This window comes from Homo sapiens, chromosome 2 (assembly GCF_000001405.40).
Source record: "Homo sapiens chromosome 2, GRCh38.p14 Primary Assembly".
In the NCBI taxonomy this organism is placed as follows: domain Eukaryota; kingdom Metazoa; phylum Chordata; class Mammalia; order Primates; family Hominidae; genus Homo; species Homo sapiens.
In genome coordinates this window covers 71,009,901-71,232,212 of record NC_000002.12, presented here as the reverse complement: position 1 = coordinate 71,232,212, position 222,312 = coordinate 71,009,901, and the positions used below count along the sequence as shown (strand labels likewise).

Sequence of the window (222,312 nt, the reverse complement as noted above, 5' to 3'; positions counted from 1 at the left end):
GGACCAGCCTGGGCAATATAACAAAACCCTATCTCTACAAAAAAAAAAAATAATAAATTATCAGGACATGGTGATGTACACCTGTATTCCCCATTACTTGGGAGACTGTGGAGGGAGGATCACTTGAGCCCAGGAGTTTGAGACTGCAGTGAGCTATGATGGTGTCACTCTACTTCCACCTAGGCAATAGAGTGAGACCCTGTCTCAAAAAAGAAAGAAAAAAAGAATGAGGTACTATAAAGATAACAGTGTGTAATGGGGCTTGTTGACTAGTTGGTCTCTCCACAGGGAATAAGGTGGGATCCAGAAATTTCTTGGGTACTTCTAAATGCCAGTATCTCTAGGTATTTTATCGTGGGTTAGTCAATGTCCCCATAGAAAGATTATTTGCCTAGTAGAATAAGCCTGGGTGCTTGGACTGATTAAGTCATAGATGAGTGGATGATGGTGCCCAGAAAGAAGTCTTGAAGTGTTCAAGTGGAAATTGCCCAGGGTTAGTGATCCTCAGTTGCAGAAGTCCTCCTGATTCTAGCATGAATGGATAATACAACTTTCTTGAGAGAGGAGTCAAAGACTCTTCTCTTTTTCACTTTCTTCTTGGGGTACCTGAAGATGTCTAGAAGAATCTTTTGGTTGGCTGTTGGTGTATCCACTGATTTCTTTATCTCCCAGCTTATCTCATTTTCTTCCAGGAACCTCTCTAGGTTGTGAGGGGAGACCAAAAACCAACTAGATATCCACTCCACTTTAAAGCTTTGTCTGGTTAAATAAAATGAACCTTATAAGAAATGCTTAGCTCTTTTGGGAAAAAGTGATCTGTCTCTGTAATAATCTCTCCATACCCAGCAGTGCTTCTTTCCCTAAGGTGGCTTTCAGGAGTATGGTAAGAGAGGGCTTATGAGATCTTATAGCTTTGAAAAATAAGCTCTCTAGTGCCAGATAGTATACTTGCACATTCAGAAATGTAGTCCCCAAGTATTAAAGGACACTATCAATATAGAGAAAGGGCAACTCACAGGATATTTGCAAATCATATATCTGATAAGGGATTAATGTCCAGAATATATTTCTTTAAACCCCTACAACTCAAAAAGAAAACAATCTGATTCAAAAATGGGCAAGGGACTTGAATAGACATTTCTCCAAAACAGAAGTACAAGTCGCCAATAAGCACAAAAAAAGATGCTCAACATAACTGATCATTAGGTAAAGGCAAACCAAACGGAGTGGTAGCTCATGCCTGTAATCCCAGCAGTTTGGGAGGCTGAGTTGGCAGGATCATTTGAGTCCAGGCACAAGACCACCCTAGGCAACAAAGTGAGACCCCATATCTACAACAAATTTAAAAATTAGCTGGGCATGGTGGCACGTGCCTGTAGTCCAGCTACTTGGCAGGCCAAGGTGGAAGGATTGCTTGAGCCCAAGAGTTGAGGCTGTAGTGAGCCATGATCACGCCACTGAACTCCAGCTCGGGTGAAAGAACAAGACCCTGTCTTGAAAAATAAATGAAATAAAATTGCATTCTGAGTTATGGGAAAAATAAAATAAAATGCAAACCAAAACCTGGATAAGGTACCATTTCACACTCATTAGGATGGCTATTATTTAAAAAAAAAAAAAAAAAAAACAGAAAAGAAACTACTGTTGGCAAGGATGTGTAGAAATTGGAAACTTCGTACATTGTTGGCGGGAATGCAAAATGGTGCAGCCACTGTGGAAAACAGTACGGTGGTTCCTCAAAAAATTAAACATAGAGTTACTATATGGCCTAACAATTCTACTTCAGAATATATACCCAAAATAATTGAAAGCAGGCCCTTGAACAGATATTTGCATACCAACATTATTCACAATAGGCAAAAGATAGAAACAACCCAAATGTCCATCAATGGATGAATTGATAAACAAAATAGGACATATACCTATAATGATGCTACTCAGCCTTAAAAAGAAAAGAAATTCTGATACTTAAACGTGGGAGACATAAAGCCAAACACAGAAGGACAAATATTACATAATTTCACTTACACGTGATACCTAGAGCAGTCAAATTCACAGATACAGAAAACAGAATGGTGATTTCCAGGGGCTGGGGTAAGGGGAGAATGGGGAGTTAGTGTTTAATGGGTACAGAATTTTTGTTAGGAATGATGAAAATGTTCTGCAGGTGGATTGTGGTGATGATTGCACAAAAATGTGAATGTACTTACTGTAACTGAACTGTACACTTAAAATAGTTAAGATGGTAAATTTTATATATATTTTACCACAATTAAATTTTAAAAAATGAAATGATGTAATCTTCAAGGTTGAAGATTTATTGCCCTAATAGCAATAGGATGTGGGGAAGGGTGATGGGCTTCTCTTGCCTCCCTCCCTCTCATTGACATCATCTCCTACAACTTTATGACTGGTTTTTGTCTCATATCTGTCCCTGCCCACCACCACCAGATACCCACATTGCTACCTCATTCCTTCATTGTCTTTTGGCTTCCATAGTTTCTGATAAGAAATTTGCTGTAATTCTTATCTATTTTTTCCCCTCTGTATGTTTCCCAGCCCCTTCCTGCTCTTCACTTCTTCACATCTCTGTTCAATGGTCTTTCCTCAAACAGCTCTTAAACTAACCATTCTACTTAAAATGGCCATATTTTTTTTCTGCCTGCTTTTAAGACTTTTCTCTTTATCACTGGTAATAGCCAGCCATGAATTTATAATAGATGGCACCAGTGGTAGGAAGTGAGACGAGAGAAGTTCATCAACCCTTCCTTACATCCCATTGCTATCCTGGTAATAAAGGTTCATCCTCAAGGAGTATTTCTGACTGCTCAAGGACACCACGTGGACCAGAAGAGCCTGTTTTTCAAACCTATGAGATTGTGTAAACTTTCTCTCATCATACACCGGAAGGCCAATTCAGGGAAAGAAGCAGTGGAGGGTATGGGGATGCTATCCTAGAGAGAGATTTTTTTTTTTCTAAAAGACACATGTTTCTTGCAGGCGTCATTTAAATTATGTAATCAAATAAAGCTTTAAACCAGAGTTGGCAGCCCTAAATGGATGTACACCTAATACACAACTTCAAAATACATGGAGCAATGTGAATAGTGATCCTGGAGTTGTGCACTGTAGTGGCTCTGCTTATTAGCCCCTTCCCACTCTTCACTTCTTCACATTATTCACATCTCTGTTCAGTGCTGTTTCCTCAAACAGCTCTTAAACTAACCATCCTACTTAAAATAGCCATTTCCCCAACCATCCCATGACTCTGCTTTATTTTCCTTTGTAGCATTTATTCACAACATACCATTTTATTATTTATTGGTTACTTTTCTGTTGTCAGTCTCCTTCACTACAGTATAAACACCATGGGTGCATCTTCACTGTCTTATTCATATCATATACCCAGTTCCATGATCAGAGCCTAGAACATTCATAGTAGATGCTAAATAATACTTGTTGAATGAATTTATTTATTTACTTATATCATTTAATATGAAGTATGTATTAGTCCATTCTCACATTGCTATAAAGAACTACCTGAGACTGAGTAATTTATAAAGAAAAGAGGTTTAATTGACTCACCGTTCCTCAGGCTGTACAGGAGGCATGGCTGGTGAGGCCTCAGGAAACTTACAATCAGGGCAAAGGGGAAGCAAGCACGTTTTCACATGGTAGCAAGAGGGAGAGAGAGCTAAGGGGGAAGGACACACACTTTTTTTACCATCAGACCTTGTGAGAACTCACTCACTATCACGAGAACAGCAAGGGGGAAATCTGCCCCCATGATCCAATCGCCTCCCACCAAGTCCCTCCCCCAACATTGGGAATTATAATTCAAAATGAGATTTGGGTGGGGACACAGAGCCAAACCATATCAAAGTATACAGCTAATATTTATAATTGTTATTTGAGTTTATCTTTTTCATTTTTATATTTTTTCCATTCATTCTGCAATTCCCTAACTTTGTGTCATGTATACAGTCAGCTTGAGAGGTGGGGGGGAGAGAAAAATGTATAAAGTAAGAGCTCCACAAAGAAATCCCTACTTCCTGTGGAATACAATTCGAAGTCCTTTGCAAGCAGATTGGACATTCTAAATCCAAGGGAGGCAATAAAGTTTTATTTTAATTTGTATTTATTGATGTATTTTTTTTTGAGTCGCAACCTCACTCTATTGCCCAGATTGGAGTGCAGTGGTGCGATCTTGGCTCACTGCAACCTCTGCCTCCCGGGTTCAAGTGATTCTCCTGCCTCAGCCTCCCGAGTAGCTGGGACTACAGGAGCCCGCCACCACGCCCAGCTAATTTTTGCATTTTTAGTAGAGACGGGGTTTCACCATACTGGCGAGGCTGGTCTAGAACTCCTGACCTTGTGATCCGCCCGTCTCGGCCTCCCAGAGTGGTGGGATTACAGGCGTGAGCCACCGCGCCCGGCCAAGTTTTATTTTTTTAAAGCACTCAAGAAGTTAGGTTTGTTTCTAGAAACGTGGAAGCATCCGTCTGCTTCCTTCCAGCGTCCCTTTGCTTCCTTCCAGCCTCCCAAGGAGCCCAATTCCTTAATTTTCCCTACAGAGAATAGCACCAGGTCCAAAGCAGCCTGAATCAAAGCTCCTCCTTTGGTAATTGACAGCTGAGGGAAATCCTACTGAGGCCCACCCCCACCCTCCTCCTTGCTAGGCTGACAGGCAAAACTCGGTGGCAGTGGCTTCCAGCTCAGCCAATAGACGAAGCGGGAGCAAGAGCCTGTGTAAACAAACCCAGAGTGCGGCGCCTTGGTCTCCTCCCCCACGAGTGGGCCGGGCGCATCCTTGGCCCAATGCCTATCCCAGGCTAGCGTAGCGTCCTTTCAGCCAATCAGAGCCGGCATCTCCCTCAAGGAGGTGTTCCACCACAGGAAAAAAAAAATGAAGGAAGAGAAAAGACAGACATTAAAACCAATCAGAAGCTGAAACTTCTGAGGGAGTGGGCGGGCACTGCTTCACATTTAGACCAATAAAAACCACATATGCCATTCTAGGTGACCGAACGGCATCTTCTTTGGCCCAATAGACGAATGGGGCGGTGCCCGGCAACCAATGGCTTGGGTTCGGGGGCGGGGCGAGGAGGCAGTGTGCAGTAAGAGATAACCTGGCAAGTGGTAGTGGCGCTTCTCGGGTGCTGTGCTTCACGTTTTGGTACTAAAGGCCGAGACTGTTGTGGCGACGGCGACCTCTACGGCAACGGCTTAAGCTCTCGGAGGAGTGGCAGAGTACGATCTGAAGGAGGGGCTTCTGGTTAGCCCAGGTGGGCTCGGGTGCCCGGGCTGCTGGGGAAAGGACTCGAGGGAAACGCCGTTCTCCCGGCTCTGGGGGCGCCCTGCGCCTCCCTTTCTGCCGCCGTCGGGGCTGTGAAGGGCGGCACGCGCCTGCCCGAGCTCCTGTAGGGAGGGAAAGCGCGCGGGGTCCCACGTCGCGGCCATCGGCGAAAAGGGGCGTCCGCTGGGGTCAGCCCCTGCCCCTCGGGAGCAATAGGGGGTTTTCGTCCCTTTCCCCCCCGCACAGGTGCTCTGTTTCCCCCCGACTCCCACCCAAGTTCCTGACTCCCCTCAGCGTCCTCCTAACACTCGAACCGAATTCTTGGCCTGAGTCCCATTTCTACCCAGGTGCAACAATGCTAGGCAAATTGACCCGCGCGGCATCCCCCGCCCCTCTCCCCGGGCTGGAGCGGGAGGGATTGCGCGTCGTGCCCTTCCCCTATTCGCGGCCCCTGCGCGTCCTCTGCCTTTTTATACTTGCTCCATCTCCCCCTTGACTCCAGCCCTCATTCTTCATGCCTCATTTGCCTGGGAGACGTTCGCCACTTCTCTTGTGCCTTGCGGTCCGTGAGTGAGCCCATCACCCCCTACCAACCCCTAAATTCCATTCTCATCTCTCCAGAAAACTAACATTTTCCACTTGCCTCTTCCAGGCAGCTGGAAGGTGAACTGAGAGAGGCAGAATACGCAGAACAGGGAGTTTGGCAAGGTTGGGAACTTTAATGTTTTGTTCCTGGTAGACTGTTTTTGCCTTCAAATGGCATTTGACCATTATACCCGCTCTAGAATCTTTGTCCTAATGCAGTTCTTTTGGTGGTAATTGCTGAAAATGCAGTTGAAAAGGGCTAACTAGAAGCAAGGGATTTAAATTTTGTTACTATTATTTTCAGTAAATTGAATTGGATTATACTTTAAACAGCTTAACTGGGGTTTCTGGGAGTTTGTAGTGTAAGGGCCTGGCTACCCTACTTTGTCATAAAATATAGAACATACTTAGTTGTACAGCACAGTGTGATTCGATCACACCCAACCTATGAAGGGATAATAACAGCATTGAATCTGTCCAAAAACAACATTCCCTGTTCCCTTTTCACCTTCATAGTATATTCGTTTGGTTTCTAGTAATGTCGGTTCTAGCCATATGTTTTTTGATAACAGTACAAACTATGCTGTGCCTAAGTAAAATTATGCCAACAATTTTATGGGGAAAAGCTAATGCACTGCTCTTAGCTTTGATTAAGATTTTAGACGTTTGAAAATATAAATTCAGATATTGGACAGTGAGGGTTTTATTTTGAAGGTTGGAGGAGATTGAAGTGTTGGGGTAAGACTGATAGGCTCCTCTGGCTACTTGTATATCGGGGTGGGGAGAATATACAGGTTTACAAAATCTTGTAAATTCTCACAGTGCTTAGTTTCCTGACTTTTCAAAAATTGGAATTGTTTTTCCTAGCTTTCAGTGGAGAAATGTAAGCTATGAGTTTAACATCATGTTCACTGTGTTTTGGCCAGGATTTTGCAAGCTTTTGTGGAAAAAATTATATTGCTTTCTTTATCCTGTTTGTAATGTATGTATCAGTATGCTTCCTTGTATTTTACTGTGGTAAAATTGTATCTTGTATATAAAGAAAAAAGTCTATTATAGTGAATTAAAAGAAATCTTTACTCTGAGGTGGCAGCCTTGTCTAATGGACCATATGTTTAAGCCTTGTTAATAAATCACACTAGAGCCTAGCACAGTGGTGTGTGCCTGTAATCCCAGCCACTTAGGAGGCTGAGGCAGGAGGATTGCTTGAACCTAGGAGTTTAAGACAAGCCTGGGCAACATAGTGAGACCCCATCTCAGTCAATCAACCAATCAATCAATTACACTAAAAAGAGTAAGATCTTAAAACTGTTCCAACAAATGTCTGGGTGTCTAAAACAAGGAAAAGAGTTTATGACAGAGTTACAGCAGTCATCAGAGAAAAATCCTGGACAAATTGCAAATCTGTAACAGTTGTGAATTGCTGTGACTGCAGCTGAAAACCAAAGTTATTTTTGTGCAGTCTTTTTTGGGAGTATTTGTGTTTAATAATAACTTGTTTGCAAATTTAGAGGACTCTAGCTATGATTTCTTCTTAGAGACCTTGAGGAGCTCACAGTTTAATGGAAGAGAGAACTAGAAACCAATAATTAAATGCAGAGAGTGAGGTTCTGCAGTAGAAGGTATATACAGGGTGCAGAGAAGCACGATGGCACTGTGTTCTGATCTCATCTCCTACTGCTCTAGACTTCCTGAAGTGCCATTTCCTGAACCTACCTGTTTTTTTCCACCATCTGGACCTCTCTCTGTATGCACCATTCTCTCTCCTTGCAAGCCTTTTCCACACCTTATGTGCTTGGTGAAATTCTGTTTCTTCAAAATCTTGAAGCCTGCCTCTGCCTCATCCAAATGTTTTGCCTACTTCTCTGTTATTTCTTTATAAATAATTATAGTCAATTCTCATTATTTGCAGTAGTTATATTCTATAAAGTTGCCAAGAACACTGAATTATCAAATATTCAACCCTTGTTCCCAGGGAAAATATATACATATATACATATCTCACACAGATTACAAAATTAATTCCTAAAAACAACTCATCCTGGTAGATTGAATTTTCCTTACTTACAAAAAATAAAGGAAGTACAGAAGTGTTAAGCGATTTGCCTGAGGCCTCTCTACTAACAGGTGCCAGAGTTAAGATTCAGACTCGTCCAGATGGCCCCAGAGCCAGAGCTTCTTGCACTACGCTGCACTGCCCTCTGCTGTCTCTGTCCTCTGGTCATCTTTGTATGAGGGCTGAGACAAGGCTGAGGGTCACCTTGGGACTTGGGCAAGGAGTGACATATTTTTCACTACTATGTGTATATCCATAAGTCACCTTGAAAGCTCCACAAGTATTTGGGGATTACAAAGACATTTTAGCAAGTAAGCAAATTTGCAAATATGGGATCCACAAATAATGAAGATGAACTGTATTTGTAAGTGACTGCTAGGGTCTGTTTCATGGTAACCCCTTTCCCCAACAATGTGGACTATTTCTTTAGCTTATTTGATAGTTTGTACATTTATTCATAAATTTATTCAGTTATCATATATTCATTCATTCAGTTTGTTCATTTATCATATATTAAGCACTTACCATAAGTCAGACTCGGCTGAGCGTGGTGGTTCATGCCTGTAATCCCAGCACTTTGGGAGGCTGAGGCAGGTGGATCACGAGGTCAGGAGTTCAATACCAACCTGTCCAGGATGGTGGAACCCTGTCTCTACTAAAAATACAAAAAAATTAGCCAGGCATGGTGGCAGGAGCCTGTAGTCCCAGCTATTCAGGAGGCTGAGGCAGAGAATTTATTGAACCCAAGAGGTGGAGGTTGCAGTGAGCCGAATCGTGCCACTGCACTCCAGCCTGGGTGACAGAGTGAGACTCCATTTCAAAAAAAAAAAAAAAGTCTGTGTTTTTGTTTGTTTGTTTGTTTTTGAGATGGAGTTTCGCTCTTGTCACCCAGGCTGGAGTGCAATGGCACGATTTCAGCTCACTGCAACCTCTGCATCCTGGGTCAAGCAATCCTCCTGCCTCAGACTCCAAGTAGCTGGGATTATAGGCTCACACCACCACACCCAACGAATTTTTGTATTTTTAGTAGAAACAGGGTTTCACCATGTTGGCCAGGCTGGTCTCGATATTCTGACCTCAGGGAATCCACCCATCTTGGCCTCCCCGAGTGCTGGGATTACAGGCGTGAGCCTCTGCATCCAGCCTCAAACTCTGCTTTAATCTGTGGTGAACAAGCTGGAGATTAAGGTCCTGCCCTGTGGATTTTATATTTGCCTAAGAAAGACAGATAAGAGCTAAGTCAGGAGCTCTGGGGAAAGGCCCAGGTTGGAATTATAGATTCACTTGACCAAGGTAAACCTGGTGTGCCTGCTCCTACTTCACATCCCCAGACATACTTCCAGAACATTTCCTTTTGTATTTTTGTGTACAAACTTCCTTTTGAGCCTCTCTCCATTGTCACATGTCAACCTCTACTTGTCTTTTGTTGATTTTGAGGCCACTTGCCCATGTAAGTGGCAGGATATTATAGAAGAATCATGCTGACCTGGGTCTTTGAATTCTGGTTCTGCTACCTACCAACTGAGTTCCTTTGGTCAAGCTCTTGGACTTCTGAGCCTGTTTCCTAATTCCAAAAGTGGTATATGATGTGTTAGTCCCTGGTGGGTTGCAAGAAAGAGGCACACACATATCAGCTTTGGTGATGAGGGCTGAATGTAAACTTGGATGGAAAGTCATCTAAGCAGCCATATTGTCTCTTGGCCCTAGTACTTTCAAAACTTCACAGAACATTAATTTAGCAGTATTTAGTATTTGAGCTCTGAAGACCTGCCCTCTTTTGCTTTGTTCACTCAACATTTGTATTTTCCAAGAGAGAATATCTGATTGGATTAGTCTGTCACCTTCTAAAAACAGAAGGCCCCTACTAGAGAGAATTTTGAGCTGTGCCATCATGTCCTTGGTGATTGATCTCCCTGAAGTTCAGCCTATATGCCGTCCTCAGCTGAAGCACTGAGCCCTGGTCCAGTCACTTGTGGCCACAGAAGTAAGGTTGGTTTTATGCATTACCAGTCACACAGATATGCTACAGATATGCTTTTTTGTGTATGCCACAGTCACACAATAGTTGTATTGTGTCTGGAGTTGGTTCCTGCCTGTGGGTTCACGGTCTCACTGACTTCAAGAATGGAGCCCCAGACCTTCGTGGTGAGTGTTACAGCTCTTAAAGATGGTACGGACCCAAAGAGTGAGCGGTAGCAAGGTATATTGTGAAGAGTGAAAGAACAAAGCTTCCACAGCCTGGAAGGGGACCCCAGCAGGTTGCTGCTGTGGGCTCAGGTGGCCAGCTTTTATTCCCTTATTTGTCCCCTCCCATGTTCCGTTTCTGGGCTATCAAGAGTGCCCTTTTTTCAATCCTCCCTGCGATTGGCTACTTTTAGGGTCCTGCTGATTGGTGCATTTTACAGAGCGCTGATTGGCGCATTTTGCAGAGCGCTGACTGGTGCATTTTACAATCCTCTTGTAAGAGGAAAGTTCCCCAAGTCCCCACTCGACCCAGGAAATCCAGCTGTCCTCACCTCTCAGTATGACTATAGCATATTTTAAAAGAACCCTTTGGAGAGTTTCTTTAGAAGACGATTGAGAGTATAACAGTTCTAGAGTTTCATGGCCTTTTGTCCAATTCAAATACTTACCTAATATAATCATAGATAATTATTAATAAAGAATCTAACAAGGTAATTGACACATGTCAAATATTCAATACATCTCCCTTTTGGTATTGCATTTAGTATTATAGTGTGGTTATTTGTTCATATGGCTGTTTTTCATACTAGACCGTGAGCTCTGTGAGGGCAGGGTCTACAGTTTCAACTGTAGAAATTCTGAACTCTTCCTGAGAGAATGGGAGGATAGAAAGGCTTCCCAGAGAAGGTATTATTTAAGCTGATATCTTTAAGGGTGAGTAGGAATGCTTTCCAGGTGAATAAAACCTTCAGACATCATTCCAAACCGAGACTAGCAGGTGCAAAGGCACAGAGATATAGAGATGGTGAAGTTTACTTATGTGCTGTTTGTATTAAAAATACAAAGAACAAATAAAAACAAAAATTAAAAATCATCTAGAGGAAAAACTATGAATGGGCTTGGCCAGAGGGCATGTCACAATTGAGTTAGCTATGACCATAGATACTCAGTAATGGATGGAAGTTTTAGGGAAAGAGTATAACATTCTCAGGTTGTTGGCAGAGTGTCTAGAACAATTTAGAAATACAGGTAATTGAATTCTGGGAATGATTACACTGTAGTGAAATCATTTACTTCTTCTCTGCCTGTGAAGCATACATGTGTTGCACACTGTTCAAGGTCCTGAAAATGAGACTTCTTCTCAAGGAGCTCATGAGCAATCAAGGGAGACAGATGGGTGAGCAGCTGATTATCATGTGACAAGTGAGGTAATAGAGGTATAACAAAAATGCTATCTAAACAAGAAGAAAGGAATAATTAGTAATATATGGAGTGCTGGGGAAAGATTTCTCAAATGAAGCTGGCCGGGTGTGATGATGGCTCACGCCTGTAATACCAGCACTTTGGGAGGCAGAGGTGGGAGAATCCAGGAGTTCAAGACCAGCCTGGTCAACAGAGCAAGACCCTGTCTCTATATTTGAAAAAATAAACAAATATTTTTTAAAAACGAAGTGATATTTGAGCACTCTGGAGCACTATACAAATATAGGACAGACTGAAGGAATTTATCCACCTTAATTTGAGTTAACATTTTTAAACATTTTATATTGCAGAAATAGTACATATTCACTGTTGTGAAATTAGAAATAATTGATTGGCAAGGAGCAGGGGACTACAAAGCACTCCACAGATCCACCATACTGAGACAGTGGTTAGTGCTTTGATGGGTTTATTGTATACTTTCTATGCATATACATGTATTGTATACATACATATGCATGGTTAAATAGAAATGGTTCATCCTAGCTGTTCTGTTTATCCCTTTATTTTTATGAAATAAATCCCCAAAGAGTACATTTGCTTTGTCCAAGGGAATCTTTTGTTACGTGCTGCTGTACATAATGAAAACTGAAAAAGGGGCTAATATTTCAGCCTAGTGACCATGTGGGCTTGCAGTAATTTAAATAGAGGCCTCATGAGAGGCACCTTCGGAAATGAATTTGGTGTGTGTAGGTGGTTATGCTTGGCATCATTGTTTGTGCTAGTATGATAGGGATGACTTCAGTGCCTGCCATCAGGGAACTGGTTAAGTAAACTATGGTACATCCAAATGATGGAATACTGTGTAGTTGTAAAGAAGAATGAGAAAGACCTATGTACTCATGTGGAAGAACTAGATATTGTGTGTGTTTTTAAAAAAGGAACAAGGAATGGTATATGGATGGCATAGTGTATATGGTATGCTACTTTTTGTGTTGAGAGAGAAGAGTAGAGTAAGAATATACGTGTGTTTGCAGAGATAACTTCTGAAATGATAATAAGAAACCAATTAAAAGTGTTTGGCTGTGGAGGGAGAATAGGACTATGAATGGGATTTTGCCACATACATTTATAGATAGTTATATTTTAAATATTTTTGAACTATGTATTTGCGCACATTACCCTTTTAAAAATAAGTGAATGAAGGAATGAAGTGGGATTATGAGAACGAGATAAGAAAAAAGGTTCTATGGGGCTGCCCATCTTTTTAGTACCCAGAGAATATTAATACATAGCAATAGCAGCAAAAATTGGAAGAGTAGCCCCAGGAAGGTGGGGAATCAGCCTTTCCTTTGTCTTTTCCTCAATTTCATATATTTTAAAAAATGAGAAGAGTAAAACAATTTAAAACAAAAATGTTTCCAGAACTTGTAAAATAAAAGGAATATGGGGCAGCTTTGTGTAGTGCACATCCCGAAAATGGGCTGATTCACCTCAAGAGGCAAGGAGTCAAGCTCTCTAGCCTACATGGGGTACATACATGAGAAAAATAAGAAAAAGAAAAGAAATGTAAAAATAAATGAAAATAACACTTATCCCTGATTATAAAGGAAATCACATTCTTTTTACAATAATTTAACAAAATATAAAGAAAAACCCTTAGGCTGGGCGCGGTGGCTCACGCCTGTAATCCCAGCACTTTGGGAGGCCAAGGTGGGTGGATCACAAGGTCAGGAGATTGAGACCATCCTGGCTAACACCGTGAAACCCCGTCTCTACTAAAAATACAAAAAAAAAAAAAAAAAAAAATTAGCTAGGCGTGGTGGCGGGCACCTGTAGTCCCAGCTACTCGGGAGGCTGAGGCAGGAGAATGGTGTGAACCCAGGAGGCGGAGCTTGCAGTGAGCCAAGATCGCGCCATTGCACTCCAGCCTAGGTGACAGAGTGAGACTCCATCTCAAAAAAAAAAAAAAGAAAAAAAAAGAAAAACCTTTAATTCTGCCACTCAAAACATTCTGGTTTGCTGCTTTTTATACTTTTTTATGCATATAAACATTTTTAAAAGTAGAATCATAAAATATAGTCTTTTGTCACATTATATTTTGGGCATGTTTCTGTGGCAGTAAATATATCCTGGCATCATCATTTTTAATAGCTGGCTATATATTAAGTGAATCATTGCCACTCCAGAGGTGAATTTCCTTATATATACATTTTAATGGACTTGAGCAAGCATTTTTGGACGGAATTCATAGAAGTAGAATTTCTGGAGGAAAATAACAAAAAAACAGTTTTAGGGTTTTTAATAGAAATTTTCAAATTATCCTGCAGGAAAATGGGTTCAGTGTATACTCCCACCAACAGTGACAGAGTTCCAGTTTCGCCCTTCCATTTGTCATCTTTGCTCGTCTTTAAGCAGAAAATCTCATTGTTTTAATTACATTTTCTTTAATTTCTAGTGCTTTTGAGTCTTTTTAATATGCTTATTGGCCATTTTTATTCTTGTGGGAAGTGCCTTATTTCTCCATTATTTGTTTTTTTCTGAGTAATTTTATAAAATTATAAAATAATTTTATCTTTTTTATCATTTTTCTTTTTCTGAGTAATTTTAAAGATTTCTTTATAGGCTAGGGATACAAACCTTTTATCTGTCATTGAGGTTACCAAAACTGTCTCCCAGTAAGTAATTTGTCATTTTGCTTTATTTTTTCTTTCTTTTTTTGCTAGCCAAGCTCCAAAGTCACATTTCACTTTATTTTTATTGGGCTGAATGAAAGCATTTTAACTTAGTGATTTTAGTGTAAACAGGAGTAGGGCAGAATGTAATTATCTAGGTCTTGGTCTGTCACCCAGGCTGGAGTGCAGTGGCATGATCATAGCTCCTGCAGCCTCAAACTCGTGGGCTCAAGTGATTTTCCCGCCTCAGCCTCCCAGGTAGCTAGGACTACAGGTATATACCACCACGCCCAGCAGATTTGAAAAATTTTTTGTAGAGATAAGAATTCGCTATGCTGCCCAGGCTGGTCCTGAATTCCCGACTTCAAGTAATCTCCCCCCTTGGCTTGCCAAAGTGCTGGGATTGTAGGCATGAGCTTCTGCTCCCAGCCGAGAGCTTACTTTTGTTTGCTAGTGGTGTTCTTGGTATCTTTTCATATTTGAGGCTTTATTGCTAGTACTGAGGTATTACCCTCACCATCTGAGGTTTGAGGACTTTTGTTTTTAATATTGAACAGATGGAACTGTTTAGTTCTGCATCTTTGCAGGTAACACAATGTGCCTACCAGGACTCTGCCTCATGTCCATTGAAAGCAAGAAGCAATACAGTAAAACTTTGCCTGGGTAGAGGCTTTGAAAGAATGGAGTATTCTGGTTTAATTCTATTAACTTGGAAGTATGAAGGTGAAAAAATTCAAAAGTTTAATTTCCTGTAGAATGCAATCCAAAAATATAGGCTGGGCTTGGTGGCTCACACCTGTAACCCCAGCACTGTGGGAGGCCCAGGTGGGTGGATCACCTGAGGTCAGGAGTTTGAGACCAGCCTGACCAACATGGTGAAATGGTGAAACCTTGTCTCTACTAAAAATAGAAAAATTAGCTGGGCCGTGGTGGTGGACTCCTGTAATCCCAGCTACTCGGGAGGCTGAGGCAGGAGAATCACTTGAACCTGGGAGGCGGAGGTTGCAGTGAGCCAAGATCATGCCACTGCACTCCAGCCTAGACGACAGTGAGACTCCGTCTCAAAAAAATTAAAATATATATATATAGCCAATAATTCCACTTTTCTTCTCTTAGTAAGTTTGGACATTCAGAGCTACTTGGTATTTTATTATAGAACTCCTAGTGTGCCTGAGACTTACATTGTGAAGATCCTTTTCTAAAACTTTAGATGTAAGAGGATGTAAATGGTTTTGTATCAGAGCAGTCTGGATGAGAACTGACACCTGTAAATATACTTTTTAGACTAAGTCTCTGATTGCCATTTGTTCTTATTTAACTCATAAAAATAAAATACATTGGATGGAGGGTGAGAGTAGAAAGGAGATATATGTCTTTTAATTGGATGTCATTATTTCATATCAAGATAGAACATACAGTATCCCTGGCTTTGGGCCTACAGAAAGAAACACATTTTTCTAAGTGCTATATGCCAGAGGTTCTTGAACACCTGGAGGGCTTATTGCAACACAGATTGCTGGGCCCTATTCCAGAGTTTCTGATTCATCAGGTCTAGGGTGGGGCCTGAGAATTCGCATTTATAACAAGTTCTCAGGTGATTCTGATGCTGCTGGTCCAGAGACTACATTTTTGAGAACCATTCTTGTATACTAAAAATTGTAGAACTCTAGAAGAAAGCTCTTTGGTCTGGGATGAGAAACATACAGGTTATGGAGCAAATCATGACAGATTCAACCCTTGATCCCAGCCTAGTGTGGAGTTCAGGTTACAAGCAATACACAGTGACATAACACAATTCTTGGTTTTTTATGATTGGAAGTCATAGCCAAGTATCTAGTGAGAAACTCCATTTCATTTGCAAGGCTTAGAGAGGCCAGGAGATTCTAGGCAAATAGGATTTAGTGATTAACCCCATGAAAGTAAGAGTTATTTATGTCCTTCTTCTCTCCCCCATCACTTAGCATTTAGCCTTTAGAAGGGCCTTGTATTTTTTAAAACTGGTAAAGAGCTTTGAGTGCTTATTAAATCGAAACCTTTGTGTGTTTTTAAAGATATTAGACATGTATCTTGAGATTATTTTAAACAGTAATGTAGGAGAATAAGAGAAACTTTTTCCAAAAAAGAAAAATCACTATGATTATTTTATCTTATTGGAATGTTGGATAATATAGTCTCCTTCATTAATCATCAAGCATGCTATGGGTTTTCCATTTTTATAGGATTTGTACCTCAACTGAGGTAATACTGGTAATTCTTGTACTCCATTTGAAGATGAAAAATCAAGGCCAAAATCAAAGACCTGGCATAGAAGCTGGATAATGAAGACAGCTTCAAAGGAACACATAGATACACACACACATAGATACACAGATATATAAAGTACACACAAATATATTTTTTAAAGTTTTATTTATTGTTATTATTGTCAGCACAGACAAAGATATCTGTGCTGAACTTAGGCATCATATGTAGAATCTTTGCGTTGAAGAGAAAAGAAACTGTGGAAGCCACACCTTTTCATAGAGGAGTTTTGCTTTAACAAGTTTTTCTTGCTTGTCAACTCTAATTTCTATCGTTCCACGGCTAATAGTCTCAGTTGACCAGCTGGTTCAGCCTAGACTGTTTGAAGGAATAACTAGTATTACAAACAGTGGGTTAGGCAGATTCCTTACTTGGAAACATTCCTGTTTTTCTCCCCTTACCCCTCAGAGAAGAGTTTGAGTGAAGAAGGGTAGAACTAGAACCCACAGATTAAACTGGTGGCTCTGAAGCCTGGCTGCACATCAAAAACAACCCAGACTGTTTTCTAGAAAACGACACAGATTTTGCGCCTCACCTTTAGACCATCTGAATTGTGATCTCCTAGGATGGACCTTTTTGGGAGGCTGGGGGGAGTCTGCATTTTTTCTTTTTTTTTTTGAGACGAAGTCTCGCTCTGTCACCTAGGCTGGAGTACGGTGGCACGATCTTGGTTGTGTCTGCATTTTTTAATAACTTTCCCAGGTAATTTTATATAGGCTCCTGGACTGTATGCCTCAGATCAGATCAGTGCCAGTCCCAGGTGAATTTTCACCAGCTTATTGTGAAATAAGAAGTATAAGGACCACATAGTATTTTTTGTAACATTAAATTCATTCAGTTTAAAGAATTGTCTTTTGCATTGAATTAAGACCTTCTTTTGTTTTTTTGGTGCTAAAATATCCTTTTATAGAATGATGTTGATAAGGATGTTTTTACCATCTTTGTATGTTTTTTAATTTGGAATCCTATATTGTCCTCAATATTTTTTAAAATCTCCTGGTTTATGAAATCCTAAATACTGAGTGTCTCTGATCTAATCATCCTTGGAAACTGTTTTTTAAATTATTTGGAATACAGGTTCATAGAGGGTCCAAAGCCCTTGGAACTAGACAACTCTCAGAATTCAGAATTTTTCAGGTTTAGGAAGATGCTTTCTCTGTTACGAATGCCTCAGTGTGTCTGATGCAGCATCCTTAGTCACCCGATACATTAATATTTCTGAGCAAAACAGGAGTATTCACACTAAGTGGGTAGATAAAGGCTGTATATAGCTTCATATCAGTTCAGGCCAAATTTTACTGTCCTGCAAGTTTTGACATAAAACATATGAAAAATTCTTGGTTTTTAGAGCTGTTTGGATATTAGAATTGTACATAATGGATTGTAGACCTATTTGGAGGTTTGGTTTCTCATCCTAAAAGTATTAGCAAGCTTCAAATTAAATGGAGCTTCATATGTTCATGGTAGGGAATGTAATTTATTTTGATTTAAATAAACCACCATGTGCTGTGATTGGTTTGTGTTTTCCTTCCAAAGACCTCAGTACTTTTGTTGAATAGCATTTTTCTTCAGCATGGTTCTCCGAACCCCATTTTTAATATTTGAGATCAAATCAGAGTTTTCTATTATAGCCTTTCTGGACCTAAAGTGGGAAGTGTGAGTATGGGGTAGTCACTACATGGAAGTGGTTAAGAGCATGGGCTTTGGGACCAGAAAGACCTAAGCTTAAGCACTAATTCTAGTACTACTAGGTTATACTTTAGGCAAGGTGTTGAATAAATCTCTGATGGCTCATACCTGTAATCCTAGCCACTTGAGAGGATGAGGTGGGAGGATCACTTGAGCCTAGAAGTTCAAGTCCAGTCTGGACATCATAGTGAGACCTGTCTCTAAAAAAATTTTTTTTAATAAATAAATGAAAGGTGGAGTATTTGTATGAAAACAACTGGGAGACTAACAGTCCCTGCCTTGTGGGATTGTTATGAAGATTAAAAGAGAGACTGTTACCGAAGTACTTAGAAGAGCTATTATTTTGTTGCTGTCCTTTCCCCCTTGTATTTGGATAGATTACGATAGTTGTTTTTTCTATGTAACTTAATTGTCCAGTGGGGTTCTCATTCCTTTAAAGGCCTGGAGAAACTTGTCTTAAATGCTTTCCCAATTCATAAATTGGGACATAATTCCCAATTCATACTTAAGTCTCACCGTTGCAATTTAGACATAAAATCTGCCTCTTGAGTGGTTTCCACACCAAAAAATCCACAGACTCCTGAATTTTATATGGGCCTAATAGTCTTACTGAAAATTGGAAGTCTTAAGTTGTAGTCCATTTTACACAGTGTGAGGCCTTTCATACTCTGAATGTACGACTCGACTTTTTCTTCTTCACTCTGTCTAGCACTGTGCCCTCATTAGCCAGATTAATGTTCCCCTTTCTCCCAAGAAATGTTCTGACCTTACCCTCGTCCCTCAAGGACCCTCTTTCTCCCCCAGATTAACTTTCAAAGAGCTTTTCCAACCCAAAATGGCACCCTTCCTGAAAAGATTTCTAGTGGATACTGTTTTCTCTACCTCATTACAGATGTATTATGCTGCTTGGCTCCCCTCTCCCCACTTTGTTGTGGCAAACCTTTATTTCCAGAAATATGTCAAAGAAAATGAACATGTGATCCCTTTTTGTGATTTTTGTTGGGATTCACTGTATGAATTTCTTCTAGTTTAGATAATTCCACTGTGGCAAGCTTTTATTCTTATTATACAGCTCGTAAAGAGAATGTTATAGTCATTTGGTGTTATTAATGCTAAAATAGTAAACAAGAACACAAAATTTTCTAGATTAGAAGTGTTTTTCCCCACTGCTCCCCAGGCCAGGCACAGTGGCTCACATCTGTAATCTGGCACTTTGGGAGGCGGAGGCAGGAGGATTGCTTGAAGCCAGGAGTTTGAGACCAGCCTGGGCAACAAGCAAGACCCCTTCTCTAAAAAAAAAAAAAATTTAGCCATGCCTGGTGGTGTACACCTGTAGTCTTAGCTACCTGGGAGGCTGAGGCAGGAGGATTGCCTCAGCCCGGGAGTTCAGTGCTGCAGTAAGCTATGATTGCACCACTGAGCTCCAGCCTGGTCTACAGAGTGAGACCCTGTCTCTATAAAAATTAAAAAATAGGCTGGGCATAGTGGCTCATGCCTGTTATCTCAGCACTTTGGGAGGCTGAGGCAGGAGAATCACTTGAGTCCAGGAGTTCAAGACCAGTCTGGGCAACATGGATCCCATCTCTAAAAAAAATATAAGTAAGTGTTTTTTAATCCCTCTTGAGTAACTTGATTTGTCAAAAACAGATTCCAGAGTAGTGCTGTCACTGACTGTGGGGAATAACTGTTCATACTCAACGAAGAGTGCTCACTTACAGATCCTAACCCCTAAGGGCATGGGCTTCCTGCTGAGGAAATGAGATTTAGAATACAGCGTTCTAAAAATGGCAGTTAACAGATTATTTATTAAGGACCTGGTGGGTGCACAGAGGCATGCTAGAAGCTGTAAAGGACTTGATTCTTGCCCTCAAGAAACTTCCAAGGTTATAGACTAGTCCCAAAACAAGTAATGAGTGATGCTCTCTCAAATATACATACAATCAAATGTGAGATGGAGGTGAAGATGGGGAAGACCTTAGGCTCGGAGATTGTATTCAGGCTTTTATAGTGGCATTTATTTGATATAATTATGCATTTAAAAAACAAATTGTCATCACATCAGTCTGAAATGTATGGAGACACTTGTTGGTGAGAAAGGTTTTTTATATATAATAATTTACCCATAGGAATGTTTTTGATTAACGTTGTCTGTTAAAGACTTCACAATATTTCCCCCATTAATAGTCTATATCTTTTTGGAGCTGATCTGGAGAAGTCAAGGACCATATGCTAATTGCTATTTGATGTTATTCTGGGAGGACAATTGATTGGCTTTGGGGCAAGGAGTTGGAACTTGAGGACTCAAAGGTGGGTCTGAGTCTAGAGATCTTGCCACTGACTTTTGGCAAGTCTTTTGATTCTACCTTTGAAACTGCCTTTAAATGCCTTGTGGAGTACATTTTATGACTGTTCTGTACGTTTCCAGTAGAATGATAGTAATATCACAGAACATCCTTGGGGCATTGTTTCTAAAAGTTTGGGATTGTTAATAGTTACTAGGTTAAAAATGTAATATATGTAATAAAGGTAACAAATTAATACATAAATTTGGGAAATGCTTGGTAAATTAAACAGGACTTCTCAGGACAATGAATTTACACATGGCCATTTTTTTTTTTTTTTTTCAAAGAGCATTCACAAGACTGTAGTTTGTAGAACACTAGTTTGGGAACTGTTGGTGTAGGAATTAGGGTAATTAGGATTTGGACTATTCCAGGTAGAGGTTGTCACTATATTCGAGGAATTGTTCTTAAGTCTTTAGTCTTTCTATATATCGGAATTACCTATGGCAAATTAACAAGCAGAAATACAAAAATTGGGCCTTGGCTCAGGCCTAACAAATCAGAATATCTGCAAAGTATGGATGTGGAAAAACTTCCAGGTGATTCTATATACTCCTAAGACTGAAAACCGCTCAATTAGAATAGACCTTCTTGCCACTTGCTAAATGCAGTCTTTTTTTTTTTTTGAGACAAGTCTTGCTTTTGTCCCCTAGGCTGGAGTGTGATGGTGCAATCTCGGCTCACTGCAACCTCTGCCTCCCGGGTTCAAGCGATTATCCTGCCTCGCTTCACCCCCTACCTCCCCGAATAGCTGGGATTACAGGCGCCTGCCACCACGCCCAGCTAATTTTTGTATTTTTAGTAGAGACGGGGTTTCACCATGTTGGCCAGGCTGGTCTAGAACTCCTGACCTCAGGTGATTCACCCACCTCGGCCTCCCAAAGTGCTGGGACTATAGGCATGAGCCACTGCGCCTGGCCAGCTAAATGCATTCTTAATCCTATTTCAGTATGCTTCTGTTTTGTTTTCTTGGGTCTGGTCCAGGGACTAGACTGTTGCTGTAATTAAGTTCAGTTTTATTATTCTTCCCAGAGTATCTGTATCCCAGTTTTCAGATTCCATTTCCTCAGTGGGGCAAACTTATAGGTCAGTATAGGACAAGTTTTAAACATTAATAAAAAAGAGGTTGTATTGTATTTATATTGTCTTTCTCATTTGGCAGCCTTGAGTTTAATTTAGAAAATGCCTCTATTTGTAATTTACCTTTGTTTTGATATATTTTACAAATATAGGGACCACATAAGTGATTTTCCTCTTTTTCCTGACTTCCTTGTCAACTAATATGTTTTTGAAAGCTTCTTGTTAACTTATAATTGCAGGTAAGTTCCATTTTCTGTTTGCTTAAGCTCACTGACGTTATATTTGCAAGCACTGTTCTTGCATCAAATGGAAGATAGCCAATGGAACATTTGTGCATTGAGGTCAATATAGGAAAACTTAGCAGAATGACTACTTATTTGTTTTCTGTTAATGTCCATGCAGCTGCTCTGGAAATAAATGAAATGGAAGTACATGGGACAAAATCATTCTAATTTGAAATTTACCTGGAACCTTTTAAAAAATTTTCATATACATGTCGTACGTCTCCTCACCCCACCTAAAGCTGAACTACTCCCCCTTTCTCTTTTTTTCCTTTGATCCTTCACCAAATAATGGAGAAAATCTGATGGGTTTATTTACTTAGTAAAAGAAAATCTTGTAAAACAAGGAGAGAAATTATTTTAGTGCAAAGTATGACATGGTATATAAAAATATGTTCTGGCTGGGAGTGGTGGCTCATGCCTGTAATTCCCAGCACTTTGGGAGGCTGAGGCGGGCAGATCACGAGGTCAGGAGATTGAGACCATCCTGGCTAACACAGTGAAACCCTGTCTCTACTAAAAATACAAAAAATTAGCTGGGCATAGTGGCACGTACCTGTAGTCCCAGCTACTCAGGAGGCTGAGGCAGGAGAATCGCTTGAACCCAGGAGGTGGAGGTTGCAGTGAGCTGAGATCGCGCCACTGTACTCCAGCCTGGGGCGACAGAGTGAGACTCCATCTTAAAAAAAAAAAAAGTTCTATGTGATTTTAAAAGGCTTTATAAAATTATTTATTGTATTGCTTATGTAGCTTTAAAATGTTTATTTGTGTTTGTGTATGTGTGTGACCCTGTGAAAAACTGAAAGAATAAACAAAAAGTTAGAAAGTTAGAAAGTTGGAGTTTGATGCATTAATCCAGGAGCTGTCTGGGCAGGCCAACTTACACTTGGGGGGTATAAGCATTCCTGCTACCAGGGAAGTGAAATTTCCTACCATGGAGTAAGGATGTTTCATGTGGCTTTGTAATGGATAAAATCTTTCTCCTGATGCTTTTCCTACTGCTCTGATTTCGTGTTCACCATGCAACCATCTTTTACTAATTAAGCATCCCAGGCATTTGGATTTTGAATGGTGGGAATGTATTAGCTATTCGAAAATAAATATTCCCTTCTGCCTTCCCAGGACCTACACTATCAACTATACTTTCTCCCTCCTGTATGTATAACCTGTCCCTCTCCACTAGACCCTTTCTATGAACATTTAAATGTGAATTAGAGTTTCTAATCTTTAAAGATGTCATTTCCGTGGACTTCATACCCCTCCAGTTTCTGTCTGTTCCTGCCTCTTCCCTTGGCAGCTGGACTCTGAGTTATCTCATACTTGGTATCACCTACGATTCAGCCTACCTCCATTTGGCTTTCATTCTCATTTTTTCCGTGGAAACCGCTCTCATTAAGGTCATCAGAGACTCCATGGTCCTGAATTCTGTGGACACTTCTCAGTCTTCTTCCTACTTGACCTTTCAGCAGCCTTCTGTATTCCTACTTTACTGGAATTGGATTCATTCCCTGTGGCTGCTGTGACAAATTACCACAAACTGGTATCTTAAAACAACATTTATTGTCTCATAGTTCTGGAGGCCAGAAGTCCAAAGTCAAGGCATCAGGAGGGCCACTTTCCTTCTGGAGGCTCTAGGGGAGAATTTGTTCTTTGCCTCTTCCAAATTCTGATGGCTGCAGGCATTCCTTGATTTGTGGCCACACCACTCCAATCTCTGCCTCCATGGTCACATTGCCTCCTCCTCTTCTGTGTGTGTGTTAAATCTCCCTCTGCTTTTCTCTTATATACCTATCATTGAATTGAGGGCCCATCTGAATAATTCAGGATGATCTCCTTATCTTAAGGTCCTTAATTATATATACAAACACCCTTTTTTCCAAATAAGGTAGCCTTCACAGATTCCATGGATTAGGACATGGACATATTTTTGGGGGGGCTACCATTTAATCCAAATCAAGAAAATACAGAACACTGGGTTCGGTATTTTCTTGATTTCTGTGATGTCACACTCTTCTGATTGTCTTCTCAACTCTCTGGGTTCTTCTCAGTTTCCTTTTCATGTTGCCTTCCTCCTCTACTTGACTTTTTTTTTTGGGGGGGTGAAATGGAGTCTCGCTCCATCACCCAGTCTGGAGTGCGATGGCGCGATCTCAGCTCACTACAACCTCCATCTCCCAGGTCCAAGTGATTTTCCTGCCTCAGCCTCCGAGTAGCTGGGATTACTGGCATGTACCACCACATTCAGCTAATTTTTGTATTTTTAGTAGGGATGGGGTTTCACCATGTTGGCCAGGCTGGTCTCGAACTCCTGACCTCAAGTGATCCACCTCCCTCGGCCTCCCAAAGTGTTGGGATTACAGGTGTGAGCCACAGTGCCCGGCTTCTACCTGACTTTTCAAAATATTCACACACATCAGTGCTGGGTCATGGGCCCTCTTCTCATCTCACTTTGCATTTTCTCCATAGGCAGTATCTTCTATTCCTATGACTTCAGTTACCATTTATATAAACGACTACTCCAACTTCCTATATTTAGGCAGACTTCTCCTATTCTTGGTGCATACAGCCAACCTACTTAACATCACCATTTCAGTGTTTCAGAAGCATTGCAAATTTAACATGTCCAAAATAGAACTCATCACCTTTTTTACCCCCACGCCCCTATCACCACCCAAGAAAAGTTTGCCCTTCCCACAGAGTTCCTTAGCTCAGTGAATGACATTACCAATCCACCCAGTTGCTTGTGCCAAAATTATCCTTGATATTTCCCTCACTCTGACTCCCCACATCTAGTTCATCACCAAAAACCTCCTAAAATAGTTTTAGAGTCTACCTCCTTTCTTCTTACTGCCATCATCTTAGTTCAAGCAGCTACCCTTTTTTCATCTGGATTGGAGCAATAGCTGCCTTACCAGTCTCTCATTATTAACTCTCAGTCTCTGCAATCCATTTTCCACATGGCAGCCTGAGTGATCTCAAAATATGTCGAATCATGCTACGGTGCATTATAAGGAGTTTCAGAACTCCTTATAATGGCTTCTATTATTTAGGATGAAATCCAAAATCCTTCATGTGGTCTCTTAAGGTCCTGAATGATCTGATCTGGCCCCACCTGCCTCTCCAACCTCATCTCTCTTCCTTGTCATTCTCTGGCTATATACGTACCTACCTTCTTGTAGTTCCCGAAAATTCCCTCCTGCCTTTGATTCATTGTACGTCATTTTCTCTCTCCTCCCTATTGCTAGTAAGCTTACATTCTTTAGGTATCAATGAAAATGTTTCTTGCTCAGGGAAACCTTTCTGAACCATCCCCCTCTCTCCTGGACTAGATTGGGCCCCCTGTTGTTTTCTAATAGTCCCTTTTATAGCATGGATCATTATTTTTAACTATTTTCTTGTCTCTCTCCTGAGAGAATGTAAATATCACCAGGGCAAGGGCTGTGTACCCTATCAAAGCAAGAGTCAAGCCCAGTGCCTCAGCACAGAGGGTCAGTAGGCACTCAGATATTAATGAGTGAATAGATTTAATGATCTTAGTTGTTAAGATGTAGCTGAGAGAAAGCAAAACCCGAATCATGTGGCAGAATATTTGAAATAAAATTTAAAGCTGTCATCCACCATATTTACTTTTTAAAATGGTATTAACCAGACTGAAGGAAGTAATGAAACTGTAGGAAACAAAATAGGAGGGAGTAGTTTTTATTTCAGTTGTTCAGTAGACTTTTTCCAGGTAATTCAGTCAAAAGTCCTAAGTAATCTTAGCAAACTGTTATCATAGGCACATTGCAGGTATGTAACTTCTGAAAAATATTATTTAAGTTCAAAGAATAGCTAGTTTTTGGCATAAGCATGTTGGATCTGAAAGTTGTGGGTGTTTAAAGTGTTAAACTGATGAAGCATGTATCCTTGAAATATCCTAGATACATTAAAAGTCCTGGAGTTCTTTCTAACTTGGAACATAAGTCCCTATTTCAAGCCACATATTTTAGACACAAATATGTCTTGACCCTTGACCATGATAGTGCCAACTCAAATGCTTGGCAGGCCTTAGCACCCCTGTATTGACTATTAACAGGGTTGTGAGCTTTCCCATTTTCAGCCAAAGTGACAACTGTTATTTCTTATTTTCAGCATGTTTGACATGTGTATAAGAGGGAAAGTGGGGTGAAGGGGAAATAAGTTTCAAATTGTTCTTAGGTTTCAAGATGCAATATAGTCACAGACCAGACACAAACTCCTTTATCTACTGTTGAGGTCTAATTCTTAAAGAACTGCTTCTCAAGCAGTGACCTATTTCAAATTGCACATTTGTCTTCTTGATAGATAAAAAGATGTTGTGACATAGTGGTTTGTGTGGCAGAGTTAATTGCCAGTGTTTATTGAATACCTGTATAAGCTATTGTTAGGTGACAACTTTCCCCAAAGATTAGCAGGTTAAAACAACTAATATTTATTATTTCATAATTTCTGTGCATCAGGAATCTGGGAGTAGCTTAGCAGGGTGCCTGTGCTTGAGACTCTTACAAAGTTGCAGTCAATCTGTCATCTGGGGCTGCTATCTCATCTGAAGGCTTGACTGGGAGGAAAATGCACTTCTAAGCTCACTTACATGATGGTTCATTTCCTCTCCCATGAGCCTCTCTGTAATGTAACTCACAACATGGCAGCCATTCAGCCTCTTAACCCGATTTATGTAACCAAGCATTCCTCCCATCTCTGGAAGCTTTGGGCATATTTTCTTTGTCCTCACTACACTAGACTTTCATCCTTGGTGTGGATGAGGATCAAGTGAAATAATGAATGTGAAATGGTGAAATGGAATGACTAGAGAAACACAGTGATCAAGCATGGACCGTGAGCTGGGGAAGAGCTGGAAACAGAGAATGTTACATGAAACTGGGAGCAGGAACTTCAGGGAAGTTAAGGGTGATGATCCTGTCTTCCCTTGTGTCTTCCCCAAGTTGGAAACATCCAAATGCCTTCCCTAGGAGTTACCAGTCTCCAACAAAAATCTCCCTATTGCCACCTAGCTAGTAAAGCCAGGGCACATTAAGCACCAGTTCACTCACACCCAGTAGGCCCACAAAACAATGTTGTTCTTGAACTATGTGCCTTAAAGTGTGGGTATGAAAGTGCTTTATTAATTTTTAAACAGTATAAAAATTAAGTTGTTGGAATGCTGCTGTTTGGAAACACCAAACTTTCTAATTGTGTGGAAAACACAGGTTGAATAGTACAAAATACAAATCAACACTGTATAATATTGTAAGAGAATCACTTGCCTAGTATTGACAATACCATATCAGTGTTTTTAACTTCTGTGAAGTATTTGCGTTAAGTTCATTAACAGTTTTTGTAGATTTTATGGTAATTCCCCACTCCCTTTCTCATGAATAAGCACATCCTGGAATTTGCTATCTGTGTTCCACCTTGCTCTTGAATTAGAAGGGTTTTTTTTTTCTTTCTTTCTTCCTTTGCCTTCCCTTTCTCTTTTGCCTTACAATCATGTACACTCAGGACTTACTTTTTGGGCACAGGAAGATTTTTTTTAAAAAAACTGAACTCTGATTTCTGATTCTCTATAGTGATTTTCCATATTGGTGGTGAGAAATCAGTGTGCTAGTTGCAAACAACTGCCAAATCTTTGGAAATAATAGTACAGTATATCTTGCTACCCAGCAAGGTTCAGGACCTTTAAGAGTCTCTGTGCTCTTACTTACAGGGCAAATACAGTTGCCCTGGCATTTAGAACAGACTTGCTTCTATCACTGTTATGCTACAGATGGAAGTGGTAAAAATAAAGAACTGGTTTCTTTCCCTCTATAGCTTATGAAATTATTATTATGGATCTGTATTTGGAATAGACATTGATTTCTTTTGTTTCTATTTAAAATATGTTAAGCAGATATATTTCATATTAGTAGCCTTATTTAAACCTACAGTGATTTAAATGGGTTCTATTTTAAATGAATTCTTTTAGAACTATGTACTACTGAGTTGTTTTTCCATCTATTCTTTGCTCTTCACAATTTTACCTTGTCTTTTTAGAATATTACATTTCTAATATCCATAACAGGTTAGGAAATTGCAAAACAAAACAAACAAAAAATAAAAACAAAAAACCTTTAAAGAGAACTAAGAAAGAATATTTTACTGTATCCAGAAACAGAAAATAACTTATTCACAAGTGTTGCCAAGATGGAAACAACCCCTGGGAAATAATTTGTTATAGAAACTTAAAGAAGCCCCAAGGAAGGTGGGAGTCGGGGTAGAGATGGAGTCAAGGTTGAAGAGAGATGAGTTAGAGAGGGAAAGTTGCCTAAATACAATTAAGCCTCAGGTATTTATGGAACTCATAATATTGTGGTGAGTTACAAAATCTATAAAACTCAATCTTGCTTGTCAGGAATTGAGAATCTAATTGGAAGGAGAAAAATTATGCATATCAAACAACAATTAAGTAGTGTTAATGCTGTACTAAGTACAGAAGGGAAGCAGTGAATAAATAGCGAAGGAAAGTAGTGAATGAAGACTGGAATGATTTTTGAGGAATTGTTAAGATTTAGATGAATAACAGAAAAAGATGTATTCTAAATGATAGCAAAAAACATCAAAATGGGTTTAGAAGCCAAAATAAACAATTTTATGTACATACAATTTTACGAAGCTGTAGACAGAAACATATATATGAGCTAGAAAAATTTAAGGCCGGCAAAAATTGCCATAAAAAATTAAATATAATGAATAACATATTTATTTTAGTTATAAACTTTCATTTAAATTATTTTATAAAAAATAAAAATTATAACAAATATAATAAATGTTTTTACAAAAGATAAGGAAAAGATATATACCCCAATAGAAAAATGGGCAAAGTACTTTAGCAGTAAAATTACAGAATAAGAAATATAAATGGCCAGTAAACATATCTTAAGATAATCAGCCTCAGTAAAAATTAAGGAAATGTAAAAAAATGCAAGTTTTATGAGATTGGCAATGGTTTAGAAAATGATAGTACTCATGAATGTTGGGAAACGGGCACTTCCACACCACTGGTGGGAATTTAAATTCTTATAGTAGTGTGGCAATGCCAAGAGCCTTAGAAAAGAGAACATACTCTCCAATGTAACAGCTCTATTTCTAGGAGATAAAAAGAAATAATTAGAAAAGAAGACCTTTATAAAGGAGAACCTTTATAAACAGAAACATTGGAAACACCCCCAAAAGATGGTATGGCTATGTTATTAAACAACATAGGAATGAGAAAAAGCAAATGATGGGGCATCTTGTATCACATGATCCTATTACTATTGAGAATGGATACTTGGGAAATGTGTGTGTATGTTTGTGTATACACAAACATATGGGAATTCAGGAAGGTTATATGCGCAACATTGTTAATTGTTCTTAACTCTGGATGGCTGGACAACAGGTGGCTTTTGTTTTTTCCTTTTTGCTTATCAATATGATAAACATGTATTTTTTAAAATACATTTTAAAGAAAAACAGCTTGAGAATTAGAATAAGGAGTAGGTGCTTACAATGTTCATTAAGAATGCATTTTCACTGTTTCAATGTTAAGGAAGCTGTAATGATCTTGACTAGGTTCCAGGACCTACAGAAATTTGGCATGGGAAGATTCCTACCCCTCCCACCCCTGTCCCACCTGCCTAGAAAGACTAAGTGAGCCTAAGTGTTAATAGACATCTTTTCTTTTAACTCTTAAATAATTGTACATCTGTCTAGTTGATAACTGCAGGATGTGGATGGTTTTATAAGAGTTACAGACTAAGTTTCTGTTTATCTATAGTTAAAATCTTTGACTTAGAATTTCAGAAGCTTCTGACAGAATCTGCATGTTTTAGGTCTCTACATTTCCTTTATCCTTATATTCATTTTATCTTTTCTTTTGCTTCTCTTTAGGTTCCATCATAATGAATGGATCCAATATGGCAAATACATCACCGAGTGTAAAATCCAAAGAGGACCAGGGGTTAAGTGGGCACGATGAAAAGGAAAACCCATTTGCAGAGTACATGTGGATGGAGAATGAAGAGGATTTCAACAGACAGGTAAAGAAAGAACTGGAAAAGTGGAAGATTGATGATACATGTAACTCAACAGCTATAATATTTTACTGCCAGTTTATTACAAAAGAAATGGATACAGTTAGCTTTAGAATAACTTAAAAATTCATTGGTGGGGGGCCTCATCTGGAATGACCAAGAAACATCTTCATCTGGTAACAGACCAGAGTGATAGTACCTTGGAGGAAGATATTTATATTTTTCTTACCATGTTGATTAAAAGAGGAAACAAATATCAGACTAATTAGTTGATATCTGAACATCCTCACGTGAGAGCCCATGTTTAACCAAATAGATTTGCATATACTCCACACTCTGATATGCCTTCTAAGTGTAGTTCACATTACACAGTAACTACTGCAGAGGGTCCCTGCCCTCAGCCTTGTTCTGGCTAGATTTGTTTATGACATTTCTCTCAGCAACTGTAGACCATTCTAGAATATTCCCAGAATTTAAATCAAACAAGACTCTTATCAATCTTAGAGGATTGACATAAAACCCTTGTACCAAACCATGGTAGCTGAGGTCCTTTATCCTGCCCTGATTCTGCCTTTAATCCTAGGAAGCCCAGTGGTTCTATAACTCTCTGTAGTGATCAATGTGAAATTAATTGCTTGAACAGTGGAGCACTAAAAAACAGAATGGTAGTGAGGTTGTTTTTCTATACTTTGTAGTTTGTTGCTTTCACTTGCTTATAGGAAATGTGATACTCTGCATTTCATTTTGAAAATAAATGAAGACATAAAAGAAGTTTAAGGCCAGGCATTGTGGCTCATGCCTGTAATCCCAGCACTTTGGGAGGCCAAGGTGGGCAGATCACTTGAAGTCAGGAGTTCAAGACCTGCCTGGCCAACATGGTAAAACCTCATCTCTACTAAAAATACAAAAATTAGCTGGGCATGGTGGCACCCTCCTATAATCCCAGCTACTTGGGAGGCTGAGGCACAAGAATTGCTTAAACCAATAGGTGGAGGTTGCAGTGAGCCAATCGCACCACTGCACTCCAGCCTGGGCTACAGAGCAAGACTCTGTCTCAAAAAAAAAAAAAAAGATTAAGAACTCTCACTGAAGGTAAATATGTTTTCCATGGGATTTTAGAACAGTCGTGTTTGGCATTTTTGTTGACCTAATGGTTTCACTCTTCCTTTATCCAGCCTCTGAATGAAATATATGTTGTTGAAAACATAAAACAATTTTCACTAGCTTTGTTAACACTCACTGACATGCTCTTAACCCCAGTGATCAGGATTGCACCAGGGCTATTAGAAGCCAGATGTCTGAGCTGTGGGTCAGCTGTGCACTCCTACATTCAAGAGTTTAGCAAACTCAGAGACAAGGTACATGGAAAAGTGCTGGAAAGCTAGGGGCTTGCAGAAACACACATACACATTCACACACACACACACACACACACACACACACACACACCCACACACACAAAGAGATTGAGGAAAGACAGTTGAGAAGCTTTAAAAATTGTAACTTTTTTTCTGGAGATCTAGGTAAGCAATGACAGATATATGCATGGCAGCTTCCAATATTGCAGTAAATACCAGGCCTTAAGAAGGGCTGAGCAGATAAACAATTGTTTGCTCAAATTCCCCCAACCCTAATGTTTTACAGGTAATACTAGCTTGGCAACATAATTTTGGGTTTTTTTGTTGTTTTTTGTTTGTTTGTTTGTGGAGGTGGAGTCTCACTCTGTAACCCAGGCGGGAGTGCAGTGGCTCAATCTCGGCTCACTGCAACCTCCACAGTCCAGGCTCAAACCATTGTCTTGCCTTAGCCTCCTGAGTAGCTGGGACTACAGGCATGTGTCACCATCCCTGGCAAATTTTTGCATTTTTAGTAGAGATGGGGTTTCGCCATGTTGGCTAGGCTGGTCTTAAACTCCTGGCCTCAAGTGATCTGCCTGTCTCAGCCTCCCAAAGTGCTGGGATTACAGGCGTGAGCCACCGTGCCTGGCCTGGCAACATAATTTTGAAACTGTTATATGATTTCAGGTCATAGGAGTAAGTATTTCGGAGAAGCCTTCTTTATCCTTCATTTGGGAGCAGGAGGGTTTAGGAATCTGGGATATGATTGATGTCAGTTCTTTCTGAACACCTGTATATTACTCTGTTACACTATGGTGTGCTGTACAGTTTTTACCACTGCCAACCCCCATTCCATTACTAGCATAGTTTTCATGGTAATTCAGAAGTGGTTTTGCATACCATGTACCTTGAGTTGGATCTTAAGGAGTAGAAACTGGTTTCTAGCTAGCAACCCTGATACAATGTCTTCTGACTTTCTAATAAAATATCTAACAAAACATAGAATAAGATGAAAACAGCTTACAACCCCCCAAACTCGGAGTGACATTCATTGGTCTTTTGAAAAGATTTTCATTGACTGTGAGGCTGATAGAAGCAGATTGAAATGTAGTTTTGGGGGAAAAAGGATTAAGTCTCAAGAAAAGTAGTGGGACTTTTATTTTAAAGTAACTCAGGAAAGAAGAAGTAAGACCTAACATACTAGTTATAATTGTGAATGGCTTATATCCTCCAACACCCACACACATACAAAACTTTTTAAGAAATGGGGTCTTGCTATGTTGCCCAGGCTGGACTTGAACCCCTAGGCACAAGTGGTCCTCTCACTACAGCCTCTTGATTAGCTGTGACTACAGGCATGTGTCACAGTGCCTGGCTAGAATTTTTAAGAGAGAAGATAGGTGGTGGGCGCCTTTAGTCCCAGCTACTTGGGAGGCTGAGGCAGGAGAATGGCGTGAACCCAGGAGGCGGAGCTTGCGGTGAGCTGAGATCGCGCCACTGCACTCCAGCCTGGGCGACAGAGTAAGACTCCGTCTCAAAAAAAAAAAAAGGACGCAGTTGGGTTAAGGGGGAAAAAAAGGGAGAAGTGTAATTATATGCAACTTGGAACATACACTCTCACTGGCTATTCAGGCCACAGAAAAAGATGGAAAATGCTTAGTGAATTGTAAAATCTTATGGGTCATTTCTAACTAGATTTTTTTTTTTTTTTTACTCTAAGCTTCTGTCATTTTCCCGTTGGGTGTCTATTAAGTAAAAATCAGGGTAGATATATTCTGAAATGTCAACAATATTCATTATGTGTGAGTGTTGAGATTAAGGGGGCTTTTTTTCCCTTCCAATTTGGTTTTCTTAGTTCTGATTTCCCAACTCATATGCAAAGAAAATGGATTACTTCCACAATAAGGGAAACAGGTTCACATGTAAAGAACCTAAAAGAGAAACATCTGAATTAAAATGCTTCAGAAAAGGAAAACAAAATAATGAAGATAGAAAATATCAGGAAATTTCAAACACAAAGCAATATAAGTACTGGATAAAGTGGAAATTGAAGGGAAAAAACAGTTCTCTCAAACCCTGCTACTGCTTTATCAACTAAGTTGATTATGTAATATTCTAAATCCTTCGTTGTCATTTCCACAGTGTTCAGAATATGAATAGGAACAAAGATCATCAAGATTCAGGAGGATGGCAAAACCCAGTCCAAGGAAAATAAAAATCATAGTAAAGTGATACAGGAGCTGAAAGACAAAATAGGCAGTATAAAAAAAGAACCTAACAGGTTTGACAGAGCTGAATAACACAAGAATTTCACAATGCAATCACAAGTATTAACAGCAGAATAAACCAAGCTGAGGAAAGAATCTCAGAACTTGAAGACTGGTTCTCTAAAATAAGACAGGCCAGGCATGGTGGCTCACACCTGTAATCCCAGGACTTTGGGAGGCTGAGGCGGGGATCACCTAAGGTCAGGAGTCAGAGACCAGCCTGGCCAACATGATGAAACCCCATCTCTACTAAAAATACAAAAATTAGCGGCTGGGCGCGGTGGCTCACGCCTGTAATCCCAGCACTTTGGGAGGCCGAGGTGGGCGGATCACGAGGTCAGGAGATCGAGACCATCCTGGCTAACACGGTGAAACCCCGTCTCTACTAAAAATACAAAAAATTAGCCGGGCGTGGTAGCGGGCGCCTGTAGTCCCAGCTACTCGGGAGGCTGAGGCAGGAGAATGGTGTGAACCCAGGAGGCGGAGCTTGCAGTGAGCCGAGATCGCGCCACTGCACTCCAGCCTGGGCGACAGAGCGAGACTCTGTCTCAAAAAAAAAAAAAAAAAATTAGCTGGGCCTGGTGGCAGGCACCTGTATCCCAGCTACTCGGGAGGCTGAGGCAGGAGAATCTCTTGAATCTGGGAAGTGGAGGTTGCAGTGAGCTGAGATCACATCACTGCACTCTAACCTGGGCAACAAGTGTGAAACTGCATCTCAAAAAAATTAAATAAGACAGTCAAAAATAAAGCAAGAAGAATAGAAAGGAATGAACAAAAACCTCCAAGAAGTATGGGATTATGTAAAGAGGACAAATCTATGTATCACTGGCATCCCTGAAAGGGAGGGGAACAAAGTAAATAACTTGAAAGATATATTTCAGGATTGATATGGTTTGGCTCTGTGTCACCACCCAAATCTCATCTTGTAGCTCCCATAATTCCCATGTGTTGTGGGAGGGACCTGGTGGGAGATGACTGAATTATGAGGGTGAGTCTTTCCTTGCTGTTCTCATGATAGTGAATTGGTCTCACGAGATTTGATGGTTTTAAAAACGGGAGTTTTCCTGCACAAGCTCTCTCTCTTTGCTTGCCGCCATCCATGTAAGATGTGACTTGCTCCTCCTTACCTTTTACCTTCTGCCATAATTGTGAGGCCTCCCCAGCCACATGAAACTATAAGTTCAGTAAACCTCCTTCTTTTTTAAATTGCCCAGTCTTGGATATGTCTTTATCAGCAGTGTGAAAACAGACTAATACAAGGATACCATCCATGAAAACTTCCCCAACCATGTTAGAGAGTCCAACAGTCAAATTCAGAAAATACAGAGAACTCCTGCAAGATTCCACACAAGAAGATCATTCCCAAGACACATAATCATCAGACTTTCCAAGGTCAAAATGAAAGAATATTAAAGACAGCTAGAGAGAAAGGGTAGGTCACCTACAAAGAGATCCCTATCAGGCTAACAGCAGACCTCTTGGCTGAAACCCTATAAGCCAGAAGAGACTGGGGGACTATATTTAACATTCTTAGAGTAAAAAAATCTTCAACCAAGAATTTATATCCAGCCAAACTAAGTTTCTTAAATGAAGGAAAAATAAGATCCTTTTCAGATAAGCAAATGTTGAGGGACTTCATTACTACTAAACTTGCCTTACAGGAGACCTTGAAAAGAGCACTAAATATAGAAAGGAAAGACCACTACCAGCTAATACAAAAACCCACTTAACCACACAGACCAGTGTCACTGTAAAACAACCACACAAACAGGCCAACATAATAACCAGCAAACAGCACAATGACAGGATCAAATCCACACATATCAATACCAACATTGAATGTAAATGAGCTAAATGCCTCACTTAAAAGGCACAGAGTGGCAAGCTGGGTAAAAAAGCAAGACCCAATAGCATGCTGTCTTCAAGAAACCCATCTCACACATAATGACACTCATAGGCTCAAAATAAAGGGATGGAGAGAAATCTACCAAGCAAATGGAAAACAGAAAAAAGCAGGGGTTGCAATCCTAATTTCAGACAAAACAGATTTTAAACCAACAAAGATAAAAAAAGACAAGGGAAGGACATTACATAATGGTAAAGGGTTCAATTCAGCAAGAAGACCTAACTTTCCTAAATACATATGCACACAACATAGGAGCACCCAGATTCATAAAGCAAGTTCTTTATGAATCTGGGTGCAAAAAGACATAGACAGCCACATAATATTAATAATGTGAGACTTCTATACTCCACTGACAATATTAGATCATTGAAGCAGAAAATTAACTAAGATATACAGGACCTAAATTCACCATTGGAACAAATGGGTCTGCTAGACCTTTACAGAAGTCTCCACCCAAAAACAACAGAGTGTACATTAATCTCATTGCCACATGGTACACACTTTAAAATTGACCACATAATTGGACATAAAACAATCCTCAACAAGTGTAAAAGAACCGAAATCATACCAAACACACTCTTGGACCACAGCACAATAAAAATAGAAGTCAACACAATGAAAATAAAACCATACAATTACATGGAAATTAGACAACATACTCCTGAATGACTTTCAGGTAAATAATGAAATTGAGGCAGAAATCAAGTTATTTGAAAATAAGGAGAACAAAGATACAACATACCAGAATCTCTGGAACATAGCTAAGGCAGTGTTAAGAGGGAAATTCATAGCACTAAATGCCCACCTCACAAAGTGATAAAAGATCTCAAATTAACAACCTAACATCACAACTGAAAGAATTAGACAAGCAAGAGCAAATCAACCCCAAAGCTAGCAGAAGACGAGAAATAACAAAAATCAGAGATGAACTGAAGAAAACTGAGACATGAAAAACCATTTAAGAGATCAGCGAATCCAGGAGTTGGTTTTTTGAAAAAAGTTAATGAAATAGGCCAGGCGTGGTGGCTCATGCCTATAGTCCCAGCACTTAGGGAGGCTGAGGTGGGCAGATCACTTGAGGTCAGGAGTTTGAGACCAGCCTGGCCAACATGGTGAAACCCATCTCTACTAAAAATGCAAAAATTAGCCAGGCATGGTGGCATGTGCCTGTAATCCCAGCTGCATGGGAGGCTGAGGCAGGAGAATGCATGAACCCAGGAGGCAGATGTTGCAGGGAGCTGAGATTGCACCACTGCACTCCAGCCTGGGTGACAGAGCGAGACTTCATCTCAAGAAAAAAACTAATGAAATAGGCTAGTAGCTGCAGTAATTAAGAAGAAAATAGAGAAGATCCAAATAAACACAATTAGAAATGACAAAGGGAATGTTACTACTGACCCCACAGAAATAAAACAACCATCAAAAACTACTACAAGCACTACACACATGAACTAGAAAACCTAGGAGAAATGGATAAATTCCTGGACACATAAACCCTCCCAAGACTGAGCTAGGAAGAAATTGATTCCCTGAACTGACTAATAATGAGCTCTGAAATTGTATCAGTAATAAATAGCTTACCAACCAAAAAAGCCCAGGACATGATGGACTCACAGCCAAATTCTACCAGACATACAAAGAAGAGCTGGTACCATTCCTACAGAAACTATTCTAAAAAATTGAGGAGGAGGGATTTCTCCCCAACTCATTCTACAAGGCCAGCATCATCCTGATACCAAAACCTAGTAGAGACACAACAAAACAAGAAAACTTCAGGGAAATATCCTTGATGAACATTGAATCCTCAACAAAATACTTGCAAACCAAATCCAGCAGCACATCAAAAAGCTAATCCACAATGATTAAGTAGGCTTCATCCCCGGGATGCCAGGTTGGTTCAACATGCAAACATCAATAAATGTGATTCATCATGTAAACAGAATTAAAGATAAAAGCCACATGATTATCTCAATAGAAGCAGAAAAGTCTTTTGATAAAATTCAACATTGCTTCATGTTTAAAACTCTCAATAAACTAGGTATTGAAGGAATATACCTCAAAATAATAAGAGTCATCTATGACAAACCCACAGCCAACGTTATACTGAATGAGCCAAAGCTGGAAGCATTCCCCTTGAAAACCGGTACAAGACAAGGATGCCCTCTCTCACCACTTACATTCAACATAGTATTGGAAGTCCTAGCTGGAGCAATCAGGCAAGATAAAGGGCATCCAAATAGGAAGAGAGGAAGTCATACTATATCTGTTTGCAGACAACATGATTCTATATCTAGAAAACTCCGTAGTCTCAGCCCAAAAGCTCCTTTAGCTGATAAATAACTTCAGCAAAGTTGCAGAATACAAAATCAATGTACAAAAATCACTAGCATTCCTATACACCAACAACCACCAAACTGAGAGCCAAATCAGAAAGGCAATCCCATTCACAGTTGCCACACACACACACACACACACACACACACACACAACCTAGGAATACAGCTAACCAGGGAGGTAAAAGATCTCTACAATGAGAATTTCAAAACACTGCTCAAACAAATCAGAGAAGATGCAAACAAATGGAAAAACATCCCATGCTCATGGATAGGAAGAATCAATATCATTAAAATGGCTATACTGCCCAAAGCAGTTTACAGATTCAATGCTATTCCTATCAAACTACCAATGACATTCTTCACAAAACTAGAAAAAAATATTTCAAAATTTATATGGAACCTAAAAAGTGCACGAATAGCCAAGGCAATCATAAGTAAAAAGAACAAAGCTGAGGGCATCACGTTACCTGACTTCAAACTATACTGCAAGTCTACAGTGACCAAAATAGCATGGTACTGGTACAAAAGCAGGCACATAAACCAGTGGAACAGAACAGAGACCCCAGAAATGAGACCACACATCTACATCTGATCTTTGACAAAGCTGACAAAAACAAGCACTAGGGAAAAGACTCCCTGTTTAATAAATGGTGCTGGGATAACCGGCTAGCCATATGCAGAAGTTTGAAGCTGGACCCCTTCCTTACACCATATACAAAAATAAACTCAAGATGGATTAAAGACAAATGTAAAACCCAAAACTTTTTTTTTTTTTGGGACAGAGTCTTGCTCTGTAGCCCAGGCTGGAGTACTCACTGCAAGCTCCGCCTCCCGGATTCTCGCCATTCTCCTGCCTCAGCCTCCAGAGTAGCTGGGACTACAGGTGCCTGCCACCACACCCGGCTAATTTTTTGTATTATTTAGCAGAGAAGGGGTTTCACCGTGTTAGCCAGGATGGTCTCAGTCTACTAACCTCATGATCTGCCTGCCTCAGCCTCCTAAAGTGCTGGGATTACAGGCGGAGCCACTGCACCTGGCTAAAACCCAAAACTATAAAAACCCTGGAAGACAACCTAGGCAATACCATCCTGGACATAGGAATGGTCAAAGATTTAATGGCGAAGACACCAAAAGCAATTGCAACAAAAGCCAAAATTGACAAATGAGATCTAAATAACTTAAGAACTTCTGTACAGCAAAAGAAACTATCAACAGAGTAAACAGACAACCTACAGAAAGGGAGGAAATATTTGCATACTATGCATATGACAAAGGTCTGATATCAAGCATCTATAAGGAACTTAAATTTACAAGAGAAAAACAACCCCATTAAAAAGTGGGCAAAGGACATGAACAGACACCTCTCAAAAGGAAGACATACATACGGCCAACAAGCATATGAAAAAAAGCTCAATATCACTGATCATTAGAGAAATGCGAGTCAAAACCACCATGAGATACAATTTCACACCAGTCAGAATGGCTATGACTAAAAAGTAAAAAAAAAGAAAAAACACGTGCTGGTGAGGTTGTGGAGAAAAGGGAAGGCTTATACAATGTTGGTAGGAGTGTAAATTACTTCAGCCATTGTGGAAAGCAGTATGGCGATTCCTCAAAGAGCTAAAACTACAATTCAACCCAGCAATCCCATTACTGGTTGTAGACCCAGAGGAATGTAAAGCATTCTACCATAAAGACACATGTACACAAATGTTCATTGCAGCACTGTTCACAATAGCAAAGACATGGAATCAACTAAATGCCCATTTATCAGTGACAGACTGGATAAAGAAAATGTGGTACATATACACCATGGAATATTACGCAGCCATAAAAAATAATGAGATTATGTCCTTTGCAGGAACATGGATGGAGTTGCAGGCTATCATCCTTAGCAAACTAACACAGGAACAGGAAACCAAACACTACATGTTCTCACTTATAAGTAGGAGCTAAATGATAAGAATTTATGAACACAAGGAACAACAGACACTGGGGTCTACTTGACGGGGGTGGGTGGGAGGAGAGAGAGGAGCAGAATAGGTAACTATTGGGTACTGAGCTTAATACCTGGTGATATGATAATATGTACAACAAACCCCTGTGACATGTGTTTATGTAACCTTCACGTGTACTTCAAACCTAAAATTAAAAAAAAAGTAACATCAAAGATTACTGATTACAGAGCACTATAACAGATATAATAATAATGAAAAAGTTTGAAAAATTGAGAGAATTACCAAAATGTGACACAGACATTGAGCACATGCTGTTGATAAAAAGGCGCCAATAGGCTTGCTTGATGCAAGGTTGCCACAAACCTTCAATTTGTAAAAAAAAAAAAAAAAATGCAGTATCTATGAAGCAAAATACAGCAAAATGCAATAAAACGTGTGCCCATATATAATATTTTTCATTAATCATATGTGGTTAAGTCCAGTTCCTAAAAATCTAGTTTCTGCTCTCCTTTTGCAGTGTTTTCATGGAAAATTTGTGTTAATGGGAAAAGGTGAGGAAATTTATTTTATGAAAGGAAGTTGTTTTGGTCTAATGCCCTGTGTTATTGGGTGTAGATTTGTGGGAAACAGCAGCTATATGCAGACAGGTCAGCATGGCATGCCTCAAATGGGAACTCGGGATTGGCAGGATGTGAGTCTGAAATAGAGAAGTACATGAGGTGAGGGTTGGCTAGACTACTTCAGCAAAGATTCAGCAGTAACGCATTGTTTTATATCTGTGAGGTTAACAGTCCAAGGTAAGCATTCTGGATAGACAAGTGATCTGGTGCCCACTTGGTCCCTTCCACGGTATTGCTCTGCCACCCCCAGGGCATATATCAGCTGCGTGGCTGAGGGAAAACTGGGAAGTCCAGCAGCTGGGAAAGGGAGAGCACCAAAGGCCATGGCAAGGGGTCTTCTTTTAACCAAGGGATGCCAAAGTGTCCATGTCCCTTGTGGGAACATTTTGTGATGAATAGTCACTTGGCCATATACAGCATGTAAGGTGACAAATGTGATTTTAACTGAACAGCCTGGTGCTCTGGGAAGAAGGAAACAAGTTTAAAGGGGACAGACAGCAATTTCCACCTAATGTGGCTCTGTCGGGATCTGTGTGAATTGCACGTAGCATGTTTCTGTTACACCTCTGTGCCCAGCAACCATTTTCATTGGTTGTGCCAGTGAACAGGGGTAAATTTAATAAGAGCTAGCATGCTGTTATGCTCTCATAGAGTCAGGGCAGCTCTCAAATGGTCATGTTACATCTTGTGGCATGAGAATATTTTATTAAGCACTTCATAACTGTCTAGTTTTCACGTGTGGCTAATTGTAGTGTTCAAATACTATTCTTAAGTCTCACTACCAGTAACTTTTCCTCTGAATTAATTAGGTAACTGTATATTCCAATTTGGGAAATTATTTTTTGCTTGACCTCATTTCTGGTGGTGGTGCTAGTGAGCTGTGAATCTGTCACCAGGCAGCCTGCAGGAAAGGGATGCCAAACATGAAGCAAGAGGCCTATCAAAGACACTGAAATCTGCAGAGTGAACCACACTCTATACTAAGAGTTAACAATGTCTGCAAAGCAGTGTAAAATATCCTAGATATATATTGCTTTAGTTTAGGGCAATGTTTAAGAAATGCAGAATTGTTTGAATATTCATATATTTCATCTTTTGAAAGAATACTACATTGATTATGTAATTTTCTATTGGTATGCCAAAAAGTGTTCTTTATGTCTTCCTAATGTTCTGAAAGTATTTTTCTCCCTTGAGGGTTTCCTTACCCAAAAAATGGCCAGAAGCTGAGAGCATTGGCTTTGATTTTATCTCCACTAGCCAGGTCATGAACTAGTTATATACTTGCAGTATCTTTTTCATATTTCTTATAAAATGGGAAATTTAAGAAGGGTTACTTTGTAACAAGACTGAGAAAAGAATTTTAGGCTCTAAAATGATTTTCCATGATATCTGTATCACCTATTAGAGATCGTAGAACATCTGCGGAGACCTTGAATTTCTGTTACTGTGAATAACTATTTTCTTAGTCTTATTAGTGATAGAATTTGGTTGAGAAAAAATAAAAATTATGCTATCTCTAGCTAGTCATTAGGCGCATTGAATCCTTAGATCCCTTGGACCTCATGTAAGATCATAAAATCTTTTTTTTAAATATATTTTTATTTTTTAAAGAATCGGGGTCTCATTCTGTCGCCCAGACTGAAGTGCAGTGGCGCAGTCTTGGCTCAATGAAGCCTTGACCTCCTGCATTCAAGTTGTCCTCCAGCCTCAGTCTCCCAAGTAGCTGAGACTACAGGCACACACCACTATGGCCTGGCTAATTTTAAAATTTTTTTTGTAGAGGCAGGGTCATGCTATGTTGCTCAGGCTGGTCTCAAACCTCCTGGCCTCAAGCAATCCTCCTGCCTCAGTCTCCCAAACTGCTGGGATTACAGTTGTGAGCCACCACACCCAGCTCAAGATCATTCTTAATTGCAGAGTAATACCTTCTGAAGGAAAGAGGTGGAGGAAAAACTGGAAGGGGTAAGTCTTGCTGTGACAGTAAGTCTGAGCTGCTCCCCTTTGCTTGCTAGGTGGAGGAGGAACTGCAGGAGCAAGACTTCTTGGACCGCTGCTTCCAAGAGATGCTGGATGAAGAAGACCAAGACTGGTTTATTCCCTCACGAGACCTGCCTCAGGCCATGGGACAGTTGCAACAGCAGTTAAATGGACTGTCAGTCAGTGAAGGTCATGATTCTGAAGATATTTTGGTAAGAGCCATATGTAGTTCCCCAGGTTATGTAGTGAAAAGAATATAGGATTTGGAATGACAGACTTTCTTTCCAGCCCTACAACCCTCAACAAGTCTGGAGCCCTGTGAGCTGTTGTTTCTTTGCTCGTTTTATGGGCATTATTAATAAGGGGTGCATTAAAGATGCATTGCTCCTCATAAAGCACTATAAAACATTACTGTTGCCAGCATCACGGGCTTTTTACTTGCCAAGATTGGACGCCACCAACCTTTACTTTCTAATGGGCTCTTCAAAGTAGAATTGGGATTAAGGATAACAATTTGAACACTGAAGAAGTTTCTTCTCAAATATCATTTGTTGCTATTCTTCTCTTTTACTGTCCCTCAAATCTGTATTTAATATACTTCTAAATGATTCTGTTATAAAAATTAGCTGTTCATTTTGGAAGAAATGTACTCCTGAGAGGTCATTTTCTCCACTTAGAATTAGAAAACCAGATAAATTAATTTCCTGCCTTTCATATTTATGTAACATCAGAAGTCTGTGAGCAGGCTGGGCACGGTGGCTCACGCCTGTAATCCCAGCACTTTGGGAGGCTGAGGCGGGTGGATCACCTGAGGTCTGGAGTTCAAGACCAGCCTGGCCAACATGGAAACCCCATATCTACTAAAAAAATACAAAAATTAGCCAGGCATGGTGGTGCGCGCCTGTAGTCCCAGCTTGGAAGGCTAAAGCAGGAGAATTGCTTGAACCTGGGAGGCAGAGGGAGGCGGAGTTTGCAGTGAGCCAAGATTGCACCACTGCACTCCAGCCTGGGCAACAGAGCAAGACTGTCTCAAAAAAAAAAAAAAAAAAAAAGTCTGTGAGCAATATAGTTTTCATACAACTCATATTCTGAACAATCTTGCCCTGTGGTTTGCTAAGGTTTTGGATATTCACAAGAGAGTAGAGAACCAAAGAGAGTACAGAAAGATGAAGAAAAATAGAGATTGTGGTATCCAGCCTGGTCTGATGGAGTACCCTGGTTTTCACCAAGTTAAGGTACTCAGTGAATTGAAAAATTATTCTTGGAGTTGAACTTACAGGCCTCTGATGAGATTTTGGAAAGCATCAGGAAGGAAACAAGAGTCCAAAGAAGGAAGGAGAAGATGAGCTTGCTCAGGGCTATGTCAGGTGCAGTTGAGATAACCTAGCAATAACAGCCTGAGTTACAAGGAATTTTCTTTCTCTCCCTAAAGCTAAGGGGAAGGTACTGATAATGATGGACTGGGTAAGTTTTAAAATGCAGCTTGCCTTAGGATTTACTATCTCTTGGTTCTTATTTCAGAGCAAAAGTAACCTGAACCCAGATGCCAAGGAGTTTATTCCAGGAGAGAAGTACTGAGCCGAGAAAGCTTTGAGGAAGACTTGTCTGTCCCCACATCTGGGGATAGTAATGCACAAAATGGTGGAGCTGAAGAGGGGGATGGGGCGGGCGAGGGGTGCACAGCGGGAAGGGGAGTGGTGGTCTCACAATACTGTGACTCTGAGTAACTAATATGCTCAGTCTTATTCTAAGCCTCTGAGTATTTCTATTTTGTTCTGCTGACTTTTGTTTGGGGAGTTTCCTGTTTTGTTTTTTTAAATAGCTCTTTCGAGTTAAGGAAATTGCATTTTCCCCCCTTCATCAGAAGTGTTCCGCGGTGTGTATTTAAACAAAATAAGCTGACTAAGAAAAACTGGATATTTAGGAAATGCCCCTCTCACCCTGCTGTATACTTATCAGGGACAGTGAGCACCTGGAGAGCTTTTTGTGGAATCTATTGAGTTGGATGGGAAAAGGGACAAGCAGAAAGAGCAGGTGGTGCAAACTGGAATTTGAGGCTCAGCTGCCCCACCCCCGGGGTCTCCTGCAATGAACTCGGATAACCAATGTGCTGTCAAGCCCTTGCCTGTTTGTCCTGAACCCCATTCAAGAAAACACAGACTTAAAGTACTTAGTTTACAGTAACTTTTGATGATTGTTGAAAGTTGTAAATCAGAAGGTAGGGCTGTGATGGTGGTTGTCACTTGAGTCATTTAGTTACTGTTGTCCTGTTCATAAGCCTGTGTTCACCACCACCATCAGACTCACCATTTATAAGTAGAAGAGCACTAGGGTTGATCTGCCACCTCATCTTTCATGAAGTCTATTCCCCAGCCTCCTTTTTAAGAAAAGATACTGCTACCAAAGGCATAGGGGAGGCCTGCTGTGCTGGCAATTAGCATGAGCCTGCAGAAGTCATCCTTGAATCTGTTGTGTCTTAATTTTATTTGGACAGTTTTTTTTTCCAGCCTCATCAACACTTGGTCTTCCTGGTGTCTTAATTCCCTCAGACAAGTTTATGCACTTTTTTAAGGAAATATTTTTCAGGACACTAGTAAGAAGCTCAGTTCACAGTTTGGATATTTCTTCCCACATTACAGAATTATGGAAAGGAACTCAAAATCAGCCTAGGAAAGTGAGTCCTGCTTGACCCATGTGACTGTGTACCTGACCTTCTGGGATCTTTTCAGCTATTAAAACATTTTACTGTTCCCACATACCCAGCTTTGCAAGTTTTGTAGATTGACCTCTTAGGGTGTGTTTCTTTGTCTTTCCTGCCTTTAACTTGCTGGGGTCTTTTGTTGCTACCCCTAAGGAACTAAACTGGGTGCCAGGAGCTACCTTCGTGTATAGAGATGTAGATGGCAGTGTGGGGTACAGGAGAGCCATCCAGGCCATTCTCCCAGGGATGAGGAATTGGAGAGCCCTGAAGATAATAGTGGCTTCTTTCTGATTGCTACTGTGCTGTGTGATAGGCCTAATAGGGAAAAGATATGTAACTTGAAACAAAGTTGGTATAAATTCAGTATGTGGCTGTGGGACAGAGGTTGGAAGGAAAGGACTAGGGTATGGAAAGCTGAAGAAATTCTCCTTATGAGCTCTCGTTGACTTTTTGAACAGTGATAAGCTAATGCCAGATTTAAAATACACATTTTTTCCTATTTGAGTCTTTAGGATTATATCATTTGAAAAAATTGCCTTCCTTGTTAGGTCACATGTCATAGGAGAGTAGCTTAGAGAACTTGCATTACCAGACAGACACATTAATTCCCAAAGCCTCTATGTTGAGAGAATGAAACTGTTAACTCTTTTTCAGAGAGGACTATGAATAAAGAAACTTCTTTATTCAAGCTTCAGCTTTCAGCTGGGTTGTTTCCTCTAAAAGGGAAAGGGCATTGCAAGTGCATAGAGGAAATCTCTCCCTTCTGGGACTGCTTTTCCTCCTTCATCCTCGTGAGCCTGTCCAAGCTCAGAATTCCGAAGGCTGTTAGAAATGCGTTGGGATTGCAGAGAGAAAGGAGCTTGTCTTTCCTTCTGCTGTGCTGGTCTGTTTTGGATGTCAGTCTTCAGGACTATGAAAACTTCCTGCCAGTTTAGCATGGACACTGAGGGCTGGCATTTCTAGTCTTCTTCAGACACTGAACATACTGACTCCAGGTATAGGAAGCAGCTAGCAAATTGATTCTTTTTTAAATGCATAGGACTCTGCTTCCGGCGGTTCCTCTTGTAGTCCAACTCTTTTTGCCATCTATTTATGTTGGGAGGTAGGGGCACAATTGTCACTCACAACACAGGCTAGTTAGAGTTTGCTACCTTCTTAGCAGAAAATGCATGTGTGTCTTGTTGGACCTTCACTGGGGAAAGGCTGGGAGCCTCTGGCTGTCAGTGACTTTTCTCACAGAAGAAGAACCAGCAAGCCAGACTGGACACCTTTACCCTTTAATGGTAAGACTTGTATTTATAAGGGGTAATTTTGATGTTGAATTTAAGCCACTACTTTGTTTAAACTTTTTTAAATTGGCAACTAGAAGTTTGAGAATTTGTATAGAAATGGAACATGTATTTCTAACAGTTGCCAATCTGGCTGGTCCCAATGTTAGTTTATTAGTGATTGATCTGTAATTATTGGGATTATTTATTCAACTCTAAAATTCCAAGATGAAAATAATTTATCTCTTTCTTTTCAAGGGAAAAAACCCAAATGAATGCATTTTCAGTTTCTCCAGGCCTTTGAACTGCAGCAGAAAATTCAAGGATACAGCCTAGGCCTGGGCAAATGCAGCCCTGGGTCTTTGGGCCAGTTTCTGACAATAATAGTTGAGTTTTGGGAATCACATAAGGGTGAAACCAGAAACGATCCTAAGGAAAGGCTTGACCTTTGTTAACACCTTTAGTTTCCAAAGTCACAGCAGCTGGGGTCCCTCTTTTTTTTTTTTTTTTCTTTTTTTTTGAGACATAGTCTCACTCTGTCACCCAGGCTGGAGTGCAGTGGTATGACCATAGCTCACTGCAGCATCAAATTCCTAGGCTCAAGCAATCCTCCCATCTTAGCCTCCCGAGTAGCTGGGACAACAGGTACGCACCACCACGGCCAGCTAATTATTTTTATTATTTTTATTTTTTGTAGAGACTGGATCTTGCTCTATTTCCCAAGCTACTCTTGAATTGTTGTGCTCAAGTGATTCTCCCATCTCAGCCTCCCAAAGTGCTGGGATTATAGGCTGGGTGTGGTGAGCCACCCCAGCCTGGGGTCTCTTTAATTAAGGTTATAATGCTAACCATGGCTTAAAATACTAAGCAACATTTTCCAAATTGTTTATTACTATTGCTTTGATTTTGGAGAAGCTGGGAAGTAAGGAGGTGAGGTGAATACTCTGATAATTAACACGTGTTAGAGAGGAAAGTTGTGTGAAGAGGCTGCCAAAGTAAACAGCACGAATGAATCTTCTTGTACTAGGGCTGCTGCAAACCCCAGGTAGACAAATGACAGCCCAGGCTCCTGAACCATCAGGAACCCAGGAATCTACCCAACTGTGAGGAGGGGGCAGGCCTTCGTCAATAAGGGTCCCACCATCACGGGCTAATAATCTTTCTCAGTTTAGGTGATATTGAGGTATTGAAACTGTTAGAAATCTGACAGATTTGACCAAGATTTGGAGACGTCCACATAATTGGGAAGGACTGAGTGTCCCTAGCCACTCTCCTCTGGGATAACGCGGACGTCATTAGTTTGCGAAGTGGGTGGGGAGAACAGGAGGATTGACTCTAATTTGGTGTGTAGTGGGGGCCTTGATGTCCTTCTGCCTCTGTCCACATTTCCCCATGTGACTCATTGCACCCTGCATTGCTCACAGGGATCATTAGTTCTCCCGGTAGACAGAGCACCTCTGCAGCCTCTGCTCTGCTGCCTTGTGAATTTCCTACACAGACTTGGTTAGTTACAATTTGGAAACAGTTTTTTTGGGTTTTTTTCCTTTGTTTTAATCTTCTCACAATGAAGCTGCTATTGGTGACAGGGACAGGGGAGCAGGAAGCCAACCCAGGGAAACATGCGAGTTTCCTGCACACCACTTAGTCACCTGCCCTCACTGGCCAACCCCCTACTGCTGTTCCCAGTCAGTCTGGTTTTTAGAGGCATCGTGGCAATAGAATAGCTGGATACACTAATCTCTACAAGGTGTCAGGCAGGAGATTCACCTTCCCCAGTCCCAGGGGACAGGAGAGAAATCTGTAAAGGGACAGATGCACCATCTTTATTTCAAAAGAAAAAGCTCCCTCAGATTGTGTTACTAGGAGTCTCTTTTGTGACATTTACTGAGCTTTCTCCCCAATCTTACCTTCCTATTGGCTACTTTTTAAATAAAAATAAACATTTTAGGCTAATATGACAAAAATGAGATAAAATCTTAAAAACATTGTACTAGTGTACAGTTACTAAAATGTGCTTACTACAAAACAGTAAAATATTTCACTCTGTAAATCATCACTAAGTAGTTATTCTGTCCTGTTGATTATGAGCCTCCAAAAATGTTTAATGCTTGAAGGATGGTTTGGGAGGCAGGGAATCCTTTTCTTAAAACAACTTTAATGAGGCATATGTTACATATCATAAAACACCCATTTCAAGTGTACATTTCAGTGATTTTAGTAACTTCCCTCAGTGGTGTAGCTGTAACTATTACTCAGTTTTAGAACATTTTTATCCCTCCCAATAAGATCCTTCATGCTCTTTTACAGTTAATCCTGTTCTTACCCCCGGCAACCACTAATCTACTTTCTCTATAAATTTGCCCTTTCTGGACAGTTCAAATCAATGGAATCATACAATATGTGGTCCCTTGGGTCTGGCTTTTTTACTTAGCTAATGTTTTTGAGGTTTGTCCATGACAGATAACGTCTTGGTAGTTTGTTCCTTTTATTGCTGAGTAGAATTCTGTTGATGGATGTACCACATTTTGTCAGCAGAGAGCCTTTTAAACTTGGATTCCAACTTCCTGTTGTCTAAACGGAACCCTCCGAACGTAGGACTTATAGGGGAAGCTGCTGTGCATGTCAAAAAAACTACTAATCAGAATGAGCTTTGTCATCCAGAGCCAGAACTGCTGCAGAAATTTTTATAATTTTGCAACTTCTTTTTTTACAAGGAACTTTTGTGCTACTACACATCAGGACTTTTGAAGCATCCAATAAATCCATTTAATAAGTATGAGCATGTGTCTGAGTGGACAAGAAAGTGAAACCATCCATGCTACATTGGATAATTTTTCCTCCCCCAGACTGGACAGGGAATCTCAGCTTTCAAAACAGAGTAACCTGGCTCCACTTACAAAGCTGCACAGGCATTAAAGATCGTGCTGCCTTTGTTAGGCAGATTTGGAGGGGAGGCCCAACAGCAAAGATGGAGAGGAAAAAGGGAGTGGAGCTTGTGGAACAGGAAGCCCCCCAGGGTCTGTGCAGGGCTGCTCAGCTCTTGAGGATGTTGTGGATGGTGAAGTGGTGATGGTGTCCCGGAGCAGCCCAGCACCTCCACTGGGCCCAGAAGGTCTTGACTTCGGACACTTACCCCTGTTTCACAAGTGTTTATAAAGCTGTTTTTGCTTTTTTTCCCCTAATCATTACTTGGTAGTTATTAATCCTTCTTTGGGGGAGGGACAGGGCTTTAAAACTGAAGAAAATAATTTTCATAAAAATATCAAAAATGGAAAAAAGTTACTTTGTAAAAAATTTGCTATACAAACCAAATGGCAGCTGTTGAGAATCTCAATAAAATGTTAAATGCATTTGCTGGCAGTGGTACCCTTTTGCCTAAGGTTGGGTCACTGTGTTATACCGTGTGTGTTTGGGGTGGGGGGAGGTGTGAAACTTTTTGTCTCACACATAAGTTGTCTCATGGGTCATAATCTTAGTTGCAGTTTTCCTTTCAAATAGGGTTGCAAAGTAGAAAACATGGGCTTGGAAGTGACAGACCTGAGTGAATCCCACCTTCACTACTTTGTGCCATTGGCCTGCACTTTATTTACAAATAACCTCTATTTGTAAAGGTGCAGCACCTGTCCCCTGGAACTATAACGACAGATTTTTAAAATACTGCCTGGCACATAATAGGCACTTAATACATGGTCGCCAGTAGTGGCAATTGTTATGTCCAACTTTGAACAAAGAGGCAGTGACATCTTTGGGCTAGAAGGGAAACTAGGCATTTGTTTTCCAGTTTCTGGGCAAAACTGACTACCTACCTAGAAAACAAGTATTCCGTATCTGCCTTTCAACTATTGAACAAGTTTGAGAGTGTGCTACATGTCAAGCATTCTCTTAGGGACAGGGGCTATGAGGGTTACCAGGCCCATTTTTTCCTCCCCCAGACTGGACAGGGAATCTCAGCTTTCAAAAGAGAGTATCCTGTCTCCATTTACAAAGCTGCACAGGTATTAAAGATTGTGCTGCCTTCGTTAGGCAGATTTGGAGCAGCAGCCACGTCCCTGCTGTTGTGATTATGGTTTGCTGATGCCTAATTATTTCAACTTAAACCTTGCTCAAATCTCCCAGTGATTTCTTGAGGGGCTTTATCATATGGTTAAAAAATTATATGGGACTAGCCTAGGGCCCATGGGTTTTGCTGAGCCCTATCATTTCTTTGCCTCCTTCCTAAAAGCAGAGGGTGGAGGTTGGGGTATTCTGAGCTTGCCTATTTACAGCTTTTTAAAATAGTATAGTTATATGTAGTTTTGTGTATATAGAGTTTATTAGAATGTAACTTTCTTGAAGAGGTGGATGGTGTATTCATTTTAAAAATTACATTAAAGATAAAATTTCATTAACTTAGTTGAAGTATGATGTTACAGAAAGGTACAGATATTTTGTGTGCAGTTCCATGAATTTTCACTACTGGGAAAAACGTGTACTTATTTTTAATCCCTAGAGTACTCATCACACCTACAAGACATTCAGTAAATATTTGCCGAATGAATGGGACAGATGAGGCTGTACTATCCCTGAGATCACACAGGGAGATAAGGCAGTGCTAACCTCATTCCAATGCTTGTTCTAAGTTCTCTTGTCTCATCACAGGGCTGTTGCAGGCTCAGATGAGATGAATGTATACATCTCTAATGCCTTGGTAATACAAAATCCCATGGATAGCTCCTGATAGTTTGTTGGGGAAAGGACACTAAGTTTAAAATTAAAGGGGGAGAAACTCAGCAAAAATCACTTATGGGCTGGGCATGGTGGCTCACACCTATAATCCCAGCACTTTGGGAGCCCAAGACAGCAGGATTGCTTGAAGCCAGGAGTTCGAGACCAGCCTGGGCAACATAGCAAGACCTGTCTCTACAAAAAAATGACAGAATTAGCCAGGCGTGGTGGTACATGCCTATAGTCCCAGCTACTTGGAAGGCTGAGGTGGGAGGATCACTTGAGCTCAGGAATTCAAAGCTGCAGTGAGCTGTGATCATGCCACTGCACTCTAGCCTAAGCAAAAGTGAGACCCTACCTGTAAAATAAAAAAAAATTTTTTTTTTTTTTTTTTGAGACAGAGTCTCACTCTGTTGCCCAGGCTGGAGTGCAGTGGCGTGGTCTCGGCTCACTGCATCCTCTACCTCCTGGGTTCAAGCAATTCTCCTGCCTCGGCCTCCTGAGTAGTTGGGATTACAGGTGCCTGCCACCACGCCCAGCTAATTTTTTGTATTTTTAGTAGAGATGGGGTTTCATCATGTTGGCCAGGCTGGTCTCAAACTCCTGACCTCGTGATCCACCTGCCTTGGCCTCCCAAAGTGCTGGGATTACAGGCATGAGCCACCGCACCGGGCCTGTAAAATAAAATTTTTAAAAATCACTTGTGATTTTCTGCACTGCAGCCTGTCTAATAGAGGCTTAATAACTGGGGAGTAAGGGACCTCATCACATCTCCTAAATGTGACAGGAACTAGGAACACATCTGACCTTATGCACTTTAATACTGCCTTTTTTCAGCATTTTTTTAACACGTATGCTGGGACTAAAAAAGTCAAGATGTGCTCCTCCACTAAAACCTCCACTGTCCAATTGGAATTGCAGTCTAGACAATTCTAAGGAAAAGTGATGACCATACTTTGAAGAACATAAGTAGATCTCAGTAGTTATAAACTCCAATTTATAAGCATTTGGCAAATAAAATATTTACATAATATTTAAAGCATTTGGTGAATAAAATATTCACCAAAATGCTGTTTGATCCTCATCCTGAGAGCATATTTTTAAAAATCTCCAAAGCTCACCACTCATTAATAACCTAACAGTTTTTCAAGACTGTGGGATATAGCAAAGATGCCTCTGCTGTGTCCTTGTTCTCTCTGCAAGCTTTTTACCAGGTGCTGGACTGGAGACTTGCTGAGTGCTAGACCACAGTGATTTGGTCATAGCTGGATGTGAAGATGGCTGGCTGTTCTTTCAGAAGAGACCTGGCTGGAGTTCTTATTGCTCAAAGCTCCAGCTTGCAGCACTGGGCTAGAGCTGATGGGAGGAGAGCTGTTACTATTCTGTTCTACGTGAATGCTACACTGTGAAAGAACAGCATCATCCGACTTGGGCAACAAGGTAGTATTCAAGATGTCTTCGAAGGCCTAATCAGAACTTACCAGCTGTAGCATAGAGCTCCCTCAAGTGCAGATACTGGACCTCTGCAGCAGAAATTACTCAAGCTGTTTAGTATAATAGAAATGAAAATTCCCCATCCCATCCTTAACCTATTATCATCAGATACCTTAGGGCAGGGGAGGGGAGTAGACAGAAACCCTGTTTTAAAACAAACTCTAGAATAACTGATGTCTGTAAGTTGGAGAACTGATGTGCAGGACATGATCCACATGCCTCTAATAAAACACCTGGAGAGGCAGCTATTGTGGATCGAGACTCCTGTCCTTAGTCTTCACCAAGCAGCACAGGCTGTGGAACCGAAGCTTCAGGTTTGCCTTCACTGGCTGAACTATGGTATCCAGAGGACAGGAATCATGTCTGCTCCTCACTGATGCTCCTCATTCCCAGGGACACACAACACATAGTGTCACGCTGTAAGCAGAGCCAGGCTAGTAGCCAGGAATAGGTCGGCCACCGAGGTGAGCGGTATCTAGTTGGTTTTCTTGGATCTCAGCCATCCTCATAACCTTTCAACAACTCATTCATAGGAGAAACTTCAAAATGTCCTGCTTACCTGCAATTACTAAATCCAGTGAGGCAAAGATGCTCCCAGTCTAGAATTGTACCCTAGCCCTTATGGAGTCTCAGGAGAGGGTGTGATATGCCTAAGGTACTCTCTGTGATGTTCTGCATGGCGAACACTTGTTTCTGGTGACTGTGGTCACCAGGGATCGTTACCTACTTGACACGACAGGAGAAAACAGGTCACAGATTAACTGGCAGCCACACAGTGCATATGTATGGTAGTGTGGGGGGAAGGGTAGCACACAGACAAATCATCTGCCCAAGTGCATGCTGAGTGGATGCAGATCACAGGCCGAGCACCTGGGGGCGGGGCTTTAAATCTTGGACTAAATTCACTCATGAGCCCTCCAGGATATCTGCTGGCAGGTGCACGGAGGATGTACACAGCGCCTGTGTTTGATAATGCAGTCCAATTGGGGAGTGGATAAAGTGCGTTTATTTTCTTCTATGTTTGTTTTTGTAAAAAGGAGAAAGGAAGCAAAAGACTCCTTCCTTCCAGACCCAGTGTCCACTGAGCTTGGAGTAGGTGGAGCCGGGACCAGCCCCCTAGGAAAAGGTGTAGGAATAGAAGGCAATGGCATTGGCGCTATAGTCCATGGGGAGGAGGTGCCCGATGTGCCTGGCCCCTAGGCTGGCCCCACCCAGAGCGGAGGAGTGCCTCAGCTTCATCAGGGTGAAGCTGGAGAAGAAATTCTGAGCCTGGATCTCTTTGCCCTGGGTCAGCGCCGAAGAAAACCTTTAAGGCTGTTCCCTTCCGCCGTGATTGTAAGTTTCCTGAGGTCTCCCCAGCCATGCTTCCCGAATAGCCTGCAGAACCAGGAGCCAATTAAACCTGTTTCCTTTACATATTACCCAGTTTCAGGTATTTCTTCACAGTAGTGTGAGAACAGACTAATACAGGTACTCAATAACTTGAGTAGGTATAGGGATGAATAAATGAATAAAGTGAAACAGTTAAACACTGCGGGCTATCAGAGGAGAGGACTTACTCCTGGAAGCCATCATCAGGGATGGCCTTTATGAGGAGTCTTTGAAGGACAGAGAGGATCTGGACAGGCAGAGGAGAGGGACCTAAAGACCTCAAAAGTGGGATCATAAAGGCATTGGGGACAATGAAGATGCCAGTCCGATCAGAGCAGAGGTTCCACAGAGAGGCAAGAAATGGCCGTATTTACAAACCAGAGAGAAAGATTTGGTACTGCTGGTCCTAAAGGGATAGGGATGGACTTGACCTTTTGAAATGATTCAAAACCAAATGGTCAGTGCCAAGTTTTTACAATGCAAGGTCCAGGGCTGGCCACTCAAAGGTAAAGCCTTTGGTTGAAAAGTGATAGTGCTGACCAGTGTAATTAATAGAACAGCGTCTAAGAGAGGTGTGTTCTCACTTGTGCATGCTGGAGAAGGAAGGGCTCTTAAAAATGATCTGGTCTAACTCACTTATTTGGCAGAAAGAGAAACAGAGACCAAGAGAAGGGAAGGCCGCCAGACAGAGGCAGTGGCAGGACTTGAATTTGGAGTCCTGTGAGATGTGCTGCCTGTGCTACCTTCCTGACTCCTCCTCCCCAGGGCAGCCAGGAAGGTAGTTTGCATTTCTCAGTTAAGCTGTTCCCAAGGAAATGGCTCAACCCAGACCCCATAGTCCCTCTGGCAAACACTGAAGGTATTATGTGGGGTTCAGCCCCATGGGTGATATTCTGTTCATGTAGAATGTGTCTGACCTACAGTCACATCGGGATCAGAGAAGGCCTTGTGTGCCTGCCAAGAGCTGGAGCTTTATCAGGCAGAGGGAGGTCTCTGGGGAGAAGGAGAAATGCAGGGCCTGGGGGCACACCCTGCTGTTGAGGAAGCTGGTCTGTGGCAGGTGGTCTGGGGGCTCCCTACTTGCACATCCAGGTGGTCCTAAAAGGGGTACGTCCCATCTGACTTTCTCCAAAAAGAGTTTGATTTCCTTTCCCAGTGCTGAGCTTGTTTCTGCCTTGACACAGTGACAAAATTGTGTTCCTTTCACCTGGGACTGGAAATCATTGAGCAGCAGGAGCAGCAATTTAAGAAGAAAAGGCTGGCAAAGGGAATGCAGCACTGAACTACCCAAAGACCAAAATCCTTTTGTGGCCTTCAAGGCCCCTGGTGTCTGGCTGAAAGGGAGAGCACAAAGATGTGCTGCTGAAGGTCTGTGCTCCCATCACATCTCTGCTATCATGCTACTATGTGCAAGCACTCAACCTCTCTGAACCTCAGTTTCCTCATCTGTAAATTGAGGAGAATATCACCACCCTCCCTGGGCTTATGGGAGGTTCAAACGAAGTTCAGCTCTACATAGATATTTGTCACTGATTTGCAGTCTTTCTCAACTGATCCCCTGCAAGCCCTCAGTTCCTTATCTGCTGGGCCTGGAGTTGAAAGGAACAATGAGGAGGCAGCTGAGACTTTCTGCAGAAGTGCCCCTGGATAGCAGAATCAGAGTATGACCAAAAAAGGTCCTCAGTGATAAAGGAGAATGACAGAAAGAAGGGGAGAAGGAGGAAGGGAGGTGGGTTTGGGAGGGTGTGCAAAATCCATTTATTCATCTCTCATTTATTTGAGCCTACTGTGTACCAAGCACCATGCTGGGCCCTGGGGACTCAGATGAACAAGATTCTCATTCATTCATTCATTTATTCAACATACAATTATTAAGGGACTTGTATGAGGCTGCCAGGTGCTGGCATAGAGAGGGAGTCAGGCAGGCAAATGAGCAATTGAAATGCAGGCTGGTGAATAGCCTAAGACAGGATATACAGAGGGAGGCAAAGGGCATTGCAGATGGAGGGAGGCCTCCTATTCTGAGGCTGCAAGGAATGCCCCAAGGCTGGAAGGGACAGTATGTGTTGTGGTGAGAGGGGAGCCTGGAAAGGCCAAGAAAGACCCTGAATGCCACCAAGAGTTTGAACCACATGTACACAGGGAGCCACTGAGCAGCTTCCCAAAGGGAAACACCAGACTCAGATTCCAGTTTGGCTACAGTGTGGCCAAGTGAAATGGAACTAGTGGATGAAGCAAAGAGGAAAGGAAGAAGGGATGAGACTCTGGAGATGGTTGGGAGGACTGGGTGACTGATTGGCCTTTATGGGGTAGGGAGAGGGGACAGGCAGCCATGCAGCCTGTATTCACTGAAATGTTAGCAGAGCATGGTATGGGGGAGTGGAGGGGTGTGTGGGCCATCTGAGTGGACGTGTTCAGTGGACATACCAGAGCTTGAGACTGATTGGAAGTCATCAGCACATTAATCCATGTCTCTCAATACTGCCTGCCTATCACAGGCCCCAGGGAACTTATTAACACATGGGTTCCTAGGCCCTCCCCAGGCACACTGAATCAGAATCTCTGGAGTGCGGCCCAGCAATGTGTATATTGCAGCTCAGTGTTCCTGGTCTTTGTGGTTGTGTAGAGGATCCCCAACCAGGCACAGGTTCAGTGATTGGCTATAAAGACCCAAAGGACTTAGAAAAGCCATTATGCCCACAGTTATGGATCATTACAGTGAAAAGATACAGGTTAAAACCAGAAAGGGAAAAGGGAGAAACGAGGCACTAGTTTCCAATTATCCTTTCCCAGTGGAGTTGTACAGACAATGGTTAATTCTCCCAGCGATAATGTGTAACAGCACATGCTAAGTGTTGTCAACCAGGGAAGCCCAACCAAGCCTTAGTGTTCAGGGTTTCTCTTGAGGGGTCAGTCATGCAGGCATGCAGCTCCTGGGGGATTGACCCCAGCTACTCAGGCTTCAGCCCCTAGAGAAATCAAATTGATACAGCAAGGCCCAAAGCCTCAGGCTTACAAAAACATTGTTAGAAGGCAGAATATTCCAAAGGCTTAGAGATCAAGCACCTCTCAAAAGCTGGTCAAGGACCAGTCCTTTTTTTGGGATGTGCAGGGTTGTTAGAGCTAACCAACACTTTACTGTCCAGTGGTCTATATTAGAATGCCCTGAGGAGCTTCCAGAGTGCTCTATGGCCAGGCTGCATCCCAGACCAATCACTCAGAGTCTCTGGAGGGGGGTGTGTGGGTCTGTCCAAAGTCAAGCCCCACTGCCATAGATTGTAATTGGTACCAAAGGAGGGAGTGAGCTCATCCCCGAGTGAATGAGGAGAGAGTGCTCACAGATGGAAGAGATGGCCAAGAACAGTGGACTAAGGAGCAGCACAGGCTGCAGACTGCAGGAAGGATGGCACACAGGGAAGGAGCGACCCAAGAAAGAGGCAGAGAACCAGGGTCCCCATGGTCTGGACAGCAAAGAGAGTGAGCAGGCAGTCAAGTCACTTAGGTGGCCTGGTGCCTTAGTCAGCTCAGGCTGCTGTAACAAATTATAATGAATTGCCAGGTAGCTTAGACAGTAATTTATTCCTCATAGTTCTAGAGGCTGGGAAGTCTGCGATCAGGCTGCCAGTATGGTTGGGACTGGATGAGGACTCTTTTCTTGGTTTCTCGTAAGGACGCCTCCTTGCTATATCCTCACATGGCAGAGAGAGAGAGAAGGCATGCTTGCTTATGTTTATTCTTATAAGGGCACTAATCCCATCATGCAGGATACAGACATTCAGTGCATAGCACCTGGGAAGGCTCAGTTAGGTCCAGGGGTAGGAGCAGGGTGCCAGGAAGAGCAAAAATTTCTGTCAGTCTACCACTCTCCTCCTCTTTCACCTCTACTTCCTCCTCCTGCTCCTCCTCCTCCTCCTTCTGATCCCCTCCCTCCTTCCCCTCTGCAGCTCTCCACTCCCCTCCTAGACTTTCTTGATAGAACCAGAAGGGAATGCTTGAATTGGCCTGGACTGCCCAGCCTGTACGGTTCTGGGAGTGGGGTGGGTGGATGGAGTGACCTCCACAGGCCCTCCCAGCTCTGCCCTTCTGTGGTCCTGTGGTTGTGACTGGATCTCCAGGATGGACGTTGACCTTTCCAGGTCTAAGCACTGAAGATGCTTTGGTGCTTCTCCCCAGGAAGAAATTCAAAATAAAAGCAAAACCACAAACCACACAACTTTTATATGCACGCTAAAAATAAAATGGCTTTTTTGTTAAATTTTCCAATTGCAAAAGTCTGAATATTTGAAAGCTGTACCTCCTTTGCCCTCTTTTGAGTCTTGCTCTGTCACCCAGGCTGGAGTGCAGTGGCTAGATTCTGCTCACTGCAACCTCCGCCTCCTGGGTTCAAGCGATTTTCCTGCCTCAGCCTCCAGAGTAGCTGGGATTACAGGTGTGTGCCACAACGCTGGGCTAATTTTTGTATTTTTAGTAGAGACGGGGTTTCACCATGTTGGCCAGGCTGGTCTCAAACTCCTAACCTCAGGTGATCTGCCCACCTTGGCCTCCCAAAGTGCTGGGATTACAGGCGTGGGCCACCACATTCAGCCCAAGCCGGTTCTTTTGTTAACCCTTTGTTCTGTGATCTTTGTCACGCCATCTCTTTTCAAAAGCTGTGTGCTATGTTTTGTTGTTATTGTTGTTGTTGTTGCTGTTGTTGTTTGAGACAGGGTCTCCCTCTACCACCCAGGCTGGAGTGTAGTGGTGCGATCTCAGCTCACTGCAACCTCTGCCTTGAGGGCTCAAGTGATCCTCCCACCTCAGCCTCCTGAGTAGGTGGGACTATAGGTGTATGCCACCATGCCCGGCTAATTTTTGTATTTTTTATTGTAGAGACAGGGTCTTACCATGTTGCCCAGGTTTGTCTCAAACTCCTGGGCTCAAGCAATCCTCCTGCTTCAGCCTCCCAAAGTGCTGGGATTATAGGCATGAGCCACTGTGGCTTGCAAAAGCTGTGATATTTACGGGTTGGGGGGAACATCAAGAAAGTAGAAGCTTGCTTGGCTTGCTGGATCTTGGGAGATTTTGTTGCCATCCTAAGTCTTGGGCCTCTCTCACCTGGAGCTACAGCAGACATTTCAGCCACACCTCACAATCCTGATTTCAGCTCTCCCCTCTGCCACCACATGACAACCAGGAGCTTCATTAGAAAGCCTTAGCCTGACATTGTAACCTTTGCCCTGCATTGGGCAATGCCTCCCCGGGAGCCTCCCACCCTCCACTGGCCTCTATTTGTGACATTCACCTTAATGTTTGAGTGCCAAGTTCCTCCCTCTTGGTGTCCCACATCAACAAATCAGATGAATACAAAAAAAATTACATAATTCCTATGAGCCAACCAGGGGGAAAGTGAAGACCAACCATCTAAGGAAATGGGGGGTGGATTATCTATCACCCCTGGTTCAAGTCAATTAAAGACATACAGACTGATCATGGATTCAAATATGGCCTGATCTAGAAGTGTGGGGAAAAAATGCCAACTCTATCAGCTTTGTCCTCAGAACCTGACACGAAAGCAGAGTTCACATCTACTGTCCCGATTCTGACGGAGGCCACCTGTGGTAGGCAGTTCCACTGGTTTGCGCTGCGCATGTATGAATATAGCCTCCAGATCTCCCCCAGCTTCCCACCCTATCCTTCATGCAGAGGTCACTATATGTTTGGATAGATGCCAGGGTGCCACGCGGCCATGTCTGCCAATGGGCAGGGGGACAACTATGAAAAGGCTCTGCACTTGGGGCCCTCAGGGGTACCACTGGCTCCATGAGCCTCCTATGGCAGGACAGGCTGATCCTGGTGTGCAAAGCCTGGTCATCTCACTTCCATTCCTATTCTGGGCCAAGCACTCCTGGGGCCTCAGTCTCCTGCCCCTGTGCCAGCCTATGGGTGGTAGGATTCTGAGGTCCATGCTGGGTTAGAGCAGTAGGTCTCAGCCAGGAGATATTGTCACAACTAGGGAGAAGGTGCTGCTGGTATCTAGTGGGTCAAGGTCAGGGATGCTACTAAACATGCTACAGTGCACAGGACAGCCCTCAGAACAGAGGTCTATCTAGTCCAAAATGTCAAAGAGAAAGCCTGGGTTATGGGAAGGGGTGTCCTCCAGAGAGCATGGCCTTAGATTTTCAGCCCCTCTAAGAATGAGATGTTCCTTGTTTATTTTCTCCATCTCTCATTGGCCTAGTTGTAGGGGAGGGAAGAGTTAGACCAGGGTAGGATCCAAGCACTCCTGATCCTCTGAGCCAAATATGGTTCTCCAGATAGCACAATTTCCTCTAAAAATGCAGTCCGAGATGGAATGGGTAAGAAACCTGCTTCCTTCCATCTTCTAGTACATTGGCTTTAAAAACTCATCGTAAAAATATGAAAAAGACATTTACTGTAGCACTGTTCATAACTGAAAAAGATAAAAAAAAAAAACAAAAAACCTAAATGTCCACTTAAAAGGACCGGATAAATAAATTATGATACATTCATGCAGTGGAATTATATGCAGTTGTTAAAAGAGTGAGGTAGCTCTAAATATAATGATATGAAACAATCTCCAAGACATATTATTAAGAATCCCATGGCCAGGCACAGTGACTCACACCTGTAATCCCAGCACTTTGGGAGGCCCAGGTAGGAGGAGGGCTTGAGCTGAGGAGTTTGAGACCAGCCTGGGCAACATAGTGAGACCATATCTGTACGAAAATAAAACAATTATCTGGGCATGGTGGTGCACACCCGTGGTCTCTGCTACTTGGGAGACTGAGGTGGGAGGATCACTTGGGTCCATGAGGTCCAGGCCGCAGTGAGCTATGACTGTGCCACTGCACTCCAGCCTGGGTGACAGAGCAAGACCCTGTCTTGAGAAAGAAAAAGGATACCAGCAAGATGCAGGAACAATATGCCTGGTGTACTAATACTTGTATGAAAATATTTTAAAATACTATGTAAACCTAGATGCTGAGTGTGAATTAGACACGCTCAGAAAAGACACTGGTTGTCTCTTGGGAGGGGAGCTGGGGCTGGGACGGGGAAGGGATAGAAGAGAGATTTACTATTCACTCTAGGTCCTTTGCAGAATCATCATTGTGGTATGTTTCATTGAATAGAAGTTTAAATACCTTACTGAAGTCAAATCTATCACCATTTTTCTTTTGAGCTTACACTTTTAATATTTTTTTCTTGAGACAGAGTCTCGCTTTGTTGCCCAGGCAGGAGTGCAGTGGCTCAATTATAGCTCAATGCAGCCTCAAACACCCAGCCTCCAGGGATCCTCCCACCTCAGCCTCTTGAGTAGCCAGGACTACAGGCATGCAGCAGCACACCCAGCTAATTTTGCACATATATATACACACACACACACACACACACACACACACACACATATATATATATATAGAGAGAGAGAGAGAGAAAGAGAGAGATGGGGTCTTGTTGTGTCACCCAGGCTGCTCTGGAACTCCTGGGCTCAAGCAATCCTCCTGCTTCAGCCTCCCAAAGTGCTGGGATTACAGGCGTGAACCACAACACCCAGCCACTTTCAGTATTTTATTTAAGAAATTACTTTCTACATGTTATGGACTGAATGTTTGCGTCCCCTCAAAATGTATATGTTGAAATCCTAGCCTCCAATATAATGGTGTTAGGAGGGGGGGCCCCTGGGAAGTAATTAGAAGGGAGGAGCTCGCATGATGGGATCAGTACCTTTATAAGGAGAGATTCAGGAGAGTTTCTTCCTGTCTTTCTTGCTCTCTGCCGTGTGAGGATACAAGAAGATGGCCCTCTGTGAACCAGCAGGTGGGCCCTCCCCAGGAACCAGCCATGCTGGCACCCTGATCTTGGACTTCTAGCCTCAAGAACTTGGAGAAATCAATGTTTGTTGTTGAAGCCACCCAGTCCATGGCATTTTGTTAGAGCAGCCCCAACTAAGACACTGCTCCAATCATAAGGATATCCCCCTACGATTCCTTGTAATTGCTTTCAAAGTTTTGCTTTTCACAGCTAGATCTTTAATCAACCTGGATTTTATTTTTGGTATGATGTGAACTAGGGATCTAGTTGTATTTACTTTCCATATGGAAAATCAATTGTGCCAACACCATTTGTAGAATATTCCATCCTTTCCCCAACAATCTACAATGCAACTTCTGTCTCATTCCAAGTTTCCATGTGTCATGGGTCTTTTGCTGGGTTCCTGTTCTCTTCCAGTGGTCGATTTGTAAATCCCCTTGACAACACATCACTGTCCTAATTCCTATGACATTATAGTATGCACACAAATCTTAAACGTTCCATTACCCACCGACCTCTATGTTACTCTCATTCTTTAAAAATATTTTCACTTGTGGCTGGGCATGGTGGCTCTCACCTGTAATCCTAGCACTTTGAGAGGCCAAGGTGGGCGGATCAAGAGGTCAGGAGATCGAGACCATCCTGGCTAACACGGTGAAACCCCATCTCTACTAAAAATACAAAAAATTAGCTGGGCATGGTGGCGGGCACATGTAGTCCCAGCTACTCGGGAGGCTGAGGCAGGAGAATGGCATGAACCTGGGAGGCGGAGCTTGCAGCGAGCCGAGATCGCACCACTGCACTCCAGCCTGGGCGACAGAGTGAGCCTCCATCTCAAAAAAAAAAAAAAAAAAAAAAAAATATATATATATATATATTCACTTGTGTTCCACTAGAAGCAGAGCCTGAGTCAAGGATTTGGGTGCAAGCATTTTTTTAGAAGGTGATTCCAGGAAGCCCAGGTAAGAGGGTGGGAAGTGAAATAGGTAAGGGAAGAAAGCTAACAGACAGTGCATTAACGAGCAGGTTGCCACAAAGGGTAACTGGGGTTCAATCTCACTGGGCCCTTCAAAGTTATTCCAACTGAGGGGTGGGGAAGCTGCAATATTTATCCACCAACTCTCATTCCTCATGGCTGTTTTAAAATGCACTGAACATTTATTTTAATCAGATATGGTAAGACACACAGACATGGACATGACTGTCCTGAAGGAAAGAGTTTTTTTATACTCAAAGTTTCCTAGAAACAAGAGCCACGGCATGCTATGCAGGGATACATAGGGAGGCACCAGGGTTGGTCAAGAAGTCAAAGGAGTGAGGGGAAAACATGGGCAAGAGCTTTATTTGTGGCATCCAAGGGAAAGGCAAGGTAAGCAGGCACAGGATTAGCTATTAATAGTTTGAATAATTTCATTCCGCTCTGGGGCCTAGGGCTCTCCCCAGTTGTCTGGCTCATGGCCCTGGGATGATGAGGGCAGAGGGACAGTGGCCCAGTGTAAGAGCCCGATGAAGGAAGTGGTTGGGTCTACGGGCTTTGGATTGGCTGGTTTGCATATGGGAGGTGCACTTGCAGGTGAGTCCTTTACTATCTCTAGGAACTGGCTAGCCCTGGGAGGAGCATTCTCTCCAGGATCAGCAAGGCTCCAGCTGTCAAAACATCAGGAAATACAGGAAATGAAAAGGAATGATGAATACATTGAGTGTGCTCTTGAAGGCATGTATGTGGCTGGCAATGCTGAGGGCTATGGGGAGGGCACCAATGGTGTCTGCTACACTATTCTTGGCCCCTCAATGACTACATGAATTTTAGGATCAGCCTGTCAAATTCCACAAAAACTTCTATTGGGATTTGTGTGGGAATTGCTTGAATTTATAGATTAATTCAGTGAGAAGTAATATGTTTATAACATTGAGTCCTACTATTCATAATATATACAGTATATATTTCAATTTAGTCAGTTCTTCCTTTAAGTCCCTGGGTAGTTTTTATATTTGTCTTAGTCCCTTTGTAGTGCTATGACAAAACACCTGAGACTAGGTAATTTACAAACAACTGAAGTTTATTTTCTCAGTTCTGGAAGTTGGGAAGAACAAGATCAACGCTCCAGCAGGTACAGTGTCTAGTGAGGGCCTGGTCTCTGCTTCCAAGATGGTACCTTGAATGCTGGTTCCTCTGGAGCAGACAATGCTATGGTCTCATGTGGCAGAAGGCAGATTTACCACCATCCCTAAGCCCTTTTATAAGGCACTAATCTCATGCATGAGGGCTTGCCCTTATGACTTAATCACTTTTTAAAGGCCCCACTTCTTCATACTATCACCTTGGCAATTAAGTTTTAACACATGAATTTTGGGAGACACATTCAGGCTATAGCAATACTCTTCATGAAAGGTCTTGTGTATATTTTGCTAGATATATTCTCAGGATTTTGTTGCTATTGTGAATAGAATCTCTTTTTCTATTACATTTTCTTAATTTGTTATTACTGATGTATAGGAATGCTAATCTTTTTTTAAGTTGATCTTGAATTCAACAACCTTGCTAACTCTCTTACTAGTCTTAATAATTTATCTGTATATTCTTCTGGATTTTCATCATAGGCAATTATATGGTCTGCAAGTACAGGAATTTTTCTTTCCAATTTAAAATTATTTCCTTCGTTTTTTTTTTTTAAGATGGAGCCTCACTCTGTCGCCTAGGCTGGAGTGCAGTGGCACGATCTTGGCTCACTGTAACCTCCACCTCCCAGGTTCAAGAGATTTTCCTGCCTCAGCCTCCTGAATAGCTTGGATTACAGGCACCCACCACCATGCCCAGGTAATTTTTGTATTTTTTTTTTAGTAGAGATGGAGTTTCACTATGTTGGCCAGGCTGGTCTTGAACTCCTGACTTCAAGTGATCCTCCTGCCTTGGCCTCACAAAGTGCTGGGATTACAGGCATGAGCCACTGCACCTGACCTTTATTTACTTTATATATCTCACCTATTACTGCTGCAGTTTGCAGAAGAGAGGATGCCCTCAAACCTAACTTCTCCAAACCATCCCAAAGGGGAAGTCTGCTCCACATCAACAATGTTATTGTTTTTAAAGACCATAAGTCAACATGTTAGATTATAGCAAAATGATGTCCAAGGGGCAATATGAAAGCAAGACTGAGAGTCCTGGAAAGAAGGTGGCAGAGCTGCCTTTTTAAAATTGTCATCCCCTCAGACCCTACCCTTCCTGCCTTCTTCCTCCAGTTGTCAGATTTGCCTGTTGGGGTCCACATGGGGAAGGAGATAGGGGGCTGGACTGAGAGGGAGATGGAGAAGCTGCCAGAGGCCCTTTTGGATCCAGAATTAAGGCAGCAGTTCCAGCTAGGTCCAGAGGTGGGGGCTGCCCCCCAACGCCCAAGGGAATGGCACTGATTCCAAAACGTGGCAAGAACTCTCTGGCTGGGAGAGGGATGTGCTTGCTCCCTTGAATCACCTGAGACCAGGCTGGAAGGCCCAAGGGGGAGCACAGGCCAGCCCACTCCAGCCCCATCCCCTCCCTTTAACCCTAAGCTATTCACTCTCCCAGATTCCACTCCCTTTTCCTAAGTGACCTCCCTGCAAAGTCTGCAGAGAGCAGCACTCCTTTGTGCCAGCTCACCCCGCACTGTCCTGTCTTTCAGCAACCCCCATGGGTATGAACTTGAGATGATTCATTTTCCTAAAAGCCTCTTTCGGGTGAGGGAAGGCGTGGGTGGCTCTGCAAGGTTTGGAGTGGGGGCTGCCTCTTCTCAGAGCCACTGGGAGAGCCAGTGTCACCCTCCATGGTGGGTGTCTGCAGGCTGGGGAGCAGCCATGGATGACACCATCTTTGCAGGCAGCCCAGGTCATCCCCAGTGGTCTGGGAGACTGGGGGTGAACCAACTCCCACTCCCAACAGGGCCGAGACTCCTTCCTCACCTAAGAGGTGACTTTCTTGAAGAGTGGGGACAGAGGAGCCGGCAACCTGTGCGGCGTAGGCACCTGGGAACAAATCTGCGGCTCAGTCTCAGAGAGAAGTCTCCTCCAACACAGCTATTGCAGAAATGGGGAAACTGGGCCTAGAGGGAAGGGGGCTTGCCCAAATCACCAGCCCTGGAATGTTTTGCGCTTTCAGGGTGGATCTCCCAAGAAATGCATTTTATGGCACTGATGCCTCTGGTCACCCACCTCGAGGTGTGGTGGGCCTGGACAGTCACCTTGACTGAGGGCCAGGCTGATGAAGTCAAACCTACCACTCAGGAAGGAGACCCAGCCCTTCTCCAGGCAGAGTTCAAATGTGAAGACTGCCTTCTTTGGGCCTCAGTTTCCCCACCTGAATTGCAAGGGCCCTTCTAGCTCCTACAGTCTGGGCCAGGCTTTTCCTCTGAGCCCCAGTCAGCCTGGAGGACCAGGGCTACATCTTCCTTGGACAGAGACCCACCATAGGGGTGGCAGGACATAGGGGTGGGGGTAGGCAAGGTTCCTGTAGGGAGGTGAAGCTGTCATCAGGGATGGTGTCTGCAGGCAGTGGGTGTATCATGTCTCTGCTACTACTTGCTGGGTGATTTCCCCATTCTGGACCTCAGTTTCCCCATCTGTTTTACGGAGATAATATGCCTGCCTACATATCTGGGGACTTGGATGTGTGTGTGGGCTAGTTGCAGTGTTTCTTAGGTGTGGTCCTGGGGCAGCCTGCACCACCCCATAGAGATTTCTGGGCCCCATCCTAGGCTCACAGGATCAGAATCTCTGGGAATTTGCATTTACACAGGCATCCGGGTGATTCAGACACATGATTGAAGAAGCACTAATAGTATATTGTAAGCTCTTTATAAAAGGTAAATTCATAGCTGCCTTTTAATAAACATAAATTTCATCTTCCCTTCCTCAGTTAAGGACACACAACCCAGTTGAAAATCACTCTGCCTTTCCAGATGTGGAATCTTATCTTTCCACTAAGATTCTGTTAACTGTTACTTTCTGTAGTTTGTATTCCAAAACAATGGGTATATCTTTCCATTTTTTCATATAAATGTTTAGGTTGGATGTGCTTTTTCAAATGGGACACACACTCACACCGTTTAGAATTCCAGCTATGGCTTCTGTCAGGCCTCTGAGCCCAAGCCAAGCCATCGCATCCCCTGTGACTTGCACATATACACCCAGATGGCCTGAAGTAACTGAAGATCCACAAAAGAAGTAAAAATAGCCTTAACTGATGACATTCCACCATTGTGATTTGTTCCTGCCCCACCCTAACTGATCAATGTACTTTGTAATCTCCCCCACCCTTAAGAAGGTTCTCTGTAATTCTCCTCACCCTTGAGAATGTACTTTGTGAGATCCACCCCTGCCCGCAAAACATTGCTCTTAACTTCACCGCCTAACCCAAAACCTATAAGAACTAATGATAATCCATCTCCCTTCACTGACTCTCTTTTCGGACTCAGCCCACCTGCACCCAGGTGAAATAAACAGCTATGTTGCTCACACAAAGCCTGTTTGGTGGTCTCTTCACAAGGACGCACATGAAATTTGGTGCCGTGACTCGGACCAGGACCGCACCCTGTAGCCTTTCTGTCCAAACAACTTGACCTTACTGTTTTAGCCTAACCCTCATGTCTGCATGCAGTGGCTGCCACTGCTTTAATACTTTTAGAGGCCCTAAAAATCACAAACTATGCTCAACTCACTCTCTACATTTCTCATAACTTCCAAAATCTATTTTCTTCCTCATACCTGACGCATATACTTTCTGCTCCCCGGCTCCTTCAGCTGTACTCACTCTTTGTTAAGTCCCACAATTACTATTGTTCCTGGCCCGGACTTCAATCTGGCCTCCCACATTATTCCTGATACCACACCTGACCCCCATGACTGTATCTCTCTGATCCACCTGATATTCACCCCATTTCCCCATATTTCCTTCTCTCCGTGTCTCTACCCCTTCTCTGCTTTTCTGGGGGAGGGGCAAGTACCCCTCAATCCCTTCTCCTTCACCCTTAGTGGCAAGTCCTGCTTTTCTGGGGAAGGGGCAAGTACCCCAACCCCTTCTCTCCTTGTCTCTACCCCTTCTCTGCTTTTCTGGGGAAGGGGCAAGTACCCCAACCCCTTCTCTCCATGTCTATACCCCTTCTCTGATTTTCTGGGGCAGGGGAAAGAACCCCTCAACCCCTTCTCCTTCACCCTTAGTGGCAAGTCCCGCTTTTCTGGGGAAGAGGCAAGTACCCCAACCCCTTCTCTCCTTGTCTCTACCCCTTCTCTGATTTTCTGGGGCAGGGGCAAGAACCCCTCAACTCCTTCTCCTTCACCCTCAGCGGCAAGTCCCACTTTTCTGGGGGAGGGGCAAGTACTCCAACCCCTTCTCTCTGTGTCTCTATCCCTTCTCTGCTTTTCTGGGGGAGAGGCAAGTACCCCAACCTCGTATCTCTGCACCCCGATCCCTTATTTCTGCACCCTGACCTCGTATCTCTGCACCCCAACCCCTTCTCTGCTTTTCTGGAGGGCAAGAAACCCCCACCCCTTCTCCGTGTCTCTACTCTTTTCTCTGGGCTTGCCTCCTTCACGATGGGTAAGCTTCCACCTTCCATTCCTCTTTCTTCTCCCTTAGCCTGTGTTCTTAAGAACTTAAAACCTCTTCAACTTTCACCTGACCTAAAACCTAAATGCCTTATTTTCTTCTGCAATGCCGCTTGACCCCAATACAAACTCGACAGTAGTCCCAAATAGCCAGAAAACTGCACTTTGAATTTTTCCATCCTGCAAGATCTAAATAATTCTTCTCGTAAAATAGGCAAACGGTCTGAGGTGCCTGAAGTCCAGGCATTCTTTTACACATCAGTCCCTCTCTAGTCTCTGTTCCAATGCAACTCATCCCAAATCTTCCTTCTTTCCCTCCTGCCTGTCCCCTCAGTCCCAACCCCAAGCGTCGCTGAGTCTTTCTAATCTTCCTTTTCTACAGACTCTTCTGACCTCTCCCCTCCTCGCCAGGCCGAGCTAGGTCCCAATTCTTCCTCAGCCTCCGCTCCTCCACCCTATAATCCTTTTATCACCTCCCCTCCTCACACCCAGTCTGGTTTACAGTTTCGTTCCGTGACTAGCCCTCCCCCACCTGCCCAGCAATTTACTCTTAAAAAGGTGGCTGGAGCTAAAGCCATAGTCAAGGTTAATGCTCCTTTTTCTTTATCCCAAATCAGATAGTGTTTAGGCTCTTTTTCATCAAACATAAAAAACCCAGCCCAGTTCATGGCTCATTCAGCAGCAACCCTGAGACGCTTTACAGCCCTAGACCCTAAAAGGTCAAAAGGCCGTCTTATTCTCAATATACATTTTATTACCCAATCTGCTCCCGACATTAAATAAACTCCAAAAATTAAATTCCGGCCCTCAAACCCCACAACAGGATTTAATTAACCTCGCCTTCAAGGTGTACAATAATAGAAAAAAGTTGCAATTCCTTGCCTCCACTGTGAGACAAACCCCAGCCACATCTCCAGCACACAAGAACTTCCAAATGCCTGAACTGCAGCAGCCAGGCGTTCCTCCAGAACCTCCTCCCCCAGGAGCTTGCTACACATGCCGGAAATCTGGCCACTGGGCCAAGGAATGCCCGCAGCCTGGGATTCCTCCTAAGCCGCGTCCCATCTGTGCAGGACCCCACTGAAAATTGGACTGTTCAACTCACCTGGCAGCCACTCCCACAGCCCCTGGAACTCTGGCCCAAGGCTCTCTGACTCCTTCCCAGATCTTCTCGGCTTAGCGGCTGAAGACTGACGCTGCCCAATCACCTCGGAAGCCCCCTAGACCATCACAGGTGCCGAGCTTCCAGTAACTCACAGTGGAAGGTAAGTCCATCCCCTTCTTAATCAATATGGAAGCTACCCACTCCACATTACCTTCTTTTCAAGGGCCTGTTTCCCTTGCTTCCATAACTGTTGTGGGTATTGACGGCCAGGCTTCTAAACCTCTTAAAACTCCCCAACTCTGGTGCCAGCTGAGACAATACTCTTTTAAGCACTCCTTTTAGTTATCCCCACCTGCCCAGTTCCCTTATTAGGCCGAGACACTTTAACTAAATTATCTGCTTCCCTGACTATTCCGGGATTACAGCTACATCTCATTGCCACCTTTCTTCCCAATCCAAAGCCTTCTTTGCGTCCTCCTCTTGTATTCCCCGACCTTAACCCACAACTATAAGATACCCCTACTCCCTCCTTGGTGACCGATCATGCACCCCTTACCATCTCTTTAAAACCTAATCACCCTTACCCCACTCAATGCCAATATCCCATCCCACAGCACACTTTAAAAGGATTAAAGCCTGTTATCACTCGCCTGCTACAGCATAGGCTTCTAAAACCTATAAACTCTCCTTACAATTCCCCAATTTTACCTGTCCAAAAACAGAACAAGTCTTACAGATTAGTTCAGGATCTGCGCCTTATCAACCAAATTGTTTTGCCTATCCACCCCGTGGTGCCAAACCCATATACTCTCCTATCCTCAATACCTCCCTCTACTACCCATTATTCTGTTCTAGATCTCAAACATGCTTTCTTTTTTTTTGAAACTTTTTATTTTTTTTGGAAACTTTTTACTTTGATATGATTTATTTATTTATTTATTTTTTTTTTTTTATTGATCATTCTTGGGTGTTTCTCGCAGAGGGGGATTTGGCAGGGCCACAGGACAATAGTGGAGGGAAGGTCAGCAGATAAACAAGTGAACAAAGGTCTCTGGTTTTCCTAGGCAGAGGACCCTGCGGCCTTCCGCAGTGTTTGTGTCCCTGGGTACTTGAGATTAGGGAGTGGTGATGACTCTTAACGAGCATGCTGCCTTCAAGCGTCTGTTTAACAAAGCACATCTTGCACCGCCCTTAATCCATTTAACCCTGAGTGGACATAGCACATGTTTCAGAGAGCACAGGGTTGGGGGTAAGGTCACCGATCAACAGGATCCCAAGGCAGAAGAATTTTTCTTAGTACAGAACAAAATGAAAAGTCTCCCATGTCTACCTCTTTCTACACAGACACAGCAACCATCCGATTTCTCAATCTTTTCCCCACCTTTCCCCCCTTTCTATTCCACAAAACCGCCATTGTCATCCCGGCCCGTTCTCAATGAGCTGTTGGGTACACCTCCCAGACGGGGTGGTGGCCGGGCAGAGGGGCTCCTCACTTCCCAGTAGGGGCGGCCGGGCAGAGGCACCCCTCACCTCCCGGACGGGGCGACTGGCCGGGCGGGGGGCTGACCCCCCCATCTCCCTCCCGGACGGGGCGGCTGGCCAGGCAGAGGGGCTCACTTCCCAGTAGGGGTGGCCGGGCAGAGGCGCCCCTCACCTCCCGGAGGGGGCGGCTGGCCGGGCGGGGGGCTGATCCCCCCACCTCCCTCCCGGACGGGGCGGCTGGCCGGGCGGGGGGCTGACCCCCCCACCTCCCTCCTGGACGGGGTGGCTGCCGGGCGGAGACGCTCCTCACTTCCCAGACGGGGTGGCTGCCGGGCGGAGGGGCTCCTCACTTCTCAGACGGGGCGGCTGCTGGGCGGAGGGGCTCCTCACTTCTCAGACAGGGCGGTTGCCAGGCAGAGGGTCTCCTCACTTCTCAGACGGGGCGGCCGGGCAGAGACGCTCCTCACATCCCGGACGGGGCGACAGGGCAGAGGCGCTCCCCACATCTCAGATGATGGGTGGCCGGGCAGAGACGCTCCTCACTTCCTAGATGGGATGGCGGCCTGGCAGAGACGCTCCTCACTTTCCAGACTGGGCAGCCAGGCAGAGGGGCTCCTCACATCCCAGACGATGGGCGGCCAGGCAGAGATGCTCCTCACTTCCCAGACGGGGTGGCGGCCGGGCAGAGGCTGCAATCTCGGCACTTTGGGAGGCCAAGGCAGGCTGCTGGGAGGTGGATGTTGTAGCGAGCCGAGATCATGCCACTGCACTCCAGCCTGGGCACCATTGAGCACTGAGTGAAGGAGACTCCGTCTGCAATCCCGGCACCTCGGGAGGCCGAGGCTGGCGGATCACTCGCGGTCAGGAGCTGGAGACCAGCCCGGCCAACACAACGAAACCCCGTCTCCACCCAAAAAATACGAAAACCAGTCAGGCGTGGCGGCGCGCGCCTGCAATTGCAGGCACTCAGCAGGCTGAGGCAGGAGAATCAGGCAGGGAGGTTGCAGTGAGCCGAGATGGCAGCAGTACAGTCCAGCTTCGGCTCTGCATCAGAGGGAGACCGTGGAAAGAGGGGAGGGGGAGGGGGAGAGGGAGAGGGAGAGGGAGAGGGAGAGGGAGAGGGAGAGGGCATGCTTTCTTTACTATTCCTTTGCACCCTTCATCCCAGCCTCTCTTTGCTTTCACTTGGACTAACCCTGACACCCATCAGTCCCAGCAGCTTACCTGGGCTGTACTGCCGCAAGGTTTCAGGGACAGCCCTCATTACTTCAGCCAAGCTCTGTCTCATGATTTAGTTTCTTTCCACCCCTCCGCTTCTCACCTTATTCAGTATATTGATGACCTTCTTCTTTGTAGCCCCTCCTTTGAATCTTCTCAACAAGACACACTTCTGCTCCTTCAGCATTTATTCTCCAAAGGATAGCGGGTATTCCCCTCCAAAGCTCAAATTTTTTCCCCATCCATTACCTACCTCGGCATAATTCTTCATAAAAACACATGTGCTCTCCCTTCTGATCATGTCCGATTAATCTCCCAAACCTCAATCCCTTACAAAACAACAACTCCTTTTCTTCCTAGGCATGGTTAGTGTGGTCAGAATTCTTACACAAGAGCCAGGACCACACCCTGTAGCCTTTCTGTCCAAACAACTTGACCTTACTGTTTTAGCCTAGCCATCATGTCTCCGTGCAGCGGCTGCCACTGCTTTAATACTTTTAGAGGCCCTAAAAATCACGAACTGTGCTCAACTCACTCTCTGCATTTCTCATAACTTCTGAAATCTACTTTCTTCCTCATACCTGATGCATATACTTTCTGCTCCCTGGCTCCTTCAGCTGTACTCACTCTTTGTTAAGTCCCACAATTACCATTGTTCCTGGCCCGGACTTCAATCTGGCCTCCCACATTATTCCTGATACCACACCTGACCCCCATGACTGTATCTCTCTGATCCACCTGATATTCACCCGATTTCCCCATATTTCCTTCTTTTCTGTTCCTCACCCTGATCACGCTTGATTTATTGATGGCAGTTCCACCAGGCCTAATCGCCACACACCAGCAAAGGCAGGCTATGCTATAGTACAAGCCACTAGCCCGCCTCTTAGAACCTCTCATTTCCTTTCCATCGTGGAAATCTATCCTCAAGGAAATAACTTCTCAGTGTTCCATCTGCTATTCTACTACTCCTCAGGGATTATTCAGGCCCCCTCCCTTCCCTACACATCAAGCTTGAAGATTTGCCCCCACCCAGGACTGGCAAATTAGCTTTACTCAACATGCCCTGAATCAGGAAACTAAAATACCTCTTAGTCTAACTAGACACTTTCACTGAATAAGTAAAGACCTGTCCTACAGGGTCTGAGAAGGCCACCGCAGTCATTTCTTCTCTTCTGTCAGACATAATTCCTCAGTTTAGCCTTCCCACCTCTATACAGTCTGATAAAAGACCAGCCTTTATTAGTCAAATCAGCCAAGCAGTTTTTCAGGCTCTTAGTACTCAGTGAAACCTTTATATCCCTTACGGTCCTCAGTCTTCAAGAAAAGTAGAACAGACTAAAGGTCTTTTAAAAACACACCTCACCAAGCTCAGCCACCAACTTAAAAAGGACTGGATAATACTTTTACCACTTTCCCTTCTCAGAAGTCAGACCTGTCCTCAGAATGCTACAAGGTGCAGCCCATTTGAGCTCCTGTATAGACGCTCCTTTTTATTAGGCCCCAGTCTCATTCGACACCAGACCAACTTAGACTGTGACCCCAAAAAACTTGTCATCCCTACTATCTTCTCTCTAGTCATACTCCTATTCACCGTTCTCAACTACTCATACATGCCCTGCTCTTGTTTACACTGCTGGTTTACACTGTTTCTCCAAGCCATCACAGCTGATATCTCCTGGTGCTATCCCCAAACTGCCACTCTAAACTCTGGAAGTAAATAAATAATCTTTGCTGGCAGGACTATGCTGAATCTCCTTAGGCACTCTCTAATCAGATGTCCTAGGTCCTCCCAATTCTTAGACCTTTTATACCTGTTTTTCTCCTTCTCTTATTCCATTTAGTTTCTGAATTCATCCAAAACCGTATCCAGGCCATCACCAATAATTCTATATGACAAATGTTTCTTCTAACATCCCCACAATATCACCCCTTACCACAAGATCTCCCTTCAGCTTAATCTCTCCCACTCTAGGCTCCCACGCCACCCCTAATCCCGCTTGAAGCAGCCCTGAGAAACATCACCCATTCTCTCTCCATACCACCCCCCAAAAATTTTCACCGCCCTAACACTTCAACACTATTTTGTTTTATTTTTCTTATTAATATAAGAAGGCAGGAATGTCAGGCCTCTGAGCCCAAGCCAAGCCATCGCATCCCCTGTGACTTGCACATATACAACCAGATGGCCTGAAGTAACTGAAGATCCACAAAAGAAGTAAAAATAGCCTTAACTGATGACATTCCACCATTGTGATTTGTTCCTGCCCCACCCTAACTGATCAATGTACTTTGTAATCTCCCCCACCCTTAAGAAGGTTCTCTGTAATTCTCCTCACCCTTGAGAATGTACTTTGTGAGATCCACCCCTGCCCGCAAAACATTGCTCTTAACTTCACTGCCTATCCCAAAACCTATAAGAACTAATGATAATCCATCTCCCTTCACTGACTCTCTTTTCGGACTCAGCCCACCTGCACCCAGGTGAAATAAACAGCCATGTTGCTCACACAAAGCCTGTTTGGTGGTCTCTTCACAAGGACGTGCATGAAAGCTTCCTCTCAAATTATTAGCCCTTTTCTGCCAGGGAGTAGTTTTTCCCAAGGAGGTCTGGAAGACAAGACCCTGGATAGAGGCTGGTGGTACCCCGCCCCGCTCATCAGAATCGCTGGATCATGACTGACCCCTAGTGGCGGCTTCTCTGCTTAACTGTCAGCCCATGGACTGGGGTGTGACCCCCAATGCTGCTGCAGAAGCTTTCACCCGTCCTGGGCCACCCCTGCCATCTGTGGAGAAAGGCCTGTCCCTTGTCTTCTGAGCCCAGCTGGCCTCACAGGCATTCAGCAGATTGGAAAGTCTAATCATGTGCTGCGCTGGGCTCCCCCACGCCCCTTTTTGGAGTGAGGCAGAGTGCATTCCAGCCCCCAGCATCCCTGCTGTTTATTCCCATCCCTCACCCCCACCCCCATACACACTCACAAGTACAAACACGGGCGCAGTCACGGGCACACACCGCCACGGAGAGCATTTCCATTTCCAGCCTCGGCAGAGCAGTCTCCTTATAGGGAAGTTAACGAGGCAGTAAAGGCTCAGGGGTCAGGGAGGCCCTCTGTCGGGAGGAGGCTGCTAGACCCAGTTCTGCCTCTGACTTGCTGGGGGTCCTTGAGAAAGTTGCTTCTCCTCTTTGGTTTCAGTTTCCCCAGCTGAGAAATGGAGGGTTTGGCCAAATGGTCTAAGGTTCTGGGAACCTCTAACTTAGAGCCCGTAACTGGTGGTCAAGATGAGGGAGAGTCCCTCGGGGTCAGCTGAATGCCTGAGAGGCAGGACAGGCCCAAAGGTGAGCAACTTGAGCACACCAGGTGGGCTCCGAGCTGGAGGTGAGCCCCACAGCCTGCAGAGCAGCCCTGGACTCGTGAGCCCCATCGCACCAGTCCGGTGGGACTTCAGAGATGTGGAATCCAGCCTCCTCTAGTATTGCAGAGCTGGGGGATGGGAGCTGCGGATTCTGACACCACAGCTGCCTTATATATGCCAGATGGGCTGGGGCAAGACACACCCCTTTCTATGAAATGAGCAGTCAGTCCAAATAGATGAGCTAAAGAAAGGCTGTGGGAGGGACCCAGCTCTAGCCTGAGGCTACAGACTGGCTTCCAGGGTACTCAAGCAGCTGCCTCTGGGGGAGGGGTCCCAGGTATGAGAGGCAGGGCTCAGAATCTAGGCCAAGCCTCCACAGGACCCCCCTCTGGAGAGCTCGGAGCAGTCTTGGGGGGAGGGTCAGCAGGCAGCAAGTGCACTAGGAGCATCTTTCACAAGGCACCCAATATTGCATCTGCTCCAATAGGCAGCGAGTTGGAAAGTGGATGGAATAGGCAGGGTGGCAGCTGCTCCCCAGGGCCAGGAGTCCAGCCCAGCTCCCACCCAAGTCCACCTCAGGCCTGCTCAATTGGGTTGATCAATGCTCTGGGCCCTCTGGCCCCACCCTCAGAGGGAGGGGTTTGGGGCAACCAGGTGAACTGGCCCTTGCGGGAGGCAGGCAGCCCCTCACCAGGATCCCCACCCCCACCTCTCCAGCCCCCCTCATTCCCTGATCCTTCCACCTGCTCTCCTGCCCCAGTAGTTTCCTCTGCTCACTCTCATCCCTTTTCCTGCTCCCAGGCTCACCTGCTCAGATGTCCTTGACTCTCCTCTGAGTCTCCCTCTTTCCAAGCCGCCTCCCCTCTACCTAACACAGTCTCCCTGAAGACACCACAGTACAAAAGCTCAACTTCCCGCACCTCACCTTTACTCCCAGACATGGGAGAGAGATGACATGAAGACCCGAACGCCACTTGGCAAAAGATCTGGGGTGTGCAGGGGGCAGATCTGAGGCTGTGGAAGCTCCAGGGGCTCCCTGCAGAAGGCTGCATTTAAGCTGGGTTTTGAATGTGGCTCTGAGCTGAGACCTCTCCTTGAAGCTCCAGACCAGGAGCCAGCTGCCAGCTGGACCACTTCATTTGGTGTCTCAGAGGAACCTTGCACTCCATAGGTCTAACTCTGAACCCAGAAAATGCCCCCATCTCAGCCCTGTTTCTTCTCAGGGAAAGCACTACCTCATACCCAGTTCTGCACCAAACCCAAACTATGAGCGCTCTGGATAAGCCAGTGCCAAGAGGGAACGAGCTCTGAATGCCAAGCCAAAACATGTGAGTTTTAACTCCACCTCCAGCTCCGAGAGTTGTGGGTAGGGAAGGGCCTTAGTCCATTTTGCTGTAGAAAGACCAGTCTGGCACTGTATTGTACATGGATGACAGGGGAAGAGTGAGGGTGGAGAGACCAGAAGGACGGCAGGACTGGGGAGGTAGGGACATGGCTGTAGCGGTGGAGATGGGGGAACAGACAGGACTTGGTGGTTACTTGGATGAACCAAGGGAGGGATCAGGAAGAGACACCCCGTTTTGTACCAGATGTCTAGAGTGTGGGATGCCATTTATTGCTCGAGGGAAGAGGAGGAGGAAGAGGTATGGCATGGGAGGAGATAGCTGAGCTCTCTCTTGAATGTCACTTGAAGTCCCCAAGGAGAGACAGGCCTGCCAGCACCTTCATGAACTGCTTCAGCCAGCCCTTGGGGCACCTGTGGTCCCTGGCCATCTCGACTCTCCCCTTTGTGCCTGTCAGCTGCCATGGGGGTCAGTTGCACAAGGGCCCAGCAGGTCTGTGTGTTTTCCCAAGGGACTGCCGCATGGCCAATGCTGAGGAGAAGCTGATGGACGACCTTCCCTTCTGAACAAAACCCGTTACAACTACCTGATCTGCCCAGCCACCAGCAGAGGCCCTCACAGCTCATCTCCATTGAGATGGAGCTCTCCCTGGCCTAGCGTGTCAGCATGGTAGGTGCAGAGGGTAGCTGTGGCTCAGGCTCAGGCGAAGAGGCAGCTCATGGCCACACCCCAAGCGATCATTGGCCAGAGGAATGAAATTACTAGGGTTGACTTAGATTTACCATTACATGGCAGGGAGGCTGCAGAAGAGTCCATGAAGTTCATAGGTGTCCAACATTTAATGAAGTCAAGGTTTTGTCTACAAAGAAGAAATAAGGGTGGGAGCGGGATGACCACTGGGTAGGCAGCCAATGGGGCTGCTCAGCTGAGTCTCCAGCACGACCATAAGCTTCTCCTCATCCTCACAGCCCCACCTTATTATCTCCCTCAACCCTGCTCAACAGATGACCTTACATGCTGCCTACTTGTTGGGGGAAATAAGAACCAGACTGGGGGAATTGACGGGTACAGAGGCCCAGGTGTAGGGGCAGGACCAGAGGCAGTGCAGCGCCTACTGAGCCAGGCGGGTGAGGGTCTGGACAGTGCGCGTGGCTGCTGCAGGCATGGAAAGGAGGCGCAGATGGAGGCACTCCCAGGGGCCATTGTCAGGCTCTCCATATGTGGACGCGTGCAGAGGTGGGGGTGCTGAGGAGGGAGGAGGTGCAGGGAATTTCTCTTCTCCTCTCTACTGCCTCTGAGTTGGAGATTTCAGATGAAACCATGGCCCATTGTAAATGAACACAATGTCCCCACTCACAGGGTTAGAACCCCACCCTTGGAAGCAGCTCTGAGGGGAGCATTCACATGGGGAGAGTGCAGGAAGCTGTGTCCAGCAGGGGAAGGAGATCACCAAGGGGGCTGACCCTCCCCTGGTGAGGTGGCTGCCTTCTGACACACCAGATGCTCTCTTTAGCATGGTTGGCCCCCACACACCAAGCCTGTCAAATTTACAGCCTTCAAGAAGGCTTTGGCCAATTAATGAGCAGCTCCCTCTCCTAGGAGGAAGGACGTCTAAAGGATGAGGAGGGCAGTAGAACCCCGTACGCTCTGCCCCCTCCCTCCACAGTTGGACCGAAAGGAAGGGGGCTTTCAGACAGGCTTGCCCAGGCTGGGGTCTGAGTGTCACTGTCCAGCCAATGGTCATCCCGCTCCCATCCTCACCTTCTTGCTTAACGGGTGAGCCCAGCTGCTGCCGCAGCTGCCACCCTAGTGAGGGTGAACGAGCAGGAGGCTGCGCTGCACTTCCAGGCTCAGGCTGCCTGGCCAGATCTGCTCTGAGAGCCCTGTAGGCTGATAGAGGCTACCAGGAGGAGGATGGGATGCAGCTGCCAGCCCCCACCTGTGCAAGTCGTACTTCTAAAAGCTTGGGTATATAGTAAATATTAGGTGCTGGGCTGCGGGGCCAGGAAGGGGTATTCTCCTATTTTTCAGGGTTTATTTATTTGATGAGGGAGGGTTATAGGTACAACCAGTTTAAAGATGGAAATTTTTAGAGTGCAGGCAGGGATTTAGGGTAAGCCAAGCAGACTTGTCCAAGCAGCTCTTTTGGGGAGGCCAGAGTCCTGTACCAATGTCCTCAGGCATGTTCAGCAGCTGCTGGGGGAGTGCTGGACAGGATTAAAGCACAGGAGAACTTTCTGGATGACAGAAATGCTCTATATCTTGAAAGGAAGTAGGTTACATGGGTAATGCGTTTGTTAAAACTGATCAAAATGTGCACTTCACATCTGTGCATTTCACTGAATATAAATTATACCTCAAATTAAAAACATTTTTTAAAAGACAGATGGGTCAGGCGCGGTGGCACACGCCTGTAATCTCAGTATTTTTGGAGGCCGAGGCGGGAGGATCACGAGATCAAGAGCTCGAGACCATCCTGGCCAACATGGTGAAACCCTGCCTCTACTAAAAATGCAAAAAAATAGCTGGGTGTGGTGGCACGCGCCTGTAGTCCCAGCTATTCAGGAGGCTGAGGCAGGAGAATCGCTTGAACCCAGGAGGCGGAGGTTGTAGTGAGCCGAGATCGTGCCACTGTACTCTAGCCTGGCGACAGAGTGAGGCTCTGTCCCCCCAAAAAAAAAAAAGCCCTGAGGTGGAAGATTGCCTAGCAGGCTCTAAGAAAACCAAGGAGGCCAGAAGACTAGAGCAGAAACAAAGCAAGGGAGGCAGCAAAGAGCCAGATCATGGAGGGCAAGTGTTAGCAAATTTGTTCTGTGAAGGGCCAGATAGTAAATATTTGAGGCTTTGGGGGTCACGTGGCCTCCATCATAACTAGGCAACACTGCTATTGTAGTGTGAAAGCAGCCACAGACAATACGTAACATATGAGTGTGGTTGTGTTCCAATGAAACTTTATTTACAGAAACAGCTGGCTAACTTGCCATCCAGCTACTGTTTGCCAGCACCTGATGTAGGACCCTGCAGGTCATTGCATGGATTTGAGCATCGACTTTGACTGAGATGGGAGGAGGGGAGACAAAGATTTTGAGCATAAGCTCTGAAAGGACCCCTTTCCCTGTTGCATTAAGAATAGATCATGGGGTACACAAGGATGGAAGCAAGAGAGGGAGTGAGGAAAACAGAAGGCTGATGCAGTAATCCAAGGGGAGATGATGGTGACATTTTGGGTCGGGATGTTGGCATTGCCATTGATAAGAAATCGTTATATTCTGAATATATTTAGAAGACTGAGCTAGCAGGATTTGCTCATGGTAAAGGTGGTAATGTACAAGAGAAGAGTCAAGGGAAACTCTGAGGACTTTAGCCTAGCAACTGGCAGGATGGAGCAGAAAGAGTAAGAGTTCAGTTTCGGACATGTAAATGTGAGATACCACTTAGACGTTCTTGAGGATGAAAACCCTTGAACTGATGTAATCAAGTCAGGTCAGACTGGAAATACAAATTTGGGAGTTGTTGGGGTTTAAATGGTATTAATACATGGGACCAAGGATTGACTGTAGATAGAGAACTAAGAGGTCAAAAGACTGAGCATTTCATTAACAAAAGGCAGGGCAGTAAGAAGGAGCCTGCAAAGGAGACTGAGCTAGCGCAGTAGGAGGAAGAGACTTGGCAGCCAGAAAACCAAGTGAGTGATATATGTCAAGGACTGAGGGGCATCAAATGCAGGCAGAGAAATGCTGTGGGGCAGGGCCACCACAGAGAACACCTTCCCAGGCAATGCCCAGCACAGCCACTGGGGCAGGGCTGCCCCTGAGACCCTGGACCTATACAGCCACCAGTGTGCAATGCCAGGCTGGGAGAGCTGCATGCACAGGACTCCAACCAGTGAGAGCCAGGGCATGGGCTGCACCCAGTAAAGCTATGGGGGTGGAGCTGCCTGGAGCCTTGGGGACCCAACCCTCACCCCAGTGTGACTGGAAGGTGAGACATAAAGTCAAAGACTATCCTCAAGCCTCAAGACTTAATGTTGTTTACCTGGTGTGTTTTGGACTTACTTAGGACTAAGCTACTTCTTCCTATTTCTCCCCTTTAAATGGGAATATCTATCCTATGCCTATTCCACCGTTGTATTTTGGAAGCACGTAACTTGTTTGATTTGACAGCTGGAGGGAAATTTGGCTCAGGATGAATCATACCTTGAGTTGGTCTTACCCATGTTTACAGACTTTGGACTTAGAATTTAAAGTTGATGCCGGAACAAGTTAAGATTTTGGGAGCTATTGGGATGGAATTAATGTGTTCATTTAAGAACGTACACTTGAGAAGCCAAGGGTGGAATGCTATGCTATGATCTGAATGTGTCCTTCAAAATTCCTGTGTAGAAACTTAATGGCCAATGAGATATTAAAAGGTAGGACCTTTAAATGATTAAGTCTTGAAGGCAGAGCCCTCATGGATGGGATCAGCATCCTTATAAAAGGACTGAAGGAGTGAGTTTGATGGCTTTTTGTCCTTCCACCTTCTGCCAAGTGAGGACATAAGGCACCACCTTGAAGCAGAGCAGCTCTTACCACTCAACTTGCCAGCACCTTCATCTCAGACCTCTCAGCCTCCAGAACCGTAGGAAATGTTTCTATTGTTTATAAATGACCCAGTCCCAGGTATTTTGTTATAGCAGCACAGATGGACAAAAGCCAGTGCTTAATGTAGCCCCCAGCCTAGCTCTACCCTGCTGCAGCCAGCTTCTGCAGTAACAGGAATGCAGAGTGCAAACTTCCACAGGCTCTTCTGGACCACTGATTGACCCCTTGTAGACAAAAAAACCAGAAGGGCTTCACCTGTTGCTTTGGTGGAATCTTAGTCCACATTCTCTACCCATCTGGACTAAGGCTTACTGCATTTCCATCAAATCAGTATGAGAGCCTATCAGACAAAAGGCATTTTTCCCTGGATGGGGAGGTTGAAACAATGAGCACCTGGTGGTCACAGAACACTCTGCAGACTGCAGTTTACATTACTGGCTGTATGGAGCTTCTGTTGCTTCTAGATTCACTTCTCCATCATACCTGTCCTCTGCAGCTGATTGTGGATAGTGCTCTACAGCCTACATTAAACCTTTGTTCAGATGACATGAGATCATTTCCCAAAGGGGAAGGAAGGCACAGGCATGAAAATGCTACTGTTTTATGAAATGACAGGGCAATGGGAGAAGGAAATCAAGAGCCCAAAGAGTGAGGACCTCTGCTGTAGACAGCTGCTTGTGAGGGGGTTGGCTGGCTCTGTCCTCTTCACAGCCTGCAGGCCAGTGCTTGCTCACCAGCCCATGTGGACAAGCTGGCCTGGCCTTCACACAGGCCTGGGCCACGGCAAGAGCACAGCAGGATCAGCTCAGGCAGTGCCTGAACAGGAAGGGCCTGGGGAGGAGCCAGGTCCTGCTTCATACCAGTGAAAACCGGAAGGGCTTTGCAAATGGTTAGGGGTTTGTCTTTTCACACTATGGAACCCTCAAATATCTGTCATCGATGCAAAGGAAGGTTCTCAAGAATTTTATTATAAAACAGAACAATGACACAATATAAGCTTACACATTAATATTTACATTATATTCAAAATATATTACAGCTTTAATTTATGAACAGAAATATCCTGTCTTTTCTTCTTTTTCTTTTCTGTTTTCTTTGCATCATTGATTTGCATTTTTACTTGATCTTGTAATTTAGAAAAGAATGCTTGAGAGGACTTTAAGGCCTTGTCTTTACCTTCATCCTGCAATTAAAAACACCACATGCTTATGCTGTAAAATGTACTTATAAGTGAAAAAAGCCAAAAATAGTACATCACCATTACAACAATGTATGCAACCATAAATATGAAAAAGGACTAGAATTACAGAAAACTGAATCAGTTAGCATAGAGGTATTCTGCACTGCTACAATGTTCTTATAATCTAAGAGAGAAAGGAGTGGAAGACAAGCTGCTGCCAGGACCCAGGTTATTGTGAGGACCCTACATGAAAAATTCTAGAACATTAAAGGTTGCGATTCCAGCCAGTCAGCATCATGCATCTCTATCCCGCAGGTGGGCTGTCAGCTGGCTCAGACATTCCAGTCACCCAGCACTTGCTATCCACTTCCCCCACAAAGGTCCCCTTGAGCAGTTTTCTTTCCCTTGTCCTTACCTTTATGAAGGAAGCTTTGCCAGTTTTGGTCAGCTGTTTTAACTTCTCCGAAGCTACTGTTTTGCTGTATTTCCCTGCTTGATCTACACTGCTCTTTTCAAGCAGTTTTCTCCGCTTCTCCTTCTCTTTTATTTTCATACGCTTTTGATATTTCTTTTTCCTTCGCTCTCGTTTCTTGTCTGTAGCTGTTTTTTCAGCAGCTGTTTTTATATCTCCAGCTTTATTTTTCTCCTATTAAAAAAATAACCACCAACATATTCATTCATCAAGTTTAACAACTAGGAAACTGGAATGGAAGAAACTGCAGGGTAGCCAGCAAGCAGGCTGTGCATCTGTGGCCAAATGCACAAAGATGCAGAGCAATCCCCACCTGCATTCCAATGAGCGTTGGTAACTCAGCTCTTTAAAACCTGAAATGCATTCTTTGACAGGCACAGACTCTTATAGTGACGGTTCAGTTCCCAAACTAATTCACAAGAAGGCAACATGGAGAGTTGGGTTCTCAACCTAACAGCACAAGAGGAGCCAGCCCTCCACAGCATTTAGATTCCAATGGGCTTCAGGGACATGCCAGAGGCAGCCTCAGCTCTGAGCTGCTAATGACAGCAACTGGACTGAGGCCAGAGGGCAGAGACCAAGGAACAGAGGAAGGGAAGGGAAACATCTCTCTAGTGAGGATCAATTCTATCTCTTTTCTCCTCAGCTGCCAGCCTATCCTGCCAGGGCTGTCACCTGCACTGAGGTGGCAGAGGCTCAGACAGAAGGGGTGAGTGTAGGTGTAGCAAATCAAGTGAGGAGGGAAAAAGAAGGCCCTGCTGCTAAGCCAGCCAGGAAGATGAGCACCTGGCAGAAACCATTATTACTGTGTAAGGCATAAGCTTCAATGTTCACATGGCAGGGATTGCTGCATTTGATATATCTAGCCTCTTCTGATAACCAAATGCTCGATTCTAGATTCAGATTCCATTACTAATTAGCATTACATGAATAAAATAAGGGGGAAATGCTGACACTAAACTATTGCTAGTATATATGCAATGCAAGCCATTTGTTTTCAACTTAACATCACTGCTAGTATTCAGATTGGATTATAATAAGATATTGATACTAGCTATTTTAAAACTGCTCTTACAGTAACTCTCAAACCTGTACCTCATAATAAAGCCAGAATATAGGAGACTGGTATTTGAATATTATAACATTACTAGTTTGCTTATACTTAGAAACTGCTGAGATACATTGGAATAAGAACTACAAGTGCAAGGCAAATGACGTCAAATAAATGGAGTCTGGCTATGATCAACTAACTTGTAACAGACATTTAAGGTTTCAACATTGGCTTCTTACCTTGATCTCCTCTGGGGCCAGGAGAGCTGCATCACTAACACTCACTGGGGCTACTTCCTCCATGGTTATGGCTGGCAGATTTGACACAACTTTAATCTCTGGTACAGGCTAGAAAAGAGATAATACATTCAATGGGAAGCCAGAAGGGACTCTAACACAAAATGTGTGAACTGTGAACCTATTAACTTAAAGTATAATATATAAAATACTTTATGGAGATTATCTTTTTTTCACTTGCTTGAAAGTCAGCAAACCTAATGGAGACTATTTAAAATGTTAGATATGGTGACAGCCAAAGTCCTAAGTGGACTGGCATGACGGCAGTGCTGAGGGGCAGCACTGCTTCAGGATCCCAGAGACCTGGGTATTTTAGGGTTTTCTGTCTCAAAACCATTCCAACAGCATGTATTTCTTTTTCTTTTTTTTTTTCTTTTGAGACAGAGCCTTGCTCTGTTGCCCAGGCTGGAGTGCACTGGCGCTATCTCGGCTCACTGCAAGCTCCCTCTTAAGGGTTCATGCCATTCTCCTGCCTCAGCCTCCCGAGTAGCTGGGACTACAGGCGCCTGCCATCACACCTGGCTAATTTTTTGTATTTTTAGTAGAGATGGGGTTTCACCGTGTTAGCCAGGATGATCTGGATCTCCTGACCTCGTGATCTGCCCGCCTCGGCCTCCCAAAGTGCTGGGATTACAGGCATGAGCCACCACACCCGGCGTTTTCTACATTTTTACATAACATTTCTGCCATCTTCAAACATCAGTTCTTCCATCTCTTCCTCAACTATTCCTATCTACCATGCATGTGGACATTCTCAAACAACCATTAATGCTGTTTGGTAAGATTTACTGATCTCTATTAATATTATCTTGACTTTGCTTACAGAAAAAAAAGCTAGCTCTAAGAAGTATATGGAAAAAGATGCAAGGAAAGATGCTTACGGGAACAAGAGTCAAAAATAGACTACTGATAAATTTCCTCATCTTTCAACTACTGAAAACATCTCTATAAACAAATATGAAATAATACTGAAAAACTCAAACAGTATCAAAATAAATCAAAGCTATCAATTACAAAAAGGGGGAAAGAATGCAATGTTAATTGAAGGACCATCTGCTTCAGATTTTTGTCTTTTTTTGAAAGAACTACCCAAGAAATCCAGTAATTAAAACAGGTTTCATACTGATCCTGCAACTAAAATGGTGACTATATATTGCAGTTACATTAGCATTCTTTCTTCCTTATCACCATCCTGTCCATGGAGTTATTTGCTCAAGGAAACTTCACAAAGAACAAAAACAAGCCATAAACACAATAGGATCCTGGATTCTAAGTGAGAGAAAAATGAGAGTGTGAAAGAAATCATTTCTTCCACTGGACCACTGTTCAACTGTTATTAAAAACACTGTGTTCCATTCTAGTGTTTAAAGAGAAATATGGAGAAAAAGAAGACAGTCCAAAAAGCCACAAAATGCTGGGCACGGTAACTCACGCCTGTAATCCCAGCACTTTGGGAGGCCAAGGTGGGCAGATCATTTGAGGTCAGGAGTTTGAGACCAGCCTGGCTAACATGGTGAAACCCCGTCTCTACTAAAAATACAAAAAAATTAGCCAGCCGTGGTGGTGCATGCCTGTAGTCCCAGCTACTCGGGAGGCCGAGGCAGGAGAATCGCTTAAACTTGGGAGGCAGAGGTTGCAGTGAGCCAAGATCATGCCACTGCACTCCAGCCTGGGCAACACAGTGAGATTCTGTCTCAAAAAAAAAAAAAAAAAAAGCCACAAAAAATAATGGCTGTGATTAGTAAATGGAGTCTACAGAGATGGTGTGAAATACCAACCTGAACATGAAAAAAGTAATATCAAGGGGAACCTACACTAGCAATTCTACATTTCTTAAGGGAAAAAAGAAAGGCTTTTCATTTGGGCACATAGACACATATACATTCACTTCTCCTTCACTTCCCAGTATTCCAAGGAATGTCTAAAGGCTTCCGTGTGTTAGATCCTAGCTAGTGCGAGGAACAGAGTGGAACAGTAGATGCATTTCGTGCTGCCTGAAGACAAGTAGAGAGCAATGAACAACTAGCGAATGACTGCAAATGTGCAATGCAGCTATGAGGAAAAGGAGCCAAGTGGTGAGACATGCAGCAAGGTGGGAAGGGGAGTCTACCCTAGGTAAGGAGCCAAGGAACATCTGCAAGGAGGGAAAGGCGTCTAGCCTGGGCAATAAGGAGCCAGCCATGCCAAAAAGGAAGTGCAGCCTACTGGGCCAGGGGAAGAGCACAGTGAGAAAGCGCAAGGGACTTGGCCTGCTCAAGGAATCAGAAGATCAGTGGGGGTGGGGGTAGCAAGCCAAGGGAGACCAAAGGGGTGGGAAGAGCCAGATCACACAGGTAAGGCCCAGAAAGGCCCACGTCCTTCATCTCAGTAAGACCTGCTGGACAAGAGGAGTTGAGAAATTCCACTCATCTCTTCACCTGTTTATTTTACACAGCCCATAGCAGGGACTTTGGGAATCTAAAGATGGTTCCTGCCATCAAGAACTTACTTGCATGTAATTACAACTGGATTAAAAGCATACATATATACCAAAAAAAAAACCAAACAAACAAAAAAAAACAACCAGGTTAAAAAAGCTTACTGTCTGAGAAGATAAAATATTTGCATGGGAATCACCTAGCCATCAACTAATAATAAAGGATCTTGGAGATTAGCTCTTCGGTACAAATGAAACGTAAAGCGATTGCCTGCATCATAAAGCTAGTTAGGAGCAGAACTCAGCTCAGGTTCTGACTTCTAGACTAGTCTTTAATTCATGACATTCCATTTCAGACAACAACACAGGCACCAAAGGGCAACAGGTGAACAAGTACCAAAGGATGGTACAAGCATGTTTTATGGGTTCACAGAAGCTGGTAAGCAGGAGATGAGGCTCCAAGGAATAGACAGGTAGAGCCAAGTCTGGGTGACAGACAGACAGGGGAGGAGCATTTGAGAGGGCTGGGCCTGGTGAAGGAACATCATGCGGAGACAGCTGGGCCCAGAGTTAGTTCTCACTCTCCCACCTCCTAAACCTTGGTTTTCTCCCCTGTGAAATGGAAACTATAGTACCTGCCTCAGTGTTGTGTGCATTAAGTGTTAGTGTATGTAAAGAACCTAATATGACACATAGCAGATACTCCATAAATGCTGGTATAGATATCCATACATCTCCAAACCCATTATACAATGAAAATGCAACAGAAGACTGAGAGGGTAGGGAAAGGAGGAGTCCCTGTGGCTACGGCTGAGGATCTTTTAAAGTGTGAGGTAAGTTAAAACAGTAAGAGGCAGTACTAGCATGATGCCTGACCATGCCCAGCCCCAGCTGGCAGGGGCTCACTGAAGATCTGGGTAGAGCCAGAACTGTCATGGGACCAGAAGTGAGCTTTCCTCATGGAGACCCTGCCTGGAATTTACAGCAAACTACAAGTTTGTATCCTGAAACAAAATAAAGAGCTAGTCTCACAAAGGATCAAAGCTATGAAGGTCACCCTGCTCTAGCTACACACTGAACTGTTAACACACTTACCGGTTTAGGGATAAAGTGGAAGTTTGAGAGGGCATCCAATTTTAAGAAGAGGGAATCCATCATCTTCTGAATTTCTACATGTTCTGGATTTTCTTCTTCTGCTGTTTTTTGCTTAGGAAATAAGTTCAACAATGTCAAACTAAGCGACTTGATATATATCACAGGACAAAACACTAAAGGTCAATGAGAGTATTTCTAACTTCTCATCACTAAAGCTTCAGCTACAAAGAAACATTCCAAAAGCAAAATTAAAAGCAGCAGTACCATGAGGGTTCCAGCACCTACCAGAGATGTGATGTGCATTTTAGGAGCTACAGTAACCATTACCTCTAATACTCAGAACTTAAAAATTTAATTACCTTGGTATTTACTTCTGTCAAAAACTAAGCTATTCCTAAGATGGCTACAGTTGTTTTTAAAAGGAAAATAGCAAGTGATAACAAGTGTTGGCAAGGATGGAGAAACTGGAACCCTTGTGCATTGTTGATAGGTAGGAATGTAAAATGATGCGGCCACAGTGGCAACAAGCTTGGCAGGTCTTCAAAAAGCTACACAGAGAATTACCATCTGACCCAGCAATGCCACTCCTAGGTGTACAACCAGGAGGATTAAAAATAGATACTCAAACAAATACATGTACATGGCACTATTAACAGTCAAAAGGTGGAAACAGCCTGAATGTCCACCAGTGGATAAGCAGATAAACTGTGGTAAATACACACAACGGAATACCGTGTAACCATAAAAAAGAAATGAAGCACTGACAAATGCCAGTCTTGAAAACACAACACTAACTGAAAGAGGTCAGAAATGGAAGGCCACATATGGTATGGTTCCATTTATATCAAATACTCAAAATAGGCCAATCCACAGAGATAGAATGCAGACTGGGGTTTGTTGGGGCTGGGGCAAGTGAGGAAAGGGTAGCAACTGCTTAATGCGTATGGGGCTTTATTGTGGGCTGATAAAAATGTTTTAGAACTAGAGAGAGCTAGTAGTTACATAACACTGTCCTAAATGCTCCCAATTTGTTCACTAAGTGGTTCATTTTATGTTATATAAATCTCACATCAATTAAAAAGAAAAAAAATGGCCCAGCATGGTGGCTGGCTGGGCGCGGTGGCTCATGCTTGTAATCCCAGCACTTTGGGAGGCCGAGGCGGGAGGATCACGAGGTCAGGAGATCGAGACCATCCTGGCTAACATAATGAAACCCTGTCTCTACTAAAATACAAAAAATTAGACGGGCTTGGTGGCATGTGCCTGTTACTCAGGAGGCTGAGGCAGGGGAATTGCTTGGACCCGGGAGGCAGACGTTGCAGTGAGCTTAGATCACGCCACTGCACTCCAGCCTGGCAACCGAGCAAGACTCCGTCTCAAAAAAAAAAAAAAGAAAAAAAAGAAGTAAAGTGTTAATATAGACTTCATAAAATTATCCAAATACCCATTTGGATGGTAGGGACTTTTTTGTTCTTTTATTTACATGTAATGTGTTAAAGATTTATTCTCACAAATCACATTGAAAAAACTGACAGCAATTTTAATTCTACTGAAGAGAAAAAGAAAATTTCATGCTTCTCTCTCTGTCCCCTTTGGCCCCAAATGCTTATTCTAAATGCCTAAGAGGGCTTTTTGTTTGTTTGTTATTAAGACATGAAAAAAAGAAACCCACCAGAACTAGGAAACGATAGGCTCTTTGCCTCCTGATCCTGATGACAGAGATGCATTCAGGTCTGTTTCCAATGTCCATCATCAGCACCCACCTTCCAGCCATAGTCAGGCATCACGCTACTACTGCTTACTATTTTAACGTACCTCACACTTTAAAAAATCCTAAACATGTCCTTTCACCTCATTCTAGGTAACAATATCTGTAAAATCAAATATGTAGCTATATATTGGCTACACAGCATTTTTCTGAGCCACATTACATACACAAATGTGAGTAAAGGGTCCTACATGTGCTGTTTACCATCATTTCACTTCTAGAACTAGCCTAGCTACTAGAACTCCAAGTCCATCCTCAAAAACTTCTGAACTGGCTGTTGACTTCTAAGAGAGAAATGAAACTAACATTTAGAGCTGGCATAAGCTATTGCATTACCTATCTAATTTTTAATTCTCGTGGTCATCAAATACCTTCTGTATCTACCCAATCTCCTCAAAGATTCAAATGAAACTGTACACATCCTCCTTCAGCTACCACCTTGGATTGCAAGGCAGCCAGGAAGAATTTTAATTCAAATCTTTTCAGTTCTTCAGTTTCACAGTGGCATCAGGGCAATTTGCTGTTGCTAACTGAGGGGCATTCATTAACAAAATCTGGTGGGAATCGTAAATGGCTTTTGCAGAAGAAAAATGCCATCTGATCCCTAAGTACCCACATTCCCAATAAATCAAATGTGAAGGAATAATTCGATTATTATATCAGCATATAATATTCCTAGGAATAGGACCTTGTCCTATTATTTAACCAGCGATTTCTTCCTTTCTTTCTTTCTTTTTTTGAGATGGAGTCTCACTCTGTCGCCCAGGCTGGAGAGCAGTGGCGCGATCTGGGCTCACTGCAACCTCCACTTCCCTGGTTCAAGCAATTCCCCTGCCTCGGCCTCCCAAGTAACTAGGATTACAGGCACATGCCACCACGCCCGTCTAATTTTTTCGTATTTTTAGTAGAGATGGGGTTTCACTATGTTGGCCAGGCAGGTCTAAAACTCCTGACCTCAAGCAATCCGCCCGCCTCAGCCTCCCAAAGTGCTGGGATTACAGATGTGAGCCACCATACCCAGCCCAGAGATTTTAGTTAAGTGAAAGAAAAAACAGACCTAAAAATCAGAATGAATTCATAATCATGTAAAATATATCAGTTACTTCAAAATATCAATGAGAAATGCTTTTAAAGTTGTAGCACCACCATAATTGCTAGAAAGTTAATGAGTTGTAAAAGTATCAGGTGACCAAAGTCTAATTGCAAAGCAACCCCCCTCAACCCCTCACATCCAGCGGGAATATTAGAACCCTTCTATTCCTAGCATGCTCTGTCTCATACTTACATGAGGTAGCCAAAGAGCTCAAGATTTCTGTTTCACGATTTCAACAGTCACAAAAAGCCTAGTTCTCTACTTCTATTTCTTTAATAATAATGGCTTGGCCTTACAGGCTTCCTCACCTGGTTGAGTTTGATGTACTCCTGTTCATAAATTTCAGCAAGGCTCAATTTACTCTTCTCATGGTCTAAGGTTAAACGCTTTTTATATTCATATGCATCCTCTTTAGGTTTTTCTTTACGTACTACATCATCCCAAGCCTGAAACATAAAGTGCAGGTAGAACATAACAAAACCTACAATTTATTTCTAGGTTCACTTAAGAATCTTCCTCTGGAATATTATTATAATAAATATTATCAATATATTAATAAATTATCATTAATATATTAATAGTAAATTATATCATTGTTATAATAAATATTTATTATTACTTATTACAGAGTAAGCAAATTATAGCAAAAAGAAAATTTTCAACTCCTGAAATAACTATTCAAGTCACAAAGAATAAACATTAGGAAAGCAAAGAAACCATTACTCAAATATCTTTTTCTGTTTTAAATGAGTCTTCCTACCTGGTTACCAACTTTAATTCCACATTTCCCCATCACAGTTTGTTTAAAAGTCAAGCCTTGAGTTAGTTTATCATGTTTCATTTCAAATTTTAAGATGTTCTGCACATGATACTCACCCTTTAAACCCTTTCTATTTTAGACCCACAAGTGTAGGCAAACATTATACACATGTTATAAGGCCATCTCTTACTGTACATGCCATATATCTAAGTTTTATTCTAAGTTTACAAAATCAGATCAATTCTTCAACAAAAACCACTAGGTTTTTAACATTTGAAAAAAATACACCATTGAGAAATGGTTTTAAAATTGTAGAACTACCACAATGCTAGGGTTTGAATGTCCCCTCCAAAACTCATGTGGAAACTTAATCCCTGATGTGGCAACACTCAGATGTGGGGCCTTCTAGGACGTGACTGGATCACCAGGGTTTTGCCCTCATGAATGGCAGTTGCATTTATGGATTAATGGGTTATCATCAGTGGGGGAATGGTGGCTCTTAAGAAGAGCAAGAGACACCTGAGCCAGCATCTTAGCATGCTCAGCCCTTTCACCATGTGATGCCCTGCACCACCTTGGGACTCTGCGGAATCCCCACTGGTAAGAAGGCCCCTCGACCTTGGACTTCTCAGCCTCCATAACTGTATTCCTTTTAAGTCACCCAGCTTCAGATATTCTGTTATAAGTAACAGAAAAAAGACTAGGACATATATACTGAATAATTTACCACACCAGATACTGTGCCTAAGCCAAGGGTTCTGGGTGCAACCATCACAGGTCAGCCACCAGCTTCACTGAGCACCGCCCAAAAGGTCAGCAAGACTCACGAGAAAGGATAATGGCTTCTTGCTCCTCTCAGGCACAATACTCGTCTTTCCTGGATACTACTGAAGAGCAGTACCTCACACAACAAAAGCTGACTAGGTAGCCTAGATTTAAGGTTTGTGAACACTAAGTGAAAATAAAAAGCAATAGTCCTACTCTCAAAGTACTCTCACATTATTTCTAAAAATCTTGGTGACATTTTGATTAAGTTAAATTTAATTCTTACTGACCTGATCTCTTATCCTCTGTTTAATGATATCTTCCAGTTGAAGGGTGGTTTCCTCTGTAATCACAGGTGCTAAAGGATATACAACGTTTATTCATTAGGTAGATATCCACTAGACCATTGATTCAGTGCAGTCCTTGGACCCACAGCATCAGCAACACGTGGGAACTTGTTAGAAATGCAAATTCCTGGGCCACCCCCATACTTCCTGAATCAGAAAGTGGGGAAGAGGGACAGCTATCTGTGCTTTAACAAGCCTTGTGATGCTCCCTGAAGTTTGAAAACCACAAAACTAGGATACATATGGTAGTAAGTGCTAATACTTTACCCAAGGTACCCAGGGACTCTTCCCCTCTTTTCCATTCTCTCTTCCATTGAAATAAAATGAAAACTCATTTTGATGTAATGGGTACAAGAAAGAAGTCAATGAGATGACCACAGTTTCAGGTTGAAGTTCAAAATTTAATCAGTGGACCATGACAGGATGCAAGCCTTCAAAACAGATTACTACAAGAAAGCTGATTACAAACTATACATTAGGTATCATTAGCGTATTGTTAAATTTTTTGGGTGGATTAATGGTACTGTGATTACATAGGAGAATGTCCTAGTTCTTAGACGATATCTGCAAAAGTACTTAAAAGTGAAGTGCCATGAGATTGGCAACTTACTTAAAAAAAGGGCACATATACAATCTTACATATGCTAGGGAGAGAAAGCAAATATAACAAAATGGTAACTGGTGAATCCAATTGAATAGCATATAGGTGTTCACTGTAGTATTTTTTCAACTCTTCTGTGTTTATAAGTTGATTTTTTCTTTTTTGACAGAGTGTCGCTCTGTTGCCCAGGCTGCCCACGCTGGAGCACACTGGCACAACCTTGGCTCACTGCAACCTCCCCTTTCTGGGTTCAAGCAATTCTCCTGCCTCAGCCTTCCGAGTAGATGGGATTCTGAAATCTGCCACCGTATCTGGCTGATTTTTGTATTTTTAGTAGAGACGGGGTTTCACCATGTTGGCCAGGCTGGTCTCAAACTCCTGACCTCAGGTGATCCGTCTGCCTCGGCCTCCCAAAGTGCCGGGATTACAGGTGTGAGCTACCATGCCAAGCCATGTGTTTACAAGTTTTTAAAATAAAAAGTTGAGGGAAAAGAAACACCACCCCAAATCTTTGTATGAAATGGAACCATGGAAAAAGCACAGACATGAAAACTACAGAAGAGGGCACCATACCCATCCGGACAGCATGGTCAAAGTGTAGGGTCTCCTCCAGGAGGCTGTTCTCTGGCCTCTTCTGTGCTGTCACTTCCCCCTGAAGCTGCCACGGCTTTTTTTCTAACAACTCTTTTTCTAAAGATGCAATTTTTTCATTCATCTAAGAAAGAGATAAAATAACTAGTATACATTTAGAAAATAAAATCTTATATTTGTGTAAAAGCAAAAAATAATTTAAAAAGTGGGAAAGCAAGAAACGTACTGTTCTACGATTCTGTTCTTGCCATCTTTTTATTCTGTCGATGACTTCCTATTTCTGCTGCCTATGGTGGGGTGAGCTGCAAACAATTTCTTTTCCTGATTAATTTAAAATGCCATGTTTATAATATACTAAACGCCCCCAGAAGCTTTTGAGTTTGTTTCTGGGCTCTATTCTATTCAAGTGATCTATCTATTCGCAAGTCAAGTAATTCTTTGATTAGAATATTAGTATCTGATGGAGTCTGACCCTTTTGACTCCAAACTCAAATTCTTACTCTAACTTCTTTTTTTAAAATTTTTTTGAAGCAGAGTCTCGCTCTGTCGCCTAGGCTGGAGTGCAGTGGTGTGATCTCAGCTCACTGCAACCTCCGTCTCCTGAGCAATTCTCCTGCCTCAGCCTCCCGAGTAGCTGGAATTACAGGCGTGTGCCACCACGCCCGGCTAATTTTTGTATTTTTTAGTAGAGACGGGGTTTCACCAAGTGCTGGGATTACAGGCGTGAGCCACCATGCCTGGCCATTATCTCTAACTTTTAAAAGACAACAATGATGACTTCAGTGTATAAAATGCCAGCCTTTTCAGCTACCTTACAGAATTCTCTTATTTTCCTAATATCAATTCAGTTTATCCATTCGGTTTCCTCTCCAAATACCAACACTTTCATTTTTCACTCTTAGTGGAATATAAATACATCTGCAGTATTCCTAATCTTTTTTTTTTTTTTTTTTTTTTGAGACAGTCTCGCTCAGTTGCCTAGGCTGGAGAGCAGTTGCGTGATCTCAGCTCACTGCAACCTCCACCTCCTAGGCTCAAGCAATCCTCTTACCTTGGACTCCCAAATAACTGGGACCACAGGCGCGTGCAACCACGCCTGACTAATTTTTGTATTTTTTGTAGAGACGAGGTCTTACCATGTTGCCCAGGCTGGTCTCGAACTCCTGAGCTCAAGCAATCCTCCTGCCTTGGTCTCCCAAAGTGTTGGGATTACAGGCATGAGCCACCGCACCTGGCAGTTTTCCTCATCTCTTATCTTTATCTTTTGTAGTTACACTGGCCTATGCGTCTAAAAGAATGTTAATCAACAGTGGTAATTGTAATACTGGACATCTTGTCTTATTCCTGATCTTAAAGGGATGTTTCTAGAATGATGCATGCATCATGCATGATGGCAGTTTTTGGCTTAAATGTATTTATATTCCGCTAGGAGTGAAAAAAAAAATTAGAAATGAATATTGAATTTTATCAAATGTCTTTCTGACATATATGGAGGTGACTATATGTTTTTTCTCCTTAATGTCTTGCAGTCAGGAATCATACTAGATTTTCTAATACTGATTCAAGAGAATAAGGTTCATGCAGTTGTGTGGCATCATTTTTCCACTGTGCTGTAGGATTTTTGCATCACTGTTCATGAATGAGACTGTGCTCTGTGTGTGTGTGTGTGTGTGTGTGTGTGTGTGTGTGTGTGTGTGTGTTTTAATGCTACCTCTGTCAGGTTTGGGTTTTCATGACCTAACAGTTTCAAAAAAAAAAAAAAAAAGGTTGAAAGTTCTACTTTATTCTTTATATGTGGAAATTGAAATAAATTATTTTTGATTTATTGAAACTTAACTTGAAGGTCTGATATAATTTCACAATAAAACCAAACCTTTCTTTCTTTATTTGTTGGGGAAGGGCGGGAGGAGTGGGGTGGAAGGATACTAACTCATTGATATTTTATAATGGTGCTTTTTTTCCCTTAGAATTTCTCTATCTTCTGGGGACAATCTGACAACCATGGATTTAATTCAGATTCTTAGATTTTAAAAACAATTCTTTTGATATTCTTGGTATCTTTCATTCTCTGCCTGTTCTCTTTTTTTTTTTAATTTTTTCAGACAGTCTCTAGCTCTGTTGCCCAGGCTAGAGTGCTGTGGTGCAATCATAGCTCACTGCAGCCTTGAACTCCTGGACTCAAGAGATCCTCCCCCATCAGCCTCTCGAGTAGCAAAGACTATAGGCACACACTACCATTCCCAGCTAACTTTTTTAATCTTTAGTGGAGACGGGCTTTTGCCCTGTTGCCCAGGTTGGTCTCGAATTCCTGGGCTCCAAACAATCCTCCCTCCTCAGCCTCCCAAAGTGCAGGTGTGAGCCACTGTGCCTGGCCCTATTCTCATTTTTATTGTGATAAAAATTTTAAGGTAAATAAATGATAGAGCCAAATTATTAGAGCCAGACTACATCTACAAAAATTTAATGAAATTTCACTTGTCTGAAATCATGACACAAAGAAACAATTTTTACCAACTTTGAAAGATATGTTTGTGATGGTATAAATTAAAATTCTGGCTATTTGGCACTCACAAAAATCTGTGGAGCACCTTAAAGACATAGGTGGTATCCGCTGGGCGCAGTGGCTCACGCCTGTAATCCCAGCACTTTGGGAGGCCAAGGTGGGTGGATCACCTGAGGTCAGGAGCTTCAGACCAGCCTGGCCAACATGGTGAAACCCCGTCTCTACTAAAAATACAAAAAAATTAGTTGGGCGTGGTGGCGGGCATCTGTAATCCCAACTACTCAGGAGGCTGAGGCAGGAAAATTGATTGAACCTGGGAGGTGGAGGTTGCAGTGAGCTAAGATCACGCCACTGCACTCCAGCCTGGGTGACAAGAGTGAAACTCTGTCTCAAAAAAAAAAAAAAAAAGAAAAAGAAAAAGAAAAGACATATGTGGTATCCTCCAAAACAGTGGAAACAGTTAAGATGCTCACAGGACAGCTTTATCAGGAGAGACATGCTATACATATAAAGATATTAGGGACAGAGAAAAAAACAATTATCTTTAAAAATTTTTTTATTTTTGAGACAGAGTCACACTCTGTCGCCCAGGCTGGAGTCCAGTGACACCATCTCGGCTCACTGCAACCTCCGCCTCCTGGGTTCAAGGGATTCTCCTGCCTCAGCCTCCCGATTAGCTGGGATTACAGGTGCCCGCCACCACACCTGGCTACTTTTTTTTTTTTTTAGTAGAGATGGGGTTTTACCATGTTAGCCAGGCTGGTCTCGAACTCCTGACCTGAAGTGATCCACCTGCCTCAGCCCCGAAAAGTGCTGGGATTACAGGCATGAGCCACCACGCCCAGCAGAAGCAACTATTTTACTCACAGGCCCCAAACTGAAATGCAGGCACTGATTTTGCAAATCAGATGCTTTCCATATGGCAAGATTTTTGGTTTTTTGTTTTAAGACAAGGTCTTGCTTGCCGCCCAGGCTAGAGAGCAGTGATGCAATCTTAGCTCACCGCAGCATCAACCTCCTAGGCTCAAGTGATCCTCCCACCTCAGACACCAGAGTAGCTGGACTACAGGCACACATCACCATGCCCAGCTAATTTTTGTATTTTTGGTAGAGACAAGGTCTCACTATGTTGCCTAGGCTGGTTCTGAACTCCTGAGCTCAAGCGATCCTCTTGCTTTGGACTACCAAAGTGTTAGGATTACAGGCGTGAGCCACTGCACCTGGCCAAGATATTTGTTTTCAAAGGATGGTTAATAGTTTTCAAAGGATGGTTAATATCAAGTATATTAAAAATTCCTTAAATTACTAATTACCTTTTCCTGTCTTTTTTCAAAGGAGGATTTAACTTCATCAGAATTTTTCTTTACATTTAAAACACCTGTATCTTCAGTTTCCGCATCATCTGGTAAAGCAAAGGTCACTCTTTTCAAGCTTTCTTTATGTTGTTTATTGTCTTCATTTTCTTGAAGGTCATCATCTTCATCCCTACAATACCAAAACTCTTATAAAAAGAAATATACTACTTTCCATTAGAAAAACAAAAGGAAACAAATTTTCCCTTAATAAAGTTCTTATTTTATATACCTAATGCAACCAAATACTCAGAACTTCCAAAATCATTCAGTTATTAAGGAACAAAAGGTATTATTTAGGTAAAACGCTATGTAAGAAACAGAAAAAAAAGTGTCCAACATATAGAAAATAAATTATTCATCAATCTATAATACAAATCTCTTATCTCACAAAAATAACAGGATTTTATTGACACAAAACCAAATCAAAGTTCCTGGTAAGGAAGGTTTGATTGCTACTACCAGAGATATTTTTCTTCATTAAGTGATCTCTAATGTCCCTTTACAGTCAGAGACTTTCCTCTGGCTATCTTGAGAATATCTGATATTAGAGAATAGAACTTGCTAAGACAAACACATTTGATAACTACGAGTACACACACATGATTGGGCAATTCCAGCTTACAATGTAAAGGATGGTTCAAAATACTCACGTTTCCGAAATACTTAGTTCTTCTGCTTCTTCTTCAGCAATTTCATCATCTTCTTTGTTTGAATCCAGCTCATCATCATGAACATTTGTTATGTCTTCATCACTTTCAACTGGATCAAAAAAATCTTTGTATTTCAGATTTCTGGAACTTTTACCTGACTAAAATAAAAAGATATTAAAAACTATTAATTAGGGATAGAAAAATATATTAACACATGCATATAGATTTGCATGTATATTGTATGTATATATTACTTTCTGACTTAATAACACTACAAGCTAATAACTAATAACCAAACTAATAACTAAATAATTATTAGGTGAAAATGGCAACTAATAACACTACCACAAAATTATAAGACCAACTGGAACATAAATTGAATGGAAGTACAGATTCATTTATAACTGATAAGATAGAGCACAATATTTCTTATCACTAAATCTTCTAACTACAATTAAATCTCTCCTAGAAAAACAGAAGAAAAGCTAATTTGAGGAGGAAAGTGCTCTCTCTTCTCTCAAAACTTTACCTTAAGTTTTTTACTTCCAAACAGTCCCCCTTCATCTTCATCAGAATCAATATCTTCAAAAAAATCAATATCTTCCTCCTCCTCATCATTATCATCTTTTCGTTCCTCTTCTTTTTCTATGTTTTCTAAATAGGCCTCCATTTCAGAGAGTTTGAAGAATTTATCATCTACTATGGACTTTTCTCTTGGTTTTCCCTGTCCTTTGTTTTGCACCTTGCTCTGCTGTTCCAATTTGCTGATATCAAAGTCAAGGTCAGAATCCTCATCACTGAAAACGGGGCTTTTCCTCAGATCAGATTTGCTTGAGTTTTCAGCTCTCTCACCCATTTCAGGATCATCATTACCCATGTCGGACACTTCCTCCTCCTCTAAATCTTCTAGGTCCTCCTTGTCATCAGCCTCTATCTCTGAACCATCCTCTTCACGTTCCTGTTCTTCACTCTCTGGGAGAAGACTGATATCTTCATCATTAATTGTTTCACTAACTGCATTCTGAAAGTATTGTAAAATTGGTTCATTTTGCAATTCCAGTTGTTGCCAAATCTGCTCATCATCAAAATTTTCTATCACAAGTTTTTGCAAGGGGCTTCCATGGATCCTACCATTCTCTAATATTTTATTAAAGTCATAAAGCACTTTTGTTAAAGAAGTGAACTTTGATGCCAATCCCTCTTGAATCCTATTGGGAGGAATTAAGTGAGATTTAGAATTACAGGTAATAATTTCACAGCACTCTTAATAAAAATAAAAAAAACCCAACTCTTTTGTAAAATAAAATTTGAATGAAGTATAAGTATAGATTCTGGCCCCCAACAACATATAAGCTGATGAGCTACACTGATATATAAAACCTGTCAACCAAGTATCTGTGAATCGGCTGTATAGATTTTAGGCAGGAAAACCATTATAAATCTATTTGCTTGGAGATATATAGTGAATTAACCTTAAATTATCAATTCTGCTACATTATATACCACTCCATTCATTTGTTCACTTATTCATTCAATGATCAACATTTGCTTTGGCTACAGTGGTCAAGGAAAACCTCTCTTAGATGTCACATCTGAGAGGAAACCTACAGATAAGGAGATAGTCTTATAAAGGTTGGGAAACATGTATTCCAGGCAGAAGAAATCCTCTAAGATGCAAATCCTCTAGAGGTGAGCTTGAGGAAACAAACAGGTGACCATGGCTAGAGTGTGAAGGAGGCAGAGGGTGAAGCTGGAGAGACTGATGGGAGCCAAATTATGCATGGTTCAGGAGTAAGAATTTGTCATTTAAAGTGTAAAGAGAAAACATTTTAAGCAGAGGGATGAAATGATGATTTACACGAAGGAAGGAGAAAGGGACGAGGGAGGAGGAGGAAAGTACAGTGATTAGAAGGTTGATGCAGCATTCCAGCGAAAGGATAATGGTGATTTAGACTGGAGTTAGAGCAGTGAATATGCTGAGTATAGTTTGGAGGTAGAACTGACAGGATTGCTAAAGAATTAGATATAGAATAGAGAAAAATGAAGACATTAAAGTAGCAGCCTAGTTTTATGTTTGAGTACCTGAAAAGACAGAAGTGCCATTTACTGAGATAGGGAAGGCTTGGGTGGTGGTGTCAGGCCTCTGAGCTGAAGCTCAGCCATTGTAACCCCTGTGACCTGCACATATATGTCCAGATGGCCTGCAGGAGCCAAGAAGTCTGGGGCAGCCGAAAAACCACAAAAGAAATAAAACAGCCAGTTCCTGCCTTAATTGATTAATCAACATTACAACATTCCTCCATTGTGACTTGTCCCTGCCCTACCTTAACTGATCAATCGACCTTGTGACATTCTTCTTCTGGACAATAAGTCTTATGATCTCCCCACCATGTACCTTGTGACCCCGTCCTCCTCTGCTAATAGATAACCACCTTTTACTGTAATTTTCCATTACCTACCCAACTCCTATAAAGCAACCCCTTCCCCATCACCATTAGTTGACTCTCTTTTCGGACTCAGCCCACTTGCACCCAAGTGAATAAACAGCCTTGTGGCTCACACAAAGCCTGTTTTAGTGGTCTCTTCACACAGACGCGCTTGACAGGTGTAGCATGGGAAAAGGACTTCAGGGGATGGCAGAGTATAGGTGGGTAGAAACAACAATTCTATTAAACAGACACAACAGCTCTATTTTGGACGCAGTGAATTTGAGATGCTTGACAGTACCAAAATTTTAAAAATCGTTAAAAGTTGTACAGTGTGGATATCCCAGTTGTGTGCTACGGAATTCAAACTAAGCTCAGTCTGTAGTTGCTGTGAGCTGGGAACTCAGGGAAAGGTTGGGGTTTGAAACATAAATGAGTAATAATTTCATAGATCACATTTTAAATTCTTCAACAAAATACATATAAAACGCTTGTGTTGGGAAGAGACATGGAAGTTCTATTTCTGAAGAAGCTTAGTCATGGGGGGTGGACAGACAAGTGACAAGTTCGTACTTTCAATAAAGTATGCTAAGCGCTAAGTGCTTTGAGAGCACATAGGAGGAAGGAGAAACCAACAGTCTGTGTGTAGAGGGATGGGGGCGTAAGAAGCCCAAGGGAAGCTTCTAGGTGTTAACAATTGAGGTTAGAGTGATTTCAGTAACACTCAACTGAGAGATCCATCTATACAAATTTTAACAGTTTTTAAAATTTTGATAGCCTAGGAAAGCATAAACTCTGAAATTTGGGGAAAAGCGATTTTACGTTTCCCCTTACCTTCCCCCAGCTCCACAATTTGCCGGAGGCCTGCAACCCGCGTCCACGTGAGACCCCGGTCGCACCCCGAGCCCGGGATCTGCGCACTTACGTGAGGAAGCACTCGGGCCGACCCGTGGCTTTGCCGACTTCCGTCAGACACCGCTCCAGGGTCCGTCGACGCCAGACCTGCGGCGCCATGGCTGTCAGCAACTCCCGACACAATGCAGCATGCAAGGGAAGGGAGCCGCCCGGAAACCGCGCGGCAAAGATGCGCCCAGCGCAACTTGGATTTCAGAGCCGAAAGTTCCGCGGCGCACAGGTTCCGGACTCGCCCTCAGCCAGAGCCAATGGCAGCGCGAGCGCTTTCGCAGGAGGGTGGGAAACAAAAATCTCCATGGTCAGCCCAAACGCCTTTCAACTCTCTCCAAACTTCGTTTTGTATTTTTCAGGGGCCCACAAAGGGTGACCCGTCCTGGCCTTACGTTTCTGTTTTAGCTAAAGTAGGCCCGTTGTAGCAGGAAAGCAGCGACCTTCGCCACGCCCCTGACCTTTCTGTCCCCGCCCCCTCTGCCTCCCGCCCCGCCCTCTGCCGCGCGTCTCTCAACCTCCGTGGCTAGTCTTGACGTGGCGGGTTGCTTTCCAAAATGGCGCGGGTGCTGAAGGCTGCAGCCGCGAATGCCGTAGGTGAATACCGGGCACCGGCGACCTTCGCCATGGGACAGGGAGCGTGGGAACGGCGGTCGGGGGCGGAGGAGGCCTCGGCGTGGCCAAAGCACCTTGATCTAATGTCCTCCCCCGGGGGCGCGTTCCACAGCAGCTGCTGTCACTTAGGCAGAGGGTGCCTTCCAGAAGCGCCACCGCTTAGTAGCGGGGATTGCCTTGTGCATGAGTCCCATTTCCATCCGAGAGCTGTGCGCCTTGGGCTCTGCACCTTCCAGTATGTGGGCGGGAGAGTCGAGGGAACTTGCCCGGCAGGTCAGGCAGGGCAGGGACAGAAGTAAATAGAAGCGGATCGGTAAGTTATTTTACCGCGCACCAATAAAGAGACTGGGGAGAAACCAGAAAGGAGAGCACGTTCCGTAAAAACAACAACTACTAGTCGGCCGAACTCCAAGCGTGACCAGCTTTCTGTTGGGAACACTCAAAGGTCAGTGGTGTAAAGAATACAAAAGGAGTGGTTTTTCCACGTGCACTAATATATTTATCGCGTACACAGATAAAAGCATGTGGATTTGGAAACTTTCTTGAGTTCTCTCCCCCTTCATTTTTTTTAAAATATGTACATAGAATCAGTTATGACAGAAATAACTGTAATAATTGTCACGTTTTCTGACTCACTTTCTCCTCTTTTTATCCTTTTTTTTTTTCTCTTCCTCCTTTTATGAGAGGGCAAGTATTTCCCTTAATCTGAGATTCCCTATTAGGAAGAAGGTGCCAAGTGGTAATGCCCCAGAGTTACTCCGGGACATTCGTGATAAATCCTTCTAGCACCAGAGCCCACATTCTTAACCGTAAGGCATACCTTCCTCTTAGGTGATACACAAGATAGGAACGTAAAACTATAAATAAATGAATATTTGGGAAAAGGCATTTTTATGTCTATTTTTAGAACTGCACACTTTAATGATTGACAGTTTGGGAAAAAGTATGACTTCCAACAGGTCATATACATACTGCAAGAACTCAATACAGATAAAGGTGCATGTTTGTTTTGTACTTACATACACATCTTGGCATAAAGGAAAAATGAAGACAGTGTATTCCAAAGATTGCCTTTGATTTGTCCTATTAAGATACTTGAAGCTTAATGTCTCCACTTGTGTGTGTGTGTGTGTGGTTGAATATACATAAAGTAAAATTTACCTTTTTTTTTTTTTTTGAGACAGAGTCTCACTCTGTCGCCCAGGCTGGAGTGCAGTGGCGTTAGCTCACTGCAACCTCTGCCTCCCAGGTTCAAGCCATTCTTCCGCCTCAGCCTCCCGAGTAGCTGGGATTACAGGCACCCGGCACCACGCCCGGCTAATTTTTTGCATTTTTAGTGGAGACGAGATTTCACCATGTTGGCCAGGCTGGTTTGGAACTCCTGGCCTCAGGTGATCTGCCCACCTCGTCTTCCCAAAGTGCTGGGATTACAGGCGTGAGCCCGTCTCTACTAAAAATACAAAAATTAGCCGGGCGTGGTAGCACACGCCTGTTATCCCGGGTACTCGGGAGGCTGAGGCAGGATAATCGCTTGAACCCGGGAGGCGGAGGTTGGCGTGAGCCAAGATCGCGCCACTGCACTCCAGCCTGGGCAACCAAAGCGAAACTCCGTCTCAGAAAAAAAAAAAAAATTGCTTTTTAAGACTGAATAATATTCCATTGTGTGTGTATACCACATTTTGTTTATCCATTCGTCTCTTGATAGACATTTGGGTTATCCCCACCTTTTGGCTATTGTAATACAGCTATGAACGTGGGTGTACAAATACTTCTGAATTCCCGCTTCTTTGGGGGTGTGTATACTCATAAGTGGAATTGCTGGATTACATGGTAATTCTATGTTATGGCCCCTCTTTTAAGGAACATAAAACTTCGCCGAAAAACAAAAGCACAGAAAAATCAGAGTGAACACGTAGAAAAGTTCTGAAAATGGAAATTGAACCTGTTAGGTGGGAGACAAGAATGACCAACTTACATGACTGCATAGGTTTACTTTCATTAATCGTCTGTAAATGGGCTAACAGAAATGTAATCTGTTTACTTACTGTAATGAATAAAAAAAATTGATCATAGTTTGAAACAAGTTGAAGATATATATATGGTGCTGTGAAATTAACTGGTCAAATGTTTAAGAGAAAACTTACCAGACTAACTTGAAAGCACTTCTAATGAATGACTTTCTAAATACGTATGTTTCCTCAAACCAGATATTCAGTGAAAATTCAGACTTATGTTCGGCCAGGCGCGGTGACTCACGCCTGTAATCCCAGCACTTTGGGAGGCTGAGGAAGGTGGATCACCTGAGGTCAGGAGTTCAAGACCAGCCTGGCCAACATGGCAAAACCCATCTCTACTAAAAATACAAAAATTAACCGGGCGTGGTGGCGCGCTCCTGTAATCCCGGCTACTCCGGAGGCTGAGGCAGGAGAATTGCTTGAACCTGGGAAGCAGAGGTTGCACTGAGCCAAGATTGCGCCATTGCACTCCAGCCTGGGCTACAGAGCCAGACTCGTTTCAAAAAAACAAACAAACTTATTACGTGTTCTAAAATTAGATTATGTGAAGGTCGCACAACTTTGCAAAGATGCAAAGAAATGAATTGTACACTTCAAATGGGTGAACTTTATGGTATATAAATTTTAAGTCTGTTTAAAAACTATTAAGAGATAAAGCTGTTAAAAAACCTATTACAAGTGATTATTCACTTTTATAGTACTTTTTATACAAATTTAACATCTAATGTCTTTAAATAGTAAGTACTCTTAATGCATTTGAGTATAGATCCTTGCAGCTAAACCTTTATGTATTCAGGGACAGTGTCTAAAAAGTGTGATCTGAAATAAATGCAAAATCTGAACTGAAAGAAATGCAATGTTGTTTTTAAGTCAGGACACTAAAAGTGATTAACGAGAATTGATATTGAAAGGAAGATTGGAATGAGAGTTAACATACACATCCGATTTTGATCTTTTACTTGTATACCAGCTTCCTGACATGTGAAAATAGTTTCTTTAATCTGTATTCATCTTTACATGCGTTTTTTATTAACACTTCTGTTTTTAAATATCTTATGCATTTATTTGCACATGGTTTTACACTGTAGTATATTCATGCAAAGCAACCTTTATTGGAATAATCACAAATTAAACATTGCAGAATTCAAAATAATGCAATTCTGCTGCACTATTCTGAAATGGGAGGCAGAGAAATCTAAAACTAAAGAGCTGTGAATTCCTGCTAGTTGGAGGGCAACCTGAAATAAAAATAGCTTTAAAAAGGTAGCTTCAGTGTTGGTAATCATTTTCATAATTTATGCATTTATTAAAACATCACATTGTATACCTTAAAGATACACCGTTTCTATTAGTCATCATACCTCAAGCTGGAAAAAAGTTTCTACAAGTCAAAGGAGAAATATAATAATTAAGAGTTCAATTCACAACAAACTTTTCAGGAACACATTTTTATTAAATATAAAGCTCTGTCTCTTTTTAACTCCTTTATTCAGTGTTCTCTACCCAGTTTGCTTGGTCTACACAATTTCACCTTTGGATTTTTATTGTTGGATCTTTTTTTTTTTTTTTTTTTTTTTTGGTAAAATGTACATAACAAAACCCTTTAAAAATGTACAGTTTAGGCTGGGCACAGTAGCTCATGCCTGTGATCCCGGCACTTTGGGAGGCCGAGGTGGGCGGATCACGAGGTCAGGAGTTCGAGACCAGCCTGGCCAACATGGTGAAACCCTGTCTCTACTAAAAATACAAAAATTAGCCGGGTGCGGTGGCATGCGCCTGTAATACCAATTATTCAGGAGACTGAGGCAGGAGAATCGCTTGAACCCGGAAGGTGGAGGTTGCAGTGAGCCGAGATCACACTATTGCACTCCAGCCTGGGTGAAAGAGCAAGAGTTCGTCTCAAAATAAATAAATAATAAAGTACAGTTTAACAGTAATTATTACATTCACTGGGTTAGTGCAACTATCACATTTGTCTATTTCAAAACATTTTCACTGGCCTAGTGCTGTGACTCACATCTGTAGTCCCAGCACTTTGGGAAGCCAAGGTCGGAGGATCGCTTGAGCCCAGGAGCAACATGGGCAGCCTGGGCAACATGGTGAAACCCCATCTCTACAAAACGTACAAAAATTAGCCAGGCATGGTGGCTCATGCCTATGGTTCCAGCTACTCAGGAGGCTGAGGTGGAAGGTATTCTTTTTTTGCAATTTAGTTTCAATTGTACATTTATGTATATGTGTACTCGGTTGTAATCCACTTGGATTTCATGATAACAATGAAACTTACTAAGTTTCTAACTTGGTTTGTTGTGAATATTAGATAGTTGGTGTAAAAAAATAAATACAGTGCCAGACAGTAGGTGCACAGTAAATTCAGGCCATTCTTGTTGTTAATGACATGCAATGACTGTTTGCTAAATGAATGGAATGCAGAGTTATCTGTGGAGATCAAGAAACTATCTGATGAGGACACAGCGACAGTGAATTTTAAAAATGCTAAAAACTGACTGGAATGGTGGCTTACACCTATAATCCCAGCACTTTGGGAGACCGAGGTGGGTGGATCACCTGAGGTCAGGAGTTTGAGACCAGCCTGACCAACATGGTGAAACCCCATCTCTACTAAAAATGCAAAAATTAGGGTGGGCACAGTGGCTCACATCTCTAATCCTATCACTTTGGGAGGCCGAGGTGGGTGGATCACCTGAGGTCAGGAGTTCGAGACCAGCCTGGCCAATGAGGCGAAACCCCATCTCTACTAAAAATACAACATTAGCCGGGCATGTGGCAGGTGCCTGTAATTCCAGCTACTCGGGAGGCTGAGGCAGGAGAATCGCTTGAACCTGGGGGGCGGAGGTTGCAGTGAGCCCAGATCGCGCCACTTCACTCCATTCTGGGCGAAATAGTGAGACTCCGTCTCAAAAAAAAAAAAAAATATATATATATATATATATATATTTATATATATACACACACATACACACACACACAAATTAGCTGGGTATGGTGACAGGCACCTGTAATCCCAGCTACTTGGGAGGCTGAGGCCAGTGAATCACTTGAACCCAGGAGGCAGAGGTTGCAGTGAGCTGAGATCGCACTGTTGCACTCCAGCACTCCGGCCTGGGCAACAGAGCATTAAAGAGTACTGTATGTACTCTTTTAATGTATATTTATACCTTTAATGAACTTATTACAAAATATAAGACAAAAAATTGGGTACAGGTAGAGAAATTGCTTGCTCTTATTAAATATATGTTGTTTCATTGTGAAATGCAGAGAATAGCAAGTAATGCTTAATATGCCACTATTTAAGTGTTACCAGTAAATATGAATTGTTATGAAAAAATGTTATCCTGTGTTTTAAATCTAACTGCAGCTCAGAATTAGCTTTTTTATTCCAGTCAGTTATTTGAATGGGCAGAGCAGAGTAATTCTGATGTAAGTTTTTCCATTTATCTCCTGGTTTCATTTCAATAATTAAAAAGAACAGATATATAAATAATGAATTTTTGCATGCATTATTTGTTTAGTTTTTAAAATTCAATTTAGAAGTGCGTTAATTCTCAAAAGAAGGATATCAATGGCTGTTCAATTTTTCAGGGCTTTTTTCCAGACTTCAAGCTCCCATTCCAACAGTAAGAGCTTCTTCCACATCACAGCCCTTGGATCAAGTGACAGGTTCTGTGTGGAACCTGGGTCGACTCAACCATGTAGCCATAGCAGTGCCAGATTTGGAAAAGGCTGCAGCATTTTATAAGAATATTCTGGGGGCCCAGGTAAGTGAAGCGGTCCCTCTTCCTGAACATGGAGTATCTGTTGTTTTTGTCAACCTGGGAAATACCAAGATGGAACTGCTTCATCCATTGGGACGTGACAGTCCAATTGCAGGTTTTCTGCAGAAAAACAAGGCTGGAGGAATGCATCACATCTGCATCGAGGTATTTTAATTATTTTAATGCCTGGTATTTTAAATCTCTCTTTTAAAAAATGTCTTCTACTTTTTAAGTCTATTTATGGTCACTGTCATTAGAAACTTTTGTAAAGTTCTTTAAGGAGAATGATAATATTCATCCTCCTCAAAGGTGGATCCTTACATACATTTCTTTTCCCTTTAGAAAATTCTAACATATAATATTAATGTATTTTTTTGAAGTCTGGATTCAGTGACCACTGTAAGTGCCACCAAAGTTAGCCACAATGTAGAGTCTGCTTTAGAATTGATCATGTTTGACCTCCCATGTAACAGGAATACAGCTGTTTTCACTGTCATAAGGCAATTAGGAGAAACAAATGAAAAGACTTTAAAGCTTTCAGTGTACATGCTAAGTATTCTTTATAACTCTTTTCTCTCTTTAAAATGCTAATAACTTCTTCGTTATTACAAAGTCAATACATTTTCAATTACTGTAATTTTTAAGATCTTCTGAATTGCACCTGCCAACAATTTTTAAAGGAATGTGAAGAAATGTTAGACAAGAAAAGTCCATTAGAGAACATTTCTATAGATGTTCATGTTCAGATAACTGCCTTTTAGAATATCAGCAATGACAATTATGCATCGATTTAATTTGCTAGGACAATTCTTTTTATAGAAAGAATGACATAATTGTTAAGCCAAATTTCTTTTTCTTTTCTTTTTTTTTTTTTTTTTGAGACGGAGTCTTACTCTGTCGCCCAGGCTGAAGTGCAGTGTGGCGTGATCTCGGCTCACTGCAACCTCTGCCTCCTGGGTTCAAGTGATTCTCCTGCCTCAGCCTACCAGGTAGCTGGGATTACAGGCATGCGCCACCATGCCCGGCTAATTGTGTATTTTTAGTAGAGATGAGGTTTCACCATGTTGGTCAGGCTGGTCTCAAACTCCTGACCTCAGGTGATTCACCTACGTCAGCCTCTCAAAGTGCTGGGATTATAGGCGTGAGCCACCTTGCCTGGCCTGTTAGGCCAAATTTCTAATACAGAGGAGAGGTCATTTGATTCTAGAGTGAATTCAAGGATGTATTCAGTTCATTATTGCAAACATGTATGAGACCCTATAATGTGTATTCTGCCAAGTACTTGGGATTTAGCAGTGAATAAGACATGAGTCATGTCCATAGTGAGGAGGGTCAGAAATTTAAACACCCAAGTGCAATATACTATGATAAGTAGAATTGATATATGTGACTTTGCAGTAGCACAGATGAAGGAGATTGATTGCTCCTGGCAGATTGAGTTGCTGGGAAGGCCTCACAGAGCATAAGTTACAATGAATGTGAAGGAATTCCCTAGGTGAACAAAAGGAGAAAGTTATTTCAGGCAGAGGGAATTGCATGTGGAAAGGCATAGAGTTATCATAACAGCTAACACTTAGTGGCTGGGTGTGGTGGCTTATGCCTCGACATGGCTTGGCTGTGTCCCCACCCAAATCTCATCTTGAATTCCCACATGTTGTGGGAGGGACCAGTGGGAGGTAATTGAATCATGGGGGCAGGTCTTTCCGTGCTGTTCTTGTGATAGTGAATAAGTTTCACAAGATCTGACAGTTTTATAAGGGGGATTTTCCCTGCCCAATCTGTCTCTCTTTGCCTGCTGCCATCCATGTAAGATGTGACTTGCTCCTCCTTGCCTTCTGCCATGAGTGTGAGGCCTCCCCAGCCACGTGGAACTGTAAATCATTAAACCTGTTTCTTTTGTAAATTGCCCAGTCTCGGGTATGTCTTTATCAATAGCGTGAAAATGGACTAATACACACCTGTAATCTTAGCACTTTGGGAGGCCAAGGTGGGCAGATTGCTCGAGCCCAGGAGTTTGAGACCAGCCTGGGCCAAATGGCAAAACCGTGTCTCTACTAAAAATACAAAAAGCTAGTCAGGTGTGGTGGTATGCACCTGTAGTCCCAGCTACTTGGGAGGCTGATGTGGGAGCATCACTTGAGCCCAGGAAGTGCTGAGGTGGAGGTTGTAGTGAGCCGTGATCACACCACTGCACTCTAGCCTGAATGAAAGAGCGAGACCCTGTCTCAAAAAAAAGAACTAACATTTAGTGAGTCCTCTAGTAGTATGTCTACAAAGTAACTCAACACATACTATTTTCTTGAATTTTCATAGCTACCCTGTGAGGGCCCTATTATCCCCATTTGACAGGAAAGGAAACTGAGACAGAGTAGTTAATTTGCCCATGGTCATATCAATAGCAGGTATGGGGCTGAATCCCAGATTGGTTCTGATTCCAGGGTCTGCACTCTTACCCATGATGCCAGTTGCCTTCATTATATTAACTGAGTTTTAAATTTGCGGTGGGGAAGCTATAAGACCTTAAGCAGGGAACTAAACAAGTCCTAATATTAGCCTTTATTTTATTTTTAGGGAGTTACTTTTGGCTGCAGGTCTTTGTCAGTGGACCTGAGTGTTTGTCTAAGCCCTACCCCACCCCCCAGGATGAGAAGCAGGACCTTTGAATCCACTCCCCCCTCTCCCACACTGCACTATCAGTATTCCATCAAGAGAGCCCATGCTTTCAAAGGAGTTCAGCTATGTGATTTAGTTCAGTTAAGTAAGGAATAGTGGAAGTTCAGTAATGGCAGATTCAAAAGCAGAGATTATAAGGGGGACATGCAAATGTATTGGATATAAAATGAAGGTAGGTAAGAGGAGAAGGTGTGAACAGTGGTTAGTTAGGTGCTATTTTAGTATAATACCCCCATCATCATTCTCTGCCCTCCACAAAAAAATTAAGTGGCTTAACAAGATTTTATTTTTCTGTTTTCAGTCTAATATTAGCTATCCCAGGCTGATGGGCAGCTCTGCTGTCCATGACACATGACTTACAAGGTTGCTCCAGGCATCACCATTTGCCAGCCAGAGGGAAGGGAAGGGAAGGTGGAGTGGGAATACCTGGCAAGTGGCTTTAAGGAGATGCTCTAGGATCACTTCTGTCCTTATCCCATTGGCCCAAGCTTAGTTACATGACACACTTCTCTGCAAGGGAGGCTGGGGAATGTAGTCTCTAGCTAGGCAGTTATGTGCCCTGCTGAAGCTTGGGGGTTGCTGTAATTAAAAGGAGGAAAAGGAGAAAGGTACTGGAGGCCATCAATGGATGCCACGCTTGGTGATTTTTAAAAAGTGGTGTGTCACCTGGGCATGGTGGCTCATGCTTATTACAGCACTTTGGGAGGCCGAGGTGGGCAGATTGCCTGAGCTCAGGAGTTTGAGACCAGCCTGGGCAACACGGTGAAACCCCATCTCTACTAAAATACAAAAATTAGCTGGACGTGGCGGCGCACACCTGTAATTCCAGCTACTTGGGAGGCTGAGGCAGGAGAATCGTTTGAACCTGGGAGGCAGAGGTTGCAGTGAGCCAAGATCATGCCACTTCACTCCAGCCTGGGCAACAGAGCAAGACTCCATCTCAGGAAAAAAAAAAAAAATGTTGAACCACTCATCAGAGAATTGGCTTTCCCCTCTGTAATCACAGGGCTACTTTCTGTCCTTTTTCACCAGGATCTTATAAAACCTCTGACTTAGCATATATCTGTTGGTGCATGCTCCATGGTTTTTGTTGACTCACTTGACGAAATGTTCCTTTCTCACATGTGGATTACGATCTCAATAGTTAATTAGCATTTTTCTGTCGAGGTTGAGTTGGTTTCTACTTTTTCTTGTGAGGTTTACTCATATTTCTTGTGTGTCTTTGCCTCTCACTAGAGGAATTTTAGAGGGCATCTTGTCCCATCTCTTCTCTTGCTCAAGTATGGACTGAATCACCCACTGTTTTCTGGCACAGCTTGTGTTTGTGCTCCTAACTGCTGCCTGCGATGGCAAGAGGGGGGTCACCTTCCCTGCCTTCTGCGTGCCTCTGCTTGAGGAGACAAAGCTGGCCGTGCTTTCTCTGGAGAACTTAGCCAGACAGCACAGTGTGTCACAGTGAAGACTTTAAGGGCCACCAGAAATACTTACTCAAATTTGTATTGAGTTTGTAAAAATATTTAAATGCTTCCGTGTTGGTTGGTAAACAGCTGCTGCTCTGTAACACCTGAGTAACATTCCTTTTCCAGAAGGACCCTTTTCTGGGACCCTTCAGACACCCTTCTCCCTCTACAATTTTTTTCCTTCAGAGAGAGGGTCTCACTGTGTCACCCATGCTGGAGTGCAGTGGCACAATCATTACGCACTGCAACCTGGAACTCCTGAGCTCAAGCGACCCTCCTACCTCAGCCTCCTGAGTAGCTACGGCTACAGGCAGCACACCATCATGCCCAGCTAATTTTTTTTTTTTTAAGAGACAAATTCTTGCTATATTGCCCAGGCTGGTCTCAAACTCTTGGCTCAAGCAATCCTTCTACCTCAGCCCTTCCAAAGCACTGGGATTACAGGCATGAACCACCATGCTCAGCCGCACAATTCTATCTGATTAGTATCTTTGTATTTTCCTGATTGTTAAGTATTTTTGGTATCACTCTGTCCTTCACTGTACAAGATGCTGGGGATATGTGGCTGAACAAGCAGAAAGTTCCTGTCTACCCAGAGCTTGCCTGCTTGCTTCATTTATTCACACATGCTCCTCATTTTCCAGAGAGGATTAAAGGTGACTGACTAAAACACAGCCTACAAAGTACAAAAGGATAAACAGAAGTAATAGTGCTAGTTGCAACAAAGAGGAAATATAAGGGATGATTAGCATACCTTACTAGTTTAGCCAAATACAGTCCCACACCGCATAACAATGTTTCAGTCAGTGATGAGTCCACATGAGGTCCCATAAGGTTATACACTGTATTTTTATTGTACTTTGTCTGTGTTGAAATGTGTTTAGACACCATTGTGTTACACTTGCCTACAGTTTTCAGTAACATGCTGTACAGGTTTGTAGCCAAGGAGGAATAGACTGTACCCTGTAGCCTAGGTGTGTAGTAGGCGCCACCATCCAGGTGTGGTGATGTTCGCACAACAATGAAATTGCCTAGTGATGCATTTCTCAGGACTCGTACCCATCAAGTGACACATGACTGTATTTCTTTCTACTTACCAAAAACAAAAAAGGAAATAAACAGTATTGAGTACCTATGACTCCTCCCCATTCCTTCCCTTCCTGAAGACTTCAGGTAGGACAGAGCAGAAGAGTCATTTTTGTTGATGGGGAGAACCAGACTGGCCTAAAGCAGGGTGTTGGGATCCTGGCAAGGTGAGGAGGGCATCCATGAGTGAGAGCTGCCTGCCCCGGGGAAGCCAGAGACTGAGTGCCCATGCATGGGGAGTTCCAGTGCAAGGTGTCCGAGTCTGAGCAGGGTTTGTGCGTTTGTGCCCAAGGGAGCATCTTGACTTGCAGTGTCAGAGTGAGGAGGGCATCAGCATGGGAGGCCAGCTTAGAACTAAATGCTTATGTCCCCTCAAAATTCATATGTCGAAATCATAACCCCAAAGTGATGGTGTTAGGAGGTGGGGCCTTAGGGAGATGATTCCTGAGGCCTCATTCATGAGCAGTAGGCCTATCCCTCATGAATGGGATTAGTGTCCTTATAAAAGAGGCCTCAGAGACACCCGTTGCCCCTTCCGCTACGGGAGGACAGTGAGAAGGTGCTGTCTGTGAACCACCAATCCCCCACCAGATGTTGAATCTGCCAGCACTTAGATCTTGGACTTCCCAGGCTCTCAAACTGACAAATTTCTGTTTTTTCTGAGCCACCTAGTTTAGGTATTTTGTTCTAACAGCCCGAATGGACTGAGACACAGCTCAGAGCAGGGAGCTGGAGCCCAAGGATGTTGAGAAGAGCGTCCACCTGAGGGGCAGCGGCAGCAAGGAGTGGGAGAGCCAGAGCAGGGTAGGGGCACCGACACTGTGGGGAGGGCACGCCCAGCATGGAGGGCCAGGGCTGGTCCTGTGGGGAGTGCATCGTTGCAGGGGAAAATGGTGACTAATGTGGGGAGTTGAAGCCCAGGTGGGATAAGCTGGGTGTCCTCGCAGGGAGTGGCCTGGTATGGGAGCAGGGCCTGAGAAGGGTGAGGCAGATGTTCACATGGGGTAGGGGGCAGGTATGGGGAGTCAGAGCCACACAGGGTGAGGAGGATGTGTATCCACTGGGACGCTTCCGGGCGGGATGTTGAATCCCACAAAAGGCAAGGAGGACTGCAGCACAGGGAGTGGCCCAGCTCACATGGGGTAACAGGCCTCTGTGCAGGGGTGGTGTGGCCTGGAATTGTGAGTGGGAGCTCAGATGGGATGAAGAGGGCAGCCCCACGGTTGGAGCACATGGAGGGTGATGAGTGCAGTGCTGAGGCTGAGGGAGGGGCTGCAGAATCATAGGGACCGGTGACAGAGAAGGGGCTGGTTAGATGAGTAGGTAGTAAGGATCATGGGAGCCTGGCTTCCCAGTGGCAGACAGAGATGTTGGATTTGATTTCAAGGTAATCTTGAAATTACTGTTGCAGGCTGCTGGGGAAAAGCACATGAGAAAAATATTAATAGTATTTAAAAACTAAGACAAAAGGTAGAGAAATGCAGCAATTATAGCAGTTTTATTTTCTGAGTGATTAGACAATAGATGACTCATTTTCTTGTTTGTGCTTTTATATGTTTTGCAGATCTTTTTTGACAGCATATATTCCTTAGGAAAGAAAAAATTTATAACTTCAAAGTAACAGGCTAGTGAGGTAACTCATTTCCTACATACTGGGTAATGTTTGTTCTTCAATCAAGAAAGGAAAATATTCTCCTTTTTAAAAAATTTTATTCTCATTTTGGCTTTTCACAATAAACTAGGGAATTAAAAAAATATTTTACTATCCACTGTGAAAATTTCAGCAGAGACAAGCATTTGATGGATACTCCACATAGCCCCCACTAGACTATATAGTCATTGTGGAAGCTTAGGTAACATGTGCTCTTCTGAAATAAATCCAAGAAGACTGGAACCATCTGAACCCTATGTAAAGTGAGACAGTGTTAGGCTTGCATAATTCACTCAGCTTTTAGCTTTTGAGGAGATACAGTTGGAACAAATACAACAAATACTTAATCCAGACTTTTCACTTTAACTTTCATGGATTTATACCAATTTGAGGATTGAAGTCATTCATTATATCAGCACCATTACAACTGTATATAAAATTAAAGCTTATGTTTGTTAAATCTGTCCAAATGTCATGTATAGTTAAGAGGGGTACATTATTACTTTTTCATAAAATTTGGTCATTGAGGATTACATACCTTAAGGTTAGAGTTATTTAGCCCAATTACTTGGCTTGAAATAAACAAGATTGTATTGCCATTTTCAGATGGGGAAGCTGAGGACCAAAGAGGTTATGAGATGTACCTGAAGATTGTGAATTCTGGCCGGGTGCAGTGGCTCACGCCTGTAATCCCAGCACTTTGGGAGGCCGAGGCAGGATCACCTGAGGTCAGGAGTTGGAGACCAGCTTGGCCAACATGGTGAAACCTATCTCTACTAAAAATATAAAAATTAGCCATGGTGGCACGCGCCTGTAATCCCAGTTACTCGGGAGGCCGAGGCAGGAGAATTCCTTGAGCCTGGGAGGCGGAGGTTGCAGTGAACTGAGATCGCACCACTGCATTCTAGCCTGGTAACAGAGCGAGACTCCATCTCAAAAAAAAAAAAAAAAAGTTTTGAATTCTGATTGTGACAATCCAAACATTTTTTATTCGGGTTATTGTCACTCTTAATTTGCAGGTGAAGGGGCAGAATCAAGATAAACTCTCAGATACAGATAAATACCAAAAAAAAGAAAGAAAGAAAGAAAAAGGAAATAGCTGGTAAGAAGTTGAAGTGAAAAGTAAAGGGCCGGGCATGGTGGCTCACGCCTGTAATCCCAGCACTTTTGGGAGGCCGAGGCGGGTGGATCACGAGGTCAGGAGATCGAGACCATCCTGGCTAACACGGTGAAACCCTGTCTCTACTAAAAATACAAAAAAATTAGCCAGGCGTGGTGGCGGGCACCTACTACTTGGGAGGCTGAGGCAGGAGAACGGCATGAACCCGGGAGGCAGAGCTTGCAGTGAGCTGAGATTGCACCACTGCACTCCAGCCTGGGCCACAGAGCAAGACTCCATCTCAAAAAAAAGAAAAGTAAATAGCCCCGATTTTCACTAGTGGTATGCAAAGTCTTCCAGAACTATATGGTACACTCTGTAATTGTTTGAAGGACTATAAAAGCAGTTTTAAAAAACCATAACCCCCCCCTTTTTTAAATTAATACTTTAAGTTCTGGGATACATGTGCAGAACGTGCAGGTTTGTTACATAAGGTACACATGTGCCATAGTGGTTTGCTGCACCCATTAACCCGTCGTCTACATTAGATATTTCTCTTACTGTTATCCCCCCCTTTCCCCCACCCCCCAACAGGCCCCGGTATATGACTCCCCACCCTGTGTCCATGTGTTCTCATTCTTCAACTCCCACTTATGAGTGAGAACATGCAGTGTTTGAAAACCTCCCTTTTTTTAAAAGATGGGTTATTACTGACTGTGTTACTTTCATCCTTACTTAGAGGGACTGATTTAATTTCCCAAATCAAATTGCTCTGCATTTCTTACAACTATTGCATCTACTTTCAATTCAGAAAATTAAGACATTTTAATTTTATTCTTTTTATTACTGCCAAACAAAGCATTAGGAGTACTCTTAAAAGAATCATAAAATGTATAGCAACACTAACAGAAGGATAAATATGGTAAAAGAGCTTTAAAATTGAAGTTAGTGATAGAAATAGTAACAGAAGTAGAAGTAGATGCTAGTGCAATGTCATTTAGACATTTATTAGTTTTTTGAGACAGGGTCTCACTCTGTTACCCAGGCTGGAGTGCAGTGGCACCATCATAGCTCACTTCAGCCTCAACCTGGGCTCAAGCAGTCCTCTCATCTCAGCCTCCTGAGTAGCTAAGACTACAGGTGTGTGCCACCACACCTGACTGATTGATTGATTATAGAGATGGGGCTTCACTATGTTTCCCAGGCTGGTGTCAAACTCCTGGGTTCAAGCCATCCTCCCACCTTGGCCCCACCTAAGTGCTGGGATTATAGGCATGAACCACTGTGCCCAGCATGAAACACTGTGCCCAGGCTTGAAGTAATTCATGATTGAGGGATATTGAAGAAGGAGTATACTAAAACATTGGGTTGCAATGTCAAAATTATAGATACTTGTACTTGGATAGAATGTTCCATAAATGAAAATATTCATAATCACATGTAGCATAGGAGTTATCAAAAGGGCACTATGGAAAAAGTCATGATTATATCATGAAATTGTTCAAACATATGAGAAGTAGAAAAAAAATCATGTCAGTACTTTCATCACCCAGGTTCAACAGTTTTCAAGCTCTTGCTACACGTCATCTTTTTTTCTTTTTTCCTTAAATTATTTTAAATGAACAACATGTCATTTTACCCTTACTCAGTTTGGGTCTCTAAGAAATACAAAAATAACCACGGTGACATCATCTTTATTTTCTGGCACTTCAGTCAAAATTAAAGGGAAATCTTTTGGCACCATCTATACACAGCTCATAAATTAAATTTCCCAGATTGATTTACAAATGTCTTTTTATAGTTGATTTGCTCTAATCAGGATAAAAACAAGATCCACTCATTATAAACAGTGGTTAATCTCATCAGATGCTTTAAAAAAATTATGAACATCTTATAATAGTTTGATACATTTATCACAATTAGTGAACCAATACCAATTCATTGTTATTAGCTAAAGTCTGTACTTTATTCTGATTCCTTTAGTTCTTACCCAGTGTCCCTTTTCTATTCCAGGATCCCATCTAGGATTTCACATCACATTTTTTTTTTTTAATTTTATTTTAAGTTCCAGGATACAAGTGTAGGACATGCAGGTTTGCTACATAGGTAAACGTATGCCATGGTGGTTTGCTGCACCTGACAATGCATTACCTAGATATTAAGCCTTGTATGCATTAGCTATTTATCCTGATGCTCTCCCTTCCCCCACTCCTCCACCCCTAGCACATCACATTTAGTCATCGTATCTGCTGAGGCTCCTCTTGCATGTGGCAGTTTCTCAAACTTTCCTTGTTTTTTTGTTTTGTTTTGTTTTCTAACCTTTTTCTAGGATCTCCTTTCCTTGTTTCTGATGACCTTAACACTTTTGAAGATTACTGTTCAGTTATTTTGTAAACTGTCCCTCAGTTGAGATTTGTGTGATATTTTTCTTATTAGACTCATGTTATTGATTTTGGGAAGACCATAGAGGTAAAGTGTCATTTTCATCACATCATATCAAGGATTCATACTATCAACATGACTTACTACTGTTGATATTAACCTTGATCTCCCAGGTGAGGAGGTGTTGTCAGGTTTCTCCACTGGAAAGCTGTTCTTTTTTTCTCCTCCATACTATCCTCTTTTGGAAGGAAGTCATTATGCAAGGCCCACACTTAAGGAATAGAGAGTTATATCAGTATGGACTTGTGGATATTTATTTTATGACTTGCATTACAATCTAATACTACTTTTTTTCCCCTCAGATTGTTCCAGCTTTGGCCATTAGGAGCTCTTTCAGTTGATTCTTATGTCCCTTTGACATACCCCGATCATTTTTGGTTTTGTGTTTTGTGTTTGTTTTTTAAGCACTTCCTTTCTTTTTCTGGCACTGTAAGATACTCCAAATTCATCTTCTATATGAGATGCTCCAAATTCATCTTCTTTACTCTTTGCCCTAGCCATATAATTAGACATTTCATCTAGGAGCCCTGGTTCCTACTACTGGAGAATGGTATTAGAAGCCAAGATCTAGGTTCTAAGTGTGCTTATTGCTACTGGGTGTGTCATTGGTTCTTGCCCTACTGAGCCAGGACAACAGGGAGATATATATGTGTGTATACTGTATATATACACATATCTATACACATTTCTGTATATAACTATATTATAGAATTCATGAAATGTCATAAACTCCTCAGAGCATACTGACGTCTCCAGCTCTAATCCATTACCACATAGACCACACTAGCCTTTATCTTCTCATTCCAACAGTGAGAAACTTAGCTCCCACTATCAGCCATCCATCTACTTCGTTGTTCAATTTCGGTATGATGTGTGGTAGTTATATTTGTCTTCTAGGGCTGCTATAATAAATGATCACAAACTTAGTGGCTTAAAACAGAAATTATTCTTTTCACAGTTCTAGAAACTAGAATTCCAAAATCAAGAGGTAAAAAATATGGAAGAAAAAGAAAACAGAATAGAGCATAAGACAGATGTAGGACATGGTCAAAAGTTCTAGCAGAATATAGTTGGAGTCCCAGAAAAGGAAGAGAGAGAAAATAGAACAGAAGCAGTAATTGAAAAAATAGTTGACAAGGACACTACCAATCTGATGTAAAACATCACTCTATGGTTTCAAGAAAGTCAGCAACCCCAAGTAGGGCAAACAGAAAACTACACCAGGCCGGGCAACAGTGGCTCACGCCTGTAATCCCAGCATTGTGGGAGGCCAAGTCGGGCAGATCACTTGAGTTCAGGAGTTCGAGACCAGCCTGGCCAACATGGTGAAACCCAGTCTCTACTAAAAATACAAAAATTAGCCAGGCATGGTGGCACATGCCTATAATCCTAGCTACTCAGGAGGCTGAGGCAGGAGAATCGCTTGAACCCAGGAGGCAGAGGCTGCAGTAAGCCAAGATCATGCCATTGCACTCCAGCCTAGGTGACAGAGTGAGACTCTGTCTCAAAAAAAAAAAAAAAAAAAAGGCAGGTGCAGTGGCTCACGCCTGTAATCCCAGCACTTTGGGAGTCAGAGGCGGGCACATCACAAGGTCAAGAGATCGAGACCATCCTGGCCAACATGGTGAAACCCCTTCTCTACTAAAAATATAAAAATTAGCTGGGCATGGTGGCGTGTGCCTGTAGTCCCAGCTACTCTGGAGGCTGAGGCAGGAGAATTGCTTGAACCCTGGAGGCAGGGGTTGCAGTGAGCTGAGATCGCACTACTACACTCCAGCCTGGGTGACAGAGTGAGACTCTGTCTCAAAAGAAAGAAAACCACACCTAAGCACACCATAGTCAAACTGAAAATCAAAGATGACAAGAAAATCTTAAAAGCAATCAAAGTAAAAAAGACATATTATAGAATGACATGTAATGACACTTTTTAGTTGCTGACAGAAAAAACCTGCCAATTTAGAAATCTGATTCCGGCCAAGTTGGTGTAAAAGAGATCAGTTTATCCTCCCTGAAACAAACAAGCAACCTAGACAAAATACATGACATAATGGATTTCTGGCATTGGACATCAGGCAGCACAGGAATTGATTTCTGAGAGAGGGTAAACAAACAAGATGAGCCCTACAATTACCCAGTTTACTGGCTGTAGAGAGTTTCCAGACTGCAGTGCAGGAAGGGGGAATCCACGTGGAACTTAGTGGTCTCCCTGAGTTGCGGAGATAGGAGTTGGAAGTCTGAGGAGGCCATGGTGCTAGAGTTCACAGCTCTCTCCTGGAAAGGAGAGCTGCACAGAGAGTGAACTCTAAAGATCTGTAGTACCTTTCATGTCTTCATCGGAGCTTCGAGTATTGCACGCATGTTAGGAAGCTAGAATAGAACCCCTTGAAAGGATTAGAGGGAATAATCCACACACAGAGGTGGGGATAGTTTTTTCTTACTAGTCATAGTAATTTCCGTAACATTGGGAAGAGTACTCAGAAGGGCTTTGGCTTGGTAGTGAGGAAAATTAGTCCTAGACTAAAAGCTGCTCCAATCCCACCTAACGCAGCAGAAGAAAAGCTTAATAATATTGATATGAATTTAAAAATAAGATAAAATTGACAATGTCTGACATCAGTGAGGACCAATTTTCCTCACTAAGTGGGTCGAGCCGTTCCTGCCACGAGCTTCTAGTGCATGTTCTATTCTGAAAAAGATGAGAATTAACCAGCTACAGTGCAAGATGTCATGAAATGAGCTGTGTTCAGAATCTAGGCACGTGTGACTTTGACATATCTATGAGGTTTAAAAAAGAAATATCAGGAATACAAGTAGAATATGTGCCATATGAAGAAATCATAGCTTATTTATGTAACATTTAGTATCCTCATTAGCTGTTTGACTGGTTTTAGAATTCAGCATATAATCCTTGGCTCTTTGGAAATAAAATTGTATAAATACTAATATTTATTAGATCTGAATGGTAGGTACATGGGTGTTAAACTAGTCTCTGTGCTTTTGTGTGTTTTTTTTAATTAAACTAGTGATTTTAATTAAACTAGTGATTTATGACTGCCTAGGAATGTGGCCATTCATATCATACCTTTTCATCCATTTCTTAGGTTCCCAGTCTAAGTGGGTGACTTTCCAAGATAGAGGCAGATCATTTCTCCGTCAAGTATAGAGAGACACATCTGCTCCTCCTAGAGTGTCCATAAGTATGAAGAAAATAGAAATAACTTAGAAGAGGCTGCAAAAACATTAAAGTTTGAAATTTTTTTGGGTGGGGAATAACATTTTGATGGCAATTTAATAGTGATTTTCATGTGTGTCTTGATAATGTCAAAGGTAATAACCAGGTGTTTTGGCAGGGCAAGTTTTGGGGATCAGGGAAACACTCATATTTGCTAAGTACCTATTATGCCATAAACTGTACTGAAAGCTTTTTATCTGTTACCTCATTTTAATCTGTAGTCAATTTATGTGGTAGACCTCATTTGCCTGTTATAGATGAGGACCCAGGGTTCTCAGGAAAAAGCAATGTCTTCAATCTCACTAATAGTACTGCCAGAATAAACTATTATAAAGTATATCATACATGATTTAGATTATAAGAAGAAACATTTACTAATGGTGAAAATTCTGAGCATTGTGGTTGCTTACCTAGAAAAATTTAGTAACTTCTCTTACTTCTCTGAAAATTTTAAGCTTATTTTTTATGATGATTTAAGAATGGTCCTGCCCACAGGCAGAGGAGATAGACTGCATGAGCTCTCAAAGTTTTTTCTAAGTCTTATGATACTATAAGTTGGTATTTTTATGATCTCAAATGTGTTCAATTTATTTCCCTTTCTTAAGGTGGATAATATTAATGCAGCTGTGATGGATTTGAAAAAAAAGAAGATCCGCAGTCTAAGTGAAGAGGTCAAAATAGGAGCACATGGAAAACCAGTGATTTTTCTCCATCCTAAAGACTGTGGTGGAGTCCTTGTGGAACTGGAGCAAGCTTGATTTATATTTGCAAGCAACTAAATTAATTGACCTGAAAAAGCCTATCAAATACTATCAAAATGTACTATGACATTGAGTCCTTCACTGCTTCCATCATGTAAAAGTTCACAGTTAAAGACTGAATTACAGAAAGATTAAAATATATACATATATAAATACATAAATATGTATATTATTTAGATTAACAAACATATTTGTTAATTTGAATTTGAAGAAAATCTTGATTACTAATTACTTAGGGAACATTATTAAAATCATATAGAAATAAATTATTCCTCTTCTACAATGGGGTAATTGAATGTAATGTGTTAGCTGTGTACAAGGGTATGTGTGTGATGGATGGATACACAAAGGAGTTATGAAAGTATGACAATTTTGTGGCTAATATTTGGGGCAAAAGTTTCTAAGAATGTTTTGGAATACTTTTTTAGAGCAAGCTGTGTAAGATTAGGGAATTTTAATCTCAGAAGTTTTGCTCTTCAAAAACAACTCGTGGTCACAGTTTCCTCAGGGTCCAGGTGTTTTGGGTGCTAGGGCTAGATGTATAGGAAGTTTTGTGGAAAACCTGGTGCGTCATCTAGTAGGCATGTAGATGTCTGAATTATTTTTTTAAATCAGTAGTAATTTGTAGAGTTAGGTATCACGTAGATGCTAGAACACCACAACAGGTCCTAGGGGAATATACAAAATGAATAGAAATCCACTGCCAAGATGCTTATGGTTCATTTGGGGAGAGTACTGCTTGAAATAAATGTAAACACTTACAAAACAACATCTGAATGAATTAAAAAGGAAAGGAAAGAGAGAATAGATCTCAGAGGATAGTCAGACTCAAATATGTTAGAAACAAGTTTCAGATGAATTTCAAGGATTACAGATGGATGCATTGAATGCATAGTGGATGGAAAAGTGGCTAACAAGTTCATGGATGAGTGGATGTTGAGTAAATGAGTAGATATGTAGACATTGAACTTGTTATGGAAGACAAGTATAATATCCAATTATACTTTTCATTTAAAAGTTAAAGTAAAAATTACAACATTGATGTGGTTCTCAGTGTATGTAGAGGAAGTATTTTAGACAATTACATCACAGAGTGGGGGCAGTAAAAGGGACTTAAATGGTGGTTAAATATCCACATTCCACTTCAAGTGGTAGATGTTGATAGTAGTAGACTGCAGTAAACTTCATGTGTGTATTGCAGTCTGTAACCACTGAAAAACTATATGAAGAGATACACTCAAAAATGTAGATAAATCAAAATGGACTACTAAAGAATGCCCAAATAACCCACTTGAAGACAGGTAAGAGGAAACAGGAAAAAAGCAAAACAATAAAATGACTGACCTATAACCTCACATATCAGTAATTACATTCAATGTAAATGGTCTAAACACACCAAGATTGTGAGAGTGAATTTAAAAACCTGACCCAACCAAATGCTAACTACAAGAAACTCAAAATATCAGTAAATTAACAATGATTTATCAGTAAATCTCAATATCAATAAACTAAGAGTAAAAGGATAGAAAAGATACACCTTGCAAACAGTAATTCAGAGAAAGCTGGAGTGGATGACTTACTATCAGACAAGGTAGACTTTAGGACAAAAGAAAATTGCCAGGGACAAAGAAATACATTACATAATGATGAAGAGGTCAGATCACAAAAAGACAACAGGTGTGCATTAACCAAATAACACAGCTGCAAAGTATATGATCTAAGAATTGATAGAACTAAAAGGAAAAAATGGACAAGTTTACAGTTTACAGTTGGGGACTTCAACACCCCTTGTTTAGTAATGGATAAACCCACTAGACAAAAAGCAAGTGCGTGGGAGAACTGAACAGTACTATCAGCCAATACGTAATACACATTTTTTGGGCATTTATGGGACATTCACCAAGATAGACCATATCTTGGGTTATGAAACAAACTCTAACACATTTAAAGTAAGTGAAACATATAAAATATGTGACCATAAATGAATCAAACTAGAAATCAATAACAACAGAAAAACCTCCCCAAACTTGTAAGTTGTCAAAGAGGAAGTCTCAAGAGAAGTAAAATACATCCTGAGCTGCATGAACTTGGAAATACAGCAATCATTTTTTATAAAAGGTATTTATTGCTTTAATCTATGAATCAATAAAATTTTGCTTTCATAAGAAGAATGAAATGTGATCACAAGAAATGCAAAACAGTATGTTTAGTAGATGCTGGTGTTAGCACCCATCCACTATTTCTTCTTTAATAGAGTTCTGACTTGGTTAGGTTCCCATCCTTATCCTCTCCCACACAGGTAAAATTCTCAGGTAAAGCCCCAGGATTAGACTGAAATTACATCACCCTTGCCAGTGATGGGTTCAATGATGTGGTTCATAACTACATATGGTTATGTAATTCATATGTGGACTAAAAGCATGAAGAAAGGTTTTCTAGAGACATCTGGAAATGTTCTTTCCCACATCTAGGTGAGAACTATGAGAAGTCAGCCTCTCTCCCAACAGAGTTGAACAAGGAAAACAGGTAATTTGGTTGCTACCAGCAACTATCCAACAACTATGGGACAAACAAAAACCCAAAAACCTTTAGGATAATGGTGATCCTGGTTGGCAGAGTAGAGAGGCAGAAAAAAAAAAACTTTTCAATGACACTTTAAAAAAAATTAATTCATTGGCTGGGATTGGTGGCTCACTCCTGTAATCCCAGCACTTTGGGAGGCCATGGCAAGTGGATTGCCTGAGCTCAGGAGTTCAAGACCAGCTTGGGCAATATGGCTAAACCTTGTCTCCACAAAAAATAGAAAAATTAGCTGGGCATGGTGGTGTGCACCTGTAGTCTCAGCTACTCAGGAGGCTGAGGTGGGAGGATCATTTGAGCCTGGGAAGTCAAGGCTGCAGTGAGCTGTGATTGTGCCACTGCACTCCAGCCTGGGTGACAGGGTGAGACCCTTTCTCAAAAACAAACAAAAAACGTTTATTGAATAACAAGTTTAATTTATCAGTGGGCTTTTTAAAATTAAGAAACTTTTCACTAATCAAAATTTTTAAAGATAAATAACAATTATCCAGAATGTTTACATAATTGTAAAAGCTTGATATGGATTATTTGAACATTAAAAACAATAGGCCGGGCATGATGGCTCACACCTGTAATCCCAGCACTTTGGGAAGCCGAGGTGGGTGGATCACCTGAGGTCAGGAGTTCGAGCCCAGCCTGGCCAACACGGTGAAATCCCGACTCTACTAAAAATACAAAAAATTAGCCAGGCATGGTGGTGGACTCCTGTAATTGCAGCTTCTCGGGAGGCTAAGGCAGGATAATTGCTTGAACCTGGGAGGTGGAAGTTGCAGTGAGCCAAGATCACACCACTGCACTACAGCCTGGGTAATAGAGCAAGAAACCACCTCAAAAAATAATAGTAATTCTTGTTATTTATATACTTCAATCAGTGCCTTAGCCATGTCTGTTTGTAACACCTTGTTGCATTTTCCTGAAAATTTTTTTTTCAGTATAGTCATTTAATTTTTTTAAATAAAATTGTTTACAGTTTTCTTCAAATTACAGTTTATAGTTTACATATTGGAAATTGTTGATATATCTAATTGACTCTTCTCTTCCTAACTGAAACTTCATACTTTTAGACCAACATCTCCCTCTTCCCCCCACCTTCTTCAGTCCCTGGCATTTCTACTCTCTGCTTCTATGGGTTCAACCTTTTTAGAGTCCTTGTATAAGTGAGAGCATGCAGTATTTTTCTTTCTGTGCCTGGCTTATCTCACTTAGTATAACATCCTCCAGATTCATCCATGTTGTCACAAATGACAGGACTTCCTTCTTTTTTAAGGCTGAGTAGTATTCCACTGTGTGTGTGTGTGTGTGTGTGTGTGTGTGTAACATTTTCTTTATCCATTCATGCATTGATGGACACTTAGGTTGATTCTGTGTCTTGGCTATTATGAATGATGCTGCAACAAATATGGGAGTGCAGATATCTATTGGACATACTGGTTTCATTTCGTTTGGAAATATACCCAAGTGTATATACTCAAGTGGAATTGCTGGATCATACGTGCCATGGTTTGGATATGGTTTGTTTGACCCTGCCAAGTCTCATGTTGATATTTGATCCCCATTGTTGGAGGTGGGACCTGGTGGGAGGTGTTTGAGTCATTGGATCCCTAAGGAATGACTTGGTGCTATCCTCAAGGTAATGTATGAGTTCTCACTCTATTAATTACCATGAGAACTGGTTGTTAAAAAGAGCCTAATGCCTGCCTCCTCTCTCTCTTGCTCTCTCTTTCTCTCTCACCATGTGATCTCTGTACATGCCTGCTCCCATTTGCTTTCCACCATAAGTGGAAGCAGTTTGATATAGATGCCAGTACTGCATCTTGTACAGCCTACAGAACTCTGAGCCAAATAAACTTATTTCCTACGTAAATTATCCAGCCTCGGCAGAGCGCAGTGGCTCACACCTGTAATAGTACTTTGGGAGGCTGAGACAGGAGGATTGCTTGAGGCCAGGAGATAAAAACCAGCTTGCACAACATAGTGAGACTCCTGTCTCTACAAAAAATAAAATAATAATTTACCCAACCTCAAGTATTCCTCTGTAGCAACACAAATGGACTAAGACAATATGGTAGTTCTATTTTTTAATTTTTTGAGCAACCTCTATACTGTTTGCCATAATGACTGTACTAATTTACCTTCTCACCAAAAGTGTGCAAGGAGTTTTCTTTTCTCCACATCCTTATCAACCTATCTTTTGTCTTTTCAATAGTAACCTTCTTTTTTTTTTGGGATGGGGTTTCACTCTGTCGCCCAGGCTGGTGTGCACTGGCATGACCTCGGCTCACTGCAACCTCTGCCTCCCAGGTTCAAGTGATTTTCCAGCCTCAGCACCCCCAAGTAGCTAGAATTACAGGTATGTACCACCACACCCAACTACATTTTGTATTTTAGTAGAGATGGGGTTTCACTATGTTGCCCAGGCTGGTCTCGAACTCCTGACCTCAAATGATCTAGCCATCTCGGCCTCCCGAAGTGCTGGGATTACAGGTGTGAGCCACTAGGCCTGGCTTTTTTTTTTTTTTTTTTTTTTTTTTTTTTTTTAAGACAGAATCTCAATCTGTCACCCAGGCTGGAGCGATAACTCAGCTCACTGCCACCTCCACCTCCTGGGTTCAAGCGATTCTCTTGCTTCAGTAGCTGGGACCGAGTAGCTGGGATTATAGGCATGCACCACCATGCCTGGTAAATTGTTGTATTTTTAGTATTTTTAGTAAGGACAGGGTTTCACCATGTTGGCCAGGCTAGTCTTGAACTCTCACCTCAAGTGATCTGCCCACCTCAGCCTCCCAAAGTGCTGGGATTACATGTGTGAGCCACCATGCCCAGCCAATAATAGCCATTTTAATAGGTATGAGATGATATCTCTGTGGTTTTGATTTGCATTTCCTGATGATTAGTGATGTTGGGCGTTTTTTCATATACCAGTTGGCCGTTTGTATGTCTTCTTCTGAGAAATGTCTATTTAGTTTTGGAAATTTCTATTGACTTATCCTCAAGTTCAGAAATTCTTTCCTCAGCCATGTTCAGGTTACCTTTGATGCAGGATTTTTCTCAGCCCCTTTGCTGGACTCATGGAAGGGGTGCCCATCTACTCCGCCCACCATGCTCAACCCCTTGTGGGAGGGAGAACATGAGAGAGTGAGTGCAGGCTCTGGCTGGCTGCTTCAGGCACTGACACAGGAGCAATCTCTGTGCAGGGCCTGCACAGACCAGGCGTGTCGCCTTGAGGGGAACATGGTGGCACCCAGGTGAGGGTGCCCACAACCTTCCTTCCTGAAGTCCCAAGGAAGTGTTACAGTGCTCCTTTAGTTCTGCACTGCGGACGGTGGTGTATTAGCAGCTCAGTTGGCCCCTTGCCTTGTTGTGTGGGGTGGCTGCCCTGCACTGACAAGCACAAAGGGCTGATGTGACAGCCTTTCTGGGGACTTGAATTCCATGGGTCCTGAGCATTTGTCTGGTTTCCAAAAAGAATGAGATCATGCAAATGAAGGAAGGTGAAGGCAGAGAATTTTATTGAGTGATGAAAACTGCTCTCAATAGAGAGGGGAGCTGGAGAGGAGATGGGAAGGGCAGGTCGTCTTCCCTGGAGTTAAGTCATCTTTTCCCCAAAGTCAGGCCATCTCCTCCTCTTCCAACTGAGTCTGGGGTCTTTATAGGCACAGGAAGGGGGGTGGATGCTGATTGGTTTGTGTGTATGCAAGAAAGGTTAAAGTGAAGCCTCCACTCAAAGGTGGGCATGACAGTGTAGAAAACCTATTAGAAAAGGATAGGTATATGTAAAATAGGTGAAGGGTGGGGCCCAATCAGAGGAAAGCATGCCAAACAGGAAGATGATTTCTCAATCCGTTCCGAGGATTTAACCTGTAGCTTGGCTTTCAGGCTTTCAACTGTCTTCAGCTTGGAGGTGGGGTTTCACTGGAGATCCACCCCTATCTGCCCAGGAATTTGGCTGCCTGCTGTCACTATCACCTTGAGCTCATCAAAGGCATTCTTCATTGTTGTTTATAGCAGTTTTGATTGTGTGTTAGGCTGTCTTTGCATTACTATAAAGAATACCTCAGGCTGAGTAATTTATAAAGAAAAGAGAGTTAATTAGCTCATAGTTCTGTAGCCTTTACAGGAAGTGTGGTGCTGGCATCTGCTTGGCTTCTGGTGAGGGCCTCAGGAAAGTTTTACACTTGGCAGAAGGTGAAGTTGGAGCAGGAATGTCACGTGGTAAGAGCAGGAGCAAGAAAGCAAGGAGGGCGGTGCCACACACATTTAAACAATGAGATCTCTCATGAACTCACTCATCACCAAGGGGATGGTGCTACGCCATTCATGAGGCACCCACCCCCAGGATCCGTATACCTCCCACCAGGCCCACCTCCAACAACTGGGGGTCACATTTCAACTTGAGATTTGGAGGAGACAAATACCCAAACCATAGCAGATACCTAGCATTTCTTTTTCATTCTTTCTTAGAATTTATATCTCTCTGCTTACATTATCTATCTGTTCTTGCAGTTTGTCCAATTTTTTCATTAGAGCCCTTAGCATATTAATTTAATTAAGCAATTAAAGTTGTTTTAAATTCCCAGTCTGATCATTCCAACATCCTTTGCATGTCTAAGTCTGGTTCCATGCTTGCTCTGTCTCTTCAAACTGTGTTTTTTGCCTTTTAGTGTGCATTGTAATTTTTTATTGAGAATTGGACATAATGGGCTGGGTGAAAAGGAACTCTGGTAAATAGGTCTTTATTACTAATGTGTTTGTATGTGCTTGATGGGTCATAGTCCTACGATTAAGTCAGTCTTTTAGTGACCCTGTGTACCTAAGCTATAAATTTTGAAGTGCCTGTCAGTTTTTCCCCACCTTAGGTGGGATGGGGGGCTGAAGTTGGGTATCCCTTCCCCTAGGTAAGTTAGACCCAGATAAAACACCAATAGGTTAGGCTCTGGTAAACTAGTTTATCTTGAGGACAGGCCTTTTAAGAAAGAACAGAATGCCAGTCGCGGTGGCTCACACCTGTAATCCCAGCACTTTGGGAGGCCGAGGCGGGCGGATCACGAGGTCAGAAGCTCAAGACCAGCCTGACCAACATTGCGAAACCCCGTCTCTACTAAAAATACAAAAATTAGCCAGATGTGGTGGCACGTGCCTGTAGTCCCAGCTACTCAGGAGGCTGAGGGAGGAGAATCGCTTGAACCCAAGAGGCGGAGGTAGCAATGAGCTGAGATTGTGCCACCGCACTCCAGCTTGGGCGACACAGCAAAACTCTGTCTCAAAGTAAAAAAAAAGAACAGAATGCTCTGGTATATTTTTTTAAATGGTTACTTCCCACTCTTTCTGCTGGAAGCCAGAAGGGATTTTTCTGCTATGCACTGGAAGAACCTGGTAGAGGTCCCAGAGGAAAAAGTCACAAGAGAGCAGTGGGGGTGGGGGCTATGACTGAGTCATGTTGGAGTTTTTAACTCATAGACTTGTCCATACAGAACCACAAACGATTTGTCAATTACAGGGCAGCTTTCCTGCCCTGGAATGGTTCCCACAAAGCTTTCTGCTTGTGAGTTTCCTCCCCAGTAAATTGTGGTTCTCTGTGTCCAGCTGTCTGTTTCTCTGTCTGGGGGCAACAGTTTGCCCTGTGACCTCACTTCCCTGACAGACCTGAGAAGAGTTGTTTATTTTTCAGTTTGTCCAGCTTTTGACGTACTAGGATGGAATGGCATCTTTGAAGTCCTTACATGTTAGATCAGGATTTCAATGGCATTTTAATCTGCTGGATTATTCAGTCCTGAAATCACCCTCTCTGAACTGCTTTTTATATGGGCTAATTTCTTTATTTTTTGAAGTCAGTTCGAGTTGAGGTTTTGGTAACTTGAAACTGAAAGCATTCCAATAAAGTACAGTTGACCATAAAAATGAGACAAAAACCCTCAAAATTACGTGAGGAAGCTCTAATTAGTATCAAATACAGAACAGAAGACCAAGTACTCATGGCTGACTAACTCGGGCGCAGTGGCTCACGCCTATAATCCCAGCACTTTTGGAGGCCTAGGCGGGCGGATCACGAGGTCAAGAAATCGAGATCATCCTGGCTAACACGGTGAAACCCCTTCTCTACTAAAAATCCAAAAAAATTAGCTGGGCATGGTGGCGGGCACAGTTATCCACCCTCCATGGCCTCCAGAAGTAACATTTTAATGAAAGAGATCTAGTCTTGAAAAGTATCCTTGGAGTCTGGGGTAAGAGAGTAAACTTTTTTTCCTATATCTCTGCCAAAATGTATTCCAAGTTACCTGTCTCAGAAATGTTGAAGCAGCTATAAAATTATCAAGATGAACTGAGAGCTTTATGAATTTATATGTCCTCTTCAGTCAGACAACCATATTCACCTGGAGGTTACAGAAACAACAGGTTTCTGTGTCTCAAGGTGACCTATAAATGTGACACAGATTACCAGCACTATAGGTGTGCTAGTATAGATCATATGAATCTGCTGAGTTTTAAGCCAGAATAGCTGTTAGTGCTGTGCCTTTCACCCATTGGACATATATTTTATTTTAAAATGCATATTGTATTCAGAAAGCTACCTCTCAGTTTTAATTTAAACCTTAGTTATTTAAAAGCCAAATTTATTCTAGATTTTTATAAACAACAAGAAATAGTTTTAGTAAGGGAAGACGGCTGCCATGTTTTTGCTGAGGTTCCAAGAAGTGCCTCCTGAGAACCTGGGGATGAGGGAAGTAGGGTCGCCCTCTGCCGGGTACACATGGAACAGCTACAAGGAATGGAAGTGATTGGTGATCCTTTTCAGGGAATAAACCAAGAGATTGTTTTCAAATGTTTGACTAAGTCATTATCCCCAAACTCCTGTTAAGGTGATGAGAATAGAGACTGAGGCTCAAAGTGGAAGACAGCAATGTAGACATAATTTATCAACTAAAAATTTAATCTTTTGGAATGAGACTAAAGGGACATATTAAGGTCAATCCACTGGGAGCCAGAAGAGAGATGCCCAGAGAGCTGGAGGTTGGCAGGACCTTTCTAACCACCATCCCTGAGCACACCATCCCATGTGTGTGTCCTGGGCCCTGGGGTTTTTGTATTCCTGTTGTTGGGCATGATATTAACTCCCTTTGTTATCATTCCATCTTCATCAAACATGTCAGTGCCAGCATTTGAGGTTTACTTGACAGATACATCTTTCATTATAAACTCATAATATGAAATTCTGGCTTATATATCCATCTCTAATGAGTTTGGTTAATGTGAATCTACCCCATAAGACAAAATCAGTCAGGCTATGCCCAAATCTGTCTTTTGAGCTAGCAGGTTGGGAGACAGACCAAAGTAAATGTCGCTTCCAAGACTCTTGGCAGTTAAAGTGCTGGGCTTCTCAGTCAGTACTCATTTCTGCAACACAGCTTAATATGAACTGCAGCAGAAGACAATGGAAAATGCAGTTCAACATTTCACTCGCTTTTGGCTCTGAATGCATTTTATACAACATTTCGTCATTTGAGGGCAACACTATGTATGTATGTACATTACAAAGATACATACAATGCAACAATTAAATAGATTTTAGATGTCACAGTAAATAGAAATTTAGGGTATGATAGTCAAGTAACATACTTTATCAGTGCCTGTGCAATTTCCAAAGGACAGCCATACATTTGTCTCTGATCTTAGTAGCCAGATACAGGAGCACAATTAATTCCAAATTTAATGGGTTCCTAAAGATAAAAGTTAGCTTGTTGTCTAAGACAAGCCAACTCTACCCAGTAGAGCTGAGAGAGTATTTTCCTCAGGTTCCCATAAAGAAGACAATTTGAGCTTATAGAAAATGTTCTCAACAGCTGGGTGCGGAGGCAGGAGAATCATTGGAATCCAGGAGGTGGAGGTTGCAGTGAGCCAAGATTGTGCCACTGCACTCTGGCCTGGGCAACAGAGTGAGACTGTCTCAAAAAAAAAAAAAAAAAAAAAAAAAAAGTGTTCTCCACAGCACCCCTATGATAAATAAGGAACACATTTCAAATAGTGTTTTCTTTCTTGTAATGTCTCTTTGTGCAGACTAATGGCATACTCTGCAGTCCAGTAAATAGCAATTCTATGAGGCATCAAGACTCCCCAATCCACATGAAATAAAATGAGAAATGTCATTGTGCAGGACTTCAGGGGCTACTCCCGCGGGAGAGAAGCTGTCAGAATGGGACACCAGGCCCTGCCTCTCAGGGGCGCCCTGAGGGACAGAAGTCAGGAGCAGAGTGCAGGGGCCGCTGAGCTGGAGAACAAGAGAGGAACACTGTGTGCAGGAGTCACAACGAGGGGCCCAATGAGAGAGACGCTGGAGTAACTGCTGTGCAAACTTTGGGGAGCAGATGGGCCAAGGACTATTTTAGGAAGTTAAGATGTTTGTTGTGTAGACAACAGCCCGGCCATACCCTTCAAGACAACCAGGCAACATGGCATGGTGGTTTGGAGCAGTGGCTTCAAAGTTATAGACTTGCACACCTCATAAAATTACTAGGAAAAAATTGTGTGCCTCCTTTCTCATTTTAACAAATGTGACAAAAAATTGTTTTATCACAAGTTCAAATAATTATGAAGTATATAATTTCTGGGGTACTGTAAACACTGACATTTTAAAACAAAACTGTCTCATCAGTCTTTTTACATGTATAGTAGAATATTAATACAATAGCAATTTGAAACCCTCCATTATCCACTTACAAATTACCATAGGCCCATCTCTACTAAAAATATAAAAATTAGCCAAGGGTAGTGGCGGGCGCCTGTAATCCCAGCTATTCAGGAGGCTGAGGCAAAAGAATCACTTGAGCCTGGGAGGTGGAGGTTGCAGTGAGCCGGAGATCACGCCACTGCACTACAGCCTGGGCGGCAGAGTGAGACTCTGTCTCATAAATAAATAAATAAATAAATAATAAAATAAAATACCATAAACAAGCTCTTCATTAAGGGTCAGAAATTGTACCTTGTGCATTTTACCTATTGAAATTTAACTTCCATTCCAACTCTCCCACATAACTTTACAAATTTTATATATTTTTTATGCATGAAAGTCTTATTTTGATCATCCAGTTAACCAACAGAATGTGACACTGGCGATGAGATATTACTGCTGAGATTTGGTTGCATAAAGACTCTGGCTTCTGTCTTGCTGGTGTTGTTCCACTCCCACACTTGCTGGCTTGCTCTAGCCAGCTGACATGTTGTGGACTGCCCCATGGAGAGGTGCGTGTGGCCAAGAACTGAGGGAGGTTTCCAGCCCACAGTGAGGAGCTCAGGCCTTCAGTCCAATTGCCTGGGAATAACTGAGTCCTGCCAACAACCCCATGAGCTTAGAAGTACATTCTCTCTCAGGCTGGGTGCGGTGGCTCACGCCTGTAATGCCAGCACTTTGGGAGGCCGAGGCTGGTGGATCACATGAGGTCAGGAGTTCGAGACCAACCTGGCCAACATGATGAAAACCCGTCTCTACTAAAAATACAAAAATTAGCTGGGTATGGTGGCACACGCCTGTAATCCCAGCTACTCAGGAGGCTGAGATGGGGAATCATTCATTGAGATGGGGAATCAATCCCAGGAGGCAGAGGTTGCAGTGAGCGGAGATTGTGCCACCACACTCCAGCCTGGGCAATACAGTGAGACTCAGTCTCAAAAAAAAAAAAAAAAGAAAAAAAAGTACATTCTCTCTTAGTTGAGCCTTCAGCTGACACCTTGACTGCACACCTTGAGGTCACATTCAGATTCTAGACTCACAGAAACTTCTCAATAACTGTGTGATAATGTCTGATGAGTGGTTTATCAATTATATTGATCTCAAAGTACGAGACTTTGATTTCATTGATTGTCTCTATTATTTTTCTGTTTTCTATTGTACTGACTTTCACTCTGATCTTCATTATTTCCTTCTCTCGTCTTACCTTGGGTTTAATTTGCTCTTCTTTTTCTATTCCTCCCCCCCTCCCTTCCTTCCTTCCTTCTTTCCTTCCTTCCTTTATTTTTCCTTCCTTCTTTTCTTTTCTTTTCGACAGAGTCTTTCTCTGCTGCCCAGGCTGGAGTGCAGTGGTGGGATCTTGGCTCACTGCAACTTCTACCTTCTGGGTTCAAGCGATTCTCATGCCTCAGCCTCCTGAGTAGCTGGGACTACAGGGCGACATCATGCCTGGCTAACTTTTGTATTTTTAGTAGAGACAGGATTTCACCATGTTGGCCAGGCTGGTCTCCAACTCCTGACCTCAAGTGATCCATCTGCCTCGTCCTCCCAAAGTGCTGGGATTACAGGCATGAGCCGCTGTGCCTAGCCATGCTCTTCTTTTTCTGGTTTTTAAAGGTGGAAGTTGAAGTAAGTGATTTGAGACCTTTCTTCTTTTCTTTTATAGGCACCCAGCATTGTAAATTTTGCTCTAAGTACTGTTTTAGTTGGATCCTGCAATGGAAAATTATAAGCTGTCTAGAAACAATGAAAGGTTAGACATTACATGCCAAAATCTATGGGACACAGGGAACGTTTAATGTACAATACAATAAATATTATAAACCTAAACATCTTAGTAATTAAAGATGCTTAAAAATAAGATACGTGCCCATCTTTAGGAATAGACAATACAAAAATATAGGTTAATAGGAATGAGAAAGAAGACATAATAAAAATCTAGGGAGGATTATAAACTAATTGTACAAACTGGCCAGGCATGGTGGTTTATGCTTGTAATCCCAGCACTTTGGGAGGCCAGGGCAGGTGCATTGCTTGAGCTCAGAAGTTTGAGGCCAGCCTAGGCAACATGGTGAAACTCTATCTCTACAAAAAATAGAAAAATTAGTCGGGCATGGTGGTGCACACCTGTAGTCCCAGCTACTTGGGAGGCCGAGTTGGCAGGATCACTTGTGCCACGGAGGTCGAGGCTGTAGTGAGCTGTGATCGTGCCACTGCAAGTCAAGGCTGCAGTGAACCATGATTACCCCACTGCACTCCAACCTGGGTGACAAGTGAGACTGTGTCTCAAATAAAATAAAGTAAAATAAAATAAAATAATTGTACAATAGTACATGTTACTCCATAGCAATATATTTGAAAATCCAAAAGAAATAGATTATTTCCTAGCACAGTATGAATTATGAAAGTTATCTGAAGAAGTTGAAAACATGAATAGATCAGTTTCAACAGAAGAGACTGAAATTGTGATTAAAATTCTGCCATTGAAAAGTCACCAGGAACAGTTATGGAATGTAAAATTCTGTTATGTATGTAAAATTCAGTTATAGAATAGTAAGTCCATGACTGAATTTTACATAGGCTTTAAAGAACAGATAATTCATATGGTATTTAAACAATTCCGGGAAAATAGAACGGGGTTCAAAGCTCTCCCAGTTCATTTTATGCTGCCCTAGAACTTCAAGTCAAAACCTGACAAAAATATTTTTAAATGCATACATCCTAAATTTAAAAATAGAAAATAAATGGGTATGCATAGGAAAAAAAGGAAAAATAAAATTTAAAAACATAGCAAATAAAATTCAGGAATGTATCAGGAAAAATCAGATACTTTATCTACATAATCCATTACATTCAGCATGAATTGGGGTTACATACAAATTCCCCATTAAGAGACATCTCCACAGCACACTGCAAGATGGAATTGTTAAAATACTAATCTGATTATTGAGGATTGTCATTCATTTGTTTTTTGTTTGTTTTTGAGATGGAGTCTCACTCTCTCACCCAGGCTGGAGTGCAGTGGCAGGATCTCGGCTCACTGTAATCTCTGCCTCCCAGGTTCAAGCAATTCTCCCTGCCTCAGCCTCCCGAGTAGCTGGGATTACAGGCGCCCACCACCACGCCTGGCTAATTTTTATATTTTTTGTAGAGACGGGGTTTCACCATGTTGGCCAGGCTGGTCTTGAACACCTGACCTCAAATGATCTGCCCACCTCGGCCTAGTGCTGGGATTCCAGGCATGAGCCACCGTGCCCAGTCTTTGTTTTATAGTTTTATCACTCTAGAAACTGGAAACCCAAAATGATTTTTACTGTTACTAGTTGTCTGGTTCTACTTTTGTGTGAAGTATCAAAAATATTTGTCCCAAGATTAGAGAACGGACAAATGGTTTGACTCTTCAACTTCATTTGCAACATGTGCATTCACTGTGCAAAGACAGGCCTCCTCCACACTCTGCTTCTGAGCTGTTTGGGGACCAATCATGCTTCCATGTGAATTGAATCATCAGGGGACCAAACCCTGGTTATTCACTTAATGAACACTGGTGTTTCCTTATCATCTGCTTTTCTTTCTTGGGCTTTTTGCTCCCGATTTCCTTTCTACAAACATAGTGTTTTTATGACCATATGAAATGAAACTGCACTTTTAATCTAATAAGTTGCTTAATTTTAAAAATTGGCTGCTTATGTAAGCATTCTCTTCCCCAAATATATGGCCCTCCAGTTTCCATGCCCTCTCAGACCTGGCACCAGGCACTCTTTTCAGATTCCCTTGCTAAAAAGCTAATAAACTTTGATGTGTGCTCAACATCAGTTTGTCTAAGAAAGTTTGTTTGTAACAAAAGATGTGCTAAAGTGGGTCAAAATAATTAGACCACAGCTTGCTTCACTGTGACCCGTGATCCAAGGCCTTTATGTCACAAATTTTGCCCACTGCCTTAGTTCATTCAGACTGCTACAACAAAATACCATAAACTGGGTACCTTATAAAAAACACAAATTTATTTCTCATAGTCCTGGTCCCAAATCTCAGCTTGAGACTACAAATGACGATTTTTTTGTCTTTCAGGTTTAAATTTTTTTAAAAAAATTGTATTAAAGTTTGTAGGCACATAATTTAAATAAAACACTTCTCCAGACTTTTAATGGAAAAAAGGCAATCTTTGAGTACCACTGCCTACTCCCCCCTTCTCCCATTCTGCCCTCTCCAGACACAATCCCTTTAAAATATTTTAACTGCTTTTTTAAGTATTAATATTTACCTTCAGCTGGGTGCACTGGCTCACACCTGCAATTCCAGCACTTTGGGAGGCCAAGGTGGGTGGATCACAAGGTCAGGAGTTTGAGTCCATTCTGACCAATGTGGTGAAACCCTGCCTCTACTAAAAAAAAAAAAAAAAAAAAAAATTAGCCAGGTGTGGTGGCACATGCCTGTAATCCCAGCTACTCAGGAGGCTGAGGCAGGAGAATTGCTTGAACCCAGGAGGTGGAGGTTGCAGTGAGCTGAGATCATGCCACTGCACTCCAGCCTGGAGTGAGACAGAGTGAGACTCTGTCTCAACAAAAAAAAAAATAAGAAAAGAATTACCTTCATATCACTAAATAACATGCTTCTATTACTATTTCTTGATTTTTTTGGTTCCTTGTATTTTCTATTGACTCCCCACTGTGGAAGATAACATTTGTCTCTCTTTCAATAACTTCTTTTCTCCTGGTGTGTTATCTCTCACACACACAACCCATTCCCTTCTTTCCATCTTCCAAACATAATAATTTTGGTTAGATGTATATTAGGTGTTTTTATTATTATACTCTGTTATTATTACCATGTATGATTACAGCAGGGTCATGTAGTATACTATGATTTCCTTCCCTGCAAATAATTTATTTGTGGCTGGGGGGAGGGTGGGAGTAAATAAGTTTGGTTTTTGTTTGTTTACTTGATTAGTTATATATGTACCCCAAACTCTCAATTGTTTTACCCTATCTCAAGAGGTACTGTTTCTTAAATGATGCTATCAATTTCATCTTCTTTTTATAAAAAAAAAAACAGAGGCTGGCTCCGTTGCCAGGCTGGAGTGCAGTGACACGATCTTGGCTCACTGCAACCTCCATCCCCTGGGCTCAAACGATTCTTGTGCCTCAGCCTCCCAAGTAGCTGGGATTGCAGGCGTGTGTCACCATGCCCGGCTAATTTTTGTATTTTTAGTAGAGACGAGTTTTCGCCATGTTGGCCAGGCTGGTCTTGAACTCCTGGCATTGTGATCTGCCTGCCTCAGCCTCCCAAAGTGGTAGGATTACAGGTGTGGGCCACCACGCCCAGCCCCAATTTCACCATCTTTAACATGTGCCTCCTAAAGCCCTTTGACCTGCTCCAGTATGGTTGAGTGTGGTCCTCTGCACTCAGCTGGGATAACTGATACCAAAATACCTTCCTGTCCTTGTACTACACATTACTGGAATCAGGAAAAAAGAACTTAGTACTTACTCCAGGAAACACTTGCTCTGGGAGTGAACCAACTAAAATAGTTTATTTCTCAAGACTTACAACTTGCTTGCCAAAGCTGTTCAAGAAACTTGCCTCACTGTTCCCAATGACCCATAGCCATCATGTTGAAAGGTGACAGCGTGCTGGCAGTCCTCACAGCCCTCGCTCGTTCTTGGCGCCTCCTCTGCCTGGGCTCCCACTTTGGCAGCACTTGAGGAGCCCTTCGGCCCACCGCTGCACTGTGGGAGCCCCTTTCTGGGCTGGCCAAGGCCGGAGCCGGCTCCCTCAGCTTGCAGGGAGGTGTGGAGGGAGAGGTGCCAGCAGGAACCAGGGCTGTGCGCCGCGCTTGCGGGCCAGCTGGAGTTCCGGGTAGGCGTGGGCTTGGCGGGCCCCACACTCGGAGCAACCGGCTGGCCCTGCCGGCCTGGGCAGTGAGTGGCTTAGCACCCGGGCCAGTGGCTGCAGAGGGTGTACTGGGTCCCCCAGCAGTGCCAGCCCACTGGCGCTGTGCTCGATTTCTCGCCCGGCCTTAGCTGCCTTCCCGTGGGGCACGGCTCGGGACCTGCAGCCTGTCATGCCTGAGCCTCCCACCCACTCCATGGGCTCCTGTGCGGCCCGAGCCTCCCCCATGAGCGCCGCCCCCTGCTCCACGGCGCCCAGTCCCATCGACCAGCCAAGGGCTGAGGAGTGCGTGCACACGGCGTGGGACTGGCAGGCAGCTCCACCTGCAGCCCCCATGCAGGATCCAGTGGGTGAAGCCAGCTGGGCTCCTGAGTCTGGCGGGGACGTGGAGAACCTTTATGTCTAGCTCAGGGATTGTAAATACACCAATCAGCACCCTGTGTCTAGCTCAGGGTTTGTGAATGCACCAGTCGACACTCTGTATCTAGCTACTCTGGTGGGGCCTTGGAGAACCTTTATGTCTAGCTCAGGGATTGTAAATACACCAATCGGCACTCTGTATCTAGCTCAAGGTTTGTAAGCACACCAATCAGCACCCTGTGTCTAGCCCAGGATTTCTGAATGCACCAATCGACACTCTGTATCTAGCTACTCTGGTGGGGACTTGGAGAACCTTTGTGTTGACGTGCTGTATCTAGCTAATCTAGTGGGGAGGTGGAGAACCTTTGTGTCTAGCTCGGGGATTGTAAACGCACCAATCAGCGCCTGTCAAAACAGACCACTCGGCTCTACCAATCAGCAGGATGTGGGTGGGGCCAGATAAGAGAATAAAAGCAGGCTGCCGGAACCAGCAGTGGCAACCCGCTGGGGTCCCCTTCCACACTGCCTCTTTGCAATAAATCTTGCTACTGCTCACTGTTTGGGTCCACACTACTTTTATGAGCTGTAACACTCACTGCGAAGGTCTGGAGCTTCACTCCTGAAGCCAGCCAGGCCACGAGCCCAGGGGGAGGAACGAACAACTCCAGACGCGCGGCCTTAAGAGCTGTAACACTCACCGCAAAGGTCTGCAGCTTCACTCCTGAGCCAGCAAGACCAAGAACCCACCAGAAGGAAGAAACTCCAAACACATCCGAACATTGGAAGGAATAAACTCCAGACGCGCCACCTTAAGAGCTGTAACACTCACCGTGAGGGTCCGCGGCTTCATTCTTGAAGTCAGTGAGACCAAGAACCCACCAATTCTGGACACAATGTCATAAATTTTACCCACTGCATTGGCCCATTTAGGCTGCCCAAACAAAATACCATAAACTGGGTACCTTATAAAAAAACAAATTTCTCAGTTCTGGAGGCTGGGCCGATTTGGTGTTTGGTGAAGGTTAGCTTCCTTCTAGCTGGTGCTTTCTCCTTGGATAGTAGCTTCTCCCTGCATCCTCATATGGTGGAAGGGGCAAGGCAGCTCTCTGAGGCTTCTTTTATAGGAAAACTGATCTCATTCATGAAGACTCCATCAATCTTCCTGGGCTCAAGCTATCCTTTTAGCCCAGCCTCCTGAGTAGCTGGAACAACAGGTATGCACCATCAGGCAGAGCTAATTTTTTTTTAAATTTAAATTTCTTGTAGAGACTGGATCTTGCTGTGTTTCCCAGGCTGTTCATAAATTCTTGTGCTCAAGTGATCCTCTCACCTCAGCCTCCCAAATTGCTGGGATTATAGGCTGGGTGTGGTGGGCCACCTCAGCCTGGGGTCTCTTTAATTAAGGTTATAATGCTAACTGACAGGCCTCTGAGCCCAAGCCAAGCCATCGCATCCCCTGTGACTTGCACGTATACGCCCAGATGGCCTGAAGTAACCGAAGAATCACAAAAGAAGTGAATATGCCCTGCCCCAACTTAACTGATGACATGCCACCACAAAAGAAGTGTAATTGGCCAGTCCTTGCCTTAAGTGATGACATTACCTTGTGAAAGTCCTTTTCCTGGCTCATCCTGGCTCAAAAAACACCCCCACTGAGCACCTTGTGACCCCCACTCCTGCCCACCAGAGAACAAACCCCCTTTGAGTGTAGTTTTCCTTTACCTACCCAAATCCTATAAAACGGCTCCACCCTTATCTCCCTTCGCTGACTCTCTTTTCGGACTCAGCCCGCCTGCACCCAGGTGAAATAAACAGCCATGTTGCTCACACAAAGCCTGTTTGGTGGTCTCTTCACACGGACGCGCATGAAATTTGGTGCCGTGACTCGGAACAGGGGACCTCCCTTGGGAGATCAATCCCCCATCCTCCTGCTCTTTGCTCCATGAGAAAGATCCACATACGACCTCAGGTCCTCAGACCGACCAGCCCAAGAACATCTCACCAATTTCAAATTCGGTAAGTGGCCTCATCTTACTCTCTTCTCCAACCTCTCTCACTGTCCCTCAACCACTTTGTCCTTTCCACTCTTCAATCTCTCCCTTCTTTTAATTTCAATTCCTTTCATTTTCTGGGAGAGACAAAGGAAACACGTTTTATTCGTGGACCCAAAACTCCGGCGCCGGTCACGGATTGGGAAGGCAGCCTTCCCCTGGTGTTTAATCATTGCAGGGACGCCTCTCTGATCATTCAGCCACGTTTCAAGGGTGTCAGACCACGCAGGGACGCCTGCCTTGGTCCTTCATCCTTAGCGGCAAGTCCCGCTTTTCTGGGGAAGGGGCAAGTACCTCAACCCCTTCTCTCCATGTCTCTACCCCTTCTCTGCTTTTCTGGGAGAGGGGCAAGTACCCCTCAACCTCTTCTCTCCTTGTCTCTACCCCTTCTCTGCTTTCCTGGGGCAGGGGCAAGTACCCCTCAACCTCTTCTCCTTCGCCCTTAGCGGCAAGTCCCGCTTTCCTGGGGCAGGGGCAAGTACCCCTCAACCCCTTCTCCTTCACCCTTAGCGGCAAGTCCCGCTTTCCTGGGGCAGGGGCAAGTACCCCTCAACCTCTTCTCCTTCGCCCTTAGCGGCAAGTCCCGCTTTCCTAGGGGGCAAGAACCCCCCAATCGCTTATTTCCACGCCCCAACCTCTTATCTCTGCGCCCCAACCTCTTATCTCTGCACCCCAATCGCTTATTTCCATGCCCCAACCTCTTATCTCTGCGCCCCAATCCCTTATTTCTGCGCCCCAACCTCTTATCTCTGCGCCCCAATCCCTTATTTCCGTACCCCAACACTTTCTCTGCTTTTCTGGAGGGCAAGAAACCCCCACCCCTTCTCCGTGACTCTACTCTTTTCTCTGGGCTTGCCTCCTTCACTGTGGGCAAGCTTCCACCTTCCATTCCTCCTTCTTCTCCCTTAGCCTGTATTCTTAAGAACTTAAAACCTCTTCAATTCTCACCTGACCTAAAACCTTATTTTCTTCTGCAATGCCGCTTGACCCCAATACAAACTCGACAGTAGTTCCAAATAGCCAGAAAATGGCACTTTGAATTTTTCCATCCTGCAAGATCTAAATAATTCTTGTCGTAAAATAGGCAAACGGTCTGAGGTGCCTGACGTCCAGGCATTCTTTTACACATCAGTCCCTTCCTAGTCTCTGTGCCCAGTGCAACTCATCCCAAATCTTCCCTCTTTCCCTCCCGCCTGTCCCCTCAGTACCAACCCCAAGCGTCGCTGAGTCTTTCTAATCTTCCTTTTCTACAGACCCATCTGACCTCTCCCCTCCTCGCCAGGCCGAGCTAGGTCCCAATTCTTCCTCAGCCTCTGCTCCTCCACCCTATAATCCTTTTATCACCTCCCCTTCTCACACCTGGTCGGGCTTACAGTTTCGTTCCGTGACTAGCCCTCCCCCACCTGCCCAGCAATTTACTCTTAAAAAGGTGGCTGGAGCCAAAGGCATAATCAAGGTTAATGCTCCTTTTTCTTTATCCCAAATCAGATAGCGTTTAGGGTCTTTTTCATCAAATATAAAAATCCAGCCCAGTTCATGGCTCGTTTGACAGCAACCCTGAGACGCTTTACAGCCCTAGACCCTAAAAGGTCAAAAGGCCATCTTATTCTCAATATACATTTTATTACCCAATATGCTCCTGACATTAAATAAAACTCCAAAAATTAAATTCCGGCCCTCAAACTCCACAACAGGATTTAATTAACCTTGCCTTCAAGGCGTACAATAATAGAAAAAAGTTGCAATTCCTTGCCTCCACTGTGAGACAAATCCCAGCCACATCTCCAGCACACAAGAACTTCCAAATGCCTGAACCGCAGTGGCCAGGCGTTCCTCCAGAACCTTCTCCCCCAGGAGTTTGCTGCAAGTGCCAGAAATGTGGCCACCAGGCCAAGGAATGCCTGCAGCCCAGGATTGTTCCTAAGCCGTGTCCCATCTGTGCGGGACCCCACTGGAAATCGGACTGTCCAACTCACCTGGCAGCCACTCCCAGAGTCCCTGGAACTCTGGCCCAAGGCTCTCTGACTCCTTCCCAGATCTTCTTGGCTTAGCGGCTGAAGACTGACGCTGCCCGATCGCCTCGGAAGCCCCCTAGACCATCACGGACGACAAGCTTCGGGTAACTCTCACAGTGGAAGGTAAGTCTGTCCCCTTCTTAATCAATACGGAGGCTACCCACTCCACATTACCTTCTTTTCAAGGGCCTGTTTCCTTTGCCTCCATAACTGTTGTGGGTATTGACGGCCAGGCTTCTAAACATCTTAAAACTCCCCAACTCTGGTGCCAACTTAGACAATACTCTTTTAAGCACTCCTTTTTAGTTATCCCCACCTGCCCAGTTCCCTTATTAGGCTGAGACATTTTAACCTAATTATCTGCTTCCCTGACTATTCCTGGACCATAGCCGCATCTCACTGATGCCCTTCTTCCCAATCCAAAGCCTCCTTTGCGTCCTCCTCTTGTATTCCCCCATCTTAACCCACAAGTATAAGATACCTCTACTCCCTCCTTGGCGACCGATCATGCTCCCCTTACCATCTCATTAAAACCTAATCACCCTTACCCCGCTCAATGCCAATATCCCATCCCACAGCATGCTTTGAAAGGATTAAAGCCTGTTATCACTTGCCTGCTACAGCTTGGCCTTTTAAAGCCTATAAACTCTCCTTACCATTCCCTCATTTCACCTGTCCTAAAACCAGACAAGGCTTACAAGTTAGTTCAGAATCTGCGCCTTATCAACCAAATTGTTCTGCCTATCCACCCCGTGGTGCCAAACCCATATACTCTCCTATCCTCAATACCTCCCTCTACTACCTGTTATTCTGTTCTGGATCTCAAACATGCTTTCTTTACTATTCCTTTGCACCCTTCGTCCCAGCCTCTCTTTGCCTTCACTTAGACTGACCCTGACACCCATTAGGCTCAGCACATTACCCGGGCTGTACTGCCGCAAGGCTTCACAGACAGCCCCCATTACTTCAGTCAAGCCCAAATTTCATCCTCATCCGTTAGTCATACTCCTATTCACCATTCTAAACTACTCATACATGCCCTGCTCTTGTTTACACTGCTGGTTTACACTGTTTCTCCAAGCCATCACAGCTGATATCTCCTGGTGCTATCCCCAAACTGCCACTCTAAACTCTTGAAGTAAATAAATAATCTTTGCTGGCAGGACTATGCTGAATCTCCTTAGGCACTCTCTAATTAGATGTCCTAGGTCCTCCCAATTCTTAGTCCTTTTATACCTGTTTTTCTCCTTCTGTTATTCTATTTAGTTTCTCAATTCATCCAAAACCGTATCCAGGCCAACCAATATTCTATATGACAGAAGTTTCTTCTAACATCCCCACAATATCACCCCTTACCACAAGACCTCCCTTCAGCTTAATCTCTCCCACTCTAGGTTCCCACGCCGCCCCTAATCCCGCTTGAAGCAGCCCTGAGAAACATTGCCCATTGTCTGTCCTTATCACCCCCCAAAAATTTTTGCTGCCCCGACACTTCAACACTATTTTGTTTTATTTTTCTTATTAATATAAGAAGGCAGGAATGTCAGGCCTCTGAGCCCAAGCCAAGCCATTGCATCCCCTGTGACTCGCACGTATACACCCAGATGGCCTGAAGTAACTGAAGAATCACAAATGAAGTGAATATGCCCTGCCCCACCTTAACTGATGACATTCCACCACAAAAGAAGTGTAAATGGCCGGTCCTTGCCTTAAGTGATGACATTACATTGTGAAAGTCCTTTTCCTGGCTCATCCTGGCTCAAAAAGCACCCCCACTGAGCACCTTGCGACCCCCACTCCTGCCCGCCAGAGAACAAACCCCCTTTGAGTGTAATTTTCCCTTACCTACCCAAATCCTATAAAACGGCCCCACCCTTATCTCCCTTCGCTGACTCTTTTCGGACTCAGCCCGCCTGCACCCAGGTGAAATAAAGAGACGTGTTGCTCACACAAAGCCTGTTTGGTGGTCTCTTCACACGGACGCGCATGAAACTAACCATGGCTTAAAATACTAAGCAACATTTTCCAAATTGTTTATTGCTATTGCCTTGACTTTGGAGAAGCTGGGAAGTAAGGAGGTGAGGTGAACACTCTGACAATTAACACGTGTTAGAGAGGAAAGTTGTGTGAAGAGGCTGCCAAAGTAAACAGTACGAATGAATCTTCTTGTACTAGGGCTGCTGCAAACCCCAGGTAGACAAATGACAGCCCAGGCTCTTGAACCATCGGGAACCCAGGAGTCTACCCTACTGTGAGGAGGGGGCAGGCCTTCGTCAATAAGGGTCCCACCATCACGGGCTAATAATCTTTCTCAGTTTAGGTGATATTGAGGTATTGAAACTGTTAGAAATCTGACAGATTTGACCAAGATTTGGAGATGTCCACATGTTGGGAAGGACTGAGTGTCCCTAGCCACTCTCCTCTGGGATAACGCGGACGTCATTAGTTTGCGAAGTGGGTGGGGAGAACAGGAGGATTGACTCTAATTTGGTGTGCAGTGGGGGCCTTGATGTCCTTCTGCCTCTGTCCACATTTCCCCATGTGACTCATTGCACCCTGCATTGCTCACAGGGATCATTAGTTCTCCCGGTAGACAGAGCACCTCTGCAGCCTCTGCTCTGCTGCCTTGTGAATTTCCTCCATAGACTTGGTTGGTTATAATTTGGATACGGTTTTTTGTTTTTCTCCTTTGTTTTAATCGTCTCCCATATTGAAGCTGCTATTGGTGACAGGGACAGGGGAGCAGGAAGCCAACCCAGGGAAACATGCGAGTTTCCTGCACACCATTTGGCCACCTGCCCTCACTGGCCAAACCCCTACTGCTATTCCCAGTCAGTCTGGTTTTCAGAGGAATCATGGGAATAGAACAGCTGGATACACTAATCTCTACAGGGTGTCAGGCAGGAGATTCACCTTCCCCAGTCCCAGGGGACAGGAGAGAAATCTGTAAAGGGACAGATGCACCATCTTTATTTTAAAAGAAAAGGCTCCCGCAGATTTTGTTACTAGGAGTCTCCTTTGTGACATTTGCTAAGTTTTCTCCCCAATCCTACCTTCCTATTGACTATCTTTTATATAAAAATAATAAATATTTTAGGCTAATATGACAAAAATGAGATAAAATCTTAACATTTTACTGGTGTACAGATACTAAAATGTGCTTACTATAAAACAGTAAAATATTTCACTTTGGAAATCATCACTAAGTAATTATTCTATCCTGTTGATTGTGAGCCTTCAAAAATGTTTAATGCTTGATGGATGGTTTGGGAGGCGGGAGTCCTTTTGTTATTGGGGGAGGGTGTCCAGGTTCTTGGCATCTGGAACAAAGAATTGGACAAAATGCACAAACAAAGCAAGGAAGGAAGGGATTTACTGAAAAAGAAAGTACACTCCACAGTGTGGGAGTGGGCCCAAGCATAGTTACAGAATTTTGGGGAGTTTAAATACCCTCTAGAGGATCCCATTGGTTACTTGGGGTAAGCCCTATGTAAATGGGAGGATGAAGTAAAGTTACAAAGTCATTTACTTGGTCTATGCCCTATGGAGAGGATCTTTCCTGTCGCAGCTGAAGTGTGAATTGGCCTTATGTTCCCTGCCTCCAGACCCTATTTTCCTGCCTCACTTAAAACAAAACAAAACAAACCAAAAAACAAAAACAAAAACAAAAAACTTTAATGAGGCATGTGTTACATATCATAAAACTCACCCATTTCAAGTATAAAATTCAGTGATTTTAGTAACTTCCCTCAGTGATGTAGCCATAACTATTACTCAGTTTTGGAACAATTTTATCCCTCCTGATAAGATCCTTCATGCTCTTTCACAGTTAATCCTGTTCTTACCCCAGCTCCAGGCAACCAACAATCTACTTTCTCTCTATATAAATTTGCATTTTCTGGACACTTTGAATCAATGAAATCATACAATATGTGGTCTTGTGTCTGGTTTTTTTTTTTTTTTTTTAGACAGAATCTCGCTCAGCTGCCCAGTGCAGTGGTGTGACCTCGGCTCACTGCATCCACCATCTCCGTGGTTCAAGCGATTCTCCTGGCTCAGCCTCCCGAGTAGCTGGGATTACAGGCACCCGCCATCATGCCCAGCTAATTTTTGTATTTTAGTAGAGATGGGCTTTCACCATGTTCGCCAGGGTGGTCTTGAACACCTGACCTCAGGTGATCTGCCCGCTTCGGCTTCCAAAAGTGCTAGGATTACAGACGTAAACCACTGCGCCCAGCCGTGTCTGGCTTTTTTACTTAGCTAATGTTTTTGAGGTTTGTCCATGACAGATAACGTCTTGGTAGTTTGTTCCTTTTATTGCTGAGTAGAATTCTGTTGATGGATGTACCACATTTTGTCAGCAGAGAGCCTTTTAAACTTGGATTCCAACTTCCTGTTGTCTAAACGGAACCCTCCGAACGTAGGACTTATAGGGGAAGCTGCTGTGCATGTCAAAAAAACTACTAATCAGAATGAGCTTTGTCATCCAGAGCCAGAACTGCTGCAGAAATTTTTATAATTTTGCAACTTCTTTTTTTACAAGGAACTTTTGTGCTACTACACATCAGGACTTTTGAAGCATCCAATAAATCCATTTAATAAGTATGAGCATGTGTCTGAGTGGACAAGAAAGTGAAACCATCCATGCTACATTGGATAATTTTTCCTCCCCCAGACTGGACAGGGAATCTCAGCTTTCAAAACAGAGTAACCTGGCTCCACTTACAAAGCTGCACAGGCATTAAAGATCGTGCTGCCTTTGTTAGGCAGATTTGGAGGGGAGGCCCAACAGCAAAGATGGAGAGGAAAAAGGGAGTGGAGCTTGTGGAACAGGAAGCCCCCCAGGGTCTGTGCAGGGCTGCTCAGCTCTTGAGGATGTTGTGGATGGTGAAGTGGTGATGGTGTCCCGGAGCAGCCCAGCACCTCCACTGGGCCCAGAAGGTCTTGACTTCGGACACTTACCCCTGTTTCACAAGTGTTTATAAAGCTGTTTTTGCTTTTTTTCCCCTAATCATTACTTGGTAGTTATTAATCCTTCTTTGGGGGAGGGACAGGGCTTTAAAACTGAAGAAAATAATTTTCATAAAAATATCGAAAATGGAAAAAAATTACTTTGTAAAAAATTTGCTATACAAACCAAATGGCAGCTGTTGAGAATCTCAATAAAATGTTAAGTGCATTTGTTGGCAGTGGTACCCTTTTGCCTAAGGTTGGGTCACTGTGCCATCATACTGTGGGGGGCAGGGGTGTGCGGTATGTGTGGTGTATATGTGTGAAACTTTTTGTGTCAGGATGGGTCATAATCTTAGTTGCGGTTTTCTTTCCAAATAGGGTTACAAAGTAGTAAAACATGGGCTGGAAGTGACAGACCTGAGTGAATTCCACCTTCACTACTTTGTGCCATTGGCCTGCATTTTATTTACAAATAACCTCTTTATTTGTAAAGGTGCAGCACCTCTCCCCTGGAACTATAATGACAGAATTTTAAAATGCTGCCTGGCACATAATAGGCACTTAATACATGGTAGCCAATAGTGGCAATGATATGTACAGCTCTGAACAAAGAGGCAGTGGCATCTTTGAGCTAGAAGGGAAACTAGGCATTTGTTTTCCTGTTTCTGGGCAAAACTGGGGCTCTTACTACCTAGAAAACAAGTATTCCATATCTGCCTTTCAACTATTGAACAAGTTTCACATCCTGCTATATGTCAAGCATTGTCTTAGGCACAAGGGTTACGGGGGTTACCAAGCAGCCACAGTCCCTGCTGTTGTGATTATGGTTTGGCAATGCCTATTTAAACTGAAACCTCACTCAGATCTCCCAGTGATTTGTTGAGGGGCTTTATCATATGATAAAAGACGATATGGGACCAGCCCAGGACCCATGGGTTTTGCTCTGAGCCCTATCATTTCTTTGCCTCCTTCCTAAAAATGGAAGGGGGCGGGGCGGGGGGCTTGGTGGATCCTGAGCTGACTTGCCTATTTACAGCATTTTAAAATCCTATAGTTACATGTAGTTTTGTGTAAATAGGGTTTATTAGAATGTAACTTCCCTGAAGAGGTGGATGATATATTCTTTTTTTTTTTTTTGAGATGGAGTCTCACTCTGTCACCCAGGCTGGAGTGCAATGGTGTAATCTTGGCTCACTGCAACCTCTGCCTCCTGGATTCAAGCCATTCTCATGCCTCACCTGCTAGCATGCCCACCTAATTTTTCTACTTTTAGTAGAGACAGGGTTTCACCATGTTGGTCAGGCTGGTCTTGAACTCCTGAACTCAAGCAATCCACCCACCTCACCCTCCCAAAAGTGCTGGGATTACAGGCTTGAGCCACTGTGCCCGGCCTGGTGTACTTATTTATTTTTTTGAGACGGAGTCTTGCTTTGTCACCCGGTTGGAGTGCAGTGGCGTGATCTCGGCTCACTGCAACCTCCGCCTCTTGGGTTCAAGTGATTCTCCTGCCTCAGCCTGCCGAGTAGCTGGGACTACAGGTGCGCCCCACCACGCCCAGCTAATTTTTGTATTTTTAGTAGAGATGGAGTTTCACCATGTGGGCCAGGATGGTCTCGATCTCTTGACCTCGTGATCTGCCTGCCTCAGCCTTCCAAAGTGTTGGGATTACAGGCATGAGCCACCACGCCTGGCCTTGGTGTACTTACTTTTAATGCTTAGAGTACTCATCACACCTGCAAGACATTCAATAAATGTTTGCTGAATGAAAGGGACAGATGAAGCTGTACTATCCCTGTGATCACACAGGGAGATAAGGCAGTGCTAGCCTCATTCCAATGCTTGTTCCAAGCTCTCTTGTCTCATCACAGGGCTGTTACAGGCTCAGATGAGAGGACTGTATACATCTCTTAATGCCTTGGTGATACAAAATCCCATGAATTTCTTCTGATAGTTTGTTGGGGGACACTATAAGTTTAAAATTAAAGGGGGAGAAGGCCGGGCACAGTGGTTCACGCTTGTAATCCCAGCACTTTGGGAGGCCAAGACGGGCAGATCACCTGAGGTCAGGAGTTTGAGACCAGCCTGGCCAACATGGCAAAACCCCAACTCTACTAAAAAATACAAAAAAATTAGCAGGGCGTGGTGTTGCATGCCTGTAATCCCAGCTACTTGGGAGACTGAGGCAGGAGAATCACTTGAACCTGGGAGGCAGAGGTCGCAGTGAGCCGTTATCACACCACTGCACTCCAGCCTGGGCAACAGAGTGAGACTCTGTCTCAAAAATAAAATAAAATAAAATAAAATAAAATAAAATAAAATAAAATAAAATAAAATAAAATAAAATAAAATAAAATAAAATAAATAAAATAAAATAAAATAAAATAATAAAAGGGGAGAAACTCAGCAAAAATCACTTTTGGGCTGGGCATGGTGGCTCACACCTATAATTCCAGCACTTTGGGAGCCCAAGACAGCAGGATTGCTTGAAGCCAGGAGTTTGAGACCAACCTGGGCAACATAGCAAGACCCATCTCTACAAAAAAATGACAGAATTAGCCAGGTGTGGTGGTACATGTCTGTACTCCCAGCTACTTGGAAGGCTGAGGTGGATCACTTGAGCTCAGGAATTCAATGCTGCAGTGAGCTATGATAGTGCCACAGCACTCTAGCCTAGGCAAGAATAAGACCTCACCTCTAAAATAAATTTTAAAAAATCACTTGCGATTTTCTGCACTGCAGCCTAATAGAGCTTTAATAACTGGGAAGTGACCTCATCACATCTCCTAAATGTGACAGGAACTAGGAACACATCTGACCTTATGCACTTTAATACTACCTTTTTTCAGCATTTTTTTCAACATTTCTATGCTGGGACTAAAAAAATCAAGATGTGCTCCTCCACTAAAACCTCCACTGTCCAATTGGAATTGCAGTCTAGACAATTCTAAGGAAAAGTGATGGCCATATTCTGAAGAACATAAGTAGGTCTCAGTAGTTATAAACTCTTTTCACCAAAATGCTGTTTGATCCTCATCCTGAGAGCATTATTTAAAAAAATCTCCAAAGCTCACCACTCATTAATAACCTAACAGTTTTTCAAGACTGTGGGATATAGCAAAGATGCCTCTGCTGTGTCCTTGTTCTCTCTGCAAGCTTTTTACCAGGTGCTGGACTGGAGACTTGCTGAGTGCTAGACCACAGTGATTTGGTCATAGCTGGATGTGAAGATGGCTGGCTGTTCTTTCAGAAGGGACCTGGCTGGAGTTCTTATTGCTCAAAGCTCCAGCTTGCAGCACTGGGCTAGAGCTGATGGAAGGAGAGCTGTTACTATTCTGTTCTACGTGAATGCTACACTGTGAAAGAACAGCATCATCCGACTTGGGCAACAAGATAGTATTCAAGATGTCTTAGAAGGCCTAATCAGAACTTACCAGCTGTAGCATAGCACTCCCTCAAGTGCAGATGCTGGACCTCTGCAGCAGAAATTACTCAAGCTGTTCAGTATAATAGAAATGAAAATTCCCCATCCCATCCTTAACCTATTATCATCAGATACCTTAGGGCAGGGGAGGGGAGTAGACAAAAACCTGATTTTATTTTTATTTATTATTTTTTGAGGCAGAGTCTCGCTCTGTCGCCCAGGCTGGAGTGCAGTGGTGCGACCTCGGCTCACTGCAAGCTCCACCTCCTGGGTTCATGCCATTCTCCTGCCTCAGCCTCCCCAGTAGCTGGGACTACAGGCGCGCGACACCACGCCCGGTTAATTTTTTGTATTTTTTAGTAGAGATGGAGTTTCACCGTGTTAGCCAGGATGGTCTCAATCTCCTGACCTCGTGATCCACCTGCCTCGGCCTCCCAAAGTGCTGGGATTACAGGCGTGAGCCACCGTGCCCGGCCAAAACCGTGTTTTAAAACAAACTCTAGAATAACTGATGTCTGTAAGTTGGAGAACTGATGTGCAGGACATGATCCACATGCCTCTAATAAAACACCTGGAGAGGCAGCTATTGTGGATCGAGACTCCTGTCCTTAGTCTTCACCAAGCAGCACAGGCTGTGGAACCGAAGCTTCAGGTTTGCCTTCACTGGCTGAACTATGGTACCCAGAGGGCAGGAATCATGTCTGCTCTTCACTGATGCTCCTCATTCCCAGGAACACACAACACATAGTGTCACGCTGTAAGCAGAGCCAGGCTAGTAGTAGCCAGGAATAGGTCAGCTACCGAGGTGAGCGGTACCTAGTTGGTCTTCTTGGATCTCAGCCATCCTCATAACCTTTCAAAAACTCATTCATAGGAAAAACTTCAAAATGTCCTGCTTACCTGCAGTTACTAAATCCAGTGAGGTAAAGATGCTCCCAGTCTAGAATTGTACTCTAGCCCCTAAATCTTGCTGGGAGTCTCAGGAGAGGGTGTGATATACCTAAGGTTACTCCCTGTGATGTTCTGAATGGTGAGCACTTGTTTCTGCTGACTGTGGTCGCCAGGGATCGTTACCCACTTGACACGACAGGAGAAAACAGGTCACAGATTAACTGGCAGCCACACAGTGCATATGTATGGTAATATGGGGGGAAGGGTAGCACACAGACAAATCATCTGCCCAAGTGCATGCTGAGTGGATACAGATCACAGGCTGAGCACCTGGGGGCAGGGCTTTAAATCTTGGACTAAATTCACTCATGAGCCCTCCAGGATATCTGCTGGCAGGTGCACTGAGGATGTACATAGCACATGTGTTTGATAATGCAGTCCAATTGGGGAGTGGATAAAGTGCATTTATTTTCTTCTATGTTTGTTTTTGTAAAAAGGAGAAAGGAAGCAAAAGACTCCTTCCTTTCAGACCCAGTGTCCACTGAGCTTGGAGGGGGTGGAGCCGGGACCAGCCCCCTAGGAAAAGGTGTAGGAATAGAAGGCAATGGCATTGGCGCTATAGTCCATGGGGAGGAGGTGCCCGATGTGCCTGGCCCCTAGGCTGGCCCCACCCAGAGCGGAGGAGTGCCTCAGCTTCATCAGGGTGAAGCTGGAGAAGAAGTTCTGAGCCTGGATCTCTCTGCCCTGGGTCAGCGCCAGAAGAAAACCTGGAGGGAAGAACACAAGGACAGAGATAAGAGGAGAACAGCAACCTGTACTGGGGCCAGGAAGGAAGACAGACAAGGACGCCCAGACCCTGAGGTACTCCTGTAGAGATGCTGGAGGGGCCTACATGCCAAGTGCCCAGCACACAGGGTGCACTGGGTACTCGAGTATTGGAGCCAGCAACATAGGGGGCCTGCTCTCCTCTCAGCTCCAAAGGACCCAATGCCAGGAATTCCATGGTAGCAATGGGAGTCCTTGAGCTACTTCAGAATGTCCGGTAGAAACCATCCAACTGCCTGGCATAAGGCTGCCAGGGCTAAGAAGCCAGGCCTCTTTTCTTCTAGCTAGAATTATGTTGACTAGGGATGTCCCCCAGGTTATCACATGCCAGTCAGTGCTCCAATTTTAAGTCTGATTTGTCTTTAACTTTTTAAAAGTAGCTATTATTCAATAAATCATTTGGAACACAACATCTTTTCAAGAGTTCAAGGAAGGTGGATGGGACATCATTAAAGGGCTCAATGGCAGAATGAGGTTGAGGGCCTTAGACGGGAGCATCAGTGGCCTGTCTAGGCCTCAGGGTCCAGGAAGCAGGTTCTCTCTGGGGCAAAAAGCTTTCCTGGGCCACCTCCTTTCCAGCCCCGTCCCCTGCCCTTGCCCTTCCAGCCTCCCCCCAGGCTCACCTTCCTTCAGCAGCTCCCAGCTCTTCCACACAGAGCCCACGCACAGGATGGGGAGTCCAATCTTGCCCTGGAACAAGACCTGGGTGGAGAGCAGAAAATGGATATGGGGGCCAACCTAGCCTCTCCAGTGCTGAAGGCGGGAGTTTCCTATGACCAACCCACTCTATCCCAGTTACTCGCCCTCAAGCCAAGAAACAGTAGACAGACTCAGGAAAGGGGAAAAAAAAAGGGAGGAAAATAGGAGACATTTGTAAAGGGCAAGGAGAGAAGAGGAAGGAAAAAGCGTTAAGCAACAATAGAGAGGAAGGAAAGACAGAAGTGAGGGAAATGAACAGAAACATGACTGAACTGAAATTAACTGAAAGAAAGGGGACAGGCTGGGCGCGGTGGCTCATGCCTGTAATCCCGGCACTTTGGGCCAAGGTGGGTGGATCACTTGAGGTCAGGAGTTCAAGACCTACCTGGCCAACATGGCAAAACCAAAAATACAAAAATTAGCCGGCCATGGTGATGCGCGCCTGTAATCCCAGCTACTGGGGAGGCTGAGATACGAGAATCACTTGAACCTGGGAGGTAGAGTGGGAGGTGGAGGCTGCAGTGAGCTGAGATCACGCTACTGCACTCCAGCCTGGCTGACAGAGTGAGACTGTGTCTCAAAAAAATAAAAAATAAAATAGAAAGGGGACAGCACACACACACACGTACATTAAACTAATTTACTATACATAAATACAGATTACAGGCCAATTACAGAGGGCGGCATTTGACCAAAGAACTTTTTTGTTACAGACATTCTGCAGAATGCTTCTTAGACCCTAAGTTCATTTAAAATAGTATCCAATCTATGCAGGGTTTGATGGGATAGTCCCATCCACAGTGGGAAAGGACCACTCCTCACCCAGCAGCTCCCCACCTTCACTCCCACCTCAACTCACCGGGTCAATCTCGGGCAACACTGCTACGATGTGTCTGCCCAGCATCTCCCCAGCCTTCCTGAAGATATAGCGGGAAAGGGGGTCTCCCTGCTGAGCACCTGGGGTAGGGAGGACGGAAGAAGGAAACTGGTGAGAAAGGAGGGAGCTGCCATTCCTGGGCTATCCTCTCTCTGTTGCAAGGCAGCCATCACAGGAGCACCCTGAGCTAGGAGTCTACTGCCGGATGGATGCCCGCCTCGTGGCAGGTGGAGAAGCAAGTCTCCACTGACAAACATACCAGCTACCTCCCTCTGTAGAGGGGTGCCCTGTACAGAGGTGCTCACTCAGGCCCCCAACTCAGGAAGGGAGGGCAGCACCCACTAAAGGAATGCACTGGCACCTAGTATGCATCCAGCTCACACTGAGTTACTGTAAGTCTGTTCCTATGAGGCTGTCAGCTCTGGGGACCCAGGATCCTAGCTGAACAGCTGGCTGGTACTCCTGTCAGTGCCCTCCACCAACTTCTAACAGTCTGCTGTTGGTTAGCCTGTTCCTGCTTCTTTTCTAGAGGGGACTCAGTCCAGCAGGATCTAAGAGAGCCCTAGAATGCCCTGAGGCTGCAGGAACCCAAATTAAGGCAGGATGGACCTCACAGTGGAGAAAGAGCAATGTACAGATATACAAGCCCTCTGTTCAGCATCTCCTGACACCCAACAAAATATGCCTAACCTCTCTATAATCCCCTAGTTCTTTGAGTATAATTGGCTAGGAAAAGAAAGTTATAGATTTGTCCAAAGGACAACTGCTTCATAAATTCCTCAGAAACAGGCATACAGCCTAAGCAAGCCATGATAGCTATTAAAGAAAAAAACACAGGTAATACAAAACTGTCAACACGACCCACGTGCCCTTCTGCCTCCACCCCAAGGCCCACCACCACCAAGGCCAGTGGTGGCAGAGAACTGAGGTCACTTGGTGAGAGGAAAATTGTTGTCAGTCCTGTCTGAACCCCACTCAATCTCCCAACTGGGGATCTTTGGAGAACAAAGCCAGATAAAACCCACCCCCCACCTCCAGTACCTTCTGCAATTTTCCGGCAAAACCCAGCAAACCTGCATTTATCAAAGTCCCTATACAGGTGAGTGAGTATCCCTAGCCGATCTGGCACCTGAGAGGAGAAAGGGCACAAGAGAGTCATCAGAAGCAAAGGAAAATCCCCAATCTGCCCACCAAAGTTGGCCTTCCTAATGTCTCTACTGTTGGAAAAGCTAGAATAATTTTTTTTAACTCCAAAGTACAGGGATTTGAGATTTCTCATTTGAGAAAAGTTATCTGTGTTCCCTAACATGGACTTCATTATTTCTTATAGATTAGTTTGAAGGCAGCACAGAGAACAGATTTGTGTTAACCAAAGTGTTTCCTATAGTTTCTTGAGCTGCTCTTTTTTTGTAATTTTTTTTTTTTCCTTTTTAGGGACAAGGTCTTGCTGTTGCCTAGGCTGGCCTTAAGCAATCCTCCCACGTCAGCCTCCTGAGTAGCTGGGTTGGGGTGCTCTTGAAAAGATTTCTTTGGTCAAAGGAATCCAAGGAATATTGCATATTGTAACTCTCCCTTGGGGAGTCACAATGCACATTAGCAAATTAAAGGCTCTGAGAAGTCCTGCAATCAAGAAATCAATTTGTTTCTCCCAAAACTTATTTGACCACAGAAGGTAGGTCCTTCCAATCCCAACAAACTTATACATCTTTAACACCTCTAAGGTCCTGAGGAACCAATGGTTCCCCAGAATATTTTTTTTATTTTTTTTGAGGCAGAGTCTCGCTCTGTCACCCAAGCTGGAGTACAGTGGTGTGCTCTCACCTCACTGCAACCTCCGCCTCCCAGGTTCAAGCAATTCTCTCTGCCTCAGCCTCCTGAGTACCTGGGATTACAGGCACCCGCCACCACGCCTGGCTAATTTTTGTATTTTTAGTACAGACGGGGTTTCACCATGTTGGCCAGGCTGGTCTTGAACACCTGACCTCAAGTGATCCGCCCACCTTGGCCTCTCAAAGTGCTGGGATTACAGGTGTGAGCCACCGTGCCCAGCCCCCAGAATATATTTTAAGTAAATGTCTGAGGGGGTGGGTGGTAAAACTTGAGCACCTACAGCAATGTAGTAAGCACGTTATATACTATCTCATCTGATCTTTGAAACAACCCTGTAAGAATGACTAAAGGATAGAAGAGGGAGCAGTAGACCTATCAGTAGAGTTTGGAACCAATTGGCTGAGTCCGGATAGCTTAACAGTTACTAACTGCACTTCCTATGACAACTGCTCATCAAGTGATTTCTCTTCCTGGTCCCCTCCTATTCCTCACCTTGGCCTAGCCGGGCCCCTCTTTAATCATCAATCCCTCAGCCCTGATAATCCAGGCCCTACTTCCCAGCATCTCTATTTTCCTTCCTTGGTCCTGGTCCCAGCCCCAGCCCCAGCCCACCTAAATGTCTGGACAGGAAGACTAACTGGGCCTCACAGGTAACTATCAAACTCATCAACCTTGTCCTCTCCCTTTCACCTTCTCTCCCGCCTTTTACCTCTGGTTCCGCTAAAGGCAGATGTTTCCTAACTTACCACAAATGAACACAGCACAGACAAGGAGGAGTCAATCCCCAACGCCCAGAGGAGGAAGATGCATATCCCCCAGAACTCTCCCTGTCCACCTCTTTAAGGGCTCTCTTGACCCATCCAGGCCAGAAGCAGCTCACAGCCCAGTGCACACATTCATACTCTACCTGCTGTCTCTGCCCTGTGATCTCATCCTGCACTTTTCATTCTAGCCTAGAATGCCATCTCTTTCACCTCCCAGCAGGTTCTAGCTGCCCAAGAATGAAGTCTGGCTAATCACCTGTCCCCAAACCATCGCTTCCTCATGACTGACACCCTCCTAGAATGCACTGCCCTGTCCTAGAATGCACCTCCTAGAATGCACCCTGTCCTCACCTATGACTTCACCCTGCAACTCAGACCCACAACTCACCCTATTTCCTGCCGGTCCGCCCAGGCCCTCCCCTGCATCCACTCTTACTTGGAGTGTTTCACTGCCCTACCCCAGGTGCGCATGTTTACTGGGAGCAGGAGGAGTACCTGGAAATAGTGGAACATGGCCTGTTTGACGTAGCCGATATCATGAGGAGCCGCCTCTAGGTTGTCAATGGAGTCAAACACTATTTTCACTGCTTGGTGTGCGATCCAGTAGGCTGCAGGGAGCAGAGAGGGCTAAGAAGATGGGAGCAGTCATCCTGAGCTCACGAGGAGGGAAACTCAGATCCAGACAGGTTAGTGATCTGCTTGAATTTTATACAAATTAGGTTTCCTGATTCCCAGCCAGGGGTGGCAGGGGGTGGGAGAGGGGGGTGGGAGGGTCTCTATCAAACTGTATCTGACTGACCAAGATAAGGGAAAGTTGGAGGGGGAAAACAGAATAGGTGAGGCTGTGTCACACCAGCTCCTACCCAAGGATAAGGCAAGGTCAGTCTGTTGTCACAAATACCACCGGAGTCACTGCCATGAACTGGACCTCAAGGGCCCCTATGAAAATAAACACACACTACCTAGAGAGAGGTGATGTTGGAAGGGCTTCTACACCCTTTCCCCTAGCAGACTGGTATGGCATCTCCTGGCATCTATGGCCTTACCCTCAGTTTCAACTCCTCCCTAAGGACAGCAAGTCAACACAGGCAGGCCCCTGTGCTGAGGGATGAATCTGAGTCCTGGGTGCAAGTCACTGCTGGAGAGCAGGGTCAGCAGCTCGTCCAGCATTTGCACCTCTATGATCTCAGTCATGATCCTGCACATGGAATGGCCAGGTTCAGGAGTTGTCCCCAGGAAGCCCCAAGGGCTCAGTGAGCCAAGGCTAAGGAGAGAAAGACAGGGAGTGAAGGAAGGAGCAGATCCAGGACCTGGAGCTGGGCCAGTCAGTGAGCTCACCTGAACCCTCATCACCCATCATATGGCCCCAGCCGCCGCAGCCACTCTCGGAGCCATCAGGGTTGATGAGCCTGCAGTTGGAGCCTGTTCCAGATATGAGCACAACTCCACCTGGGGAAAGGGAATAGGAGGCTCAGTGTGGCCGAGGCCTGGCACAGAGCAACAGCTTGCCACTGTGGAAAGACAGGACAGAAAACAGCCCCAGGCAAGGGAATCACCACCCAGTCCTGTAGAGGAGAAAACTGAGCCCAGCTAGTTTCCTGCCTGAGGGTGAGAGCCTGGGTCTCAGAAAAACTCTAATCCCATAACGCCCTCGTCTAGGGGGACAAAGAGAAATGCAAGCCTGCACCTCTTAGAGGGAATGTGGCTCCTTGCCCAGCCGGTCTTCCAGTGACTCTACCTGCTTTACTGGGATTGTGCTAGACCCGTTCTCACAGTGATATTCACTCATACCCTAAACCATCTTATGAATACAACTTCCTCTATTTTATAGATGAGAAAACTGAAACTCAGAGTTTTGGAACTTCGCCAACATGGTATAGCAGGCAAAACAGGAACTGGGATTCAAACACCAATCCCATGACACCAAAACTCTTTACACTATCACAAGGCCACCCCACTTCCTCCTCAGCACTGACAGCTTCCCCAGCCTGCCTTCCTCACTACACCGCCCCCAGGTGGTCCCTCATCTGCAGGGGAGTTATGTTTGACCCCACTCCTGGATTCCCATCAAGAGACCTTTCTTGCCCTTCCTCCTGCTGCCTGGTCCTTGCTCTGGCAGAGACTTAAACTACTTAAAGAGTTGAGGGGAATATAAGAGTGGCTGCCTTCTGGATATTTGCAGAACAAGTTTTGTCAGCTATATCTAAGGGGCTTTCCCAAAAAAACCAGTTCTCACTCTCACCCCTCCCTCCACTTCCTCACCATCCGGTGTAGCTGTGGCGATGGAGCCGGCGGCATCGGTGGTGATTAAGTAGCTTTCACTCAGGTAGGGAAATCGGTCCCTCAGCTCCTCGATCAGGATCCTCCCCGCGTCCTCCTGGTCCCCACCGCTCAGAGATAGGCCCTAGGCCACGCGGGAGGTGAGCGAGTGTGCAGAGCCCCAGCCCCAGCTCTTTTCTCAACCCCCGCCCCCTCCTGATGCCTGATTCCTGTTCTCCCCATCTGGCCATACCCTGTTCACCCAGCCCCAGTCCTCCTTTCTCCCCACACAATGACCCCTCAGAAGGCTGTGGTTATAAGAACAACCTGGACTGGGGATGGACAGAAGAAAGAGGGGATTCAACAATGCCAGCTTTGGAGCTTGGAAGGGCAGTAGTGCTCTTAACAGAAAGATCAGGCAGCGGGGCAAGGTGAGGGGAGATGGAGAGAGGTAAGCTTGGTTTGGTATACACGAGGTTTGCCTGTGTCTGCAGAACATCTCACATATATGTCCAGGGAGTAGCTGGAGCTACCGCAACTTGGGAGAAAGATCTGAACCAGGAGTAAATAATAGCTAACATTTAATGAGTGCTTATGGGTCAGGCTCTATACTAACCACTTTGCAATGTATCATGCCATTTTACTTTCCCAACAACTCTGAGGTAGCTACTATTCACATTTTCCAAATGAGGAAACTGAGGCTTAGAGAAGGTGAGTAACCTACACAGGGTTACGCAGATACTGAGCAGCAAAGCTGGGATTCAAACCAAGGTCTCAGCAGCTCTCCAAAGCCCTGTGCTCTTCCAACACATTTGTAGTTTGTAGGTGGCAACTGAAGCCATGAGACTGGGTGAGATTATGACAGTTTTGACACCAGGGACTAAGTCTTGGAGGTCTTTCCCTCTGCAGTCATCAAACTCATCTAGTCCAAACTTGCTAGCTGTCTCAGTGTCACAGATGGCTGAATTCCCAGGCTCCGCCCCAGACTCACCAAGCTTCGCAGCGGTACCAGAGGATCCACCCCTGCTTTCCGTTTGGCCCTGTTCACCATCTCATTGATCCTCTCCACACACTTGTCTGTCCCGATCAGCTGGCCCCAATCAAGGGAAGAAGGAGTTACAAAGGCTTACAGAAGCTATGTTGCCCCCACAGGCTGCTCTGTGAGTCCCAGCCACCACCTCAACAGGAATTACAGAGAATAAAATCAGAACCAAGCCCTCTGATCCCCTCAGTGTGGTTTTTACCCAGTGGTTTGTGCTCAGTCCATCTGCTTCTGCCAGGATCTTCCCATCCTCTGAGACTAAAAGGACCTCGGATCGTGTGCCTCCCCTACAGAACACAAGAGGGCACTTGATCTTGCTCGGAAAAACCCACAGAGAGAGCTAAGCTTGTGCTGTCCACACTGGCAGAGCCCAGTATGATGGAGGAGACAGCTTCGACAAACTCAATCACCACTCCCAAACCCGCCTCTGTGGTTCAGTGTTTGAGTGCTCTTTAACTGAAACATAATTCTCACTCCTCTTCCCTTGGGGATGTCCTCCTTATCCTGCAAGACTCTACTTACGCTTCACCTAGTCCTCGAAACCTTTTCTGAGGTGTGGCCCACCCCAACGAATTAGTTAAGTCTCCGTTAGTTAAACCTTCATAGTGCCTCCAAAGTTATTAAAGTCTCCTCTGTATGAAGTGTGTGTTCAGACGCTTTGTGTCCGCCTCTCACTAGACTTCAAGCTCCACTGGGTCAAGCTCCTGATCACTTACTTACCCTCTCAGAACGAGCACAGGAGCTGGCACAGGCAATGCTCAGCAAACACTCCTAAGAAAAATGGCACATCTCTCTGCTTCCCTCACAATAGCTAAAGACTGCATTTCAAGATCCAGCTGCCAAGGTCTTCAAGACACCTTTGCTAGAAATGCTGACCAGATGGCAGGGTGACTTCATACATACTTAAGCAACTAAACCTTCAAATGTTGATTACTGGGGGTCACAGTAGTTCACAGGGAGATCTGTGGTGATGGGATATATGTTTCTTTATTGATCATTACTTTTAGGAATGGCAGAAGAAGACACTGAAGACCGCTCATCAAACTCAAAGAGGACATGAAATTTCAAGGGGGTAGTTAATACATGAGGTGGCAGATTCCACATCCAAAAGCATGTCTTGACGAACTGGAAGAAACGGGTCATATCTTACAGATGACTATAACAAGGATGAATGCAGACTCCTATACTGTTTTTTTTAAGTGCTACAAATACAGGATGGGAAAGATCATTCCTAACAATTCATGTGAAAAGACTTTGGGGTCTGTGAATCAGCAGTGGGGTGTGGCTGCCAGAGAAGTGAAAACAATCACAGATTCGAAAGTACAGTGCCCTGGCTGAGAGGCCAGCGACCCCCATTATTCCCTGATTTGACAAACTCAGATTCACAGAATGTTGCCACTGGCAGGGACATAGCGATCTTATTTATCCCTATCCTCACTTTGCACATACGGTAACTGTAGCCCAGGGAGGGTAAATATCTTGTCCATGGTCATACCCAGGGGCAGAGCTATTACAAAAAGTTCAGTAAACAAGCTTCTGAGCAGAAAAATGCAATCTAGTGAAAGCAGCATGGAAGGCCAACAGGGATGGAGCGGTTTTCAGACATCAGGACAACCTAGTACTCTGGCTCGCAGCTGCTCCAGCTCCCGGATAACCTCAGCCAAGATCTTTGTCCCGCTTCTCCCCACTCCCACTCCCCACCCTGCCCGCGCTCAGCAATTTCACACCTGACACCTGTTCTGCAAAACTCTGTCCGAGGTCAGGAATAGGAAAAAGGAGCTGCTTCTCCAGCTGAAGACAGCGGAGTGGGTGTTTCGTGGAAGAAAGGGGCGTGGTTCCGCCAAGAAACACAAAGGATCCCCAACCCGGGGTGTGGCTGTTGCACAGGCAGAGTCCCCGTAAGGCATACAGCTGTGCGCTCCAGGGCGCCCCTGCGCGTGCACACACCTCTTCACCGCAAGGTCCCGCCGCCCAAAGTGCCCGGACGCCGAGGATCAAGGCCACCAGCTTGCCAGGCTGGCCACGGCCTTCCGCCCCGCCTTCGGGCCCAGGCTCCCTCCGCCGGGCCGCACTCACCCCTCTACACCCCCATAGATCGCGGCCATGCTGCTGCTACCGTCGCTGCTGGTCCCGCCGTTTGCGTCTCTCCCCGCCTGACACCTCCTTCCCTCCAGCTGTCTGGGCACCGCCCCACTTCCCGTGACCTCCCGCGCAGCCAGCTGACTCCCTGTGCGCGTGCGCATGCGCGGGGCGGGGCGCCGGTAGGAGCCGGGGATGGCTGCGTCCCTCAGGCTGTCTTCCTTCTGGTGTCTCCTCCAGGTGGAGCGACTGCGGTCCGCAGCGGCCCCTCCCGTCCTCCTGGATCCTGCTTCCAGAGATGGACACTAATCCCAAGAGGAGGAATCAAAGAGGGGTATCTAGGTCGGTCGGACCCTTAGGACACATCACTGACCTGCCTGCCTGTAAACGCCCGGAAGTTGCTGGCAGTCCCGCGTTAGGTTGCGCGTGCGCACTGCTCTTGGCCGCGTAGGTTGTGACGCATGCTCGGCCAGACCCCCGCGAAGCTGTGGGCTCAGGGACCTGCGCCCATGGACCTGTAACAGAAATTACTGTAATGTTCTACTGAACATCTGCCACGCGATGGCGAGTCACACGGGCACACACGAACACTCGCTCAGATTGTTGCCCTGCGCTCGTGTGAATGTACGGATCCGGGAGGAATTGGGACCTAAACAGACAAGCCCTCGAGGCGGTCCCGGCAGCCCTGAGGAGGGAGCCTTCACCTCTTCCTACCCACCCAGTTTACTTCTTGTGGAGGATATTTGCAGGGACATAGCCCACTGGGAGAACTAGCAGATACGGCTTTACAAGTTTTTTATTGCCTTTCAGCCCCCATTCCGCTCCCCTTCCTTGCGCTGCGTCGGGAAAGGGAATGGGATCCCTAGGGGTGCAAATACAGGCCAAGTCAGGGAGAGCTGTGGCTCCTGAGGGCCTCCTCTGGCTCCTCCGGGAAGTTTTGGGCCCTCAAGGAGCAGCTTCGCGGGCCAGGAGGGCGGTTAGCTGCCCTTGGCATCTTTTTGGGGAAATCAGTTGGCCTGTCGCGGGTCGAACTCTGTCCCCCTTGACTGCCTGCCATCTTCTGGAGAAACCCCTAATAGGCTGCTGTGTCTGGTTATGCTTTAGTGAGAAAATTAGGCTTTTTAAGCTTTCTCATTTCCTACCCTACCACGTTGTAATTCACAAAAGTAAAAAGTAAATCACTACATGATAGACTCTGTATCATGTATTCATTTATAGAATATATATCATATATTCTATATCAGATGGAGAATATAATAGAGGGTAGGATTTTTTTATGCCTGCCTATGGCATTTTTTTAATTCACAGCACTTTAGAGCTGGAAGATTATCCAACATACACATTTTTAGAATTACAGTTAGTAGATTGTGGTGCAATTAAACTGGGCAGGATTTTTGGAGACTAGATTGTAGGTGGATTTTGAAATAATTGTTTCTGTCCTGTACTACTGCAATGAGCCATGGGACGTATGTGTATAAATATTAAGTTTGTCTTTGTATTGCTTGTTTAGGCAAGCAAGCAAAAGGGAAAGTGCCCAGGTTTAAGACAAGAATTGAGTTCACCATTTACTAGCTGGATGAGCTTGGGTGACTTACAGGTAATTGCTGCAGCCTCTCCTCTACAAAATGGAAATGATAAACATCTACCTGCTGGGGCTGACGCAAGATTTAAATGCCAAAAGAGTTTTGGAAACCATAAAGTACTTCACAGATCTTAACTAACTTGTATTTACATTACCAATTAGTGTGTGCTGTCCTGCACAGTATCCATATGTGAATACTGAGCACTTGAAATGTGGTTAGTCCAAAATGAGATGTCCCGTCAATGTAGAATACACACAGGATTTCAAAGACTTACTACAAAAAAAGAGTGTAAGATACCTCATTAGTCACTATTATATGAATCACATGTTGAAATAACATTCTGGATGTAGTAGATCAAGATTATAGATTACTAAATTTTGCCAATCTATTATATTTTTTAGTGTCACTACTAGAATATTTAAAATTTTGACCTACATATTTCTGTTGTACAACCCTGTTGTCTCTATCTGGACCATAATATTTCAAAGTCACTGAATGCCTATTTATGAAATAAATAATGGCCATATAATTGATTTAAAGAAGAAAGTAGCCGGGCGTGGTGGCTCATTCCTGTAATCCCAGCACTTTGGGAGGCCGAGGGGGTGGATCACCCAAGATCAGGAGTTCAAGACCAGCCTGGCCAACAGGGCGAGACCCTGTCTCTACTAAAAATACAAAAGTTAGTTGGGCGTGGTGACAGGCGCCTGTAATCCCAGCTACTTGGGAGGCTGAGGCAGGAGAATCACTTGAACCCAGGAGGTGGAGGTTGTGGTGAGCCAAGATTGTGCCATTGCACTCCAGCTTGGGTGACAAGAGTGAAACTCCGTCTCAAAAAAAAAAAAAAAAAAAGAATAAATAAAATACGTTTATGTTGTACATTATAATTCTTTTTGTTTGTTTGTTTGTTTGTTTGTTTTGAGACAGAGTCTTGCTCTGTCGCCCAGGCTGGAGTACAGTGTGGCGTGATCTCAGCTCACTGCAAGCTCCGCTTCCCGGGTTCACGCCATTCTCTTGCCTCAGCCTCCCCAGCAGCTGGGACTACAGGTGCACGCTGCTACGCCTGGCTAATTTTTTGTATTTTTAGTAGATACGGGGTTTCACCGTGTTAGCCAGGATGATCTCGATCTCCTGACCTTTTGATCCGCGTACCTCGGCCTCCCAAAGTGCTGGGATTACAGGCATGAGCCACTGTGCCCGGCCTTGTACATTATAATTCTATAGAGCTCTTTTATGTACCTTTATCTTGTTTGATCATCCTAACAACCTTATGAGAATGACAGATTTTTTTTTTTTGAGACAGAGTTTCACTCTGTGGCCCAGGCTGGAGTGCAGTGGTGGGATCTCGGCTCACTGCAACCTATGCCTCCTTGGTTCAAGTGATTCTCCTGCCTCAGCCTCCCAAGTAACTGGGACTACAGGCATGTGCCACCACGCCCAGCTAATTTTTGTATTTTTAGTAGAGACAGGGTTTTACCATGTTAGCCACACTGGTCTTGAACTCCTGACCTCAAGTGATCTGCCTGCCTTGGCCTCCCAAAATGCTGGGATTATAGCAGTGAGCCACCGCGGCAGGCCGAGAATGACAGATTTCTGATCACATATTACAAATGAGGAAACGAGAGGCTCTAAAATAAAAGTAAAAAGCATAGGCTCACACAAATAATAGATGTGGCTTATTATGTGTGGGTAGTTAATATAAAGGGAAGGAAATTCAAGATGTTGCAATATAGCAAGATATACCAGTTTGCACTGGGCTTGCAACATCCCAGTAGCTGCTTCTATGACACTCACAAGGTTAATAAAGTTCTTTAAGAATCTGCAAGCCACAGTCTTCTTCTCTGTCTTCTGTACTTTGTTCCTATGACCCCAGGGAGGCCATAGTTTGGGAGTCAGGGGGAAGAGTGTTAAGAGAGACAATGGGAAAATATCTTTCCTCACAAATCCACTTAGGATTTTGGGACAGATGACTTTTGGTCAGGGTCCTCAACAGATTTTGTTGACTTTATTCATGAAACACAGCCACATCTGTTTTTACTCACCACAGCATGTCCAGGGCTAACCTCAGTACTCCACAAATAGCTTTGAGAGTGGTTTATAAACTATAAACACGGTGTCACAGACATGAGGGGTAGCAAATGCCTGATTTGAACTAAAGAAGGGAGCAAGCAAATTCCACAGCAGAAACTAAATTTACAGAACAGATCAGGAAGAGAAAGAGAAAATAAGGAGAAGTGAAATTGTGAACTGAGGGAGGAGTTGTTGGACGTGTGGTCAGGGAGCCTCAAAGAGATCTAGCCCTAGTCGGTCTTGCATTAGAAGTTGCCAGTACATGTGTGACCTCAGCACTGTGCTTTAAAATAATCTGGCAGGTTACTTATAGGGTGACAAATGGGAAGGGAGAGTTTGGAGAAGGGAAACACTTAGAAGGCTGGACATTGGCCCAGGTGAGAGATGAACAAGCAAGTGGTGGAGGTGGAGGTGGAGGTGGGGGGCAGAGCTGGAGTCACGGAGGGAGCCAGGAGGGGGGTCATACTAACATCTGCTGTTGATCTGGGATGAGGAAGGAGAGAGAGGCTGGAGTTCACTTTCCCACAATTGAAAGAGGCAGGGGTGAGGGGCTTCCTTACCAACGGTGGAGGTGGGACTCTGGGGCTGGCATCTGCAAAGCAAGGGAAAGACAGCCTACGGGACTGCCAGGCCCAACCCAGAAGGGACGAGGGGTGCATGGGGTCTTCAGAACACAGAGGCAGCCGTAGACAACTGCTGTAAACGTTCTGTCCTTCAAGTCTCTTCAGCCATGTAAGGGAACTGAAAGAAAAGAGGGACCTTATCTGCCTTGATCTTAAGTTGTTCTGAGGGATGTGGGGCCTCAGGCCAGGGCAGCAACCTGAGCAAATCCGGTTGGTTTACTCCCTCTTCTTTTCTGAGCATGTGGGTGTCTATGTGTGAGCTTATATGCGTGTCCTGGCCTGCATCAATCTGCGTAGGTGTGTATTTTTTTATATATTCGAACTTCTCTTTGTGTATGTTTCTAAGTGACTGAAGGTGTCTACAGATGCATATAGTTGAGATGATGTCCTCACGTATTTTTCTATACTAATGTGTCTACAGATTTCATGTTAACGTTTCAGTTCTTGAAGAAACCTAAGCAAGCCTGCATATTTAGGCAACTTTAGGCAGATGCATAAATGTGCACCTATAACTTATGCTGGAGCCAGCTCACACAGCTCACAAAGACCCAGTTTTATGTACAACTCTTCCATCTTCCATGAGGTGTAATTATGTTGGTAGCTTGAAATCACCGTGGTGGGAGTATTTACACCACAGAAATCAGTAACTGCTACAACTTAGGTTGTTGTTATTGTTGTTTTCCAGAAAGCTGGCTGTTAACACTTACCAGCACACCACTGGGTATATGCCTGTGAGAATGCCCATGGTCTGTGTATATCAGTGTATAAGCACACACTGTATACGAAAGTGTGTATCTGTGTAGTGGCTCCAATGTTTTACAGACTGCAAACTCAGGGGTACAAAAAGATAACTTTTTCTACAACTAAACTTGATTTCTGACTCAATCCTCCACTCTTCCCTAAAAGCAGAAAAACTTAATCTAGTTAATCACTTACAGATGAACTCAGTCATTTCGGGTTTCAACTTAGGTCCAACACTTGTCCTCCTCCTCTTGGCTCACTAGGGTGACATGTGACAGCCAGGGTTAAACCACTGCAGCAGCACTGAGGAGAGGCATCCACCAGCCTCTGCTGAGATGCACAGTTTTCCCACTGGGGCATTTGGTCTCCTGACATCTCCTAAGATTCCCAAGGCACCATGAGCCCTCCAATTGCCCAGTCTGTACTGCCATTTTGGGAATGTGTCTCCTTGTCAGGTGTCAGGGATGTTTATATGTCTTTCATAATGCCTAACTATATAACACTCTGTAAGATAAAGTGTATGTCCATTTTATAGCAGCAGAAATGCTCAGAGGTTAGGGACCAGATTGCCACAACACCCTGTGAATTATGTGCACTAGTACATGCTTTTGGTAATGATGGATTAGGACATTGGTGCTTGAATAATCAGAATCCCCCATTCCATCATTGGGCCCTGCACCAACTGTGATGTCTCCTATGCTACGGTATAGCAGGAAACCCAAAAATAAGTGTACATGGAGAGAGGGCTGTGAGGTTGAACCAATAAGAATTCTGTGCCATGTAAAACCAGTGGAATAAGTTTCACAGACCTCCCCTCCGAGCCTGTCTGGTTCCTTTATCAGGATTTAGTTATCTGGCTTCTAGATGGAGCTCTGGTACTGAGCTACCAACATTGTGTGTCCCAGAAGAAAGAGGCAAAGAACTACAGCAGTGGGGTGGATTTTTCCAGAACAGACCTCCTCTGGAAGAGGTTCTGTAAAGTTGCTGCAAGGAAATGGTGGGCAAGGGATAGAGGGAGGGTGATCTCTTCCAGGCTGCCTTGCCCATTAGCAAATGTGTGGAACCCATAGTTCCCCCTTTTATAAAATTGTATTTTTTTAAGAGATAGGGTCTCATTCTGTCTCCCAGGCTGGAGTGCGGTGGTGTAATCATAGCTCACTGTAGCCTCCAGCTCCTGGGCTCAAGTGATACTCTTGCCTCAGCTCCAAAAGAGTTAGGACTAGAAGCATCCACCAGCACGGCAGGCTAATTTTTAAAATTTTTTTGTAGAGATGAGGTCTCGCATTGTTACCCAGATTGATCTTGAACTTCTAGCCTCAAGTGATCCTCCTGCCTCAGCCTCCCAAAGTGCTAGGATTACAGGGGTGAGCCACTGCACTTGGTTGTATTTATTTTTTGAAAAAAAAAATTATAATTTTTTGAGATAATTTTAGATTCACATACAATTGAAAGAAATACTACAAAGAGATCTCAGTTTCCCCCAGTGGTAACATCTTTCACAACTACAATATCACTACTCAGATATTAACAGATACAGTCCATCAATCTTTCAGATTTCTCCATTTTTTATCGTACCCATTTTTTGTTTTTGTTTGTTGAGATGGAGTTTCGCTCTTGTCGCCCAGGTTGGAGTGCAGTGGGGCCATCTCGGCTCATTGCAACCTCCATCTGCTGGGTTCAAGAGATTCTCCTGCCTCAGCCCCCCTGAGTAGGGATTACAGGCACGTGCTACCACGCCTGGCTAATTTTTGTAGTTTTAGCAGAGATGGGGTTTCACCATGTTGGCCAGGTTGGTCTCGAACTCCTGACCTCAGGTGATCTGCCCGCCTCGGCCTCCCAAAGTGCTGGGATCACAGGTGTGAGTCATCACTCCCAGCCTGTCGTACCCATTTTTATAAATATGTGTGTGTTTAATTCTAGTTTTATCACACATGTAGGTTCATGTATCCACCACCGCAGTTGAGATACCGAGCTGGAATCCATCTCCAGCAGTATTCCTCCAGTTCTCCTCCTTTTATACTCACACTCCCTTTCTGCCCTGAACCCTGGCAGCAACTAATTTGCTCCCCATATCCAAACTTTAGTCATTTCAGGAATGTTATATAAATAGAATTGGGCCGGGCACAGTGGCTCATGCCTGCAATCCAGCACTTTGGGAGGTGGGATGATCACTTGAGGCCAGGAGTTCAAGTTCAGCCTAGGCAACATAGCGACCTCCCCATCTCCCTGTATAATTTTAAAATAAAAATGAATTTAAAAATTATAAATGGAATCATAGAGTATGTAACCTTTTTTTTTTTACCCATCTTAGTTCTCTGGAGATTTACCCAAGTTTTGTTGCCTGTCTCAGCAGTCATTCCTTTTCATTGCTGATTAGAATTCCATGGAATGGATGTAGTGCCTTTTTTAGTGACATAGTCACACATACAAATCTCTATATACTCTAAAGGTTATAAAGTCATGGCTCCTTATCTGCGAATCCTTGAGCCTAAGGAAGAATGCAAGACAGAGCCACTTCTGGAGCGTTCTTTTCAGCTCCTGGAGCTGAGCCTGGCTGGAACCCGCCTTCCCCATCTGCCTTTGGGCATCTGGGAAGCAGCCCAAGCTTGGTGCTGAGTGAGAGCTTCTGGGAGAGCTCCTGCTGAGACAAGGGACAGTCCCTGGTGGGTGGAGGAAAGGATTGTTGGGGGAAGGAAGAAAGCAGAGGCTGTGAGACTTTCTCCAGGCAACTGTCTCCACTGGCTTTGTCACTCCCTACCAGGTTCCCAGAAGACTGTACTTCCAGCCAGAGTGCCTCCTCCCAGAATCCTGAGGGTTCTCAACCCCTTTCCAACTTAGCAGTTCCATCCATCACAGCTACATGTGTACATGAGCGAAAGCCTGCTCCCATCTAACTTGATTCTCTCAGGATGCTTCTAAGGATGCCTCCTCCCCTGTTGCCCAGGCTAAAGTGCAGTCATGTGATCATGGCTCACTGCAGACTCGAACTCCTGGACTCAAGTGATCCTCCCACCTCAGCCTCCCCAGTAGCTAGGACTCCAGGTGCACACCACCACATCTGGCTAATTTTTTATAGATACAAAGTTTCCCTATGTTGCCCAGGCTGGTCTTGAACTCTTGCCTCAAGCAATCTTCCTGCCTTGGCCTCCCAAAATCCTGGGTTTACAGGCATGACTCCCTCTCTGACACTCTCTGAAGCTAGAAAGTTAGAAAGGGGGGCTGGGAGAGTCAACCAGCTGGGAGCATTGGGAGGCTAGAAAAGGGGTTAGAATGGACTGGAGCAGTCAGGAAGGCTTCCTGGAGGCAGTAGTCTTAAGACTGGTGAGAAATGAATGCATAGTGAGAAGGAGCAGGAAGGGCACTTGGAGTGAAGCAAGGGTGGGGCGGAGGAGGGGTTTGTGCAGGAGACGGGGTCAGAGCTGGAACTCAGAGTGTCATGCTTGGGTGCTTGTGGGTGGTGGGCAGGGCCAGGCAGCTTTCCTTCCCCTCACCTGCCCAGGAGAGCTGGACAGTGACCTGCAGGCAAGAGACTGGACAGAAGAAAGAGGACGGGCCGGCCAGTAGCTTAATCAGTGATACCAGTCCCCTTGCATCATGACCTGTAGGTCTCAGAGAGTTCCTGGGGCTGACTGCAGCCAGTCCTGGCTCTTCCAGTACCTGCTAGAGGAGAGTGAGCCCAATAGTCTGCGCAGAACTGAGGAGGGCTCTTGGGACATAGGACTTTTCCATTTTTAAAATGGGAGGAGTTGGTCACTCTGTGAAGGAATCTCTTCCAGAGAGGGGGCCCAGAGCAAGGCTGAGGGCGCGACCCCAGTGATCTATGCTATCGGTAATATGACTTGAGTGTTTTTAGGAGGGAAAATGTTTTGTTTTCAGTTTTATAAAATTGTCTTCCAATAACTTAGGGCAGGATTTATATGTTACTGCAAATAATAAAATGAGCTATTAATAAAATGGATTAAACTGATCCATAGATCAGTTTGGCAGTGTTTCCCAGTATTTCCTCAAGAGATATTAATGGGTATCTCCAGAAGACAGGATTCTTATGGTCCTTGGGAACACTGAGACTTCCCAAATCCACCTGTCCCACCCTTACCCTGGAGAGACACAATGTACTGCCCATCAGTAGATTGAGGCTCAGAAAGCCCCAAAGGAGAGAAACTTGTTTTTTCCTGTTTAATGGCTAGATAAACAAGGTTATTTGCACAGATGTAGTCTGGTCTCTCAAGTGGTATTGAGTCCCTAATACGTGTTCCCTGCTACACACACCACAAATTTTCTCTTCCATCCAGTTTGGAAAACTCTGGAAGTGAACATAGATCTACAGGCTGCCACCTACTTTATGGCCATGGAGTCCCTGTATCAGCTCAATAATCCCACAGCCAGGTTTTAAGGATAAATCAACTAGAAGTGTAATTTCTATTCTTGTTCGATTTTTTTTCTTTAATAATCCACTGGCTGGATTATTACTGGATTAATACTGGATCCTATTCAAAGGCCACAAAATTTCTACTCCCCACATGCCTCATACTAAAGCCCTAGGCCTGGGCTTTGTTTCCCTCAGGTTGGGACAAGCAGCAGCAGCAGGGTCCATGCCCTGGAGCCGCTCATCACTTCTGAAGGCCTCAAGAAGATGCACCAAGCTGAGGCCTGGCAGCGTAGGAGAGTGGGGCTGGCAGCCCTCCACTCTTTCTTTCCCTTACCTTCTTTCCTGAGTCAGCCCTGAATATACCGCAGATACTGTTTCCGAAAGACTTCGGCTGCTCCAGCCTTTTCTGGCCCCTGTGGAAAACAAGCCAGGTGGCTTTCAGTTCTCCAGACCCAGGCTGGGGCCAGACCAGGGCCAGGAGTTGTCACCCAGGGTCTCTCATGGGCCCTCCCCAGCATCCTGCATCTGTCTACATGATGGACTATATCAAGGGAGGCCATTGGAGTTGTTGACACAACGGGTTTTTTTGCAGTCATGAACCCCCAGTTGGAGCATTGGGAGAAGAAAGGCAGGAGAGGCAGGCCTTACCCAAGATCTGCCCTCAGTTCTGCAGTCCCCTGACTGGGGCAGGTGGGGCAAGGATGTAGTCATAGTGTGCAAGAGCAGGTAAGAGAAGCAGTGGAAAAGGCAGGATTGGAGGATGGCTTGGAGAGTGAGAGGTGTTCTAGTCCCAAACTAGGAGGAGATTTGGGCCCTGGTAAAACTGTGAAGTGGTACAAGTTGGGCTCTGGAGGCATGAAAAGTGGGAGTGGAGTGGGCACCTTCCACAGGAAGCCAGGTCTTGTGCTCTCTTGTGGCCCAGGCACTGTCCCCCTCTCCACCTTCAAACCCCATTGGGAGGAAAGTCAGATGAACCAGCACCCACTGAGGATCCCAGCCTTGGCTGAGGAAAAGCCACCTCACCTTCCCCAGAGGACTGAGATCCCGGACATGAGCATGATGGCTGGTAAGCTGGGGCTGCCACTTCCACCCCAAAAGCCATCCACCGAAAAGCCCCGGAAGCGGTGTCAAGGGACATGACAGCATCAAGCTCAGAGACCTGACAGTGGATACCTGCAAGGATCGATTGTGTATTCCAGGGAGCCGGCCTTCCTCTCCCCACCCTTCAGGACCCTGCCCCAGTTAAGGCTGTGCACTTTAAGAGAAGCCCCGAGGGAGAGCAAGGATTGACCTGGAGGGGTGTTCTTCTGATGGCAGTCTCTTTCTGTTGCCCAGGTTGGAGCATACAGGCACAATCCCGGCTGACTGCAACCTCCGCCTCCTGAGTTCAAGCGCTTCTTGGGCCTCAGCCTTCCGAGTGGCTGAGACTACAGGCACGCATCACCACGCCTGGCTAATTTTTTGTGTTTTTAGTAGAGACGGGGTTTCACCATGTTGGCCAGGCGGGTCTCGAACTCCTGGCCTGAAGTGATCTGTGTGAGTCGGCCTCCCAAAGTGCTGGGATTACAGGCCTGAGCCACCACACCTGGCCAAGATTTTCTTTTTTCTTCCTACACATAAGTAAGGACATGTAATATTTGTCATTCTGTGCCTAGATTATTTCACTTAATATACATACCTGCAATCTCATCCATTTTCTCTGCAGTGGAGAGGATTTTATTCCTTTTGAGGCTGAATAATACTTCATTGTGTGTGTATACCACAGTATTTTAATTGAAACAAATTTCGAAAAAGCAAATATTTTTCAAATGTCTCGGAATGTGAAAGTTTAGGGATACTGTGCCCATTTTATTCTTTTCTATTTCCCATTTTATGTATATGCAAGTGTATCATAAAGCAGAAATCAATGGGTAAATAAATTCATAACTTCAACAAATGTAAAATGAAAATGCTAAGTGGTGGCTGGGTGCGGTCGCTCACGCCTGTAATCCCAGCACTTTGGGAGGCCAAAGCAGGCGGATCACCTGAGATCGGGAGTTCAAGACCAGCCTGACCAATATGGACAAACACTGTCTCTACTAAAAATACAAAAAAAAAAAAAAAAAAAAAAAAAAAAAAAAAATTAGCCGGGCGTGGTAGCACATACCTGTAATAGCTACTCAGAAGGCTGAGACAGGAGAATCACTTGAATACGGGAGGCAGAGTTTGCAGTGAGCTGAGATCGTGCCATTGCACTCCAGCCTGGGCAATAAGAGTGAAACTCTGCCCCCCCCCAAAAAAAAAAGAAAAGAAAAAAGAAAATGCTAAATGGTAAGAAAAAACAGCATAATAAAAATTTGTGTGGTGTTGAAGGACAACACATTTGAAGATAATATTTGAAGAAATCATTATTACAATTAACTTCTTTTCTTACTTATTGGAGCTTGATGCCTCTAAAAACTTCATCATTGGAATCACCTCTGGTGCTTTAAAAAAAAAAAAAAAAAAAAAATCCACTTACCTACACAGGTGCAAGTAAATCAGACTTTCATGTAATGAGACGCAGGCCTCATCATTTGTAAGCTCCCCAGGTGATTTGATTCAAAGACAAGCTTGAGGACCGGTGACATGGATCTCTACACATAACCTGCCTAAATAGATTCTCTAGAAGCAGTTTATAGAGAAATTCCACATGAACTCTGGAAGAGGATATGAATTTGATGTACAGTATGTCCTCACTTATCGTCTTTGAAAGTCTCTTGGAAACTTCACTTTTAAGCAAAATTATGTATACTGAAACCACTTATTCCTCATCAACATCATAACAACTTTGAACACAACAACAGTGTTGGAGGACCTGCTGTACATTGTTTCCATAAAGTCAATGTTCAGGGAATTCCAAAATGAAGTGAGGACTTCACGTATATAAAAAGATGGTTATGATTCCACCTGGATGACAGGGTTACTGGTCAGAAACTAAAGGAGGCCACCTAGGTATAGAGGATTCAGTTATGAGGTTTCTGCTAAACAAAGGATCCCAGAATCCTCACCCATTCCAGTTAAAGGCATAACGATGAAAGCAATATTCACATAGGAAATGTGGAAAGAAATAAAAGCCATCAAGCCACAAAAATAATGTGACTAAGGGGCAGGATTTGCAGATGTAGGGATTTAATGTGCTTGCCCTTTCTTACCCACACAAGAAAAAGGATGGAACAGATCATGAGATTCGACTGTTCTGCTGCGCAGCCTCCACAGGGCGCTTTGAATGTCCCTGTTTCTCAGGCAGTAGATGAAAGGGTTCAGCATGGGGGTGACCACAGTGTACATCACTGACACCACCACACCACTCCTGGGGGTGGTGCCACAGCTGAAGTCAGGTACACGCCAATGCCTGTTCCATAAAATAAGCAAACAACTGCCAGGTGAGAGCGACAGGTGGAGAAGGCTTTAGACTTCCCATCTGATGATGAAATTCTTAGAATGGAGGGGACAATGTTAGAGTAAGACAAAAGGATCCCTGAAATCGGAAGAAAACGAAACATAGTACTATCTAAATATATGAATATGCTATCGATGACGCTGTCAGAACAGGCAAGGTTGAGAAGTTGAGATGGGTCACAGACAAAATTAGAGATTTCCACATTCTTGAAGAAGGTGAATTGTAACACAGTCCAACTGTGCAGCTGGGAATCCAACAGGCTAAGGAAAAAGGACACCAAAACGAAGAAGACACCGAGGCGAGGATTCATGATGACTGGGTAGTGTGGGGAGTGACAGACGGCTACAAATCGGTCATAGGCCATCACAATCAGGAGCATGATCTTCTATGCATGCAAAAAGGGCAAAGAAAGACATCTGTGTCAGGCAGCTTGCATAAGAGATGACTGCTATGCGACTGCATGTCCACAATCATCTTGGGAACTGTGGCCGAGGTGAAAGCGATGTCAGCCCATGACGGGTTGGAGAGGAAGAAGTACATGGGGGTGTGGAGGTGGGAGTCAGAGCTGACAGCCAGGATGATGAGCAGGTTCCTCAGCACCGTGAGCAGATACATGGACAGGGACAGCCCAGGGAGGACAGGCTGCAGTTCTGGATCCTCTGAGAGTCCCAGGAGGAGGAATTCTGAGACACCTGTGAGATTCCGTGGCTCTGTGTGACTTGGACACCTTGAGAAGAAAAGAGGATTGGAAAAATAAAAGATAAAAACCAGCCCTTAATGCTGTGTGTATATTTTGGATGCAAGCAATTCACAAGGAACATTTTCACACTTGAGGACCATACACCGTCAGCAATATTTCTCAGTTGTGACAAACCCAAAAATCCCAGAATTATTACGTGATGATTTACTGTTTTCTATTCAACTCCTTCTGTACGTACTACTTTAGAGAAAATCCACTGAAGAATGTTAGAAGACCAAAACATAATATATAACAAATCCGTGATCTCAGTAAAATACGGCCTACTCTTTTCAGAAACAATAACATGCAATAAAAACGTTCTTCTCTCTTTAAGAAAAAGATCTCAGTCTAATTGAAAGAAATTAAGAAGCAGTGAAATACCCTTTATTTTATTCTGACACCGTGCTACAAATTCCTCTGATGTAGAATATTTAAAAGGATGACACAAGAGCTAGGACCACATTATCTAAAAACTAAGTCAAACCTTAGAGTTCTTAATCGGAAGACCTTTTAGCATGCCAGTTACTTTTCATATTTATTGCCATCTTTAGGTTTTCTGACATCATTTCTTCATAAAAATACATGCACAGTCAAATGTGGGAGCTGTGTCTCCAAATTAATTGAATATATAACTCTTGGCCGAGCGCCATGGCTCACACCTGTAATCTCAGCACTTTGGGAGGCCGAGGCTGATGGGTCACCTGAGGTCAGGAGTTCCAGAGCAGCCTGGCCAACATGGTGAAACCCCGTCTCTAGTGAAAACAAAAAAAAACAATTAGCCGGGCGTGGTGGCGGGTAACTCTAGCTACTCGGGAGGCTGAAGCAGGAGAATCCCTTAGAACCTGGAAGGCAGGGATTGTACACCCTGTGATACTAGTTTTGATATCCTAGGGAGATATTGCTCCTGACAGCAGAGTGGGCGAACAACCACTTTGTTCTAGGATATTTGCAATATCCTAGAAAGATATTGCTCCTAATATCACAGTGGGTGTACACCTGTGATATTAATTGTAATATCCTAGAGAGATATTACTCCTAATAATACAGTGGGTGTACACCCTGTGATATTATTCATAATATATTATGGAGATACGACTCCTGATATCACAGTGAGTGTACACCCTGTTTGTACACCCTGTGATATTATTTGTAACAACTTAGAAAAATATTACAGCTAATATCAAAGTGGGTGTACATCCTGTGATGTTATTTGTTATATACTAGGTAGATATTACTCCTAATATCACAGTGAGTGTACACCACGTGTGTACACACTGTGAAATTATTCGTAATACCCTAGGAAGATATTACTCCTAATATCGCAGTGGGTGCACACCCTGTGATATTATTTGTAATCACCTAGGGAGATACGACTCCTAATATTACAGTGGGTGTACACTCTGTGATACTATTTGTAATGTCCTAGGAAGATATTACTCCTAATATCAAAGTGGGTGTACACCATGTGTGTACACTCTGTGATACAATTCGTAATATCCCAGAGAGATATTTCTCCTAATATCACAGTGATATTATTCATAACATCCTAGAGAGCTATTGCTCCCGATATCACAGTGGGTGTACACCCTGTGATATTATTCAGAATATCCTAGAGAGATATTTCCTCTAATATCACAGTTTCTGTACACTTTGTGGTATTATTTATAATATCCTAGGGAGATATTATTCCTAATATTACAGTGCATGTACACCACGGGTGAACACCCTGTGATGTTATTGGTAATATCCTCTAGGGGGATATTACCCGTCATGTCACAGTGGGTGTACACCATGTTTGTACACCCTGAGATGCTACTCGTAATATCCTAGGGAGAAATTACGCCTGATGTTACAGTGGGCGTACACCATGTGTTTTTATTCTGTGATGCTATTCATATCTCAGAAAGTTATTATTCCTAGTGCTACAGTGTGTGTATACCATGTGTGTACACTCTGTGATATTATTCGTATTATCCTAGGGAGATAGTTCTCATAACATCACCATGGGTGGACATCATGTATGTACACCCTGTGCTGTTATTGGTTATTTCCTGGGTAGATATTACTCCTAGTATCACCGTGGGTGCACACCATGGGTGTACATCCTGTGACGGTATTCGTAGTATCCTAGGGAGATATCACTCCTTATGTCATACTGGGTGTACGGCCTTGTGATATTATTGGTAATATCCTTGGGACATATTACTCCTGTTATCACAGTGGGTGTACACCCTGTGATAGTATGTGTCATATCCTAGGGAGATATTACTGTATACCCTGTGATATTATTTGTGACATTTTAGGGAGCTATTTCTCCTAAAGTCAGAGTGGGTGTACACCCTGTAATATTCTTCCTGATATCACAGTGGGTGTACACCATGAGTGATATTTTTTCTAATATCCAGCGGGGAAGAGGATGATATTGCTTCCAATATCGCAGAAGGTGTACACCCTCCTGTGATATTGTTCCTAATATCCGGGGAAGGAGAGGATGACATTATTCCCAATATCACTGGGGTTGTACTACCCCCCGCCGGGATATTGTTCCTAATACCCGGAGGTGGAGAGGATGATAATACTCCCAATATCACAAGGGGTGTACACCACCCCTGTTTGATATCGTTGGTAATATGCCAGGGGGCAGAGGATGATATTACCTCCAATATCGCAGGGTGTGTAAACACCCGCTGTGATATTGTTCCTAATGGCCTGTGAAAGAGAAAATATTACTCCCATTATCGCAGGGGGTATTCAGCCCTGATGAATATTGTTTTCTAATATCCAGGGAAGGAGAGTATGATATTACTCCCAATATCGCAGGGGTTGTACACCTTTTTGTGATATTGTGTCTAATAACCAGGGAAATAGAAGATGATATTACTCTCAATATCGCAGAGGGTGGACACCACCCTGGGATATTGTTCCTAATGTCCTAACGGGGAGAGGATGATATTACTCCCAATATCAAAGTAAATGTACACCACCCCTGTGATATTGTTCCTAATATCCAGAAAGGAAAAGAATGATATTACTCCCAACAGCATAGGAAATGTATACCCGCGCTGTGATATTTTTCCCTATATCCAGGTGGGGAGAGAATCATATTACTTCCAATATCGAAGGGTGTGTACACCCACTCTGTGATCTTGCTGCTAACATCCAGGTTTGGGGAGGACGACATTACTCCCAATATGGCAGGGGCAAGTTCCCCCCCGTGACCTTGTTAGTCATTTCCTGGGTGGAGAGGATGATATTACTCCCAATATCGCAGCGGGTGCACACACCCCTGTGAAACTCTTCCTTATATCCAGAGGGAGAGGGGATGATATGACTCCCAATACCGCAGGGGTATACACAGCCCTGTGATACTCTTCCTAATATCCACAGGGAGAGAGGATGATATGACTCCCAATATCCCAGGGGGTGTACACAACCCTGTGATATTGTTCCTAATATCCAGAGCGAAAGAGAATGATATGACTCTCAATATCGCAGGGGGTGTACACCCCTCCTGTAATATTGTTCTTAATACCCTGGGAGGGAGAGGATAAGATTACATTGAATATCGAAGGGAATGTACACCCTCCCCCTCTGATACCCTTCCTAATATCCAGGGGAAGAGAGGATAATTTTACTCCCAATATCGCAGAGACACTACACCCCACCTGTGATACTGTTCCTAATATGCAACGGGGAGAGGATGATACTACTCCCAATATCGCAGGGCTGGTCACATCCCCAGTTACATTTTTCCTAATATCTAGGGGAGAGACAATTATATGACGGCAAATATTGCAGGGTCTGCACATCCCTTCCTGATATTGTTCCTAATATCCAGGGGGGAAGAGGATGATATCAAATATGAAAGGGGGTGTACACCCCCCACCCCTACGATGTTGTTCTTAATATTCATGAGGGGAGACGATGATATTACTCCAAATATCGCAGGGGCTGTTGACACCCCCTGTGATATTGTCTCTGATATCCGGGGGGGAGAAAATCTTATTACTTCCAATATTGCAGGTGGTGTATACCCCACCTGAAATATGGCACCGAATATCCAAAGAGGGAGAGGATGGTATTAATACCAATATCGAAGTGTGTGTACAAGCCCCTTGTGATATGGTTTTTCATATCCAGTGGGCGGGAGGATGATATTAGTCCCAACATCCCAGAGGGTGTACACCACCCCTGTGATACTGTCCCTAACTTCCAGACGGGAGAGGATGATATCACTCCCAATATCTCACAAGTTGTACATCCCCCGTGATATTGTTCATCATATCCAGGGAGGCAAAGGATGACATTCCATTGAATTTCACGACAGGCGTACATGCACAGTGTGATATTGTTCCTAATATCCAAGAAGGGAGAGGATGATATTACTCCCAATAAAGCAGTGGGTGTACATTACCCCTGTGTTATTGTCTCTAATATCCGGGGCCGGGGGAGGTGGGGAGAGGATAACATTCCCTCAAATTTAGCAGGTGGTTTGATGCCCCTTGTGGTGCTGTTTTAAATATCCAGCGGGGAAGACAATAGTATAGCACTATTTTTGATAGTCCGATTCATCCGCTCCACCTTTCCGGAACTCTGAGGCTGGGAGGCGGCATGCAGTTTCCGTGTGATCCCCAATACCTTTGCCGTCTTCTGTACCAAGTCAGCCACAAACACTGGCCCGTTATCTGAGCCTACCCATAAGGGCAGTTCAAACCTAGGAATAAGATCTCGAAGAAGCAGATGGGTTACTTCACGAGCTTTCTCAGTTCATGTTGGATAAGCCTCCACCCACCCAGACTAGGTACACCCAAGAACTAGTAAATACTTGTTACCTCCACACTTTGGCATCTCTCTGAAGTCTACCTGCAGATCTTCAATGGGGGCTGCTGCATAAGCTTGTATGCCGGGCGGAACAGCTGGACCTTGCCTCGCATTATGGTGTCGGCAGGTAACAAACCGCTGCCTCATGGTTTTGGCGAGGGCTGACAAATGCGAGATGTAGAAATACCGGCCTAACAACTTTTCCAGTGACTCCTGACCTAGATGGATGGTTTCATGCACAGCCAGTACAACTGCACCTCCTAGGAGCTGTGGCACAGCTACTCTCCCATCTGGTAACTGAATCCATCCTTCCTCTGTCACTTGTCCTCCCCTTTACCTGGAGAAAGTCCTTTTCTTCTTTAGAAGAAGTAGGTACAAGATCAGGTGTTTGAGGGAGCAGAGGGGCTGTGACTGATGCCTGGAAGGGGACAGATGCTGCTTTTTGAGCCTCTGAGTCAGCGTGGGAATTCCCCAAACCCAGCAAGGTGGAAGCTTGCTGATGCCTAAGTGCCACCTTGTGGGGTTTCCATACTGCTTCTAATAATTGCAAGATTTCTTGTTGATATTTTATGTCTTTCCCCCCAGAGTTCAGTAGGCCCTTTTCTTTCTATAATCCTCTACGCACTTGAAGGGTTAAAAAGGCATACCGAGAATCAGTGTCAATGTTGACAGTCTCACCTTCACTGAGTTCTAAGGCCCCAATTAAAGCAATGAGTTCAGTTTTCTGGGCTGAAGTGGCCTGGGGCAATGATCTGGCTTCAACAACAGTATCCAGGGCTACTACTGCATCACTGTATATCCTGCACATCTCTCTCCTTGTGGGTTGATGAAGCTGCTCCTGTCCACGTATAGTTCCCAGTCTACTGATGCCCAAGGCTGGTCCCGAAGGTCAGGTCTGCTAGAGTCAACTGAATCCAACACTTCTACACAATCACGCTTGACAGGCCGCTCTGATACCGGGAGCAAGGTGGCAGGGTTTAGGGTGTTACAAACTTCAGTGGTTATACGGGGATTTTCACAGAGCACACTTTGGTACTTGATGAGTCTAGCATTCATTAGCCAATGATGTCCTTTAGTGTTCATTAAAGTCACCCCAACATGGGGGGCCTTTATGTTCAGGTTTTGCCCAAAAGTCAGCTTATTTGCTTCTTGGACTAGCAGGGCAGTTGCTGCCAAGGCCCTCAAACAGGGGGGCCATCCTTTAGAAACTCCATCTAGTTGTTTAGAGAGGTAGGCCACCGGCCTCGGCCAGGGCCCCACAGTTTGGCTTAAAACTCCAACTGCCATCTTTTCTCTTTCTGACACATACAATGTAAAAGGCTTTGTCAGATCGGGTAGCCCCAGGGCTGGGGCTGACATAAGTTTTTCCTTTAACTCATGAAAGGCTTGCTGTTGTTGGGATCCGCATTCAAAAGTTTCCCTGTCCCCCCACCCCCAAACTTTGTGAGGTCATACAAAGGCTTGGCTAATACTGCAAAGTTTGGGATCCACAGTCTATGAAACCCCACAGCTCGTAAGAATTCTCTCACCTGCCTTCTGCTCTTAGGCTCTGGTAGATTGCAAATGACCTGCTTTCTTTCTGATTCCAGGCCGCGTTCCCCCTGTCGGATACTAAATCCCAAGTAAGGTACCTGCTATCAGCAGATCTGAGCTTTTTTCTTGGACACCTTATACCCACAGTCCTCCAGGTGCCAGAGTAGGGCATCCGTTCCCTTGGCGCACCCGACTGCCATGGGGTGTCCCAGCAAAAGGTCATGAACGTATGGGAGCAACACGCTCCAGCAAGGAGACTGACAAGGAATTGTAATTCCCAAAGTTCTTAGGTGCTTGAGATGGCCCTCGATACCTTGAAGAGCTTCTCTGGGGACCGGGTCCTGGTTTTGCCTAACCAGCTGGGCCCCAGGCTTAACTTGTATGAGTATGGGGGCTTGGTTGACTGCCAACCCTGGAGGGTTGTCTTCTGCCCGTACTCTTCGCCACCACTTAGCCAGAGGTGATCTTATCTCTCCGCCCGGCTCAGTTAAAAAAAAGTCTCCATTCCTCCTCTCCGGGGATGGTAAGGGTCATAATGACTCCCGTTCTGGGGAATTTTAGCAGCAAAGACAGTTGCTCTCAGCTTGCTGAGCAAGTCCCTTCCCAACAAGGGCAAGGGACAGTCAGGCATGTACAAAAACTGATGAATCACTTTATGTCCTCCTACAGTACAAGTCTGAGGCCAGCAGAAAGCTTGCTTTGCTGAAACCCCCATGGCTCCGATGATATCAATAGTCTTTTTGGATAAGGGGCCGACCAGGGCGGTTACTAGCGAATGTTCAGCACCGCTACCTACAAGAAAATCAATGTCTCTACCCCCGACTGTCATTCTGACCATAGGCTCTTTGGGGACACTTGAGCCTGGTCTCCCTCAGTCCAATAACCCTTCTGCCAGGTTGAGCAGGGCCCCTTCCTCCTTGTCCGGGGCCTCCTGCTCTGAGTCACCTTGTTTTCTTTTGAGCTGAGGGCATTTGTTCTTCCAGTGTCCTATTTCTTTACAAGAAGCACACTGGTTACACTGCAAACTCTGACAGCCAAGCTGAGTTTCATTCCCAGGGCCCCCCCTTCCCTTGCCTCCTTCGGAGGACCCCTCTGATTGCTGCAGCTGACAACCAGGTCGGTGTTTCGCCGGGCCTGATGTCCATTCTCTTTGCGGTTTTCCTCAAGGCTTACTGCAGCCCTGTTTACAAACACCTGGTTGGCTATTTCTAATAATTGTGATGTATTCATCCCTGCAAACCCAGCCTGTTTCTGCAGTTTTCTTCCAATGTCTTCTGCGCTTTGACTGACTAAAGCCATGTGAATCATGCGCTGATTTTCAAGACTATCAGGATCAAAGGGAGTATACATACAATAGGCCTCACACGGTGTCTCGTAGAATTGTGCTGGACTTTCTTCTTTTCCCTGAATGACCTCAGAGACCTTGTTAACGTTTGTGGCCTTCTGTGCTCCCCTCTTTAATCCTTCCAAGAGAGCTTCCCTGTCTCAGTTTAGCGGTTTAGCCTTTGCATAGCCTCTCTTTCATTTGGGTCCCACTGGGGTTCGGTTCCTGGTAACTGGGTCCTTAGGGGGGTTTTTGATAATCAGCTGGTGCATGTTCCTCTAGCCACTTAGTTGCTGCTTGGAGGACTCTCCGCCTTTCATCTCTGTTAAAGAGGAACATGAGCAACTGGTGCCAATCAGCCCAGGTGGGGTTGTGGGTCTGGATAATAGTTTGGAGCAAATCAATTAGAGCTTGTGGCTTTTCGGTATTGCACAAGGTATTGTTTTTCCAGTTGAGAAGGTGGTCAGAGGTGAAGGGCTGCTACACAAAAACACGCCTCTCCACCAAGTGACCATCCTCATCTATCCCAGTATACCGCTGCTCTCTCAGGGGCATTTGTATCCCAGTTTCGGGTCATAAACCAGCTGCCAAGGGAGGGGTTTCTCCCGAGTCTCCACCTCCTCTCTTATCTGCTCTGGGTGGCCTAGGGATATGCTTGTCTTGGGGAGGCACAAGCACTGTGGGCTCAAGAGTGGGGAGCCTCTTTCCCTGGTAAGGGGAAGGCAGCACTGGGATCACTGGTGCCATCTCCTGTAATGGATCTTCTGATGTTGGGTCGAATAGAACTTCAGGAGTTGATTTCCCTGGGTGGGTGGAGCCGGATCCTTCCTTAGCTATCTGTCCCTTTGCTCCTAGTACTGCTGCTGCCTGGCCTCTTAGCCACTGTGGGGGGTCTAGCACCAGCTGTCACCAAGTGTCTATGTATGGGAACTGGTCTAGGTATCCTTTACCAGTCACCTTTTGCCACACCTTAGAAACAAGGGACCTGTCCAGGCTTCCTTCTGATGGCCAACCCACTATTAAAGTTGGGCAATCTATCTCTCACAGAGTTCCAAGTTCCCCTGGCGGTCTAGTGGTTAGGATTCGGCGCTCTCATCCACCGCGGCCTGGGTTCGACTCGTGGTCAGAGTGAACCAAGTAAACGTTCTGGATGAGCCAAAGACAAAACCTCTCAGACACCGGATTTAAAAAGGAAGAGAATTCTTTTTCGACCGGGAGCGTCTGCAGACTCGCGTCTTAAGAGCCGAGCTCCCCGAAGGAAGACAGACTCCCTGGCCCTTTTCAGGGCTTACAACTCTAAGGGGTTCCACGTGAAAGGATCGTGATGGATTGAGAGCACATGTGCTTAGAGTTGGGCGGGGGGGGGTTCATCTTTTCACCTCGGGCCAGCTCATCAGTGGCAACAACTGCTCTTGACACTGACTTCATCCTGTTCTTTTTCAACTTTTACTTCCTTCTCCTTTTCAGAGACAGGAGACAGTCAGAAAAGTGGCTTCCCTCCTCAGGGCGACAGGATGATATTACTTCTACTATCGCAGGGGGTGTACACACCCCTGTGAAACTCTTCCTACTATCCAGAGGGAGGGAGGATGATATTACTCCCAATAACGCAGGAGGTGTACACAACCCTGTGATATTGTTCCTAATATCCAAGGTGGGAGAGGATGATATTTCTCCCAATATCGCAGGGGTGTTCACATCCCCCATTACATTATTCCTAATTACTAGGGGAGAGACAGTTATAGGACAGCAAATGTCTCAGGGTCTGTACATCCCTTCCTCATATTTTTCCTAATATCCACCGGTGAAGAGGATGATATGAAATATCAAAGGGTGTGTTCCCTCGACCCCCCCTTGATATTCTTCTTAATACTCATGAAGGGAGACGATATTACTCCAAATATCGCAGGGGTTCTTCACACCCCCTGCGATATTGTTTCTAATATCCGGGGGAGGGGGGCAGAAAATACGATTACTTCCAATATTGCAGGTGGTGTATACCCCAGCTGGATATTAGGAACAAGAGCACAGAAGGGATGTACACCCAGTGCGATATTTGGAGTAATGTCATTGTCTACCCCTGGCTATTAGGAACAACATCACAGAGCGGTGTACATTTTCTGCGATATTGTGAGGAATGTCGCAATATTACTTATCACAATTAATAATATCAATTATTAATTGATAATAATAATCAATATTAATAACTGATAATATGATTTAAAAAATCAATACCGATAATAATGATAATTACTATTAAATAGTTATACTAAGAATAACAATAAATTATTAATATTATTAATAACACCAATTAATAACTGATACTGATGTTATTCATTAGAAACAGTAATATTAGCTCCTAATAATTAATATTAATATTAATAATCTGAACACTTTTTGTTAGCAATTATTTATTAATATTAATATTGGTAATTCATATTGATGTTAATAATCAAGGAGTAATAATTAATACCAATACTACTCCTAATACCACAGTGGGTGTACACCCACCTGTGATATTGTTCCTAATGTCCACGGAAGGGAGACAGCACGATATTACTTTCAATATCGCAGTAGGTGTACACCCACCCGGTGATATTGATCCGAATATAATATCCAGGCGGTGGAGTATGACGTTACTCCCAATATAGCAGTGAGTGTACATCCACCCGGTGATATTGCTCCTAATATTCACGGAAGAAGAGAATGCTATTACTCCCAGTATCGCAGGAAGTGTACACCCCTTCTGTGATATTGTTCCTAATATCCGGAGGGGGAGAGGGTGATATGACTCCCAATATCGCATGCTGTGGACACCCACCCTGTGATACTGTTCCTAATAGCCAGGAAGGGAGAGGACAATATGACTCCCACTACAGCAGGAGGTGTACACCCACGCTGGGATATTATTCCCAATATCCGTGGAGAGGAGAGGCTGATATCACTCCCAATATCGCAGGGGGTGTACATCCATTCTGTGATATTGTTCTTCCTATTCAAAGGCGGAGAGGTTGATATTATTCCCAATATCACAGAAAGTGTACAAACCTGTGTGATATTGTTCGTACTATCCAGAAGAAGGGAAGATGATATTACCTCCCATATCGCAGGAGGTGGACACCCACTCTGTGATATTTTTCCTAATATGCAGGGCGGGCGAGGATAATATTCTTCTTAATAGCGCAGGGTGTGTACAGCCCCCCCAGTGATATTGTCCTTAAGGTTCCAAGGCGGAGAGAATGATATGACTCCCAATACCGCAGAAACTGGACACCACACCAGTGACATGTTTTCCATCACCCAGGAGAGAAAAGGATGACACTACTTTCAATATCGCATGGGGTGGACACGCCCCCAGTGATATTGTTCCTAATTTCAACGTGGGAGAGGATGATAATACACCCAATGGCACTGGGGGTAGAGACACTCCTGTGATATTGTTGTTCATAACAAGGGGGAAGAGGATGCTATTAATGCCAATAGTGCAGATGATGTACACCCATGTGTGATATGGTTGGTAATTTCCAGAGGCGGAGAAGATATTCCTCACAATAACGTAAACAGGCTGTGTGACCACCGTGGATCGTAATAACCAGGGGGAAAGGGGGGGATGATATTACTCCCCGCATCACGGGGGGCGCCCGCCCCCTGCCATGTGGATCGTCATATCGGGGGGGAGAGGGGGGTGATATGACTCCCCGCAGCGCGGGCGGCGCCCGCCCCCCTGGGATGTGGATCGTCATATCCGGGGGGGAGAGGGGGGTGATATGACTCCCCGCATCGCAGGGGCCTCACCCCCTTGCGATGGGGATCCCAAGAGCCAGGGGGGGATAGGGGCTGGCTCTTACTCCCCGTACGGCGGGGGGGCCTCACCCCCCTGCGATGGGGCTCCTAAGAGCCAGGGGCAGAGAGGGGCTGGCTCTTACTCCCCGTATCGCAGGAGGTGTGTACAACCCCTGAGATATTGGGAGTAATATCATCCTCTCCCCCTGAATATAAGAAACAATATCACAGGAGGATGTACACCCCCTGCGATATTGGAGGTAACATCATTTTCTCCCCCTCGGGATATTCCGAACAATATCACAGTGGGTGTGTACAGCCCCTGCGACATTGCCGCTAGTATCTTCCTCTCCCTCCCAGGATATAAGGAAGAATGTCACAAGGGGGTATACACCGCCTGCGATATTGGCTGTAATATCTTCCTCTTCCCCACTGCCCTTTAGGAGCAATGTCACAGAAGGGTTGTACACCCCCTGCTATATTGGGAGTGATATCATCCTCTCCGTCCCTGGATATTAGGAACAATCTCCCTAGGGAGTGTACACCTCCTGCAATATTCAGACTAATTCATCCTCTCGCCGCCTGGATATTAGGATCAATATCACAAGGGTGGTGTGCACCCCCGGCGAAATTGGAAGAAATATCATCCTCTCCACCTTTGGATGTTAGGGACAGTATCACGGGGGAGGTCTCCGCCCCCTGCGATATTGGGAGTCATATCATCCGCTCCCACCCAGGATATTAGGAACAAGATGACCGAAGGGATGTACACCCACTGCGACACTGCGATATTTTCAATAATGTCATCTTCTACCCTCTGGCTATTAGGAGTAACATCATAGAGGGGTGTCCACTTTCTGCGATATTGGGAGTAATATCCTCTCCCCCACGGATATCGGGAACAGTTATCTCAATTATTAATATTAATAAATATAATAACAATTAATAGTAATCATCGATATTAATAATTACAGTAGAGACAATAAAACATCGGGATTAAAAATATTAAGGGTTACTATTAATAATTAATAGCAATATCACTATTAATAATACAATAATGATATCAGTAATTAAAGTTACTTCAATCAATCATAAGTGATGTTGGTAATAAAGTAATAATTAATATTAAGATTAATAACTAATAATAAAAGTGACATTAATATTAATAATTAACGTTAATCATGCATAATCCTATCTTGAAAATAATCATTAATGATTAATAACGTTATACTATTAATTAATACTACCATGGCTAATTATTAACAAGACTGATGTTTAATAATTCATAATATTATTACTGCTAATGCCGCAGGGGGTGTACAACTACCTGTGATATTGTTCCTAATATCCAGGGATGGAGAGCATGATATTAGTTTTCATATCACAGTAGGTGTACACTCACCCTGTGACACCGATCCTAATACCCAGCGGGTAGAGTATTACATGACTGCCAACATAGCAATGATTGTACAGCCACCCGGTGATATTGTTCCTAATATTCACGGAAGAAGCGTATGATATTACTCCCAATATCGCAGGGAGTGTACACCTCTTCTGTGATATTGTTCCTAGTAACCCGAGGGGGAGAGGATGACAATAATTGCAGCATCGCAGGGTGTGTTCACCCAGCCTGTGAAATTGTTATTAATATCCTGAAAGGGAGAGGATATATTACTCCCCATAATAGATAGATATGGCTCCCCATAATAGAGCAGGAGGTGTACACCCACCCTGTGATATTCTTCCTAATATTCAGAGGCCCAGAGGTTGATATTACTCCCAATATCGCAGGAAGTGTACACCTCCATGTGAGATGGTCCTTAATAATATTCCAAGGCGGAGGGGGTGATATGACGACATATATGGCAGAAAGTGGACACCCCTCAGGGATATTGTTCCCATGATCCTGGAGGCAAGACGATGATATTACCTTCAAAACGACAGAAGGTGGACACGCCCCCACTGATATTGTTTCTAATTGCAACGTGGGAGACGAGGATATGACACGCGACATCGCAGGGAGTAGAAACACCCCTGTGATACTGTTCTTAATATTCAGGGGGGAAGAGGATGATATTACTCCCAAAACAGACGGGTGAACACCCTCCATACACCGAGGGTGTACACCCGTCTGTGAAACAGTTCATAGTCTCCAGAGGGGGAGATGATATTACTCACAATATGGTAAACAGGCTGTGAGTCCACCGCTGATCCTAAAAACCAGGGGGAGAAGAGGGGGTGGCTCTTACTCCCCGCATCGTGGTGGGTGCCTCACCCGCCTTGCGATGGGGGTCCTAAGAGCCGGGGGGGAAGAGGGGCTGGCTCTTTCTTACTCCCCGCATCGCGGGTGGTGCCTCACCCCCCTGCAATGGGGGTCCTAAGAGCCAGGGTGGGGAAGAGGGGCTGGCTCTTACTTCCTGATTTTTCCTAGGATCCTTTCTATACTGCCACCCTCGGTTCGCACCCTGGGACATTATCTTCCATATTCTAGCAAGATGCGGCTGCTAAAGTCGCGGGGGGTATACAGCCTTCAATATTATTCGTAATTTTGTAGGGGAATTGTAAACCTGATGTCACAGGACTCTGTATACTGTGATGTTATTCCCAATATCCTACCTTTACCTTAGTAATAATGTCACATTGTGTGTACACCTTGTGGTGTTATTCTTATTCTCCTAAGGAGAGGTTGCTTTTATTGTCACATGGGGTATGTTCCTTTTGATAGTATTCATAATGTCCTAGAGGGATGTCACTCCTTATGTCACAGGGTTTGTACGCCTTGTCAAATTAGTCGTATTAACGTCATAAGATGTCACTCCTTATATCACAGAGGGTGTACACTCTGTGATATTGTCGTCATATTCTAGGGAAATGTTACTTTTAATGTCACAGAGGTTGCACACCTTGTGAAATTATTCGCTATAATTTTGTGGGATGTTACCCCTAATGTCACACGGCGTGTGCACACAGTGATGTTACGTCCGATATGCTATGGAAATGTTACTCGTAATTCACAGGTCCTGTCCACCCTTTACTATTCTTCGTAATCTTCTAGGAAAACGTTACTGCTAATGTCACAGGGCCTGTAAACCCTGTCATAAAATTCCTAAAATCCTAGCGGGAGTTCACTACTAATTTCACAATGCGTGTACACCCTTTGATATTATTCGTATTGTCCTGAAGAGATGTTACTCCTGATGTCCCAATGCAGGTACATTCTCCGATCTTATTGGTTATATCCTCGGGGGATGTTACTTGTAATGTCACAAGTGGTCTACTCCCTGTGTTCTATTTCATCATATCCTAGGGCAATGTTACTTTTAATGACACAGTGGGTGTACACATTGTGATATTATTCGTGATATTCTAGAAAGATGCTACTCCTAATGTCACAGGGCTGTACACCCTGTGATAGTATTCATAATTTCCCAGGGGTCTATACTCCTATTGGCACAGACGATAACACCCTGTGACATTATTCATAATATTCTAGCGAGATGATACTCCTCATGTCACAGGGGGTGTACACTCCGTGTTATTATTCTTACTATTCTAGGGGGATGTTACTCCTAATGTCACAGGGATGTACACCCTGTGATATTATTCATAGTGTACCAGAGGGATATTAGCACTAATGTCACGATGCGTGTACACCTTGTGATATTATTTGTCATATCCTAATGTCACAGGGGGTGTGTTCCGTGTGATACTCTTCCTAACATCCTAGACGGATATTGCTCCTAACGTCACAGGGGGTGTACACCTTGTCACATCATTGATAATATCCTAAAACTATGTTATTCCTCAGGTCACAGGGGGTGTTCACCCTGTGATATTTTTCGTCATAGTTTTGTGGGATGTTACTCCTAAAGTCACACGGGGTGTACCCAGAGTCACACAGTGATATGAGTTGTAATATTCTATAGACATGTTACTCGTAAATCACAGGGGCTGTACCTCCTGTGATATTATTCGTAATATTCTAGGGGAATGTTGCTACTATTGTCACGGGGGTGTACACCCTGTGATATGACTCATCATATCCCAGCGGGATGTTACTACTAATGTCACAATGCCTGTACACCCTGTGATATTATTTGTAATATCCTAAAGAGATGTTACTACTAAGGTCACAATGCATGTACACCCTCTGATATTATTCATTATATCCTCGGGGGATGTTACTCCTAATGTCACGTGGGGTGTACTCCCTGTCATATTATTCATAATATCCAAGGGGGATGTTATTTTTAATGTCACCGGGGGTGACGTTACACATTAAAAATGCGTATTCAACGCCTGTGATACTATTCCTAATATCCTAGGGGCATGCTCTTCCGAATGTCGCATGGGGTGTACACTATGTGTGTACACCTGCTGTGATATTATTCGTAATATCCTAGGGGAATGTTACACCTGATGACACAGGCGGTGTACACCATGTGTGTACCCCTCCTGTGTTATTATTCATAATATCCTAGGGGGATGTTTCTTTTAATGTCACAAAGAGTGTACAAAACGTCCCAGAAGGTGTACACGTTGTGACGTTATCTGTAATACCCTAGAAGGATGTTACTCCAATATGTCACAGGGGTGTACACGCTTTGATGTTATTTATAATCTCATAGAGAGATATTACTTCAAATATCACAGTGGATGTACACACATAGTGTATACCCTGTGATAGTATTCGTAATATCCTAGGGACATACAACTCCTGATATCACAGTGCGTGTACCCCGTGTGTGTACACCCTTGATATTAGTTGTAATATCCAGGGTAAATATTACTCCTCATATCACACAGTGTGCACACCCTGTGATATTTTTCCTCCTACTTTAGGGAGATATTGCTTCTAATATCACGGTGGGTGTACCCCATGTGTCTATACTCTGTGACAGAATATTCTATATCCTAGGGAGGTATTACTCCTAATATCACAGTGGGTGTTCACCCTGTGATATCATTCTTATTTGACCTTGCTGCCTTTTTAACCTACACTACAAAAGGAATGGAACAGATAAGAAGATATTGAGATTAGACCGTGCTGCCGTGCGGCCACCGCAGGACACTTTTAATATCCCTGTTTCTCAGGCTGTAGACAAAGGGGTTCAGCATGGGGGTGACCACCATGTACATCACTGAGGCCACTGCAACCTTCCTCGGGGAAGATGACACATCTCAACTGAGGTACCCTCCAACGCCTGTTCCATAAAATCAGCAAACAACTGACAGGTGAGACCCACAGGAGGAGAAGGCCTAATACTTCCCACCTGATGATGAAACCCTCAGAATGGAGGAAACAATTTTATAGTAAGAGAAAAGGGAACCCGAGATGGGAAGAAAACCAAATATGGCAGCAGGGAAATACATGATTATGTTATTGGTGAAGGTGTCACAACATGCAAGATGGGGGAGTTGAGAAGGGTCACAGAAGAAATTAGGAATTTCCACATCCTTGAAGCAGGTCATTTGTAAGGCAATCAAGTTGTGCAGCTGGGCATCTAAAAGACAGAAAAAAAAAAAAGACAACAAAACTAGAAAGCCACAGAAACACGGGTTCATGATGGCTGAATGATATAGAGGGTGACAGATGGCTACAAAGCGGTCAGAGGCCATCACACTCAGGAGCGTGTCTCTCTTCCATGCCTCCAAAAATGGCAAAGGGAGACATCTGAGTCAGGCAGCCTGCATAGGAGATGACTCTGCTGTGAGATTGGATGTCCACAATCATCTTGGCTACCGTGGTGGAGGTGAAACCGATGTCAGGCAAGGACAGGTTGGAGAGGAAGAAGTACATGGGGGTGTGGAGGTGGGAGTCAGGGCTGACGGCCAGGATGATGAGCAGGTTCCCCAGCACCGTTACCAGGCACATGGACAGGAACAACCCAGCAAGGACCAGCTGCCATTCTGGATCCTCTGAGGTTCTCGGAGGAGGAATATAGAGACATCTGTTAGATTCTGTGGGTCTGTAGAGATTGGACACCTTTTGCCTAGAAAAGAGGATTGAGAAATCGGAAACAAGTAAACCAACACCCAGAATCATGTCTGCATTTTGGATAGAAACAATTCGCAAGTAATGTTTTCAGATTTCAGAGCAAGCCACATTCAGCAATACTTTGCAGTTCTGACAAACTCAATTGTCTTCTAATGCTTTCATCATTGATTTCTGTGTTATTCACTTCTTGCTGTACACACCTGCCTCAGAGACACTAGATTCAAGAATGTTCCAAGAACCAGATCATCATATATAACAAATTCATAATTGCTAGAAAAGACAGCCTATCTTTACCGAAGGAAACTATGTAATAAAACCATTCTCTTCACTGTAAGAAAAAGGTTATCCTAGTGAAAGGAAATTAAGAACTCAAATATTTTATTTTATTCGAAGAGATTGATAGAAATTCCCTTGATTTAGAACATCTGTAAACACTGTATAACTGCTGAGACCATGCCATCTGGAAATGAAATTAAAGTTGATAGTTCATAAGCAGAAAATAGTTCCACAGGCCAGTTAGGTCCTAGTGATGTCATCAATATGTTTTCTGACTTTTCTCCTTCAAGAGAGTAATTTCTTACTCAAATCGGTGGGTCTTGTTTTAAAATTCATGTAAGCTGTAACTCCTGTCCTTAGCTTCGGTGGACTTAGAGTTTTCATCAGAACGTTTGGCCGGACGCGGTGGCTCACGCCTGTGATCCCAGCATTTTGGGAGGCCAAGAAGGGTGGATCACGAGGTCAGGAGATCAAGACCATCCCGGCCAACATGGTGAAACTCCGCCTCTACTGAAAATACAAAAACTTCACCCAGTATGGCGGCGCGCGCCTGTAGTCCCAGCTACTCGGGAGGCTGAGGCAGGAGAATGGCTTGAACCTGGGAGGCAGAGGCTACAGTGAGCCGAGATCACACCACCGCACTCCAGCCTGGGCAACAAGAGCAAAACTCCTTCTCAAAAAACAAAAAACCAAAAACACACGCTCTGTCACACTGACGTCACACCGATGACAGCCAATTTTTGTGAACCAAGGAAGTGTCAATTCAACAATTCACATAGATGTTTACTTTGCTATCTCCTTGATGCCAAGCAAGATATAGGCTCTGGGGAATCAGAAACAAAAGAGACTCACTTGTTCCTCTCACAATACTCAGTACTTACTGAGATAAGGACAAAATAAAATGTCCTGTCCGGAATGCAGGGAAACCAGAACTTCAGGTCAGGGGACATTTCCGTTGAACCGTATGGAGTTTAAGCTTAAAATACTAACGAATGTATCTAAAATTCACTTTGCCTTTACTTTACGCATCCATCACATAGAGATCACGCAGCAGGCACCCACGATTGGTTTAATCATCGCTCACTTCCATTGGATCAACTAGAAATCAACTCAGATGAGAGTGCTGAGTCTCAGAGGATGGACGTCTCACCCCTTGCCATACAGATAAGTAGAAAGGGTGGTACTGAAAATCAATGGCCAGACTCTAAGTCCCGGGCACTATACTTGATGGTCTCCCAACCCTCAAAATGTTGTGGGTTCTTTTTTGTTTGTGTTTGTGTTTTTATTTTTGTTTTTGTTTTTGAGACGGAGTCTCGTTCTGTTGCCTAGGCTGGAGTGCAGTGGAGTGATCTCGGCTCACTGCAACCTCCGCATCCCAGGTTCAAGCTATTCTCTTGCCTCAGCCTGCCGAGTAGCTGAGATGACAGGCGCCCACCACTATGCCCAGCTAATATTTTTCTCTTTTTAGGAGAGACGGGGTTTCACTATGTTGGCCAGGCTGGTCTCGAACACCTGACCTTGTGATTTGCCTGCCTCAGCCTCCCAAAGTGCTGGGATTACAGGTGTGAGCCACAGCACCTGGCTTCCACAAGTTTTCAACAGAGCTCAGAGGTCTTAATCACGGGCACATCTGAGGAGCATTTTTGAAATGGTTTCCAGCTTCCTCAATAGGAACGGAAGCCAAACCCCGAATGTATGACTCCTTTGAGGAAGTCGAGAGCTGTAAGGAAAGCCAGGAAAGGGGCAAGGGAGAGATGCATCCCGAATGATCCTGTGCCAATTCTTTCTGCAATCTTTGATGTGATCTCAGCTGCCCTTTCCATACTTGACACAGTGATTGTGGCACCCACTGGTCTAGCTGTGGTCTACAAGGAACCCCCAAAGGGAAGGGCACAGTGAGCCGGGGCATCGGCCTGAGTGACAAGGATTTGAGAGGGCAGGTTGGATGCAGGGAGAGGACTGGCCAAATGCCATGTGTCTGGCCTTAGACTGCCTGGTTCAAATTGGGCTTCACCCTTTTTGACTTCATGATCTGGTACAAGTTATATGAAAATGTGTTGCTCCTTTTCTAGTCTGTAAAATAATCATGAAATGTGCACGAATAACTGGGAGACTACGCAGATGAAATGAAACAAGCTGCATAGAGCACAGAGCTCAGAGCCTGGCCTTCAGGAAGCCCTCAGTTAGGGTTCATGATGCCATGGTGTCTGTCATCATCCTCTTTAACCTCATCATCAGCTTCATCATCTTTTTGTTGTTCTGAGGGAATAGTTTAGAGGGACTCATTCCCTGCTATCGTGGGTGAGATGTCTATGAAAAGGACAACCAGTGGGGGAGGTAGGCAAAATTTTGAAGAAGATTCCTGAGAGAGACCCCCCACCACAACCAAGAACAGAAACTCCACAGTCTGCTGAGCTGACAGTTTGCACATTGGTCTCCTCCCATCTGCCCACGGCACTCTCCTGTTTGTCCTGAGGATGAGGAAACAAACAAGGCTCCCGACGGTCCCTCAGCACTCACTGAACTGCCCTTCCCCTCTGCTGGGCCATGACCACAGAGAACAGGTCCACTGTCCTCCCTGCGTGGTGCACATTGGAGGCTCAGACTCCGTCCTCAAGGCTGGCCAGAAGACAGGGTGAGACATGAGCCTCCTGATACAGGTGACGGTTGTGGAGCCCACAGGACTGCAACCTCACACTGCAGGGCTGGAGGCACAGACTGAGTATTTACTATTCTATGGCCTGGGGGGCTCAAGGCACAGAGCTCCTCATTAGCCAGAGTCGCCCAAGTTCCCCAAGCTCTAAGGATTTCCTCATCATCATGCAAGAAGAAGAAGAGAAAAGTGAGTGTCCATAGAAGCTCTGGGGCTCTTCCTCTAATCAGGAGAGAGCTTGTGTGTATTATTCGCTTCTTTCTTTTCTTTTACAAGATCCAAGTGCTTTAATTTTCATCTTTTATTATGGGAAAATACACCACATATAAATGCTAAAAATTATAAATCTAGATTATTTCATATAGAATGGCCAGTATAAACATTTACAATTTGCACTGTTTTTCAGTTTACGGTTTAATCACATTAGGTACATTCACATTGTTTAGCAACCATCACCGCCATCATCTCCAGAACAGTTTTATTCTTGAAAATGGAAATTGCACCCATTAACCAAACTCTCCATTCCTCTCTCTCTCGCCCACCCCTGGGGGCCACCATTCTATTTTGCAACTCTATAAATTTAACTACTCTAGATGTGTGATATAAGTGGAATCATACCGTGTTCAATTTTTTTGGTTCGTTTGTTTTGGAGACAGAGTCTTTCTCTGTCACCCAGGCTGGAGTGCAGTGGCATGGTCTCAGGTGACTGCAACCTCCACACCGTGGGTTCAAGCGATTCTTGTGTCTCAGTCTCCCGAGTAGCTGGGATGACAGGCGTGCGCCACCACGCCCAGCTAATTGTTGTATTTTTAATAGAGACGAGCTTGCACCGTATTGGCCAGGCTGGTCTCGAACTCCTGACCTTAAGTGATCCGCCTGCCTCAGCCTCCCAAAGTGCTGGGGTTACAGGTGCGAGCCACTGAGCCTGGTCGTGTTTATCCTTTTGGGATTTATTTATTTCACTGACGAGAATGTCTTCAAGGTTCATCCGTGTTGCACCCTGTGTCAGAAGTGCCTGTCTGGTTGTTTGAGTGTTTTGTTTTGATTTTTTTGTTTTGTTTTGTTTTGTTTTGTGTTCACATGGAGTCTCACTCTGTCGCACAGGCTGGAGTGCAGTGGCACAATCTGGGCTCACTGTAACCTCCACCTCCCGGGTTCAAGCGATTCTTGTGCCTCCGCCTCCCGAGTAGCTGGGACTATAGGCACACGCCACCACGCTCTTCTAATTTTTTGCATTTTCAGTAGAGACAGGGTTTTACAAGATGGCCAGGCTGGTCTTGAATTCCTGACCTCAGGTGATCCGCCCACCTCGGTCTTCCAAGATGCTGGGATTACAGGCGTGAGCCACCGCACCGGCCGGAAGTGCCTGCCTTTTTAAGGCTGAATAGTCTTCCATCGCATGAATGAACTGCAGTGTGCTTTTTCATTCATCTGTCCACGAACCCTTGGGTTGCTTCCACGTTTTGGCTGTTGTGAATAATGCTGCCAAGAATTTGGGTGTACAAATCTCTCTTCCACTCCTGGCTTCTAATTCTTTTTGGCAGGTACCCACAAGCGCAACTGCGGGAACATCCGCTAATCCTGTTTCTACTTTTTCCGGTACACGCCATACTATTTTCCCGGTTCCATCACGGTTTTACATTCCCTCCAATCAGATTCGAGCATTCCTACTTCCCTCTAGTTTCACCAATGCTTGTTTGTTTATCATATCCATCCAAATGTGTGGTATCACATTCTTGGTTTGATTTGCGCTTCCCTATGATTAGTGATTTTGAACATCATTTTAGATGCTTATTGGCCATCGCTATATCTTCTTTAGGGACACGTCTACTCGAGTCTTCTGACCATTGTGAATGGGATGCTTTGGGTTTCTTGTTGTTCAGTTCTAGCTGTTCTTTGTACATGATGCATATCAGCCTCTTTTCAGAGATATGATTTGCAAATATTTTTCCTAATCCATGGGTTATCTTTTCACTCAGTTCACAGTGTTTGCTGATGCACAAAAGTGTCTGTCATTTAGATGTCATCCAAGGAATCTAATTTTCTTTTGTTGCCTATGCTTTTGGTGTCATATCCCAGAAAGCATTGCCCAATCTGATGTCATGAAAGTGTGACCAATGTTTTCTTTTAGGCATATTATACTTTCAGCACTTGGGGTTAGGTCTTTGACCCAGTTTGTGTTAATTTTTGCACCTGGTGTGACATAGAGTCCACCTTCATTCTTCTGCATGTGGAAATCAAGTTTCTCCAACACCATTTCTCGAAAAGGCTGCTTTTCCACCAATGGACTTTCTTAGCACTCATGTGAAAAATCATTTGAACATATAGGTGAGAAGTTATTTCTGGGCTCAAAAACAAACAAACAACAACAGACAACAGAGAAGGATGCAGCATGGGCCGGGTGCGGTTGCTCACGCCTGTAATCCAAGCACTTTGGGAGGCCGAGGCGGGCGGATCACCTGAGGTCAGGAGTTCAAGACCAGCCTGACAGACAGGAAGAAACCCCTGTCTCTACTACAAATACAACATTAGCTGGGTGTGCTGGGGCATGCCTGTAATCCCAGCTGCTCAGGAGATGGAGGCAGGAGAATCGCTTGAACCCAGGAGGCAGAGGTTGCGGTGAGCCAAGAATGCACCATTACACCCCAGCCTGGGCAACAAGAGTGAAACTCTGTCTCAAAACAAAAAACCAAAAACAAAAAATCCAGCATGATTTCGAGAGCAGAAAGAGAATAGCTGGAAAACCAGCATAATGAGAAAGTTAGGAAACTTCTTACCAAAGCATCTGGAAATATGCAAGAAATTCTTGTGAACTAAAATTTTCATACTGTACTATCAAACATTAGAACTCACTTATTCCATCTTTCTGTATTTGGGGACCCAATTATCCACTTCTCTTCATTTCCCATCCCACCCCTTTTCTTCCTAGCGTCTGCTAACCACCCTTATACTTTCCACCTTCCTGAGATTCCTTTTGTGTGTAGGTGTGTGATGGAGTCTCTTTCTGTTGCCCAGGTTGGAGTATACAGGCACAATCCGGGCTCACTGCAACCTCCACCTCCCAAGTTCAAGCGCTTCTTGGGCCTCAGCCCTCCGAGTAGCTGAGACTACAGGCACGCGTCACCACGCCCAGCTAATTGTTTGTGTTTTCAGTAGAGACGGGGTTTCACCATGTTGGCCAGGTGGGTCTCGAACTCCTGGCCTCAAGTGATCCGTGCGACTCGGCCTCCCACAGTGCTGGGATTACAGGCCTGAGCCACCACACCTGGCCAAGATTTTCTTTTCTGTTCCTACCTAGAAGTGATGATATGAAATATTTGTCATTCTGTGCCTAGCTTATTTCACTTAACATACAGACCTGCAATCTCATCCATTTTGTCTGCAGTGGAGAGGATTTCGTTTATTCCTTTTTAGGCTGAATAATACTTCATTGTGTGTGTATACCACAGTTTCTCAATTGAAACAAATTTCTAAAAACCAAATGTTTTTAACATGTCTCGGAATGTGAAACTTCAGGGATACTGTGCCCGTTTTATTCTTTTCTATTTCCCATCTTATGTATATGCAAGTGTATAACAAAGCAGCAATCAAAGTGTGTATAAATCTATAATTTCAACAAATGTAAAATGAAAATGCTAAGTGGTGGCTGGGCGCGGTTGCTCACGCCTGTAGTCCCAGAACATTGGGAGGCGGAAGTGGGAGGATCACCTGAGGTTGGGAGTTCAAGACCAGCCTGACCAATATGGAGAACCACTGTCTGTACTAAAAATACCAAAAAACAAAACAAAACAAAACAAACAAACAAACAAAAAAAAACTTAGCCGGGCACGGTAGCGCATGCCTGTAATCCCAGCTACTTGGAAGGCTGAGACAGGAGAATCACTTGAATACGGGAGGCAGAGGTGGCAGTGAGCCGAGATCGTGCCATTGCACTCCAACCTGGGCAACAAGAGTGAAACTCTGCCTCAAAAGGAAAAGAAAAAAAAAAAGAAAAGAAAAAGAAAAAAATAGAAAATGCTAAATGGTAAGAAACAACAGCATAATAAACATTTGTATGGTGTTGATGGACAATGCATTTCAGGATAATATTTGAAGAAATCATATTACAATTAACTTCTGTTCTTACTCATTAGAGCTTGATGCCTCTAAAAACTTTGTCATTGCAAGCACCTCTGGTGCTTTAAAAAAAAAAAAAAAAAATCCACATACTCACACAGGTGCAGGGAAATCAGAATCTCAGGTAATGAGACCCAGGCCTCATCAATTGTAAGCTCCTCAGGTGATTTGACTCAAAGCCAAACTTGAGGACCAGTGACATGGATCTCTACACATAACCTGCCCAAATAGATTCTCTAGAAGCAGTTTATAAAGAAATTCCACATGAACTCTGGAAGAGGATATGAATTTGATATACAGTATGTCCTCACTTAACATCTTTGGAAGTCTCTTGGAAACTTCACCTTTAAGCAAAATTAGGTAGAGTGAAACCAGTTATTCCTCACCAACATTATAACTACACAACTTTGAATGCACCAATGGTGTTGGAGGACCTGCTGTACATTGCTTCCATAAAGTCAATTTTCAGGGAATTCCAAAATGAAGTGAGGACTTCACGTATATAAAAAGAAGGTTGTGATTCCACCTGGATGACAGGGTTATTGCTCAGAAACTAAAGGAGGCCACCTAGGTATAGAGGATTCAGTCATGAGGTTTCTGCTAAACAAAGGATCCCAGAATCCTCACCCCTTCCAGTTAAAGGCATAACGAAGAAAACAATATTCACATAGGAAACGCGGAAAGAAATAAAAGCCATCAAGCCACAAAAATAATGTGACTAAGGGGCAGGATTTGCAGATGTAGGGATTTAATGTGCTTGCCCTTTCTTACCCACACAAGAAAAAGGATGGAACAGATCATGAGATTTGACTGTTCTGCTGCGCAGCCTCCACAGGGCGCTTTGAATGTCCCTGTTTCTCAGGCTGTAGATGAAAGGGTTCAGCATGGGGGTGACCACAGCATACGTCACTGACGCCACCACACCATTCCTGAGGGGTGGTGCCACAGCTGAAGTCAGGTACACGCCAATGCCTGTTCCATAAAATAAGCAAACAACTGGCAGGTGAGAGCCACAGGCGGAGAAGGCTTTATACTACCCATCTGACGATGAAATCCTTAGAATGGAGGGGACAATTTTATAGTAAGACAAAAGGATCCCTGAAATGGGAAGAAAACCAAACATAGTACTATCGAAATATATGAACATGCTATCGATGATGCTGTCAGAACAGGCAAGCTTGAGAGGTTGAGATGGGTCACAGACAAAATTAGAGATTTCCACATTCTTGAAGAAGGTGAATTGCAACACAATCCAACTGCGCAGCTGGGAATCCAACAGGCTAAGGAAAAGGACACCGAAACTAAGAAGACACAGAGGTGAGGATTCACGATGACTGGGTAGTGCAGAGGGCGACAGATGGCTACAAAACAGTCATAGGCCATCACAGTCAGGAGCATGTCTTCTACACATGCAAAAAGGACCAAGAAAGACATCCGTGTCAGGCAGTCCGCATAAGAGATGACTCCGCTATGCGACCGCATGTCCACAATCATCTTGGGAACCGTGGCCGAGGTGAAACCGATGTCAGCCCAGCACAGGTTGGAGAGGAAGAAGCACATTGGGGTGTGGAGGTGGGAGTCAGAGCTGACAGCCAGGCTGATGAGGAGGTTCCTCAGCACCGTGACCAGATACATGGACAGGGACAGCCCAGCGAGGATGGGCTGCAGTTCTGGATCCTCTGAGAGTCCCAGGAGGAGGAGTTCTCAGGCTCCTGTGAGATTCCGTGGCTCTGTGTGACTTGGACACCTTGGGAAGAAAAGAAGGTTGGAAAAATAAAAGATAAAAACCAGCCCTTAATGCTGTGTGTATATTTTGGATGCAAGCAATTCACAAGGAACATTTTCACACTTGAGGACCATACACCGTCAGCAATATTTCTCAGTTGTGACAAACCCAAAAATCCCAGAATTATTCCATGATGATTTACTGTTTTCTATTCAACTCCTTCTGTATGTACTACTTTAGAGAAAATCCACTGAAGAATGTTAGAAGACCAAAACATAATATATAACAAATCCGTGATCTCAGTAAAATACGGCCTACTCTTTTCAGAAAGAATAAAACGCAATGAAGATGCTCTTCTGTCTTTAAGAAAAAGATGTCAGCCTAATTGAAAGAAATTAAGAAGCAGTGAAATACACTCTGTTTTATTCTGACACCGTGCGACAAATTCCTTTGATGTAGAATATGGAAAAGGATGATACAAGAGCTAGGACCGCATTATCTAAAAATGAAATCGAAGCTTAGAGTTCTTTATCTGAAGACCTTTTAACATGCCAGTTACTTTTCATATTTATTATCATCCTTAGGTTTTCTGACATCATTTCTTCATAAAAGTACATGCACACTCAAATATGGGAGCTGTGTTTCCAAATTAATTGAATATATAACTCTTGGCCGAGCGCCATGGCTCACACCTGTAATCCCAGCACTTTGGGTGGCCGAGGCCGACGGATCACCTGAGGTCAGGAGTTCCAGACCAGCTTGGCCAACGCGGTGAAACCCCATCTCTAGTGAAAATAAAAAACAATTAGCCGGGCCTGGTGGCGGGTAACTCTAGCTACTCGGGAGGCTGAAGCAGGAGAATCCCTTAGAACCTGGAAGGCAGAGATTGTACACCCTGTGATATTATTTTGGATATCCTAGGGGGATATTGCTCCTGACATCAGAGTGGGCGTACACCCTGTGATATTGTCTGTGATATCCTAGAAAGATGTTGCTCCTAATATCACAGTGGCTGCACACCCTGGGGTATTAATTGTAATATCCTACAGAGATATCACTCCTAATAATACAGTGGGTGTACACCCTGTGATATTATTCATAATATATTATGGAGATACGACTCCTGATATCACAGTGAGTGTACACCCTGTTTGTACGCCCTGTGATATTATTTGTAACAACTTAGAAAAATATTACAGCTAATATCAAAGTGGGTGTACACCCTGTGATGTTCTATGTTATCTACTCGGTAGATATTACTCCTAAGATCACAGTGAGTGTACACCATGTGTGTACACACTGTGAAATTATTCGTAATAACCTAGGAAGATATTACTCCTGATATCACAGTGGGTGTACACCCTGTGATATTATTTGTAATCACCTAGGGAGATACGACTCCTAATATTCCAGTGGGTGTACACTCTGCGATGTTCTTTGTAATGTCCTAGGAAGATATTACTCCTAATATCAAAGTGGATGTACACCATGTGTGTACACTCTGTGATATAATTCGTAATATCCCAGAGAGATATTTCTCCTAATATCACAGTGGGTGTACACTCTGTGATATTATTCATACTATCCTAGAGAGATATTGCTCCCAGTATCACAGTGGGTGCACACCCTGCGATGATATTCATCATATCCTAGAGAGACATTACCTCTAATATCACAGTTTCTGTACACCCTGTGGTATTATTCATAATATCCTAGGGAGATATTATTCCTAACATCACAGTGCGTGTACACCATGGGTGGACACCCTGTGATGTTTCTCGTCATATCCTAGGGGGATATTACCCTTAATGTCACAGTGGGTGTACACCACGTGTGTACACACTGAGAAGTTACTCGTAACATCCTAGGGAGAAATTACACCTAAAGTTACACTGGGTGTACACCATGTGTTTATGTTCTCTGATGCTATTCGTACTATCTTAGAAAGTTATTAGTCCTAGTGCCACAGTGGGTGTATACCATGTGTGTACGCTCTGTGATGTTATTGGTATTATCCTAGGGAGATAGTTCTCGTAACTTCACCGTGGGTGTACATCATGTCTGTACTCCCTGTGGTGTTATTGGTTATGTCCTGGGTTGACATTACTCCTAATATCACCGTGGGTGCACACCATGGGTGTACATTCTGTGATGGTATTCGTAGCATCCTAGGGAGATATCACTCCCTGAGTCATAGTGGGTGTACGGCCTTGTGATATTATTAGTATCCTTGGGACGTATTACTCCTGTTATCACAGTGGGTGTACACCCTGTGATAGTATCTGTCATATCCTAGGGAGATATTACTGTATACCCTGTGATATTATTTGTGACATTTTAGGGAGCTATTTCTCCTAAAATCAGAGTGGGTGTACACCCTGTAATATTCTTCCTAATATCACAGTGGGTGTACACCATGAGTGATATTTTTTCTAATATCCAGCGGGGAAGAGGATGATATTGCTTCCAATACCACAGAAGGTGTACACCCCGCTGTGATATTGTTCCTAATATCCAGGGAAGGAGAGGATGACATTATTCCCAATATCACTGGGGGTGTACCACCTCCCGCCGGGATATTGTTCTTAATATCCGGAGGTGGAGAGAATGATGTTACTCCCAATATCACAGGGGGTGTACACCACCCCTGTTCGTAAACACCCCCTGTGATATTGTTCCAAATGGCCTGTGAAAGAGTAAATATGACTCCCATTATCGCGGGGGGTGTTCAGCCCCGATGATATTGTTTTCTAACATCCAGGGAAGGAGAGTATGCTATTACTCCCAATATCGCAGGGGTTGTACACCCTTTTGTGTTTTTGTGCCCAATATCCAGGAAAATAGAGGCTGATATTACTCCCAATATCGAAGTAATTGTACAGCACCCCTGTGATATTCTTCCTCATATCCAGAAAGGAAAAGAATGATGTTACTCCCAACAGCCTAGGAAATGTATACCCGCGCTGTGATATCTTTCCCAATATCCAGGTGGGGAGAGGATCATATTACTTCCAATGTCGCAGGGTGTGTACACCCCCTCTGTGATCTTGTCGCTCACATCCAGGTTTGGGGAGGACGAGATTACTGCCAGTATTGCAGGGGGAGTACACTCCCCCGTGACCTTGTTAGTCATTTCCTGGGTGGAGAGGATGATATTACTCCCAATATCGCAGGGGTGTACACACCCCTGTGAAAATCTTCCTAACATCCAGAGGGAGAGAGGATGATATTACTCCCAGTACCACAGGGGGTTTACACAGCCCTGTGATACTCTTCCTAACATCCACAGGGAGAGAGGATGATATTACTCCCAATATCGCAGGGGGTGTACACTACCCTGTGATATTGTTCCTAATATCCAGAGCGAAAGAGGATGATATGACTCTCAATATCGCAGGAGGTGTACACCCCTCCTTTCCTATTGTTCTGAATACCCTGGGAGGGAGAGGGTAAGGTTACATTGAATATGGCAGGGAATGTACACCGTCCCCCTCTGATACCCTTCCTAATGTCCAGGGGAAGAGAGGAAAATTTTACTCCCAATATCGCAGAGGCACTACACCCCACCTGTGATGTTGTTCCCAATATGCAAGGGGAGAGAGGATGATACTACTCCCAATATTGCCGGGCTGTTCACATCTCCAGTGACATTTTTCCTAATATCTAGGGGAGAGACAATTATATGACAGCAAAGGTCGCAGGGTCTGCACATCCCTTCCTGATATTGTTCCTAATATCCAGGGGGGAAGAGGATGATATAAAATATGAAAGGGGGTGTACACCCCCCACCCCTACGATATTGTTCTTAATCTTCATGAGGGGAGACGATGATATTACTCCAAATATCGCAGGGGTTGTTGACACCCCCCTGTGATATTGTCTCTGATATCCGGGGGGGAGAAAATCTTATTACTTCCAATATTGCAGGTGGTGTATACCCCACCTGAAATATGGCACCGAATATCCAAAGAGGGAGAGGATGGTATTAATACCAATATCGAAGTGTGTGTACAAGCCCCTTGTGATATGGTTTTTAATATCCAGTGGGCGGGAGGATGATATTAGTCCCAACATCCCAGAGGGTGTACACCACCCCTGTGATACTGTCCCTAACTTCCAGACGGGAGAGGATGATATCACTCCCAATATCTCACAAGTTGTACATCCCCCGTGATATTGTTCATCATATCCAGGGAGGCAAAGGATGACATTCCATTGAATTTCACGACAGGCGTACATGCACAGTGTGATATTGTTCCTAATATCCAAGAAGGGAGAGGATGATATTACTCCCAATAAAGCAGTGGGTGTACATTACCCCTGTGTTATTGTCTCTAATATCCGGGGCCGGGGGAGGTGGGGAGAGGATAACATTCCCTCAAATTTAGCAGGTGGTTTGACGCCCCTTGTGGTGCTGTTTTAAATATCCAGCGGGGAAGACAATAGTATAGCACTATTTTTGATAGTCCGATTCATCCACTCCACCTTTCCGGAACTCTGAGGCTGGGAGGCGGCATGCAGTTTCCGTGTGATCCCCAATACCTTTGCCGTCTTCTGTACCATGGCAGCCAAAAACGCAGGCCCGTTATGTGAGCCGATCCGTAAGGGCAGTCGAAATCTAGGAATCAGATCTGGAAGAAGCACAGGGGTTTCTTGGCCAGCTTTCTCAGTTCGTGTTGGATAGGCCTCCACCCACCCAGAGTAGGTACACCCAAGAACTAGTGAATACTTGTTACCTCCACACTTTGGCATCTCTCTGAAGTCTACCTGGAGATCTCCAAAGGGGGCTGCTCCATAAGCTTGTATGCTGGGCGGAACGGCTGGACCTTGCCTCACATTATGCTGTCGGCAGGTAACACACCGCTGCCTCACCGTTTTGGCAAGGGCTGACAAATGCGAGGTGTAGAAATACCGGCCTAACAACTTTTCCAGTGACTCCTGACCTACATGGGTGGTTTCTTGCACAGCCAGTACAACTGCAGCTCCTAGCAACTGTGGCACAGCTACTCTCCCATCTGGTAACCGAATCCATCCTTCCTCCATCACTTGTCCTTCCCTCTACCTGGAGACAGTCCTTTTCTTCTTTAGAAGAAGTAGGTAGGTCCAAGATCAGGTGTTTGAGGGAGCACTGATGCCCGGAAGAGGGCAGATGCTGCTTTTCGAGCCTCTGAGTCAGCGTGGGAATTCCCCAAACCCAGCAAGGTGGAAGCTCGCTGGTGTCCTCTGCAATGCATAACTGCCACCTTGTGGGGTTTCCATACTGCTTCTCATAATTGCAAGATTTCTCGTTGATATTTTCTGTCTTTTCCCCCAGAGTTCAATAGGCCCTTTTCTTTCTATCACGCTCCATGCACTTGAAGGATTAAAAAGACATACCGAGAATCAGTGTAAATGTTGACAGTCTCACCTTCACTGAGTTCTAAGGCCCCAATGAAAGCAATGAGTTCAGCTTTCTGGGCTGCAGTGGCCTGGGGCAACGATCTGGCTTCAACAACAGTGTCCAGGGTTACCACTGCACACCCTGCACCTCTCTCTCCTTGGGGGTTGAAGAAGCTGTTCCCATCCACGTATAGTTCCCAGTCTACTGATGCCCAAGGCTGGTCCCGGAGGTCAGGTCTGCTAGAGTCAACTGAGTCCAACACTTCTACACAATCAGGCTCGACAGGGCTCTCTGATACCAGGAGCAAGGTGGCAGGGTGTAGAGTGTTACAAACTTCAATGGTTATACAGGGATTTTCACAGAGCAAAGTTTGGCACTTGGTGAGTCTGGCATTCATTAGTCAATGATGTCCTTTAGTATTCATTGAAGTCACCACAGCATGGGGGGCCTTTATGTTCAGGTTTTGCCTAAGAGTCAGCTTATTTGCTTCTTGGACTAGCAGGGCAGTTGCTGCCAAGGCCCTCAAACAGGGGGGCCATCCTTTAGAAACCCCGTCTACTTGTTTAGAGAGGTAGGCCACCAGCCTCAGCCAGGGCCCCACACTTTGGGTTAAAAGTCCAGCTGCCATCTTTTCTCTCTCTCAAGCATACAATGGAAAAGGCTTTGTCAGATCGGGTAGCCCCAGGGCTGGGGCTGCCAGAAGTTGTTCCTTTAACTCATGAAAGACTTGCTGTTGTTGGGATCCCCATTCCAAAGGTTCCCGGTCCCTGCCCCCTTTGTGACCTCCTACAAAGGCTTGGCTAATACTGCAAAGTTTGGGATCCACAGTCTGCAAAACCCCACAGCTCCTAAGAATTCTCTCACCTGCCTTCTGCCTTTAGGCTCGGGTAGATTGCAAATGACCTGCTTTCTTTCTTATCCCGGCCTCCGTTCCGACCCCTGTCGGATAGTAAATCCCAAGTAAGGTACCTGCTGTCGGCAGATCTGAGCTTTCTTCTTGGACACCTTATACCCACAGTCCTCCAGGTGCCGGTGTAGGGCATCTGTTCCCTTGGTGCACCCGACTGCCGTGGGGTGTCCCAGCAGAAGGTCATCAACCTACTGGAGCAACATGCAGCCTAGGTCTCTGGTGGGAAACTTCTGGAGGTCTTGAGCCAACGCCTCCCCGAAGATGGTGGGGGAGTTCTTGAACCCTTGGGGAAGCCCGGTCCAAGTGTACACTACTCAGTGTACTGACACCTGACTCCGGATCTTCCCACTGAAAGGCAAATAGCTTCTGCCTCTCAGGGGCTAATCTGATAGGAAAGAAAGCATCTTTCAGGTCCAAGCAGGTGAACCAGCTGTCCTCAGCTGGCAGCAACCCCAACAATGTGGATGGGTTAGGTACTGTTGGATGTAAAGTCAGTGTAGCTTGATTAAGCAAGCGCAAATCCTGTACCGGCCGGTAGTCCTTGGTCCGTGGCTTGGGAACAGGCAGGAGGGGAGTGTTCCATGGAGACTGACAAGGAACAATAATTCCAAAAGTTCTTAGGTGCTCGAGACGGACCTGGATACCTTGAAGAGCTTCTCTGGGGACCGGGTCCTGTTTTTGCCTAACCGGCTGGGCCCCAGTATTAACTGGCCAATCCCAGAGGGATGTCTTCCACCCGTACTCTTGACCACCGCTAAGCCAGAGCTGGTCTTCTCTCTTGACCCGGCTCAGTTAAGAAAAGTCTCCATTCCTCCTCTCGGGGGACCGTAAGGGTCATAATGACTCCCGTTCCGGGTACCTTTAGCAGCAAAGAGCCGTGCTCTGTCAAAGAGATAGTGGCTCTCAGCTTGCTGAGCAAGTCCCTTCCCAAAAAGGGCAAGGGACAGTCAGGCATGTACCAAAACTGATGAATGACTTTACGTCCTCCTACAGTACAAGTCCGAGACAAGCAGAAAGCTTGCTTTGCTGAAACCCCCGTGGCTCCGATGACGTCAATAGTCTTTTTGGATAAGGGGCCGACCAGGGCGGTTACTAGCGAATGTTCAGCACCGCTACCTACAAGAAAATCAATGTCTCTACCCCCGACTGTCATTCTGACCAGAGGCTCTTTGGGGACGCTTGAGCCCGGTCTCCCTCAGTCCAATAACCCTTCTGCCAGGTTGAGCAGGGCCCCTTCCTCCCTGTCCGGGGCCTCCTGCTCTGAGTCACCTTGTTTTCTTTTGAGCTGAGGGCATTTGTTCTTCCACTGTCCTGTTTCTTTACAAGAAGCCCACTGGTTACGCTGCAAACTCTGACAGCCAAGCTGAGTTTCTTTCCCAGGGCCCCCCTTCCCTTGCCTCTCTGGGGGGACCCCCTGTGATTGCTGCAGCTAACAAACAGGTCGGTGTTTCGCCGGGCCTGACCTCCATTCTCTTTGCCATTTTCCTTACGGCTTACTGCATCCCTGTTTACAAACACCTGGCTAGCTATTTCTGGTAATTGTGATGTATTCATCCCTGCAAGCCCAGCCTGTTTCTGCAGTTTTCTTCGCATGTCTTCTGCGCTTTGATGGACTAAAGCCATGTTAATCATGCGCTGATTTCAGGGCTATCGGGATCAAAGGGAGTATACATACGATAGGCCTCACACAGTCTCCGTAGAATTGTGCTGGACTTTCTTCTTTGCCCTGAATGACCTCAGAGACCTTGTTAACGTTTGTGGCCTTCTGAGCTCCCCTCGTTAATCCTTCCAAGAGAGCTTCCCTGTCTCGGTTTAGCCTTTGCATATCCTCTCTTTCATGTGGGTCCAACTGGGGGAGTCAGTTCCTGGTAACTGGGTCCTTACATACTCTTGGGGGTTTTGGTAATCAGCTGGTGCATGTTCCTCCAGCCACTTAGTTGCTGCTTGGAGGACTCTCCGCCTTTCTTCGCTGTTAAAGAGGAACATGAGCAACTGGTGCCAATCAGCCCAGGTGTGGTTGTGGGTCTGGATAACAGTTTGGAGCAAATCAATTAGGGCTTGTGGCTTTTCGGTATAGGGCGGTGTATTGCTTTTCCAGTTGAGAAGGTCGACGGAGGTGAAGGGCTGGTAGCCAAAAACACGCCTCTCCACCACGTGACCATCCTCATCTATCCCAGTATACCGCTGTTCTCTCGGGGACATTTGTATCCCCGTTTTGGGCCGTAAAGGAGCTGCCGGGGGAGGGGTGGAACGGCGCAATGCGACTTACCGAAATTAATAATCTCAATTATTAATTGACACTAATAATTATCAATATTAATAACTGATAATATAATTTTTAAAATCAATACCGATGATAATGATAATATTAAATAGTTATACTAACGATAACAATACATGATTAATATTAATGATTAATGTTGCCTGATATTAATAACTGATATTGATCTTATTCATTAGAAAACAGTAATATTAGCTCCTAATAATTAATATTAATATTAATCTGAAAACTTTATTAGCAATTATTTCTTAATATTAATATTAATATCGGTCATTCATATTCATGTTAAAAATAAATGAGGAATAATTCATCCTACTATTACGTCTAATACCTCAGTGGGTGTACACCCACCTGTGATATTGCTCCTAATGTCCAGGGAGGGAGAGAGCATGATATTACGTCCAATATCGCAGTAGTTGTAAACCCAGCCGGTGATATTGATCCGAATATAATCTCCAGGGGCTGGAGTATGATATTACTCCCAATATAGCACTGGGTGGGCATCCACCCGGTGATTTTGCTCCTAATATTCACGGAAGAAGAGCATGATATTACTCCCAGTATTGCAGGAAGTGTACACCCCCGTGTGAGATGGTCCTTAATAATATTCCAAGGCGGAGGGGGTGATATGACGACATATATGGCAGAAAGTCCACACCCCCCAGGGATTTAGTTTCCATGATCCTGGAGGGAAGAGGATGATATTACGTTCAACAGGACAGAAGGTGGACACTCCCACACTGATATTGTTTCTAATGGGAACGTGGGAGAGAAGGATATGGCACGCGATACCACAGGGAGTAGAAACACCCCCGTGGTACTGTTCTTAATATTCAGGGAGGAAGAGGATGATATTACACCCAATAGAGACGGGTGAACACCCTCTGTACACTGAGGGTGCACACCCGTCTGTGAAACAGTTCATAATATCCAGAGGGGGAGATGATATTACTCACAATACGGTCAACAAGCTGTGAGACCACCGCGGGTCGTGCCTCACCCCCCTGCGATGGGGGTCCTAAGAGCCAGGGGGGCAAGAGGGGTGTGATATTTCTATCCACATATGTACACCGACTGTGTCATTAAAAGTAAATTTTCCCTGGGATATTACGAAATATAACACAGGGAATACACCCCGTGTGACATTAGAAGATATTATTCAGTGATTCCTAGGATGTTTTCTATCCTGCCACCCTTGGTTAACACCCTGGGACATTATTTTCCATATTCCAGCAACATAGCACTGCTAAAGTCACACGAGATTTACACCCTGCTGTATTATTCGTAATATTGTAGGGGAACGTTACTCCTGATGTCACCGCACTCTACACACTCTGATATTATTCGCTAAATCCTTTCGGGACGTTAATAATAATGTCCCAATGTGTGTACAGCTTGTGGTATTCTTCTTAATCTCCTACGTGGAGGTTACTTTTATGGTCACTTGGGGTATGTTCCCTTTGATATTATTGGTAACCTCCTAGTGGGATGTCACTCCTTATGTCACAGGGTTGTACACCTTGTCAAATTACTCATATTATCCTAAAGATGTCACTACTCATATCACAGAGTGTGTACACTCTGCGATATTATCGTCATATTCTAGGGAAATGTGACTTTTAATGTCACAGAGGGTGTACACCTTATGAACTTATTTGGTATGGTTTTGTGGGATGTTACTCCTTATGTCACCGGGGGTGTACCCACAGTGGTGTTACGTGTAATATTGTATAGAAATGTTAGTCGTAAATCACAGTTCCTGTACACTCTTTAATATTCTTCGTAATATTCTAGGAAAACGTTACTACTAATGTCACCAGGCCTGTAGACCCTTTCAGAAAATTCGTAATATCCTAGCGGGAGTTCACTACTAATTTCACAATGTGTGTACACCCTTTGATATTATTCATATTATCCTAAAGAGATGTTACTACTGATGTCCCAATGCAGGTACATTCTCTGATATTCTTCGTCATATCCTCGGGGGATGTTACTTCTAATGTCACACGGGGTGTACTCCCTGTGTTATATTTCGTAATATCCTGGGGCAATTTTACTTTTCTTGACACAGGGCCTGTACACGTTGTGATATTATTCATGATAGTTTAGAAAGATGTTACTCCTAATGTCACAGGGGTGTACACCCTGTGATAGTATTCATAATTTCCCAGGGGTCTATACTCCTAATGTCACAAAAGATAACTTCCTCTGACATTATTCATAATATTCTAGCGAGATGATACTCCTAATGTCACAGGGAGTGTACACCCTGTGATATTATTCTTCCTATTCCAGGAGGATGTGACTCTTAATGTCACAGGTGTGTTCCTTCTGTGATATTATTGAAAGTATGCTAGCAGGATACTACCACTAATGTCACAATGCGTGTACACCTTGTGACATTATTAGTAATATTCTGGGGGGATGTTAGTCCTAAGATTACAGGGGTGTACACTATGTCATATTGTTCCCAATATTGTAGGGTTATGTTACTCCTAATGTCACAGGGGGTGTATACCCTTCGATATTACTTGCAATCTTATAGAGAGATATTACTTTAAATATCACAGTGGGTGTACACACATGGGGTACACCCCCTGGGATATTATTGGTAATATCTTAGAGAGCTATAACTCCTTATATCCCAGTGGGTGTACCCCATCTCTGTGCACCCTGTGATATTATTTGTAATATCCATGGTAAACATTACTTCTGGTATCCCACAGGGGGTACACCCTGTGGTATTTTTCATAATATCATAGGGAGATATTGCTTCTAATAACACAGTGGCTGTACACCATGTGTGTACACTCTGTGATATGATAGCTTATGTCCTAGGGAGATATTCCTTCTAAGATCACAGTGAGTGTACACCCTGTGATATCATTCATAATATCCTGGAAAGATCTTGCTGCTAATATGAGAGAGGGCATGCCCCCAGTGACATTATTCATAATATCCTAGGGAGATGTTACTCCTACTGTCACAGGGGGTGTACACCCTGTTATATTATTCGTAATATTCTAGGGGGTGTTACTTTTAAAGTCACAGGGGTGTACACCCTGTGATGTTATTCATAATATCCTAGGAAGAGGTTACTCCTAATATCACATGGGTTATCCTAGGAAGAGGTTACTCCTAATATCACACTCCTCATATCACACCCTGTGATAGCATTTGGAATATCCAAAAGGGACGTTACTTTTAATGTCACATGGGGTGTACACCCTTTGATGTTATTCGTAAGATCCTAGGAATATATGACTTCAAATATCACATTGGGTGTACACACAGGGTGTACACATTATGTGAAACCCCTACTGTGATATTATTCATAATATCCTAGGAAAATGGGACTCCTAATATCACAGTGAGTGAACACACTGTGATATTATTTGTCATATCCTAGGGGAATATTACTCCTAAACCAAAGGCGTGTGTACCCCCATGATATTATTCGTAATACTCTAGGGAGATGTTACCCGTAAGGTAATATCACAGGGGTGTACACCCTGTGATATTATTCACAGTATATGAGAGAGATATTAGCCCTGAAGTCACAATGTGTGTGCACCTTGTGATATTATTCATAATATCGCATGGGGATGTGACTCCTATTATAACAGGGGGTGTGTTTGCTGCGATAGTATTCATAGTCTCCTAGACAGAGGTTACACCTAATGTCACAGGGTGTGTACATCTTGTTATCTTATTCGTCATATCCTAAAAAGACATTACTCCTCATGTCACAGGGGCTGTACACCCTGTGATATTATTCGTAATATCCTAGCGTGATGTTACTTTTAATGTCACAGACGGTGTACACCTTTTGAAATTATTCATCACAGTTTTGTGGGATGTTACTCCTAATGTCACACGGGGTGCACACCGAATGTTATTACTTGTAATATTCTATAGAAATGTTACTCATAAATCACAGGTGTTCTACACCCTGTCATGTTATTGGTCATCTTCTAGGGGAATGTTACAGAAATTAATGTCACCCGGGGTGTACACCTTGTGCTATTATTTGTAATATCCTAGCGAGATGTTACTACTAATGTCACAATATGTGTACACCCTCTGATATTATTCGTTATATCCTCATGGGTTATTACTCCTATGTCACACGGGGTGTACTCCCTGTGATAATATTCGGAATATCTTAGGGGGATTTTACTTTTAATGTCACAGGGGGTGCACACGTTGTGATATTACTCGTGATGTTCTAGAAAGATGTTACTCCTAATGTCACAGGGCGTGTACACCCTGTGATATTACACAGCCTAACCCCCTGTGATATTATTCCTAATATCTTAGCGGGATGATACTCCTAAAGTCACAGGAGGTGTATGCCCTGTGATATTATTTGGAATATTCCAGGGTGGATGTTACTCCTAATGTCACAGGTGTGTATACCCTGTGATATTATTCACAGTATACTAGCAGGATATTACTACTAATGTCACCATGTGTGTACACCTTCTGATATTATTCGTAATATCCTGGGAGGATTACCCCTAATGTCACAGGGGTGTACACCCTGTGTTATTATCAGGAATATTCTGGGGGGGATTTTACTTTTAAAATCACAGGGGATGTCAACCCTGGGATCTTATTCGTAATATCCTAGGAAGATGTTACTCGTAATGTCACATGGGGTGTACACCCTGGGATATTATTTCGAATATCCTAAAGGGATGTTATCTTAATGTTATAGGGTGTGTACACCCCTTGATATTATTCATAATATCCTAAGGAGATATTACTTTAAAAATCACAGTGGGTGTGCACACATGGTGTACACCCTGTGATATTATTCACAATATCTGAGGGAGATATAACTTTTAATATCACAGTGGGTGTACACTGTGATATTTTTCATCATATCCCAGAAGTATATTATTCCTATTGTCACAGGGGTTTAACATCCTGTGAAATTATTTGTAGTTATCCAGGGGGATGATTATCCTAAAGTCGCAGGGTGTGTACACCCTGTGATATTATTCGTAATATTCTAGGAGATGTTGCTCCTACTATCGCAAACGTGTACACGCTGTGATATTATTCACAATATACTAGCTGGATATTGTTCCTAATGTCACAATGTGTGTACACCTTGTGATATTATTCGTAATATCCTAAGGGGATGTGACTCCTAATGTCACATGTGGTGCGCTTTCTGTGCTATGATTCCTCGTATCCCAGAGGGATGTTACTCTCACCATACATGTTGTGTACACTTTGTTCTATTATTCATCATATCCTAGAATGATGTTACTCCTCATGTCACGGGGGTGTACATCCTGTGATGTTATTCTTCACATTCTAGGAAGACGTTAACTCCTAATATCACAGAGCGTGTACAATCTGTGAAGTTATTCATAATAGTTTCGGGGGATGTTACTCCTAATGTCACACGTGGTGTACAAACAGTGATATTATTTGTAAAGTGTTTTGGATATGTCACTCCTAGTATCACAGGGTCTGTACACCCTGTCATATTATTAGTAATATCCTAAAGAAATGTTACCACTAATGTCACAGGCGGTGTACATCGTGTGGTATTATTCCAATATTGTAGAGTGATGTTACTCCTAATGTCACAGAAGGTGTTCACACTCTGAAAATATTCGTAATACCCTCAAAGGATGGTACCACTGATGTCACAATGCAGGTTCACAATCTGATATTATTTCTTATATCCTCGGGCGATGTTACTTCTAATGTCACAGAGGGTGTACCTTTTGCGATATTATTCATAATATTTTAGAAAGATATTACCCCTAATGTCACAGAGGGTGTACACCCTGTGAAGTTATTCATAATAGTTTTAGGGGCCGTTACTCCTAATGTCACCCGTGGTGTGCAAACAGTGATATTCTTCCTAATATTTTATGGAAATGTTACTGCTAACATCCCAGGGGCTCTATACCTTGGAATATTATTCATAATATCCTAACAAAATGTTACCTCTAATGTCACAGGGGCTGTACACCGTATCATATGGTTCCCAGTATCACAGGGGGATGTTACTCCTAATATCACAGGGGATGTTCACGCTCTGATAATATTCATAATATCCTAAATGGATGTTACTGCTAATGTCACAACACGTGTACATCCTCTGTATTTGTTCGTTATATCCTCGGGGGAGGTTACTCCTACTGTCACATGGGGTGTACTCCCTGTGATATTATTCCTAATATCCTAGGTGGATGTTACTCCTCGTGTCACAGGGGCTGTGCGTTTTGTGATATTATTCACGATATCCTAGAAAGATGTTACTCCTCAGGTCACAGGGGATGTACACCCTGTGATATTATTCATACTATCCTAGGGGACGTTACTCCAAATGTCACAGAAGGTGTACACTCTGTGATATTACTCGTAATGTGTCAGGGAAATGTACTCCTAATGTCACAGGGCATGTGCACCATGTGTGCACAGCCCCTGTGATGTTATTTGTAATATTCTCGAGGGATGTTAATCCTAATATCCCATATGCTGTTAACCATGTGTGAACACCTTTGTGGTATTATTCCTAACATACTAGAAGGATGTAACTCCTAACATCACATGGGGTATGCACCATGTGTGTACACATTCTGTGATATTATTCATAACATCGTAGGGAGATGCTACTCCTAATTTTACAAGTTGCGTACGTTATGTGTGTACACCCCCTCTGATGTTATTCGTAATATTCCAGCTGAATGTTGCTGCTACTGTCACAGGGAGAGTACACCATGTGTATGCAACCCTGGTAATATTATTTCTAATATATTGGGGGGATGTTGCTCCTAATGTCACCTGGAGTGTACACCATGTGTGTACACCTTCTGTGATATTATTCATAAATCACAGAAAAAGATTAAGCCTAATGTAACAGGATGTGTACACCGTGTGCATCAACTGCCTTTGATATTATTCGTAATATACTAGGGGGGTGTGACTTTTCATGTCACAAAGGGTGTACAAAACGTCACAGGGTGTGTATGCCTTATCATATTAATACTGATATCCAGGATGTTACTCCTAACGTCACAGGGGGTGGACACCCTTCGATAATACTTGTAGTCGTATAGGGAGATATTACTGTAAATCTCACAGTGGGTGTACACTCACTGTGATATTATTTTTAATATCTCAGAGATGTTACAGAGTTATAGCTCTCTGTGTTATATTAGAGAGTTATATCTCTCTAAGACAGTACAAATAATACCATAGTGGGTGTACCTCATGTGTGTACACCCTGTGATATTATTTGTAATATCCATGGTAAACATGACATCTAATATCACAGAGAGTGTACTCCCTTTGATATTTCTCATACCATCATAGGGAGATATTGCTTCTAATATCACAGTGGGTGCACACCATGCGTGTACATTCTGTGATATGATACCTTGTATCCCATTGACTGATCTCTCCGAATATCACAGTGTGTGTACACCTTGTGATATTATTCATAATATCCTAGAAGGATGTTACTCCTAATATGACAGAGGTTGTACACCCAGTGATATTTTTCGTAATATCCTAGGGAGATGTTACTCCTAATGTCACACGGGGTGTACACCCGTGATATTATTCATAATATTCTAGGGGGATATTACTTCTAAAGTCAGAGGGGGCATACACCCTGTGATGTTGTTCGTAATATCCTAAGATGTTACTCTTAATGTCACATGGGGTGTACACCCTGTGATATTATTCGGAATATCTTATAGGGATGCTACTCCTAATGTCACAGGCTGTGTACACCCTGTGATATTGTTTGGAATATCCACAGAGATGTTACTTTTGATATCACAGACTGGGTCCAGCCTTTGATAATTTTTGTCGTATCTTAGGGAGATATTACTTCAAATATCACAGCGGGTGTACACACTGTATTATTCACAATACCCTAGGGAGATATAACTTTTAATATCACAGAAGGTGTACACACTATTTGTGTACACCTACTGTGATATTCCTCCTAATATCCTAAAAATAAATAGGACTCCTAATATCACAGTTGGTGTACACACTGTGATATTATTCGTAATATTCCAGTGGGATGTTACTGCTCAGGTCCCAGGGGGACTTATCCCCTGCTATCATGGGTGAGATGTCTATGAAAAGGTCAACCAGGGGGGAGGAAAGCAAAATTTGGAACAAGATTTCTGAGACCCCCACCACAACCAAGAACAGAAACTCCAGTCTGCTGAGCTGACAGTGTGCACTTTGGTCTCCTCCCATCTGCCTACCGCACTCTCCTGTTTGTCCTGAGGATGAGGAAACAAAACAAGGCTCCCGACCGTCCCTCAGCACTCACTGAACCGCCCTTCCCCTCTGCTGGGCCATGACCACGGAGAACAAGTCCACTGTCCTCACTGAGTGGTGCATGATGGAGGCTCAGACTCCGTCCTCAAGACTGGCAGGAAGACAGGGGGAGACATGAGCCTCCTGATACAGGTGACAGGTGTGGAGCCCACAGGACTGCAACCTCACACTGCAGGGCTGGAGGCACAGACTGAGTATTTACTATTCTGTGGCCTGGGGGGCTCAAGGCACAGGGCTCCTCATTAGCCAGAGTCGCCCAAGTTCCCCAACCTCTAAGGATTTCCTCATAATAATGCAAGAAGAAGAAGAGAAAAGGGAGTGTCCATAGAAGATTTGGGGCTCTTCCTCTAATCAGGAGAAAGCTTGTGTGTATTATTCGCTTCTTGCTTTTCTTTTTCAAGATCCAACTGCTTTAATGTTCATCTTTGATTAGGGGAAAATAGACCATGTATTAATAATACAAAGGATAAATATATATTCTTTCATATAGAACGGCCAGTATAAACGTTTACAATTTCCACTCTTTTTCAGTTTACAGTTGAATGACATTAAGTACATTCACATTGTTTAGCAACCATCACTGCCATCATCTCCAGAACAGTTTTATCTTTCAAAATGGAAATTGCACCCATTAACCAAACTCTCCATTCCTCTCTCTCTCGCCCACCCCTGGGGGCCACCATTCTATTTTGCAACTCTATGAGTTTAACTGCTCTAGACACTTGATATAAATGGAATCATCCCGTGTTTAATTTTAATTTTAATTTTTATTTTTTATTTTTTATTTTTTTTTGGAGACAGAGTCTTTCTCTGTCGCCCAGGCTGGAGCGCAGTGGCGTGATCTCGGCTCACTGCAACCTCCACATCGTGGATCCAAGCTATTCTTGTGTCTCAGTCTCCCGAGTAGCTGGGATTACAGGCGTGCGCCACCACGCCCAGCTGATTCTTGTATTTTTAATAGAGACGAGATTTCACCCTATTGGCCAGGCTGGTCTCGAACTCCTGACCTTAAGTGATCCGCCTGCCTCAGCCTCCCAAAGTGCTGGGGTTACAGGTGCGAGCCACTGAGCTTGGTCGTGTTTATCCTTTTGGGATTTATTTATTTCACTGATGAGAATGTCTCAAGGTTCATCCGTGTTGCACCCTGTGTCAGAAGTGCCTGTCTGGTTTTATTGTTTTTTTGTTTTGTTTTGTTTTATTTTGTTTTGTGTTTACGTGGACGCTCACTCTGTCGCACCGGCTGGAGTGCAGTGGCACAATCTGGGCTCACTGCAACCTCCACCTCCCGGGTTCCAGCGATTCTTGTGCCTCAGCCTCCCGAGTAGCTGGGACTATAGGCACACGCCACCACGCTCGTCTAATTTTTTGCATTTTCAGTAGAGACAGGGTTTCACCAAAATGGCCAGGCTGGTCTTGAATTCCTGACCTTAGGTGATCCGCCCACCTCGGTCTTCCAAGGTGCTGGGATTACAGGCGTGAGCCACTGCACCGGCCGGAAGTGCCTGCCTTTTTAAAGCTGAATAGTCTTCCATTGTATGAATGAACTGCAGTGTGCTTTTTCATTCATCTGTCCATGAACCCTTGGGTTGCTTCCACATTTTGGCTCTTGTGAATAATGCTGCTATGAATTTGGGTGTACAAATCTCTCTTCCACTCCTGGCTTCTAATTCTTTCTGGTAGGTACCCACAAATGCAACTGCGGGAACATCTGATAATTCTGTTTCTAATTTTTCCAGTACATGCCATACTGTTTTCCCTGTTACTTCACAGTATTACATTCCCTCCAATCAGATTTGAGCATTCCTACTTCCCTCTAGTTTCACCAATGCTTGTTTGTTTATCATATCCATCCTAATGCGTGGTATCACATTATTGGTTTGATTTGTGCTTCCCTATGATTAGTGATTTTGAACATCATTTTAGATGCTTATTGGCCATCGCTATATCTTCTTTAGGGACACGTCTACTCGAGTCTTCTGACCATTGTGAATGGGATGCTTTGGGTTTCTTGTTGTTTAGTTCTAGCTGTTCTTTATATATGATGGATATCAGCCTCTTTTCAGAGATATGATTTGCAAACATTTTTCCTAACCCATAGGTTATCTTTTCACTCAGTTCACAGTGTTTTTTGATG

The 222,312-nt window shown here is 43.9% G+C and overlaps 4 protein-coding genes and 4 pseudogenes across 14 annotated transcripts, besides 21 other annotated features; 3 read left to right on the top strand and 5 right to left on the bottom strand.

The window, feature by feature from the left end:
• Window positions 4,825-4,964: an enhancer, noted in NCBI's record as "active region_16017". NCBI's record gives its function as "activates an Ori minimal core promoter by ATAC-STARR-seq in GM12878 lymphoblastoid cells {active_cell/tissue: GM12878}" and the evidence as "EXISTENCE:reporter gene assay evidence [ECO:0000049][PMID:35858748]".
• On the top strand, window positions 5,110-49,475 carry PAIP2B (poly(A) binding protein interacting protein 2B). 4 transcript variants are annotated; one of them, XM_005264310.5, is made up of 5 exons: window positions 5,797-5,858; window positions 5,949-6,004; window positions 29,613-29,761; window positions 42,192-42,368; window positions 43,678-49,475. In XM_005264310.5, exons 3-5 carry the CDS (start codon window positions 29,624-29,626, stop codon window positions 43,732-43,734), a joined length of 372 nt encoding a protein of 123 aa, XP_005264367.1. In that variant the 5' UTR covers window positions 5,797-5,858; window positions 5,949-6,004; window positions 29,613-29,623; the 3' UTR covers window positions 43,735-49,475. The 4 variants fall into 4 exon arrangements, with proteins under 4 accessions (NP_065192.1, XP_005264367.1, XP_005264368.1 ...); NM_020459.1 differs by lacking the exons at window positions 5,797-5,858; window positions 5,949-6,004 and adding an exon at window positions 5,110-5,285; XM_005264311.5 differs by lacking the exon at window positions 5,949-6,004.
• Window positions 5,180-5,680: an enhancer, noted in NCBI's record as "H3K4me1 hESC enhancer chr2:71453663-71454163 (GRCh37/hg19 assembly coordinates)". NCBI's record gives its function as "activates a minimal SCP1, AML or CMV promoter by ChIP-STARR-seq in primed H9 embryonic stem cells {active_cell/tissue: H9 hESC(primed)}" and the evidence as "EXISTENCE:reporter gene assay evidence [ECO:0000049][PMID:30033119]".
• Window positions 47,249-47,748: an enhancer, noted in NCBI's record as "H3K4me1 hESC enhancer chr2:71411595-71412094 (GRCh37/hg19 assembly coordinates)". NCBI's record gives its function as "activates a minimal SCP1, AML or CMV promoter by ChIP-STARR-seq in primed H9 embryonic stem cells {active_cell/tissue: H9 hESC(primed)}" and the evidence as "EXISTENCE:reporter gene assay evidence [ECO:0000049][PMID:30033119]".
• Window positions 47,749-48,250: an enhancer, noted in NCBI's record as "H3K4me1 hESC enhancer chr2:71411093-71411594 (GRCh37/hg19 assembly coordinates)". NCBI's record gives its function as "activates a minimal SCP1, AML or CMV promoter by ChIP-STARR-seq in primed H9 embryonic stem cells {active_cell/tissue: H9 hESC(primed)}" and the evidence as "EXISTENCE:reporter gene assay evidence [ECO:0000049][PMID:30033119]".
• Window positions 69,995-70,656: an enhancer, noted in NCBI's record as "NANOG-H3K27ac hESC enhancer chr2:71388687-71389348 (GRCh37/hg19 assembly coordinates)". NCBI's record gives its function as "activates a minimal SCP1, AML or CMV promoter by ChIP-STARR-seq in naive and primed H9 embryonic stem cells {active_cell/tissue: H9 hESC(naive and primed)}" and the evidence as "EXISTENCE:reporter gene assay evidence [ECO:0000049][PMID:30033119]".
• Window positions 74,468-74,629: a silencer, noted in NCBI's record as "fragment chr2:71384714-71384875 (GRCh37/hg19 assembly coordinates)". NCBI's record gives its function as "represses an EF-1alpha promoter that drives an FKBP-Casp9 reporter gene in an ReSE screen in K562 erythroleukemia cells {active_cell/tissue: K562}" and the evidence as "EXISTENCE:reporter gene assay evidence [ECO:0000049][PMID:32094911]".
• Window positions 74,468-74,691: a biological region, named in NCBI's record as "ReSE screen-validated silencer GRCh37_chr2:71384714-71384875".
• Window positions 74,552-74,691: a silencer, noted in NCBI's record as "silent region_11621". NCBI's record gives its function as "represses an Ori minimal core promoter by ATAC-STARR-seq in GM12878 lymphoblastoid cells {active_cell/tissue: GM12878}" and the evidence as "EXISTENCE:reporter gene assay evidence [ECO:0000049][PMID:35858748]".
• Window positions 80,516-80,575: an enhancer, noted in NCBI's record as "active region_16016". NCBI's record gives its function as "activates an Ori minimal core promoter by ATAC-STARR-seq in GM12878 lymphoblastoid cells {active_cell/tissue: GM12878}" and the evidence as "EXISTENCE:reporter gene assay evidence [ECO:0000049][PMID:35858748]".
• On the bottom strand, window positions 82,112-101,579 carry MPHOSPH10 (M-phase phosphoprotein 10). The gene is made up of 11 exons (NM_005791.3): window positions 101,459-101,579; window positions 98,637-99,315; window positions 98,108-98,265; window positions 97,416-97,587; window positions 93,582-93,723; window positions 92,351-92,418; window positions 90,844-90,981; window positions 87,675-87,785; window positions 84,107-84,214; window positions 82,760-82,990; window positions 82,112-82,347 (listed from the first exon to the last, which is right to left on the bottom strand). The coding sequence occupies exons 1-11, from the start codon at window positions 101,545-101,547 to the stop codon at window positions 82,198-82,200; spliced, it is 2,046 nt and encodes a 681-aa protein (NP_005782.1). The 5' UTR covers window positions 101,548-101,579; the 3' UTR covers window positions 82,112-82,197.
• Window positions 101,382-101,431: an enhancer, noted in NCBI's record as "active region_16015". NCBI's record gives its function as "activates an Ori minimal core promoter by ATAC-STARR-seq in GM12878 lymphoblastoid cells {active_cell/tissue: GM12878}" and the evidence as "EXISTENCE:reporter gene assay evidence [ECO:0000049][PMID:35858748]".
• Window positions 101,532-101,581: an enhancer, noted in NCBI's record as "active region_16014". NCBI's record gives its function as "activates an Ori minimal core promoter by ATAC-STARR-seq in GM12878 lymphoblastoid cells {active_cell/tissue: GM12878}" and the evidence as "EXISTENCE:reporter gene assay evidence [ECO:0000049][PMID:35858748]".
• Window positions 101,903-102,761: an enhancer, noted in NCBI's record as "H3K27ac hESC enhancer chr2:71356582-71357440 (GRCh37/hg19 assembly coordinates)". NCBI's record gives its function as "activates a minimal SCP1, AML or CMV promoter by ChIP-STARR-seq in naive H9 embryonic stem cells {active_cell/tissue: H9 hESC(naive)}" and the evidence as "EXISTENCE:reporter gene assay evidence [ECO:0000049][PMID:30033119]".
• Window positions 101,984-122,526, top strand: MCEE (methylmalonyl-CoA epimerase). 3 transcript variants are annotated; one of them, XM_005264613.3, is made up of 3 exons: window positions 101,984-102,033; window positions 107,670-107,845; window positions 122,091-122,526. In XM_005264613.3, exons 1-3 carry the CDS (start codon window positions 101,994-101,996, stop codon window positions 122,241-122,243), a joined length of 369 nt encoding a protein of 122 aa, XP_005264670.1. In that variant the 5' UTR covers window positions 101,984-101,993; the 3' UTR covers window positions 122,244-122,526. The 3 variants fall into 3 exon arrangements, with proteins under 3 accessions (XP_005264670.1, NP_115990.3, XP_047301995.1); NM_032601.4 differs by having other exon boundaries at window positions 107,670-108,007; XM_047446039.1 differs by lacking the exon at window positions 122,091-122,526 and adding an exon at window positions 121,355-121,450 and having other exon boundaries at window positions 107,670-108,007.
• Window positions 113,554-114,054: an enhancer, noted in NCBI's record as "H3K27ac hESC enhancer chr2:71345289-71345789 (GRCh37/hg19 assembly coordinates)". NCBI's record gives its function as "activates a minimal SCP1, AML or CMV promoter by ChIP-STARR-seq in naive H9 embryonic stem cells {active_cell/tissue: H9 hESC(naive)}" and the evidence as "EXISTENCE:reporter gene assay evidence [ECO:0000049][PMID:30033119]".
• Window positions 128,353-129,163: an enhancer, noted in NCBI's record as "OCT4-NANOG-H3K27ac-H3K4me1 hESC enhancer chr2:71330180-71330990 (GRCh37/hg19 assembly coordinates)". NCBI's record gives its function as "activates a minimal SCP1, AML or CMV promoter by ChIP-STARR-seq in naive H9 embryonic stem cells {active_cell/tissue: H9 hESC(naive)}" and the evidence as "EXISTENCE:reporter gene assay evidence [ECO:0000049][PMID:30033119]".
• Window positions 141,068-141,657: an enhancer, noted in NCBI's record as "NANOG hESC enhancer chr2:71317686-71318275 (GRCh37/hg19 assembly coordinates)". NCBI's record gives its function as "activates a minimal SCP1, AML or CMV promoter by ChIP-STARR-seq in naive H9 embryonic stem cells {active_cell/tissue: H9 hESC(naive)}" and the evidence as "EXISTENCE:reporter gene assay evidence [ECO:0000049][PMID:30033119]".
• Window positions 147,643-148,457: an enhancer, noted in NCBI's record as "H3K4me1 hESC enhancer chr2:71310886-71311700 (GRCh37/hg19 assembly coordinates)". NCBI's record gives its function as "activates a minimal SCP1, AML or CMV promoter by ChIP-STARR-seq in primed H9 embryonic stem cells {active_cell/tissue: H9 hESC(primed)}" and the evidence as "EXISTENCE:reporter gene assay evidence [ECO:0000049][PMID:30033119]".
• Window positions 149,706-149,755: a silencer, noted in NCBI's record as "silent region_11620". NCBI's record gives its function as "represses an Ori minimal core promoter by ATAC-STARR-seq in GM12878 lymphoblastoid cells {active_cell/tissue: GM12878}" and the evidence as "EXISTENCE:reporter gene assay evidence [ECO:0000049][PMID:35858748]".
• Window positions 152,405-163,917, bottom strand: NAGK (N-acetylglucosamine kinase). 5 transcript variants are annotated; one of them, NM_001330426.2, is made up of 10 exons: window positions 163,877-163,917; window positions 161,627-161,711; window positions 161,374-161,472; window positions 160,386-160,527; window positions 159,462-159,572; window positions 158,619-158,731; window positions 156,571-156,658; window positions 155,512-155,609; window positions 154,577-154,655; window positions 152,405-153,895 (listed from the first exon to the last, which is right to left on the bottom strand). In NM_001330426.2, exons 3-10 carry the CDS (start codon window positions 161,431-161,433, stop codon window positions 153,705-153,707), a joined length of 882 nt encoding a protein of 293 aa, NP_001317355.1. In that variant the 5' UTR covers window positions 161,434-161,472; window positions 161,627-161,711; window positions 163,877-163,917; the 3' UTR covers window positions 152,405-153,704. The 5 variants fall into 5 exon arrangements, with proteins under 5 accessions (NP_001317355.1, NP_001352395.1, NP_060037.4 ...); NM_001365466.2 differs by lacking the exon at window positions 163,877-163,917 and adding an exon at window positions 163,372-163,565; NM_017567.6 differs by lacking the exon at window positions 163,877-163,917 and adding an exon at window positions 163,501-163,565.
• Window positions 159,656-159,715: an enhancer, noted in NCBI's record as "active region_16013". NCBI's record gives its function as "activates an Ori minimal core promoter by ATAC-STARR-seq in GM12878 lymphoblastoid cells {active_cell/tissue: GM12878}" and the evidence as "EXISTENCE:reporter gene assay evidence [ECO:0000049][PMID:35858748]".
• Window positions 159,746-159,825: an enhancer, noted in NCBI's record as "active region_16012". NCBI's record gives its function as "activates an Ori minimal core promoter by ATAC-STARR-seq in GM12878 lymphoblastoid cells {active_cell/tissue: GM12878}" and the evidence as "EXISTENCE:reporter gene assay evidence [ECO:0000049][PMID:35858748]".
• Window positions 163,280-163,339: a silencer, noted in NCBI's record as "silent region_11619". NCBI's record gives its function as "represses an Ori minimal core promoter by ATAC-STARR-seq in GM12878 lymphoblastoid cells {active_cell/tissue: GM12878}" and the evidence as "EXISTENCE:reporter gene assay evidence [ECO:0000049][PMID:35858748]".
• Window positions 168,077-168,166: an enhancer, noted in NCBI's record as "active region_16011". NCBI's record gives its function as "activates an Ori minimal core promoter by ATAC-STARR-seq in GM12878 lymphoblastoid cells {active_cell/tissue: GM12878}" and the evidence as "EXISTENCE:reporter gene assay evidence [ECO:0000049][PMID:35858748]".
• Window positions 176,175-176,821, bottom strand: OR7E62P (olfactory receptor family 7 subfamily E member 62 pseudogene; annotated as a pseudogene).
• Window positions 185,783-185,855, top strand: TRE-CTC15-1 (tRNA-Glu (CTC) 15-1; annotated as a pseudogene).
• On the bottom strand, window positions 193,547-194,491 carry OR7E46P (olfactory receptor family 7 subfamily E member 46 pseudogene; annotated as a pseudogene).
• OR7E91P (olfactory receptor family 7 subfamily E member 91 pseudogene) lies at window positions 202,282-208,138 on the bottom strand (annotated as a pseudogene). The gene is made up of 3 exons (NR_002185.3): window positions 208,013-208,138; window positions 207,819-207,907; window positions 202,282-203,297 (listed from the first exon to the last, which is right to left on the bottom strand). The product of NR_002185.3 is annotated as an olfactory receptor family 7 subfamily E member 91 pseudogene (transcript).
• Window positions 208,139-222,312: the final 14,174 nt, after the last annotated feature.

What these genes read in the sequence shown, in the direction of transcription:
- PAIP2B (XM_011532842.4), top strand. Translation starts at nt 5,811, where the DNA reads ATGCCTCATTTGCCTGGGAGACGTTCGCCACTTCTCTTGTGCCTTGCG. An exon ending in TCTCTTGTGCCTTGCGGTCC is followed by an intron (nt 5,863 to 29,612) that starts GTGAGTGAGCCC and finishes GCTTCTCTTTAG; the next exon opens with GTTCCATCATAATGAATGGA. An exon ending in ATGATTCTGAAGATATTTTG is followed by an intron (nt 42,369 to 43,677) that starts GTAAGAGCCATA and finishes TTCTTATTTCAG; the next exon opens with AGCAAAAGTAACCTGAACCC.
- MPHOSPH10 (NM_005791.3), bottom strand. Translation starts at nt 101,547, where the DNA reads ATGGCGCCGCAGGTCTGGCGTCGACGGACCCTGGAGCGGTGTCTGACG. An exon ending in TCCACTTTATCCCTAAACCG is followed by an intron (nt 84,215 to 87,674) that starts GTAAGTGTGTTA and finishes TCTCTTTTCTAG; the next exon opens with CCTGTACCAGAGATTAAAGT. An exon ending in TGGCCCCAGAGGAGATCAAG is followed by an intron (nt 82,991 to 84,106) that starts GTAAGAAGCCAA and finishes TTTTTTTAATAG; the next exon opens with GAGAAAAATAAAGCTGGAGA.
- MCEE (NM_032601.4), top strand. Translation starts at nt 101,994, where the DNA reads ATGGCGCGGGTGCTGAAGGCTGCAGCCGCGAATGCCGTAG. An exon ending in TGCAGCCGCGAATGCCGTAG is followed by an intron (nt 102,034 to 107,669) that starts GTGAATACCGGG and finishes TCAATTTTTCAG; the next exon opens with GGCTTTTTTCCAGACTTCAA. An exon ending in TGCATCACATCTGCATCGAG is followed by an intron (nt 108,008 to 122,090) that starts GTATTTTAATTA and finishes CCCTTTCTTAAG; the next exon opens with GTGGATAATATTAATGCAGC.
- NAGK (NM_017567.6), bottom strand. Translation starts at nt 163,529, where the DNA reads ATGGCCGCGATCTATGGGGGTGTAGAGGG. An exon ending in CGCCACAGCTACACCGGATG is followed by an intron (nt 159,573 to 160,385) that starts GTGAGGAAGTGG and finishes CCCTTTCCCCAG; the next exon opens with GTGGAGTTGTGCTCATATCT. An exon ending in CCATGTTCCACTATTTCCAG is followed by an intron (nt 156,659 to 158,618) that starts GTACTCCTCCTG and finishes TTCTCCTCTCAG; the next exon opens with GTGCCAGATCGGCTAGGGAT.